Raw genomic sequence first — 288,358 nt, 5'->3', positions numbered from 1 at the left:
CCCCAAGATTTCTGCAGTTTCCCACGGATTTCAGTGCTCACCACCTCCTGAGCTCCTGCTTCCTTGACACATTTATGATGCTTACATTGACCTAGACTCAACATTAACGCCTCTTCACAGCACCCCAAAAATATCCACTCATGAAATGCCACAAATGCCTCCCCTGTGTCACCAGCTACCTCGGACTCCCTTTTTCCAGAGGACACCCAGCCCCATCCCTCCTTTCTCTTCTTCCTGTACCAAGGGACAGTATATTGTCCCATCCTAAAGCCGGAAAATGTATCAGCTTATCTTTATCAAAAAGAAAAAAGGGGAAGAAAAGGAATTTCACCCCAAAAGGAATTCTGATACCAGCTTTTACTTAAAAAAAATTTTTTTTAATTAGAAAATTAAAAGATAAAACACTCATTACACACGAAAATGCTGTTTTTCGAGTGTAAAAGGAATTCCAGTACTTAGGGACTGGAGTTTTTTTTTTTTTCTTTGTGGTTTTTTGTAGTTTCCCAATTTTCCATGTATTCCTTTGCAAATCAAAAACACAATGGAAATGGTGTTGGTGAGAGCCCTCCCTCGTGAGGCTGAAGGGCGGGCCGCCCACCACAGCCCGGCTCAGGTGGGGCCGGGAGTCTGTCCGGCGCGCCCTCTAGTGGCAAGGCCTGGTGAGTGCGCCTCCTGCTCCTATAAAGTGTGCAAAAGCTGCCCTTGGGAAGGTCACCTGCACCCCCATCCTGTAAAGCCAATGACCTTTTCTCTGGCCCATCATTCTCAGCTTGGCTCTGCTGACAGTAAACAGGGCAGAACCAGATGTCTCAGGCCTTGTCTTAGCGACCAGAAGGGTGCAGAGCCTTGAGCCGCCATGTGGAGCCGGGTCAGCTAGACTGGTTCTAAGTCCGTGAACTCTCTGTACCCTCCTTGGAAATCCGGGCAGCTACTGTGTACTGCTGCCCCTCCTCATCACAGCTGCTTAATTGTTTCAACAGAGCAGTTTGCCTCTTTGGGGCTACAAATTAAAAGGTCTTGTTTCAGTTTGTGTGTTTCTTAAATTTCAATTCAATTTGTGACAGTAATCCTTTTTAGGATTCCCTAGCTCAGACACTGGCTGTTTCCTAAAGTGAACAGCGCAGCCTCAAGCCTCCCTGCCATTCACTTAGCAGCCAAAGGGAGCCCCCAGTTACTGGGGATATCAGTTGCGTATACACTCACTCTAGCATTCGGGCTGGGAGAAATAGTGTTTTAGTCCGATGTCACACTGTTCTAAAGAACACCTGAGACTGGGTAATTTATAAAGAAAAAAGATTTAATTGACTCACAGTTCCACATGGCCGGGAAGACTCAGGACACTTACCATCATGGCAGAAGATGAAGGGAAAGTAGGCACCTTCCTCACAAGGCAGCAGGAGAGACAGCTCAAGGGAAACTGACTTTTTTAAACCATATCTTATAACTCCCTATCAGGAAGCATGGGGGAAACCACCCCCATGATCCAATCACCTCCCACCAGGCCCCTCCCTCTATACATGGGGATTACAATTCGAGATGAGATTTGGGTGGGAACACAGAGCCAAACCATATCAAATAGTTCGCCTGGTGAGTTATGCTTTGGGAAGACCCCTCTCCTCTCCCCACTGTCCAGGGGGCTTCCTTCCTGTGCTCACTGTTGGCCTCCAGGGAGTGCCCTTCTCTTCTCTTAACTTTCTTTTCCCTCACCAAAGTCTCCTAAGTCTGCTGTCTTCAGTTTCACAGTTCGCTTCAACCCTTCTGTCGCATTTGTCTCTCTGCTCCAACTTGGGACTGGAGGAAATTTATTTACCATTCCCCAAACACCCCCTGACTTTTCTGGGCTTTGACCTGGTTTTCCCCAGACTTCACCCTGTCCTTAAACCAGCACACTGAAAAAGCTTCCACTCTTGTCTGGCTGCAGGACTCAACCCATACTCCTTTAATGAAGGTTGCCTCCCGCAGTTCCAGGGCCAGTCACTTGGTGATATCCTGATGACATCTTCAAGGTCATCTCACAGCTCATCTGCCCAAAGGTACCCCCACTCCGGTAGTCTCTTGCTCCCCTAAATTTCCTGCTGCTAGTAAATCCCCACAGGAATTACTGTCCATCCTCAGGAGTTTGGGCCTTATTGCTCTTGGTAATAATAACAGCACCATTTCTGAGAGTTTTTTCTGTGCCAGCTGTGCTTATTGTCTGGATGCTTTTCATGACCTAGCTCTTTCATCTTCACATCAACCTAGGAGCAGACACAGGCAGGTGAAGGGCCAGGCCCCAGTGCCTCAGCACAGGGAACCTGTGCTTTTCTGAAGCACCTTCCTCAGACTTCATGAGGTCCCTACAAGTGCCTAGAACCTGCTGGGCTGGTAGTGCCTTTACATAAGCATGGGGTCAACCAGGTGCCATGACACCAGAGCTGCATTTCTTGTTCCAGGGCCATTGGCCAGGCTCTGCTTCATGAAGGGTGGCCTATTGAACAAATCCTTCCCACTGCCCAGAGCTATACTTCTTTTGCAGGATGTTGTAGGATTTGGTCCCCAGAATGGTGCTTGCATGCTCGCTTAGGGAGACTCATATTGTTTATATAGATGGGGGCCCACAGTAATAATATTTGCCTGGGGCCTGCACAGCCTCGGTCTGATCCTACCTCTCAGGCAAGTGTTGTCATGACTGCCATTTCATAGATAAGAAATTAGAGGCATAACGAAGTTAAGATACCTTTACCAAAGTTTCTTTGGGAACTAAGATTTGAATGTAATTTATTTGACTCTAGAGCCCAAGCTCTTAGCCATCACATGACACTGTCCTTCCTGGTTTTTTTTTTTCCCTTCTGTCCTTTTTGATTTCAGTGTAAGTTTTATCTTCCCAATACCCCTAAGGGTGTATGTGTTGGAGTCCTCAGTTCCTCTGCCTAGCACAGAGGAACTCAGTATCTGCAGGACTGGATTAAAAAGGCAGGATATTTCCTCACAATTAAAGGCCACCAGGAGAGAGTCCTTGATCTTCAGTATTCTCAGCTGCTCCAGGAAGTGAGCAGCTGTAGGATCAGTAGAGGCATGAGTGGAGATGTTGAAATGTCCCTAGATAATGGAAACCTCCTGACTAATAGAGCTGAGATGGGTGAGAGAGATCAAGAGTAAAGAAGAAGGCCGCAGAGACTCACATTTCCTGGAAGCTCTCTGGAGCACTACCTTGACTCAAAGAATTAGGAGGGAGGCTGAACTGAGTCTAGCTCTGGCCCAGCAGCATTACCCATCCTCATCACTGAGCTGCTCCAGGCAGCACGGGTGGGCGGGACCAAATCATCTTGTTGCTACAGATGCAGCTCTTGGCCATAAGACAGCAAGTTTATCATGGGAATAGAAGAAAGAAAATGATGCCCTTAATGGGATCTAACTCTGAATATTTATTTCATAATTCAAGTTTATTATTCACATCTATGTAAATTGTTTTTATTAATCAATTTCACTAAATCACAACAAGTCTCATAAGTTCTTTTCAGTGACTTACTGGCTTTTTAAAGTGAGCTTGTTGGTTTTTGATGGGTACCAGCAATGACAGGCTTTCAGTAAATGTGACAGGTTTTTTTTTTTTTTTTTTTTTTTGTACTTATACTTTAAGTTCTGGGATACATGTGCAGAACGTGCAGGTTTGTTACATAGTTATACACATGCTATGGTGGTTTGCTGCACCTATCAACCTGTCATCTACATTAGATATTTATCCTAATGCTATCCCTCCCTAAGCCCCACACCCCCCAACAGACCCTGGTATGTGATGTTCCCCTCCCTGATATGTGACCGGCTTCATAATCCTATGTAACCAGTGTTTCCCAGGTCTCTCCAGCTTAGATACAAAATCAAGCTCACCATAAGAGAAACAAAATCCTGATTCCCTGAATCTGCTTCCCACCCACAATAGCAGAATCTAGCTCTGCCCTGGCCCACCCTGCCTCCCAAATATTCCTGGGAGGCCCCTGGAATGCAGTAGAATTTCTCTTCCCTGCTCCACCTGCTTCTGTGGAGCAGGCTCCCACCCTGCTCCATGCTGTCTGCTGCTCTGGGCCTTGGCTATGCTGTTCTGCTCCCCAGAGATGTGGGCTTTGCATTGACCCTCTGAATGTAGCTGAGCTCCTACATATGGAAACTACAGTGACAAAAGAGCTTCAGCGTATTTTTCTTTCCATCTCCACTGCTCAAGATTCTGGCACAAGTTTCTAGAAACAGTAGGGAGGGAGTGCAAAAGCCACCCCTCCCGTTTCACCCTGAGCCATTTTCCTTGGACCAAATTTGTGCTCCCCCATTTTCTCCTTTCTTATCTTAAATTCCTTCCTAAGAGTCTTCCAGTCATTTCTATAAATGGTGCCCAGGAAGGCACCACTCCATGCAGCCGCACAACCCAGAAATATGCCCTCCATGGGAAGCCCTCCTTTCTTGAACTGCTGAATATCAAAGTCCCCTTTCTCCTGCCAGGAAGGGGAAATGATCTCAAGAAGGAGGGGTGAAATTCTCAGGAATGGAAGTGGAGTAACGCCCAGAGAAAGAAGGGGTCTCCCTCCCTCGTTTCAAAGAAAGTCAACCACCATCTGTGACCACTCACTACCACCCTGAGCAGAGACAAAGGCACAAAAGTTTGTGTCAAAAGGCTATCACTCCAAACACTATCCCTGTAAAGTCCAGGGACCCCGTGAAACACACTGGTTTCTTTAGTGTAGGTTAAACACTGCACATGTTCCCAGAAAACAGAAAAGTTTGTATGAATTCTCAACTAAATGTTTTTCTGGGAACAAGATTCACTCTTCTAACGTAAAAAATTCTGTAGGATTCACAAAATCAGATTAAATGCCAGATACCAACACAGCCCTTGAATACCCCCATAGCCTAGTGGAGTCAGAGACGGCTTAGCACAGCTTAGGTTCTTAAGCCACCACCACGCCTCTTTCTTAGACACACACACATACAGGTGTGCACACACACAGGTGCACACACATACACTCACTTTTCTCCTATATGAAATATTTCCACCTCCAACTCTTGACTTGACATCACATGGATCTCCCCTCAGGTTCCAGCTTCCTAAGCTGTCACAGTAGGAAGGAAACTAGTTTGTACAGCATCAAATCAGATAGAAATTGTCACTCCAATAAGACTGACTCATTGACACAACCCTCTGAATGCATTTTGGCACCTTTTACTCTACCATAAAAGTAGAAAAAAATGGGTAAGAAAGCTAGAAGAAATAGACAAATGAAGCTCAAAAGGATTCGGGCTGGACTCTGGATCAGTAGAAAACATGATGCTGCTGCTTCTGAATGTATGTTTGTCATGCAAACCATCCGATTGGCTGGGCACTGGCATTGTCTCTTCACTGCGTCTGACTGAGGAAAATATACTGCTTTCCTAATTATTACCACAAACATAGTAGAAATTTATTCTTTTCAAATTCTAGAGGCTGGACGTCCAAAATTAAAGTTGCATCAGGACTATTCTCCCTCCAGAGGTTCTAGGAAAGAGTTCTACCTTGCTTCTTCCAGCTTCTGGTGGTTCCTGGTGTTCCTTGGCTTGTGGTGGCACGACTCTACTTTCTGCCTCCACCTTCAGATGACCTCCTTCCCTAGGTCCCTCTGTCTTCTCCTTTTCTGTCATAATGACAATGTCATTGGATTTAGGGCTCACCCTAAATCCAGGATGATCTCATCTCAAGATCCTTACCTTAATTACATCTGCAAAGACTATTTCCAAATAAGGTCACATTCACAGGCATGTGGCATAGAGGTTATGACTGGAACATATCTTTCAGGACCTACACTCTACAGAATGTATTCTCACCTGACCAGACCCTCCACTTTCTCTCTGAGCCAACACAAGGAATATTATACCAAAGGCACTTAAATTCCCCAAAATAACCTGGGAGAGGGGATACCTCAGTCTGTTGAGAATGACCCTGTAGAAAGCACTCTGTATACAGTGCCTGTGCTGGGGTTTTTTGTTTGTTTGTTTGGTTTTGGTTTTTTGTTTTTGTTTTTTGGTTTATTTGTTGTTGTTTGGTTGGTTGGTTTTTTTTCTTTTTTTTTTTTTAGACAGAGTCTCACTCTGTCACCAGGCTAGAGGGCTGTGGCATGACCTCAGCTCACTGCAACCTCCGCCTCCGGTGTTCAAGTGATTCTCCTGCCTCAGCCTCCTGAGTAGCTGCTACTATAGGCATGCACCACCACACCCAGCTATTTTTTTTATCTTTTAGTAGAGATGGGGTTTCACCATGTTGGCCAGGATGGTCTCGATCCCCTGACCTCATGATCCACCTGCCTCAGCCTGCCAAAGTGATGCAATTACAGGCGTGAGCCACCATGCCTTGCCACCTGCCCTGTTTTTAAACTTCTCTAGCAGCCTGAGGCACAGAGCACGGTGCTAGAAACAGATGGTAGCATTTCTCTTAAATTTTCTGGAGTAAACAGAGAGGACTGGGAGAGAAGAAGGTTGAACAAACAGCTTATAAAGACTTCTTCCCATTTACTGGCCCCTGCACCTCCACTTAAACCCCGCATAAGTCACTTGAACAGATGGACCAAGGTAGAGTACCTAGCAGGTAAATATTTGACAAGTGAATGCATAAATTAATAGACAGATTAATGATTTTTATAAAGTCCTGAGATTTTCTTTTCTTTCTTTTTTCTTTTTTTTTAAGACAAGGCCACACTCTGTCCCCCAGGCTGGAATGCAGTGGCACGATCATGGTTTGCTGTACCCTTGGCTTTCCAGGCTCAAGCGATCCTCCCACCTCAACCTCCTGAGTAACTGGGACTACAGACGTGTGCCACCAAAGTGCTGGGATTAAAGGCATGAGCCGCCATGCCCAGCCCTGAAATTTTCTGATACCTAATAATACCCAAAAGAAGCGACAAGGAAGATAATTCTGTCTAGTTTCACTAGTATGTATTTTTAAAACATCTGCTTTGCTTCGTACCCTGATGTTGGGACTAAATTAAGACACACAACAAATATGAGAGATTCGTTCAATGATGATGGTAGTGATTAACTGATTAACAACATTAATTAATATTCATTAAGCCCTATCATGGGCCAAGTGCTGTGCTTAATGTGTGACCATCACCAAAAACATTTTGTTTGGCCAGGTACAGTGGCTTTTGCCTGTAATCTCAACTACTAAGGAGGCTAAGGCAGGAGAATTGCTTGAGACCAGGAGTTCAAGGCCAGCCTGGACAACATAGCAAGACCTCATGTCCACACACACACACACAAAATAAGAAAAGTAACAAGGCCTAGTGGTAGGCCTAACTATAATTTCAGAGTAACAAGACACATAAATATTTAGAGAAACTTGTAAGAACTGTGATGTAATGGGAATACATTTAAAATTTCTATTACTGACAAAGTAATGGGTGCTGCTCAAACTATGGGGTCTATTGCTACATTAATAACTAAAGGAAATGCTAAATTTCAGTCTGAAGTTAATGAAAATAAAGATGCAATTTTTATTCCCATTCAAGTTCACAGACTGCCTGAATTCTCCACGGATCTCTTGTCCATAGTCTCTTTGATCTGAATGCAAACTGAGCCAAGCTTCCCTTTTAGTGTTAGATGTTTTTTTAATAACCTGTTCTTTAGAAATGTCAAGAGTACTAGAGAATCACTGGCAGTCAGATCATTTTTTTGTCACCTTAAAATCAAGGTCAATGTGTAAGAGGCAGCTACTGGACAGGTTCTTCTCACTGTTGGTCCTGCACTCTGGAGTGGTGGTCGTCCACTCATATGTGCTCAGCTATCTATCTTATCCCCAGTGTGTCCTAGGAGACACTAGTTCAGTGACATACCCCGCTCTGTGGTCAAGTGAACTTAGGAAATGCTACATCAACTATTTGCCTCTTAGAAATTTACAATGCAAACTAACGTAGTAAAGGCTCTGAGAGGTACTACAAAGCAGTTAATCCAAACATTTGTTTGAGTAGTGTTAAAAGTACCACAAAACAACTCTCCAACCAACTGAAATAAACCAGCTCCAAATTAAACCCATAGACTATTCCTACAACAAATCCAGAACAAGCTCTAGATGGAAAAGGGAAACTATGCACCAGGGTAGTTAATGTTATGCTCAGCAATGCATGCACTTGGTTTAACAAAAGCCATGCTTCTTCTTATTTGCCATGAAGGAGTTATATGGCCAAGTTCTATCTACTGAGTAAACATCCTTCTCATAATCACCACCAAACCATAACTATCACAGTGAGTCAATATGACTTCAGTATATCTGATTTATTAATTAGTACTCTCGTTTTAAGTAACAGAACCCACTGTAGTGATCCTAAGCATAAAGGCAATTCATCAGAAGGTAAAAGGTCATCTCACAAACCCAGATAGAATGCAACCAAGTCACTTTAGGAGGGTAATGAACCCAGGGATTGCACAACTGGTAGGGCTTGGCTCTCAGCCTTTCTCCTTCCCTCTCCCTTCTCCTCTTCCCCTTCCTTCTCCCTCCTTCCCTCTGCCTCGTTTCCACCCCCTCTTTCTCTCCCCCTTCTTTGCTTGTCTTCATTTTTCATTCTGTAATTTTAGCATGCTTTTGCTCTAACACAAGTGCACATACTCTCCCCCACATTCACTGAATTGCTTTTTTGGTGAATTCCATAGTGTTGACTGGCTTTCTCTGATTTTGCATATGGCAAAAAAAAAAAAAAAAAAAAAAAAAAAAAAATGGCTACCACGAGCTCCTTGAGTTGTCAATAAAACCACAAATGAGATTCTGCCTAGTCCAGCTTGGGTCAGGTGGCTTCCCTGGCCTGCCAGGAGCCATGCCTATGATATAGTGAAGATCAGGTTCCACAAACAGGGAAGCGGGCATGAAATATAGACAACCTGCATTGATGACATCTGGAAAACTACTTAAACAGACCAAAGACTTGCTTAGTTGATCACACACATGTTATTAATTCCATTACTGTTAATAACTTAAATTCTTGCTTCAGGCTGGAATATAAGAAGAAGTATATGTGGCAAAATGTGCTCATTCTCCCTTCTCAACTAAACATCTGGACAAAGGCATCTTAGAAACAACTAAAATCAGCAGGATAAAAGAAAGAATTACTCAGATGCAATGGTTAATAATTAATGATCATTCCACCCACACACGAGGACTTCACCTTTATTGTTAATGAGCTAAGGACTCAAGGGTTACATATTTCTGTGTGTATTTTTTAAATTTCTTTTCAAGCATTCAATAATTATTCTCAAATTATCCTTCAATATGAGCAAGAGGCTACAGAAAAGATCGTTATTCTCTCATAAGCATTCACAACATGATCCCAATACACCCCAGACTCACCTCTGCCATTTTCTCACACCCACTGTGTTCCAGCCACACAGAATGTCTTGCCCTTCCCAAGCTATGGAATATTGTTTATCTGAAATTCAAATTGAACTGAGTGTTCTCTATTTTAATTTACTATAACTGGAAACCCTACCCAGATCACACTTTGCCCTCAAAGTTCCCTGAGCTTGTCACACTGCGTCTTTCACTTAGGATGCCGTCCACCAGTCCCCTCCCCCGGATAAATTCAGTCTCCAAAAAAGGGAAGCTCAGAGTTTAGTGGAATGAAATGGAAAATAGAGTATAGCACACATAGGTTAAGCCTTGTCTTGTCAAGCTTAAGTTTCTGTGTGTGTGTGTGTGCACGTGCTGATTCAGTGTAAAATATATTTCTTATTGTTAAGTTATGGTTAAAGTAGAATGAAAGCCACTGCCCTCTGAGCAACCTCAGGATCAGCTGTAATTCTCAGTTATTATTTCTTGTGATCTCCTGGTATTCCCTTCAAACACTTTCAATGGCTCCTCATTTCATACATAGGCCTTCCATAATCTGGCCCCGACCTCTTACCCATCTCATCTCACAGCTAACTCCATTACACAAACCATCCACCTCCGATAAAGGGCCTGCTTCCTTCCCTGAATGTATGACACATACTCTGTTTCACAAATTGAGTTTGCCTTCTCCCAGAGTCACCCCACCACCCCTGCCACTCCCGGCCTCTCTCCTCTCTCCTCTCCTAAGTCTCAAACTTACTTAAAACTCAAGTTATGTTTGTGCAACCTTAAGCAAGTCACTTCCCATCTGAGCACTGTGTCTTTGTTGACAGAATCAGAGAATTGGGGGAGAGATCTGGCAAGATGGCCAAATAGGAACAGCCCCAGTCTGCACCTCCCAGTGAGACCAATGCAGAAGGTGGGTGATTTCTGCATTCCCAACTGAGGTTCCCTGTTCATCTCATTACAGTGGGTGCAGCCCACAGAGGTCGAGCAGAAGCAGGGTGCGGTGTCACCGCACCTGGGAAGCACATAGGGTCGGAGACCTCCCTCCCCTAGCCAAGAGAAGCTACGAGAGACCGTGCCATAAGGGACTGTGCTATCCAGCCCAGATACTACACTTTGCCCATGGTTTTTGCAACCTACAAACAAGGAGATTCCCTGGTGTGCCTACATCAGCAGGGCCCTGGGATTCAAGCACAAAACTGAACAGCTGTTTGGACAGACACTGAGCTAGCTAGCTGCAGGAGTCTTGTTTTCGTTTTTGTTTTTGTTTTTGTATTTTCATACCCCAGTGGTGCCTGGAATGGAATGCCATTCACTCCCCTAGATAGGGGGCTGAAGCCAGGGAGTCAAGTGGTCTTGCTCAGTGGGTCCCACTCCCACAGAGCCCAGCAAGCTAAGATCCACAAGCTAAGATCCACTGGCTTGAAATTCCTCTCCCAGCACAGCAGTCTGAAGTTGACCTGGGATGCTTGAGCTTGGTTGGAAGAGGGGTGTCTGCCATTACTGAGGCTTGAGTAGGCTATTTCCCCCTCACAGTGTAAACAAAGCTGCCGAGAAGGTTGGACCGTGCAGAAACCACCACAGCGCAGCAAAGCCACAGTGGCCAGACTGCCTCTCTAGATTCCTCCTTACTGGGCAGGGCATCTCTGAAAGAAAGGCAACAGCCCCAGTCAGGGGCTTATAGGTCCCATCTCCCTGGGACAGAGCACCTGGGGGAAGGGGCACCTGTGGGTGCAGCTTCAAAAGACTTAAATGTTTCTGCCTGCCATCTTTGAAGAGAGCAGGAAATCTCCCAGCACAGCACTCGAGCTCTGCTGAGGACAGACTCCCATGCCTCCTGACTGGGGGACACTTCCCAGCAGGGGTTGACAGACACTTCATACAGGAGAGCACCAGCTGGCATCAGGTGTGTGCCCATCTGAGATGAAGTTTCCAGGGGAAAGAACAGTCAGCAATCTTTGCTGTTCTGCAGCCTCTGCTAGTGATACCCAGGCAAACAGGGTCTGGAGTGGATGTCCAGCAAACTCCTGCAGACCTGCAGAAGAGAGGCCTGACTGTTAGAGGGAAAACTAACAAACAGAAAGCAATAACACCAACATCAACAAAAAGGGATGCCCATGCAAAAACCCCATCCAAAGGTCATCAGCATCAATGATCAAAGGTAGATAAACCCAAGAAGATGAGAAAAAAAGAGCGCAAAAATGCTGAAAATTCCAAAAACCAGAATGCCTCCTCTCCTCCAAAAACATCAAAACTCCTCAGCAGCAAGGGAACAACACTGGATGGAGAATGAGTTTGACAAATTGACAGAAGTAGGCTTCAGGAGGTGGGTAACAACAAACTCCTCCAAGCTAAAGGAGCATGTTCTAACCCAATGCAAGAAAGCTAAAAACCTTGAAAAAAGGTTACAGAAAATGCTAATTGGAATAACCAGTTTAGAGAAGAACATAAATGACCTGATGGAGCTGAAAAGCACAGCACGAGAACTTTGTGAAGAAGACACAAGTATCAATAGCCGAATTGATCAACTGGAAGAAAGGATATCAGAGATTGAAAATCAACTTAATGAAACAAAGCATAAAGAAAAGATTAGAGAAGAAAGAATGAAAAGAAATGAACAAAGCTTCTGAGAAATATGGGACTACGTGGAAAAACCTAACCTATGTTTTATTGGTGTACCTGAAAGTGACAGGGAGAATAGAACCAAACTGGAAAACACACTTCAGGATATTATCCAGGAGAACTTCCTCAACCTAGCAAGACAGGCCAACATTCAAATTCAGGAAATACAGAGAACACCACAGAAATACTCCTCAAGAAGAGCAACCCCAAGACACATAATCGTCAGATTCACCAAGGTTGAAAGGAAGGAAAAAATGTTAAGGGCAGCCAGAGAGAAAGGTTGGGTTACCCACAAAGGGAAGCCCATCAGTCTAACACTGTATCTCTCTGCAGAAACCCTAAAAGCCAGAACAGAATGGGGGCCAATATTCAACTTCCTTTAAAAAAAGAATTTTCAACAGAGAATTTCATATCAAGCCAAACAAAGTTTCATAAGCAAAGGAGAAATAAAAACCTTTACAGGCCAGCAAGTACTGAGGGATTTTGTTACCACCATGCCTGCCTTACAGGAGCTCCTGAAGGAAGCACTAAATATGAAAGGAAAAACCAGTACCAGCCACTGAAAAAAACATACCAAAATATATAGACCAATGACACTATGAAGAAACTGCACCAACTAATGGGCAAAATAAACAGCTAGCATCATCAAGACAGGATCAAATTCACACATAACAATATTAACCTTAAATGTAAATGGACTAAATGCCCCAATTAAAAGAAACAGACTGGCGAATTGGATAAAGAGCCAAGACCCATCAGTGTGCTGTATTCAGGAGACCCATCTCATGTGCAGACACACACATAGGCTCAAAATAAAGGGATGGAGGAATATTTACCAAGCAAATAGAAAGCAAAAAAAAAGCAGGAGTTGCAACCCTAATCTCTGATAAAACAGACTTTAAACCAACAAAGTTCAAAAAAGACAAAGAAGGCCATTACATAATGGTAAAGGGATCAATGCAACAAGAAGAGCTAACTATTCTAAATATATATGCACTCAATACAGGAGCACCAATATTCATAAAGCAAGTTCTTAGAGACTTACAAATAGACTTAGACTCCCACACAATAATAGTGGGAGACTTTTACACCCAACTGTCAATATTAGCCAGATCTATGAGACAGAAAATTAGCAAGGATATTCAGGACTTGAAATCAGCTCTGGGCCAAGTGGACCTAACAGACATCTACAGAACTCTCCACCACAAATCAATAGATTATATATTCTTCTCAACACCACATCACACTTATTCTAAAATCGACCACATAATTGGAAGTAAAACACTCCTCAGCAAATGCAAAAGAATGGAAATCATAACAAACAGTCTCTCAGACCACAGTGCAATCAAACTAGAACTCAGGATTAAGAAATTCACTCAAAACCACACAACTACACGGAAACTGAACAACCTGCTCCTAAATTACTACTGGGTAAATAACAAAATGAAGGCAGAAATAAACATGTTCTTTAAAACCAATGAGAACAAAGACGCAATGAACCAGCCTCTTTGGGACAGAGCTAGCAGTGTGTAGAGGAAAATTTATGGCACTAAATGCCCACAAGAGAAAGCAGGGAATATATAAATTGACACTCTAACATCAAAATTAAAAGAACTAGAGAGGCAACAGCAAACAAATTCAAAATCTAGCAGAAGACAATAAATAACAAAGATCAGAGCAGAACTGAAGGAGATAGAGATGTGAAAAATACTTCAAAAAAATCAATGACTCCAGGAGCTGATTTTTGAAAGGGTTAACAAAATAGACCACTAGCCAGACTAATAAAGAAGAAAACATAGAAGAGTCAAGTAGACACAATAAAAAATGATAAAGGGGATATCACCACTGATCCCACAAAAATACAAACTACTATCAGAGAATACTATAAAACCTCTAAGCAAATAAACTAGAAAATCAAGAAGAAATGGATACATACATACACCCTCCTAAGTCTAAACCAGGAAGAAGTTGAATCCCTGAGTAAACCAATAACAAGTTCTGAAATTTAGGCAGTAATAAATAGCCTACCAATCAAAAAAAGTCCAGGACCAGACAGATGCACAGTCGAATTCCACCAGAGGTACAAAAAGGAGCTGGTACCATTCCCTCGTAAAATATTCGAAACAATAGAAAAAGAGGAACTCCTCCCTAACTCATTTTATGAGGCCAGCATCATTCTGATACCAAAACCTGGCAGAGACACAAAAAAAAAAAGAAAATTTCAGGCCAATATCCCTGCTGAACATCAATGGAAAAAATAAAATACTGGCAAACCAAATCCAGCAGCACATCAAAAAGCTTATCCAACACGATCAAGTCAGCTTCATTCCTGGGATGCAAGGCTGGTTCAATATATGCAAATCAATAAACTTAATCCATCACATAAACAGAACCAATCACAAAAACCACATGATTATCTCCATAGATGCAGAAACGGCCTTTGACAAAAATCAACACTCCTTCTTGCTGAAAACTCTCAATAAACTGGATATTGATGGAACCCATCTCAAAATAATAAGAGCTATTTATGACAAATCCACACTCAATATCATACTGAATGGGCAAAAACTGGAAGCATTCCCTTTGAAAACCAGCACAGGAAAAGGATGCCACCTCTCACCACTCCTATTCAACATAATATTGGAAGTTCTGCCCAGAGCAATCAAGCAAGAGAAAGAAATAAAGGGTATTCAAATAGGAAAAGAGGAAGTCAAATTGTCTCTGTTTGCAAATGACATGATTGTATATTTAGAAAACCCCATCTCTCAGTTCAGAAAGTCCTTAAGCTGATAAGCAAATTCAGGGAAGTCTCAGGATACAAAATCAATGTGCAAATATCACAAGCATTCCTATACATCAATAATAGACAAACAGAGAGCCATATCATGAGTGAACTCCCATTCACAATTGCCACAAAGAGAATAAAATACCTAGGAATACAACTTATAAGGGATGTGGAGGACCTCTTCAAGAAGAACTATAAACCACTGCTCAAGGAAATAATAGAGGACACGAACAAATGGAAAAACATTCCATGCTCATGGATAGGAAGAATCAATACTGTGAAAATGGCCATACTGCCCAAAGTAATTTATACATTCAATGCTATCCCCATCAAGCTACCACTGACTTTCTTCACAGAATTGGAAAAAACTACTTTAATCCTCATATGGAACCAAAAAAGAGCCCACATAGCCAAGAAAATCCTGGGCAAGAAGAACAAAGCTGGAGGTATCATGCTACCTGACTTTAACTATACTACACAGTATAGTTATATATAGTATAGTATATGCTACACGGTAACCAAAACAGCATGGTACTGGTATTAAAACAGATATAAAGCCCAATGGAACAGAACAGAGGCCTCAGAAATAACATGACACATCTACAACCATCTGGTCTTTGACAAACCTAAGAAAAACAAGCGACGGGGAAAAGAATCCGTACTTAATAAATGGTGTTGGGAAAGCTGGCTAGCTATATGCAGAAGAATGAAACTGGACCCCTTCCTTACACCTTATACAAAAATCAACTCAAGATAGATCAAAGATTTAAATGTTAGACCTATGACCATAAAATCCTAGAGGAAAACCTGGGCAATACCATTCAGGACATAGGCATGGGCAAAGACTTAGTGTCTAAAACACCAAAAGCAATGGCAACAAAACCCAAAATCGACAAATGGGATCTAATTAAACTAAAGAGCTTCTGCACAACAAAAGAAACTATCATCAGAGAGAACAGGCAACCTACAGAATGGGAGAAAAATTTTGCAATCTATCCATCTGACAAAGGGTTAATATCCAGAATCTACAAAGAACTTAAACAAGTTTACAAGAAAAAAGCAAACAACCCTATCAAAATGTGAGCAAAGGATATGAACAGACATTTCTCAAAAGAAGACATTCATGCAGCCAACAGACATATGAAAAAATGCTCATCATCACTGGTCATTAGAGAAATGCAAATCAAAACCACAATGAGATACCATCTCACGCCAGTTAGAATGGCAATCATTAAAAAGTCAAAAAACAACAGATGCTGGAGAGGATGTGGAGGAATAGGAACGCTTTTACACTGTTGATGGGAGTGTAAATTAGTCCATCCACTGTGGAAGACAGTCTGGCAATTTCTCAAGGATCTAAAAACAGAAATATCATTTGACCCAGCAGTCCCATTACTGAGTATATACCCAAAGGATTAGATTATAAATCATTCTACTATAAAGACAAATGCACACATATGTTTATTACAGTACTGTTCACAATAGCAAAGACTTGGAACCAACCCAAATGTCCATCAATGATAGACTGGATAAAGAAAATGTGGCACATATACACCACAGAATACTATGTAGCCATAGAAAAGGATGAGTTTATGTCCTTTGCAGGGACATGGATGAAACTGGAAACCATCATTCTCAGCAAACTAACACAAGAACAGAAAACCAAATACCACGTGTTCTCGCTCATAGTTGAGAGTTAAACAATGAGAACACATGGACACAGGGAAGGCTTGTCGGGTTTTGGGGGACCTGTCAGGCAGTGGGGGGCCAGGGGAGGCATAGCATTAGGAGAAATACCTAATGTAGAAGACGGGTTGATGAGTGCAGCAAACCACCATGGCACATGTATACCTATGTAACAAACCTGCACATTCTGCACATGTATCCCAGAACTTAAAAGTATAATAAAAAATTAATTAATTAAAAATAAAAATAAAAAACATGTTAACAAAAGGGCACAGTGCTAGGGTACAAGATAAGCTTCTGAGACTTCCACACTCAGACTCATAGGAGATAGGGAGTCAGTTCACATGGTCAATACATTGATACAACAAGCAGCATTTGAGAAAGCCACCACATAAAAGATATCTGTAACCAAGGAGCCTATACAGAGCTTTGGCTCCTTGAAATCATCCATAAATGAAGCCAAACTATCATACACAACATGCACTACAGTCACGTCCCCAAGGAAGAAAATAACAAAAAATTTAGAAGTCTTACTCAAATGATATCAAATTCAAAAAAAAATAAGTGACAGTTCCTTCAGTGGAGCACCAATCAATGCAAAGACTCTGGCTGTACAAAAAGAAAGAGTGTTTTGACCACCCCTAAAGGATCATACAAGCTCTCCAGCAATAGATCCTAACCAAAATGAAAATATGCAATGAAAGAAAAATAATTCAAAGTATGAATTATAAGGAAGCTCAAAGAAATCCATGAGAAATTTGAAAACCAACACAAGGAAACCAGAAAAACAATTCAGAATACGAATGTCAAGATGATATGTTTTTAAAAAGAAACAAAACTTCTGGAAATAAAAAATTTGCTGAAGGAATTTCAAAATAGAGATGAAAATTTTAACAATAGATGAGAACAAGCAGAAGAAAGAATTTCAGAACTTGAAGACTGGTCTTTCAAATTAACTCAGTAAGACAAAAATTTATTAAATATTAATGGACAAGACCTTTGAAAAATATGGGAATACATAAAGCAACCAAACCTATGACTTACAGGCATTCTGAAAAAGAAAGAGAAAAAGTAAGAAATTTGGAATATATATTTGAGAGAATAAACCAGGAAAATTTCCATCATCTTACTAGAGATGTAGACATTCAGATACAAGAAATTCAGAAAATACCTAGAAGATACTAAACAAGAAAAAAATCACCAAGGCATATAGTCATCAGACTATCCAAGGTAAAAGTGAAAGAAAAATCTTAAAGGCAGATAGAGAGAAACACCAAATCACCTATAAAGGAAATCCCATCAAACTCACAGGGAACTTCTCGGCAGAAACCTTACAAACCAGAAGAGATTGGGGGCCTTCTTATTGGCCTTCATAAAGAAAAAATATTTCCAGTCAAGAATTTTATATTCTGCCAAACTAAGCTTCATAAATGAAGGAGAAACAAAATCTTTTCCAGATAAGCAAACACCAAGGGAATTTGTCACCACTAGGCCAGTTCTACAAGAAATGCTCAAAGTTCTAAACATGGGAATGAAAGGACAATACTCACCATCATAAAAGCACATCTAAGTACAATGCTCATAGATCTTCAAAAGCAATTACATAAATGAGACTACAAAGCAGCTATAGCTAACAATACTATAACAGGAACAAAATCTTGCATGTCAACATTAACCTTGAATGTAAATGGCCTAAATGCTCCAGTTAAAAAATATGGGTAGGTTGAGCACGGTGGTTCATGCCTGTAATCAGCACTTTGGGAAGCTGAGGCGGGCAGATCACCTGAGGTCAATAGTTCGAGACCAGCTTGGCCAACATGGTGAAACCCCATCTCTACTAAAAATACAAAAATTAGCTGGACATGGTGTCATGTGCCTGTAATCCCAGCTACTCAGCAGGCTGAGGCAGGAGAATCACTTGAACCCGGGAGGCAGAGGATGCAGTGAGCCGAGATTGCACCACTGCACTCCAGCCTGGATGACAAGAGCAAAACTCTGTTTCAAAAAAAAAAGATATAGGCTGATAAATTGGATTTAAAAATAAGACAAAATATCTGCTGCCTAAAAAAGACCCACATAACTGGTAAAGACAACTACAGACCCAAAGTAAATCGGTGGAAAAATATGTCACATAAATGGAAAACAAAAATGAGCAGGTGTAGCTATTCTTATATCAAATGAAACAGACTTTAAACCAACGATAGTTAAAAGAGACAAAGGGCATTATATTTATAAAGGGTTTAATTCAACGAGAAGACTTAACTATCCCAAATGTATATGCACCCAGATTCATAAGACAAATACTATTAGACCTAAGAAAAGAGACTGATATCAGTACATTAATAGTGGGAGACTTCAACATCCTACTGACGGCACTAGACAGATCATCATAGCAGAAAATCAAAAAAGTAATTCTGGACTTAAATTGGACTCTAGACCAAATGGACATGATAAACATTGACAGAACGTTCTACTCAACAACTACAAAATATTCATTTTTCTCAACTGCATATGGAACATTCTCCAAAATTGACCATATGCTTGGCCATAAAGCAGGTCTCCATAAATTCAAATAAATTGCAATCACATCAAAATATATCAAGTATCTTCTCAGACCACAGCAGAATAAAATTAGAAATCAATACCAAGGGAATCTCTCAAAACACACCAAGTACATGGAAACTAAATAATTTGCTCCCAAATGACTTTTGGATAAAGAATGAAATTAAGACAAAAATCAAATAATTTTTGAAATGAGTGAAAATAGAGACACAATATAGCAAAACCTCTGGGGTACACCAGAAGCAGTACTAAAAGGAAAATTTATAGTGCTAAATGTCTGCATCAAAAGGATAGAAAGATCTCAAATGAACAACCTAACATTGCACTTTAAGGAACTAAAACAACAAGAACAAACCAAAACCCAAAGCTAACAGAAGAAAAGAAATAACAAAAGTTGGAGCTGAACTAAAAGAGATTGAGATCCCCCTGCCAAAAAAAATGATGCAAAGGATCAACACAACAAAAAGTTGGTTCTTTGAAAGGCTAAAAATACTGATAGACTGCTAGCTACATTTAACCAAGAAAAAAAGAGAAAAAAATCAAATAAGCACAATCAGAAATAATAAAGGTGGGATTACATCTAATACTACAGAAATACAAAAGATCATCAGAGACTACTATAAACATCTCTGCACACAAACTAGAAAACCTAGAGAAAATGGATAAATTCCTGGAAATATACAACCTCCCAGGATTGAACTGGGAAGAATGGAAATCCTGAACAGACCAATAGCAAGTAATAAAATTGGATCAGTAATTTAAAAAAAATAATCTTCCAACAAAAACAAAAAGCCCAGGACCAGATGGATTTGCAGTCAAATTCTGCAGACATGCGAAGAGCTGGTACCAATCTTACTGAAACTATTCCAAAAAAATCAAGGAAGAAAGAATCCTCCCTAACTCATTTTACAAAGCCAATATCACTCTGATACCAAAATTAGACAAGACTGCAACAAAAAAAGAAAACAATAGGTCAAGGACCCGATTAATATAAATACAAAAATCCTTAACAAAATACCAGCAAACTGAATCCAACAGCACATCAAAAAGATAATATGGCACGATCAGTGGGTTTTATTCCAGGAATACAAGGATGGTTCAACATATGTAAATCAGTAAATGTGATTCACCATGTAAAGAAAATTAAGAACAAAAAACATATATTGTCTCAATAAATGCAGAACAAGCATCTGATAAAAATCCAGCATCCCTTCATGTTATAACTAGACATTGAAGGAACATACCACCAAATAATGAAAGACACACATTACAAACCCATGGCCAACATCACACTGAAAGGAGAAAAGCCAAAAGCATTTCCCCTATGAACTGAAACTGAACAAGTTTGTCTACTCTCACCTCACCTTTTCAACATAGTACTGGAAGACCTAGCTAGAACAACCAGGCAAGAGAAAGAAATGAAAGACATCCAAACTGAAAAAAAAAAAAAAAGTCAGATTATCTCTTTTCACTGATGACATGATCCTATACCCAGAAAACCCTAAAGATTCCCTGAAAATACTCCCAGACATAATAAATGACTTCAGTAAAGTTCAATAAAGTTTCAGAATACAAAACCAATGTACAAAAATCAGTAGCATTTCTATACCCCGATAACACTCAAGCTGAAAACCAAATCAAGAACTCAATTCCATTTACAACAGCTACATATAATAAAATTAAAATTAAATACCTAGAAATATGTTTAACCAGAGAGGTTAAAGATCCCTACAAGGAGAAATACAAAACACCAATAAAAGAAATCATAGATGACACAAATAGAAAAACATCCCATCTGGGCACAGTGGCTCATGCCAGTAATCCCAACACCTTCGGAGGCCAAGACAGGAGGATCCATTGAGCCCAGGAAGTTGAGACCAGCCTGGGCAACATAGAGAGACCTTGTTTCTACAAAAAAAAAAAAAAAAAAAATTAAAAATTAGCCAGCCATCGTGGCTTACACTTGTAATCCCAGCTACCTAGGAGGCTGAGGCAAGAGGATTGCTTGAGTCTGGGAGGTTGAGGCTGCAGTGAGCTATGACTGCCACTGCACTCCAGCCTGGTTAACAAAGTGAGACCTGTTTCAAAAAAAAGAAAAAGTAAAGTAAAATATTCCACGCTCATGGATTGGGAAGAATCATTTTCATTAATATGGCAATAATTTATCGTGCAAAGCAACCTGTGGTTCAGTAGAGCTCCTATCAGATTACCAATGTCATTTTTCACAGAAAAAGAAAAACAATTCTAACACTCGTACAGAACCAGGAAAGAGCCAGATTAGCAAAACAATCCTAAGCAAAAGAAAAAAGCTGGAGGTATCACATTATCTGACTGAATCATACTACAAGGCTATAGTAACCAAAACAGCATGGTACTAGTATAAAAATAGGCACATAGATCAATGGAACAAAATAGAGAACCAGAAATAAAGCCATATACCCACAACCAACTGACCTTTGACAAAGTAAACAAAAATAAGCAATGGGAAAAGGACACCCTATTCGATAAATGGTGCTGGGAAAACTGGCTAGCCATATGCAAAAGAATGAAATTGGACTCCTGTCTCTCATTATGTACAAAAATTACTCAAAATGAACTAAAGACTTAAATGTAAGACTTGGAACTATAAAAATCCTAGAAAGCCTAGAAAATACTCTTCTAGACATTGGCCCAGGCAAAGAATGCATGACTAAGTCCTCAAAAGCAAATGCAACAAAAACAAAAACAGATAAATGGGGCTTAAACTAAAAAGCTTCTGCACAGAAAAAAAAAAAAAAAATTAAAGACGTCTTTGAGATAACCGTGAAATTTGAATATGGACTGGTCTTATATAGTACTATTGTTAGATTTGATGATGGCATGGTGTCTGTGTTTAAAAAATATATTTATCTATTAAAGATGAATACTGAAGTATTTATGGATGATTGCAAAATGTTGGTAATTATTGGTGTCAGACGATAGATACCCGAAGAAGGGCCTTTATACTAATATCCTATGTATTTATATTTCTAATTTTGTGTATGTGGACCACTGGAAAAGGACATTCCAGGCATAAGTTGGAGCTAGTGCAGAGCCCTGGAGTAGGAATATGGCTGGCATGTTCAAGGAATAAGACCTCTTGTGGCCAGAAAGGGATGATCCATGGGTAAAATAACAGGAAGTGACATCAGAGAGTTAACAGGGATGTGTGAGGAGAGAGGAAATACAGGGACATATCAAATAAAGAACACTTAAAATATTTAAAGAATATCCATAAACCAATAAGAAAAATACCAGCAACCCAACAGAAAAATGAGCAAAATACTGAACAGACACAACACAGAAAAAAAATATGTCCAATAAGCATATTAAAAGGTGCTTTATTTCATTAGGCACTGGAAAACGCAAATTAAAACCACAGTGCTATACCAGTACACACCTACAGACAGGCAGGCAATATTAGATATTCATATTGGTGGGTGGGTAAATTGGTACAAACTGCAATGTCTACTAAAACTAAAAATATGCATACCTTATAAGCCAGCAACTCTATTTCTAGGTATAAATAGCCAACAGAAAGCCAGATATATGCTTACCAAAAGACCTGAATAGGATGTTTACAGCAACACTCTTCTTAGCATCCTCACTGAGAACTACCCAAATGCCCAATAACAGTAAAATGGATAAACAAATTGTGTTACAGTCATACAATGGGCATTTAGAATAAACAATATAGAAAAATCTCAGGAAAATACTGAGTGAAAGAAGCAGACACAAAGGATTCAATACTGATTCCATTTATGTGAAGTTCAAAAACAAGTGAAACTATGCTGTCAGAATATAGAATAGTGGTTATCACTGCAGAGAAGGTGACTGAAAAGGGGATTGGGAGGCTTGTGGGGGTGTGTAAAGGCCTGTTTCTTATTCTGGAGGCTAGATTAGTTCAATTTGTGAACAGTCACCAAGCTGTAGGCTGACAATTTGTGCACTTTTGTGTATCTATACTTCAATAAAGCGTGTTTAAAATCATATAGGGGCATCTTGGTTTCCTCCCCTGAGGTGCCAGTGACACATCCAGTACCTCGAAGTCTCCATCCCGTGCTAAGTGAAACGTGCTTTCTCAACTCACAGCTGCAATCTCTACATTTAAAGATACCGAAACTGACATAGCGGGTTCTCTGGCTGGTGGAAAAGATAAGTCTACTACAAAGAAACTAGGCAAAACTTTAAATAATATGATAAAAGCGATCTTCCCCTCAATGCTATAGAGTTAATAATGTACCTTATTGTGACTTATACAATAGAACACATTTGTACAGTATTGTAATGCCAGTTAAGTTGTAGCATCATTATGAGACCAATCATTTACAATTTAAAGGAAAATAAAATATTTTAATTGAAGATATTATGGGCTCTTTAAAAGCCAAAAATTATTAAACCCTTCAAACTAGAAAAGGCCACTGAAACATCCTACAGGTTTTAATTTCTAATAAGGTAAATATTCATCATTATAACCCACATAAAAAGCTCTTTGGAGTCCTCAATAATTTTTTTAGAGTAAAAAGTTCTTGAGATCAAAATGTGAGAAAACCATGTGAATTAATCCCAGCCTTGCTATTAGATTTATTTCTTCCTATGACCTCATAAGGAACCATTGCTTTGGAATTCCAAGATGTATGTAAGTCCCTGGCTTGGCTGAGGTTGTCAGTCCTAGTTCTTTATTCTTTTTACTCAATTTTTCCTTTTCAGTTTGTTGCTTTTTCTTACTTTTTGTCCAGCATTGTGCTTTAATTCTATTATGGAGATCAGTTCTTCAGATGAACTATGCAAGTGATTTTTCTTCAAGTGATTTGAACCAAGCTTCTTACCAGCTTTTCCCAAAATTAAGCCGACCTGGGACACCTTGACTCCAAGCCCAGCAGTAAGTCCCACATGCCACAGGGCCTCTCACTCAACTCTGCTGAGAAGGGACCCTTACTGGCAGCTGGGATCCTTGAATCCATCCTCAAGGACAACCTGGCTAAGGTAAGGTTGGCCTGGGACCTCCTGACTGGGAAAGCAGTAGTTGTGAAATTCATTAATGAGACTCAAGCAGATCTCCTCCAGACACCATCCACAAAGTAGGAACCATGAAGGCTCGGATCACCCCAACATAGTGAAATATTTGCTGTGATCGATATTGAGGAATCTCTCTGCCTTGTCAGGAAGCACACTGGCCAGGAGGAGAAGTTTGTGAACACCTGCTCATGGCAGCAGGAAAGAAAAAAAGGAGTAAAGCAAATTCTACCAAAAGTGTCTGCTCTGCAAGCTGTCACCAGAAACGTATTGTCCACAGAGATTTAAAGGCAGAAAACACGCTCTTGGATATTAACACAAACATCAAGATTGCAAATTCTGGCTTCAGCAACAAATTCAGCTTTTACAAACTGGATATCTTCTGTGGCAGTCACCTCTGGTAGCAGATCCCTGCCTTTGATGGACAGAATTTCAAGGAGCTGCAGGAGGGGTACTGAGTAGAATACATTCCCTTCTACACGTCCATTGAGTATAAAAACCTGCTCAAAAAATGTATCCTTCTCAAACCCAGCAAGAGAGGCCCTTCAGAGCACATTGTGATGGATCCATTAAAACACCAGGAACTTAAGTCCCGGACCTCTGCCATACTGAATCATGGTGTCCATGGGTTACAGACAGGAAGAGCCAAGACTCCCTGCGAAGTATGATGAAGCAGCGATCCCCTACCTGCTCCTGGGTTCTAAGAGATTCGAACTGCAAGGTTACCCCAATCACCTGAAACCCGTACTGTCAGCTGATCTGACCCACAGTGGTGCACCTTCCCCATACCAGGAGGTACAGCTCAGGGTCTCTGCCGGCCCCAAGCAGCAGCGTTTCAACAACCTGCCTTTCCCATCTTTCACCGTCTCCCTAAGAAGACTCAGAGGAGCCACAAAGATTCTGAGCAGGATCAGGAGACAGAGCAGAAAGGCAGCACTGAGCCCGCTAGCCCCGTAGTCGCCTGGAGGGGCGAACCCCACCCACTCTGTGAACAGCGACCTCTCACCAACACCAAAAAAGAGCAGGAATTCCTCACTGGGGCAAAAGCCAGTTTGACCAGACCTCCACCCAGAAAGACAACAGCAGCCCCACAGCGCTGGGCCTGCGGCTTCCTGGGCTCTTGCCTCTCACCCCGGCCCTCCCCCACCCCCGCCTTCGCCTCCCGGGCCACCATCCCGGGAATCCCAGTCGGTCTCCTTGCAGCCCAACCAGGTCTCGGTGCCGCACCACACGGTGAGCAGCTGGGGGGTGCCCGCCCGGCACAGCTCCCCAGAGTGTCCCTGCTACCTTCCTTCCACCCGCGTCATCAGCGCAGGGGGCAGAGCAGAGTCCCCAATGGGACCAGGTACGCGCCGCCTGGCAGCTGGACCGGTGCCGGCCCCGGAAATGCGGCCCAACCGAGTGACCCCAGCTTCTCCCTCAGACAAAGGCCGCCGCCAGCAGGGGGCCGCCGGGAGCTTCTTCAGCAAGTTTAGGTTGAAGTTCACAGGCTGGACTCTTAGCTGCGGGTTTGCCCGAAGGAACCTGAAAGAACCTGAAAGCAAAGACCGGGGAGGACACTCCGACCTCACGTGGGGGCAGCAGAGGCAGTGATTTTAAAATGGCTTTCCAGAGACCCAGCTGCGCTCCCTGCCCTTGAGGCGGAGGCTGGATGGAGGTCGCGAGTCCGTGGAGCCCCGCTCGGTGCTGCGAGGACTGCAGTGGCGGCCGGGACCCTGAGCCGCGGGCGAGGCCGGCGCGAAGAACTAGGGGAGGACTCCAGCGACAACTCCAGCAGCCTCTCCACTTGGTCCCCGGAAGCACAGGTCCAGAAGCTCCTTGGTCTCCACGAGCGTCGTCACCCAGGTCACCACCGCCTGGGAACCGAGAGGGTCCGCCGCCCGCACCCGGGACCCGCATCCTGGCCCACGCGTCTTCCTGGGGCCTTCTCCCCTCGCTTGTGGGTCTCCGCCTTCGCTTCCGCCTTCCTGCGTTGCAAAATAAACAGACTAGTCTGAAGAGCAGGAACAGGCGTTCATAGCGCCCGCTCCCCACCACCCCTCCGTTTCTCTTCCCACTGCAGCCCCTTAGTTGCGTGCGTCTGGGCTCCAGTGAGTTCACAGCAGCGACTGCTCTCACTCCACCCCGCTGTCTCTTCCCTCTGTCCTGGCCTTCTCTTCCTGGCGGTGTCCTCCTCCATGGGCGGAGGAAAAGTAGAACAAAGTGGCGCCCGTCTGCTAACCCCACGCCGGCATGGGAGTGGATGGTTGTGGCCACTGGATGGTGGTAGCCCCTGCATCTCTCAATTTATTTCTCTATGGCTGTTCTTGAGAAACTGAGGTGCAGAACAAGGGATCCCCCTCCCCCGGCTCCTCCTGTCTTCAGCTCGGAGGGATCCAGGAGAAAATGGCTTGGCTCTTGAAGCGGTCAACGGCCCTTGCAAGTGGCCCCTCCCTGCCCAGCATCCCCTCTCGAACTTAGGTTCTCCGAGGGATTGAAGGCGTAATAAAGAGAATGGGTTTTTTTTTTTTGGAGGAAGCGGGTACCACGTATGGCCTTCAGGCTTCTATAAGGACTTTTACTCTGAGAGAATGAGGTTTTCACAGAGAATTGACATAATCTGATTATGTTTTAACAATATCCCTGTGTTTGATAAAGTATTTACAGGGACAAGGACAGGAGTAGGCAGACACTAGGAAATACAGCCATGGTCCAGGTGACATGATGGTGGCCTGGACCAGGCTTGAGAAAGCAAGTGTGGGCATAGGACCCTGTGGCTGGAGGCTGGTGCCTGCTGAATTCACTTTCTGAGGGCCCTCCAGTAGGACTCTCTCTGCCTCCCAGGCCAGTATGGCCTTGCTTCCTGTTCTCTGCCTCCCAGACCCCCTCTTCAGCTGATACCAGAAGATTTAGGTAGCAGAGGCCAAAGAGAGTAATATGAGATTTAAGTTAATACATAACTAAAGGAGAGATGACACAGTGGAAGAGAAGGCCAACCATTCATGGATCTCAGCTGCAAGCAACAGAAACCAGTTCAGGTTAATTTCAATGGAAAAGGAGTTTATGATAATGATATTGGGTGGATTACATGGCCAGCATGTATGAAGAGCCAGGTTCTATGAAACACAGACTCACCAAGACAAGACACAACTCACCTAACGTGGACATCCCTACCAACATTAACAAGCGAAAGACTCTATAGCCTGCACCACCAACCCCTCCACTACTGCACTCTGACACTGCCCCTAGCTCTGCTGCCACAGCTGCACTAGGAATTCAGTCTGAATGGAGGCTCCCAGTCCCTGCTTCTTTGACTCACTGGTTCCTGCTTCCATGGCTGAATCTGATTAGTGGAATGTACCTCACTTGGCCATGTCCTAGCTCCAAGGGAGTCTAACCAAGCAAGAGTTTGGCATTTTCATCTCCCATTGGGTGAGGCAGTCTCTCCTCCACACTATGGCTAATAACGTTGAAAAAGATTCCAAACATACACTGGATTTCAGATGCTAAGCAGACCTAAAAATTCACAAATATTCATAAGAAAATGTAAATCAGATTGGGACCAGTGAATGTCCTATAACATTATTAGACTGATCAAGACTTTCTAGGACTGTGATCCACAGTACCAGAAGGAAATTACAAAAATATAAAAATGTTCCATTTTGCTTGTGAGTGATTTAGCCTTCTGAAAAAATTTGATGATTAATATTTATTTGGGTAATTGTTTAATTATTATTGTCAACATGATAGCATTTTTTTAAACATGTGTGATATATGTATATATAGGTATAGATATGTATGGATAGATACATGACAGATAGATAAGACACTCAAACACTGACAATATCATTATATCATTTGACATTCATCTTGATCCAGCTATAACTAGAGCTAAAAAAAAAAAAAAAAAAAAAAAAAAAAAAAAAAAAAAAAAAAAAAAAAAAACTCTTGGAATTTCCAGGTATTGAGACAAACAAATTACCTTTTGTGCTTCAGCTAGTTTGAGATGACCTTCCGTGTCACTTGTACCCAACAGAGTCTGGAATAAAAATACATATATTTAAATATTATTGACACTTAACATTTGTTTATTCTATTTGGACTTATAAATGAACTTATATGAGAGGTTTTTAATTAGTATCAGAAGCAAATGAGTTAATAAAAACTGAAATGATTGTAGACTTATTTTTATAACTTTTATGTCTACAGCTATGATAAAGTTTTATATTGTAAATATTCTATATATACAGTTTCTGGGGGGTTTTTTGTTTTTTGTGTTTTGTTTTTTTGAGACACAGTCTTGCTCTATCACCCAGGCTAGAGTACAATGGCATGATCTTGACTCATTGCAACCTCCACCTCCCAGATTCAAGTGATTCTGATGCCTCAGCCTCCCAAGTAGCTAGGATTACAGGCATGTGCCACCATGTGCACCTAATTTTTGTATTTTTGGTAGAGACGGGGTTTCGTCATATTGGTCAGGTGGATCTTGAACTCCTGGCCTCAAGTGATCTGCCCGCCTAGGCCTCCCTAAGTGCTGGGATTACAGGCATGAATCGTCAGGCATGGTGGCTCATGCCTGTAATCCCAGCACTTTGGGAAGCCAAGGCATATGGATCACTTGAGGTCAGGAATTTGAGACCAGCCTGGCCCACATGGAGAAACACATCTCTACTAAAGATACAAAAGTTATCTGGGGGGGGCGGAGCAAGATGGCCGAATAGGAACAGCTCCAGTCTCCAACTCCCAGCGCGAGCGACACAGAAGACCGGTGATTTCTGCATTTTCAACTGAGGTACTGGGGTCATCTCACTAGGGAGTGCCGGACAATCGGTGCTGGTCAGCTGCTGCAGCCTGACCAGCGAGAGCTGAAGCAGGGCGAGGCATTGCCTCACCTGGAAGCCAAGGGGGAAGGGAATCCGTTTTCCTAGCCAGGGGAACTGAGACACACAACACCTGGAAAATCGGGTAACTCCCACCCCAATACTGCGCCTTAAGCAGACAGGCACACCAGGAGAATATATCCCACACCTGGCCGGGAGGGTCCCACGCCCACGGAGCCTCCCTCACTGCTAACACAGCAGTCTGCCGCGATCTGTCTGCAAGGCAGCAGCGAGGCTGGGGGAGGGGCGCCCGCCATTGCTGAGGCTTAAGTAGGTAAACAAAGCCGCTGGGAAGCCCGAACTGGGTGGAGCTCACAGCAGCTCAAGGAAGCCTGCCTGTCTCTGTAGTCTCCACCTCTGGGGACAGCGCACAGCTGAAGACCAACAGGGGAAGCAGCGGGGGCCGGTGCAGACGCGAACGACTCTGGCTGACAGCTTTGGGGAGAGCCGTGGATCTCCCAACGCGGAGGTTGAGATCTGAGAACGGACAGACTGCCTGCTCAGGTGGGTCCCTGACCCCTGAGTAGCCTAGCTGGGAGACATCCCCCACTAGGGGCAGTCTGACACCCCACACCTCACAGGGTGGAGTACACCCCTGAGAGGAAACTTCCAAAGGAAGAATCAGACAGGTACACTCGCTGTTCAGCAATATTCTATCTTCGGCAACCTCTGCTGCTGATACCCAGGCAAACAGGGTCTGAAGTGGACCTCAAGCAATCTCCAACAGACCAACAGACAGTCCTTCTGACAGTCAGAAGGAAAACTATCAAACAGGAAGGACACCTATACCAAAACCCCATCAGTACGTCACCATCATCAAAGACCAGAGACAGATAAAACCACAAAGATGGGGAAGAAGCAGGGCAGAAAAGCTGGAAATTCAAAAAATAAGAGCGCATCTCCCCCTGCAAAGGAGCGCAGCCCATCGCCAGCAATGGATCAAAGCTGGTCAGAGAATGACTTTGACAAGATGAGAGAAGAAGGCTTCAGTCCATCAAACTTCTCAGAGCTAAAGGAGGAATTACGTACCCAGCACAAAGAAACTAAAAATCTTGAGAAAAGAGTGGAAGAACTGACAGCTAGACTAATTAATGCAGAGAATATCATAAACGAAATGACAGAGATGAAAACCATGACACGAGAAATACGTGACAAATGCACAAGCTTCAGTAACTGACTCGATCAACTGGAAGAAAGAGTATCAGCGATTGAGGATCAAATGAATGAAATGAAGCGAGAAGAGAAACCAAAAGAAAAAAGAAGAAAAAGAAATGAACAAAGCCTGCAAGAAGTATGGGATTATGTAAAAAGACCAAATCTACGTCTGATTGGGGTGCCTGAAAGTGAGGGGGAAAATGGAACCAAGTTGGAAAACACTCTTCAGGATATCATCCAGGAGAACTTCCCTAACCTAGTAGGGCAGGCCAACATTCAAATTCAGGAAATACAGAGAACGCCACAAAGATACTCCTCCAGAAGAGCAACTCCAAGACACATAATTGCCAGATTCACCAAAGTTGAAATGAAGGAAAAAATCTTAAGGGCAGCCAAAGAGAAAGGTCGGGTTACCCACAAAGGGAAGCCCATCAGACTAACAGCAGATCTCTCGGCAGAAACTCTACAAGCCAGAAGAGAGTGGGGGCCAATATTCAACGTTCTTAAAGAAAAGAATTTTCAACCCAGAATTTCATATCCAGCCAAACTAAGTTTCATAAGTGAAGGAGAAATAAAATCCTTTACAGATAAGCAAATGCTTAGAGATTTTGTCACCACCAGGCCTGCCTTACAAGAGACCCTGAAGGAAGCCCTAAACATGGAAAGGAACAACCGGTACCAGCCATTGCAAAAACATGCCAAAATGTAAAGACCATCGAGGCTAGGAAGAAACTGCATCAACTAATGAGCAAAATAACCAGTTAATATCATAATGACAGGATCAAGTTCACACATAACAATATTAACCTTAAATGTAAATGGACTAAATGCTCCAATTAAAAGACACAGACTGGCAAACTGGATAAAGAGTCAAGACCCATCAGTCTGCTGTATTCAGGAGACCCATCTCACATGCAGAGACATACATAGGCTCAAAATAAAGGGATGGAGGAAGATCTACCAAGCAAATGGAGAACAAAAAAAAGCAGGGGTTGCAATCCTAGTCTCTGATAAAACAGACTTTAAACCATCAAAGATCAAAAGAGACAAAGAAGGCCATTACATAATGGTAAAGGGATCAATTCAACAGGAAGAGCTAACCCTCCTAAATATATATGCACCCAATACAAGAGCACCCAGATTCATAAAGCAAGTCCTTAGAGACTTACAAAGAGACTTAGACTCCCATACAATAATAATGGGAGACTTCAACACTTCACTGTCAACATTAGACAGATCAACGAGACAGAAAGTTAACAAGGATATCCAGGAATTGAACTCATCTCTGCACCAAGCGGACCTAATAGACATCTATAGAACTCTCCACCCCAAATCAAAAGAATATACATTCTTCTCAGCGCCACATCGCACTTATTCCAAAATTGACCACATAATTGGAAGTAAAGCACTCCTCAGCAAATGTACAAGAACAGAAATTATAACAAACTGTCTCTCAGACCACAGTGCAATCAAACTAGAACTCAGGACTAAGAAACTCAATCAAAACCGCTCAACTACATGGAAACTGAACAACCTGCTCCTGAATGACTACTGGGTACATAACGAAATGAAAGCAGAAATAAAGATGTTCTTTGAAACCAATGAGAACAAAGATACAACATACCAGAATCTCTGGGACACATTTAAAGCAGTGTGTAGAGGGAAATTTATAGCACTAAATGCCCACAAGAGAAAGCAGGAAAGATCTAAAATTGACACTCTAACATCACAATTAAAAGAACTAGAGAGGCAAGAGCAAACACATTCAAAAGCTAGCAGAAGGCAAGAAATAACTAAGATCAGAGCAGAACTGAAGGAGATAGAGACACAAAAAACCCTCCAAAAAATCAATGAATCCAGGAGTTGGTTTTTTGAAAAGATCAACAAAATTGACAGACCGCTAGCAAGACTAATAAAGAAGAAAAGAGAGAGGAATCAAATAGACGCAATAAAAAATGATAAAGGGGATATCACCACCGACCCCACAGAAATACAAACAACCATCAGAGAATACTATAAACGCCTTTACGCAAATCAACTAGAAAATCTAGAAGAAATGGATAATTTCCTGGACACTTACACTCTCCCAAGACTAAACCAGGAAGAAGTGGAATCCCTGAATAGACCAATAGCAGGATCTGAAATTGAGGCAACAATTAATAGCCTACCCACCAAAAAAAGTACAGGACCAGATGGATTCACAGCTGAATTCTACCAGAGGTACAAGGAGGAGATGGTACCATTCCTTCTGAAACTATTCCAATCAATAGAAAAAGAGGGAATCCTCCCTAACTCATTTTATGAGGCCAACATCATCCTGATACCAAAGCCTGGCAGAGACACAACAAAAAAAGAGAATTTTAGACCAATATCCCTGATGAACATCGATGCAAAAATTCTCAATAAAATACTGGCAAACCGGATTCAGCAGCACATCAAAAAGCTTATTCATCATGATCAAGTGGGCTTCATCCCTGGGATGCAAGGCTGGTTCAACATTCGCAAATCAATAAACGTAATCCAGCATATAAACAGAACCAAAGACAAGAACCACATGATTATCTCAATAGATGCAGAAAAGGCTTTTGACAAAATTCAACAGCCCTTCATGCTAAAAACGCTCAATAAATTTGGTATTGATGGAACGTACCTCAAAATAATAAGAGCTATTTATGACAAACCCACAGCTAATATCATTCTGAATGGGCAAAAACTGGAAAAATTCCCTTTGAAAACTGGCACAAGACAGGGATGCCCTCTCTCACCACTCCTATTCAACATAGTGTTGGAAGTTCTGGCTAGGGCAATCAGGCAAGAGAAAGAAATCAAGGGTATCCAGTTAGGAAAAGAAGAAGCCAAATTGTCCCTGTTTGCAGATGACATGATTGTATATTTAGAAAACCCCATCGTCTCAGCCCAAAATCTCCTTAAGCTGATAAGCAACTTCAGCAAAGTCTCAGGATACAAAATTAATGTGCAAAAATCACAAGCATTCTTATACACCAGTAACAGACAAGCAGAGAGCCAAATCAGGAATGAACTTCCATTCACAATTGCTTCAAAGAGAATAAAATACCTAGGAATCCAGCTTACAAGGGATGTAAAGGACCTCTTCAAGGAGAACTACAAACCACTGCTCAGTGAAATAAAAGAGGACACAAACAAATGGAAGAACATACCATGCTCATGGATAGGAAGAATCAATATCGTGAAAATGGCCATACTGCCCAAGGTTATTTATAGATTCAATGCCATCCCCATCAAGCTACCAATGAGTTTCGTCACAGAATTGGAAAAAACTGCTTTAAAGTTCATATGGAACCAAAAAAGAGCCCGCATTGCCAAGACAATCCTAGGTCAAAAGGACAAAGCTGGAGGTGTCACGCTACCTGACTTCAAACTATACTACAAGGCTACAGTAACCAAAACAGCATGGTACTGGTACCAAAACAGAGATATAGACCAATGGAACAGAACAGAGTCCTCAGAAATAATACCACACATCTACAACCATCTGATCTTTGACAAACCTGAGAGAAACAAGAAATGGGGAAAGGATTCCCTATTTAATAAATGGTGCTGGGAAAATTGGCTAGCCATAAGTAGAAAGCTGAAACTGGATCCTTTCCTTACCCTTTATACGAAGATTAATTCAAGATGGATTAGAGATTAAATGTTAGACCTAATACCATAAAAACCCTAGAAGAAAATCTAGGTAGTACCATTCAGGACATAGGCATGGGCAAGGACTTCATGTCTAAAACACCAAAAGCAACGGCAGCAAAAGCCAAAATTGACAAATGGGATCTAATTAAACTAAAGAGCTTTTGCACAGCAAAAGAAACTACCATCAGAGTGAACAGGCAACCTACAGAATGGGAGAAAATTTTTGCAATCTACTCATCTGACAAAGGGCTAATATCCAGAATCTACAAAGAACTCAAACAAATATACAAGAAAAAAACAAACAACCCCATCAAAAAGTGGGCAAAGGATATGAACAGACATTTCTCAAAAGAAGACATTCATACAGCCAACAGACACATGAAAAAATGCTCATCATCACTCACCATCAGAGAAATGCAAATCAAAACCACAATGAGATACCATCTCACACCAGTTAGAATGGCAATCATTAAGAAGTCAGGAAACAACAGTTGTTGGAGAGGATGTGGAGAAATAGGAACACTTTTACACTGTTGGTGGGATTGTAAACTAGTTCAACCATTATGGAAAACAGTATGGCAATTCCTCAAGGATCTAGAACTAGATGTACCATATGACCCAGCCATCCCACTACTGGGTATATACCCAAAGGATTATAAATTATTCTACTACAAAGACACATGCACACGTATGTTTATTGCGGCACTATTCACGATAGCAAAGACTTGGAATCAACCCAAATGTCCATCTGTGACAGACTGGATTAAGAAAATGTGGCACATATACACCATGGAATACTATGCAGCCATAAAAAAGGATGAGTTTGCGTCCTTTGTAGGGACATGGATGCAGCTGGAAACCATCATTCTTAGCAAACTATCACAAGAAGAGAAAACCAAACACCACATGTTCTCACTCATAGGTGGGAACTGAACAATGAGATCACTTGGACTCGGGAAAGGGAACATCACACACTGGGGACTATCATGGGGAGGGGGGAGGAGGGAGGGATTGCACTGGGGAGTTATACATGATATAAATGATGAATTGATGGGTGCTGACGAGTTGATGGGTGCAACACACCAACATGGCATAAGTATACATATGTAACAAACCTGCACGTTATGCACATGTACCCTAGAACTTAAAGTATAATAAAAAAAAAAAAAAGTTATCTGGGCAGGGTGGTGTCTATGTAATTCTAGCTACTCAGGACACTGAGGGATGAGAATTGCCTGCACCCGGGAGGCAGATGTTGCAGTGAGCAGAGATTCACTGTACTCCAGCCTGGGTGACAATCAGACTCCACCTCAAAAAAAAAAAAAAATGTTTACAGGAATATTAGGAGACACTTCCCACTAATCATCAAAAAATGACCATGGACATATACCTTTATTCCCTCCTATAGCTCACTATAAGGATCCTAAAGATATTCATTTAAAAGGTCAAACCACAGAATGAATAGAAGAGGCAAAGAGATAACAGCAATACAATTTTGGAAGCAACAATGCAGATGTTTTAGTAGTAGTTTTTAGCAAACATGAGAAAGCCAGAACCTAAGCCAACAGTGGCAGAAGTATAAACAGAGTAGTTTTTGCTGCAAATCCCTCAAAAGCCCTCAACTGGAGGTGGCATATGCCTGACGGTGGAGCAGGTAGGATGAAAAATAGGGGAACTAACTGGAAGTCTCAATACTTAGCAGTCCATATCCACTCCCCACTGGCAGTAAACTGGTTTGTTCTCCAGAGATGTCAATTCAGCAAAGTTCTGGACTTTAGGACCAGAGTCGCCCTAAAGGCAGTAAGACTGTTCTGAAAACCAGGGAACAAGTGACAGGGTACATTCCAAACAATGAGACTCTTTGGCCCCTTTATCGACTAGGATCCCAGAATATTGATGGTTAATTTAGGGTGCAGCATTCAGGCTTAGTTTACTTTCTTCTTTCTATATGTTTTTCATTCTTTACAATGGACATATATTAGGTACGCAATTAAAAAAAAAATCCAGGAGGTGAATAATTTTCAGTCCATAATTCTATATGCAGCCAAACTATCTGTTGTGCTACTCCAAAATATAAAGGATTATTGAGCTGCAGGTAATTAAGAAGAAGCAGATGCAGAGAAGCTCTCTGTCGTCCCTCTATTTGCCTAAAAGCAGGACATACAAAAACTAAAAGTATTCTGCCTCCCTTCTACCAGGAAGACCAAAAGGTAATCACAGAAGACAACTTTAAACCTTTATCATCTGGAGATGAATACCAGGAAAATCTCCATTAACAAACATTACTAGCTAGCCTTTATTTGCTATGCATTTGCCTTCCTACAAGATGCCACTCCTAAAGTTCTTTTCCTTTACCTCTCCAGAAATTTGCTTTCATTATTGAAGATGCTGTATCAGCCAGAATTCAAAGCCAATTCTGAGAACTACTCATTCCCTGGGTATCTCCCTTGTATGTATGAAACACACATGTTAATAAACTGTTTTTCTCTTGTTGATCTGTCTTGTATTACAGCAGTGCGTTTCAACTAAGAACTTACTGTTGAAGAAAACAATGATTACTCTTTCTCTATACAACAAATTATGAGAGTAGATTGAAACATTTATCTCACATGCAAGGCCTCATATTTACCTCCAGACACCCTATATCAGAGCCTTCTGAAAGATGCACTCTAGCAAAATGAAGGAATACAACCAGAAGACAACCAACCACATATTCACAGAAATAGGGGATCAAATATGTGAGAGAAAAAAATTGAATTGTCAAGATAACAGTAATAAAACATCTCAGGGCCTACAGAATAAGTAGTCCAGATTGGAACAAGAGAAAAGAGGGGTTCAGAAGCAAAGAATGCCTTCGGCAGGGCCGACTCATCCATTAGGCTGAGTAGGCACAGTGCTGAGGGCCCATGACACTCTTAGGAACTTACAAAAATGTTGTCATTTTAATTTCCTTTAAAATTAGGAGATAAAATTAATATAATAACAGTGACTACGTGATAATAAATCCACCCTGATTATATTAACCTTTATACCAATGCAGCTGTAAAATAATTTATATTTTTTATGGAGGAAGGAGCTCATGAAGGCAATGTACCTAGGACCATGGCCTCCAGGAAAAAAAGGAAAATAAGCTGGATAATTTCACTTGAATGTATCAAAAGGATGAATTGATAATTACTCAGAAAACTAAAGAAAAATCAAGGCAATGCATAGCCAAGGAAAAACAAAAGCAAAAGTCTACGAAAAAGAAGTAAACTTAATACACTACAAGTTCATCTGTTAATAATATTTACATTGTCAAAATAAACCCTAAATACTGATAAGGTTTTTAAAAATATGATATTGCAAGATTAAGAAAATAAAAAAAGCTACATGCCCAGTTGTAAGACAGCCAACTCCTCATCTTTTGTAGAAGAAAGGCAATAGATAAGAACCAAACTGAAAAATCAAGAACTAGTATGAGAGGTATATTATAGGTTTGTGAAGGTAAATAATAGAAAGGAAAACGGTTAAAAGAGATGTAAGTTGTTGCCTTTGGAGAGTGAGAATCAGGGATGGAGAAGAGTGGATAATGGTGTAATTTGCATTATGTGACATATAACTTTTTGACTTTATGAACAAGAACCTAAGTTACCTTAATGAAATTTACAGTTAAAGAACTTTAAGGATTGTTGAGAGTTAATATAATTAAATGAAGAATTTTCTACTTTTCTAAGTGTTCATGTATTAAATTTTTAACATTTAATAAGTGTGAAAAATGATTGACTTGCATGGTAGCCTACTTAGATACCATGAAAGATGTGCTCATGGGACATTAAAGAGATTGAGTAGACTGTGAAGCCAAAGTGAAACTCTAACCTGATGGAAGTGAACAGGGAATACTTCAAAAAGAGAAGCGCGGTGGCTCAAGCCTGTAATCCCCGCACTTTGGGAGGCCGAGACGGGCGGATCACGAGGTCAGGGGATCGAGAACATCCTGGCTAACACGGTGAAACCCCGTCTCTACTAAAAAATACAAAAAAACTAGCCGGGCGAGGTGGCGGGCGCCTGTAGTCCAAGCTACTCGGGAGGCTAAGGCAGGAGAATGGCGTGAACCTGGGGGCGTGGATCTTGCAGTGAGCTGAGATCCGGCCACTGCACTCCAGCCTGGGCGACAGAGCAAGACTCCGTCTCAAAAAAAAAAAAAAAAAAAAAAGAGAGAAGAATGACTGAAAATGAGGAAAGTGAAAGTTTAAAACTGGTTAAACAGAAGGGTCAGGAACAGTCAATATGTTATAGTCAGTATGGAAGAATATAATATACGTTATATATATGAGCTCTTCATGAGAAGACATGAGGGAAGAGTTAAACAATAGAATAAAAACCATAAAATTTTATTAATAACTATTATGAGCTGCTAAAATGGCACATATTTGGTAGGATATTAGTATATAAAAAAGCCTTGAGGTATTTAAAAATATGTTCCCAGAAAATTATCCCAAAAAGACAAAATGTATATTTCATAGTTCTTTTAAAACCCTAACGACTTTCCAGCCACATATTCATACCACAATGCTGTACACTAAGCTGTAGATAGTTGAGCGATATGGTTTTTGAAAAGAGAATAAACAAAAATGGAAAAGATACTCTTAGGTAAAACAAAAAGAAAGTATTTCTCTCAGACAATTTAAAACTTAGGTAGTATAAGATAATTAGGGTTTTTAAAGAAGTCACTTTACAGAAGAAAGGAAATAAAATTTTGCTGGCCATGGCATATTTAAGAAAAAAATCCAAGCAAAGCGGGGAAGAGTTATGATGAGCAGTGAGCAGTGAGGTATAAGCCCAACACTTTGCAGACCACTGAAGTGTCCCACCTACAGAACTCAAGGCAATTTCAGACTTCCTATGGATTGGCATAGGCTTGGGGGTGCAGGAAATGACTCAAATGCTGCCCAAAATATATTTTTAAGAACTTTTTCCCTGATAAGCTTTTTAAGCCGGATAATGAAACCAAGTTGTTCATGTGCCCTCTTTCTCAAACCACACCCTCATACTTGAGAATCTAAGTACTGGATAAATAGTAAGGGCTGTCAATTATTGGGGGCTTTAATAATTCTTCAAACATTTAATGAGTGTCTTCTGGGTGCCAGGCACTGAGACTATAGCAGTAAGCTAAACAGACAGCTACCTCCACAGAGTTTGTAGTCTAAGGATTAAAAAATTAGACCTTGCACAATAGCGGGAGGAGACAGGGAAGTAAGGCCCCGGTTGGAAGGTAGAGAATCAGAGGAAAGTCTCTACTCACCTCTCCTGAAGTAGTCAAGTGAAGGAAAGGTCACAGTTTACATATAGAGAACTGGGAACATCCAGTTGCAAGAGTGAGATCACAACAGGAGCTGGTGAAGAAGTGCATGGAAATCTGTTGCCTCTGCATTAACTGTGGGCTTGAGGCTGCTGTTGGTCCGCAGGGCAGGCAGAGAAGGACACCAGCTGGAGTCAAGATAGAGGCAGGCAAGGACAAGCTAGAGTCCACAATCAGTACATCTGCACTTCTCTCCTTTTGCACCAGCTACACAGAGTAAGGGTTACTCTTTCACTTCTGCTTGCCAAACCTGGCATAGATATATCTTTTGGCCAACTCTAATAAGGAGCCATAATGGAAATGAAGTTCTTTCTAGCTTAGGCCCGTTGACACAAAACCAGCACGGTCCATCCCTTGTCAAATTGGCAGCCGAGAGCACCCCTTTTAACCATATTTGATTTCCAGTAGCAAAATCTTGCTTCAACCTAAGGTGCAACTAACCCTGCTACAACTAGAAACACCCTAAACCTCTCTCCAGTGAGGATCTGAACTCCCATAGGACCTACCGCATAGGTCACTTTATCTTTGGGGAAACGTCATCCTTTTTCTAGCTGAGTCACACTGCCCTTTTAATATCCTGAGATACATGCTGAACTACAATACTATTGACACATTTTATATTCAATAGCAGCATGGATGGAGGAAGAGAAAGAAAATGAATCAGTATTATATTTGCAAGGCGGGTACCCAAAATAAAAATAAATCCTTCTGAAATACTTAAACGGGTTTCTGCCTGGGTAGGCGACCGTTTGGTAACGTATGGAAATCCCTAACTGCCGTGATTGGCGCGCAAGCGCGGAGCTGCCGAGGGGCCCGCTTTTCCTCTCGTCTCATGGGCCGGGAAGGTCCTTGTGACCCCTAGCTTCGACTCCAGCTCCTGGGCTCTGGGCCGCGGAGCTTGGTCCAGCTGCGGGAAGCATTGAAGCACAAGGAGAGACTTGTGAGCAATGACCTCCAAATTTTACTTTGAGGACTTTATCATAGTGAAATTACCATGGCTGTGTAGCTTATATCTTTTTTTGTTTTTTGTTTTAATGAAAATACCCTAATTATGCAACAGTGGGAGGGTTGGTTGAGTAAATTATTGTTAACTCCAAATGACAGAAAAATGCATGAAACCATTAAAAATAATTTGTTTAAACAATGAATGACTTAGAAAGATTTTTATTATTAAGTGGGAATAAAAGCAGAAACCTAAAAAATACGTTCAGTATGAGCTCATTTCTGTAAAATGATGAATTTTGCAGAGGAGAATAAAGTTTAAAGTATGTACACCAACATGGTAACTGTATTAAACCTACTTAATAAACAAGAAGCTATTAATAGTAAATAAGTTGAATTTATAGAAAGAAATTTACTATAAGGAAAAAACAAAAGGATAAACAGGAAAATATTTGCCAAACAGATAATCTAATGTATAACCAATTCCTTCAAATAAATAGGAACATAATTAAGAATCCAATAGCTAAAATGAGGACATGTTTGGAAAAAGAAAACATTTTAAACATGTGAAGTATTTTACTTCATTTATACTAAGAAAAAGCAAATTAAAACAAAAATCTAATATTATTTTAACCATCAGAAAGCTTGACACGTTGAATTGACAAGAGTGAAGGGAAACAGGCACCTGATATATTACCAGTGGGAGTATAAATTGCTGACACCTCTATGAAAAAAGTACACAAACCAAAACTTTTAATGATGTGCCCCTAAACCCAACAATTTTACTTAAAAGTGTAGACATTCATTGCAGCATTTTTTATAATCTGAAATGAAACAGAAACAAATGTACAGATGAGAGCTGGTTAAATAAATTATGGCAAGGCCATACAATGAAATATTCTGTGATGATTAAAAATAGTAAGGCACTTCTTCATGCAATCATATGGAAAGATCCCCAATATATAGTAAGTAAAGGATTTTAGGTATATTATAGTATAATTAAACCCTACCTTTTTTGTAAAAAATAAAATATGTGTGTATACACACATATCAGGTATGCACACCCACATTCCTATATGGGCATAGAACATCTCTGGAATGGTACAACAAAAAAAATTGATAAATTGCTTCCTCTATAATTTTGAGGAAGTTCCCAACAGCTAATTAATTTTTGTTCTTTGCCCTAAACCTGCCCCTTCTTTCATTTTTTTCATTTCCAAAAAGGTACTACCATTGATTGTCTCAGAAAAGTAGAAATGAGATTTGTTCCTTCTCTTGTCCTCACCCAATGTCCATTAAATCAATTATCAAATCCTGCTAACTTTATTTCCAAAACATGTCTCAAATTTGTCTACTTTTATTACAGATGTTGGCTATTTCTCAACGTTTTTTGTTCCTTTCCACCTTAGTTGTAGAATTCCTGATTTTCAACTAGACCTGTAGTAACCTAGAGTAACCATTTTATTGTCTATCTTCCCATTGCAATCGCACGGGGCCATGAGGCTGAATGCTTTCCAATGAGCTGTAACTGCAAGCGTCACGTATAATTTCTAGAAATTATCTTACAGGAAAGGGATGCATCTTTTTTCCTCCCTCATTCATGTTGTCTGAGATGAAAACAACACGACTGGAATTAAAACAGCAACGTTCAACGAGGAGGTGGAAGTCACGTGTTGACAAAATGGAAGGAATCTGGTCCCTAAGAATGGTGGAGCCACCAATCAAGTTCTAGGCTGACTATGTACAGATTTCAATTATGCGAGAGAGGAATAAATATCTGTCCAAGCCACTATAATTTGGAGTTTCAGTTACAGCTACTCCAAATCCCAAATGATAAAATGTCTTTGTATTTCAATGGCCAACCACCTGACCCAAGTCCACCCCATTTCACCTGCACTGCTGCAACAGCTTCCTAACTGTTCTCTCCATCTCCCACCTTTACCTCTCCCTCTATTGAATTCTCCACACCTCAATAAGAACATGCATATAATACATATAAGTATGTGTGTCATATATATATGATCAAATCTTTCCTTTTTTTTACAATCCTTTATGAAATTCCTGTTAGTTTTAGAGTAAGTTTAAATTCTCAACATAGCCTATTCAATTTTATATTGTCTGCCTCCTGAAACTTCAGCTCATCCCTTGCTACTTTCCCCCCTCACTCACTGGGCTCCAATCACATGGAAGGCACAGATATCCTGTGCCCTCTACTGTTAGATTCACCTTAAATCTTCTGTCCCCAGTCTCTACTGCCTAAGTCTACTAATCAAATCTTTCGAGTCTCTGGTAAAATCTAACTTCCTCATGAATTATAGTCAGGAACCATGACTATACTCTCTCATGACATCTTAGACTATGCCTTGTAGTCCTTATTTCCTGCATGGTTATTTGTGCAATTAGTCCTTTAATGTAGAGGTTTCAAATGGTATGTAGGACTAATCTGCTTACAGATACATTCCATGGTCCACACAGTATTTCTTTTGGAAAAACTTTAAACAGTGCATTCTCTTTTTGGTTTGTCACACTTCCCATCAATTCACACATTTCACAAATTTAGGTCCCTTTCCTGTCTCCTGCAGGCCTTTGCACCTTTGGCCTACCTCCCCTACTAAACTAGAGGCTCCATAAGGGTAAGGATGGTGCCTGTCTTCCTCATCACTCTATGCCCACTGTCTAACATCCTTAAGACCTATCAAGGTACTCTGGAAATCCTTGCCTAAGGAATAAAGCCAATGAATGAGCTACTTTCATTGCCATTATTAGCAGCCTTTTTCTTCCTTTGGTTTTATTTTTAATACCAGATACCATAAGCAGATGAGTGTGGGGGAAGTATCCATTTGGTAACTATTTCACATCAAATTTTGAACAAATTTAGCACAGAACTCTGAACCTTAAGGCAAACTTTCACTTTTTTTCTGCTGGACTAAATAGAAAGTAAATTCATATAGTTACACTTTTGAATTTTGAGAAGGTTACAAAAATATTTCATCCAGGCCATTCTATTTCTATTCCCTAGGCACCTCACTGACAGTGCCCCCAATTCTCCAAAGGCTTTTTAGCTCAAGGTTTAAAAAGTGAAATGTAACTTTTAAAAAGAGAATCTGTCCTCCCTGATGGCAACTCCAAAAAATAAACCCAGATCACACTGCTTAAAAGTTTTATGACAGCAAACATGTTGCTTAATACAAAACAGGAAATTTTAATTTATCAATAATAAAAAAAAAATGAAGATGCAAAACAAAATGTCTCTGTGTTTTCCAGATATTTTATTTTTATGTTTCACATTTTCTTATCCTTCAAAGTGACAGAAGTTCGAGGTTTTGTATTTATTTTCTAAAACTGTTGGCCTTCTATATTTTAACAGAAAGTATTAGGACTGAGTTACTTCTAAAAATTCCAGGTTCTCCACTCTTATACTCATAACACGTTTACATTGACTTGAAAATTTCTCATTGCACCTAAACACACATTTTTTGTAGGTTTTTCTCACTTGGTGAATATTGCAATATTGTAAATACCTCTGAAGCATTTTAGAGTTACCCGAACTCTAGATGAAAATTCTACAATCTTTTCTAAAATTTTCACCTCACCTGTACTGAGAGAGAGAGAGAGAGAGAGATCAGCTTAAATTTAAAATGGACCACACATAGGTTCTTTTTAAAAACACCTGGATGAAAAATGTTTCCTTAAGCAAAACAGTAAGAATTTTCATTTACTGACATTAAACCAGTAAACCTACTAATGTTGATTAAAGTTAATCATAAATTTGACAGAACTCATGTCAGGGTTGTTGTTGTTTTTCTACCAATATACTATTTACCAAGTATAAAACCAAAATGTCAGACCACTAGTTTTTTTCTGTTTGTTCAAATAACCAAATTGTTTGGTGCAACATTATATATTTTTCTTCCTCTCTTTTCTACTCATCATACTTTGTTGAATTGATTTGAAGAATGAAAGCAATCAACTTCTGTAACTTCAGCTCTCTCCTTTAAAATATCTCCACTGGCTTTTCCTTCAACTCATTGGAAAGATGAATCACATCATCTAAAAGTTATGAATTATGTGTGGTCATGGTTGTTTCTTTTTTGCTGAGAGTAATCTCTCTAACAACCCTGTGCCCTTCAAAACTGAATTTCCACAAACTCCAAGTTCTTTAAATTACTCTCACAATGGTTTTCAGATGATAAGATGTTCTGTGTTTCCATTAGATGTCTCAGAAAATCCAAAACCATTTGACTGTATCCTTGATGCAATCACTGATAATAATAACAATGGCTACTATTATTTATCGGGCACTTACTCTCCTCCAAGTGCTGTGTTAAGCATTTTATATATGTAATCTCATTTTATCTTCTCAATAACCCACCATTAGTCAAGAATTTTTGGTTTCAAGTGGGAAACATCCAGCTCAAAAATTGTATAATAGGCTTATGTGCCTGGAAGTCTTGGGGTACAGTTGACTAAAGACATGGCTGAATTCTCAGCTTTGACAGTGTCATTAAGACATTGCTTTTCTCTCAGATCTATGTCCTTCTAAGTTGCTTTATTCTTAGGCTATCCCTACGTTATTAAGAGATGAATGCTATTAGCTCCATACTTAAATTCTACATTCATTCTATCAACATAACAAGCTACTATGGGCTGAATTGTGTCCTCCAAAAATTCATACGTTAAATCCCTCACCCACAATATCACTATGTTTGGAGATGGGATAGTTATGAGGTGATTAAGGTTAAATGAGGTCACAAGAGTGGGGATAGCTTCTTTGTTTACCCAACTCTATAAAAGCCCAGAACATCTTCCCTTTCTTTCACAACATGAACGTTCTCCTCATTGCAACAGCCTAAATAAAATCATCTCCTTAATTGTCTGGTGAATTTTGTTTTTCACAATTTCAAGTAATCAATTATAATAGAATATTTACCTGATCACTTATGCTTTGTGCTTTTGCCATCAGGCACTGTGCTGGGCTGCAGATGTAAAGCACTGAGCAAGGTAGACCCTCTCCTGGCCCCGCAGCTCACAGGCTAGTACTAGCATCAGATTATCAAACAAGGAATTATGAGACAGTGGATTGAGTGTTGTGATAGGTATATAGGTGAAGTAAATGAATTACCGATTGTAAAACAAAAAAGAATTTAACCCAGTATTGAAAAATGCAGTGTTTGCATTGCCATTAAATGCTTCTTTGACTTACATCTTGAAATATAGAAATTGCTTTTATGGAGGAACAATAAGACTCATCATATAGGGCCTGACTCAGCTGTAGGGAGGCTGGGCCATGCTTCTGTTCTGGCTGCTCACAGGACTCCCAGAAGGGCTGGAAAATGGCCACATGGATTCCCTGGTTGAAGGTGGAAAGGGAAGAATATGACTGACACATAAACCTGAGTTTATATGAATTTTTGATGTTTGGCACAGGGCACTAAGAACTTGCTAATGGTCTATTGAGAAGATAAAATGGCAAGCCAAGGCCTTGGAACAAGAAAGCATTAGAAATATTTTCTTCGATCCTATTTTGTCTGGTGGATTACCATGGCAATGGGCTATTGGGAAGAGACAGTTAGTTCTACTAACACGTTATTTTGTATGTGAAAATTTTGCTCAGAATAGTATTTGGTCTAGAACTTTGCCTGACTTCCATAGTGTGGGGAACTCAGTGTTTCAATAACATTGCCTAAGATTCTGGTGTTCAAATGTTTTCTAAATTGTGAAAACTTACCTCAGGACCTTGAAATAGGCAATGATAAGTGGAGATACAGGTCCTGGCTGCTATGAGCATTTAAAAATAATAAATATATTTAAATAATAATGTTTTAAAATAACAAATATTGTTCATTAAGATGATGAATAAAAATGATTAATATAGAAGTGATCAATTGTAAAAATTCAGAGAAAATGAATAACAAGAATAAGATAGTATTAATTAATATCTCCTCCCTAACAAGGTCGTTATTATTTTACCCTCATTTTACACATGAATCAGCTAAGACTAAAGTTCACCACTCAGGTCCCTTTGACTGCAAAACTCACATTCTGCTATGCTGTTTCCAATTCTTGACTGTCATATGAATTCTGGTCATTACCTTGACATTGACTACTATAAAAGAGCAGTTGCCCCAAACCTGGTGTGGGAAGGAATCTTTTTACGTGATGTAATTTGCAACCTCATTCTGGGAAGAAATTAACATTCCTGACAAAATGCTTAAGTAACATTCCGGAAAACATTAATGGACCAAAGTCTTGTTCTAGGAAACCAGTCACCTATCCACCCCACTGATTGACATTCAACAATCTAGTGACTTTTAACAAACATTCTTTTCTTTTTGTATTTCGTATCAAATGTTCTTATGAAGAATGTTTTAATATTTCTGATTGACTTACTAGAGGCCTTTGCCCTTGAAGCGAGATTGTAACAAACTTTGACAACGCCCATAACTAAAATGTCTGAAGGGTTTTCGTGAACACTCTAGATTGGTGTCTTTGCTATGGAATCGAACTTTCTCATCAATCCAGTGGATGTGGATTCCCTCACCTGCCTACTGCTTACCAACCTTCTCCCTGCTTCTTCATCATTTCTTCCACCCCTCAGTATTTCTGTTCCCTGTTGATCTGGACCAGAGACATTAAGATGGCCTAGGCCCACCCAGTTGGAGCCCTGTTTTGGAGTATCTTTTTCCTTAGATGTTTGCGAGTCACTTCTCAAAGGCCAAGTGGAATTTTTCAGAAAAAATGACGTGGGAGGGATCCTGAAAAGAGGGAAGGATGCAATGGGAGATAAACACCTAGCTGTTCTAAAAGGTCATTCATTCATAGTCTGATCTGGCTATCAATACAGACTGTTTCACCGAATCCTGGAACACAAGAGAGAGCAGTTACCTTTGCAGCTTAAGGGATGGAGACAGTTCCTACCTTGGCAAGATGTAAGGACAAGGTGTTCTTCTGCAGTTAACCATTTCCCAGGATACAAAAGAATGGGCAAAATTCTCAACAGGTGCTGCTTTCCAGAAACACAAGGCTCAGATAAAGTTCAACATTATCCAAATGAAATATGCAAAGCATACAACACAGAGACTAAGAGCACACAATAACATGATAGGCACTTCTAACTGGCAAAAACGGTTTAGAATAAACAGAAAAGGCAACCTTTCCCTGGACACGACTAGAAGTTTCCTGGTAGCAGCTGCTCCCAGGAGTGTCTGAGATCCTTGCCTGCTTCTCACTCCAGGCTGACCGCTAGGTTCCCAAATGTCAAAGACCCTCACTTGCCTCCTCCCATCACTCTCACTGCCTACTTCTCAGGTCATGTCCCTCAGAGCCTTCTTCAGTATCTAGCACAGCGCCCAAGGTGTCCTGCACAGTGGGTGCTCTCCAAACATATAAATTATATGAATTTACTTATATTATATATTTATTTAGTCATATAAATTTTAATTACATGAGTTTAATTTAATAAACATATAAATTATATGAATTTAATTTAATTTAATTTATATGAATTTAATGAATGCATGGCCAAGAGCTGAAGTTTTGGAAAATCTAATGTCATACTGATTATCATGGTTTTCTATCTTCACAGAGAAAATAATTATATTTGTGGATCTCTATAACTGCAGATTTGCTCTGCCCTGGAGTCTTTTTCCTGTGTTATATTTTAGAATCATCCTTTTAAAATATTTTGAATTTTTCTGTTCTAAATGCATTACATTGCACATGTCCACACTTAAGAGGTCCATGTCGGCCAGGCACAGTGGCTCATGCCTTTAATTCCAGCACTTTGGGATGCCTAGGTGGCCGGATCACCTGAGGTCGGGAGTTTGAGACCAGCCTGGCCAACATGGTAAAACCCCGTCTCTACTAAAAATACAAAAATTAGCCAGGTGTGGTGGCATGCACCTGTATTTCCAGCTACTCATGAGGCTGAGGCAGGAGAATCACTCGAACCCGGGAAGTAGAGGTTGCAGTGAGTCAAGACTGTGCCATTGCACTCCAGCCTGGGCAACAAAGTGAAACTCCTCAAAAAAAAAAAAAAAAAAAAAAAAAAAAATAGGCTATGTCTACTGCTTTCCTATGTATTAGAACAACCTCCTAAATTTTCCCTGCATTGTTACTCATCCACTTAGCTTTTCTGTATCCAGAGTAGTTCAACATTAGCTGCAGACTTTGGAGATTTCACTGTGTGACCCCCTTCTCTGGATCATTTATAAATGTTTTAAGTAAGACCGAGCCAGACCAATCTCTGAGGAACCCCACTGTGTTTACCCTTTTCCTTCCAAACAAATGTGCATTTCTACTGATTCACTTTGTTTCCTGTCTCTACGCCAGTTCTAAATCTGTGACAAAATACCTTTGCCCACCCTATGGTGACAACAATTGTCATTAAGCAATACTTCAGAGGTCTCACAAAGAACAAAATGTCACTGGGGAGACAGTGGCACTTTGTAGTGTGCTGATGTGACACTACCCTCCTCACAGTGCCGTTTAAGAACCACTTAACACAAAGGTTAAATATTGTCCCCATAGAAATTCAGTCACAACAGATGATCAACAGATCTGGGATGCAACAGAATATTTCAAACCCAAGTTTCAACAAGAGTATTTATTTCAAATAATGTCAGCTTTTAGTTTAGTAGATGAGGTTTCAGAATTCTGAAGACTTCAGCATGAAGATATGTCCGTTTAAGAATGTTGCCTCTTTTGGAGTGAGGTTTCAAGCATTGTTTTATAGAAACTTTGGGGGGCTCTGCATGAACTTAAGACTTTTAATATACATGAATGGAAACAAACACTCTTTGGCTCAGTTTGTTCCTGTGCTAAGTTTGGCATTCGTTAATTCTTCAGTATTCACTAAGGAATACTCAAGAGCTACTCTTGTGCAGTGGCTTTTCTGCTGCCTCCACTACAATGGAAACTTTTCAGACTGTAATTACCTGTTCAGACATTTTTTTTTCTGAAACAAGGTCTCACTCTGTCGCCCAGGCTGATGTACAGTGATGTGATCTCAGCTCACTGTTACCTCTGCCTCCCAGGTTCAAGTGATTCTCCTGCCTCACCTTCCCAAGTAGCTAGGACTACAGGCATGCACCACCACACCCGGCTTAATTTTTTTGTTTTTACTAGAGATGAGGTTTTACCACATTGACCAGGCTGGTCTTGAACTCCTGGCCTCATGTCATCACCTGCCTCAGTCTCCCGAAGTGCTGGGATTACAGGCGTGAGCCACTGCACCCAGACCACGCAGTTTTCTTTTCCCTTTTCTTTCTTTCTTTCTTTCTTTTTTTTTTTTTTTTTTTTTTTTTTTAAGAGACAGGATCTGTCAACCTGGCTGCCAGGCTGGAGTACAGTGGTGTAATCATGGCTCATTGCAGCCTTGACCTCCTAGGCTCAAGTGATCCTTCCACCTCAGCCTACCAAGTAGCTGGATTATAGGCACAGGCCACCATGCCTGGCTGATTCTTTTATTAGTTTTTGTAGAGATGGAGTCTCACTATGTTGCCAAGGCTGATCTCGAACTCCTGGGCTCAAGTTATCCTCCTGCCTCAGCCTCCCAAAATGCTGGGACTACAGGAATGAGCCACTACCCATGACCTGTTTATATACTTCTTAACAACCAGAATATAACTTTTTTATGATAGGAATCACAATGTATTCATCTCTATATCACTAGAACCTGACTAGTAGGTACCTACCACATATTTGAAAAACATGGGAATGAATGAATGTATAAATGAATGAACATCCCCAGTAACCACCCTACTTGAAATAGGAGACATGAAATGACATATGTTAAAAAGATTTAAGTATTGTGGAAAAAAGAAAATACAAAAAGTAAGGGAGATAGAAGGTGGGGTGTTGATATGGCTTGACTGTGTCCCCACTCAAATCTTATCTTGAATTGTAGCTTCCATAATATCCACATGTTGTGGGAGGGACCCTGTAGGAGGTAACTGAATCATGGGGTCAGGTCTTTCCCTTGCTGTTCTCATGATAGTGAATAAGTCTCATGAAATCTGATAATTTCGTAAAGAGGAGTTGTCCTGCACATATTCTCTCTCTTCCCTGCCGCCATGTAAGATGTGTCTTTCACCTTCTGCCATGATTGTGAGGCCTCCCCAGGCACATGGAACTGTGAGCCATTTAAGCCTCTTCCCTTTATAAATTATCCAGCCTCTGGTATGTCTTTATTAGCAGCATGAGAACAAACTAATAGAGTAAATTGGTACCAGGTAGTGGGGTACTGCTGTAAAGACACCCCAAAATGTGGAAGTGACTTTGGAACTGGGTAACAGGCAGAGGTTGGAACAGTTTGGAGGGCTCAGAAGAAGACAGGAAAATGTGGGAAAGTTTGGAACTTCCTAGAGACTTATTGAATGGCTTTGACCAAAATGCTAATAATGATATAGACAATGAAATCCAGGTTGAGATGGTCTCAGATGGAGGTGAGGAACTTGTTGGGAACTGGAGTAAAGGTACTCTTGCTATGTTTTAGCAAAGAGACTGGTGGAAGTTTGCCCCTGCCCTAGAGATCTGTGAAACTTTGAACTTAAGAGAGATAATTTAGGGTATCTGGTGGAAGAAATTTCTAGGCAGCAAAGAATTCAAGAGGTGACTTGGGTGCTATTTAAAGCATTCAGTCTAAAAAGAAAAACAGAGCATAAAAGTTTGGAAAATTTGCAGCCTGATGATGTGATAGAAAAAAAAAAATTCTGAGGAGAAATTCAAGCTGGCTGCAGAAATTTGCATAAGTAACAAGGAGACAAAGGCAATGGGGAAAATGTCTCCACAGCATGTCAGACACCTTTGTGGCAGTCCCTCCCATCACAGGTCCAGAGGCCTAGGAGGAAAAAATGGTATCATGGGCCAGACCCAGGAATCCCCTGCTGTGTGCAGCCTAGGAACTTGGTGCCCTGCATCCAAGCTGCTCTTGCCATGGCCAAAAGGGGCCAAGATACAGCTTGGACCATGGCCTTCAGAGGTTGAACTCCCCAAGCCTTGGCATCTTCCATGTGGTGTTGAGCCTGTGGGAGCATGGAAGTCACGAACTGAGGTTTGGGAACCTCTGCCTAGATTTCAGAGGATGTATGGAAATTCCTGGATGCCCAGGCAGAAGTTTGCTGCAGGGTGGGGCCCTCACAGAGAACCTTTGCTAGGGCAGTACAGAAAGGAAATGTGGGGCTGGAGCCCCCACACAGAATCCCCAGTGGGGCACTGCCTAGTGGAGCTATGAGAAGAGGGCCATGGTCCTCCACACCCATAAATGGTAGATCCATCAGCAGCTTGTACCATGCCCCAGGAAAAGTTGCAGACATCACCAGCCCATGAAAGCAGCCAGGAGGGAGGCTATACCCTGCAAAGCCACAAGGGCAGAGCTGCCCAAAACTATGGGAGTCCACCCCTTGCATCAGCATGACCTGGATGTGAGACACGGAATAAAAGGAGATCATTTTGGAGCTTTAAGATTCGACTGCCCTGCTGGATTTCAGATGTGGCCAGTAGCCCCTTTGTTTTTGTCGGTTTCTCCCATTTGGAATAGCTATATTTACCCAATGCCTGTACCCCCTTGAATCTAGGAAGTAACTAACTTGCTGTTGATGCTACAGGCTCATAGGTGGAAGGGACTTGCCTTGTCTCAAATGAGACTTTGAACTTTGAACTTTTGAGTTAATGCTGAAATGTGTTAAGACTTTGGGGGACTGTTGGGAAGGCATAATTGGTTTTGAAATGTGAGGACATGAGATTTGGGAGGGGCCAGGGCAGAATGATATGGTTTGGCTGTGTCCCCATCTAAATCTCATCTTGAATTGTAGCTCTGATAATTCCCACATGTCATGTGAGGGACCCTATGGGAGGTAATTAAATCATAGGAGTGAGTCTTTCCCATGCTATTCTTGTGACAGTAAATAAGTCTTACAAGATCTGACGGTTTTATAAAGGGGAGTTCTCCTGCACATATTCTCTCTTTTCCCTGCCACTATGTAAGATGTGCCTTTCACCTTCTACCATGATTGTAAGGCCTCCCCAGCCACGTGAAACTGTGGGTCCATCAAACCTCTTTTTCTTTATATATTACCCAATCTCGAGTATGTCTTTATCAGCAGCATGAAAACGGGCTAATGCAGGTGTGAAGGTAGTTGGCAATATTAAGTGGGTGGTCCCGGTAAGCCTTATTGAGAAAGTAACATTCTAGAAAAGTTATAAAGAAGGTGGGAGATTGGGCCAAGTATATATGTTGGGTGTAAAGAAATGCAAAAGATATGGTGAGGGTAAAGACTCATGACCAGGGCACTACTGGCACTGGGGAAGAAGCAAGAGGCCAGTGTAGTTGGGAGAGAGATGGGGACACTAGAAGATGAGGTCAGGGAGGTAAGAACAATGAGGATGGGTGGCAGTGGGCCATTTTAAGACCTTTAGCTTTTACTTTTAGTGTAACTGGATTTTGAACAGAGAAACGACATGCTATGATTTATATTTTAAAAGATCACTTTTGCTACTGTGTTCAAGAAACGTTATGGAGTTTTGATTGGTGAGCTAAGGGGAGAACATTTAGAAAGCTATTGTCTCTAACCCACGTGAGAGATAATTGCAGCTTAGCAGTGGAAAAATGATGGGAAGTGATCAGATTCCTTAGCATTTCCTAGCGAATTAGATGAGAGGTGTGGAAGAAAGAGTAGAGTCGAGAAAGACTGCAGGAATTGGGGAGTCAGCAAAGGAGCAGCTTTTCTTTATCCAGGGCTAGGGACAGGGAGCAGGAGGTGGGATCAGAAATTCAGCTTTGAACATATTGTAACTGAGATGGTTATTAGACATCTGAGGGGAGATGTGTACCAAGCAGTTGATTATATGTATCATGATTCAGGAAAAGCATTTGGGCTGGAAATATAAATTCTATAGACAAATGGTTCGGTTTTTTGTTTTGTTTTGTTTTTGTTGTTTTTTTGTTTGTTAGTTTTTAACATGGAGTCTCCCTCTGTCACCCAGGCTGGAGTGCAGTGGCACAATCTCGTCTCACTGAAAGCTCCACCTCCTGGGTTCATGCCATTCTCCTGCCTCAGCCTCCTGAGTAGCTGGGACTACAGGCACCTGCCACCACACCCGGCTAATTTTTTGTATTTTTAGTAGAAATGGGGTTTCACCATGTTAGCCAGGATGGTCTCGATCTCCTGACCTCGTGATCCGCCTGCCTCGACCTCCCAAAGTGCTGGGATCACAGGCATGAGCCATCGCACCTGGCCAGATAAATGGTGTTTATTCAAGGCATAAGGTAAACTGAAATCCCCAAGTGAGTGAGCAAGCAAGGAGAGGACCAAGGACCAAGCTCAGGACCCTCCAGCAATAAGACAGGGAAGAAGATGGGACCAGCAAGTTGACAAAGAAGTGACAATGAAGGAGGCAAAAAAAGGCATGGATGCTTCAAGTAGAGAAAGTATTAAGAGGAGGGAACCATCAATGTTTCCAAATGCAAATGGGTCAAATAAGTTGAGATGAAGCATTGGCAGTTGGATTTAGCAACATGGAAGTCATCCCACACTCACTGAAGACTAACAGTCCCTCTCAGACTACATCCTTCCCTGGGTATTTGCTTAATGCAGTTGAATTCCTAATTAGTGACACTTTGGACATTTACTCAGTGTCTTCTGTGTGAGTCAAGCAGCAAGCTAAGTTCTGGAGATTCAAAGATAGTGAACATGGTTTCTCACCTCAGAGATCTGGTCTCGTGTTGACTGCAACTACTAGGTTACAATGTAGAGTGATGCAGAAACCACAGTGAGTCCATGCAGCACACAGAAAAAGACAAATCTGTGTCTTCTGGAGACAGATTAACCTGGGTTTGAATCCTAGATCTGCTGCTTACTGGCTGGGTAACCTCAGACAAACTGACCTTCCTGAGGCTGTGTCCTCACCCAAAAAATCACATCACCTCAGAGCATTCTGGAGTTGATGAAATGAGATTATGCATGTAAGCACCGGGAAGATGCCTGACACAGGATGTGACCAATAAGTGTGACTATTCCTACTGTAGAGAATGAGCAGTGCACTAAGGATGCCTGGAAAAAAAAAGACCGATCCTTGCCTTGTAACCCTGCCAATGGAAGTGGTAAAAGTGTCATGAGGAAGGTAACATCTGAGCTGGGTCATGAAGGATAAGTGGAAGTTTACTGGGTAGAGGAAAACATGATGCTCCAGAGAGGGTTTCCCTGAATAGAGCGTGTTGTTTCTTTGATTCTTGCCCAGTCTGGCCCCTCGAACAGCTTCTGATGATGTCCCTGGGATTCAGAAAGAACCCCCACTTCAGGGATCAAGAGAGCTAGGACAGGGCTGAGCACAGTGGCTCATGCCTATACTCCTAGACTTTTAGGAGGCCAAGGCAGGAGGATCACCTGAGGCCGGGAGTTTGAGACCAGCCTGGACAACATAGGGAGACCCCTTCTCTACAGAAAAATTTAAAAATTAGCCAGGCCTGGTGGTGCACTAGCTACTCCTGAGGCTGAGGTGGGAGGATCGCTTGAGTTCAAGGCTGCACAGTGAACTATGATTGCACCACTACCCTCCAGCCTGGGTGAGAAAAAAAAAATAGAGAGAGAGAGAGAGACAGCTATGACAGCACATGCCTCTCCACACACTCCTGACTATGCAGGAAACACACCCAGTGGCCAAAGAGGAGGGGAAAGTTCAAGCAGCCTTTGAAAGGAAAGAGAAGGGCGTCAACCTGGCCAGGAACAGCTCCTGGCCAGGAACAGCTCCCTCAGGTTGAGCAGCATAGCAGCCCTGCAGAGGTGTGCTCACTGCCTCCATACATCAGAAAACCTAAGGCATAGGCTCCTACCCAAGAAGTGCTGTGACCCAGACGCTGAATCTCCTGATCAGCAGATTCAAGGAGCTTGAGAATAGCTTTGGAGAAGCCACTGACTCTCCACCGCCAGGTACTGAGCATCATTCACGGGCCTATAGGCATACAGGTAAGTACAAGGGAGTTACTCCTAGGAGAGGAAAGTAGACTGGATACACCAGTGCGTGGGCAAAAATGGGATGTTTTAGATTTCTCTAGGTTGAAGCTAAATTTTCAGTAAGATAATACTGCAAAAATGTTTAAATACCATCATGTTACTCCCCTCAAACATTTCCCCTTCCACCTCCCTCGAGGTGACCACCTTTGTGGAGCTCTCTCCCCACTTTGCCTTGGTTTTATTCACTGATTTGTTTTTGAAGTGGACTGCACTTGATAAGAAAGCTATACCAGAAGAATGAGCTACCTTCAGTGGAACTTCAAGCATCCATGGCTCGTCCGTGGCTCGAAATTTTTGATAAGGGGGTTCTCCCAGTGTATCCCAGTGAAGGAAATCAGATTGTTTCACCTCAAAATATACTTCTTTGGCATATTTTTCGATAGCTAGTCAGAGAGGCTGCAGGCCACAGGAATAGCTTTGAATCGCTGTCCTGTTCAAAGGATCTGCAGAGAAAATCTACATTAGTGAAACAAACATCAGATGCAAACAGGCTTTCTCTTAGGCCCCTTTCATCTGCCTTATCTAGGTCTTGTGAAGATTAACTCAGAACGTCTGGCACTTTTAAAGGTCTGACAGAGAAACAGTGGCTCTGTCTATTCCATCTGAGGGCAGCTCCAAGATTAGGAGATCTTTATCTGCATAACAAGGCAGCTTTGGCTTGCTGTGCTCTCCTGCCTCACTCTCCCATAGCCTGGGATAAAGAACATCATGAAGGTTAGTGCAGGGGCCAAGAGAAAACTTCCCCTTTGCCCTATGAAGTTTCTCTGAAAATCACTGACAAATGGAGATTAATGGGAGAAAAGACACACTATTATTTGATTATAATTTTATGTGACACAATAGCCTTCAGAAAGAAGATCCAAAGATACAAAGTAACTTTCCATTTTTATGCTTAGGTTCGACAAAGTATAGACAGCATGTAGAAATTATGATTGAACAAAAAGAGTATAATCTAATGCTAGAAAACCGAGCGGGGAAACCCAGCAAGACCTGTCTGTTTAGATTCTTCGTGGCCTCTCTGTACAGCATTCCTTCCTTCTGGGTGTGGGGTAGGACCCTTTCCGGAATGGGGGTCTTATGACCCACAGGGAAACAAGATAGGTCAGGTGATTTCTCTTGCCAATTTTTACACAAAAAGACAGGGAGGAAGTTAGAGCAATATTTTTACGTTTTATGGCTGTCTTTGGGGGCAAAGGGTTCTGGTTTCTATTACCCACCTTAGGGAAGAGGTATTCTAGTTTCTATGGCTAGCCTCCAGGGAGAATGAGAGGCCAGAGACAGGTGGGCAGGAGGTCAGAGAGAGCTGTTTCTGAGGTTTTCATTTTGGGGTATCATTTTCTGAGACCCTACATCAGCAATGATTTTTCACTAGTGAAATCAATGGTCTTCAAGATGTGTGCATTGGCTAAAGGTATTTAAAGGCTCTTTCTGTTCTTTGCACAAGTAGGATAAAACCAAAAATCTAGCATGAGCACTAGTCTGTATCTTTTGGAATGTGCCCCACGCCTGACTGCAGACAGAACAGCTACTGATTCAGTGGATTCTTGCTGTCTCTATCCAACTATAAAGTTAGCTGAATCCACCCATTTACAGTCAATTTATTTTTGACAAAGGTGCCAAGAATACACAATGGGGAAAAGACCATCCCTTCAATAAATGATGTTGGGACAACTGGATATCCACATGCAGAAGAATAAAATTAGACCCTTATTTCATACCATATACAAAAATCGACCCAAAATGGATTGCAGACTGAAACATAAGACCTAAAATTGTAAAACTACTGGAAGAAAACGTAGGCACAAACCTCTAAGACACTGGTGTTGGCAGTGATTTTTTTGGATATGACCCCCAAAAAGCAGCCCACAAAAGTGAAAATGGACAAATGGAATTTCGTCAAAGTAAAATGCTTCTGCACAGCCAAGGAAACAATCAATAGCATGAAGAGACAACCTATGGAATGGGGGAAAAAATTGCAAACCATATATCTGATAAAGGGTTAATATCCAAAACATATCAGGAACTCAACTCAGTAGCAAGGAAACAAACTGGCTAAAAGTGGGTAAAGGAACTGAATAAACATTTCTTAAAGACATAGAAATGTCCAATGGCCAATGGTATATGAAAAGGTGCTCAACATCACTAATCGTCAGCAAAATGCAAGTTAAAATCCACAGTGAAACATGATCTCACACCTGTTAGAATGGCTAATACCAATAAGACAAAAGATAACAAGCGCTGGTGAGGATGTAGAGAAAAGGAAACCCTTTGTGCCATTGGTGGGAATGTAAATTGATACAGCAATTATGGAAACTAGTATGGAGGTTCCTCAAAAAATTAAAAGTCGTACTGCTAGGATGCTCAAGCAATCCCACTACTGGGTATATATCCGTGGAATATGAAATCAATATATCAGAGAGATAACTGTACTCCCATGTTCATTGCAGCACTATTCATAATAGCCAAGATATGGATTCAACCTAAATGCCCATTTAATGAATAAATGGATAAAGAACACGCGGTACATATACACAATGGAATACTATTCAGCCTTTAAAAAGAAAGAAATCTAGTCATTTGCAACAATATGGGTGAACCTGCAGACATTATGTTAAGTGAAATAAGCTAGGCATAGAGAGACGAATACATTATCTCACAAGTGTAATCTAAAAAAGAAGCAGAGAACAGAATGGTGGTTATTGAGGAAAGGGAGGGTTTGATTGGGGATATGTTGGTCAAAGGGTACAAAATTTCAGTTAGGAGGAATAAGTTGAAGAGATCTATTGTACACATAGTGACTATAGTTAATGTATTATATTGTTGAAAATTGCTAAGAGAGTAGATTTAAGTACTCTTACCATTAAAAAATAAGTCTGTGATGCAATGCATATGTTAATTAGTCTGATTTAGCTATTCCACAATATATACATGTTTCAAAACATCATATTACACATAATAAATATATACAATTTTTATTTTTCAAAAAATAACTGTGAGTTACAAATAAAAAACAAAATAATTTTAAAAATATATCATTAGCTACATATTGCCATATTTTCCTCTCATGAACCTTGCATACCAAATATAGTCAGAAAACCTAAAGATCAGATCTGATCATTTGGGAACCTGCTTGCTACTAAATGTCACTATGTATGGCAAAATTTGGCCTGAAACTTACTTCTATCATAATCTAGTAGAAAGTTGTGAGCAGAAGGCCCATAACCTTCATCAGCCTCTAATCCTTAGAGACGACAGACATTTCCCAAAAAGGACCTAATGGTTGTACATGAGCAAATTAGGTTGGTCATTTCACAACACCTGCCTCCATGATGCAGATTGGAGGTCACAATCTTGACGATCTCTTCAGCTACAACCTTCCACCGCTTTTCAGTTTACCTAAAATGTGTACTGCATCTATCTCTCATGCCTGGAAGCAGTTATATAACCATGAAACTGCTCCTAGTCTTACAATCTTCATTTTAATGTTGATCTTTTCCACCAACAGGAGATAAAGAAAGCTCCAGGGTTTTTCCAAAGCCAGCAATCCCTGTTTTCAAAGGTGCTATTAAGTAGTTACAGCATAATTGATGTTAGCAATCATTGGAACTCAACAATAAAGGCCCCAGGGAGCATGAAAATGGATTTGTTCTCTCCCTCCCTGTCCAAGGAGGCTTCCCCCAAGATCATGCCACCTGAGGAGAGGTATTGTTTGATGCATGAAGCTGCTCCACTCCTTTTCTCCTTGCTTGTCTAGATTGAAAGCCTCTTAGTGACAGCTCCCGCTGCTCTTTCAATGGAGGGTCCTTTCTCCTGCAGCAGAAGTTCTGGCACTGCAGGAGAAAACCAACTGGAGAGCAGGAAATGGGATTTTAAACTCTCTTTGGGTACCTGGCACTGACAGGTAGTGGTACCTGCATGAACTGCTTGTTCTGTTTCCATGGAAACATGAAACAGTTTGGACAAACAATGCCAGCAACTAACCAGGACAGCCCCAGACGACAAGCTATCTCTCTCATTTAAAGAGGAATCCTAAATTCAATCCAAACCAATATTTTATTGGGCCAAGCATTTTGCTGTTATCAATACAAGGGTAAATGAAACAGACAGAGTTCTTGCCCTCAGGAAACTCCAGTCTAGCAGATTGGAATGTATTCTGAAAAGAAAGATTCAAAGTATGATAAGATAAACCAAGCAGATTTTACCATGCCTAAAAGGTGTTAAATGAAAAACCTAAAGGATGAGCAAGAGTAATACAGATGGATAGATAGATAGATAGATAGATAGATAGATAGATAGATAGATAATAGATAATTAAGTACATATACATATGTTAAAGATTTTTTTAATTGTTTATTGCTAGGGCTGAATAATCAAAAGTGTTTGAGGATCACCATCCCAGAGCAAAAAATTTCACATTAGAGTCACCCAAGATGCTTTATAAAAGGACAGATTCCCAGTCCTCTCCTCTAGCAGTCATGTTTGGTAGATTGGGGTGAATTACAGAAAATTAATTAATAAACACTCCAGGTAATTTTGATGAGTACTGCTCTGCAGATCAGTTCCTTAGAGGTTAATTTATTTACTCTGCTACCAGTCCCAAGGGAGGTCTTTGATCCTAGTCCCCATTTAAACTTAGGATAAGGAGTGAATTTTGTTTGATTATGTGTTTTTGTGGCATTTGAATATTTTGCTTACTGGTTATTGAAAGTGGCCTAAGTAACCTCTCCATCTTCTGGATTTCTCCAATAATTGAAGATTTCTACTTTGTTTGTTTGTTTGTTTGTTTGAGACGGAGTCTTGCTCTGTTGCCCAGGCTGGAGTGCAGTGGTGCAATCGGCTCACTGCAAGCTCCACCTCCAGGTTCACGCCGTTCTCCTACCTCAGCCTCCCAAGCAGCTGGGACTACAGGCACCTGCCACCATGCCCAGCTAATTTTTTTGTATTTTTAGTAGAGACGGGGTTTCACCGTGTTAGCCAGGATGATCTCGATGTCCTGACCTCATGATCTGCCCACCTTGGCCTCCCAAAGTGCTGGGATTACAGGCATGAGCCACCATGCCCGGCGAAGATTTCTATGTTGTGACTCTAGGGATCCACTTCTGCTATCTAAACCATTACCTGGGTTTCCCTCAGACTTGTCCCTGGTTTGTAGCTCCAGAGTTCATCAAAGTTGTGTCTTCCTCTATAATTTGTCTTGGCCCTTTCCAGTAGGGCAGCCAACTATCCCAGTGGGTCTGAAACAGACATTTACTGCAACTTGGGACTTTCAATGCCAACTCCAGGAAAACTCCAGGTGGAACAGAATGAGCTTGTCATCCTAGCAAGAAGCGTGGCTTTCAATAAACAACTGTATATTTGAAGTGTTAGAATGGTGGATCAGGGCCAAAAATAAAAATTGTTAATCCTTCCTAAAGGTCTGGTTTCTTTTACCCAATCATTTCTAAGCCTTCTTTGTGTTCATCCAACCAACTTCTGCCCAGATCTATGGAAACAAGAACAGTAACAAGGCTATTAACTAGAATTTGAAACTCTCCTGTCAATCTAACTGACTGCCTGCAGAGACTTAGGAATGCTAAGATACACATGACCCTAATGCTGTTTGGAAGTAGAGGATAATTAATAAGCCAGTGTCCACATTCCTAAGTATTGTCCATCAACTCAATCAGATCTTTCTTTTTCTGGCTTTAGATAATTAAGAATAATGTGTCTTCAGTCCTGTGGCTTGAAAGGTTGTAGCTGATCCAAATGGTTGGGTCTCCTGCAGAGCACTGCTCTGTTCCTTGTAATCTGTGTTACAGCAAGTATTTTTTAAAAGGTTATGTGTGAAATCCCTTTCCCTCCAAGTTGAGTCCAATTCCACATTCTTGATGGTTGCCTAGTGAGAAAGTGTCACTTTCTGCTCAGGCAAGAAGAAATGAACCAATATTCATTGAGAACCATCTATGTATTGGGACCTGTCATAGCTATTTAAAAAACCCAATCTCCTGTCATCCCCCAAATCAAACCTAGAAAGAAGGAATGTACAATTCCTTTTACAAATGAGGAACTCAATGCACAGAGCATTCAAGGCTACACAGTTAGAAGATGTGGAGCAGAGTTCCAACCGCAGAAACAGTCTGCACTGTCTGAGCAACAGCTTCTCCTTCACTGGGCATGCTCTGACTCTCCCCACAGGGTTCTAGCACCTTGCTCATGTTCAGTTTAATTAACACGGAGCGGAAAAGGGGGTATATTTTTAAAATCCAATCTCAGTCAGGGGAACTCCCAGGATCTCTCACTTCCTCTGAGCAGCATCTGGATTCTTAGACAGCTGGACAGCATGCAGGCACTCTCTCCACTTTGTCTCCCAGAAGCAGCGCATTTATATCCTGCTGATTTCTGACTCTGGTAGGGATTCAATACTGCCTTTCTCATGGGTGATTTTCCTCTTGCCAATGCCAGGCTCCTCTCATCAGTTCCAGCTGCCCTCCTAGCTATTTCAGCTGCTGGGCATTTCCAGGGGGTTCTGAAATATTTCCTCTGCACCTGAGGTTATTTCCTTAAAGAGTCCCCCACCCATTATTCCCCTGCTTTTGATAAATCAGGCTTACGAAGAAAGTGTGCTTCTTTATAAACTGACTGATGTATGGAGAAGTAGGTTGGTCTGCCTGTGGTTCTCAAGCTATATATTGTTCACTGGGGTCCTAGAGCTTACCCAGGAATTAGCCTATACCGACCCACAAAACACCACATCCACAAGTTTTCCCTAGTTTTTTTGTAAGACAGGCTTTTGGTCCTCCAACTCGGAAACTTAGGGTTTACTCACATTGCCTCTAAGGAGCCCATTCTCCTCTAGCCAAACTCAAATACCGACTAGGAAACCTGGAAAAAGTCTCCATGTCCACTTGCGATGTTTTATATTCCTCTTCCCCATAGAACTGAGGTATAGTGCAAATGACCTTTCCAAGAGGAGCCCTGTGTACCCTCTTACTATCCCCAGTAAACATAAACCTTTTTTTGTTTTGTTTTGTTTTTTTTTTGAGAACGTGTCTCTCTGTCACCCAGGCTGGCATGCAGTGAGGTGATTCTGGCTCACTGCAGCTTTCACCTCAGGTTCAGGTGATACTCCCACCTCAGCCTCCTGAGTAGCTGGAACCACAGGCGCACACCACCAAGTCTGGCTAACTTTTAAAATGTTTGGTCAAGACAAGGTCTGACTATGTTGCCCAGGCTGGACTCAAACTCCTGGGCTCAAGTGATACACCCACCTTAACCTCCCAAAGTGCTGGGATTACAGGTACCAGACACTGCGCCTGACCAAAAAACCTAGATCTTAATTATAACCATAATTATAATAAAAATAAAATGTAAGAACAAGCTCTTTATTTCAACAGTCGCTTTTCAGTGCAGGCTAGGTCCTGTTCTCTATAATCTAATCTGATAGGGAGCAGAGATTCTCAGATTTTTATATTTTGAGAGCCATGGAGAAGAGAGGCAGAAAACATCTCCATTAGCAAAATAGAAGAAAAACAAGTAGTTTAGATCTCTTGGTTTTGGATAGCTTACTCTCTGTGATGACATATTGAGGTTGGAGGCTAGATGTCAAACCTAATCTAACTCTTGACTTAAACATTGTTCAAATTTCTAAAATACATTCCAGCCTCTCCTCCTCCCAAAATGAGGAAAATCCATGGCATCAAATTACATTTGCTGTAAATTATCTGCTGTTCTTTTTAACTTGGGAATATTTTACTCAAGCTGATTGCTTGTATGAGCAAAAGATGCCCCAAAGTATATTTGACCTGTAAGTTGCTTCCTGAGCTGCATCATCTGCTGTCTTTGACAGCAATGTCTTCTTTCAGATAGCATCCAATTAAGAGCCAAGCCCCACTTCCTTGAACCTGCCTCAAATCACTCAGAAGCCCAATACCTGTAAGTCCACTCTACAACATGTCTTTCCTCTGCCATGTTTCCCCATGGTGTTCATTCTCCCTCACTGTAAGTCAATAAACGCAATTCCATTTGGCTGCAGGTGTGTTCCTGGTGGCTGCCCGCTGAGGCCACTGATGGAGTGAATGAGTAAATAAGTTCCAGAAACAACTCTGCTGCTCAGTAACACTAAATCCTTGAATAAACCACCTTCTATAAAAGAAATCACTCTCCTTTTTTGGGCACCATTTATCATCCAAAAAATAGAATAGCAGATGTGACTTGGATAATCATAAATAGTCTATATGCAAGCATAACATTCACTTTATTTTTATAAATATTTTGATTTCTCTTTTACAAGTACTTATCCATTCTTAGCAATGACAAAACTAAATATAAGCGAATGTGGAAAACTGCCTAGCCTAGTAATTCTCCTAACATTTCAGGTTTAAATGTCATTTTCTTCAGCATTGTCATCCTTGTTATGAGTCACCATGCAGTCCTAAGTTTCCCACTTGACCCACCTGAGCCCTAATCATTTGTCTGTAAACTTTCAGGGAACCTTATACTTGACTGCAGTGCCACAAGTCTATAGTGTTGTGGAGAAAAATCCAAACATCTGGAGGCACGGAGGTGATAAAGCATTATTCATCCGATTCTTGTTTGTTCCTCTGCTAATTGTCTCTCACTCAACGAGCTGTCATAGATGACCTCCAGAGGCAGTCCTGTTTCCTCCCCTATCAAAGTCAAAGTAGCCCAGCTTGTCCCACGGACAGCACAGGCCTCTGGCAGTGGTAACGGGACAAGACAGTCCCCACTCTCCACTCACTTTACAGCTCCCTCAGGGACTGAGGCAAGCTCATGTGTCTCCACTACGGGCTGCAGTGAAGATGCAGTTGCTCCCTTTCTCCCTCTTGCATCTTCTCAGGTGCACCTCTCTGCAGTCCTCCACGCTCAGTACTCACGAGGTTCCAGATGCCAGGCAGAATCAACCCAAATCTCCAAATTCGTGCACAACCTCGTGGCAGATTCCCGTGGGCCGCCTCCCAGGTCCAGGTCCCCTGACCCCCTCAGAAAAGGGAAAAGGAGAGAGAGACTAGGGTCCTGTGGTCACCTCAGAAGGCCCCTCGCTTCCTCCTGGCACTCTTCATATCTACTTTTCCAGCCAGCAGAAAAGATAATCCAGTTCAGTTTCCCTCAGGCATCGTTGCCTGCTGCTCTCCACAAGGAATAACCCCTGAGATAATGAGGTAGAACCCTAGAGAGGTAGAGTCCATTTTGAAAATTCACAGTTTCTTCTTCCTCCGCTAAAGAATTCTTACATTATAACATAAAATGAGCCTTGAGACTTCCTGAAGTGACACTGCTCAGTGCATAGCTTTCTTCTCACAGCCAGAGATAGGAACTAGCCTCCTCATGGGGCTTGACATAGACTCAACTCCATGTGGGAGCATCACTGGCAACATGAAGCTGGGGTGTGAGTGGAGCTGAGGTGTGAGAGTGAGTGGGATTGAGGCTGTGTAAATAGTAACAATCATCACACAGACATTTTCTCAGTCTTTTCTCCTTCCTTTAATTCTCTATGTGACTCTGTGTGAGTCTCTGTAAGGTGTGTGGGTGTGTGTGTGGTTGTGTGGGTGGGTGTGTGGTTGTGTGGGGGTGTGTGTGGTTGTGTGGGGGTGTGTGTGGTTGTGTGGGGGTGTGTGGTTGTGTGGGTGTGTGTGTGGTTGTGTGGGTGTGTGTGGGGTTGTGTGAGTGTGTGGGGTTGTGTGGGTGTGTGTGTGGGTGTGTGGGTGTGTGTGGTTGTGTGGGTGTGTGTGTGGTTGTGTGGGTGTGTGTGTGGGTGTGGATGTGTGTGGTTGTGTGGGTGTGTGTGGTTGTGTGGGTGTTTGTGTGGGTGTGGGTGTGTGTGGTTGTGTGGGTGTGTGTGGGTGTGTGTGGTTTGTGTGTGTGTGGTTGTGTGGGTGTGTGTAGTTGTGTGGGGGTGTGTGTGGTTGTGTGGGTGTGTGGGTGTGTGTGGGTGTGTGTGGTTGTGTGGGGGTGTGTGTGGTTGTGTGGGTATGTGGGTGTGTGTGGGTGTGTGTGGTTGTGTGGGTGTGTTGTGTGTTGTGTGGGTGTGTGTGTATGGTTGTGTGGGTGTGTGGGTGTGTGGGTGTGTGTGGGTGTGTGGGTGTGTGTGGGTGTGTGGGTGTGTGTGTGGTTGTGTGGGTGTGTGTGTGGTTGTGTGGGTGTGTGTGGGTGTGTGTGTGGTTGTGTGGGTGTGTGTGGGTGTGTGTGTGTGTGTGGTTGTGTGGGTGTGTAATCAGTTACATAGTAATTGCAGAGGTTTCAACCTCCATGAAGTGCTGTGATGCTCAGGTTAGTTTCATCCTCCTATACTCTTATGAGAGAGACTGAAGTATCAGTAACATAGGAAAGAGAAAGGAATGAAGAGCTCTTCTTTCCTCTAACGTATAGAATTTTAAAAATGAGTCATATTCATCAAGTAAAATCTGCTGCACAGCTGTGGTTTAAAAGTGAGAAAAGCGGGACTGCCATGGAGATAAAGCAGGTCTTAGATGGTTAACAGGGAGAGAACAAGGAATTGATTAGTTTTAGCGTGAGAAACATTGAACAAAACACAGAGTAAAGCCTGGCCATAAAAGTGGGTTTATAAATAAATGTAAATATTTTCTCTATTAATTAATCTAAGGGGAATTAACTCAGTGCTTTATGTGTCTTAATCTGTGTCTCCAATGCTGTTCAATAGAGGGTTGTTTTAAATAGGGTAAACCTGGGAAACCTAGATGGCCAAAAACTGTGGCAGGGTAAATAAATTATAGTACATCTCTATGATGGAAGAGTACATAGTCATTAAAGACTATGTGGGAATACATGTAATAAAATGGAAAAATAGTCACTTTTTATTGTTAAATGAAAATACAAGCTGCAAATTGGTATGTAATTTCCTTCTATTGTTGTTGAAGAAAAAAATATATATTCAGATATAGGAAAACTTTTTTTTTTAATTTTTTTATTATACTTTAAGTTCTAGGGTACATGTGCATAACGTGCAGGTTTGTTACATATGTATACTTATGCCATGTTGGTGTGCTGCACCCATCAACTCGTCAGCACCCATCAATTCATCATTTATATCATGTATAACTCCCCAATGCAATTCCTCCCTCCTCCCCCCTCCCCATGATAGGCCCCAGTGTGTGATGTTCCCCTTCCCGAGTCCAAGTGATCTCATTGTTCAGTTCCCACCTATGAGTGAGAACATGCGGTGTTTGGTTTTCTGTTCTTGCGATAGTTTGCTAAGAATGATGGTTTCCAGCTGCATCCATGTCCCTACAAAGGACGCAAACTCATCCTTTTTTATGGCTGCATAGTATTCCATGGTGTATATGTGCCATATTTTCTTAATCCAGTCTGTCACAGATGGACATTTGGGTTGATTCCAAGTCTTTGCTATCGTGAATAGTGCCGCAATAAACATACGTGTGCATGTGTCTTTGTAGTAGAATAATTTATAATCCTTTGGGTATATACCCAGTAGTGGGATGGCTGGGTCATATGGTACATTTAGTTCTAGATCCTTGAGGAATTGCCATACTGTTTTCCATAATGGTTGAACTAGTTTACAATCCCACCAACAGTGTAAAAGTGTTCCTATTTCTCCACATCCTCTCCAACACCTGTTGTTTCCTGACTTCTTAATGACTGCCATTCTAACTGGTGTGAGATGGTATCTCATTGTGGTTTTGATTTGCATTTCTCTGATGGCGAGTGATGAGGAGCATTTTTTCATGTGTCTGTTGGCTGTGTGAATGTCTTCTTTTGAGAAATGTCTGTTCATATCCTTTGCCCACTTTTTGATGGGGTTGTTTGTTTTTTTCTTGTATATTTGTTTGAGTTCTTTGTAGATTCTGGATATAAGCCCTTTGTCAGATGAGTAGATTGCAAAAATTTTCTCCCATTCTGTAGGTTGCCTGTTCACTCTGATGGTAGTTTCTTTTGCTGTGCAAAAGCTCTTTAGTTTAATTAGATCCCATTTGTCAATTTTGGCTTTTGCTGCCGTTGCTTTTGGTGTTTTAGACATGAAGTCCTTGCCCATGCCTATGTCCTGAATGGTACTACCTAGGTTTTCTTCTAGGGTTTTTATGGTATTAGGTCTAACATTTAAGTCTCTAATCCATCTTGAATTAATCTTCGTATAGGGGGTAAGGAAAGGATCCAGTTTCAGCTTTCTACTTATGGCTAGCAGATATAGGAAAACTTTTAAGAGGATCTATCTTAAATGTTTTACTTCTCTTCTGCACCCCCGATGAGGTAGGATTACAGATTACTTTCTTTCACTTTTTAAAACATTGATATATATTTAAATTTCCATAATTAACATATTATATTAATACACGAAAAATAAAAAATTTTTCAATTTTTTCAGCTCTATTGAGGTATAATTGGAAAATAAAAATTGTACATGGTACATATTTAAGGTACGCAATATGATGTTTTGATACACATAAACATAGTGAAAAGTTTACTACAACCAAGCTAATTAACATATCCATCATCTCACATAGTTACCTTTCTCTTTTTTTTCTTTTTCTTTTTTTTTTTTTTTTTGAGGCAGAGTCTCGCTCTGTCGCCGGACTGGAGTGCAGTGGCCAGATCTCAGCTCACTGCAAGCTCCGCCTCCTGGGTTTATGCCATTCTCCTGCCTCAGCCTCCCGAGTAGCTGGGACTACAGGCGCCCGCCACCTCGCCCGGCTAGTTTTTGTATTTTTAGTAGAGATGGGGTTTCACCGTGTTAGCCAGGATGGTCTCGATCTCCTGACCTCGTGATCCACCCATCTCGGCCTCCCAAAGTGCTGGGATTACAGGCTTGAGCCACCGCGCCCGGCCTCTCCTTTTTTTCAAGTGAAAACAATTATCTACTCTCTTAGGAAATTTCAAGGACACAACACAATATTATTAACTATAGTCACCACACTGTATATAGATCTTTAGAATTTATTCATCCTGCATATCTGAAATTTTGTATCCTTTGACCAACATTTCCCCATTCCCCTCTGCCCCATCCCCTGCCCTTGTAACCCACCATTCTACTCCGTAACTGTGAGAGTTCAACTTTTTTATATTTCACTTATAAGTGAGATCATATGGTATTTGTCTTTTTGTGTCTGGCTTATTTCACTTAGTATAACGTCCTTCAAGTTCATCCATGTTATCACAAATGACAAGATTTCCTTATTAAGGTTGAATACATTCTTAATAAATAGTGTCTGTATGTGTGTGTATATATATACAGGTATATCTTGTTTTATTGTGCATTGCTTTATTGTGTTTCACAGATACTGCATTTTTTACAAATTGAAGATTTGTGGCAACCATGAGTTGAGGAAATTTATTGGCAACATTTTCCAAGCAGCGTATGCTCCACTTCATGTCTCTGTGTCATGTTTTGGCAATTCTAACGATATTTCAAACTTTTTCATTATTATTAGAATATCTGTTGTGGTAATCTATGATCAGTGATCTTTGATGTTACTGTTGCTTTTCTTTGGGGTGACACAAACCACATCCACATAAGACGGTGAAGTTAATCAATAAATGTTGCATGCGTTCTGACTGCTCCACCAACTGGCCATTACTCCATCTCTCTCCCTCTCCTCAAACCTCCCTATTCCCTGAGATACATCAATATTGAAATTAGTCCAATTAATAAAAATACAATGGCCTCTAAGTGTTCAAGTGAAAGGGAGAGACACACATCTCTCACTTTAAATCAAAAGGTAGAAATGATTAAGCTTACTGAGGAAGGCATGTCAAAAGCCCATATAGGCCAAAATATAGATCTCTTGGGCAACACAGTTAGCTAAGTTGTGAATGTAAAGGAAAAGTAGTTTAAAGAAATTAAAAGTGCTACTCTAGCGAACACACAAATGAGAAAGTGAAACAGCCTTATTGCATATATGAAAAAAGCTGTAGTGTTCTAGATAGAAAATCAAACCATCCACAACATTCCCTTAAACTAAACCCTAATCCAGAGCAAGGACTTAACTCTCTTCAATTCTGTGAAGGCCAAGAGAGGTAAGGATGCTTCAGAAGAAAAGTTTGAAGGTAGCTGAAGTTAGTTCATGAGGCTTAAAGAAAAAAGTTATCTCCCTAACGTAAAGATAAAAGGTGAAGCAGCAAGTCCTGACATGGGAGCTCAGCAGGTTATCCAGCAGATCTAGTTAAGATAATTGAAGATGGCTACACTAAACAACATATTATCAATGTAGATGAAACAGCCTTCTATTGGAAGAAGATGCCATCTAGGACTTTCACAGCTAGAGAGGGAAGTCAATGCCTGACTTCAAAGCTTCAAAGGAAAGGCTGACTCTCTTGTTAGAGGCTAATGCAGCTGGTGACTTTAAGTTGAATCCAGAGCTCATTTATCATTCTGAAAATCCTAGTGCCCTTAAACCTAAATTGTTGTAAACCTGCTCTGCCTCTATAGATGGGGTAACAAAGCCTGGATAATGGCTTACCTGTTGAATATTTTAAGCTAACCATTGAGACCTGCTTCTCAGAAAAAAGATTCATGTCAAAATATTACTGCTTATTGACAATGCACGTGGTCACCCAAGAGTTCTGACAGAGATGTACAAAAAGACTAATGTTGTTTTTGTGCCTGCTAGCAAAACATCCATTCTGCAGCCCATGGATCAAGGAATAACTTTGACTTTCAAGTCTTAATATTTAAGGAATACATTTAGTAAGACTGCAGCTGCCCCAAATAGTGATTCCTCTAAAGGGTCCGGGCAAAGTAAATTGAAAACATTCTAGAAAGGGTTCACCATTCTAAATGACATTAAGAACATTCACATCTGGGTGTAGTGGTTCACGCTTGCAATCCTAGCACTTTGGAAGGCCGAGGTGGTCAGATCACTTGCACCTAGGTGTTTGAGAGCAGCCTGGGCAACATGGTGAAACCCCTTCTCTACAAAAGATACAAAAATTAGCTGGGTGTGGTCGTGTGTGCTTGTAGTCACAGTTACTCAGGAGGCTGAGGTGGGAGGATCACCTGAGCCTGTGAGGTCAAGGTTGCAGTGAGCTGAAATCACGCCACTGCACTCCAGCACCAGCCACAGAGGGAGTCCTTGTCTCGAAATAATAATAATAATCATTTTCATGATTCATTGGAGGTCAAAATTCCAAAATAAATGAGTTTGAAAGAAGTGAATTCCCACCCTCATGAATCATCTTGACAGGTTCGAGACTTCAGTGGAGAAAGTAACTGCAGATGTGGCACAAATAGCAAGAGAACTAGAATTAAAAGTGGGTCCTGAAGATGTGACTGAATTGCTACAATCTCATGATAAAATTTAAACAGAAAAAGAGTTGCCTCTTATGAATAAGCAAAAAAAGTGGTTTATCAAGATAAAATCTACTCCTGGTAAAGATGCTGGGAACATTGTTAAAGTGACAGCACAGGATCTAGAATATTACATAAACTTAGTCAATAAAGCAAGCAGCTGGTTTGGAAAGGATTGACTCCAATTTGGGAAGCAGTTTTGTAGGTAAAATGCTATTAAACAGTATTGCATGCTACAGGGAAATCTTTCATGAAAGGAAGAGTCAATCGATGCAGTAGAATTCATCAATGTCTTATTTTAAGAAATTTTCAGTCACCACAACCTTCAGCAATCACCACCCTGATCTATCAGCAACCATCAAAATCCAGGCAAGACCCTCCACCAGCAAAGAAATGACAACTCATTGAAGGCTCAGATAATCATTAGCAATTTTTAGCAATAAATTATTTTTAATTAAAGTATACATATTTTTTGACATAATGCTGCTTTATATTTAACATACTACAGTATAGTGTAAACATAACTTTTATATGCACTGGGAAAATGAAAAATTTTTATAACTTTTTTTATTACACTATTCACTTCTTGTGATAGTTTGGAACCAAACCTGCAGTATCTCCAACGTATGCCTGTGTGTATGTGTATTTATTTATTTTTTTTTAGACAGAGTCTCGCTCTGTCACCCAGGCTGGAGTGCAGTGGCGCAAAATCGGCTCACTGTAAGCTCCGCCTCCCGGGTTCACGCCATTCTCCTGCCTCAACCTCCCAAGTAGCTGGGACTACAGGTGCCCGCCACCTCGCCCGGCTAATTTTTTGTTTTTTTAGTAGATACGGGGTTTCACCGTATTAGCCAGGATGGTCTCGATCTCCTGACCTCATGATCCGCCCGCCTTAGCCTCCCGAAGTGCTGGGATTACAGGTGTGAGCCACCATGCCCAGCCGTATGTGTGTATTTTTATATACATATGCATACACATATACACAATAAAATTCAGGATTTTCAGCCATTATTACTTTGGACAGGTTTTTTTTTTCCCCCCTTTCCCTCTTCACCTTCTAGGACTCCCTTAATATTCATATTGGTTCACCTGATGGTATCCCATAAGTCTCTTTGACTTTCTTCACTCTTTTTTTCTTTTTGCTCCTCTGACTGGGTAATTTCAAATGACCTGTCTTGCTCACTGGTTATTTCTTCTGCTTGATTAAGTCTGCTTTTGCACCTCACTAGTGAATTTTTAGTTCAGTCATTGTTTTCTTCAGCTGCAGAATTTCTGTTTGGTTCTTTGTATTGTTTCTATCTTTTCTGTTGAACTTCTTTTGTTCGTTACTTGTTTTCCTGATTTCATTTAGTAGTTTATCTGTGTTCTCTTGTAATTCACTGACCTTCTGTAAGATGAGTATTTTTGAATTATTTATCTTGTAATTCACAGATCTCCATTTCTTTTGGGTTGGTTACTAGAGATTCACTTTGTTCCTTTGATTGTGTCATATTTTCCTGATTCTTCACATTTCTTATATGTTTGCATTGTTGTCTAAATATTTGAAGAAGCAGATACTTCTCTCAGTCTTTATGGGCAAATTTTGACCAGGAGAGACCTTTACCAGTTCAGTGCTTAATTTGAAGCAACATAGTGACTGACAACTGAGGGAGTGCATTGCGAGACTAAAGCAAGGGTCTCTTTACTCCCTTCTCTCCCACTTAAAGGAAAAGCCTCGTTTATGGCTTTTCCCAATAAACAGAGTAGTTCTGGCTTTAAGGGATGCCAGCCCCTTTTCTTAGTTACTAATTGTCCCAGGAGGCTGAGATCTGTCAGATTCAGGGCTTGTTATGAGGTGAGATGGAAACCAACTCCACAGAGGGCACCCTGAGATGCCGCAGATAGACCCCCATCACTTCCTTCCCTCCTTTGTGGAAGAAAAATGTCAGTTCTGTGCCATTCCTAATCTTAAAGAGCAGTATCAGGTGTAAAGTGCTCACTCTCTCAGGGAACCAGGCTCCAGAGACCATCCAGTGCTTACTCTGATGCAAAATGAAAACTGGCCCTTCAAAGGGTGCTCTGAGAGGCCAGAAGGCCAAACAGCCAAGCTCACCCTCCAAACAAATCTCCTGCCCCCACAGGAGAAATCTTGGACCGAGGTATCTTCTCAGTGTTTAGCTAAGGCAGTTTGCAGAAGTAACTGATGTGGGTAAAGTGAAATTGCTCTTCTTACCCAGATAAATGTTACTGTTCTCTGTTTATGCTCCTGTCGAGTGCTTTTGCTTTTTAGTTGGGCTCTGAATTTCTCTTCAAGGTATTTTTGCATCAGCATCATTCTTTTATCAGTGTTTCTGTGGAGCAATGTGCAGCTCAGCTTCCTATGCCATCATCTGTCTGACATCTTCAGAAAAATGTTTTTTAAAAACCAAAAGAGAATGAAAAATAACTGATCTTTTAAAGCTGTGTCAAAATGTTGAGGTTTGTTCAAGCGTGCACCTCAGAATTGTCAGTGGCAGGAACACAAAGACAAAGCAGTGGGTTCAAACAGCTTTGCTGTGAGCCGAGGGGTTCCTAAAGAGAACTTATGCTGAGTCATGTAAAATATTAAAGGGAAGGATAAAAGAAAATAGCAATAAGGTAGGTGTGAAACAACCAGAACTTAGATGAGAAATTAGGCATGGCAGAAAAAGAAGAAAGGAGAAAATATGGGGATTCCTGCAGAGCAAGAAATGGCAGGCCTGGAAACAGCCTCAGCATGTGAATGGGTGAAAACAAGAGTGATGCTTAAAATTACCTCTTGGACTGCAGACCTGAGAACGCATCACACTGTTGGAGGAGATTGAGTCTCAGTAATGCATTTTTGAGAAAAACTTGTTATGACTTCATCACCCTAAAATTGAACAAAGACAGGACTTCTAATAAAGAGAAATGTCCTATATCACCAAGACAGATTCAGAGATAAAAATAAGAAGTAGAATAATTGTTTCCTTATAAGTTTTAGGAAAAAAATCTGAAAGGAAGTAAGGTTTCAATGAGAATAAATGCAAAGGAACAGGAACTGTGAGTGGGATCAATGTTCAGGCAAATATTTTATAAAGATGTAAGCAGTAAGGTACCGAGTACACAGTAAACCTCACAAAACAGCAGATACAATCACTTGTGCACAAATTTTAGCTCACTGACTAAATCAAGAGGTCATTCTAAAAATTTCTATTGGTATTTTCCCTTCAAAGTACATAGTGTATTACCGTGTCTTTAGACACTGCTCAACAAATGTGTGTTGAGGAATAAATGAAGATAGTTAATAAGTCCATGTTATCCTTCCTAAATGCCACTTTTATTGATAATACTTTTCTTTCCTTATCTTTCCAGCCTTTTCTACTATAAATAAGAAAGAACAGGCTATGACTAACTACAAACTAGATTATTTCTCCCTATGAAATGAGTGCATTTGGACTCACAGACTGTTGCAGGTAGAAGAAATTGTAGAAATCATCAAATCTAGGAGTTTTTAGGTTGTGCTCCATTATTCCACGTTGGGGTCGGGAAGGACCTATACTCAGCTTCAATAAGTAACTCAGTTCTTATCTATTTTATATATTGGTCTTTTTAGTAAAATTTTTTTGCTCAAAGCTTGTGAAGCTAAGCAAAATCTAAAAATGATTGAATCTGAAACTCTCACTTCATAAAACGATAGCTAAGAGATGCATTGCTGTAACTAAAAAAGTTTTTCTGTATAAAAAACAGTATTTATTCCTAGCACATCAAGCAGCCCCTAATTTGGGATATGTTTTCTCAAGTCAATTCTATGTAGAGTTGCCAGATAAAACACCAGATGTCCAATTAAATTTGAATTTCAGATAAACAACAAAAAATGTTTCATATAGGTATGTCTCAAATACAGCTGCACTTATCCCACTGTCCAAACACCTGGGTCCATAAACACTCCATCTTAGAAGTTATAGCATCTATGCTTTCAGTGTTTTGCTATCAAGAGACTATTTCTCAACTCTCAGTTTGAACTGCAAAAACTCAGCCCATAAATCATACTCTCGGGTGTGCTATCATGGACTGACTCAGGATCAAACAGCCATTACCACAATAATCCTGACCACATGTTAGGATAAAATGAGGGATTTCCTTTTCAAATTGGAAGGCATAACTGATCAGTGTTACCTTAAATACCATACTCTGCACATGTTCACAATTGAGTGGATCAGGTGGATGTGCCCTGTTGGGGCTGATGAGAATATGTGTCTGTTTAAGGAAGTTGTAACATTTGTGCTATTAACTTTTGGTGCCAACCGGACAATCAAACTTTAAATCATCTATTGCTTTCTTGTTGTAGGCATCAAACTAGTTTTCTTTCCAAGTACACTATCTCTTCACTTTCAATTCCATTCAGTAATAGGCTTCATTACAAATTCCATTTGCCAAGCATAGTGCTGGACATAAAGTAAGGTCTCCCTCCTTAATGTGCACACATTCAGAAAAGGAGTCAAATGTGAAATATACAAATATAGTGTAATGTGCTGTTCTGTGCGTGAGACGCATGAAAAGGGAAGAAAAGGCTCACACACAATACCTTTGAGGGCAAACAACCTTTATCCCACGTAAATGGCAATGCAGATATAATAAGCAAATTGATATAATAAGCAAATTGCAATGGGAAGGGAAGAAGGGAAAAGATATAGGTACACATTCACCAGACTATGGAGGAATCATCACCAGACTGGAAAGCAACAGCTTGAGCTCCAGAGTCAACCACTCATCCATGCACAGACAAGTAGAGGTCTCATGAAGCTCCAGCATGGTCTGGGACCCTAGCTCTTTTTGTAAAGAGTGGTTTGGCATGAGGCCCAGTCACGAGGGCCCTTCGCGACTTGGCTCAAGGGGCACAAAAAGGTCAGCTTGTTTTCGCGATTGTTTGTTGTTTTTCGATAACTAACATATAGGAATAGACTGAAATAGAGATTTCTCTGAAACAGTGCTGAATGAATGCCTCAAGGGGCTCACACAACCTGTTCCAGGACTTGGTGACCACTGAGTGTGTCCATGTTCAATTGAGTTCAAATTTAATATTTAACTTTTTCTCCACATGTGCTGAGTGCTATAATGGGGTAAATAAGAACCACCATGAGCACAGAAAAGGCATGTGAGACAGAAGTAAAGTGGGAGTTAAGCCAAAATGAAAGAAGAAAGTGGATCTACAGGGACAGTACAGAATGATCAAAGGCTCAGAATCATGAAATGCCATAGCATGTTCAAGAAACTGTGAATAGGTTGACGTTGCTCAAATGTAAAGTTCAAGAGGAAGAAAACAACAACTAAGTTAAAAATCTAGAGTAACTTTATAACATAAAACACTAAATCACTAGAAAAGCTTTAGCCAGGTAAGTGAGATGGTTCTTTTCCTTATAAATTACCCAGTCTCAGATATTCCCTTATAGCAATGCAAATGCAATAAGATAGTATGGATATAAAAATCTGAGACATGGCCAGGAGCGGTGGCTCCTCCTGGCATTTTGGGAGGCTGAGGCAGGTGGATCACTTGAGGTTAAGAGTTCAAGGCCAGCCTAGCCAACCGTGTCTCTACTAAGAATACAAAAATTAGCTGGGCATGGTGGCACACGCTGATAATCCCAGCTACTGGGGAGGCCGAGGTGGGAGGATCACTTGAACCCGGTAAGCAGAAGCCGCAGTGAGCCAAGATTGTACCTCTGCACTCCAGCCTAGGTGACAAAGAGTGATAGTCCGTCTCAAAAAAAAAAAAAAAAAAAAAAAAGTGAGACATGGGTTTTGGATAAAGCTACCTGGAAGCAGAATGGAAAAGGATGGAAGTTGGAGTGAAGGAAAGGGAGGAAAGTATACGAAGCTTGGCATCAAAGAGTAATGCATGGTCCATATAGAAGATGGTGACAGTCTCAACTAAGATAATGAGGAAAGGAAAGGGAAGATAGGTTTGAAAAATATTTAGGAGGTCAAATAGGCAAGATGTGGTGGTTGGTTTTATGTGACTGCTAAGAGAGACGGAAAGGAAAGGATGACACCTAGTTTTCTAATATGGGTGACTAGGTAGATAAAAATTCTGCCAAATTAAACCATGAGGTTTCCCTGTTGACTCTTAGCTCAAGTCTGTTCCTTCATTATCACAAATCAAAATATGTTAATATTTATGTGCTTACTTGTTTAGCAGCAGTCTACTACTCTACACCAAAAATATAGTGGGGTAGAAGTGTGTCTAGTCTTGCTCGCCCTTCTATCCCCAGCCCTAACACACTGAGTGGCACAGAGTAGGCACTCAATGAACAGTTGTCAAAAATACAGAATGAGAAACGTAATGTACAGGAAGAAAAAACACTTTAATGAGTTTATTTGTAGATATGGTGAATTAGAAGTAACTGCAAAAATCCAGGTGGAGATAACCAGGAGAAAGCTGGAAAATTTGGGAAGATTAGGTTTGTGCTATGGTTTGGATATTTGACTTCTCTAAAAGTCATATTGAAATTTGATCCCCAATGTTGGGGGAGAGGCCATGAATGGGAAGTGTTTGGGTCATGGGCAGATAGCTCATGAATGTCTTGCAGCCTGTCCTCACAGTAATGAGTGAGTTCTAGTGCTAGCTCTATTAGTTCCTGCCAGAGCTGGTTGTTAAAAAGAGGCTCTCTCTCTCTCTCTCTCTCTCTCTCTCTCTCTCTCTCTCTCTCTCTCTCTCTCTCTCTCTCCCCCTCCCTCCCTCCCTCCCTCCCTCCCTCTCTCTCTCTCTCTCTCTCCCTCCCTCCCTCCCTCTCTCTCTCCCCCTCTCTTTCTCTCTCGCTCTCTCTCTTGCTTCCTTTTTCACCATGTGATCTCTGCACACAGAAGCTCCCCTTCACCTTCTGCCTTGGTTGGAAGCAGCCTGAAGTCCTTACCAGAAGTAGATGCTGGTACTATGCTTCTTGTACAGCCTGCAGAACCATAAGTCAAATAAAGCTCTTTCCTTTATAAATGACCCAGTCTCAGATATTCCTCTACAGCAACACAAACAGACTAAGACAGTTTAGAAATAAAAATCTGAAAGTCATTCAGCACACAATTAAAGGCATAAAAGTAAGACGTGTGTCAGAAACAGACCCCAGTGAAATTCAACATTTAATGAGATTCACTTCCTTCTACTTCTCAGTCAATCACTTTTGCCTTATACAAGTAGACCATCACTGTCCCCTATGCTGCTCACAGGACTGGCATATGACATGGCCCCAGTGGACATATTTCTATGTTTTGTTTCAGGGAAGGCCAACCTTTGTCTTTATGACCTTCCAAGGAAGCATCCCGTGCCTATAATATATTGCAAGTAATGGCAAAAACTGCAATTACTTTTGCACCAACCTAGTATTTCCTCCCATTTGCCAATTCAGTTCTCTCCAGTTCTTTAAACAGCCTGTGAATTCATGGGAATCCTCTTCCATGAAATCGTTCTACTGTGAACCACAGAACAGCAACTATTCCTGAATATCCTCACCATCAAATAACAAATTACCAATCTGCTCTTCAAAATGTGGAACTCTTACCCTTTCTCAGTTCTTTTCCAATTAGATACCTTTGTTTGTTGTTTACCCTTAAGATCAAATTTGGCCTGTCATAATGCAAACACCTGGCTGTCTGTTGCTATTTCATGTATTGTTTCTAGTGATGTATTTGCTCTGACCTGGTGCCTACCCTGAAGAAATTACAGACTGTGTCAAGTAGAACAACAGACAGACTGGATTTTCTAGCACAGTTCTGCTGAAAATATTCACCCCATAATCAGGTGTTATGTCAAACTATGTCTTTGGCTCAGAAAATACTGTTAGGGCAGGAACACTTGGCAGATTGCCTGGTATTGACAATTAGGCACTTAATACATGCTTTTTAGAAATAACCACAAAGAAGCTTGAACTTGTAAAGTCTTAGCCTTGTCTAAAACCCACAGGGCTTCTTTAGAAAGGATGATGTCTAAAGTCAACACTATAAATATATTTATGGTCTATATGCCAATATAGTACCTTCTCAGTGATGGATCAGTTAGGAATAAAATTTATCTGAGACCAATAGGAAGCCTGATCAACAGTTGCTTTTCCCCTCATAGCAAGTGCAAACATAGGCAGTCCCCCACCAGTATAGTAGCTGCTCAGAGTCGCCATAAAAAAGAGACCCGGGCTGCTCTCACCTGTCCATTCTGCCCTTCTTAGTTACACTGGCTTTTGTCCTCAGACTTGTCATCTCATGGACAGTGGTGGCTGCTCCTCTTCTAAGTTTCATGACCCGGGAAGATGGTAGCAAGAGGTCGGGGGTGGAGGGACAAGGGAAAAAGACATTTCTTGTACTGAGGTATTGTCATTTTATTCAGGAAGGGAAGCCCTCCTTAGTGATTCCACTTACATCTCATTGACCATCTCTCCCTACAAGGGAACAGAGAGATGGAATTTGCAGCTTTTACAGCTTCTATGACAGAGCTAGACAAGTGAGATGGGAGAAATGAAAGTGGGAGTTGCCAATCAAGTACTTCAGACTTAAGAAAAAATCAAAACCATATTATCGCATGTGCGTATTTCCTAAAATCCTATAAGCAACACATCTTACGCTACTTCACTTGTGCTGATGTTGAGTTCCATTTGCATAATTCTTGAGTGATTTTATTTCAAAATTTTCCACGCTATAATATATGAAAAAAATTACACTTCTCATTTATATGGTCTATTTTATCAAAGTAAACTAGGAAAAGGTTTGAAAATATTTGTACATGCTAATTCAAGTAACTGAAGGAATGAAATGTATTTTTGGCCACTTGTTATTTTTTAATTAGTTCCTGGAATTTTCCCCAGTGGTGGTAAGAATTTATTTGGTTGGCAAGCAACAGTACCAAAGATAATTTTACCTATCTTTCCACATTGTTGCCCTGTTTAGTATATTACATAAATTGGAGTTACATACCTAAGGCCAGAGAGTGAGTTTTGGCCGGGGTCTTTTTCATTGAGAAGTGCTTTGTCTCCATCTGGTGGACAATGATAACTTTGCACTGCTAGAGGTTAGCAGACGCTCTGAAGCCTGGAGGTACATTAGGATCAGAGCGGTGCTTGCCAACAATCTAATACCTATCCCCTCCCCAGATCAATTCAGTCAGAGGGTGTAGGATAGAATCGGGGTTAGTATTTTTTTTAAGACTTGTGGGCAACTTTATTGAGTAAATAAGATTAAGAACCATTGAGTTAGGAAAAGTTCCAGATCAGTGATGAATGTTGGACAACGATTCCTGTATGAGACTGCTGTAAAGTAAAAAGAGCAATCTATATAAGTAAACTATATAATCTTCCAAAGGCCCTTTTACATCTTCCAGAGCAGAAATCACCAATGAGCAGCTAGCAATGTAAGAAATCTAAATCTAAATTCAAATTCCTTCTTGTGCAACTCTCCCTATAATGAGGCAGAAAGTGCTGTCAGAGACACACAAATACACAATCAGACTTGTCCCTGGGCCAAACTGTCAAGTACAGTCCGTCTTTCATGTCCTCGGGTTCCACATCCATACATCCAACCAACCACAGATCAAAAATATTTTTTAAACAAACAATGTAGATTTTAAAACAACACAGCATAACAATTACACATCGTATTTATATTGTATTTGGTATTGTAAATAATCTAGAGATGAATTAAAGTATATGAGGGGATGTGTGCAGGTTATGTCCAAATACTATACCCTTTTATATGAGACTTGAGCATCCACAGATTTTGTTATTTGCTGGAGTCCTGGAACCAATGCACCAAGGATACCAAGGGACAACTGCAGTTTCCATCTGATTTTGATATTTTACGTGTTAACAGGCAACTTTCTTACGTATATTCTCATTTAATCCTCCTTTCTTCCCGTGAATGCCAATACTTGTCAAAGAGCACAAGGCCCTCGAGTGCCTTGGGTGCCCGCTCAGGCCCTGCTTTTTCCTTCATCTTCTTTTCATTAAAACTGACTTTGCCAGGATCTGCTTCTTTCTGAGCTCAACTAAAAAAAAAATGGTCACAGATTTACTTAATATTCACTTGTCAAACACACAGTTGATAATCTTGAGAGAAAATACATCCAAGGCACATATATAACTATAGAAGTTATGCATGTAGTGCGGAAGGTCCATTTTATTATTTATTACATATTCTGGAAGACACACAGATAAATACATTGAAAAAGGTCGTTATCCTTTTTAAAAGGTTTCTCAAACCAATTTCGATGGATAATGGCTCAATCTTCATCAAGATATAGTAGTTCCTCTGCTTATCCATGATTCCACCTTCTGTAGGTTCAGTTACCTGTGGTAAACCATGGTTTAATACAATCTGAAAATATTACATAGAAAATTCTAGAAATAAAAAATTTATAAGTTTTAAGTTGTGCTCCATTTGAATAGCATGTTGAAATCCTGCGCCATCCAATCCAGGATATGAATCATTCATACTGTGAACACTTCCTGTTAGTTCCTTAGTAGCCCTCTGGATTATCAGATTGACCATCAGTTATCACATACTTACTTAATAAAGGCCCCAAAGTGCCATAGTAATGATGCTGGCATATTGTTATAATTGTTCTATTTTAGTATTATTGTTAATCTCTTACTGTGCCTAATTTATAAATTAAACTCTATCATTGGTATGTTTGTATAGGAAAAACATAATATACATAGGGTTCAGTATCTGCAATTTCAGGCATCCAGTAGAGGTCTTGGGATTTATCCCCCAAGGGTAAAAGGACTACTGAATAGCAGGAAAGCAACCATAGGTAATATGTACGTGGATGGACATGGCTGTGGCCTAATAAACAGACCCCTAGTTTACTGGATCATCAGTCATAGATATGTACCTTGTCTTAAAATTTCCACAAAACACTTGAGAAACACTTGAGATTTAAAATCTACTTTTCTTCTTTCCATTAAACATTTCAAAAATGAGCTTTAACTTTAGCTGACTAATAACCGATATACATGTTATATCTCAAGTATGACTTTTTGGTGTTATGATACTCATAGTTAATTTTTTATGAACATTTTAATAGCATATTGAAAAAAGTCTTCTAAAGTAATGGTAAGAATTTATATTTTTCATGAAGAATCAATATGTCTGTCAAGACTAAGAGTAATATAATTACTTGATTTAGGACTGAAACACCTGTTTTATTTTCCCAATCTAAACAAAATTTCCTTGACGTTAGAGTTGTCACTAGCAACAATTCTTTTTTAATTGTTTTTGTTATTTATAACATGTAGCTAAAAGTATTCATAGATACACAGTTTAAAAAACAAAAAAAAATGCTCAGAAGATCTCTACTTTTAGAAAATGAAAAACATCGGGCACATTTGGAGGATCAGGTATTATCGTTATAAGTGAAGCAATGTAGGAAATAAAAACACTTTTGTTTATAGCAGCACGATTCACAATTGCACAATTCACAATTAGCCTTCTGCTAAGAGAAGACTAACTGATGGAAGGGAGTCAGGGATAGGATTTAGAATAAATGCTTGTTGAAGCTCTCATGTGTTGGAGGATAAGGGAGGATAAGAGGAACCATGCTATAGCTAAGATAAAGATAATCTCTCCAATGCGGTTGTACAGAACTGCTTGGAGGGCTGCTGTATTAGCATCTGCTTGGCCGTACCATCAGCTAATTAGTAAAAAAGACATGATTCCTATACCCCCTCACCCGATAAAGACTTGAAAGAGGTTGTTGGAGGTAACCAGAATTAATATTGTGATGAGGAAAATAAGTAAATATTTGAAAAATTGATTAATGTCATAGTCTGAGTTTATCATATTGATAATTCCACAATACGTTAGGTGACAAATATTGTGGATAAGTAGTCTAGTTTGAAGCCTAGTGAGAGTTAAATATTGGGATAAATATTGCGGAGAAGTAGCCTAGTTTGAAGCCTAGTGAGAGTTTAAGAGTTTGGATCATCATTCAATGTCAGTTTGAATTAATGGCTTCTTGATCTGTACATATAAACAATATTTTAGTGAATTCAATATCTGGGGAGACCAGGAACTTTAATGTGTATGCAAAACTCTGAAAGAGGGCAAATATTTTTTCAAAGGTGTTAGTCACCTATAATAAATGAACGACTTTGAGGAATCAAATCAGCAAGTAAGAAAAATTCCCATGGAATGTCCCATCTGGTCACACTTTGGAATTTGGCCAAAGCAACCTATATGCTCCTGCATAAGCATATTGCAGCCTATCTACTTTACAAAATGTATGGAGAGGAAAGAAAAATGGCGATTTTGATTAAACTGCAATCGCTGCAGTTACAGCTGTAGTGATGGCTGGAAGCAGAGGTGAAGTAATATCTAAAGCACTTCTATCTTGATCCAGCGTAGTGAAGGGAAGATCAAGATTAGGAAGGCCAGGCAGTCAGGAGGTGAAGTGCAATTTCATATAATAGATTAGGGTAACAGAGACATCTCATTTATTGTTCCTCCTCCGGGCTGTGATAATAGGAGACTCAGGTCAGTGAGAATATTCAGTATATTGGACTGTGACTTTACAAAAACCAAGTGGACCAAGTGATGAACAAACTTTCTGAAAAGCCATTGGGATAAAACATAATTTAACATGTCCACCAATAAATCATATTTTCCTAAATTTCTTTGAAGTTATTCCCTTGACACTTTAATATTCTTAATCTCTCTTGAATGTTACTGAAGACTAAAAAATCATAATGAAAGAAGAATGAAGTAGCACATATCCTATTTCCATTTTTAGATATAAAATAAACGGCTCTCTTGTGCTTTTAGATAGCGTTTATCATCAATTTTTGGTAAACACTTGCTAAATGACTTGTAATCATATACAGTTGTAACCTTCTGTAAGAAAAAAATAAAATTTTAAACTTGTAAAACAGATTAGAAAGTGATTCTACTAATAATTAAAATTTATTTCCTTTACAAAAGGCTTCACACCAGGATTCTTCTAATGATCTTCCTCACGGCGTTTATAATTAATTCAACTTATACACCATTTCCAGTATCATCCATTGAGGTAGAATAGGGTCTGGCGGCAGGGAATTTAAGGTCGATTCATACAGACTTCCTAGAACTAAATCAAAAGTAAAACTCCAACTTTCCACACCCAAGTAACAAAAGAACCAGAGGCTACTCCTTTTGCAACCTCTGCCACTTTTTCTGTGTGGCAGATGAAAAATTGAAAGTATTTCTGATTGGCCCTCTTCTGCAACCAATCAGGCTTGTGGCAGGCCAAGTCTTCATTTACATAGAGTATAACTTTGTAACTTCACTTCAGCCTCTGATTGGTCATTCTCCACAACCAATCAGACATTTGCATATGGTATAACTTTGTCACTTCACTTCAGCCTCTGATTGGTCCCCTCCCTCAACCAATCAGACTGATTGTGGGCCACTACTTCATTTACATAGGGTGTACATCAAGTAATCAATGGGAAACCTCTAGAGAGTATTTGAACTCCAGAAAATTCTGTAACTGGGCTCTTGGGCCACTTGCTTGGGCCTGCTCACATCCTATGAGATGTACTTTCATTTTCAATAAATCTCTCCTTTTGTTGCTTCATTCTTTCCTCACTTTGTTTTTGTGTTTTCTCCAGTTCTTTGGTTGATATGCCAGGAACCTGGACACCCTCCACCCATAACACTATGGAATTTCAAATTGCCCCATAATCTGCTTCTCATCAAGTGGAATTATTAAAACTTGTATTCTAAAGTGAACTTTAATAAAATGCTTCAATTATAAATTGTATTTCTAACTCACTACATCTTATAATTCTTTGTCAAAAGATGTGTCTAAAAAAGCTTATCCACAATATGATTTCTTTTTATAATAAACAACTCTATAGCAAGGAGGAAAAAATATGTGCTACAAGCCAGAAAGTTTTACTTGGTAATGCCAGTTTTCTAATTTTACCTTCTAATCTCCAAGGAATAGTATCATGAGAGTGTGTGTGTGAGAGAAAGGAAAAAAGTATTACCTTTTCCAGCTTTCTATTGCGGTAAAATGTCATACAATAAAATTCACTCAATTTTAAAGGACAGCTTAATTTTTAATAATTGTATACACAACAATCAAAGTATAGGATAGCTCCATTTCCCTAACGGTTCTCATGTCCTTTGATCCCACATCCTGACCCCAGCCTCCAGGAAATTCCTAATCTTCCTTTTCTTCCTATAGATTTGCCTCTCCTTCTGGCTTCAGTTTGCATTTCCCTGATAACCAATGACTTCCAGTATCTTTTCATATGCATTCTGACCATTGCCTGTATCTTCTTTAGTGAAGCACCTATTCAAGTCTTTTACGAGATTTTCTTTGAATTGTGTTCTCATTACAATTTTAGGAGTTCCTTATATATTCCTACACATAAATCCTTTGATTAATGTATTGCAAAAAGTATTTCCTTCCAGACAGCAGCTTGTATGCAATGTTTTTTTTGTTGTTGTTGTTGTTGTTTTTTTCAGGTTGCTTTTGCTTTCAAGAGACTATCTTTATGGGGTTTTTAGCAGTTTGACAATGATCTTCCTAAGTGCAGTTTTATTTGGATTTATCCTAGTTGGGATTTGCAGGGCTTCTAAGTCAATACATCCTCATAGAAGCTGGAAAAATTGTGGGCCATTATTTCTTCAAATAGTTTATTCTGCCTTATTTTCATTATTTTATCCTTCTGAATCTCCAACTATATGTGTTGTTAGCTCTTTTGATATTGTTCCACAGGACCCCGAGGCTCTGTTTTTCCCTTCAATCTCCTTTATTCAGATTGTATAATTTAAATTGATCTGCCTTCAAGTTCACTGACACTTTCTTCTGACACCTCCAATGTGTGGTTAATTTTATCTAGTGGATTTTCCATTTCATTATTTTACCATTCTGTTGTACAATTCCATTTGCTTTTATCTTTGTACTTTCCATTTCTCTTCCCTTATCTCTTTACTCATTAAGATGGCATTTCGTTTATATCCTTGAACATGTGCATAATAATAGCTCCTTTAAAGATTTCCCGAAATTCAACATTTAAGCAATGTCAAGGTTTTTTCTTGACTGCCTTCTGTCTTTACTATGGGATTTTCCTGTTTCTTTCTATACCTAGTAATTTTTGACATATATCATACATTTTAAAAGATAATGTCGGCCGAGCGCTGTGGCTCACGTCTATAATCTCAGTACTTTGGGAGGTCGCGGCAGGCGGATCACCTGAGGTCAAGGGTTTGAGATCAGCCTGGCCAACATGGTAAAACTCCATCTCGACTAAAAATACAAAAATTAGTGGGGCATGATGGTGCACATCTGTAATTCCAGCTACTTGGGAGGCTGGGGCAGGAGAATCATTTGAACTCAGGAGGTGGACGTTGCAGTGAGTCAAGATCACGTGCCACTGCACACCAGCCTGGGTGACAAGAGCGAAACTCCGTCTCAAAAAAAAAAAAAAAGATATGTTGTTGAAAATCTGCATTGTATCTTCCTCTAAAATGCTGATTTTTGTTCCAGCAGGCATTTTGATTACTAGCTGGTTGCTTTCAACTTAAGTAGGCTTAGTTTTATGCTTTGTTAGTATAGATCTGTGAAAAGCCAAGGTGTTTCACAAGTCCTTTTAATTTGGCAGGACTCACTCTGTAAATTCTGACTCCCTTGTGGATCAAGGCTTGATTTCAATCCATATTCTAGAAAGGGACACTTATTTACAGTATAATAGCTGAAACAAGAAGGTAGAGTGTTTATCTTATTCAACCTCAGCTGGGAATGTGCATGTTGGGAAACTCAAATTTTTGCCACTGTGCTCATACCCACGACTGCAAAAGCACTGCATTGATTTAGGGGTTACAAATAGATTTTAGCTGGTCAGCAAATTTACAAATATAGAATCCATGAATAATGATGACCAACTACTTTTTTTCTAGATAGCATAATGAAAACATTTTAACGCTTTAAAAAGGCTGTGTGTATAATGACTTTAATGGAAAATTTCCCTAAATATAATGTGTAGAGCTCCTAAACAAGAATCAAAGATAACTTGCCTTATTGACTCAGGGTCATCTTTTTAATAATCAAGTCAACAATGCTAAAATTCAATAAAACCTTTGTTTTAGATGTATAAATGTATGTTCTTAACTTTAAAAGCCCCAGTTGGCAACAATTCTTAAGGTTTCTGCTTTATTTACCTTGTGTTTTTTGGTCTCTTATTGGTGTTTTTTTAAACCAATAGCTCAGTACATCTTATTTGTATGACCTTGCAGAATTAAGTAAAGTTTATGGCTCTGGGTTTTCTCATCTGTAAAATGAGGAAAATGTATTTCTAATGTCCCCCTAGGTCTAAATTCTATTTCTTTTCTAACGTGTCACTGTTTTGGCTTCCAGATGCTTTCTCTTCTTCCTTTCTAATTTTCTAAGTCTAATCTTCTGTGTCCTGAAAAAAAATCAGAAAGCCAACTGTATTATTAAAAAATAAAAGACAAGAGGGGGTGGAGCAAGATGGCGGAAGAGAAAGCCCCACCAATCGACCCCAACAAGGATACCAAGTTAACAATTATCGACTATCTACACAGAAAAAACATCTTCATTAGAACCAAAAATCAGGTGAGAACTCATAATAACTGGTTTTAACTTCATACAGCTGAAAGAGGCAGTGAAGAGACAAAAAAAAAAAGTATCCCTGAATCACCTATGCCACCCTTCCCCCACCCCCAGCAGCAGCATGGTGTTGAGAGCTTCTCTGGGCACTGAGGAAGAGAGAACACAGAAAATTATGAGGCAATGAACTCAGTGCTGTCCTGTTAGAGCAGAAAGGAAAGCTGAGCCAAACTCAACTGACACCCACCCATGGAGAAAGCAATGAAACCAGCCGTAGCCAGAGGAGAATCACCAAAATCAGCAGTCAGAACTTGAGTTCCTGCAAACCTCATCAACGCCAGCTACAGGACTCTGTGTCTCCAAGTAAACTTGAAAGGCAGTCTAGGCCGTAAGGACAGCAACTCCTGGGAGAGTCTTAGTGCCAAATTAGGCCCAGAGACAGTGGACAGGAGGGGCATGTGACATCTGGGCAGCCAAGGGGATGCTAGCATAACCCCTCCCCACTAACACCACACTACACAGCGCATGGCTCCAAAACAGACCCCTTTCTGCCACTTGAGCAGAAGTGAGAAAAGAGTGAGGAGCACTTTGTCTTGAATCTTGGATACCAGCTCAGCCACAGCAGGGAAGGGCCCTAGTCAGAGTCGTGAGGCACCCATTCCAGGCCCTAGCTCCCAGAAGTTATTTCTAGACACACCCCGGGACAGAAGAGAACCCAATGCCTTCAAGGAAAGGACCTATCCCAGCCAGCATTCATCACCTGCTAACTGAAGAGCCCTTGGGCCCTTAATAACCAGTGCAATACCCAGATACCACAAGGCTGCCCTAGGTGAATCTCTGAGGCTTGCTGGCTTCAGTTGAGACTCAGCACATAACCAGCTTTGGTGGCTATGGGGTAAAACTTCTGCTTGAGAAAGCACAGGCAAAAGTGAAGGTGACTTTGTCCTGCACCTTAGGTACCAGCACGGCCACAATGGGGTAGAGCATCAAGTGGACCTTTGGGGTCCCCAATTCCAGGATTTGACTCTTAGATGGGAATTTCTGGAACTGCCCTGGGCCAGAGGGGAGCCCACTGCTTTCAAGGATGGGTCCCAGGCCAGGCAGCATTCAAGACAAGCTGACTTAAGTGACCCTAAGCCTTAAGGGAACATCTGCGATACTCTGGCAGTACTCCTTGTGGCAAGGGATGGTGGCGGCTACAGGGTGAGGCTCCACTCCCTTTGGAAAGGGGCCAAAGGGGTTAGAAAGACTGCATCATGTAGTTTGAATGCTGGCTCAGCCACAACACAACAGAACGCCAAGTAAATTTCTAAGGTTTTTGACTCTAGTCCCTGACTCCCAAACAATACTTCTAGGCCCATCCAGGGTTTAGGGGCACTCACTGCCTTCATGGGAAGGATGCAGGCCTGGCTGGCTTTGCCACTTGATGATTGTAGAGCCCTGGGGTCTTAAGCCAACATAGGCAGCAGCCAGGGAAAGGTTACAGCAGGCCTTGGGCAAGACCCAGTGCTGTGCTGGCTTCAAGTATGACCCAGTACTATCACAGTGGTCGTGGCCACAGGGGTTCTTGAGTCACTCCACTCCCAGCTCTAAGTGGTTCAGAATAGAGAGGACTCTGTATGTTTGGGAGAAAATAAGAAAAGGGAACAAGAATCTCTGCCTAGTAATCCAAAGAATCCTCCCAGGGCTTGTCCAAGACCAGCAAGGCTATACTCCCGCAAGCCTGGAAGAACCACAGTGTTAGTGGGCTTCAGGTGCCCCCTAAAGTAGATACAGCTTAGATCACAACACCCAAGTCCTTTCAAATATCTGAAAAGCATTACCAAAGGACAGCTACAAATGAGCCCAGACAGTGAAGACTACAATAAATACCTAACTCTTCATGGCTCAAAGAACATCTACTAGCATCAACACCATCCAGGAAAGCATGACGTCACCAAATGAACTAAATAAGTAAGGCACCTGGGACCAATCCTGGAGAAACAGAGATATGTGACCTTTCAGACAGAGAATTCAGAATAACTATGTCGAGGAAACTCAAAGAAATTCCAGATAACACAGAGAAGGAATTCAGATAAATTCTGTAAGATAAATTTAACAAAGGGATTAAAATAATTTTTTAAAAATCAAGCAGACGTTCTGAAGCTGAAAAATGTAATTGGCATAGTGAACAATGCATCCAAGTCCTTTAATAGCAGAACTGATCAAGGAGAAGAATTAGTGAGCTTGAGGACAAACATTCAAAATACAGTCAGAGGAGACAAAAAAGAATAAAAAACAATGAAGCATGGCAACAGGATATATATAGAAGACAGCCTCAAAAGACAAATCTAAGAGTTATTGGCCTTAAAGAAGAGGCAGAGGGATAGAAATTCAAAGGGATAGTAACAGAGAACTTCCTAAACCTAGAGAAAGATATCAATATCCAAGTACAAGAAGGTTATGGAACATCAAGCAGATTTAACTCAAAGAAGACTACCTCAAGGCATTTAATAATTAAATTCCCAAAGGTGAAGGAAAAAGAAAGGATTCTAAAAGCAGCAAGAAAAAAGAAACAAATAACATACAATGGAGCTCCAATATACCTGGCAGTAGACTTTTCAGTGGAAATCACACAAGCCAGGAGAGAGTGGCAAGACATACTTATAGTGTTGAAGGGAAAAAACTTTTATCCTAGGATAGTATATCCAGCGAAAATATCCTTCACACATGAAGAAGAAATAAAGACTTTCCCAGACAAACAAGAGCTGAGGGATTTCATCAATACCAGACCTGTCCAACAAGAAATGCTAAAGGGAGTACTTCAATCAGAAAGAAAAGGGGATTAATGAGTAATAAACAATCCCCTGAAAAAACAAATCTCACTGGTAACAGTAAGTACACAGAAAAACATAGAACATTATAACTCTGTACCTATGGTGTGTAAACTACTCTCATCCTAAGTAGAAAGAGTAAATGACAAACCAATCAAAAATAACTACAACAACTCAAGACATAGTCAATACAATAAGATATGAATAGAAACAAAAAGTTAATAAGCAGGTGTATGAAGTTAAAAAGTAGTTTTTATTAGTTTTATTTTTGCTTGTTTATGTAAATAAATAATGCTGTTATCAGTTCAAAATAATGGGTTATAAGATAGTATTTGCAAGCTTCATGGTAACCTCAAACCAAAAATAATAATAATAATAATAATACAATGAATACACAAAAAATAAAAATCAAGAAATTAAATATTATCACCAGAGAAAAATCACCTTCACTAGAGGAAGTCAGAAAGAAAGTAGACCAGAAAACAAACAACAAAATGACAGTAGTGAGCCCTTACTTATCAATAACAACATAAAATGTAAATGAACTAAACTCTCCAATCTAAAGATACTGAACTGACTGAATGGATGATAAAACAAGACCCATTGATATGTTACCTACAAGAAACACACTTTGCCTATAAAGACACAGACTGAAATAAAGAGAGGGAAAAATATATTCCATGCCAATGGAAACCAAAAGAACAGGAGTCACTACAGTTATCAGACTAAATCAATTTCAACAAAATAACTATAAAAAGGGACAAAGAAAGTCCTTACATAATGAAAAAGGTATCAACTAAGCAAGAGGATATAACAATGGTAAATATAAATGAATCCAAACTGGCACATCAGATACATAAAGCAAATATCATTAAAAGTAAAGAGCAAGATAGGCCCCAATACAATAATAGCTGGAGACTTTATCCCACTTGCAGCATTGGACAGATCTTCACAGAAAATCAAAAAGAAACATCAGACTTAATCTGTACTACAGACCACAAGGATCTAATATTAAACAGATATTTATATAACATTTCATCCAAGAGGTGCAGAATACATACTTTTTTCCTCAGCACATGAAGCATTCTCAAAGACCACATTTTAGCTCACAAAATAAGCCTTAACGCATTCAAAAAAATTGAAACATCATCAAGCATCCTCTCTGACTACAATGGAATAAAACTAGAAATTAATAACAAGAGAAATTTTGGAAACTATAAAAATACATGTAAATTAATATGCTCCTGAATGACCAATGGGTCAATAAAGAAACTATGAAACTGAACAATTTCTTGAAACAAATTATAACAGAAACACAACATACCAAAACCTAGGAGATACAGAAAAAGTAGTACTCATAGGGAATTTATAGCTCTAAGTGCCTACATCAAAATAAGAGGAAAAACTTCAAATAAACAACTTAACAATGCACCCTAAAGAACTAGAAAAGCGAGAGCAAACCATACCCAAAATTAGTAGAAAAGAAATAATAAAGATCAGAGCAGAAATAAACAAAATTGAAATTACAAATACAAAAGATCAATGAAACAAAAAGTTGGCTTTTGAAAAGTTAAACGAAATTGACAAACCTTTAGCCAGACTAAGAAAAAAAGAGAGAAGATTCAAATAAAATCAGAAATGAAAAAGGAGATACTACAACTGATACCACAGAAATTAGAGGCTACTATGAGCAACTACATGTCAACAAATCGGAAAATCTAGAAGAAATGGACAAAATTCTTAGATACACAAAATCTACCAAGATTGAATCAGGAGGAAATCCATAATCTGAACAGGCCAGTAAGTAACGAGATCAAAGTCATAATAAAAAGCCTCCCAGTAAAGAAAACCCCGGGATCCAATGATTCACAGCTGAATTCTACCAAACATTTAAAGAACTAATACAAATCCTACTCAAACTATTCCAAAATACAGAGGAGGGAATACTTCCAAATGCGTTCTACAAGGCCAGTATTACCCTGATACCAAGAACACACAAAGACACACCAAAAAGAAAACTGCAGGCCAATGTCTCTGATGAATACTGATGCAAAAATCCTCAACAAAGTACTAGCAAATTGAATTCAGCAATACATTAGAAAGCTCATTCATCATGACCAAGTGGGATTCATCGCTCGGATGCAAGGATGGTTCAACATACACAAATCAATGAATGTGCTATATCACATCAACAGAATGAGGAATAAAATAAAATAACCATATGATTATTTCAATTCATGTTGAAAGGGCATGTGATAAAATTCAACATCCCTTCATGATAAAAGCCCTCAAAAAGCTGGATATAGATGGAACATACTTCAACATAATAAAAGCCATATATGACAGACCCACAGCTAGTATCATGCTGAATGGGGAAAAACTGAAAGCGTTTCCTCTAAGATTTGGAACACAAGGATGCCCACTTTCACCACTGCTATTCAACATAGTACTGGAAGTCCTAGCTAGAACAATCCGAGAAGAAAAAGATACAAAGGGCATTCTTGAAAAGGAAGAAGTCAAATTATTCTTGTTCACTGATGATATAATCTTATATCTGGAAAAACCAAGAGACCACAAAAAAATTATTAGAACTGATAAATTTAGTCAAGTTGCAGGATACAAAATCAATATACAAAAATCAGTAGCATTTCTATATGCCAACAGCAAACAATTTGAAAAAGAAATTTAAAAAATAATCTCATTTACAATAGCCACACATAAAATTAAATACCTAGAAATTAACCAAAGAAGTGAAAGATATCTATAAAGAAAACTATAAAACACTAATGAAGAAAATTGAAGAGGACCCCAAAACATGAACAAATATTCCATGTTCATGGATTGGACAAATCAATATTGTTAAAATGTCCACACTACCCAAAGCATTCTACAGTTACAATGCAATCCCTATCAAAATGCCAATTACATTCTTCACAGAAATAGAAATAACAATCCTACAACCTATATGGACCCACTAAAGACCCAGAACAGCCAAAACTATCCTAAGCTAAAAGGACAAAACTGGAGGAATCACGTTACCTGACTTCAAATTATACCACAGACCTACAGTAACCAAAACAGCCTGGTACTGACATAAAAGCAGACACATACACCAATGGGACAGAATAAATAACCCAGAAACAAATCCACACAACTACAGTGAACTCATTTTTGACAAAGGTGCCAAAAACTTACAATGGGGAAAAGACAGTCTCTTTAATAAATGGTGCTGAGAAAATTGGATATCCCCACATAAAAGAATGAAACTAGACCCCTATCTCTTCACTTATACAAAAAACAAATCAAAATGGATTAAAGAGGTAGATCTAAGACCTCAAGCTATGAAACTACTATAAGAAATCATTGAGGAAAATCTCCAGAACATTGGCCTAGGCAAAGATTTCTACTAGAGCAATACCCCACAAGCATAGGCAACCAAAGCAAAAATGGACAAATGGGATCCCCTCAAGTTTAAAGCTTCTGCACAGCAAAGAACACAAACAACAAAGTGAAGAAACAACTCACAAAATGAGAGAAAACATTTGCAAACTATCCCTCTAACGAGGGATTAATAACCAGAATATGTAAGGCGTTCAAACAACTCTATAGGAAAACATCTAATAAACTGACCAAAAAAAAAAAAAAGGCAAAAGATTTAAATACACATTTCTCAAAAGAAGACATAAAAATGGCAAATAGGCATATGAAAAGGTGATCAACATTACAGATCATCAGAGGAATGCAAATCAAAACTACAATGAGATATCATCTCACCCCAGTTAAAATGACTTATATCCAAAAGATAGGCAATAACAAATGCTGATGAGGATATAGAGAAAAGGGAAAACTTGTATACTGTTGGTAGGAATGTAAATTAGTAAAACCACTATGAAAAACAGTTTGGAGCTTCCTCAAAAAACTAAAAATTGAGCTACCATATGGTCCAGCAATCCCACTGCTGGGTATGTACCCAAAAGAAAGGAAACAGAAGAGATATCTGCACTCCTATGTTTGTTACAGCACTGTTTACCATAGCTAAGACTTGGAAGCAACCTAAGTGTCTATCAACAGATGACTGGATAAAAAAATGTGGGACACAAACATTCAGCCATAAAAAAAGAATGAAATCCTGTCATTTGCAATAACATGGATGGAACTGGAGCTTATTATGTTAATAAGCCAGGCACAGAAAGACAAAGACTGCATGTTCTCATTTATTTATGGGATCTAAAAATAAAATCAATTGACCTTATGGACATACAGAGTAGAAGAATGGTTACCAGTGTCTGGTAAGGGTACTGAGGGTTGCAGGGGAAGGTGGGGATGGTTAATGTGTACAAAAACAAATGAAATAAAAAGAATGAGTATGATCTCCTATTTGACAGCACAATAGGGTGACTATAATCAATAATAACTTACTTGTATATTTTTAAATGATTTAAAGAATGTAATTAGATTATTTGTAATTTGAAGGAAAAATGCTTGAGGGGATGGATACCTCATTCTCCATGATGTATGTATGTCACATTCCATGCCTGTGTCAAAGCATCTCATGAACCCCGTAAATATATACATGTACTATGTACCCACAAAATTTTTACAAAAGAAGTGAGACATTCTAATTAAAGACTTGAGATCTTTTCTAAGTAATGTATATACGTGTTTTGTGATTTGTACACACTTACTCTCCAAATCCTAGCTATAATCTAAACAGGTATGTAAAACCAGTTGTATAACAGATAAAGTAAAAAACAATTCATAAGACATTGTTAAATATAAGTAAACCAAATATCTGACCTATTACATCCTGTATAGCAAAATACAGGAGACTAACAGCCTCTTTCCTAGGCTCTTCACTGATACAATGCCTGAGATAACAGGGAAATACAGTTTGAAAGAAGCTATTACAAAAAAGTCTTATAAAAATACACAAATTTTGACTTATTTATTGAATTAAAATTATACTATGTATAAAACAGCAAATCTATATGCAGAGTGATTTAATGCATAATATATACAATTATCTTTACAAAGTCAGGATGCAAGTTCCAATGATTATGACTATAAAATTCATATTAAACATTTCCATAAGTGATTTATTTGGCTGTTTTTGTTCGCAGTCGTCGTTTGATAATCTGGTGATCACTCTCCTTCATTTTCTGGTCCATTAAAATCTGAAATTAAAAATTCCATAGTTTTTCAAAGCTTGTAAGTGAAAATAAAAATCAAAGCTCATTTATAATGAATAAGACATGTTCATGTGCTTAATAACAGAAACGAATGATACATTGAAGAACTTTTTTACTTAGACTACAGATATACCATCTTCTATAAAAATTTCTTTAAAAAATAGACTTTGTAAAAGATTCAACACTATCAAATTCTAGAAGTAAAATAACCTAGACTCTATTGAATTCAAGGCAGATATAGCTTAAAATAATTACTAAAATATTTGGAGACAAGTGCCTCAAATAGTTTTTAAGAAATCATCTTTCATGGCAACAAATGTATAACTTAGAAAGTAGAAAGCACATTACATAGTAACTAAGAAAACAATTTTCAGCCAAGGGAAGAAATTATGTACTAATCAAACAGAAGCTCAAAAATGACTGACAGAATGATACTTACAACACCATGCCCTACTTTACCCTAACTCTTTACATCTTGCATTCAAACAATCTCATATCTGAAAGCTGTTGTTGCAAAAAAGGTTTCTCCTGATTTTTCTTGGCCACTTCCTTTTAATTTTTTTTTATTTCTTTTAATTGCTTTTTTACCTTCACTTGCATCCACTAAGCAAATGCAAGCATGACAGAAAATTTGAGCTTTCCCTGTGGCAGGACATACTGTTCTGAATCAGAAGAATGAGTCATACAGTCAGGATGATAGCTACAGTCTCTTCCTAATAGATCCTCAAAGGCTTAGGGGAAAGGTGGGAGGAAATGGCTGAATGTCAATTTTATATTTTTACCAGGAACACTTGGACCCAGATTTGCACAACTCTTGTGATTTAAAAAAGAAAAAGAAAAAGAAAAAAAGATTTTGGAGGCAAATAAGTTAAATGATGACAATTCTATTATTGGAAATAAATTCCTCTGATGCATTTTCAAATGCAAATACATGACACTTGTATACATTAACACAGTATTTATATTTAATTAGTATAAACTTAACACATGTGAGACTAAAAGCATGACCTTTAAAGCATGTGTTTTCAGAAATCTAAAGAACTGAAATTCAAACCACTATAAAAAATTAAAAAGAACATGAACAGTTTTACATTTATGAAAACGAAAATGCTAGCTTACCACTTGGCCTGATATATCAATAGGAGATGAAATTTCAGTTGTGTATAATTTCCGTTTGACTCGTTTTGGTTGAGACACATTTTCTTTACTTGCTTCTACATTTGAGAGCTTTGAAGAGCTCATTGTTTCAATTATCTTCTTTGCTATAAAATAAAAATGTCAATTAGTTCCTGAAATAATTTTCTAACTGCAAAGGTGGTTTGAAATCCTTAATAAAGATGGTTTGAAATCCTTAACAAAGAATGAACATACACAAACTAAAAACACTGCAATACATATATGGTGAAAGGGCATGAATAGACAAATCACAAAGAAAAAAAGTAAATGTCAAAAAAACATGAAATAATGATCAACAGCAAAAAAGAAAGCAAATAAAGTATCATTTGATTAATGTTCGATGTAGTAAAAAATCTCAGGCATCTTTAATGACTTGGAAAATGTTTATGCTATGTTAAGCAAAAAAGCAGGATATACACATACTGGATCATGCAGTATTAAAAATAAGGTGGCAGATGATCTACTTCAATGCTCATGCATAAAGTTATGCACAATGAGTACTGCGTGAAAAGACTTCGTAAACCCTTTACTTGGAGTCCACATGCAAGCGGACAGAAACCAAAGTGTTAACAGCTGATTGCTTTTAGGAAGTAGAATAGGAATTTAAAAATTCCTTAATATGTATGTACATTGCTTTTTATTATTTTAATAGAAAATATATTTCCATCTGGGAAAATTCCTGGATAGAAATTCACACACATGTGGTATCAAATATATATTTTTTTAAATAGAAAAAACATTTAAGGAAATAGACTAAACTGAGAGATTACTTGTTATTGGGCTTGAGAGAGCTGAGTCCAGGGATCAGAGGAACCAATTAAGACAACAAACCAAAATGAAATTAACAACCCAGCTTTTTAACCACTTATTTCAACAGTATATGCAAGAGGCTAAACCTGAGAAAGCACCAGCTCCTACCCACCCTCTTCTATAGTCCCCCACAGAATAATACAGATCAGCATAGAAGTGGTGATCATTTTACCACCCAGGCAGCCCCAAACAAAAGGCTCCTGCAGTTTTATAGACTTCAGGGCTGGAGGTTGGAGGGAGCTATACGTGAAAAAGTACCGAGTTACAGTAGAGAAAAGTGTCTTCAAGGTTCCCCCTCCCATTCCCCTCCACAAGAAGGCCTCTACCAAAGGCCTCAATAAAGAGGCTCTGCATGGAGGCACTCAGGCTAAATATGCAAATATGAGTAAGAGCATGACTAGCTTCGGGGCGGGGGCTGGATCCTTGACTATAACTCCCTTAAGAGATTATAATGCACTGTCTGTGCATCAAGTCTGGTGTGGAAAGGGAGGCTTGTCAGGTAAGTCTTTGTAATTGCCTATGGTACAGCCTAAAAAAAACCAGAAATGTTTAAAACTCATATATATGTTGGCCTAGAGCCAAACTCATCACTACTATGTGCTAGCCACTGTACTAAGAGCTGACAGTATGAACTAGACATTTTGTCCTTGTGCAGATTATATTCTAGTGTAAAAGATATGAAAGCAAAGAATTATAGTTTAAAAAGTGCTAAGACAAAAAATAGGAATGAACAATAAAGATTAAGTGATGCTGGGGATGAGGTGTAGTGAAAGGCTGATGAAGGAAGGTGTCTCCCTAATAAAGTTGCATCAGCTAAGAGGGCTCAAGTGTAAGAGGGCAGCTATGAGAAAAGCCAGAGTGTGTTCCAGATAAAAGAAAGCACTGGAAAAAGAGAAAGAAATCAATGATATGAAGGTAAGAAAGAAGCTGGCAAATTATAGGAACTGTCAGAAGCTAGCAGGATTGAACCTGGCTAGTTATCAAACCGTAGAATAAGAGATAGACTGGAGAGAGTCAGAAATCGGGTCATTCAGAAGAATGAGAAATCATTGAAGGATCAGAGGAGTAACATAATTCAATCTGCACTTTGAAGAGAACATTCTGTCATGTATGAATGGATGGGAGATGACAAGAGGGGCAAGCTGGGAGACCAGTGATACTAAGTGATGGATTAACAGTGGTTACAAGGAGCAGCAGAATTTTAAGAACTAATCTCCATTTTTTCTTTTCTCCCTATATTTCCAAGTGACCCCAAACAACAAATATGTATTACAGTTACAGTCCAAAATATGGATATCTTATATTTCTAGAAATAAGTAAAAACAAAAAGAAAAACGGGGAAAAAAAAAAGTATGTCAAGTGCATTGGTAGGGAAGCTGTTAAGGAACCAAGTCAATGAAGTAAGAGAATTGTTACCCTTACCTGATTATGTACTTATTATAGCTACCTGCCTCTCCTTGAAAATACATTGCTTTTTAATATAAAAGTAGTAATCAATAAGCCTAAAGGACTCTAAAGAAAAGACGTCCCTCCTCTCCAAATTTAGACATTTAACAGTTTGTTGTTTGTCCCTCCAGATATTTTATCTGTTTATACAAACACATTTTTTAAATGTATGTATTTTTTAAATGTATGTAAATATACAAATGGGTCTGAAAGGTCAGAAGTTCCCAAACTGTGTACTAAGGCATGCTGCAGCAAACCTATAGAAGCACCTCAGGATATTTTCAATCTTCAGGGAAAACAATGATGCTCAATAGCCCAAGGTAGTTCAGTTTCAAAATGATACTGAATTACATTTCTTTTGATTATGACATTATCTTTGCAATCTGAATTTTCAGAAGCTGAATTTTCAGTGGTTGTTTGGTCTTAAGTTCTAATGCATGAGACTGCTAGTGGTTCTTTGGGTGCAGAGGCAAAATGGAAATTAATTACTGAGACATTAAGGGCACTGTGAACCAACAAAGTTTGGAAACGTCTGTGGTAAGTTTTCACAAAAAGTATTCTCACACAACCTATTTGGTTCAATTTAACTGCCCCCTGCTTCTAGTTCCTTTACCTCCCTATACTCCTCACTCTGGTCTCTAATTCATCCTATTGCTGTCACTCAGGTAACCTCACAAAAACCCACTCCTCCATCTCACCCCTAAGATAGTCCTTCCACATTCTACATGCCAGATGCATACTGCTGCCTATAATTGCATTAACATTTCCTACATTTTTCTGATACTCCACCTGTGTTAAAACTATTCCTTCTGCATATGTGCACACACACACGTGTATGTATCTTTATACACAGGTATCAATATGTCCACATTATATTATCAAGAAAAAAAGCACTAAGCGTACTGTTTTGCAGCTAAACTCAATAGGTATTTATGAAAATATGTGTTTTTGACATATTATACATAAATAGTGTTTACATATGCATAGAAAAAAACACTAGAAGGATATATACCATAATACTAATACTGGCAAACTTGTCCAACCCACCATATTTTGTTGTTTTTGTTCTATTTTGTTTTGTTTTAGGCTTTTAGCAGCCTGAAGCCATGGTTTTTAGTTTCTGCCTCTAGTGATAAGCAGAAAACAGGGATGAGGAAGGGGATTTCCTGGCCCAATCAAAAACAGAAACTAAGAACCCATGACTGTATTCTCACCTTTGGACACCCTAGAGAGTGTAATCCTGCCCACATTTCAATACACAGGGTAAATCCCATCTCTCCCATAAAAATCTTCCCAAAGCCCCCCAGTCAGAGTAGCTCTTTTCCCTCCAATACTATCATACCTTTGTTTGTACCCCTATTACTATATTAAGTAGCATGCTCTGGATCAGTTACTTAAATATTGCCTTTCTCCTCTACTACATAGTGAACACCTAGATCTATCATCCTTTTACATGTTTCTTCCCACACTACCTAGTACAGGACAATGCCTATTTGAAGTATAATATTCACTGAACAGTTGTTGAGTTTATATATCAATTAGGTATTAAAATGTACCCTACATCTAACAAAAAAAAGGTCATTACATTAATTTTCTGCAAACCTTTTGACTGAAGAATTGAGGGAGAATGTTGTAAGAAGTCTCCAAACTTCTGTAGTGTTCCTTCTTTTTTCTTAGTGGCCAGGTTTACACCAATTATGGATGCCTGACTCCGTAAAGAATATGTTTTCTTAGATGATGGATGTGTGGGAACCTAATAAACAAACATTTTTTGTTATTGTTGATGAGAAGTGTTAGAAGGAAATAGTTATAGCCATAGCTGAACTAAAGAGGCCAGAGACAGGTTATGAATTCTCAGGTAGGAAACTTGAGATTTAGTATATAAGGATAGGGATAAAAGGGTCAGACAACGGCAAAAAGAGTTTTTCAGGCAGACTGTTAAAGTCAGAAGTAAACACATAAAGTAGCTGCTACTGGCCAAATGCTAAAGGTTATATCTCAACTGAATTAGACGTATAGGAAAGAGAAGATAAATGAGTTATAATGGAACACAATTGGATTTCTGGATAATTGCTATAATTTTGGACAAATTAAAAGACACACCTTTTGTTCCTTTTTGACAGAAGAATTTCTATCATCTGAAACAGGAAATTTCAAATTAGTTCTGGGTGTAGCATTCTTCTTATTTTCACATTTCACCAAGTCCTAAAAATAATGAATTTTAGCACCGGTTAATTTCTTGATAATATTTTCTTTCTTTAGATTCAAAAAAGAAAATATGTAAAAAGCTATATTATCACTTAAAACAGTGACTCTTAACCGAGGGCAATTTTGAATTCAGAGGACAATGGCAATGTCTGAAGTTATTTTTGGTTGTCTTTGCCAGGCAGAAGGGGACATTATTGGCCACGAGTGGGCAGAAGCCAGGAATGCTGTTAAATATCCCTATAATGCATGGGATAGCCCTTAAAACAAAGAGGTATACAGCCCAAAATGTCAACTGTGCTGGAGTTGAGAAACCCTGATTGAAGGTGTGAATTTTTCACATATATCACAAGTAATGAAATTACATAAGCTAAATGAAAAACATGAAAGGAATAATATCTTTTATTTGAAATTGAGGTTTAAAATACAGCATAGCAATATACCTACCTATTGCCTAACTCCCAAATAATATAAGCATCTATGTCTAAGTTCTCTCATTGACATCTGACAATATCAAAAATAAAATAAAAACAAAACTTCATATAACCACACGTAAAATGTGAAAACTTTTAAAATATTATCTTTCTTCTCTACAACATGGGTATAGCATCTTACTCTTCTTTTCCCCAAATAACCTCACATAGGACAAAGCCTTTACAGATATACTCACTGACTTGAACTGCTGCAAATTCTAGTTGAACCAATGAACTGCTGCAAATTCTAGTTGAACCAAAGACAAAAGGGGATAAAGGGGGCAAGAAGAGAAGCAGAGAAAAGATCATGACTGAACCTCAGAATTCGAGTTACAAAGCAGAAGTTACAAGGGTCATAAGAAGCAGATGCCACGACAGGGAAAAGACAGATGGTAATCACGGGATGCAAGTGAAAAGAGGCCATGAGGCTACCTCCACACATAGAGGTCAGTAAGGAGCTCTTTGGAGTCTTCACTGGATTAGAATATAGCCTGTCCAGGGGCGGGGGGCTAGGAGAGGGATAGCATTAGGAGAAACACCTAGTGTAGGTGACAGGTTGATGGGTGCAGCAAACCACCATAGCATGTGTATACCTATGTAACAAAACTTTTCATTCTGCACACATACCACAGAACTTAATAATAATAATAATAATAATAGTATGTGGAAGAAAAAAAGAAAATAGCATTGCATAAATGATTTTCATGGGGGCCCATATACTTAGTTTATTACAGCAGTGAGGATGTAGCAAAATCAATTAAAAAATTTAAAGTTTCTACATGATGTATTTACAACAATCTGTAAATCTTTTCTGAAACAGACATGAAGGATATATGCCAATAGTAAAATTAATAAAATATTTATATTTTAACATTCTTGAGAACTACACTCGGTGTTTCCTTCTTCGTTGAAAAAAAATGGATCAAGAAAAAGCCAACTAGATGATGAAACTCAGTGTTTTAATGGTATTTTTAAAAATTAAATATATGAAACAAAAGTTAACTAGTAAGACTCCACAAAACAATCTCTCAAGGTGTTACATGTGTAGCAGAAAAACTGTGCTAAACAATATTCACTCAGCAAAAATATTACCAGCCAGCCAGCCTCAGGAGTACGGTTAATACTATTTCTGCTCTTCCACCAGCTTGAAAATATACTCTTTAAAGAAGTAAAAGAAAGTTGAAGAAAAAATATTTTGCTAGAGAGTTTGCAATTAGTTTTAAGCTTAAAACAAGTTACTTTAAAAATAAATATTACTATTTATTATGTATCTGCCACTTGCAGAGCAAAAGCTAATAAGCATTTTAAACACATTAATCCAGTGTTTCGAAAAGGAGAAAACAGGATCAGAAACCTTATCTGACTTGCCAAATCTCCACAACTAGGACACGGTAAGTTTGGCAACCCTTCAACCAAGAAACTGCAGCTTAAGAGGTTAATAGCTTTTAGCCTACCACTACATAGAGGCCCAAATTTTAACATTGGCTGATGAAAAAAGGATTTCTCTTTTAAAACTTGCTATGACCATAGAGACTAAAGATTTTAGTTAAATGACAAAGATTATACTCAAGCAAGTTAGCCATTTCAGTTTCTCTGATTTCTAAATAACCCCCTTTTCTTTTCCATTACAGGGAAAGTGACTAAGTATGAACAGGACTGGTATACTGAAATGGCTCTCCAGTAAAATCTACCATCATTTGATGTATTATAGTTCAACTGAAGCAAGGGATAAGCTATATCTTTTAATATACATAGCTTTTTATCTGAAGACCATTAAACCACAGTAATATTCTTTATTTTTCTGAGACAGAGTCTTGCTCTGTCACCCAGGCTGGAGTGCAGTGGTGCCATCTCACCTCATTGCAACCTCCACTTCCTGGGTTCAAGTTGTTCTCCTGCCTCAGCCTCCTGAGTAGCTGAGATTACAGGTGTGTACCACCACTCCTGCCTAATTTTTGTATTTTTAGTAGAGATGGGGTTTCACCATGTTGATCAGGCTGGTCTTGAATTCGTGACCTCAAGTGATCCGCCAGCCCCAGCCTCCCAAAGTGCTGGGATTACAGGCATGAGTCACCATGCCTGGCTCATAGTGATACCCTTAAAGGGTATAAAATATAGCATAAATTGTGATTTTGGTCTCTAACAGCAGTGCCTATGAACAGGAGGGCAATATAGCAGAGTTTAACTCTATACTGTAACAGCTTTATAATAAGATTTGTTTGTTAAATATACTCATCAGTTAAGTATTTACCTCCTCCATTTCATTACTCTTCCTCTTCCGAGCCTTGGGAATCTTAACTGTCACTGGTGTGGTACAACCAGGGTGTTTCACTGCCATTTTGTTTGGCTGTAAAGGTGTAAACTGAATCTCTAATTCAGGTTTTGGAAATCGAGTGCTTTGATCATTTTCTGTTGACACTTCACAAGAGTCAAGGACTACAGATCCATCCTACAACAGGATTTAAAAGGAAAAATTTTATTTGTAGAGTATACATTTATAAACCACAAAGAATTAGTTCTCTCAAATGCCTATTCAAGACAATGCATCAAGAAAGACAAAAAGTGTGCTAGGTCACAGCAAGACAGAAAGATTGAGTAATCATCTACCTTCTTCAGGCTCACACATGGTATGTTAAAATTAGGGGCAACTTAAGAGATCGGTATTTCCCAAACTTGTATGATCATAAGAATTACTTACAGAATTCGTTTATAAGACTCCTGGACCCTACCACAAACCCAGTAAATCAGAAATAGCCAAGGGAGGAGGCTGGGATTTTTGACAAACAGCCTGGTTATATTAAAGTAGGCTGCAAATACTTTGCTACTCTTCCCATTGAGAGACGGAGTCTCTCATTCCCCTCTATTTGAATTTGGGCCTTATAGCCAATAGGATGTGGTAGAAATAACATTATGGTCATCTAAGGCTCAAACATAAGAAGCATTACAACTTCTGTCCTGTCCTCTTAGAACACTTTCAGGACACTCTCCCTCAAAATGCCCCATCTGAGACCAGTTGCCATGCCATGAGAAGTCCAATCCACAGGGAGAGGCCACAAATTAAGTCCAGGGGAAGTCCCAGAATCAACTACCAGTTAAGTGAATTAATCATTTTGGACTTTCAGCCTGGTTAAGCATATCGATTACATGAAGGCAAGAACAATACAAAATAGCCTAACAATATGATTCCCCAAACTGTGGAATATACAATAACTGCTGGAATTAGAAAATTGGAACCAGGAAATTAGGACAACATACATACATTTATGGAGAAAGAAATGTTCCTTTATATGTGTTTGTACATGTAATCAAGAATTAAGCCTTGTTTATGGATCAATTTCAAACTTTTCTCTGAAATTTATGATTTGTATTAGTCCCCAAGGTCAGTGCTAATTATTTGAAACTACTAATAACTGTCGAGGAAAAACCAAGACAAAATGAATGGCTCATGTTATTTTCCCAGATTAAAATGTCCTTCTTAGTTGGCCATGGTGGCACATGCCTGTAGTCCCAGCTACTCAGGAGGCTGAGGCAGGAGGACTGTTTAAGCCCGGGAGTTCAAGTCCAGCTGCCAGAGAAACACAGTGAAACCCCATTTCTTTTCTTTTTTTTTTTTTTAAGACTTTTTCTTCCCATTGTCTGCTTAATAAGCTTCTATTCATAAGATACAATATGGCATCACCTTCTTTAATCCACTTCCACAACCACTCAGGCAAAATTCATTTCATCTTCCTCAGTGTTACTTATAGTACTCATTTTATATTCTACTATAACACTTTGCCCATAAGTAAAATCAAACAAGTCAGTCACTTATGTATCTACCTTACACTCCTTGAGGATGACAATCATGTCTTATTGATGTTTGTATCCTCAGTGCTTAAAAAGGTTCCCAACTCTGAATGCTCCCAATAAATGTGTTTTAAAAAGAAATTTAAAAAGTAATTTTATCTTCAAAAATTTTAAAGTAACATAGAATTTTTATCTATTTCATATCCAACCTCAGAATCTCTATATTATCCAAAGTTATTCACAGAACCCTAAGCCCAAAACAATTAAGGAAACTCATGAGTTGTTACTGAAGACTGGTGACAAAGCTATTAAACGGATACAATTCCAAAAAATACTATTTAACACAATGCTTATTAAAGCAACCTTTTATGACAGCAAATTATCCCTATTTTCTCTTTCGTAGGATTTCCTATTTCCAACCATCAAGTTTGTTTATATTAACAGATCTACTGCTTTTAAGATGAGATTAACATCATTTGGGGTTATGATCTCCCAAAAGAATTTCACCTCTCCTCAAAAGCCTCTAGTTTCTTTCACACAACCCAGAGCGCATAAAGCTAATTGTGCAGTAAAGTATCTTCAGCAACTGATTATATTACACTTGCAAGTGCTATTTAGTAATAGTGGATAAAGAGAATCAATAAGTGGACTGTGTTGCCAAATACCCACCTCTACTTTATTTCTGGAAATTTCAGAACTTGTCGATTGAGGTTCAGTTTGAAGTTTGTCAGGATCTGCTGAACTAATACGTCTGGGCTTGATATCCATGATTTGTGTTTCCTAAAGTAAGGCAATATTAAAGCAACAGGGCAATGTAACCTGAAAATATACTGAAAACACTTCACATAAAGAATATAAAATCAAGATTTGTGTGAAACTAAACAGTGGAAATAAGTAAAGACATCTTTAATGACCATCTAGCCTTCCTACTTCTCTTTCATCCTCAGAGACTCAGGAAAGGCTGGGTCACTTTCCAGTTTATTGACTCTGATCTAAGGAGAAATCTGAAAGACTGCTTGCAACTTCCAAGTGTTCTGCACACATTCTCTTGCTTTACTTTCATTGTAACTCTGCAGGTAGGTCTGGCAAGAATCATTATTGCTACTTTCCAGATGAGGAAATAGAGAACCACACACGTTAAATGGCATGGTCAAGGTGTGTACTGAGTAAGAATTGCTCAGTATCCCAACAGTTGCTTTTGATAACACAATTTTGAAAAACTAGAGGCTTCCCAGGAATGCAACTATAGCATTAGAGTATAAAAGACCATAAGGAAAGCTAAACCTTTTCTTGCAGCACATTCTTCATCCCATTTTCTCAGTCATAAAGTTCTATTTCTAAACTCTACTTAGGTAATTTATAAAGAAATATCAGATTACATTTTAAAATTTAATAAACTGTACACAGACCTCCTTATCACAGCCATCAAAATCAAGTCAAGTAAACCTCTTATGTCACCTCCCCATTACTGCCAAATAAGAAAGACTCTACTGAATTCATAAAAGGGAAAGTAGCATGTATTGATTTCTACTGGAGTAAGAACTGTGCTACTTGTTTTACAATCTTCATTAATTTCACAACTCTGTTAGGAAAACACTATTATCTGTTTTAGATAAAGATCAGAAATTATAAGTAATTTTTCTCAAACGTCCCAAAACCACAGCGACAGGAGTTGATACCTAGTTTTTCTGAATTTCTAGTCTATATTATTAAACAACACAATACTACCTCTTTTTAAAGCAAGTAATCTCTCTTACATAGTCTTTTGATGTGACACACACATACATATTTTTCCTATTGTCTGAAGGCTTTAGAGCAGCATATTTTTAAGTACAGATTATTTACTCCAGAAAGACTAGCTTCAGATATACCCAGATTCTATTTACTATTTACTATCTCTAAAAGGCAATTCTCTCCTCTTTCAGGATTTCCAGTTCCAAGGTAATATAAAAGTAACAGCTGAATGACTCATGTCTCTCTACCCTTAGGCTTACTTTCAAAATAATTTGTACTTTTATAAAATAAAGTTAAGGATGGGTCCAAGTATTCAAATCACCAAGAGTTCATGTTGAATCACATATCCATATTTTAAAGGTAGATTAGGGACTAAACCCATAAATTGTTCATTTTCTAATTACTCTACCTGAGAGATATAACCAAAATATTGGAGAAAATGCTACATCTCAGTCATTGACTGACAAATCAATCTCAATGATAAATTTCAAAACTCACAATCATGAAAAATCTCCACATTTTAAATACTCTGATTCCTTTTTGGTCTATTAAGACTTACACTTTTTTATCCTTTAAGAGTTAGTCAATTAAGTAATTACTATGTTCAATTAAAAAGGCATAGCAAAAAAGACTACTGACTATTTTAGAAGTCTCTGATATCATCCTTTTTAGTTGTTCAATTTCATTATCTTTCTGTACATTACTGGATATCAGGGCTTTTAGCTGTATTTCTAAAGCTGCAACCAGTTGATCTCGTTCTTCTCGCCACTTTTGAAGGTCACTATCTTTCTCTGTCAGCTGGGCTGTCAGTATTTCCTAATCAAGAAATAAAGAAAATATTAAAATCAACCTTGATATATTATGAATCTAAGAATGTTTAGAAATTATTACATGTAACACCATAAATATAGCTGCAAACAAGATTACATAACAAATTAGTCTAGATAAAATATTTAATTATAAAACAAAATACATATCATTTTATAAATGTCCATGTTATTTTTATCCATATTCCATCTCATTCCAAAAATCAGTTTACTGGTAACTTCTTTCAATACAATTATAGGTATAGCTTTCAAACTAGTATCAACATTTCTGCCAATATTTGGAAAATTAGTGGGTAAAATTACAGTAATAGCAACAAACAATAGAAAAATGAAAATAGAAAACAAGACCATTTACAATTGGTTCAAAAATCATGAAATACCGATAAAGAAAATGTGTAAAACCTAAATATGAAAAACCATAAAATATTGCTGAAAGAGATTAAAGAACACCTAAATAAATGGAGAGATTGGTCTGTGTTCAAGGATCAAAATACTCAATATTGCTAAGATGTCTCCTCCAAATAGATCTATAGAGTTAATGCACTTTTAATCAAAATTCTGGTATGTGTGAATGTGTGTGGAAATGGAAAAGGTGACTCTTAAAAATTATATGGAAATGCAAATCATCTAGAATACTCAAAATTATTTTGAAAATGAAGAACAAAACGAGAGCAATTATCTATAATTTCAAGTTGGCACATTAATCAAGTCAGTGTGTAAAGACAGATAGAGAAATCAATGGGACAGAAGAGACAATCTACAAATGTACGGTCAACTGACCTAAAAAAGTGGCAAAAACTTCAATGAAAGGAAGGACAATCTTCCCAATAAACGGTGCTGGAACAACTGAATAGCCAAATGAAAAAAAAAAAAAAAAAAAAACCCAACCCTAATCTTACATTACATACAAAATTAACCCGTGGGCAATTGATTTATGACAAAAGTGGCAGAACAGTGAGAAAGAAACAGTCTTTTCAATAAATATTTCCACATCAATTGGTGGTAATTCACATTAAAACAAACATCAAGAGCTTTGACCACTATCTCACACCAGCATAAAAATCAATTCTAATATCTAAATATGAAAGATAAAACTTCAAAGCTTTCAGGAAATAATATAACACACCATCTTCAAGTCCTTGGGCTTCATAAAGAAAAATGTTAGGACAATTACCTACAGTACTATAAAATTATCTACAATAATTGTAATATCTACAATATCTACAATAATAATTTATGAGAACTCCTACTCACAAAAAGGCAGTAAGAAAGAAAAAGCAAACTAGAGATAGAAAGAAGGTACTTGCAATACATTACAAAAAGGGCTTCTATCCTGAAAACTATAAAGAATTCCTACAAATAAGAAGAAGCTAGACAATCCAACAGAGAAACAGGTAAGGGAACTTGTATAAACACAGCCAATAAACAAATGAAACAATCTTCAACTTCATTGGTAATTAGGGAAAAGCAAATTAAAACCATTTTAAAAACTGACAATATACCTTGCTGGGACTATATAGCTACTGCAACAGTAGTTGAGGTATAAATGGGTACAACTGCTTTGAAAATCAGTGCAGCATTCTACTAGAATTTCACATACATATACCCCATCATCTAGCAATTGTCTTGTATATATATATACAACAGAGATACATGTAAATATGCACCAAAATAAATGTATAAAAATGTTTATAGGAAAATTTACTCATAACAGCCAAAACCAGAAAACAATCCAAATATCTTCAACATTAAAATGAATTAGCAGTGGTTTATTCATACACTTAAATATTCTGCAATGAAAGTGGACTAACTCCAGATACATGCATGGAATCATGGATGGATGATTCTCACAAACATAAAATAGTGAATGAAAAGAAGTCAGGCACAATCAAATGTATTCATATATTTCAATTTACATAAAACCCAAAAACAGACAAAACTGAAGTGTAACACTGAAGAACAGATTAGTTATTACCACTGGAAAAGAGGCAGATGAAGGAGCTTCTGGGGTGGAGCAGTGTTCTACTTCTTGAAATAGGTATTAGTTAAGTGGGTACTGGCTTTACAATAACTCATTGAACTATGTTCTATTTGCTTTCCATGTTACTTTTACATCAAAAATTAACATTACATCAAAAACGTGTTTCCTAAATATGGCAGACACATAAACAACCTAAGTATGATTATAAAGAAACATATGAAAGAAAAGAGTAAACTAGTTTTCCCTAGCCTTAAAAATTCAAAGTGAGATTATTTGCTGGCATTGCTACCAGAGAAACCACTGGTTTGGAACTGGAACAACTATGACAGCCTTCTGTTTTGATTTTACTTATTGCCTCTTACTACTGGGTCAGGAAGGTTCGGTGATAGGTATACAGGAATTCTATGTGCTACTTCTGTAATTTTTCTGTAAAGAAAATGATTTCAAAATAAAAAAGTAAACTTTTTTATGGGAGCAAATTTATGAGGACAGAGCATTCAATGGTAGACTCTCTAGCTTCAGAAAGGACACATACTTCAACCAAGGGCTTGATTTCTGGAGTACAATACATGTATGGTCTGGAGTTTAGCAAGTGTGCTGGAAAGTTTAGCTCACAACCATCTCATTTTAATAAAAACTGGCCAACTCTGTTCAATATTCAATGTTAAAAGCAGCTTTAAAGCTAGGGAGGAAAAAAAGTGGAAAAACCGTCCTTACCTTATTGAAAACTAACATTCCAGGCCAGGTATGATGCATAGTGGCTCACACCCATAATCCCAATACTTTGGGAAGGTGAGGCAGGAGGACTGCTTGAGACCAGGAGTTTGAGACCAGCCTGGGCAACACAGCAAGTCTCTGTCCCTACAAAAAATAAAAAATGTACCTAGGTGTGGTGGCATGTGCCTGTAGTCCCAGTTACTAGTCCCAGTTACTTGGGAGGCTAAGGTAGAAGATTGCTTTTGCCCTGAAGTTTGAGGCAGCAGTGAGCCATGACTGCACCACTGCATTCCAGCCTGGGTGATGAGCAAGACCTTGTCTCTTTAAAAGAAGAAAGAAAAGGGAAAGGGAAAGGGAAATGGGAAAGGGAAAGGGAAGGGGATGGGGATGGGGAAGGGAAAGGAGAAAGCAAGGGAAGGGAGAAGGAAAGGGAGAGGAAAAGGGAGAAGGAAAAAGAGAAGGATGAGGAGAAGGAAAGGATGAAGAAAAGGAAGAAGGAAAGGAAGAAGGAAAGAAAAAAGGAAAGGGGAGGGAGGGGAGAGGAAGGAAAGGAAGGAAGGGAAGGAGGGAGGAAGGGAGGGAGGGAGGGAGGGAGGGAGGAAGGAAGGAAGGAAGGAAGGAAGGAAGGAAGGAAGGAAGGAAGGAAGGAAGGAAGGAAGGAAGGAAGGAAGGAAGGAAGGAAGGAAAATCTTCCAGTTTTTATAGGAAAGTTTAACTGTCTTTAGTCAAATGCAGTCACAAAAAAAGGAAATGCCAACAGATGACAATATGATACTGCCAAGTTACTATTTTTACAGACACTAGTTTTTCATTTTAAAATATTTGTTGCTCAATAGCTTTCCTCGGATTAACAATAACGTTTAGCTTCTTTTTTCTGATTGCCAACATTGCATGTCAAACAGACTAAGTGCCAATTAGAAAAAAAGAACAGGCTAAGACAGAATCATTACAAGAGCTACAGCTGGTAAACTATAGGTTATTTTACAACTGAAGGTCATTTCTACTATATATACAGTCTTTTAGAAACTATTTAGGTGACTTTATGTGATAAAATGTACACAATATTACAATCTACAGTTCAAAATGCAAAAAGTTTTAAAATAGGGACTACTCCATAACGGTCAAAAGGAAGAGATTTTTAACTTCAGTATCTAGACAGTAAGAAGCAATAAGGTATTCTCTCAACATGCTAAATCAACTGAAACAAGTTAAAACAAGAACATTAGTGAATGTCAAGATAAACTGGAACAGAAAAGTTATCTTATAAATATGATAACCTGCCTTTAAAAAACCAAAAACAGAAAACCATGTAGAAACTGGTAATTCCAGAAATACATTTAACACACCAAGGAAAGCAAGTGAAATACATCAAAGATACAATTGTTACTAACCACTTCATTCTGTTGCTTTAAAAAACGCTCCCTGTCTTCAGCATATTTTTTCATCTCTTTATTCCGTATATTCTCTGCTTCTTTCGCTTGAGTGATAAGCATCATTTTTTCTTCTAACCATTTCTTTCTATCAGCATTATATTTCTGTTCAGACTCCTATATATATAAATGGTATAAGTTATTATCATATGCCTACAAAGTAGTCAATACATGCTTCTATGACATTTTCATACAATCCATTACTTTTCACCTCTATAAAAACTTTAAATGTTTTACTTTAAATAATGACAAGATCAAAGTTTCAGATTATTTAAAAATAATAATAGTAACTGGTTTGCTTTCCTAAACACATTTCCTTTACAAGTTTATTTTGGTATGAAGTCCATTTAAATACTTTTATCAGTGACCTTAAGAAAAAATAAACAATTCAAATTTCTGAAACAGTTAAACTGACTCAAATCTTCCTAAATGCCAAAGCAATAAAAAAGGCTTTGTTTATGGTGGTCATTTCTAACTGGATGGTTTTAAAAATAAAATATTCCTGGGCCTACGAGATGCCAAATAAAAAATAACTTGTGCAACAAGGTATTTATTAAAAGAACATCCAGAAGAGCTGGACAGAGAATACTGCTGATCAGTAATTTTCAAACTGGTACCACAGATTCTTTGGGTTCAGAGGCATTTAATATTATATATAAAAAACCCAAGTAGAACTTAATTTGAAATAAAAACAGTAATACCACTTAAAAAACTTCTAGGCTGGGTGCGGTGACTCATGCCCGTAATCCCAGCAGTTTGGGAGGTGGAGGTGGGCGGATCACGAGGTCAGGAGATCAAGACCATCACGGCCAACATGGTGAAACACCGTCTCTACTAAAATACAAAATAATTAGCCGGGCATGGTGGCAGGCGCCTGTAGTCCCAGCAACTCAGGAGGCTGAGGCAGGAGAATCGTTGGAACCCAGGAGGCAGAGGCTGCAGTGAGCCGAGATCGCCCACTGCACTCCAGCCTGGCGACAGAGCAAGATTCCATCTCAAAAAAAAAAAAAAAAAAGAGAAAGAAAATTTCTAAAATCACTGTATTACAAAGTATGGCAGTCCATTCCAGGATTACAAAGTTTATAATCTACACTAATGTGATTATATCATCTTAGAACAATGCAAAATACACAAATACTTTTGAATGCAAACATTCCCAATATGGTTGATACACTTTTTTCATAATATTTATTTTGTTCTAACTGCTTTTGGAATTTCACAACGAAAAGGGTAAATTTTAGAATATATAATATGTAACAAAAAAGTAGTTTTTTGTATTTGTTTTCAGCATATGATTAATGTACAGCCAGAATTTAAAAAAAAATTAGATGCAGCCAATCTCCCAAAACCATTATTAATGTTTCCTTCAATCCCACAGCTTCTGTTATGAATGCCACTTCTCATAAAATGTACAAAATACAACAGTATTTGGTACATCCTATGAAAAAAAGTTTCCCCCATATGTTGTATGTTAAAGCTGAACAAGAAAAAAAAAACACACACAATAGAATATCTTCTATATAGTATAGTTTATATGTATGTCAGTGTTCAGATATACAGTTCTATTCCAATTTAATAATTAAACTTTGAAGAGATTTACAGTAATCAAAATAATTCTCCTGATGGTCATTTTCTCCACAGCAGTATTTGATGAGTAAGAAGTTTAAGGAGTAGAAAAATGGGCACAAGGACATTGGAAGCAGTGGTCTGAGAATTATACATGTAAAATATAAAACTGAGGACCCAATCACTATATTTCACTGGCACTTAATAGGTTGTATCTTGGAATTTCTTCCTCATATCATTTCAATGTGCCCTGAAAAGTTATATTTACATATTAACATTTGCCAGGTATTATTTCACCCATATCTAAGTTAATTACAAAATATAAAATACTGAATTCTCCTCTTATTAGAAATATAATAAAGACAGATACATACAAACATAAAAACATATATAAAGTCATACCTGTAACTCATCTTGAAGATTACTGAGCTTTCCAAGCACATCTGTGTTGTCCTCATGTTCTTTATTTGACCTTTGACTGTTTTTGGTTTCCAAATCATTGCACTTTTCCTTCCATTTTTCCAATTCTGATTTGAAGACATAAAATTATGTTTTAAAGCATATGCAAAAGTTATACCATGTAGAGATACACTTGACATGGGCTGCAGACACAAATCAGTAGAGCCCAGATAAAGAACACAGACCAAGATGGAACTGAGGCTATCCTACAGTTTAACTTTTAGGAGTTCTTACTAAATTCTTAGTGAAGAGGAACTACAGGGACTTCTCAGGAATCCAATGAATAGTATTCACAGTATAGTATAATAAATTCATTGTCAACCTTATTATATAGAAAACTTCATGCAGTTCTCAAGAAAAAAGTTTCCCATGTCCATGAAAGTGGCTAGAAAAGTATGAAGTCACATAGACTCACTGTCCTCATCTTCATCACAATTTCATTCACCAAAATACAGTTATAAAAGAGTTTTAGGGTTTACAAAGTACTATTACATTTTTTCATCTCATCTGATCTTGACAAGAATAATGTACAATATGAATCTTCAAGTCAGATGATTTTATGTGCAACAGTATATATGGCATTATCATCATCAACCACATTTTACAGATGAGGAAAATTAGGCTGAGTATGCACAAGTACCCTGTCAAGGTTATATATAAAATGGCATAGACAATTTCTTAATTCTAAATTTCTTGCCCTTTCTACAAAAATCACACATAACTTTTTTATTTGTAAATGTTCTATTTTTCCATATACTCTAGAAAAACTCTGATGGTATTCTGAAAGCAATGAAATCAAAGTATTTATTGAGATCAACATACAAGATAATGCTAAAAGCCCGACAAAGGCGAAACTCAGTTCAAAGCGTACTCTCAACATCTAGGGAACATTGCAAGTTATCATCCATAACTTGCAATTTATAATTCGTAAGTTATCATAGGACTGTCCTTACTCCTTCTTTACTGCATATAATTTTACTGAAACAATTTTCATCACAGTGGAAAATGACAAGTAATAGGACATTCAAAAAACACCAAATACTTTTCCATTATGAATCGCTGTAAATACATACTACTTTAACAAGGGAAGCAATCTAGGAAAATTTTTTTTTAATGAAAAAGTGTATTTAGAGAAATGTATGCAATCTTGTTTTACCTGTGGCCAGCCTTTCAACTTCCTCTAATTTAGCCTCAAGCACTTGATCTTGTTCTACCTGAGTTTGTTCCTGTTCTTCTAGTGTCATTCGCATGTCTTCAATTATTTTCTCTTTAATATTTAGATCTAAAAATTGGGGGAGAACACTTTTAGAAATTAATAGCCTCTAAATATCCAATTTTTCTTAAGTTCTTCTAAAATTAAAATACATTTTTATTAACTGTAATAGAATATTAGTTCCATATAGGCAGAAACTTTGTCTTATTCATTGCTATATCCTCAATGTCTCAACAGTACTGTTATATATGACATACTAAATATATATTTGGTGTAAAAATGGATGCTTGGATGACTGCAAGAGTGGATGAATGGAAAAAAGTTTTTTCAGGTAAACTTAACAATTTCTAATACAATTAAACTATTCCAATATAACTATTACTATAAACATAAATCTTAGGATTTAGGGGGAAAAAACATTATTTGGCAAAATATTTATTTTCAGTGTTAATATTCTCCAACCAAACTAAAACCTTTACCTGCTAAAACTAAAAAAGCTCAATCCCAATTTGAACTATTTTTTTAATCTCAAGTAGTTACTTTTTCTAGAAAAATATTCAAACATTTATTTCTATCTTAAATTTTTATTTAAAACCAGCTCCTCAGAAATAGCTTTTGAAAAGCTAGTATTAACAGCCTTCCTAAAAGTGTTTCTGGCCCTTGAAGAATGACTACAGCAATTACTTGTAAGTAACTCTATATTAACCCTGTCTGAGGAAACAGATAAAGAGGGAAGATCAGTTTGTCGCCTCTGGTGATGGCACACAGTAGCAGGGCTCATTTCAGAGAACTCTTAGCAACTATTACTGATGTCAGAGGTGATAAAAGTTATAAATGCATAGCTCACTCTCAGGCTGCTTTTAGTAACACAAATACCCAAAGATGGCTCCCTCAAAGTGCACATAAAGCAAAGGTAAAACAAACTAAACAGTAAGAGAAAACTGTATGAGCAGTTTTTAGTATTTTTCCATTGATGCAGGCTTTCAGGTATGCTAGTAAAACTGAATTCCTAGTATTAAAGTCACCTTCATATTATCATATAAATCTTTTTTTCAAAAAGCATGATTTTCAAATATATTCATATTACACAATTAATTATAATTTTATTCAAATAATCCCCTCCCTCTTACACTTTGCATTTTTGACTCTAAACAGAGGACTAGAAAAATAATTTACAAATCTAGTTATCAATTAAAAAATTTCCAGAACACCAATGATAACCTCACTAATGGCTAGTCAACTATTATTTGAAAGCTAGCAAACTACAGCAGTAAAGGCAAAAAGATAATTATTTAATCAGCCATTGACTCCAGTAATTTACATTTTATTTCAGGAAAGAACCCCAAAATAAACAACTGATAAAATGGAAAATAAAGCAAAGTAAAGAAGTCTGAGATAGATATCTCATCATAGCTATCTAAAGATATTATCTAAGGAAAGCTATGAGCAATCATAGTGAAATAAATGACTACTAAATGAACAAGCAATCAAGTGCTGCACATTCAGCACTTGCTTACCATCCCCAAGAAAATTAAAAATATGTTTACCCAAAAACTTGCATATAAATGTTCATAAAAGCCAAAAGTGGAAACAACCCAAATGTCTATCAACTGATACATAAAATGTGGAATATTATTCAGCCATAGCAAGGAATAAAGTACTGATACATACACAATATGGATGAAACTTGGAAACATTATTCTAAGTAAAAGAGTCAAACACAAAAGGCCATATATTGTATGAACTGACTTAACATGAAATGTCCATAATAGGCAAATTCATACAGACAGAAAGTAGATTCGAGGCTGATAGGAGCTGGAGGGAAGAGGTAAATGGGGTATGATGGCTGATAGGTACAGGGTTTCTTTTTGAAGTGACAAAAAAAGTCACTTTTGTTCACAAAAAAAGTGAACATTTTTGTCACTTTATGTTACTATAAACATACAGTAATTAGATAGTGGTGATGGTTGTACAATTTTGTGAATAGAAAGTACTAAAGCCCACTACACTGTATACCTTTAAAAGGTAAATTTTATGTTATATGTATTAGATCTCCATTGTTTAATAATTCAATATTAAAGACAGGTAAGTGAAAGGCACTCCGTAAATAAATAGAAATCTAGAAGGCAGGGAAAGCCTTAAAAGTTAAAGACATAGTTTTGTTTGTTGTCTGTTTGTAGAGAAATGTCTCATACGCAACTAAAATCATAGGAGCATTTTCTCTCTAACGGAGAAAATAAATAAAAAAAAGATGATGACATCTTAATCAGGAAAGCTGCCAGAGTAGCTGAGACTCACTCTGAGAGAAAGGTGGTAAGTAGTACATAATAGATCATAAAAGCTGAGACAAGAGAATTTCAAAAGGTGGGAGGAGCTACAGATTACCTTGATATTTAGAAAAAATACACATACAATAAATACTACTTTATAAACATAAATGAGGAAAAGAAGAGTGTACAATAACATCCAAACAATAAAAATAAAAAGGAGGGATTGCAAAATGCTGACAGATTTTAACATATGTAGGTTACAAGTGACTTAGAAGCATAGAAAAGGTGGAAGTTGGCCGGGCGCGGTGGCTCAAGCCTGTAATCCCAGCACTTTGGGAGGCCGAGACGGGCGGATCACGAGGTCAGGAGATCGAGACCATCCTGGCTAACACGGTGAAACCCCGTCTCTACTAAAAAATACAAAAAACTAGCCGGGCGAGGTGGCCGAGGTGGCGGCGCCTGTAGTCCCAGCTACCCGGGAGGCTGAGACAGGAGAATGGCGTGAACCCGGGAGGCGGAGCTTGCAGTGAGCTGAGATCCGGCCACAGCACTCCAGCCTGGGTGACAGAGCGAGACTCCGTCTCAAAAAAAAAAAAAAAAAAAAAAAAAAAAAAAAAAAGAAAAGGTGGAAGTCAGATTAAAATAGTCACAGTAGGCCTATGCCATACTTCTTCGTATTTGGCAAAGAAAACAAAAGTTAAAATATGATAAAAACTGTAGGGCAACCTAGTCCAAGGGTAGACTTTTCCAGAATATCTAAGATGTGTCCACATTCGCCAACAGGGACAAGGAGCCAGAGTAAAGGGGAATCCTAAAAGAGAGCTATGAACTATTTCCTATGAAATAGGAGATGTTTAGGGTGACAAGGCCTAAGAAAGGCAGAAAACAGTACTGTGTGCAGAGATATATTTTCACATCCAAGTTATCCATCCAAGTTAACCCCACCAATGTACAAGTCAGCTAAATAAGTAATAACCTGGTTGTCTTACCCTTTCTTTTGTTGCCCAAGTACAAATAACATGGATTAGTAAAGAGAGTCTGAGACTTAAGAGTGAAGCACACCTGGGTTCAAATCCTAGTTCTCTCACTCACAGAACAAAGAAGTTAAGGGGTAATGAGGAGGAAAGGAGTCTGTATCATTTTAATAACAGAAATATGTATCATCTATAAAAGAAAGTCTGTGGCCGGGCGCGGTGGCTCACGCCTGTAATCGCAGCACTTTGGGAGGCCGAGGTGGGTGGATCACCTGAGGTCAAGAGTTCAAGACTAGCCTGGCCAACATGGCAAAACCCCATCTCTACTAAAAATACAAAAATTAGCCAGGCATGGTGGCCGGTGCTTGTAATCCCAGCGACTCGGGAGGCTGAGGCAAGAGAATCACCTGAACCAGGAAGGCGGAGTTTGCAGTGAGCTGAGATTGTGCCACTGCATCCAGCCTGGACGATAAGAGTGAATCTCCATCTCAAAAAAAAAAAAAAAAAGTAATTTTGCAATATTTCAAGCAACAAATCAATACAATCTGAGTAAGAAAAGCGTAACTCATAATTCGGCACCTAGGATTTGAATATAAATTACTAAGCAGCTTTTTAAAACTTCTTTAAATACACATTTTCATTTTAAAGATACTTTATTTGAAGTTTATTCTTTACACAATTTTGTCCAGAAATCTACACCATTCATTGTGACCTATATAAAACTTTGGCTTTATTTTTCACAAAATACTGGCCATTACAAGAAATCAACGTTGCTTTGACTATTTATTTTAATTTTCTAAGAATAAGCTTTAAGTTAATAAATTATTCATTAGTATCACTACTTTTCTCCTTTAATAAAGCTGCATCTTACGTTGCCCTCACTTCACTTCAGAATTTTCAAAGGAAATGTTAATCAATTGTCATTGCAACTACCTATTTTGTAATCATTTTAGTACTGGAAGTGATACGGGAGGCAGGCAGGGAAGTGCTGGGTACAGAAAGGCAGGGTCCCTGGCGAGGGCTCCACCTTCAGGCCTGTGCCCACAGACCTAAGTGAGGATAGGCACTCCTGTTTTCACACCCAAGTGTTGCATTTTCCAAGACCACCCTGGCACATACACAAGCAGCTGAACTTCTAGAGGAACACACTGGCAGAAGAACACACCAGCAGATACCAGCAGATGCTGGCAGGCCATCTACTGTGAGACGACACGGAATTCAGTTAGGGACAGTCAGAGGAGAGTCCGGCCGCCCAAGGGAAGACCACCTTCCCGCTCCATCCCCTTCTGGCTCCCCATACATCCGCAGAGAGCTACCTCCACTCAATAAAACCTTGCACTCATTCTCCACACCCACATGTGATCCGATTTTTCCAGTACACTAGAGCAAGAATCCCGGGATACAGAAAGCCCTCTGTCCTTGAGATAAGGCAGAGGGTCTAACTGAGCTGATTAACACAAGCCACCTGTGGATGGCTAGGCTGAAAAAACACCCTGTAACACACACCCACTGGGGCTTCAGGAGCTGTAAACACTCAACCCTAGATGCTGCCATGGGGTCGGAGCCCACACTCAAGACCTGCCCGTCTGCATGCTCCCCCGCTAGGGGTTTGAGCTGCAGGGCACCAATGAAGCAAGCCATAACCCCATCGCATGCCCTGCAAGGGGAATAAGGGAAATTTTCCCGTTCCAGAAGTACAAACTTGTTCCTGACCTTTGCATGCTCTCTCATACTGTTGTATAGCTTCTTCGACTTTCTGATTATTTAACTGCTCCTACAAATTGAGAGAATATGAATTAAATGCAAATTAACTTAAGAACACAATATTTAACAGTGGATCTTGAAAACAGGGTCCAATATTAAGTTTGAAATCAGTCTCCTATATAGCTGGTATACCAGCTGGTACCAGTCTTCCAACTTTCTTTCATCTTGGAGAAAAGGGTAGGGTGAGTAGCAAGGGAAAGAAGAAGTAGAGATTGCAGTGAGCTGAGATTGCAGTGAGCCAAGATCACGTCACTGCACTCCAGCCTGGTGACAGAGCGAGACTCGGTCTCAAAAAATAAAAATAAAAATAAATTTAAAACCACTTTATACTTATTATTATATATTTTTTTGAGATGGAGTCTCCCTCTGTCGCCCAGGATGGAGCGCAGTGGCACAATCTCAGTTCACTGCAACCTTCACCTCCCGGGTTCAAGCGATTCTCCTGCCTCAGCCTCCTGAGTAGCTGGGATTACAGGGACGTGCTGCCATGCCCAGCTCATTTTTGTATTTCTAGTAGAGATGGGGTTTCACCATTTTGGTCACGCTGGTCTCGATCTCCTGACCTTGTGATCCATCTGCCTTGGCTTCACAAAGTGCTGGGATTACAGGCGTGAGCCACTGCACCCGGCCTATACTTTTAATCTAAGTTATGACCCAGTTATTTTACTTACTCAACATTTTAGGTAAATATTTTCTTACAAACCACAAAAATCTGAAACAAGGGAAAATGAAGTTCTACTGTGTATTTAACATAGAAGGAACAAGAAAAACCATTAAAAGATTCCTCATTGGTAAACTTAAACTCAAAATGAAGGAAAAAAAGAGCTCTCCACCCCTTTTACCTAGAAAGTATCTGCAGGATTGGAAAAAAATAAGCTTTAAGAGGCAAGATTAAATTATGGGGACCAGATATCCTACACTTCTAGTTTTAACTTACCATGTAACTCAAACTTCACCCCCAATCTTATCTAATGTCACCACTATCTCCTCACTTTGTAAGTCTTAAGAGTGAATCATTACAGAACATGGAATTCTAGGATCCTATTGTTATAGAATGCTTTATTACGATTATATTCAGTTAAGAATTAAAATCATGTATTTATACCTGAATATCCATTAGTTTGCTTCATTTAAAAGCAAACATGAAAATAATATAACAAATTATATTTTTTATTGTTGCCTCATCCATTTGGTTGATAACAAGCAAAAAATAACCATATACAATAAAGGGATTTTGCCTTTTAAGTATCATTTTTAAAAGGAATTTGCTGTAAGACCTGGACTACTTCTGGTTTTTTGCATTTTATTTCAAAACAATTTTAGCTTTGCAAGAGTTCCAAAGAACTTAGCTTCCCCTAATGTTATCATATTACACTACCATGGTACATTTGTCAAAAATCAAGAAATTAACATTGGTATACTACTATTAATTACACTCCAGACTTCACCATCGTTCCCCAGTCTTTACTTGTCTTTAATGACTCTGACACTTTATACTTCATACTGGTCAAGCAGTAGAACATCCTCAATTTGGGTTTGTCTGATGTTTTCTCATGAAGAGATTAAGGTTATAAATTTAGGGAAAGAATACTAAAGAGGGGATGTGTCCTTCTGGTCACATCAAACTAGGAAGCACATAGCATCAATATGACTAATGGTAAAGTTATTCTTAAACACTTGGTTAAAGTGGTATTTGCTAGGTTTCTTCACTATGAAGTTATTACTTTTTCTTTTCCATACTCTATTTGCTAGAAGAGAGTCACTACTGACCTACTTAATTTTATCTTTTTTTTTTTCTTTTTTGCCTATTTAATTTTAAATAATTTATTTCTAGATTCTAGAAAAAGTCAAAACAGGATGTTATTAAAAACAAACTTGTACATTTTTGAACACTAAAATATACCAAGAGAATGCATTTAACCCATCTTTAAAAACAAAACTGTTTACCTTGAGTTGCTGAATGGTTCGCTGTTTCATATCTAGTTCCTGAGAACACTGGTTTTTCTTTTTCTCCAGTTCATTAATTTTAATCCTCAGTAATTTCTCCTCGTCACGCATTACAGATACCTACAAAATAATGTTTATAAAACAAATGGAATATTTTGAAAATACCAATTGCTTTTTGTTATTTAAAATTCACGGCAACTATGTTCAAAGTTCACATCCTTTAAAGCCTAAAAGAAAAATGACAGATTCTAATATACTACAAATCAAACACACTATAGCTTTAAATTATTAGAAAATGTTTTAATACTCTAATGAAGAATGCATATGAAAAACTCAATTTCTCGTTCCATTATTTTAAGAATCTCAAACTTTGTAAGTTCTCTCAAAAAAGAATCATAACATCTGTACATAATATGAAAATAATTACCAAGGAAAAATCAATAAAGATATTCTGAGGGAAAAATATTGATTCAAATTTCCACAGTTTACTGAGTAATATAATCCAGGAATACAAGAAATACTTTAAAAGCTAATAAGGACACGCAGAGAAGAAAACAAAACAATCACAAAATCAAAAGGTACCCACGCAAGTGAAGGTCAATTGATTTCTGCTGTTGCCAGTAATCTAATTCCATAAACATAGGGAAATCGAGGTACTATGGACTAATAAATAATTCCTCACCCAAAAAAGCTAATATAGGTACATCCTTATACCAGTTTCCATCATACCAACCCTCTCTAAAACTTTTCAGTACATCTTGCCAGGATTTCCGGAGGGAAGTTATCTAACTGGGAGCAGAGCCTTCTCTTCTATTCCTTTGTGGAGCTTTACTGCCAAAACTCCATTTTCACACCCACTAAAGAGCTCAAAAATGGAAGGAAATTAAATGAAAAGATGCCCCATAAAAAGCATGGAGAAGGCCAGGTGCGGTGGCTCACGCCTGTAATCCCAGCACTCTGGGAGGCGGAGGCGAGTGATCACGTGGTCAGGAGATCGAGACCATCCTAGGCTAACACAGTGAAATTCAGTCTCTACTAAAAATACAAAAAACATCAGCTGGGCATGGTGGCATGTGCCTTTAGTCCCAGCCACTGAGGAGACTGAGGCAGGAGAATCGCTTGAACCCGGGAGGCCAAGGTTGCAGTGAGCTGAGATCATGCCACTGCACTCCAGCCTGGGCGACAGAGTGAGACTCTGCCCCCCCACCCCCCAAAAAAGGCATGAAGATGCCCTTATTATAGTCAGAGTGGTATGGTTTCAGGGTATTCTTACATTAAGCTTTATGTTCCAATAATACATACATGATAATCACATATTCACAATATTTGCTTTTTTGTTTAAAAATATGAGGCTTCAAGTAATAAACACCATCTTCATCAACTATATAACTAATAATAATAGAGGCTATGTGCTGCACAAAGATGCATGTAAGGACTGCCTCAGTTTCCATTCTGGCTCTAGCACTTATTACTGAGTGAACTCAGACAAGTCATATTAAGACTAAGACAAGTGAACTTAGACAAGGACAAGTTCCCCCTTATCCACAGGGGATATGTTTCAAGATCTCCAGTGGATACCTGGAACATTGGATAGTATTTCAAGATCCCCAATGGACAGTATTGAACCCAGATGCCATCAATCGAAACACATTTCTGTTTGCATCCTCCACCCACAAATTTAATGCCTTTTCCATCTTAGTTAAGAAATTATCATGAATTGTGGCCATAACTTTTGCAGTGAAGTACACCAGCAAAACATAAATTTCTTTTTCCTTCTTTGCAATTTCACAGATGGAAGATTTGTTCTTACCATAGATCTTAGCAATCACAGATTACAATTTTTTTTTCTTTATTTATTAAGTTAAGAACTTTTACCTTTTCATTTAAAGGAAGCCCTTTACAACAACGTTTTGGCTTATCTGAATTGCCAGCATCACTACTTTTGCATGTTGGGACCATTATTTTTTTTTTTTTTTTTTTTGAGACGGAGTCTCGCTCTGTCGCCCAGGCTGGAGTGCAGTGGCCGGATCTCAGCTCACTGCAAGCTCCGCCTCCCGGGTTCACGCCATTCTCCTGCCTCAGCCTCCCGAGTAGCTGGGACTACAGGCGCCCGCCAGGTCGCCCGGCTAGTTTTTTGTATTTTTAGTAGAGACGGGGTTTCACCATGTTAGCCAGGATGGTCTCGATCTCCTGACCTCGTGATCCGCCCGTCTCGGCCTCCCAAAGTGCTGGGATTACAGGCTTGAGCCACCGCGCCCGGCCAAGGGACCATTATTAAGTAAAATAAAAGTTACTTGAGCACAAATACTGTCCCTGATACCATGACAGGTGATCTGATAATTGAGATGACTAAGTGATTAACAGGTAGCACAAACAATGTGGATATGCTAGGCAAAGGGATAATTCCAACTCCAGGCAGGACAGGATAGCACAAGCTTTTGACCCACTACTCAGAATGACCTGGAATTGAACTGTTTATTACTGGAATTTCTATTTAGTATTTTCAGCCCATGGTTGGCCACAGGTAACTGAAACCACAGAAAGCAAAACTGCCAGTAAAGGGAGACTACCGTATCTCTCAATGTCTGTTTTCTTATCAACAAAACGGAAGTTAAAAACAGTGTCTATACCCCAAATTGTGTGAGGATTAAGATAATTTGTCAACTCAGCATAGTAGCTGGCCTAGACTAAATTGCTACAATTATTATCATTGGCTTTAAAACTACACATTTGAGAAATAGAAAATACTCTTAATACCTATTACTAGAGTAATGTTAAATAGTCACCTATACGAGGGGGGATCCCCAACCTCCTGGTCACAGACAAGTACTTATCCATAGTTTGTTAGGAACTGGGTCACACAGCAGGAGGTGAGCGGCAGGCAAGGGAGTGAAGCTTCATCTGTACTTACAGCCACTCCCCATCGCTCACATTACTGCCTGAGCTCTGCCTCCTATCAGATCAACAGAGGCAACAGATTCTCATAGGAGCGCAAACCCTATTGTGAACTCTGCATGCGATGAACCTAGGTTGCGCACACCTTTTGAGAATCTAATGCCTGCTGATCTGCCACTGTCTCCCATCACCCCCAGATGGGACCGTCTATTTGCAGGAAAACAAGCTCAGGACTCCCACTGATTCTACATTATGGTGAATTGTATAATTGTCTCATTATATATTACAACGTAATAATAATATAAAGTGTGCAATAACTGTAATGTGTTTGAATCATCCTTAAAGTAACCCCCACCCCGGTCCATGGAAAAACTGTCTTCCACAAAACCGATCGTTGGTACTGAAAAGGCTGGGGACCACTATCTATACAATAAAACATTACTTGAAAACAGATACCTCTATAAGTAGCAATGCAAAAAGACTTTAATAATACAATAAACTTAAAAGTAGCTAGGGCATGGTGGCACACCCGTAGTCCCAGCTACTAGGGAGGCGGAGATGGGAGGATCACTTGAGCCCAGGAGTTCAAAGTTACAGTGAGCTATTATCACGCCACTGCACTCCAGATTGGGTGACAGAGTAAGATCTCGTCTCAAAACAAAATAAATAAACTTAGAAAAAAGAGCCCCCTTTTTATCACACCTGAATTTATGCTAATGAATAGCTTAAGGGTAGGGCTACTCACCAAAAGACCAAAAATGATAAGAGAGTTGGAAATTTCAGTCCCACCCACCAACCCCTGTGGAAGAGAGCAGGATTGGAGATTGAGTCATGAAAACTATTGTACAGTGAGGTTCAGAGAGCACCCCACGTGGTGAGCACATTGACATCTTGGGAGGGTGGTACAGCCAGAGAAGGCACAGAAGCTCTGCACCACCCTCCATCCCCCTTAATTTGTCCTGTGCATCCCTTCTATTTGTCTGTTCTTGAGTTATATTCTTTATAATAAACCAGTAAATTTTTTAAAAAATAAATACAAAATAAAAACTATATACTCTTTAAAAAAAAAAAGGACAGCACAATTAAAATGAACAAATGACTTCACAGAGGAGAAACTGGGATAGACAAATAGCAAACAGAAATATGAATAGAAGCTGTACTTCATTAGCAATCAAAAAAATACAAATTAAAACTACCATGAGATAACCTTTCATATCCTCTGACCCAGTAATTCCCCACTTAGTATATAAACTTTTGCATATGTGTACCAAGAGCATATAGAAGATATTCGCACTATTGCTATGGGCAAAAAAATAATAAACCATCTAAATGGTCATCAGCAAAAGACGAAATAAATTACGGTAAGTTACACAACAGAATACTATGCAGAGGTGAAAATGATTAATTATGACTACAAAATAAATCAGTCTCAGAAATATGTGAAAAATAAAAGTCTGAGAAGAAAACACTGTTTAGAGATTAAAAACCAATATGGTGAAATTATATTTTTTAAAGTTTAGATAAACACAACATTCAGTAGTCACTTTTATAGTGGCAGAAACAGCATTTGTTGTATTAATATTTGTCAGATCATACACATTTAAGTATTCTTTAGTAACTACCTCAAAGTAAAAAAAAAAAAAAAAGTGTTCCAATCTTTAGAGAAGGTCTAAGTACAACAGAAAATGAAGTGGTCATAAAAGAAAAAGGGAAAGAGGGAGAAGTGCAGAAAAAGAAACTGGTAACATTTGATGCCATGAAGGTAAACTTGACAGCTCGAAGGAGTGGGAAGTATTTCTTTCTCATTGTATACATCTTATTATATTTCAAATTTGGAATAATGTGATTGCATTCCCTATTTAAAAATTAAATTATAATAAAAACTAAAAATACATACTGCACATTCTCCTAAGTACTATCTGTAAACAAAAGTTGCTTTCCACTTTTTTGTAAGGACTTACATTTAGCAATTCTTTTTTTTTTTTTTTTTTTTTTTTTTGAGACGGAGTCTCGCTCTGTCGCCCAGGCTGGAGTGCAGTGGCCGGATCTCAGCTCACTGCAAGCTCCGCCTCCCAGGTTTACGCCATTCTCCTGCCTCAGCCTCCGCCTCCCAGGTTTACGCCATTCTCCTGCCTCAGCCTCCGGAGTAGCTGGGACTACAGGCGTCCGCCACCTCGCCCGGCTAGTTTTTTGTATTTTTTAGTAGAGACGGGGTTTCACCATTGTTAGCCAGGATGGTCTCGATCTCCTGACCTCGTGATCCGCCCATCTCGGCCTCTCAAAGTGCTGGGATTACAGGCTTGAGCCACCGCGCCCGACCACATTTAGCAATTCTTAAAGAAGAAAAAGACTCATCTTTCATAAGGCACGTATTTCTCTTAATGTTGGACATTCTTCAGCTTGTTTAAATCAGCTAAATTTTCTCTTGTGAAGTAACTGTTCTCGTAATTTTAAGAAAAATTATGAAGTGGATAAATGTTCTATTCAATCCTAAGATTAATGTCTAAGTTTGATATATAAGGAAAACAATCTTTATCATAAACTGGCCACATAACTTTTCAAATAATCTACCTCTTTTTGTACTTGGTCAATCTGCTTTTTGGCATCAGTCAGTTTCTCTTTCAGCTCAGCATAATCTTCTTCCTTCCTCTGAAGATCTGCTTTCAGATGCTGGGTACAAGCAGAGCTTGCAGAGAGTTCCTCTTTCAATCTAAAAAATACAAATCACTTTTCTATGGTAACATTATTAACTACTTAGGACCACACATGTGAAATGGTAACAATCTTTACATAATTACATCCTTTCACAAATTTGGAATATCCAAACTATGAATGAGTTCTTCAGAAAAGATTTCATATGATTTTTATAAGCTGATCTTTTCATATAACCTATGGTCCAAAGGTTTATATGGACAAAGTTCAAGTTCTTCACTCATCAAACATAATACACTTTACCAGATTAAGTATGACCATCTAATTTTTTTAAAGATGCATAGCAAAATAAATGCTTTGTGTATTATAAAATATTTTGAATAACATTTAGCTTACTTTTCTGTTTCTTGCCTGTTGGTTTCTTTTTCTTCTTCTTTTAATTGAAGTAAATTCTTCATATCTTGCAAATTATTTGTTAATTGTGTGATTTCTTCATTCAGTTTGACTTCCTTTACACTTAAATCTTTTGTGTTTTTGACAGAATCCTGAAGATGTGCTTGCAATTCCTTCAGATTTCTTTCTAGCTTTAAGATGAAGGATTCCTTTTCCAAAATGTCCTGTTCTAATTTGGCTGAATGACTACGTTCAACTTTCTGAGTCTCTAAAATTCTTTCAAGTTCCTTTATTTTTGCCTTATAGCAAGTAACACCTTGTGTGAGTTCTGAAAGTGCTCTCTTTCCTTCAACTCCATGCTGTATTTGAATGTCAAGACTAGCATTTTTTTCTTGCAATTCTTCTTTCAGCTGCTGTATAAGAGTTTCTTTTTCTTTTAGTAGGTCATCTTGGTTTTTATGCTCATTCTCCTCTACTTTTAGTCTATTGCTTTCATCCTTATAGCCTTTTACTTCTGCCTGCAATTTTTCAATTTGTTGTTCCAATTTCTGAATCTGATGACTTTTTTTGGAGGAGGCCTTCACAATCTCCTTACATTCTTCCCAAATAGCTTCAATACTAGAGTGGAAAGAACTTTCCCTATTGGGTTCTTGAATTCGATATTCTTTAACTTGCTTACTTACCAAGTAATCATTACCTAAAAGGTGTAATTGTGTATTTGGCAAATTATCCTCCTCAGAACCATTTGACAGATCCCTGAGATTGAGCAAATCTATGTTTGAGATCTGAGAAACTGAATCAAAAGTACGTAGTTCGTCTATTTTTGTGTGCATTAATTTTATTTGTGAAACATTATTTGTAATGCTTCTTGTAGCAGTTTCTATCTCATGTGACAATTTCACGATCTTTTCCTCCTGTTCTTGATTTTTACTTTTTTGCACATGTAATTCAGCAATTGTAATGTCATAATTTGACTGAATTTGTTGGACCTCTTTACTTAAAGTTAAATTCTTTTTTTCAGAAAGAGAAAGTTCCTGCTGAAAACGAACAATCTGTTTATTTAATTCTGCTTTTTCTTCCTTTTCATTTTTAAGTTCATTTTCAATAGTGAGTAAAAGTGCTTTCATTCCTTCGTTATTTTTTTGTAAATCTCTAATGTCTTCATTTTCTGCAATGTTCGGTTGCACTTCTTCACTTTTCTTTTGGTCTTCAGTGATAGCTGAACTAACATGGATAGATCCTTTAAAAATAAAAAAATTGTTATTAATCTGGCAAACCTTAATAAAACCAAAAAGTCACCATATAAGCCAATATTCAAACATACAAAACATGTAAAAGTAAACTTCTAATAAAAAAAAATGAAATAAGCTGTTGAGAAAAAAAGAAAAACCAGGTTACAAAACATATGGTATGAGCCCATTTATGTAAAAAATTATTATTTCACAAGGTAATACAAAATTAGCAAAGGAAGTACACCAAAATGATCGTAGCTACCTACCTCTGAGTAGCATTACCAGCTATTTCTAACTTTCAGTATTATTTAAATTTTGTACCACAAATCTTTATTATCATTTTAATATGGGACAGAGAGGAGGAGACGACGAGAAACGGTAGGCAGACATTCCATATCCTAAAGAACAGTTTTAAACTACAATTATATTGCAGCTTTTATTATATTAGTGACAGGCAAATGGAATATCTTAAATTTTCATAGCTAAAATTGGAAGGGAAATGTTAAAATTTTGGGAATTCATATAATATAGCCTTACTAGCTATAACCATCAATAAACTGCTTCATACTACAACTGTTTCCTCAAATGTGATATAGGAATAATACCACCTAGCTCAAAGTTGTGAAGATCAAGAAGACAAATGAGTTTACAACACTGTGCGTTGGATAGATTTAACTATTAATAGAACCTGAAAATCTGTACATGAGGGTTCAACTAATTGAAAATGCATAAAAGTCTGCCTTTTTCAGGCTTAGTATCCATATTTCTAGAATAAGGATATCCCTACCTGCTCAACTTACTCTACAGAATAATGCGAAGAGACTAAAATGAGTTAATATATAAGTTAAATGACTTTGTAAATGTTATACACATGTAAGAACTTTAACCATTATAATCAGTACAAATTAAATTATACCCAGAACAGATACACTATTAGCTACAATTTAATTCGTAAGTTCACTCTGACAAATAAACTCACCCCATGTAAGTGCCCAGTATAAAGTACGTAATTTTAAACTTTCCTCATAGATTCTATGATTACATCTTGAAATATAATTAACAAGCTTCTAGATATATAAATTTATATCTACATATCTTTTTATATTTCATACAATTTCCATTAAGAGTCAGATGAGTGTCTCAGATCCTTGAAACTTTACTTCAAAACAGGCCAGAATCTGACTCTTCATTTTTAGAAATTTTTTCCTGTTTTGGTATACTTCACGGTTTGATGTCTATATGATGTTTATAAGTGGACTTTACAACATTGTTCTGGTATAATTTGTATGTGAATTTTCTGCACGACATTGCTCTAATACAATCAATTCCATATGTTCTTCTGACCCCCATTCACTCCCTCATTGACCATTTTTGTTTAATTAACCTGTATTTTTATGTGGTATCCTCACTAAGTATGTAAGAATCAACTTCTCCATGTTTAATGATCCCAGATATAATATGAAGTACAAGGGTTACTAATCTATAAGAGCACAAGACAATTATAAGGTAGGTTTGGCTTGAAATCCTTCTAGTTAAGAAACCTACTACTTTCCATTGATATCTAATTGACTCTAAAAAGTATATTGTACAGTTTTCTTTTTAATGAGTCCCGAATATTATCCTACGCAACTCAGCTCTTTATATTTTATTGAAATATGTTTGTCTCTCTCATCTACTAGATTTTAAACTCCCTGATGGCAGACTCCCTATATCTCACTCATCACAAACAATAAACCTAAATAAAATAATAATCCTAAATGTAATATTTTTGAAACTTAACTATACCACATATGTTCTTCTTTTCTATCTCTAAGACATATCATGGTACAGAAAACAATCTTTATAAATATGATTTTTGCAATAGTAATTTATTCTGCTTCTAGATGTATGTAAGTTCATGAATCTGACATATTCCAGTTATATGTTACTTTATGGTAACTTTATGTTTAAAATTTTAATGTTCTCTCTTTAAACACTAATTTACACAAGAGTGATTTTCTAGTTTTTTTGGGAGGAATTATCCAGGGAGATTATTAAAATGCAGATTCCTGGCACCAAACACCAAATATACTGATATGGTAATTCTGGGATGTATTTTACATGCAACATTTTGAGAATCAATGTTCTGGGGTACTATTTTTGAAAATTTCGAGAAGTTGACAGGGACCTCTGTAATACCTTTGGGATCTTAATATATCAGTTTGTTACATTACAAAGTCCTTAATTGACAGCACTGCTGCATGTAATTGTTCCTTAAGAGCCAAACGTCAAACCTCTTGTAGTTATGAGATTCAAACTCCTAAGTTTTACCCTGCCTCTCACAGGCTCTTGTGCATCCTAGTTGTGAGATGATAGTAGCCCATGGGATGTACATGTAATGAATCTGTTTGATGAAGAAGGTAGCACTTTTGAGATCATTAAAAAGCTCATTAAATTGAAATCTGCCATGCCATATACAAATGAGTTTCTATTTCCCTATATACTAATCACAGTTGAAGCTATGAGCAAAATAAAGGAAAAGTCAAAGCATTTATGAAAGGTCCCTCAGGTACTACTACAATGTAGAGAATAAAAAACTTACATGATTGTTTGTTCTCAAGGTTTTTTAATACTACGACCACTCCTCCACCACTTTTTTTTTTTAAGACAGAGTTTCAATCTTGTTGCCCCGGCTGGAGTGCAATGACGTAATCTCGGCTCACAGCACTCTTCGCCTCCCAGATTCAAATAATTCTCCTGCCTCAGCTTCCCAAGCAGCTGGGATTACAGGCATGAGCCACCATACCAGGCTCATTTTTTGTATTTTTAGTAGAGATGGGGTTTCACCACGTTGGTCAGGCTGGTCTCGAACTCCTGACCTCAGGTGATCCACCCACCTCGGCCTCCCAAAGTGCTAGGACTGCAGGCATGAGCCACCACGCCCGGCCTATGACCCCTTTTGATAAATTAAAATCCCCTAGCTCTCTCAAGATACTGATTTCCCCCCAGTGAGAATATGCCCCCACCAAATAATCAAACTTAGGAGTTTGAATCTCATAGCTACAAGAGGTTTGACGTTTGGCTCTTAAGGAACAATTACATGCAGCAGTGCTGTCAATTAATCACTATATAATATGGGAATCTTACCTCCCTGTCCCATCTAGAATTTATCTAGTTTTACCTTCGATGCTGTATACGAAAAACAACCTTTATTTGTAAGTCTTTATTTTTCAAATGCAATCCATGTTTTTTTGTTTCACTCAATTGTCTAAATGTTCTTGGGAAGCTGTAATTGAGAAATCTCATTATAGGATTCCAAGGTCTCTTTTCTTTTAAACAGATTAATTTTAAAAGCTCACTGGACAAGGTTTTATTATCTATAATTTACACTGTCTCTCCAGTCTCAAAGAGGAAGGGGTAAAATATGGCATTATCCCTGCTGTAGTTTCTTAAAAGCTGCTAAGTTTATTTTTGAAGCTTTTAAGTTTGCAGTTTACATTTTCCTATTTATTTCCTCAAGATTTTCAGTTTATTTTAAAGAGCCTACCTCCTCTGAAATTCAAAGGTTTGCCCTTCTTTATATTTAAAACAAACTTGCCCACTTACTCTTAAAGATTTTTTTAAAAATAATCTTCAACATGTATTATCTTTCATCAGACTGTGTCCTGGCATCACAAATACAGCTTGAACACATTTATTATTAGTAATATTTAGCTCAAAGTCTTACTGTAAAATATCCTTTTCTCCACATGAATAAAGAATGCAAACTAAGAAAACAAAATAATGTGCTGGAATTTAGGCAGAAAATGCTGTATTTATAAAAATCAAAGTAATGAGTTTTACCTCTTATAAGCACAGAAATTATTACAGACATGTGAAAGAAATAATAAAAGCACAATTTCTAAAAGCATATTTATTAAGATAAAAGCTTTAACTATGCCCATCCCTAGACAGTTTATAACTTTCCAGAATAAAAATTCACGACATTTAGATTTTCTCAAGATTTTTCCTTAGACAAGTGAATGTCCCTCTGTTTGCCTTGTTCTATTTACTGGTTTAGAAATTAGCTTTCTTAAACTGCCTGCTGCTGGCAGCTGAAGTAGTACCTTTCTTTGCTGGTGGTTCATCTTGTTGAAGTTCATTTTCATTTACTCTTTTTCTTTCTGAACAGATTTTAGTTTTGCTGTCCTGAGGCACTTCAACTGTTTCATTACAAATCAATTTATTGTTTATTATTAAAGAAGATGTATCAGCCTTGTCCTAAAGCAAAATAAATTAAAAATAATTCACATAGCGAAAGCTACAAAAAATGTACAAACCACATAAATTACTTTCAATAGTGTACCATAAAAATTTTATTTTCAAATTTGTTGAGATATTTTCTAAGTTACTTCTTAAGTTTCGTCCTAAAATAACTGATGGCTCTAGCAAATAAGTAACATTTGGGGATAACTGGAGAATCTTAAGAAGATAAATCTCTGAAGTCACATCAGAAATGTACTTTGAAAAGAGAAATATGAGACTCAACTATCTATTTTGTTTTGTAGCCAAAGCCTCTTAAAAATTAGCATTGTCTTAAACATTAACAACTCCCAGAAAAATAGTTTTGACCTTAGCTTTAAGTCGACATATATTCAAAGACATACAGTCTACAGACAGCTTTGAAACTGAGCTTCTAGATATATCACTTAGACTTTTTTTTAAGGCAGACTGCCTCCCTTAAAAAGGCTAGCAGCAACCAAGCACAGGGGCTCATGCCTGTAATCCCAGCACTATGGGAGGCTGAGGCCAGAGGATTACTTGAGCCCAGGAGTTTGAAACCAGCCTGGGCAACACAGTGAGATCCCATCTCTACAAAAAATTAAAATTCCAGGTGTTGTGGCCCAGGCCTGCAGCCCCAGCTATTCAGAAGGCTAAGGCAACGGAATCTCTTGAGCCCAGGAGTTCAAGGCTGCAGTGAGCCATGGTCACGTCACTGCACTTCAGCCTGGGCAACAGAGTGATGAGACCCTGCCTCTAAGAAAGAAAGAAACGGGGGGAACTGGGGGCTGGGGGGAGGGGGAACTTCCCAAAAAAAGGGTATAATATGAACTTACAAGAAGGGTAAAACTCAGCATTTAAGTGCAAGTCTATCGAGTAATCAAATGTATGGTAAAGGCAGAAACTTGCAGCAATCCATTTGAAAAAACAAAGTGTATGATAAACAGTGCCACTTAATCAGCAAACATTTTATTAGCAGGAGATACAGATAAAAATAACTTTTTAAAGTCATAAAGTAATGGGTTAAGAAAAAAGGCAAAGTTTTTCTAGCTATCCCTAAACAAAGGATGTCATAAAGAAGAATCTCCATGCCTTCTCACAATTAGTCCCTTAGTGTCACTGATAAATGACAAAATCACGGGACAGGCAGATCACACCTCTGACACAGCTCCATAACAAGTCCAAGTTGTTCCTTCCCCGATCCTTAGTACCTATCAGAATGATCCCATCATTTTCCCCCGCTTCAAAATATACAATCCTCACCAAAAATCTATCCTTCAGAAGTCATAGTTATTGAAAGGAGGGTTTTCTGCTCCCAGGGTATGCTTGGGTAGATAAAACAAAGAATTCAAACTAAATTTTTTCATTATTGGAAAGAGTTTGCTCTCAAGACAAGATGTGGAACAGTGACCCTACATCAACTGTTAAACAATTAGGTAAGTTTCAAACTACGTTGCATATTTTTATGTATTTAAGTGAACAATTTAAATTTAGCAAACTGTTATTAAGTTAGTTGATAAAACAAGGTCTAGAATCTATAAAGTTTATTTACAAGCAAGGACTAATTTACAAATATTGATTTTTTTTTACTATCACTTCCTTAAATATCTCTAATATATTATGGTATGCAAACATACTACAGAAATAAATATAATCCCACGTGAAATTTCCAAATATTTTCTTTGAAGCTGTAGTCGCCAGAAATGATCCGTCTCTGGCTTTCCTTTTTGTTTTTATTTACCAAATCAAAGAACAGACTTAAAATCCAGATCAAGAGATAAGAGCAAAAAGCATGTGATGACTAACCAAATAAAATTTCCGAGAGCCAGGAGGCCCAGCAATTAATTTACTGCCCCAAGTCTCAAAAGTTTTACATCCCCTTACTTCACAAATCAATTTCCTCTTCCTTAATCTCTACCACTACTACCCTAAATCGGAGTCCTCATCAACTATTAGCTGAACTCTACCAAGAGGTAGCTACTTCGTCTCTTTGCCTGTAGTCTAATTCCATCTCAATCCTATCTTCCAAGTTTCCAAAAATATCTACTCAAATGAAAAACTCCTCTTTGCTATTCCTCTGGTGAAAATGACTCCCCACTGACTCCCCGAACTCTTTAATACAGTATTCAAGGTCTTTCATCTTATCCTATTTTACTACTCCTAGCCTCATTTCTCACCTCTCCTTGCTTCAAACTTTCTTCCTAAACAACAAATTGTTCGTATTTTCCTGCACTCACTGAAAGATTTCTCATTTCCATGACTTTGTGCACTCCGATTCTGGTACACGGAAGGCCAGTGTACCTTCTTGTCTCTCATGACTACCATTGTCCCCTTCCTCTACTTTCAAAAGGCTAACTTTTACTCACCCTATAAGGCTCAACTTAATCATTTTCATCTCCACAAAGTATTCCTAACTCCCCATCCACTCTCAGCTTCACACATTGACTACAACTGCACACTGTATTATAACTATATTTACGCTGTTGTTTTCTTATTGGGGGATTGTTAGGGGAGTAGATTTTATTAATCTGTATAATTCCAATAATCTAGCATAGTACCTGGCACACATTGGACACTCCATAAGTGTTTCTTGCTCCTCCAGCTTATTAAATACTAATTATTTACTAAATAGTTAATTACTAACATATTAAATATTAGGATATTTCTCCCAGTTCAGGTACAGAAAAGCCAGAGATTGAACAACGTATCTAACAAATACCAAAAGAAAGGCCTGCTACAGGAGATTATATACAGTGCTCTTCTAGAATGCTCCTCATTTATCTCTGTGGTTTCAAAAGCCCATCTAAAGTTCAGATGATTCAGGGAATTTTGGTGGGTATTAGAGTTTGACTATCAAGATACAAAGGAAACTCAACAGTCACTTTTTGTAAGATACCACGCCTGCTTCTTTTGGTCATAGAAAAGACAGAAAAAAACACCTTTCAACAAAGCAAAATGTTTGGCTCTACGTTTACTCAGTTGACTACGTCATTACCATATATTTTACCATTTCTATATAAAAAAAAAATTTGAAGGAGCTTACCCCCAAAAAAGAAAACCAAAGCCATTTTTTAAAAAAAGGATTAAAAGGCAAGCTGATCATTCTAAGCTGAACTAAATATGAAATGATCTAAATTTGTATGAAAGACAAAGAACCCTTTAAGTCTCTACATGTCACAGTGTATAACTTTTTAGAAAAAAATCCTTGTTATTAAGCATATAAACAATAGCAACAAGACATATAACAAAAGCAAGCTTCTAAGGAAAAAACCTAATTTTACTGAATTTCATGTTATAGTTCCCTGAAACATTATAATCTGGTTTTCTAAGTATGTCTAAATTCCTTTCTCCTCAAAGCTCCCCTTCCAACTAGCTGAGGCTTAAACGTCCAAAGGCTACATATTCTTCTCCCTTTTACGTGCAAAGCACTGCCAGCATATTTTGTGGAAAAGTATGTTCAAAGGAGTCAAACATCCTCGTTTAAGTTCTCAAAAATTCAGATTTGGAGAACAGTAAATTGAGTTCAATGTTGCATACGCAATTCAACATTCTCGGTAAATTAGTCTTGGTTGCATAAGCTATTTTAAATTATTTCCTTTCAATCAAAACATACGCTTGTTTATCAAATTTATTAATATAACACAAAGTTAAATTCTTACATTGCATTTAAATGTGTTTTCCATATAAGACTTCAGGTTCTGAAATTCATTGATAATATCTTCTTTTTGACCAATTATATTTATCAATTCTTGAATTCTTTGATTCTGTGTAATTATTTTCTTTGGAAAGAAGAAAAAGCAATGTTTCGTGAATATACTTTGGGATAACTAGAAAGCAAACATGATTAATAATGCAGTGTCATAATTCCTTCAGATTTTAAAGTTAAATAAAGATAATCAGTGGCAACACACTATGCACAACATCGTATTTTTGCCTTTAAAAAAATTACATACACACACACACACACACACACACACACACACACACAGAAAGAAAATAGAAGCTATATAGCATGTAAGAGGAATCTGGAGCAAGGCTGCCTGGGTTCAAATCCTAGCTGCTATACCTTTTAATATGTCACCCTGGGCCGGGCACAGTGGCTCATGCCTGTAATCCCAGCACTTTGGGAGGCCAAGGTGGGCAGATTACCTGAGGTCAGGAGTTTGAGACCAGCCTAGCCAACATGGTGAAATCCCGTCTCTACTAAAAAATACAAAAATTAGCCTGGGGTGGTTAAGCCCAGCTACTCGGAATGCTGTAGCAGGAGAATCACTTGAACCCGGGAAGTGTAGGCTGCAGTAAGCCATGCCACTGCACTCCAGCCTGGGCAACAGAGCGAGACTCTGTCTCAAAAGAAATAAATAAATAAAAATAAAAAAACCATGTCAGCCGGGGCAAGTTACGTCATAAAGTTGCTCTAACATTTAAATGAGTTAATAAAAAGCACTTAAAAGAGCATCTGGTAAATGGTAAGTGTTCTACAAATACATATATAAAGTAACAGTCTAAAGAGCTTCCAAACAAGTTGGTTTGGTTTTGTTTTAAATTTAGGAAGAAGATTATGGGAAATTTTTTATTTTTTATTTTATATAGCTTAATATAATTGGTACAACTAGTGGCTACTATTTTCTTAAGCAGAAAAAATACTAGATAGGAATTGTATAAACAGTAGGTGTAATGTCTTCTAAGTACATTTTAGTTCTTTAAATACTGGATATTAGGCACCAAGATCTTGAATTTTTATATCTTACCATATTTTAAAATATTCAGCTTTTTGAAAGGATAAATGTAAGTTGAAATAAGAAGACTCAAGCCAGAAAACAGAAAAAATAACAGAAGAAAACTATTCCCCATGTATACCAAGAGACTATATTACTGTTTATTTTTTAAAATAAACACATCTAGTCATCATTCATACTCCTTTGTTAATTAAATACCTTATCAAGACAAAATAAAACTTAAAGCATTACCTTATTAGATGTTTCAAGCTCTTGAATCAATGAATCTGTTTCTGAAAAAGTAAAGAATTTTGAAAATAAATATCTAAGCATCTGAAAATATGTATCACTGAATAACTATGAAACATATGCTGCTGTAGTGACACTTTACTGTCACATTCAATAAAAAGGATTTTGATAGCACTAAATGCACACCCTACTCATTAAAAAAAAATCTGCTAATTCAACCACAACAGGGTAATGTTTCAGAAAAAGCCACTTCTAAAACTCAGGATAAAAATAGGTGGCATATGCTAAATAGTAAAGAACTGGCATAACATCAGAGAAGAAAAGGAGCTAGTGCCTTCTTAGTACATTTCATATGATGCAAAGGCACCACTTACATGTTATTTTCTACCCATCTTGTTTCACACAAAAAAGAACAGAGCAGTTATTGCAACTAATTCTTAAAATGCAGATATTACAAACAATTGTATTTACGTATATAAAATGCCCTCAGCGTGGTGGCACATGTCTGTAATCCAAGCTACTCAGGAGACTGAGGTGGAAGGATCACTTGAGCCCAGGAGGTGGAAACTGAAGTGAGCCATGATCATGATCATGCCTCTCCACTCCAGCCTGGGTGACAGAGTGAGACCCTGTCAAAAAAAAAAAAAAAAAAAAAAAGGTGGAAAGAAACAGAAAATGCCCTCCTAGTTAGAATGAAGTATCAAACTAACAATCTACTTTAAACCACTCCACAGTAGTTCCTCTCTCCCAAGAGTGAATCTTCTATACTGCAAAACTTCATAAAGAATATAGAACAATGCCAAGCACAGTATGGCTCATGCCTGTAATCCCAGCACTTTGGGAGGCTGAGGCAGGGAGGACTGCTTGAGCCTAGGAGTTCAAGACCAACCTGGGCCACATAGCAAGACCCCATCTCTACAAAAAAGAAAAAAAAAAATGCAGCCACTGTGGTGGTACACACTCGTGGTCCCAAGTATTCAGGAAGCTGAGGCAGGAGGAGGGATTGAGCCCAGGAGTAGAAGGCTGCAGTGAGCTGTGATGCCACTACTGCACTCCAGCCTTGGTGACAGAGTGAGATGCTGTCATTTAAAAAAAAAAAAAAGAATATGTAACAAAATTTACAGCTTTACTCATAAAGTTAACACTTTTTTGATTTTTTTTGTTGTTGAGAAGCTCATTTTCTAATAATATTGGTCTAACACAAATGAAGGTCAAAAAATATTTTTAGTAGTAAATTACTACAAAGTCATACAAATGGTAAAATATTAAAATACGTTAACTAGATGAAAGAATTTTCTGTTCACTATGGTAAACGAGCTACATAAATCTCTTATACTTACCAAGAGTACTTTTTACGTGTTTGCAATATCTATATAGAGGTAAAATCTATCCACTTACCATTTTCTCTCTTTTTTAACTCTTCTTTCGTTTTGATTAATTCTTCTTTGGTTTTAGTTAATTCAGCTTTAATTTGATTAAACTTTAGTTCTAAACAAGCAATAGCTTCCTGGGGGTCAGGAAGAGATGCAATATATAAGTGAGCAATTTCAGCTTGTTTCTTAATATCAGCGACATTATCTTGAAGAGAATCAATAATATCTTCAAATCCTACATAATTATGTGTTTCCTAAAAATAGCAAAAACCACATGCCTAATATTAACAGTAGGGTTCACCGTTTACATGTGGCACCATCTAATTTAGACAGTTTTTTAAAGAAGCAAAAAATTCACCAACAGAAATTCTTTAAAATAAATTATATAGAAGCATTTCCAATTATGAAGAACCTGTGTTCCATTATTTATTTTCTGTTGTATAGATCATGAGGCATATTTTCTCATAAAAACAATGTTATAAACTGTGACAAGTCATTATAAAACAATTATGATTACCTAGTTCAGGTATAGTTTCAATTATATAATGAGACTTAAAAGGTTTTGTTGGGATGGTACACGAAACAAACCTCCATTTTCACAACTCAGTCAATCTCAAACCATGTCAAGGATACATAAGGTTTGCTTGACAGCAGACGTCTGCACATCACTGTCACAAGCCCCTGAACTGAGTGATTAAAAAACAAAACAAAAAAAACAACTCCTCCAAAAAACTGATCAATTTCAGTGTAAGTAGCAGAAAAGGATAATTTTTCTTATATTACAAGCAGAGAATAAGCTGAGCACAGCAGCATGCACCTGTAATCTCAGCCACTTGGGAGGCTGGACAGGAGGACCGCTTGAAGCCAGGAATTCAAGATCAGCCTGGGCAACACAGCAAGACCCTATCTCTAAAACTATAATAAATAAATAAACAAATAAAATTTTAAAAGAGTAGGAAATGGTAGTTGCCCGGCAAGGGCAACCCTTTTTATATATAAACATTTTTGTTTTAAACAGAACAGCAAGGAAATCACGTCTTAGGTCTCTTATACCTTTAAAATATTTTTAATTTAAAAGTGAGACAAATCTGAGTGGGTTATTCTGTAATCAGGCAACAAAGAATCTATCTGCCTACAATACAATGATTCAAGCAATACCAAAATAAGATATAAATATAACAGAGGTACAAATTTTTCAAAGACCAATCACTATATTTAAATTCTTGGTGCCTTATACTCCTAACACCACGCCTAATTATAATAAAGCTACACACTAAGCATTGTTTTAATTCTAAACTATCTTGATGTTTCTCATCATTGATGTGGTACACTAAACCCTGGTACTAAAACCTCATTAGATATTTTTAAATACTTCAATTAACGTACTTCAGTTTCAACTTTTGTGGCACAAACGTCTTTTGCTGTTTCTTCTCGAGTGTCACATTTACCAACCAAATCCTTGAAGATAGCCAAACGACGTTCAGCATTTTCTTCTAATATCTCTCGTTCTTGAAGCAGAGTTTCCCTTCAGAATACAAATTAATCTCATTAAGAAACAGAAAAGGAACTACTTTGTGTTTTTGTTTTAAACATCTAAGATTAAGTATATTCTGGATTAAAAGAAAATTTAGGCCAGGTACAGTGGTTCACGTCTGTAATCCCAGTAATTTGGGAGGTGGAGGTGGTTGGATCACTTCAGGCCAGGAGTTTGAAACCAGCCTGGCCAACATGGCGAAACCCTGTCTCTACTAAAAACACAAAAATTAGCCGGGCGTGGTGGTATGCACCTGTAATCCCAGCTACTCGGGAGGCTAAGGCAGGAGAGGCTAAGGCAGAAGAATTGCTTGAATCCGGGAGGTGCAGGTTGCAGTGAGTCAAGATCGCACCACTGAATTCCAGCCTGGGTGACAGAGCAAGACTCCGTCTCAAAAAATAAAAATTAAAATTAAAAAAAAAAAGAGAGAAGATTTAAATAGCCATGCATGGGATTAGTAACAGCCATATTCTTTTTTTTCTTTTTTTTTTTTTTCCTCTGAGACAGAGTTTTGCTCTGTCGCCCAGGCTGGAGTGCAGTGACACAGTCTCAGCTCACCGTAACCTGCACCTCCCAGGTTTAAGAGATTCCCGTGCCTCAGTCTCCCAAGCAGCTGGGACTTCAGGCACACACCAATATGCCCAGCTAATTTTCCTATTTTTAGTAGAGACGAGGTTTCACCATGTTGGTCAGGCTAGTCTTGACCTCCTGACCTTAAGTGATCTGCCCGCCTAGGCCTCCCAAAATGTGGGGATTACAGGCATGAGCCACCACACCAGACCAGTAACAGCTGTTTTCTAGCTTGTATAAAGAGATCAGAATTCAGAAACCATCTAATATAAAAACAAGTAAATTAAGTAGGAAAAAAAAATCTAAAAAAGTAAATAAAATTCTCAATTTTTAACTGGACATGAAAGAAATAACTTACTTAAAGTCAGCTTCCCGTTGAGCCCAATATTGAGTAAACTCCTGTGTAACTTCTTCTCGAATTTTAAATTCCAAGGTTAACTTTTCCTTTTTTTCATTTATCAGTTTTTTTTTCAAGTCTTCTATTAAGTCCAACAGTTTCTATAACATGTAAATGATAAAATTCTTATAAGAATAAATATATCCCAAGAGAAATACCATCCAACTGTCCAAAAAATAAAACTTTTCATTTAGTCAATTATAATTATGTGTCCTTTTTAATAGTGATAATGTTCTCACTGAAAATTATATGCTTGCAGAAATCCGTTAATCTGAAAAATCAGGTTGGCCTCTCCATATTTAAGAAATAGACCTTTGGTAACTCAAATGTCTCACTGTCTACCTATACTAAGAAAATAACTAAAGTTAATTTGAGCATTTATTATCTATCAAGAACTACTCTGGCGAGTTCCATATTTGCTTCATTTAATCCACACAACTTTCTGTGAGCTTGGTATCATCCATATTTCGTAGGTGGGAAGCCTAACCATCAGATATCTGGTGAGTGCTAAAGGTTGAGTTTAAAAGTGGCCTGTAAAAGTCTAAAGCCCAAGGATTGTACACAGCAGAGAAGTTGCTTACTGCTGTGTGGTAGTAAGTGGCTTACACCCACTTACTAATCTGTCAAAGAAAGATGTTACATAAACTTATCTTATTAGGCTTTATAACTATCCAGATGTCAACAGCAATTCTATAGCCTTTGAAACACATACATAATCATGAGAAATGTACAATATGTAAATAAAGCAATAAATAAAACACTTAACATGACCATTATTCAACATAAATTGTAGCATTAACAGCTACATATTCTTTTTAATGCTTCTAATTTAAGTTACTCAACAACAAATTAAACAATAAACTCTAAGCTACAGATCTTCCAACGTCTCAACTTCATATTTGAAAATAGTTCTATAGATAACCTAACTTCGAAACTCTGCCTCCAAGAATTTATACTGAAGAAATAATTATAATATAACCCTATGTTCTGGCTGTATGAATGCTGATCAGTGTTGTTGTTTTGTGGTAGTAGTTGTGTTTAAATAAAGAAAAAGTGAACCTAACTCAACCAACCTTAAGGGATTGGTTTAATTACAGTACTATCATACAGCAAACTACTATAATCAATAATGATAACCTACATTAATAATTCATGGGCCGGGCGCGGTGGCTCACGCCTGTAATCCCAGCACTTTGGGAGGCCGAGGCGGGAGGATCACGAGGACAGGAGATCGAAATCATCCTGTCTAACATGGTGAAACCCCACCTCTACTAAAAAATACAAAAAATTAGCCGGGCAACGTGGCGGGCACCTGCAGTACCAGCTACTTGGGAGGCTGAGGCAGGAGAATGGCGTGAACCTGGGAGGTGGAGCTTGCAGTGAGCCGAGATCGCGCCAGTGCACTCCAGCCTGGGCGACAGAGTGAGACTTGTCTCAAAAAAATAAAAATTAAATTAAAAAATTCATACTTTTCACAATTTATTTTTATATAAAGAATACCAGGTTACAAAACAGTAACATATAATAAAAATCCATTAACGTGAGTGGTAGATTTTAAAGATATTTATATTTAAATTTTCTTTTTCACTCTACTATAAATATATAATACTGTTTTAATAATTTTAAACTACACACTTTGTATAAAAAAATAAATAATAACTATTGAAGGAGAAATCAAAATGCACGTGGAAAAACCTTCAGAAGTTTATTTTTTTTGAGACGAAGTCTCTCTCTGTCGCCCAGGCTGAAGTGCAGTGGTGCAATCTCGGCTCACTGCAAGCTCCGCCTCCCGGGCTCACGCCATTCTTCTGCCTCAGTCTCCCTAGTAGCTGGGACCACAGGCGCCTGCCACCATTCCTGGCTAATTTTTTGTATTTTTAGTAGAGACGGGGTTTCACCGTGTTAGCCAGGATGGTCTCAATCTCCTGACCTCATGATCCGCCCGCCTCGTTCTCCCAAAGTGCTGGGATTACAGGCATGAGCTGTGAGCCACCGCACTCAGCCGGAAGTTTAATAGTTTTCAATAATTAGATTTTATCATTGTTAGCATCTGATAAAGTTTTTGCTGAAAAAATTCAGGTTGGCTATTATAGCTAAATGAATTTAAGTATATGTATGCTAATATCAAGGTATTTTATAATGGTTTTTAGAAGTCCCAATCCTTTGATTAAAATGTGAATAAAGGGCTGGGCACATTGACTCACATCTGTAATCCCAGCACTTTGCAAGGCAGGAGGATTGCCTGAGCTCAAAAGTTCAAGATCAGCCTGGACAACAGAGCAAGGCCTCGTGTCTATAAAAAATTTTTAAAAATTAGTTAGGGGTGGTGGCATGCGTCTGCAGTCCCAGTTACTCAGGAGGCTGAGGCAAGAGGATCACTTGAGCCCAGGATTTCCAAGCAGCAGTGAGCCATAACTATACTATCACACTCCAGCCTGGGGAACAGAGCAAGACTTTGTCTCTAGAAGAAAACAAATAAAGCATGCCAACACCTAATCATGTTGATTTTTAAATGTCAAATATTAAACAACATTTTGATGAATTTCCTTAAAATATCTAGCCAATAAGATAAGCATTCACACTATATAATCCATCATAAACTATAGCATTAAATATTTTTCTCTAGTAGTTTCAGAAATTTTACTAACCAACATTATAAAAACAATTCAACTTTGAGATGAAAAAAAAATAAAACTGGGTTTTTTGGTTTGTTTAAGACAAGGCCTCACTCTGTCACCCAGGCCAGAGTGCAGTGGTGCAGTGATAGCTCACTGCTGCCTAGAAATCCTGGGCTCAAGCAATCTTCCCACTGCAGCCTCCCAAGTAGCTGGGACTACACGTGTGCGTCATCATGCCTGGCTAATTTTTTTTATTTTTTTGTAGAGACGGGGTCTCACTATGTTGCCCAGGCTGGTTTTGAACTCTTGAGCTCAAGCAATCCTCCTACCTCAGCTTCCCAAAGTGCTGGAATTACAGGTGTGAGCCACTATACCAGCCAAACTAGACTATTAATGGCTCCTTTCGTCCCTGAGGAGGTACTATTCAATACATTACAAAAGCCGAAGTAACAAGGTCTAATCACATCGTGACCAGATAAAGTGGGACTTGTACTACATCTGAAGCTATCATTCTTGTTTCCAAACATATGTTCAATAATCGCTTTCAGGGACATGAAGGTAAATTATTAAAATGAGAGTATTTAGCCCAATACATCATCAATCTACTTACACTTCTGCAATCCAAAAGAGTACTGATTCGTGATATGTCAACAACATTAAAGCACACCCATGAACACAGGTCTACTAGTGTTTCTAGGACACTGGTAAGAGGACTCCATGTATACTCATGGAGTTATGGCCAATTAAAGAGGGGATTAGGTGGCCAGGTAAGGTGGCTCACACCTGTAATCCTAGCACTTTGGGAGGCCGAGGCAGGCAATCACAAGGTCAGGAGTTCGAGACCAGCCTGGCCCACATGGTGAAACCCCGTCTCTACTAAAGATACAAAAAAACTTTACTGGGTATGGCTGCACATGCCTATCATCAGAGCTACTCGGGAGGCTAAGGGAGGAGAATCACTTGAACCCAGGAGGCAGAGGTTGCAGTGAGCCAAGATTGTGTCATTGTACTCTAGCCTGGGCAACTGGGCAAGACGCTCTCTCAAAAATAAATAAATAAATAAATACACACACACACACACACACACACACACACACACACACACACACACACACTATTATTAGACAGAAGCTGAAAAAACAACTGTTATATCTTATTTATAATAATAAGATGACAAACAATTACTGTTTTAGAAGATATGGGATCATAGGTACTTGGTAGGTACTTTTAGCACTTGTACTTGAGACTGCAAAATAAAAGTCTGATGGAATACATAAAATCACTTAGTGAAAGGATACTCACATGGTCTATAAGTATCACCCCATAGATAATATGCTTTTGCAATAAAGATCTGAAATACTGTATCTTAACCAAGTGAGCAAAACTTAGCATCTCTAAGAATGGAAAAATCAGACATTATGTGGCTCTTAGTGTGATGCAACGGAAAATTTACAACTTAACCTACATAAAAAACTTCCCTAATGTATTAAACCTAAATCATGAAGAAATAATCAAACAAATCTAGATTGCAGGTATTCTATGAGAAAACTAGGACCCACTTTTCAAAAATGTCAGTGCTAGATTAGAAATAACTAAAGAAACACAATAATCAAAAGCAATTTGTTAACTCTGGCTGTTGACAAAAACAAAGGGGCAATAAAGAACGTATCAGGAACACTGGAGAAATCTCAATACAAACAGTATACGAGGTTATATTAGTGTATCAGTGTTGAATTTCTTGGGTATGAAAATTTCATGGTCTTGTGATCATGACAAAAATGCCCATGTTCTTAGAAAAATATGTTCAAATATTTAGATGTAAGGTGTCATTATGTCTGGATCTTATTTTCAAATTCTACAGACCAAAAGATATGTATTTGCATACTCATAAAATGGTAACTGGAGAATCCAGGGGAAGGATAAATGAGTATTCATTGTGCTAGTCTTTCTATACGTTTGAAATTTTTCAAAATATAAAGTTGAACACAAAAACTTCAGTGTATTGTTGAAAAAAACTGAAGAGAGAGCCTTAAGATTTAACCTTAACTTCAGAATAAGAAGACAAGCATAGAAGTATGAGTTCTTAATACATACTCTTTTCTCCTCGTGGCTAATGAAAGCCTTATTTTCCTCTAATGTTTTATCTAGATCTTCATCAATAAGTTTAGTTTCCACATTTTGAGTTTCTTCAGAGTTTTCTAGCTCCTCAACTAAATCCTCGTCTTCCATCAAATCTTCCAGACTATTTTCCCATGAAATGGTGGCTCTTTTTACATTTAATATTTTATTATTTGAATTATTGTCTAGTGATACATCTTGAGAAGATCTGACAGGTCCAAATAATTTCTCTTGAGAGGAATTTAAAGTGTCTGGGACACAAACCTGTTAAAATATTCAATGTGACTTTTAAAACAGAAAAGACAAGAACTGTCCACTAGAAAATGATTATTTTATAAATTTAAGTCAATTGAAAACTCAAGTGCTAAAGGAAAAACTATTCAAACAAACATACAAACAGGAATCACCATCCCTAAATGAACATTCTGATAGGAAAAAAGCTACTTACACATGCAAACTACAGGAAAAAAATCTATCTTCCTGGGCTAAGTTATCAGTATTAATCTTAGCAGAGGGTTTTCCAATTACCCAGAAGCACCAAATGAATAAGATGAATGGCAGAGCAGACAATTCATTCCAAAAATACTCATTAATTTGTAATTGATGTTTATTATTAACTCTTATTACTAAAGGTCATTTTAATCCTAGCATGGGCAACTTTCAATCCCTTCTCATGTCTTCCTACTTGGTCAAATATTTACCTTTTTAATTTTCAATTATTTCCTAGGCTTACAGTATTAAGTACAAAATATTTATTTCAAGAAAAAGTATTAATATTCTAAGAAGAAGCTTAATAAAATAAATATTTACTTTTTGTGCAATGGCTGAGAACTTCAATACATTGAGTGTTTCATCATAGGCTACATAACATTGGCTGATGTTGACAATCATACATATTTTCCCTTTACCATTAAAAAAACTTTGAAAATAGTGAGTCAGTTTACTTTCCCGGAAAGGCACATGCTGTTGAAACCTATGGAAAAAATTTTCAGAAAACACTGTAAGTTAAAACACATCTCATGAAGTCGGGGTGCTGACAAATTTTACAAAGAAATAATTAAGCCATCTATCATGAAATTAAACTTTAGGGTAGCGATTATTTCCAGATGTAATATTCCTTCTCAGTTTTCATTTTATCTTTTCTTGTTTGTTTTTGTTTTGAGACAGGGTCCAGCTCGGTTGCCCAGACTGGAGTACAGTGGCACTCACAACTTACTGCAGCTTCAATCTGGTAGGCTCAAGAGATCCTCTCGCCTCTGCCTCCAGGTTAGCAGGAATTATGGGCGCCTGCTGCCACATCTGGTTAATTTTTTTATTTTTATTTTTAGTAGAGATGAGGCTGGTCTTGAACTGCTGGGCTCAAGCAATCCTCCTGCCTTGGCCTCCAAAAGTGCCGGGATTACAGGCATAAGCCACCATGCCTGGCTGTTTGTTTCAACTGCTGCTACTTACTAACAATAACTCACTATGTAAAATATAAAGAAAACCACATTCAACTGGGTTATGTTCTCTAGTATAGAGCAAGTATATAAGAGATGTCATGAAACACCCTAAGTAGAAATGGTGAAGGCTGATTTATATTTACTCAGCCTAAAATGCTAATTAATACAAAAATCTATTGCATCTAGAACCACACACAATGCATTAATAAGAAAAAGGTAGTTTTAGATCCTAAACCAGCATTAGAAGCTTCTCATTTACAGTGTCTATTGGTACAGATTTGCCATAGAAAATACTGCCTTTACTTGATGAGTTACTGGCATCAACTGACACTTCTATGATTGTCTTTAATCCAAGATCTCTTAAGCACTTGAATCACAATCTATACACAGTCATTACATAAGAAGCAGGTTAGAAATCAAAAAAGAACTTTCTAAAAACAAAAAAGTTGAAAGTTTAAATACTATAATATTTAATAAGCTAATAAGCTAACAACACTTTCAGAAACACTTACTTTGACTTTTCACTATTCTTCAAGACGTTAATACACTTTCCCAGAGTCAATAAAGAAGTGTTGATATTCCCAGTCTCTCTTAACCTTTCACCTTCATTCTGTGTCTTCATAGTTCGTTCTGAACCAGCAAGATCACATAAAGATAATCTGAATTAAGAAAAGAAAAATTACTTTAAAAGTTCTTCAAAACAATTACACATAATTACAATTTAAAGAATATTCAACTTACTCACTGACTCGAATTACACGAGACATTTCAGAATCTTCAATCTGTAATATTTTAATAGTGAATATGCTGTGACTGAAATACAAAGATCAAATGTTATCATTTTAATTTCTGCATTCTAAATAGGAGAGACAAGTATTCAAACCAACCTTATTTATACCCTAATATTAACTACAGTCCACCATTGCATTTTCCAATTAGCTGTTAGATATTTCAACCCAGTGTTCTACTGTCACTTACATACCCAAATGCCTAAAATCACCTTTTGCCTAGCTCTAAATCCCTCAAATTACCTCCTGACAGTTCAACTTCTATTAACAGTATCATTTATAATAAAGTCACAATTTATTTGAAAAGATAGTATTAGTTAACATGGTATTATATACAGCTAGCTAATACTCTGAATACACACGAAAGCAAAGCATACATTTGACCTATAGATCCAGATCTTGTATTGTCCCATGCCCAACTGACTATGGGAACAGGGCTCCTTCCCTCTTAAGAAAAAGGCTGCTTTAATTATCTCACTGCTTAAACTTATTTCCTTTGCCTCTCATCCCCCAAACCCATCAAAACGTATTTCCTTAACCCCTTGAGATTACACCCTCACTGAGTATGTTTATATAGTATCCAGGGGACAAGTGAGAAAGACCCAGAGAAAAGGCCACCATTATTACTAACTCCAAAAATACTGAGCTTAGATACTGACGTAAAAAAAAAGTAACAATATCTCAGAGACTTCCTATAAATTAATAAACCTGTCAGGACAGGAAACAGTATTGATAAATGTGTTTAGTGTTATTCTGTTTACCAAATGTTTTTTATGCCTTATAAATTTATTTAACAGAAGAGAACCTACTGCCCACTTTAATGTAAAATTAGCTGTGTTTAAATTAGCATAGAATACCATACCATCGGTGATTCGAGTTTACTCTTACAGAGTTTATTCTTTACCTCCTACTGGAAGCATTATTCAATTTTGTGAAGGCAACACTCTGGTGCTTTATTCCTAGTTTTAAAAGTCTATAGGCTTCTTTGGAATCAGATACTTGAATCCATTGTAGATCTTTAAAAAATAAAGAAGATATATATTAATTAATTGAGACAAAGAATGTGCTCTACAATGCAATCTCTTTGGAAGTCTTTTCCTAGTGACATATAATGAAATCTTCCTTCTGACAACACATCCTAGCTGGAGTCAACTCAGTTATTTCAGGTTACACCAGAGGGGAAAATTATAACAATGTTCAATGTAATTTAAATTACACAAACACACAAAGTAAATGTTTGTCAACAGAGTCTGCCAAATGGAAAATTAAATACAGTAACAATTCCTTAGAATTAGACACTCAGGGACAAAGAGAGGCAAAATACAGTACAGACTAAACCTGTAAAATTACCTAGTTATTAAACACTGAAGATTGTAATTTATTACTGAATGATAAAATCAGATTTATTGAATGACCAGTATTTTAATTGTTTTTTATTTTTATTTTTTATTTTTGGAGACAGGGTCTTACTCTGTTGCCCAGCCTGGAGTGCAAAAGTGTGACCATGGCTCTCTACAGCTTTGACCTCCTAGGCTCAAGTGATCCTCCTGCCTCAGCCTCCTGAGTAGATGGGACTAAAGATGCATACCACCATGCCAGGCTAATTTTTGTATTTTTTGTAGAGATGGCATTTTGCCATGTTGCCCAAGCTGGTCTCGAATTCCTGAGCTCAAGTGATCCACCCGCCTCAGCCTCCCAAAGTGCTAGGATCACAAGTGTGAGCCACTGCATCTGGCCAGCATTTTATAGAAATGACAAAGAATATAGAAAATATCACAGTGCATTCCTTATAGTAGAAGTATAATTAATGAAATTTTTCAGTTGTAAATATTACACATGTATATATATACATGCATGTAGGTACTGAGTCATGATGTTATTAATATGTATTTCCTACCGTGAATTGTTTTTAAAGGTTAGAAAAAACACTCTGGAAGGACAGTAACATTTCATAGCTGCAAAATTTGGACACTGTTACAAAGTAGGAGAATAATGTGAATATAACCATACACAGCTTTTCCCATCACCACAAATCCAATTAATGATACTCAAGCAAATACAATACCAAAATAGACCCCTTTATATTCAAGTTTAATAAATATACCAAAACATACTTCCAAAACACAAAATGATCTTCTTCTCTTAATGTTAATAATTAGCATTACAATTTTCAATTTTCTATTTGCTTTAGTCTTAACAGCTAGCACAAAGCCCAAGGAGAGAACTTCGGAACAATAAAATAAAAATATTCATTAGTATACCTTTTATAAAAGAATAGCCCTTTACATCTTGGGAAAGGCGCAGCATCTTTCTCTTTTGGAATTTAGATGATACAGGAACAAACAAGTCATAAATATATTCATTGTAAATTTCAAAGAAAGAAACCCACACAGAAAATTTTATATTATTAGCCATATTCAAGCTGGCTTGTTCACAATCTTTCATGGATTCTTCAAACTCTGAGATATTCAAAGAGTTAGTTAAACTTCCTACAAAAAAAAAAGAAAAAGAAAAAACAATAATCACAAAAGTAAGCAACTGACTAAAAATGTGACAAAAGTACAGATCGATTCCCAGACTTGAAAAACCAAGTATGCTTAATCTTTTGACCGTCTATGTTAAACACTTTTCGGAACAAAGGAAGATGTAAATAATAGCTGGTTTAACCAAAGTTAGACTACTTCCTATCATTCCTTTCTTTTTCAAAATATGTTAATGAACCAACAGAAATTAAATGTAAAGGACAAAGAAAAACAAAAGTGTCTTTCCAATTCAATATCAAAATTGTAACCAGTAAAAGGGGTATCTGTAACATTTAATACAAACAAAACATTACAATGACTGACATTTCATATAAATACGTATCATTTTCCAGGTATTACCGACTATGTCATTACAGAAATTAAATCCTTAGTAACCAAAGAAGAGGTCTATAGAAAAAAAATAAACACAATGTATAAAAAAAAATTTTTTTTTTTTTTTGAGACGGAGTCTCACTCTGTCCTCAGGTTGGAGTGCAGTGGTGCAATCTCAGCTCACTGCAACCTCCACTTTCTGAGTTCAAGTATTCTCCTGCTTCAGCCTCCCGGGTAGCTAGGACTACAGGCCCACGCCACCACACCCAGCCAATTTTTTAATTTTTACTAGAGACGGGGTTTCACCATGTTGGCCAGGATGGTCTCAATCTCCTGACCTCATGATCCACCCGCCTCTGCCTCTCAAAGTGCTGGGATTACAGGCGTGAGCCACCATGCCTGGCCTAAAAACTTTTTACTAATAAAAATAAAACATTAGAAGTGATTTAAAAATTAAAAGCTTTTCAAATGTACTTCATATAATCAACATATCAAAGATAGGTGAGCAATGAAACCTTACCATAAAGAGTATCATCACTGTCATTATGCATAGTAACCTAAAAAAGAAAGATTGTTTTAAAATTTTTTTTTTAAATTTTCATTAAGGTTAAATAATCAAGATATTAATTACCTATCCAAATAAGTCACTACCAAATCACAACCTTTCATCCACCCAATTCAATGAATTCTTTAATTTTTCCCAGTTAAATAATATAGTTTCATGGGAAAATACAGAGAACTATGAAAAATATTATCATGCATAATCCCTGCCACTCTGGTTGGTTACTACTAATATTTTAATATATTCCCCTTCTATTGTTTTCCCCACACTTATGTTGCAAGCTTTTTCTCCCTATAATTAAAAATTGTTTACAACAGTTGATGGCTATATAACACATGTGAAATGACTTAATTATTCCCTTATTATTAGACATTTAAATTATTCACCAAGTTTTGCCAAATATCTTTCTGTATTTTCTTCTGCATTCTAATTATTTCCTTAGAAATAGAAATAAACCCGTTTCCTTGGAGTATACACCTAAAACTGAATTGGTGGATGAAAAGATATAAAATATTTTAATGTTCTCACTCTTAACATTGTATTGTCAATTTGCTTTCTAGAACCATTTACAATGTATGAAAGTACATGATCTCATTTTTTTTAACGTTTTAATCATTTCATAGGCAAAATAGTATCAAGTTTTAACTGAATAACTTGTTAGAATTTTTTCTTTTTTTCTTTTTTTGAGACAGAGTCTTGCTCTGTCACCCAGGCTGGAATGTAGTGGCACAATCTCGGCTCATTGCAACCTCCACCTCTGGGGTTCAAGAGATTCTTGTGCCTCAGCCTCCCAAGCAGCTGAGGCTACAGGTGTGAGTCACCACGCCCAGCTCATGTTTTGTATTTTTAATAGAGACAGGGTTTCACCATGTTGGCCAGGCTGGTCTCGAACTCTTGGTCTCAACTGATCTGCCCGCCTCAGCCTCCCAAAGTTCTCAGATTACAGGCGTAAGCCACCATGCTCAGCGAAAAAATTTTTTTCATTATTAATGATTTTAATTTCCTCTATGAATTGGCTATGGAGTTATCCACCAATCTCCATAAATTTTGTTAAAATACAATTTTACTTTCAGAGACCATAGGCATAGACTCAACTTTGAACTCTACTGGTAACACACTTTTTACTGCCTTAAAACCCTGGTTTCTAAATGTTTTAAAAAAGAAAAATTCGCATTAATAGGTTAAAAATATTTACAAAAACAATTAGTAGTTTTTAACAGCCTTGAATAGAATAATGTCTGAAAATATACTACAAAATCCAGAAGGCACAAGAGGAATAAACAGACAAGTATAACTTCATTTTTTAAAGTTGATATGGTACCACCTTCTATAAAATAATACCTCCTCACAGTATTTTACATATTTATTTATTGTCAGTCTCCATGAGGGCAGTACCATTTGTCCTCAAAACTGAAAATACTGCCTGGAAAAAAAACAGGTGACTGAATAAAATTTGCTGAGTAGATGAATACTGAAAAACACAATGGGCCAGGCTTGGTAGCTCAAACATGTAATCTCAACACTTTGGAAGGCCAAGGGAGGAGGATCTCCTGAGGCCAAGAGTTCAAGTCCAGCCTAGGCGACATACCAAGACCCCATTTCTACAAAAAAATCAAAACAGCCAGGAGTGGTGGCATGCCCCTGTAGTTCCAGCTACTCAGAGGAGGTTGAGGCAGGAGAACCACTTGTGCCCAGGAGTTCAAGACAGCAGTGAGCTATGATCATATACCACTATACTCCAGCCTGGAGGACAAAGCAAGATCCTGTCTCTAAAAACTAAAAAAAGGAAGAAAAAAAAGAAAAACACAATGGGGGCAGGGGAGAAACAAGCAATAAGCCAGAAAATTTGCAACCCATACAGTAATACATTAATAATGTATTCATTTTTTAAATACATTTTAATAAATCAGTAAACAAGAAAAGTCATACAATACTAGAGAAATGGACAAAGAACGTATGTGACAAATCACAGGAAAAAATTCTAAGATGTACTAATCACCTAATTTACAATTAAAGAAATAAAAAGTAAGCTGAAGTGAGCCATTTTTTACCTATCAAACCAGACATTATTAAATATCCAATCTTGGCCTGAGTTTGGGAAAATTAGCACCAAATATATTTGCAATGGAATGTTTCTTCACTGAAACACTGTTCAAAATAGTAAAACATAGAAACAATACAAATGGCCATCAATGGAGACTTGGTTTTAAAGGTTGATTTAAAATTTAAAAAAAGAAGTTAAAGACTTAACAGATAAAAGGCACATGATTTAAGGTTGGAAGAGTTTTAAGATATGCTAAATGAAATACCAAGTCACAGAATGGTAAGCATAGTAAGATCTCTTTTTTGTTTAAAAAAAAAAAAAAAAACTATATCATACATATAAAGACAAAGGTATGAAGATATATACATCATATATATGTTTGTGTATATACAGATAGAAAGCTCTGCATATGGATTTTATACAGAGAGAGAAAAGGCCCAAAAAAGGTGCTTTCCAATCTATTAATAATTTTTTCTTTAGGAATGAAATTAAAGGAAACTTTTACTTTTTACTTCTCACATTCCCTATTTTAAATTTTGGGTGCATATTATTTTCACAATTAAAAAACAGAATTTTAAAAAATCATTACATAAAAAGCACAATGCTGGCTCTACAACAATCAAAAAAGATTTCAGACCATTTACATTTGTATTGTTGAAACATTCTTGCTGTTGGTACAAACAGAAAAGATGTCTTCAAACTTTAAGCTTTATTTTTCTCGAAAAAATAAATAATAAAAAACACTAACACCACAAAACAGATTCCAATATATGGTGAAACAATCTAAAGGGTTTATAAGAAGTCAGGAATTATACATATTTTACATACTAAAATATTTTCATACCTCTTTAATTTGCCGAAGCAATACACTTTTGCCAGCAATTTCTTCTTTCTCTTGTTCTGATGATAACCGTAAGTATTCTCTAGATCTATGTGGTTTAAGGTTCATCTTTGTATACAGTCTTTCTTGAAGACTATCAAATAATACATTCAAAGTTCGAGGCAGAATGCCCATATTTTCTTCTGTGCCTGCAAAAGGAATTTTTGTGTTACACTTTCTCAGTCTACTAGGAAAGAGGAAACTTTCCTTGTTTATTAAAGCTCCTTTTATAATACCAATAGGCAAGAGTCAACAATTAAAATGAAAATGATAGAAGGTGAGGATTACTCAGTTTTCCATCACTTTGTTATTCACTGTAGGTAATTACCAACATTTTATTGACTATTATTCTGATGTAAACCTGAAATTTTACATTCAGATAATGCAACCATATTAAGATTTGTAATCACCCACAACCACAAACTATAAAAGTAAAATGAAATATAAAATTTCTTCCTGGTCATTTATGCTTAATTCTCTGTATCACATCAATACTTTTTATGGATTTTAATCATCATCTAAATCTCTATCAATGGGTATTTTCACAAATGAATTAAATAAATTTGAATTAAAAGCCAATAGCAAGGCCAGGCGTGGTGGCTCTTGCCTGCAATCCAAGCACCTTGGGAGACCAAGGTGGGCAGATCACCTGAGGTCAGGAGTTCGAGACTAGCCTGCCCAAAATGGTGAACCCCCATTTCTACAAAAATATAAAAATTAGCTTGGCAAAATATAAAAAACTGGTGGCACATGCCTGTAGTCCCAGCCACTCGGGAAGCTCAGTAGCTGAGGCAGGAGAGTCGTTTGAACCCAGGAATCAGAGGTTGCAGTGAGCCGAGATCACACCACTGCACGCCAGCCTGGTGGGCAACATAGTGAGACTGTCTCCAGAAAAAAAACCAACAGCAATACATAATCAATATGCTAGTACTATTAAAAATAGAGCAAACACATACTAGGTAATAGCGACATAACTACATGTATATATTATAAAAATACTGAGTGATTATTATTGCTTCCTTATCCTTTCCAACCAAAATAAAACAATATTTACCTTGAAATGTATATGTTTTTCCTGAATTGGTTAGCCCGTAAGTAAAAATCAGACGACTTTGTCCTTTCAAGAGGTCTTTTACTGGTTGCATAATGCAACCCTGAAAGAATTCCTTCTGTGTAGTTGCTGGGCCAAAAACCTAAGCAAGCATTTTTAAAAAACTCTTTTTAGAAAATTCAAGTTAATATTAATAGTGTGTTCCATCCCAACACACTGTTTAAAAATTTTAAAGATTCATTCTTAAAACAGGTGCCATATCCCCACTCCCACAAATACACTTGATAGTTTTACCACCAGAAAGTTTTCAAGATAGAAATCTGTACCAAGGAATTAAGAATTCACCTAAGTTTTGAAAAGAGTATTTCTTAAAAATATATTAATAATAATTTTAACACTACAGTGATCTCTCTACATCCAATTATATATTTCCAGACCTGAGATTTGAGTCTTATTCTTAAGGAAAAAATACTAGAACCTAAAATCTAAGTTGCATAAGCACAAAATGTATAGTTCACTATATATAATTATATAGCAATTTAGCCTAAGCCAAGTCTCTTTATCTTTAAAACAAAAAACAAAAACACTTCAGTTTTACCTTGGAAAAACTGAATTTCTGGGCCATCTGCCCCGAGCTTTTCTCACTTAACCGACCAAGGATGCATTGAGGCTCTTTCAGCACAACAGTCTGTGAATCCAGAATATGCACACAGCCCTAGAATACATACCCCCAATAAATAAAAACTAGTATTTTGCCAATTTAAAAGAAAATAAAATATTAAAATTCTATTAAATTCAACACAAACCTCAGACTCATGTTCTTTTTCTGACTGTGTAAATGGTCTTATTCGAAGACAAACCTGGAGATAATCTTTGGATTCGAAACTGTTTGCCTTAAGAAATAAAGGAGAACAATATTGTGTTTTTGAAAGATACGGCTTTTCAGAGACCATCTTTCCTTAACATAGCTAATTTTTACATAATAATCTCAGATCATAAAGAATTTCTAAACAGTCACTATCTGGCTTTTAATCATGTTAGAAAAACTCAACAAATCTATTTAAATAAAAACAAAATACACCAAAAAAAATCCAACTTCCTCCATCTCCTGTATTTATACATGAAGTTTACAAAAAGCCTTTATTCCACAAAAGCCTAATATAATTAATGAGGCCCTAAGTCATTGGAAAATATAACTCTAGAATAAATCAAAAGTAACTAGAATATTCTATTATTCAAATGCTCAATTCCACGAGGCATTCAGAATTTTTTTACTATGTACCATTCTCCTTGTTACTTTTTCTGAGCAAGAAACGTGCATAGAAAATATAATTTTAAAGAAATGTTTTAACTTTAAAAAAATAAAATAAAAAGGAAACAACTACTTGACAAATGCAACTTAACCAAAACAGACATAAGTAGAAAATCTGAATAACCCAATTTCTATTAAGCAAACTGAATCCATTTTCAAACTAAATAATGACACACAAAAAAATCCAGGACCTAGTATTTTAACGGTAAATTCTATCAAACATTTAAGAAAATAATCAGCACAGGAGTAGTGACTCACGCCTGTAATCCCAACGCTTTGGTAGGCCGAGGCAGGTGGATCACCTGAGGTCGGGAGTTCAAGACCAACCTGACCAACATAGAGAAACCCCATTTCAACTAAAAATACAAAATTAGCCAGGCATGGATTAGCCAGGCATGGTGGCGCATGCCAGTAATCCCAGCTGCTCAGGAGGCTGAGGCAGGAGAATCGCTTGAACCCGGGAGGCCAAGATTGCGGTGAGCCGAGATGGCTCCACTGCACTCCAGCCTGGGCAACAAGAGCAAATCTCCGACTCAAAAAAAAAACCACACAAATTGTACATAAACTCTTTAAGAAAATACAGGAAGAGAAAATACCTTAACTCATTTTGAGTTTGGCATAACCTGAATGACACAACTGACAAAGATAGCCTCAGAAAAAAATTAGAAAACAAAATAGCATATTAAGATATATGCAAAAGTTCCCACGCAAAATACTAGCCAATATATAAAACAGGATAATAATATCTAACCAAGAATGGTTTATCCTAGGAATATAAAGTCAGTTTAACATTCAAAAATCAATCCAGGCAATTAACCATATTAAAAGAATAAATGAAGAGAAACTTTTATCTCTACAGATGGAAAAAAAGCATTTGACAAAATCCAACGTCCATTTGTAATAAAAAATCTCAGCAGAGTGTAATGAATGCAAACTCTCTCATCCTGATAAAGGGCACTTACAAAAAATCTATAGCTAACAACACACTTAACAGGAAAGACTCAATCTAAGATGAGTAGCAGAATGAGTAATAAGAAGAGGATTTCTGCTTCCCCACTTCCAGTAACACTGTATTAAAGGTTCTAGCTGGTGTAATTGGGTGTGAGGGGGGAAAGGAAATGGGGGAAAGGAAATGGGGGAAGAAAAAAGGAGGGGTAAAGGAAAGAAAAAGAAAGGGAAGAGAAAAGGAAAGGAAAAAGGTAAAAGGGAAGGGAAGAAGAGAAAGAAAGAAGGGGAGGGGAAAGAAGGGGAAAGAAAAGGAAAAGAAAAATGGAAGGAAAAAAAAGGAAATGAAAAGACAAAAATCCAAATTGGAAAGGAAGAAATAAAATTTTCTTTATTTAGAAACAACATGAACATATGCATACAAAATCCAACAAGTCTACAAAAAATTAACTTATACTAACAGAATGCTAATCAGAGGTTACTTGGAGGTGTGATGGGAGGGAGGACTTACAGGGAGCCTCAAGGAAACTTTTGAGGGTAATGGATATACTCATTAGCTTGACTTTGGTGACAGTTACACAAGTGTATGCATATGTCAAAACTTATCAAACTGCATATTTGAAATATATGCAGTTTTTCATTATGCCTAAAGCAACTAAAAATATTATTTACAATAGCATCAAATAACATAAAATGTTTATAAATATATTTGACAAAAGACACGAAACGCCTCTACACTGACAAGTAAAAAATACCACTGAGGCATTAAAGACCTAAATAAAATGAAGAATACCATGTTCATGGATTAAAACTCAATATTGTCAAGATGTTAATTCTCTCCAAATTGATTCACAGATTTAATGCAATCTCAGTCAAAAATCTCAAGATGCTGTCTTGTAGAAACTGGTAAGCTGATTCTAAAATTTATGAATATGCAAAGGACCTAGAAAAGCCAAAATTTTCCTAGAAAAGCAAAATTGGAGAATTCACATTACCTAATTTCAAGAATCATTATAAACCTACAGAAACAGATGGTGTTGTGTTGGAATAAGGACAAATAGGTCAAAGGAAGAGAATAAAATCCAGAAATAGATACACATATACAGTCATTTGTAAAGGCACCAAAACAATGGGGAAAGGAAAGTCTTTTCAACAGATAATGCTGAAATAACTATTTATGTAGTTAAAAAAATGTATGGAAGCTAAAAAGAAAAAGAAAAAAGTTAACCTAGGTCCCTGTATCAACTGCACACAAAAACGGTTCAAAATGGACCATAGATATAACTACTCAAATGAAAGCCATAAAATTTCTAGAAAAAGTAAGACAAAAACTTTAGGGAAGGCAAAAGTTTCTTAAAGAGAACACACACACACACACATACACACACACACACACACACAAATTCACCAAAAAAGAAAAATAAATGTTAAACTGAATGTCTTTAAATTTTAAAACATCGGATCAAGACACTATTACCCTGACAAAGGATTTGTATACACAAAGATTTCTCACACAACACTAATGAAACAACCTAATTTAAATGGGAAAAAGACCTGAAGAGACACTTTACAAAGAAAGTAGAAAAATGGCCAAGAATACTTGAAAGAGTGCTCATCAGAGCAAACTAAAACCAAAACAGGATACCATTACACATCCACTAGAAATAAAGATTTACATTATCAAGTGTTGGCAAAGAGGTAGAAGCACTGGAACCTACACACATTGCTGGTGCTGGAACAGCTACTTTGAAAAACAGTTTTGTAGTTACTTATAAAGTTAAACTTACACAGTTTGTATTCCTAGGTATTTACCAAAGAAAAATGAAAACACAAATCCACAAAAAGGCTTGCACAAGAATGTTCAGAGCGGCATTACTTATAATGGCCTCAAACTGTAAACTACCTAACCGTCCATCAAATGATAAATGGAAATGTGGCATATCTGAACAACAGACAACTACTTAGCAATAAAAAGGAAAAAACTACTGATAGATGATGCATGACAAATCTCAAAAACGTCATGCCAATCCAGGAGTCAATAAATTTTCTCTGTAAAAAGCTAGCTAGTTAATATTTTAGGTTCTAGAGACCCTATAGTCTCTGTCACAACTACTCAACTCTGCCATGTTAGTGTCACAACAAATGTAGTAAATAAACCAAAAAGTACAATTGTGATGCAATAAAAATTTATTTATGGACAGTGAGATGTTTGAAATTCATATAATTTGTTATGTGACATTATTCCTATTTTGATTTTTCTTCCACTATTTAAAAATATAAAAACCATTCTTAGCTTGTATCTAAGTACAAAAACAGGTAATACAAAAATAGGCCGTTGTTTGCCAACCTTTGTATTAGAAGGAGGCATAATAATCAACACAATGTTTTTCTTGTACTTACCTCAGTGTTTGGAGCAACTAAGGAAAATTCATGAGACAGATCAAGCTTAATGCCATCAAAATTTATTTCTGAAGGCCTTGCAATTGGGTCAGCACTAAAAACATAAGATGGTCGAGGTACTCCCTCTTGATTAAAATTAGATTCCATTCTGCAAGAATAACAGTAACATTTTTAACAACATTAATAAGTCAGCATATAAACCACCCACACTTTCAAAAGTCTAGCCCACTACTTCCCTCCAAATAACTAGATTTTAGAAAAGAAAAGCATTACATTTCTTCATTTATAACACAATAGCCTACAGGAAAGATAAAAGATCAAATTTACAGACTCTGAATCTAATAATACTGAACACAGCCTACTATTTTCATATAATATCCATTCAAAGATGTTTCATGAGTACAGGTAATCTGTAAAGATGGTATAAAACATTTACTCTCTCCCTGAAATCCTTTCAAAACTCAAATAGTAAGGAGATTGCACAGAGTAAATTATAACCTTGTGTTATCTACTTAGTGACTCCTGTAGAATGTTACTTAACAGACTTTATTTTAGCATTTAGAAGTTAAAACTCAGTTATCTGGGCTTGGCGTGGTGGCTCACACCTGTAATCCCAGCACTTTGGGAGGCCAAGGGGGGTGGGGGTGGATCACGAGGCCAGGAGTTCAAGACCAGCCTAGCCAAGACGGTGAAATCCCACCTCTACTAAAAATACAAAATAATTAGCCGGCCGTGGTGCCAGGTGCCTGTAACCCCAGCTACTCGAGAGGCTGAGGCAGAGAACTGCTTGAACCCCGGACGTGGAGGTTGCAGTGAGTTGAGATCGCGCCACTGCACTCAAGCCTGGGCGACAGAGAGAGACTCCGTCAAGGGGAGGAAAAAAAAAAAAAACCTCAGCTATCTGAAAAATTACTTTCAATTTCAAATTCAAGTAAAAAGTAAAATAATATATGTAAACACATTCAAAACAGTACCTGACACATCACAGGTTTTAAGTTAAATAGGAATAATGCATCAGTAAACTATCACAATTGAATTAAACATAAAATCACTAAACTAAAAGGTAAACTTAAGGATAATCTTAACTAAAAAATACTAACATTCTAATATTTACTGAGAATCTACTAGATGTACAATACCAGAGAGAGGGGGAGGACTCTGAGCTGTTTTTTGACAAGATTATAAAATATCCAGATCAGTGACTCCCAAACTAAGGTCCCTAGCTCAAGAAAGTAGTAACGAGCAAAACCCACAGGTATTATATAAAATGAACCAAACATGGCCCTTGCATGATGGCCCTAAATTATATACTTCTTCACAGCTGGTAGGGATCTTAGCTCAAACGCCCACTGGATCAAAGACCATAAATGTTTAAAATAAAAATTAAAAAGCCTATGGCCAGGAGCAGAGGCTCATGCCTATAATCCCACCACTTTGGGAGGCCAAGGCGGGTGGATCACAAGGTCAGGAGATCGAGACCATCCTGGCCAACATGGTGAAATCCCATCTCTACTAAAAATACAAAAACATTAGCCGGGTGTGGTGGCGTGCGCCTGAAGTCCCAGCTACTAAGGAGGGTGAGGCAGGAGAATCACTTGAACCCAGGAGGTAGAGGTTGCAGTGAGCCGAGATCGTGCCACTGCACTCCAGCCTGACAACAGAGCAAGACTCTGTCTCAAAAAAAAAAAAAAAAAAAAAAAAAAAAAAAAAAAAGCCTGCTGGGGTGCCAAACTCAAATTCTGAAGCATCCATTTACTTTCAATATGGCCCAAAATAAGCATATTTTTAGCCATTTAGAGCCTGCCAAGTTTGAACGCCCCATGAAACTGCACCCAACATTTGCCAGACACATAAAACCTGGGATTATCAAGACCCCCAAGCGGCTGCTGCCCTTGAGAGTTCTATGATCCAGAGACTCCCCACTGTGCAACATCACTTAAACATGTAAGCCCCTCTATGATTCTTTCCTCCCCACTCCCCATCCCCCTTGCCCTCTTTGCCCTCTGGATGGTGGTCCCTCACCCTGGTCTAGAAAACGTCCCATACTGAGAGGGATTTCCTTTGCCTACAATTCTGTCAAAGTCCTTGTTTATTCCTGTCACCTTGTTGACAATCTTTTTCCTTGATCAGGCTGAAATTCCTAAACTTATCACAAGAAGATGGCTGGATTTTTTCCCCCTAAATTACAAAAGGACTAAGGAAAGCACCGATCTAGATCATGGGGAAGGGGGTGCAGAGCGGGGAGCATTTGCAAAATGTTAAAGTACCGGCTTGACATTTCAAAACACAGAGCTCATGGAAATGCCCAGAAAACTAAAAAACATCTGTGGCTTCAAATAATAACTTTTGGTTTAAAGAAAAGTGTTGATAAATCTTTTAAACTGCTGAATTAAAAAAGAATATTCCTGTGTACGAAAAGCAGTTATAATAAAGTATTTGTTCATATGCTCATTTTTCAATGAACAAACTACTTCCTAGCATTTCTAAAAGTGTTGAGATGTAACTTCTTGCAATTTTATATGACTACTACTTATATATGGCCTACCCTACTAAACTGGAAACTTCTTGATGGCAAGAACCTTATCTTATACCACTCTGTAGCCCCTATAACAAATTCAGTGACTTATGTAGGGATGAAGACTCTCTAATGACTTAAAATAATGGTTATAAAGAAAAAACTCTTCCCCCCTTACCCCCCTTCAAAAATCGGTCCTAATCTGTAATACTATATTTCATGAGGCTTCAAGACCTCATTTTTCATTTCAAAAGGCTGCTCTGACTGGAAAACTGCATCTTTATCGTCTCTCCAATAAGAATCCGCAATTGGAGACTTTAGTGAAAAATAGTAGAATCTGTTACTGAATGAGGTTTCTGAATGTGGTCTACAACACACAGCCTCAAAAAAAAGTCTTCACAACTAACTGATGAGTATTTTACGTTATTTTACAATTTAAAATCTGGAGTCTTGGACATGTAATAAAACACATACACTGTTACACTACCTAACCCATAAGGCATGAACTTGTGTAAACTAGTACTTTAGCAAAAAATATTAGAGAATTGTGCCAGACAGGCATCACTGAACCAGGGAGCGAATCGAGATGGAGAAAGCCTTCTGAACCGGTGAATAACAGCAGTCACTGTGCCACGAACTCTTCAGCCTAGCACTGCAAAACCCTAGAAGGGCAAGCCCCAAGCACCAGTAGGAGTAGTCTGGAAATAAGTGCACAGAGGCCACCACAGGGCTCCCCCCCGCAAAAAGGCCGTGTTACCTACCTGCCGAGCAAACTGCTCACCTCAGAGCTTCAGAAAACTAGCTGTGGCAAAAGAGGCCTGTTTCTCAACAACAGAAGCAACAACAATAATAATATTAATGACTGCAAACATTTAGTAACTACTGTGTGCCAGCACTAACAACTTTACACATTACCATTTAATCTTCACAAAAGCCGAAAGATATTGATACTTTATTGCCGCCCTTTAACCGATAAGAAAACTAAGATACAGAGAGATTAAATGAATTGTCTTGCGTCACTCAACTAATAAGCAGTGGCGGCGAGATTTAAACTCTAACCGAAATAGTATGACTCAATGCTCGCTGCGTACCCGGTGTTCCCATCGCTCCGCAACCCAGTTCCTGACAGTAATCTCCACGGGGGTACGAGCACTGTCGGAACATGTCCACATTGCCAAAGCCGTTTCCCCACCTTAGGCCCCATATATATGCAATCACCCACCTCCTTCCCTACACTTTCCCCTGGGCCACCTCCTCACCTGCAAACGTCGCTAGTTAGCCGGACCCGCGAGAAGCACTGCGAGGTTAGGGTTTTCAAATTCAAACAATGGCGGCCAGGGCACCGCACTGAACGCTGGGAGTGGGTGGGGCGTCCGGACCTCCGCCAGGGAGCGCTGCCGGCTCGCGCTGCGGACTTTCTAGTGGCTCCCGGAAGAAGCTCTCCAATGTGAGGGCGGGTCTTGAAACGCGGGCAGCCAATGAGCGGAAGCAGGCGTGGACAGCCCGGGTGCCGACGGTCTCGTTTGCCTACCAGCCCGGCTAGTCGGGTACTAATAGTGCGCTTCCTTACGGCTGTTGTGAGTCCCACGCTGTTGACTGTGACACCGATCTCCGATTCTGTCCTCGAGGCAATAAAGATGTGGCGAAGGCCCGACGTGAGGCCGCTGCCACTGCACTTAGTCCTGCGACTCCCCAAGGACTGGCCGAGGAATGGCGGGCCAGCCACTTCCCAGTACTGTCCCTACGGGGTTTGAAAAGACTCGGCATCCCGGGATCCGGAGGGTCACTTCCCTCGCTGCATCCCCATTGTGCAACTGCCAGTCTCAAAATTGATGTAGGTAAGCTTATGAATGTTAAAACTAATGAATGCAAGATGCTAAAACAAAGCATTAACGGAAAGGTTGTCGGGGAAGAGGATGTTAGTATCTCAAAGAATTACCCTACAGATCATTTATTATAAAGGGAAAGTAGAATTTTACGCTGAAGAGATTAGACATACCTTAACTAAGTGAAGATACTTAGCATCGCTAATAGCACCTGATACTGTTTGTATTGTACTAGAAATGTTTGACATGAATCTAATCATGAGGAAACAATCAGAAAAAAAACAATGTAGAACATTCTACAAGACAACAGGCCTAGGCTCTTCTTCAGAAGTGTCAGTGTCGGCCGGGCGCGGTGGCTCAAGCCTGTAATCCCAGCACTTTGGGAGGCCGAGACGGGCGGATCACGAGGTCAGGAGATCGAGACCATCCTGGCTAACACTGTGAAACCCCGTCTCTACTAAAAAATACAAAAAACTAGCCGGGCGAGGTGGCGGGCGCCTGTAGTCCCAGCTACTCGGGAGGCTGAGGCAGGAGAATGGCGTAAACCCGGGAGGCGGAGCTTGCAGTGAGCTGAGATCCCGCCACTGCACTCCAGCCCGGGCGACAGAGCAAGACTCCGTCTCAAAAAAAAAAAAAAAAAAAAAAGAAGTGTCAGTGTCGTGACAGAAAAAAGAAAAAAACGAAGTGGACCGTTGCTTTAGTCGAGAGTCAAAAGAAACCAAATGAAATCTGTGAATCTTGGCTGGTTCATAGATTAAAAAAAACAACAAAACTGCGAAATATATTTGTGGACAATTGGTGAAATTTAAATATGACCTACATATTAGATGAATCAGTTTTAAATTGGTTACATGTGAGAATGAATTTGTGGTTAAGTGGAAGAATGCCTTTGTTTTTGGAAGGCGCTGGCGCTTGCTAAAGTAATTAGCAAAGTGTCACAGGTTTGCAGCTTACCTTCAAAAGATATGGCAAAAAAATAAAATAGAGAAAGCAAATGTGGCAAAATATTAGTAATTGGTGAATCTAGGTGAAGGGTATAATGGTGTACATCGTACTAGTCTTGCAACTTTGTAAAATAACTGAGATTTTCTAAAATAAAAAGAGGAGAGGGAAAAAGGAATAAAATTCTGATCTTTACCCCGGCCTCCCAGGTCCTGCACAATCAGGTGTCGGCCAACCTCACTGCCCACTAACTGTACAGTAAGTTGATCTGCTCTGGATACCTCAAACACAACTTCTTTCCAGCATGTATGAACCTTTGCATGGGTTATTCCCTCTACCTGAATTCTCTCTTCCGCATTCAACACATGGCACTTCCCTTTATCCTTTAGATTACATCTAAAATAGTACCTCCTTAAAGAAGACTTTGCTGACTACTGTATCTCAAGTGAGCACTGTTTTTTTATTTGCAGGTTCAATTTCATTTTTATACTTTTTACAACTAGCAATTGTTGTTTTTCCCCTGCCCCATAAAATGTAAGTTCTGTGAGTAGAAGAACTGTGTTTTGTTTGGTCACTAATGTATCCTCAATGACTGTAACACAAGACAAGCAAATCAATATTTGTTGAACAATGAATGAAGGCTTATGTGGCTGGGTAGAGACCATGGGGAGGAGTCAGGGGAGTGAATCTGGAGGCATGGGCCGAGGCCAGACCCTGTAAGTCTTAGCCAAGTTACTGACTTGAGTATTATGAAATGCTCACTGGATAACCGGTTTTAAGCATGGGCATGGTACAATCCAATGTGCGTCTATCTTTTGAAAAGGTTAATCTCCTGGAGAAACTAGAGGCAGCCAAGGAGGATGCTGTTGCAAGAGATTCCAGGAAAAGATAATGATAATGTGGACTTGGAAGATGGCAGAGGAGTTGCAGAAAAGTGACCAGATTTTAGAGGTATTTTTTCCTACGTTTTTCATTTCGGCACCAGCTGCTGGGTTTTTCCCTTAGGGAGATGCAGAGCCAGCTTGATTGGGAAGTGCTTGAGATTTAGTACCCTTTCCAAAGAATTCCATCTGTGCCCTTGAAATGAACATTAACCTAAAATGAAAAATTTGGTAAGTTAAGTTGCATCAAAGTGATTTTCTGCCCTGGCCACAGTCTCTACTGTTAGTAATAGCTAACTTCCTTTATGCCTGGTAGTATTCTTAGCACTTTATACCCATTTAATCCTAAGAGTAACTCTGTGAGGCAATTTGTTGTTAACTCCTATTAATAGAAGAGGAAACTGAGGCGTGGAGCTAGTAAGGAAAGAGTAAAGCTATCTACTAAATAGAAGTGTTGAAGATTAAATCAGGTAATAGTGTAGAGTATTTATAAAAGTATCTGGCACATGTTAAATAATAACTTGTTTCAATTTATATAACAAACAGTGAGACTGGAATTTGAATCTGGGTGATCTGGCTTTAGAGTCCATGCATTCTTTCTCCTCCCAAAGTTTGGATCCAGCACCCCTGGAATTCTCTTAAGAAAATACTAAGTGCTTAACTCCTACTGCAAAGCCATTTCTAGAAGCAAGACTGAAGCAACTCACTTTTCAATCCCAAAATAATACTTTTGAGGGTGTATTAATTACAAAGGTTTAAATAACAAGTTCAACAAAAATTTATCAGTCACCCACTAAGTGGCAGATTTCTCTACCAGGCCTTCTTCTAAAGCAGCCCTTCTCAACCTGGGATTTCAAGAGACAATCCCTAAGCCTTTAGGCACCCATTATATATAATGTATTAACTTCTTTCGTATACATCTAGAATGGCACTGGTTCTACACCATCCTGAAAATAATTTTTTTATCTCCTATTTTTCATATGGGGAAATCCATATGCAAAGTATTTCAAAACATGACAAATGCTGTAATAGAAATGAACAAGGAGTAATGGGAGCAGAGTGAGCATAGCTTAAAAGTAATGCTGTGAAGTCAGACTTGAGATTGAGTACAAGCCCAACCACTTATAGGGCTCATAAAATTGTTGTGAGGATTAAAATAGCATATGTAAGTTATTTAATATAATCCTGGCACATAGTAGGTTTCATAATGGTAGTAATATTTATTAAATCTGTTTATTAAGTCATTAGAATGCAAACTCATTACTATCTTGGTCCTCTATAGCCCCAACATCTAAAACCGTACCTTGCACAAAACAAGTACTCAATAAATACTTTTTGATGTAATAAGGGACATCTACTAGGGAAGATTTCTTAATGTAGCATGTAGGCTGAAGAAAGTGATTGGGATTTGCCAGTGAATTGTAGGAGGAGACCATTCCAGGCCATGGAAAGCTATGAGACAATGATAAAAAGAACAAGAGTTCACAAAGGATTCCAAAAACTAAATACCTACTTCAGCATGACTGTGAACATTAGCTGAAGTGGGTAATGGCAGGAGATAAGAAAAGTGGGCAGAGGCTAGATCATAAAGGGCCCTGTATGACATGCTAAAGAAGAGCTAGAATTATATTCTCTAAGGCCTAGGTTTTGCTCAGCAGAGGTATGGAAGGAAAAGTGTAGGAAGAGAAGAAACAAGAAGGATTGAGTCTTAGTCTATAATACCAGAATCTTAAAAAGTGCAAATCAAGAAATGAGACAACAGGATGTAGAAGTTTAAGCATATCATTTCAGTGTGCAAAGGTAACTGGTACAGGAAAAAATATATGTAACTATCTAGAGCTAAGTGCTTGTCTGTAGGAAGTACACAGGTATCTATAATTGATACATGAAGAAATAACATTAGGAGGAGCGTATCATTTAAAGATATAGTATTTGGTATAGTAATTGCCAGAAATACTAAAAACAAATTATAAGAATAGTTACCCCTGGAAAGCAGGCCTGGAGATGTGAAAGGGTGAGATTTTTTTATTATAAGATCTTTTTGAATTTGTAATAAACGTTTTTTAAAATTTAATGTGTCCTAGCTGGACTTGGTGGCTCATGCCTGTAATCCCAATGTTTTGGGAGGCTGAGGTAGTAAGATTGCTTGAGCCCAGGAGTTCAAGACCAGCCTGGAAAACATGGCGAAGCCGTGTCTCTACCAAAAGTACAAAAATTAGCCAGGTGTAGTGGTGTCCTCCTGTAGTCCCAGCTACTTGGGAAGCGGAGGTGGGAGGATGGTTTGAGCCTGGGAGGCAAAGGTTGCAGTGAGCCAAGATCATGCCATTGCACTCCACCCTGAGCAACATAGCCAGAGCCTGTCCCCCCCCCCCAAAAAAAAAACAAGAAAATTTAATGTGTGAGGAAAAAAAGAAGCATTTCTTTGTTAATCATTTACTATGTGTTAGGCTATGAGATCCCATTACCTCCTTAGTGAAGGAATCTGTAAGCTGTGGTGGTGATTTTTCTTCAGAGTCAACTTGACTAGCTTTAGTCTCAGGAAAAACGCAGTTAAAAAGAAAAAAGGTTAACTGTAAAACAGCCTCAAACAGGTCCTGTAGGAGTTATTCTAGAAGAAGGCATTGTTATAGAAGATAGTTTGAAGTGTGTTATTGCCCCTGAAAACCTTCCAGTAGAACAAAATGTGAATATGGAAGACAGTGATATTGATGATCCTAACCCTCTGTAGGGATAGGCCAATGTATGTACATCTTAGTTTTTAACAAAAAAGTTTTAAAAGTAAAAAAATTTAAAAAATTTAAAATTAAAAAAAGTTGATAAAATAAGAATATAAGGGAAGAAAATATTTTATCCAGCCGTACAGTGTGTTTGTGTTTTAAACTAAGTGTGATTACAGAGTCAGAAAGCTTAAAAGAAATGTAAACATTTATAGGAGTAAAATTACATATTATATATAACATTATATATTATATCTAACATATATGTTGTATGTTATATGTTATGTATAATTATATTATGTAATATAAATTATATAATACATAATGTGTATTATATAAAATGTTTATATGTTATATATTATATATTCGTATATTATATATAATCTATAATAAAATATATATTATATAAATAATATGTAATATATAATATAAACAATATATAAAATTATATAATATATATTACATGTGATGATATATTTTTATATAACATAGTCTTAATATTATATATTATATATATATTATATATATTAAATATAATTTAATATTATACATTTCTCATATTTACTAGAATTTTTTCTAGTAAAACTAGAGTAATAGTTTTACTATTACTATTACTAAAACTTGTGTTGTAGGTTCAAGGGGTACATGTGCAGGTTTCTTACATGAGTAAATTGCATGTCACAGGTATTGTACAGATAATTTTTGTCACCCAGGTATTCCACGTAATACCCAATTATTTACTAGAATTGAAACATTTCTGAATTATACTAGCTGTTAATGAAAAAGAGTCAAATTCTGGAGAATATTTGAGGAGATTTATTATGAGCTAAATATGAGTGACCAAAGCCTGGGGCACAGTCTCAGGAGGTCCTGAGAACATGTGCCCAAGGTGGTTGGGTTACAACTTGATTTTATACATTTTAGAGGGGCAGAAGTTAACAGGCAGACTATCAATACATGTAAGGTGTCCATTGGTTCAGTCTGAAAAGGCAGAACAACTTGAATTGGCAGTGGGCGGTGCAGGGAGACTTCCAGGTCATAGGTGCATTCAAATAGTTTCTAATTGGCAGTAGGCTGAAAGAGTTAAGTTATTATCTAAAGACCTGGAATCAGTGGAAAGGAATGTCTGTGTTAAAATAAGGGGTTGTGGAGACCAAGGTTCTTGTTATGCAGATGAAGCCTCCAAGTAGCAGGCTTCAGAGAGAGTAGATGGCAAATATCTCTTATCAGACCTGAAAAGGTATTACGTGAGACCTTTAGTTAGTCTCTCCTGGATCAGGAAAAGATCTAGAAAAGAAAAAGGGTTATCTGTAGAATCCTTATCCCCACAAGAGACAGCTTTGCAGAGCCATTTGAAAATATGTTAAAGAAATATATTTTGGGGTAAAATACTTCATTTTCTTTCAGAGCCTGCTGTCATGTGATGCTATACTGGAGTCAGGTTAGAATTTGGTATCTTACTGCTACAAAGAGTCTGTTTTGCCAGTGTTAAGATCTCTGTTTTATTGTTAACGCTGATCACTTGTGCCTGAATTCCAAAGGGAGGACAGTACAATGAGGTATGCCCAACTACCACCCTTCCCATCAAGGCCTGAGCTAGTTTTTCAGGTTTAATTTGGAATGCCTTTGGCCAACAGAGGTGTCCATTCAGTCAGTTGGGGGGTTTAGAATTTTGTCTTACAGAACTGTGCTTTTACTCATTTTTATAACAGTCCGGCCAAAAGGACTGCTGTTACACCCAGTAGAAAAAGAAAGACTTAGGAGTGAATCAGTAAACTTCAGGCATTTGTAACAGTTCATATTAGACATATGAGGAAGATCTAAATAAATATGGGGAAGATGAGAATGAGGAAGAAAAGCTGGCCTTCCAATAGGAACTTATAAAAGAGTCCATGAAATAAGGCTCAAACCACAGAAGCTTAAAAGTCATTAAAAATGCTAATGAATTCTTTCTGAATTCTAAATTAAAAGAAACATTTTATTAGAATGTATAAAATGTGTTTTAATTCTGAACTTGATTAACAATTCTGAGTCACAGTTGGGATGTACAATTTTCAGAACAGTTTAGAAACAAGCAAACAAAAAAGCCTTTTAAATGAGTGGATATTTAGGGAATACTTGTGGGAGTGTTTGGGACATTTGCAATGAGCTCTTTCATTTTTCCTGATTGCTCATTGTGAAGCAGTAAGTAACAGGCAGTAAGTACCAAACAGATCATTTGGTACAAAAAGAAAAATCTATATTCAATAACTATAAATTTAGGAACTCTAACCTCTTGCCACAGCATCTCCATGTTATTCAGCATTGGGGCTCAACTACTGACTGTGTCAATCAAATAACAGTATCAGGTTCCTGTGCTAAAACTATTCTAGCTCAAATCATCTTGGCAGACAATACCAGAAAAAGAAACATTTTTCTGTCTGTTAAAGTGACCAAATATTAGGAGACTAAATATAAGCAGAAAAGACAAGTAATAGCTGCATAACCTTGAGCAAGATACTGAGCCTCAGTCTTTTCATCATTAAAATGATATTTTTAATGCAGGTCTACAGTCTCTACTCTGCAATTCCAAAACAGGACAAAAAACAAAATCACTGTGAAACCCAAAAGTGTTTTTGTAAGTTTGGCACCAGGATTATATGCCCAAAAAAAACCTACTGTGAACAAATATGAAGCCTCTGTTGTCTCAGCACTTGTATCCATAAGTCACACATGCCTCTATTTCCTGACATTTTCTGACTTGGGGATTAATTCCATGGAAAATGTCGAAAAGAGCTAAAGTTATACCTACAGGTAACAGTGAGAAGAAGAAAAGGAAGCATCTGTCTTTATCAGTATCTCAGAAAGTGGAGTTATTGCAGAAACTTGACGTTAGTATGTTTGTGAGGTGTCTTACTGAAGAATATGGTATGGGAACCACCACGATATACGACTGAAAGAAACAGACAAGTTGTTGAAATTTTATAGTGACAGCGATAACCGGGAACTAATGAAAATTAGAAAAATATTGCATAGAGCCAAAAATGAAGATCTTGACCCTGTGTTGAGTGAATGAATTTGACAACAAAGAAGTAAAGATATACCACTGACTGGTTTGTTGGTCATGAAACAAGCTAGAATATACCATGAAGAACTGAACATTGAAGGAGAATGTGAATATTCAGAAGGCTGGCTGCAGAAATTTAAAAAGTGTCATGGAATCAAGTATCTTAAAATCTGTGGTGAAAAAGCTTCTCCTGATGATGAAGCTACTGAAAATTACATTGATGAATTTGCTAAGATAATATCTGATGAAAATCTTAGCCCTGAACAAATTTACAATGCTGATGAAACAGCTCTGTACTGGTGCCATGTTCCTAGAAAAACCTCAACAATGGCTAACAAAAGAGCAGCAACAGATGTCAAAGATAACAAGCAAAAGTTAACTGTTCTTGGGTGTGCTAATACTACAGGCACACACAAAATAAAATTGGCAGTGATCGGAAATAGCCTATATCCAAGGTGTTTAAAAGGTGTGCATAATTTACCTGTACATTATTATGCACACAAGAAAGCATCAGTAATGGAAAATCTTTTCCAACTGGTTTGATAGGCACTTTGTGCCAACAGCATGAACTCGTTGCAAGCTGGACCGGAAGACAATTGCAAAATTTTATTGTTTCTAGATAATGGTTCTGCATATCCCCCTCCTGCACATCTTGTGAAGAGCAATGCTTTTGGCATTGACTTTCCCCCCAGTGTGACGTCTGTAATACAGCCTTGTGACCAAGGAATTCTACACTCCGTGAAGAGCAAGTATAAACACTTTTTTTTTGAAAAGTATGCTTGCTTCAGTTAACAGAGGCCTGAAAATCCAGGATTTCCTTAAAGAATTTAGTCTTAAGGGTGCCATCTACACAGTTGCTAATGCTTGGAACGATGTTGATAAGTCAACATTAACAAATGGTTGGCACAGACTTTGGGCTACAATGATGTTTGCAAATGACCTAGCTGATGAAGATTTTTAAGGATTTCATGACTCTAATGAGAAAACAATGGTAGGATAACTCATTACCTATGCCAAAAGTTTATCAGCCAAAAGTGTAAATAAGTTAGAAGAAGCTGACATTGAAGAAATGGTTAACATTGATAATGATGAACCCATAGTGCACCCTAAGAGTGATGGGGAAATTGCTGAGATGGTGTTAAATGCAGATCAATATGAAGTTGGTAGGTAGTCATGATGATGACATTATGAATTTGGGTGAAAAAAATCTCCATAGATCATATGGCGAAAATGTGTTACTGATTAATTGCTGGCCTTGAACGATGTACATTTATCAGTGAGCAAGAGCTGATGACAATTTAGTCAATTAAAGAGAAACTGCTTAGACAGAAACCAGTGTTAAGGAGGCAGGTGAAACTGGGAAACGTATTTAATAAAGCTCTCTGTGGTAATACCGCTTCATCTCTTGACAGTCCTGTTTCTGGCTCATCAGATGTCCAGCTCCAACCTGGTTTCATAGACATGGTAATACTGGAACAACCTCTTCTCCAAGATTCTCAGGCAGTCAGAGGTAATGAACATTCATTGCATGTATATGTGATATGGGTTAGTTTTCATCAGTATAAGTTTTAAATTTTACTTAAAATTTCTTTAGAAATAAGAAGCTTTTTCACAAGTGACAAAACACATTAAAAGCTTGTGGTATGTGTGGTCTATATTTATCTTCCTATTTCATATACCAATAAACTTATTTATGTAAAAATTTTATTTACCAATAAATTTACTAATATATTTTTGTAAATAAATTGTAATATTATTTATGGTTTTGTTTCACTTAGTGTGAATTTTCATACATTTATTTGCAGAAATAGTAAGATTAATGTGTTTCATTACATATTACTATCCTGTACCCATTTGGAATGTTACAAAATATGCAATTTATGTACTGTATTCCAAAGGATTGCAATTTCTTCCTGAATTCCAAAAACCTCTCATTTCCAAAACACATCCAGTCCCCAGAGTTTTAGATAAGAGATTATGGATCTGTGATTCTTTTTTGTTGTGAATGATCTAGTGAAATGATCAATGTAAAATGTCTGGCACAAAGTAAATACTCATTAAGTGTAGTTGCTATTGTTAATATTCCATTACTGTACTTTTAAAATGTAAGACAAGCTTTTTCTGGCATTGAAGTTAGCAAGTTGACATAGCATAGGTAATGATAAACATTCTTCAAGTTTTATTACTCTAAGAGATGCTTTGGCAGTGTGATGCTGATCAAGTGTATTAGAGTATCTTCTATATCTTCATCCAAGAATGGAAACATTTTGCAAGTCAGAGGATAGAGAATGTTACACTACATCAAATTAAATTGCATGTTGATAAAATATAAACACATCTAGTTAGCCCTTATTAATCAAAGAAATGTAATATTTTTATCTGATGCTAACTATCCTCTCATCTCCCTGTGCCACAAACACCACACAAACAATAATTTAATCTCCCTTGTGAGCAAAGATTGATTTTTTAACCCTGTTTGTATAATTTCAGCTACTATTGTAAGACCTTGCCATAGCTGAATACATAAAATTGGTGTTCTGTTTTGTAAAGAAAGCTGTTACTATAAGCCTGATGAATGTGAATTGATTCCTGTAGCCTGGTCTTCTTTGTTTTGTTTCATTTTTTGTAATGTTTGTTCATTTAAAATATAAGATGTGTTGCTTTTCTCTCACTATAAAAGGCATACATCATTCTTGTAGAAAACATGGAAAATACAATTTATAAAGAAGAAAATAAGGCCGGGCGCGGTGGCTCAAGCCTGTAATCCCAGCACTTTGGGAGGCCGAGACGGGCGGATCACGAGGTCAGGAGATCGAGACCATCCTGGCTAACACAGTGAAACCCCGTCTCTACTAAAAAATACAAAAAACTAGCCGGGCGAGGTCACGGGCGCCTGTAGTCCCAGCTACTCAGGAGGCTGAGGCAGGAGAATGGCGTAAACCCGGGAGGCGGAGCTTGCAGTGAGCTGAGATCCGACCACTGCACTCCAGCCTGGGCAACAGAGCGAGACTCTGTCTCAGAAAAAAAAAAAAAAGAAGAAAATAAACTCATCCCTAATGTGGTAGCCAATGATATAATCATTCTTAACATTTGTTTACTTTCAAAGCTATCTGTTGTATTAAACTGTAAGCCTTATGGGGACAGAAACCCTGTCCATTCATTCCTGTTCTCCACCCTGTCCTTGCCGTCTTACTGTAGTAGGCATGTAACACATTTAAAGAAAACACACACTCATACACTTAGGGACCAAACTATATTCACAGGGTTTTTTGGCCACATTACTTTTAGTGAACACTGTATTGTGAGCATTTTTCCGTGTGAATTCTATTTGATTTGACAAAGCCAGATTTTCTACACTGCATTCAACTTACCCTCTTTTCTTCTGGGACTTTCTACTCACAGGCCCAAGGGTAAGCATTATTCTGCAGTCCCTCTGCCAGAGTACCTACCTTCTCTATTGTCCTCACCATTTTTCCATCATAGTTGTCCCTCTTATTTCCCATTAGCTCATGCCACAGCTTTCTGCTAGCTACTCTTACCAGGTATAAGAAACCGTCACCATCATGTAAACTCATATACAACCTGACTGGCGATTGGCTCCCATTCTCTACTCAACATATTTCTTCAATTGGGGTGAGCTAAATTTGCACAGGAGAGGCTTGACATGGAAGGTAGAGAGAATCCCAGAGGGGAGAGAAACAGCAGCAGCTCCATCTTAGTAAGTAGGAATATGGAGGGTGGGTCCTGTGTCCACAATGTTATCCATTCCATTCTCTTAGGATCGGTCATAGAAACATTCAATTGGAAGATGCCTGGAGTCACTATGCTCACCTGGAAATCTCAGCTACGCACATGGTTAACAGTCTGTCCCACTGATATCTAAACTAAAATGAAGAACCGGCCACCAGGTGATATGAAACCTTGTATCATGAGCCAAACCCTAAGAACTGGCCTCATGTCATTGAATTTTTGAACATCATTGACCACGTTGTGTCAGGCTTTTTCTGTAATTTGTGCAAAAATCTAATGACGGATAATGTTCTCCCTCCTCTCCCAGCTAATATGGTTTACATGAGCTGTTCATTTGTTTAACCTAGGGATAGGAGTCATCTACAGTGTGAATTCCAGTTGCTTAGTGGTGGCTGCCTGAAATGCATGTCTGAAAATTTGGAGCCATGTTTTTGCCTAGTCAGTCGGTGTGTGGTGGTCATTTGTTGATATCTGCCATTGGTACAGAAAGTAGAAATGGCAGAACATATGCTGTCTGTCCCTTATTGGGGCCTTACGTTTTCCTATTTACCTTTGGTTCAGACCTTTTGCTTTGCTCAGCTAGTGTAATTTATAAGTCATCTCACAATCTCATGTTCTTATTCTGCATTATATTGCTCTAGCCATGGACAGGGACCCCTTTTCCTTGACATACACACAAGCCATTTGTGTGTATATTGGTCACAAAAGGCTGTAGTGATGGAAAGGGTATTTTCACATAAACCAGACATTTAACTTTGGACACACCTGTCTTTAAAAGTCGTTCAAATGAAATGAACACTCTGATACTGAATTGGAATCTAATGTATTACTATGAAATCATAATTTTTATTATTTTAGAGAAAGAGTCTCACTCTGTCACCCAGGCTGGAGTGCAGTGGCATGATGATAGCTCACTGCAGTCTCAAATTACTGGGCCCAAGCGAGCCTCCCACCTCAGCCTCCCAAGTAGCTGGGACTACAGGTGCATGCCACCATGCCAGGTGAATTTTTTGTATTTTTTTGTAGAGACAGGGCCTTGCTATGTACCCACGCTGTTCTCAAACTCTTGGCCTTGAGAGATCCTCCCACTTCAGCCTCCCAAAATTCTGGGATTATAGGCATGAGCTACTGTACCTGTCAACTCATCATTTTTAGTACTTATACAGAAATATAGAAGTGTATACACACAGGGGTATGTACACAGGTCAGTGTATACTAACGGGTTAGTATACATGCAGATATGCCCAGTCATAGGGGCTAAAAGCAATGATACTCCAGTAATAGTGAGCATGCCTAGTACCCAGATTTGATTTTTAAATACCATTCTTAAATAAAAGGAACCAGGGTTCCTTCAAGAAGTTGTTGGTCCCAGGCAGGTCAGGGAAATTACAGAATGAGCCTGTAATATCTCATGGTGCCAGAAAGTAAGGAAATGCTTTAAAATAAAGTAAGATTTGTCAAAGGTACATAGGCATCAACCTAAAGAATCTCCAAAAGACCAAAGCTGGAACAATTTGAACAACAAGCTAAATAATAACCATATTGACCATAGTGGACTATAACCCACATGGTAAAATAAATATTCCTGTGACCATATATTGAAGTAATTGATTAAATAAAGAAGTGGGGGAGAAGGGACAGCTTTTCCTTTGAGTAGAATTCTGTGGTGGCTAAAGCAACTCCATCTTGGATGATGCTCTGCCACGTTGGCTTCTGATCAACCCCTGTTCTGGGAAAGCCTCTAAGATTTCTAGTTTATCTGTTGTTTTTTCTGCAACAGCAGGCACTTACCTTAAATCCTGACCTTAGGCTAAACAACCTTGATGTTATCATACTTCAATTATCCTACACATCCTTTCTGAACTACCCCTCCTTTATGGTATATAAGACCTGGGTCTTGGGGATAATGGCATGGGGACCCACCATCTCATCTTGTGCCCATCTGAGACACAGACATGGCTTCTGTTCATTTAACTGTTTCTAAGAAACTGGATGTTTTATTAAATGTTTCTAAGAAGAAACTGGATTTGTCAGCATCTTTCTTTGGCCTCTCAGCTTCCTCAGACTTGGGGGCAGGTTTGCCCAGACCTGGCCACCACAGAAAAAAATCCAACTAATAATGGTAGAAGAATAGAGAGAAATAGAAAATGACCACTAGGCAGACATCACAATGATAATTGTAGCAGAAAGGATATATAGATGGATGCTAAAATCTGTGAGTGAAAGTTTGACTTGAAACAGACTGCATAGTCTCAAAGCATTTTCTCCAGACATTTATTAACTATCCAGAGAAAAATAATAACATTACGGTGGAGAAACTCAGTGAAAACCCCCTTAATCAAGCGATAGGTCAACATCACTAGTAGCACAACAATCATGAACCGCATTATGTGATACACACATCCTATTACGTGAGGGCGCAGTATCATTTCTGTGGCGTTCTTGTAAAAAGTGCATCACCTCAGTCCACTCAGAAGGAAACTTGTCGGGCACGGTTGTGCGTACCTGTAATCCCAGTACTTTGGGAGGCTGAGGCAGGAGGATTGCTTGAGGTTGGGAATTTGAGACCAACCTGGGTAATATGGCAAGACCTCATCTGTACTAAAAATAAAAATAATTAGCAGGGCGTGATGATGCATTCCTGTAGTCCTAGCTACTCAGGAGGCTGAAGTGGGAGGATCACTTGAACCCAGCAGTTTGAGATTACAATGAGCTATAAGCACACCACTGCACCCATCCTGGGTGACAGAGGAAGACCCTGTCTCTATAAAATAAAGAAAAGAAAAGAAAATACAAATTGAGGGACATTCAACAAAATAATTGATCAGTACTCTTCAGAAGTATCAAGGTCATGAAAGAGCAGGAAAGACTAAGAAACTTACAGTCTACAGGAGACTGAGAAGAAATAACAACTAAATGCAACGTGGGATTCTGTGCAGGATTCTGGAACAGAAAAAGGACACTGAAGGAAAAACTGACAAAATTCAAATAAGGGCTTACAGTATAATAAGTAATATACCAATGTGGATTTCCTGGTTCTAATAATAGTACTATGATTATGTAACATGTTAAACATTTAAGGAAGCTATGTGCAGGGTGTATGGAAACCCACTATACTATTTTTGCATCTTCTTCGTGAACTAAAGTTTATTCACAGTAAAAAGTTAAATGATTTTTTGAAAATAAAGAGCCTGTCGGCCACCCCAGCTGAAGGGAAAGCCTCCTTCCAAGCCACTGTTTTCTACAGGTTCAGGCTCCAGCCGTGATATGCAAGCCCATCTCACTCCACACCTCTCATCCTCCAGCCTTCCCTAAGGTCATCCTTCTCAGTTTATTACGCAGAATGACTTATCTCTCCACTACTAACTGAAGGCTAACCTTCAAAAACTCATTAATATGTTTGAAACACGGGGTAATGTAGTCCAGGTCTTTCCTTCAGCAGCCCAGGGGAACCAGCAGAGGCTTCATAATTTTAGACTTTCCTTTCTCCATTTCCCAGGCCCTGAGAAGAGAACATCAGAATAAAGATTGATTTCCTCATTGATGTGAATTTTGTCACAACCACTATCTTTGGAATTCAGGTGTTACTATGGTCAGTTTGGGTTTAAATAACACTTCTGTTTTCTCTATCTTACACTCCTAAGGTTGTTAGGATCCTATGAGCCTATTTAGTTGTTTTCTTTAAATGATGGCATATCTAAAAATTGTCTCATTTTATACTTGGAGAATATTGTTAGATTATCTTAAAAGCCTCCATTCCTTTGTTAAGTAATCCATTTTTGTTTTGCTTTGTTTTCTTTTCAGAAGTATTAAGACCTTCCTCTTTAGTTTTCTGAAACTTTACCATGAACTGTCAAGGTATGAACTGGAGTCTTTCAGTTTGTGTTTGTATTTATTTTAAATAGCTCGTGGGCCCTTTCACTGGCAGTTTTATTTCTTCAATTGATAATAAGATATTTTAAGGCCGGGTGTGGTGGCTCCCGCCTGTAATCCCAGCACTTTGGGAGGCCGAGGAGGGCGGATCATGAGGTCAGGAGCTTGAGACCAGCCTGGCCAACATGGTGAAACCCCGTCTCTACTAACAATACAAAAGTTAGCTGGGCATTGTGGTGCGCGCCTGTAATCCCAGCTACTGGGGAGCGGGGCAGGAGAATGGCTTGAACCCAAAAGGCGGAGGTTGCAGTGAGCCGAGATCGTGCCACTGCACTCCAGCCTGGGTGACAAGTAAGACTGCGTCTCAAAAAAAATGAAAAAAAGAGCTTTTATTCTGTTATTCTTTGTATATTCCCTCTCTTATCCATTCCCACCATTCTCTCCTTCTGGAATGCCTCTGCAGTTTTCCTCAAATGTGTGGTGATTCTTGGTTGTGTCCTTAGGTTTACATTTTTAGTTACCTGCTAATCTGCCTGTCTGTCTGTCTGTGAGTGCTAATCTGTGTATTGTGTTCTGCTTCCTGTGGTTACAGAGGAGAGGTAGGACATACCACCAAGCTAAGGGGGTCATCAGCTCATCTGGGCATGGGAACCCCCACTTTCTTTTGGTGGTATATATGCCAGCTGAATACTCCCGGCTTGCAATACCCAAATGTTCTCATTCACCGGATATTGCTTTTGCTGCTTGCTGCATAGCACAAGTGGAAGAACTGCCTAATTGTTCCTACTATTGTAACATTACAAAAATCACACTGAATATTGATTCGGGACTGCCTCTTGTTCCCGATATCTGCTTTTCCTAAGCTTGGAAAGGAAGAAACCTGGACAAACATGTATTTGTTTATATTATCAATTTGATCCAATACTTCTGTAGACGTGTTCAAACATTTTTAACAGATATACTACTTTTCAAACAAAATGTTATGTAGAGGATCAATATATTAGGTAAAAGCAAAACTGATCTGTTTGAAGCAGAGGAGGCAGCCCTGAACGTGAACTGCTGGTCTCCCCTCTGTTCACTGCAGCTCCTGAGACCCTCCATGGAATCCTAGAACTCTGCAGGGCAGTTTAAAAACCACTGATAGGTTCTTAAGAAGTGGTAGCTATCATTATTATTACTATGAAAATGCTGCCCCTCATCCTTCCCTAGCCCAAGGCCAGCTATAAGCCCTGATACCAGCTTTTGCTGTTTGTCCTCCCAGTCCCATCTTGCAGAGAGAATGATAGAAAAGGCTGGGCACAGTGGCTCACGCCTGTAATCCCAACACTTTGGGAGGCCGAGGTGAGCAGATCACTTGAGGTCGGGAGTTCAAGACCAACCTAGCCAACATAGTGAGACCCCCCGTCTCTACTAAAAATTGTCCGGGCGAGGTGGCGGGCACCTGTACTCCCAGCTACTCTGGAGGCTGGGGCACCAGAAACGCTTAAACCCAGGAGGCAGAGGTTGCAATGAGCCGAGATCATGCCACTGCACTATAGCCTGGCCGCCGGAGTGAGACTCTGTCTCTCAAAAAAAAAAAAAAAAAAAAAAAAAAAAAAAGGAATAAACAGCTGAGCTTCTACTAAATATGCCTAAGCACCATCCCAGGAACTTACATGCTACCTCACTTAATCCTCAAAATGAGGCAAGTGTTTTGATCTACAGGATAAGATGAAAAAACAGAGGCTCAAACAAGCATAGCAGGAATGTGTACAAATTCAAATGTGTAAGAAATGTACAGATATTTTCTTAAGTTTTAATTAAAATCAACTACTAGCATGATTACATTGGAATGGCAGGAAATGACATCTCAGTCATTTGAGGGCTTCCCTCACAAGACATGACTCAGGATTCTAGGATCTTGCCCAACATGCCAAAGCATGGAGAGTGCCTGTCCTGTTATCCGTCTTCTGTCTGCATGAGTATCTGCGGGGTACCCAGAAAAGCTTACTCTAGACTGGGCTGCTCCATGGCTTCTGTGTGATCTATAATGCCAAAAATATTTGAGAGGTTAGGGTCCCAGTCTTTAGAACACAGTATCTCAAGCTGTACCTCAACACATAGCTCTCCTGTCTGAGCTTTCTCCTCTGGACACTATACCAAGGGTATTCAAGATCGCAGGAATCCTCTCATCCTCACAAACCCCGTTTTTAGTGATAGGGAGTATTTGTCTCATCCTTCTTGTTGCTCTCAACGTGTCTGTTTCTTCTTTTCTGGAAACACGTAGCAGAATCTAGAAGAGTTTGAACCATTACATAATAAAAGCTGCTCCATGATAACTTCTGCTTTCTTTGTGCAAAAAACCTTGGGGAAAGAAAATGCCAAGGGTCTTCTGCTTAGAAAGAAGATAGAGAATATAGGATATGGAGAATATGAAGATTTAATTATCTCAATACACTTTCCTGCCACAAAAATTAATCCAATGCCCCCACAGTACTAAGAGGCAGAACTAAAATTCAAAATCACTCTTTCAGTTATGCATACCACCTACATAGAAAACTCATGTGAAGGTTAAGCTCCAGTTGTTGCTGGGCAGGTACTCCTAGACAGGGAAAAGCAGCAGCTGCAGATTGTAGCTGAGAGCTGCCCTGTGACCACTCTGATTGAGACCACAGTTGGGCAAAATACACACACTTGAGTCTTAAGGTTTGCAATTCAAACCCAGAGCTGTCTCATCTACAGCAGGACATCTATCTTACACTAGATAAATGCAGTGTTTCCCAAGGACAGAATCTAAATTATTCTGATCTTGGAATTTCCACATAGTTTATGGTTATGTAAAGATGTGCTTGCCAGAAACAGAATGACAGCACTATTAAAGACTATTTAAATGGAAGAAGTTTAGGCACCTTCTCAAACTGTAATATTAATACTTGCACAGAGGTTAGGGGCGCCAACCCCCTGCACAGTCGAAAATCCACACATAACTTTTGACTCCTCCAAAATTTACTAATAGCCTGCTGTTGACTGCCTTACTGATAACATAAACAGTCGATTAACACATAGTTTGTAAGGTTGTATATATACAAATGTACAAAATATATACTGTATTCTTACAATAAAGTAAGCTAGAGAAAATAAAATGTTAAGAAAATCACAAGGAAGAGAAAATATATTTACTGTTTATTAAGTGGAACTGGATCATAAAGGTCTTCATCATCTTTACATTAAATAGGCTGAAGAGGAAGAAGACGAGGAGGAGGAGAGGTTGGTCTTGCTGTCTCAGGAGCAGCAGAGATGGAATAAAATCCACGTATAAGTGGACCCAAACAATTCAAACTCATGTTGTTTAAGTGTCTACTGTATATCCCTTTGAACAATAATTTTCATATTTTCAGGTAGAAGACTATTTTAATACTGTTTCAAACAACCAAGAAGCTCATTTTGTTCTAAATTAACTTTTGCGGTGTAATATGGATTTGTTATACTCCGAAACAAAATTTTAAATAGCAAAAGGCTCTGAGAAAACAGAGCCACTTAATTTTAAATCTGTCTTTATTTTTGTTTACAGTAGTATTTTTATATTGACCTCAACTAATAAAAACACGTTAAAAATAAAAAATGCAGAATGAAAGAGGTGGCGTGGATCCTCTGAACAGCCAAAAGAGAAGTAATAAAGTTGAGGTTTTCGTAAGTGAGACCCTTGGACCAACAGTATTTTGTTGACCCTAGTCCATTTTTTTCTCTCAGTAAACCTTTTGGATGTGTTATGGGGTTTAACAAAAGCAAAAGCAAAGGTAGAAAGAATAACTCTCCAAAGATACACCACCCAAAGACTACCACTGTTAATATTTTGATCTATTAAATCTATTTCTTTCGGAGTCTTTTCCTATATATTTTTTCTTTTTTTTTTTTTTTGAGACGGAGTCTCACTCTGTCGCCCAGGCTAGAGTGCAGTGGTGCACTCTCAGCTCACTGCAACCTCCATCTCCTGGGTTCAAGCGATTCTCCTGCCTCAGCCTCCCAAGTAGTTAGTATTACTAATTTTTTATATTTTTAGTAGAGACGGAATTTCACCGTGTTAGCCAGGATGGTCTCAATCTCCTGACCTCATGATCTACCCGCCTCAGCCTCCCAAAGTGCTGGGATTACAGGTGTCAGCCACCACGGTGGCCCTTCTTATATATATTTTCAAATATTGACTATTGTTAATATTGTCTGTTTCCTTTTTTTCTTTTTCTTTTTTTTTTTTTTTTTTTTTTCTTTTTTAAGATGGAATCTCCCTCTGTTGCCCTGGCTGGAGTGCAGTGGCAAGATCTTGGCTCACTGCAACCTCTGCCTCCCAGGTTCAAGTGATTCTCATGCCTCAACCTCCCCAGTAGCTGAGATTACAGGCGCGCACCACCATGCCTGGCTAATTTTTGTATTTTCAGTAGAGACAGGGTTTCACCATGTTGGTCAGGCTGGTCTGGAACTCCTGACCTTAGGTGATCCACCCACCTTTCCTTCCCAAAGTACGGGATTACAGGCATGAGCCATGGCACCTGGCCTGTTTCTTTTATAATCATGTTCAAACAGTATTTATGTAGTATTCTGTTTCTTCCTTTATTACTTATTATTATAAGTATTTCCCCCATTTAATAAACAGACTCTTCATAATCCTTTTTAATGGCTAATCGTTCATGTGGCATTATTTACTTAACTAATTCCCTATTATTGTACACAGAAAGAATTGTCTTCCAGAAAATTCATTCCTGTGCTTTGCCTCTCAAATTAGCCTTGGTGTATGTGGCTAAGTCTTAGGAGTTTCTGGATACCAAAGGATAAGTATCTTCTTAGACTCAAAAATTGTTCACAAAATTGGAAGCAGAGATTCATCTAAAATAGACCCAATTCTGATGTATTATGAAATACAATTAGAAATGTGTATGAATTTGTATGATAAACCAGGAAAATAATTTTAAAAATTAAATGTGGTTGAAAACTATTTTGTGTATATATTTGTGAATTATAGATGCAACCTGTATTGAATAGAACTGTGTAGGGTCTTTTGTGATACTTAATTTTACATCTTTTGTAGGTGTACAAAAGAAAGCAGTGACTGTATGATTACATAAGGAAACAAACAAAACCTTGCCTTGCTTTCACTGAAGGATTTCTAGAACTGTGTATCTGTACTCCTGCTCTATTTTAAGTATGTCTATCCTTCGATTGTATTTTAGATAATAAAACAAGAAACTCTTTCTTGTTCAGTACTTTGGCGTTGTTTTCCTTACTTTTTCTCTTTTTGCATTATTTGAAATGAGTTTTATTCCTTTTCTGTATCATTTTCTTTTTTATTGGAAACATGTTTTATGTTTAAGAATTGATTTATAAAGGGGCTTTTATAACTTCTTTTTCCATATTAAAAAATTTGATTCTGATTAAGAAGACACAACATAAAATTTACCACGTTAACCATTTTTAAGTGTACAGTTCAGTAGTGTTAAGCATATACACATCGTTGTAGAACAGATCTCCAGAACTTTTTCATCTTGCAAACTGAACCATACCCATGAAACAATAACTCTCCACTTCCACTTCTCCACCTATCAGCCACTTTCCTGGCTGGCCTCCAGTAATAACCATTCTGCTTTCTGTTTCTATGAGTGTACTTCATATAAATGGACTCACAATGTTTGTCTTCTTAATTCACTTAGCTTAATTCTGGCTTAATTCACTTAGCTTATTGTCCTCATCCATGTTGTAGCACATGACAAGATTTCCTTCCATTTTATAATATTCTATTGTGAGTGTCTTCCACATTTTGCTATCTATTCACCTGTTGATGTAGAGTTGGGCTGCTTTCACCTCTTCACTGTCATGAATAATGCTGTTATGAACATGAGTGTAGAAATTGAAATTCTGCTTTTAATTCTTTTGGATGTATATTCAGAGATGGAATTATTCAATCATATGGTGGTTCTATTTTTAATTTTTTGAGGAACTGACATACTGTTTTCCACAGTGGTATAACCCCTTTTTTAAAAAGAGAAAGATCACAGAAATATTCTGCTGGTAGAAGGTTCTGTTGGACCAACACTCTAGATTGACAAGGGCGGGAATTCACTTCCTCAGCTTCCATTGCTCCCATTCCTTCCCCTGACAAAGCCCTGGTTTTCTTTAGTTGTCCATTTTTCCTTCACAAGGCCCATGACTCAAAGGAATTTAACCTCATCGCCAGCTTTAGCAATGTATCTTGCTTACTCTTAACCACTCATGGTAATCCCACCACCTTACCAGTGAATGGTTTTGAAACTCAGACTTCATTTATTTCATACATGACTTTCCCCTGGGGAGTGTTATTGGTAGAGGAGTGGGCATGTGACTTAAGTTGGCCCAGTCAGACTGAAGGGAAAGGTTTCTGTAGTATGGTTGGGTAAAAGGTTTTGTTTTTTTTCTGTAGTATATGAACAAAGAAACATGTGTACCTATTTGCTGCTGAAAGCCCTTGCTTAACAGTTAGGGCCTTAATCTGGAGACAAAACTGATACACCCAAGAGAATATCAAAGAAATGGAATGGAGCCCTTATAGCATTGGGCCTGGAACCCTTCTGAGCTCGGGATGGTCTGTTAGTAAACTTCATTGTTTAAGCTAGTTTGAGCTGAGTTTTCTGTTACTTGCAGCCAAAAGCATCCTACCTGATACAGTTCTCCCCTGCTGTTCAGGACACTTGGGGGAAAGTTTTAGAATCATCTATATTACACCTCTGAGGTCTAACAATAGCTCCTGCTACATTTCCTCTTTACATATTGGCTGGTCAATGTTGTCTTTCAACAACCAACCTGGGGATGTCACTCCTCAGGTATTTTAAAATCCTGAGAAAAGGTTTCCATTCCGTTGCTGAAGGAGGGATAAGGAAATGGATTATCTCTTCTTGCCAGGAGATAGTATGTGACTAGAGCTAATCTAGAAGAGTAGAGGTTGTACCTTGGTGGTAGCTTTGGAAGGGATAGAATGCAGGGCCACTGCTAGCCCATACAGTTCTTTTATGTAGATTTTTTTAAAGCTTCTTCCCAAGACACTACTTTCACATGATGGCAAACTGTCATAATATATTAATTTTGTTAGAACAAAACATTTTTCTTTCATTTGCCAGAAAATTTTCATAATGAACATACAAAAGCTATCTAGGGTATAAATAGCTCTCTCTCAGATCTGCCACCACTGAACATGGCACCCTATTAGAGAGAGACAGAACACAAAATACAGAGCAGATGAGAAAGCTGCTGGAGATATACTTAGAGTCCATATACTTTTAGTTCAGACATAATTTTAATAAGTAAACAAGTCAACTAGGAGGTAAGTTTTTTTAACTTTTTATTTTGAAATAACTTCAGACTTACAAAAAAGATGCAAAAAAACCCATCAGCAAAGAAAGCATAAAACAGTTCTCATATATTTTTCACCCTACATAATAATAGTACAATTATAAAAACCAGGAAATTAACTTTGATATCATACTATTAACTAATATACAGGCCTTACTCAAATTTTACTAATTGTCACACTAGTGTTCTTTTTATGGTCCTAGATACAATCCAGGATTATATATTGCACTTAGCAGTCACATTTTCTTAGTCTCTTTCAATCTAAGACATTCCCTCATTTTTTCTTTGCCTTTCATGACACTGACCCTTGAAGAGAGAACTAACTAGTTGTTTTGTAGAATGCCGCTTAAGGTGGGTGTGTGGTGTCCTCAAGATTAAATTCAAGTTACACATTTTCAATAAGGATACCACGTTAAGTGATGCCGTGCTCTTCTCAGCGCATCACTTCCAGAATCACATGATGTTAGTATGTCTCATTACTAGTGATGTTAAGTTTGATTACTTGGTTATGGTGATGTGTGCCTGACTTCTCCACTATAAAGTTACTCTTATTCTCTTTGTAGTATCTCTAGTATCATGTGTGGAAATACTTTGAAAATATGCATATATTCTGTTTCTCATCATAATTCCCCACTAGTTTTAGAAATGATTGATGATTCTTATCTACAACAATTATTATTGTGGTATTGGTCAAATGGTGAGACCAAGATTTGAAATTTAGAATAAGGTGTGGAAAGAGTCCTCAGAAGTAGGCGTTAGACATCTTGCAAGCTGATGGTATAATATGGTGACCAGGAGCAGGAGTTTTGCTATCAGACAGATCCAAATTCAAATATTGGCTCCACTGTACAGTTGCTATGTAATCTTAAGTACATTATCTTCTCTGAGCATCAGTTCCCTATTAGTAGGGTAGGGATTATGAGTCTACATTATGGAGTTTTCATGATGAACATAGTGAATATAAAATATTTTGTACAATGTCTGGCAAATAGTAAATTATTAGTAAATATTAGTTCTTATGACATGAAAATGATTGTTGTTGTAGCAATCTTCAGCATAAAGAAAACCCAAAGTTACTTTCTTGGCATACTTACATAAAAAATACCCTTTCTCTTTTTTTTTAAATTTTTAACTTTTTATGAAGATTACCTAGGAAGAATATACTTCTGATGTACCAGCTAAATGGGCAAGAAACCAGATTGAATGTACATGCATGTGCACACGTGCACGCGCGCACACACACACACGCACACACACATTATATGCCCAGCATTTTGAATATTATGACAAGGGAGAGAGACTAGCTGAGATGAAAGTCACCATATAAATAATATGTTGGATTATTGAGCCCTGTGACAGATACTGCTGGTTGTTTTTCTTTGTTTTGTTTTCTACCCAGTAGCCAAACTCATTGATGGTATTAAAACTCTGCCATCCAGGTGAATGGAAATGTACCCAGCTAAAAAAAAAAAAATCCTAATTTCCCAAGTTCCCTTGCAACCAATGATGGCTAGTATGGCTGATAAGCAGAAGTCTACTAGTTGTGACTTTAAGAAAGCTACTGAATTTTGATAAGGAAAGCATGCTCACCTGACCTATGTCATTTAACCTTCACTCTTCTCCCTTCTTCCTGCCTAGAACTCAGAAGCAATGCTTATAGATGCAACAGTAACCTTCTTATCAAAGAGTTGAAAGTTCCACATTGAAGACAGCAGAGCAGGAAGATAAAAGCAGGCTGATTCCTTGAGCAGCTGTTAATTCTCTTTTTATAAGTGAGGAAACTGAGGATCAGGGACATTGATTATCCCTGGTCAGTTACTGCTTAAACCGCAGAGCTGGGGTTCAAATCCATGTTTATATTACTTCAAAGTTATTTATTTTTTTACTATATTTCAAAGTTTCCTAAAAGGATGAACATATTTAGAACCCTTTCTCCCCACATCTACAGATTGTGATGGCAAAGCAACCTGTGATGGACAAAACAAAGTATCCAATGTCTTTGACTCGGAACTACAAATATTTCTTACATGTTCTCTTTATTAAATACTAACAACTCCAGCCTGATTAACAAAATGACTACGCAGTTCTCTGGCATTCATCTTCTATTCATGCCAGTAAAAAAAGGCTTCAGTGATAAGCAACTCGTGATGAGTGTCAGCAACAAGTAGTTGCCACCCAAAGAACACACACAAGAAAATGGCCTAACAGAGAGGTCACAAACAAAGGGATGATAAATGTGGATTGGTTACCATGTATGTTTACTAACTTGCTTGAGCTCATATAAATATCATAATAATTAAGGTTTCTTGCTGCTCTTTTAAAATTCTGGAGCTGAATTCTTAGGTGGCAACAATTAACCAGAGCTGCTCCCTCCCAGTACACCATCCCATTCTACGCTCCTCTGACTCTAAGCTAGAATATTTGTTTCCATCTATCATCATGTTTGTTCTATTGTTTTTCTTGTAATAGAAAAATATTGTATCTCTATCAAGTATTTGATGTTTACCTAAAATAAAAATAGATGGCTAGAGCTGCCTGTTTCTAATACCTGGCCCACTAAGGCATTTTAGCTACCTGCCAGAAGGCATAGAATTTGAACAGACACTCAGATGTTTGCTTCCTAAATCTGTTTCCAGCTCATTCGCAGACTCCCATTTCACATACCTGACTTCAGCAAGCCTCCACAGCAACTACTGAAGTGAACATTATTATTCTCATTGGGATCCAAGAGGTTAGCTGATTTTTCTGAGATCTTGTTCTTGTGTAATAGCTGTGTTGTTAGAATTGTGATTGCTGTTTTGTTGATTTACAAAACTGTTATCTCTGAATATCTGTTTCGGGAAAACAGAAATGAGTAGGATAGGTAGACTAATGGACCTTTGTCTTACCTAACTTGGGACCTAACATCACTTCTTCATTACCTTCTTCCTTTCTTAAAAGTTAGCTAACATTATTGAACACTATGTACCAGGCACTGTATTAATTGCTTTACATGCATTGATTAATTTAATCATAATAACACTCTGAAATATGTTGAAGGATAAGTTTTATAAGAGGAATCATGATTCACACACAAATATAAAATAAGCATGTGTCTATGATTTTATGTCAATGACTAAATCAGTAAGATATTAAAATGAGGATCCAAAGAGCAGACAAATAAAGCAACCCATCAGGAATGCTGAAATGAATTTACTTTATAGGTACAAAACTGATAGACAGCTGCAGGACAATCATCAATGGCATACCACTAGTTCTTTGTGGGTTTTTAAATTTTGTTTTGTTTTAGAGATAAGGTCTCTCACCCTGTTGCCCAGGCTGGTCTCTAACACCTGGATTTAAGGAATCCACCCACTTAAGCCTCCTGAGTGGCTGGGATTACAGGGTCAGGCCCCCACAATTTGCATTCCTTTGAATAAGAATTATTTGTATTACTCTGTTTTTTTGCAATTTATAGAGTCATAAAGTACCTCAAAGACAATGAAATGCAGAGAAAATCCAGAAGTATAAGCTAGATAGAACATCCAGTAATCTTTTTTTGTTCTCTTTTCAAAGTATCTCACAAATTTTCCTGAGTACTTTTATTGTTATTCCCCTTTTACAAGTGAGGAAATTACTAAGTAAATTTTCCAAGGTCCCATAACCAGTAAGTGGTAGAAACATATGTGAACACAAGTCTAACTGAATCTGGAAAAATAATTCAGTTTATTGAATCAGTTTTCCTCTTGGAGGCGGAGCTTGCAGTGAGCCGAGATTGTGCCACTGCACTCCAGCCTGGGTGACAGAGCAAGACTCCGTCTCAAAAAAAAAAAAAAATCAACTCAAAGCAAGTTTAGGTAAGAAAAAAAACCTTTTTTTCCCTCTACAATTTTAGGTTCATTGGCTGAAGCCCTGCAAATTAGACTGACAAAAGACATATTAACAAGAGAAAAACAGAAATTTATTTACACATTTATTTATTAACACTCATCAGTGATGAGTAACTCAAAGGGGTGGTTAGAACTTGGTGCTTATCTAGCATCTTCACAGAAGAACAATAAACCTATAGAGAAGTGACAAGACAAAGGAAAGGGGCTTGCAATTCCTAGGGGAACAAATTGTACGAAGGTGAATATATGGAAAAACTAATGGAAAATAAATGTTGTTGTAGCAAGGTTTGTAATATAGATTTCTCTGGTGCCATTCTGGGCTGGTAAGACTCTAGAGTTTGGTGATTAAGTATATCCTGCCCTATTTGGTAGAGAAGGTGAGGGCAGAGAGTTTTCCTTGTCTGCTTTTTCTCAACTGCCTGCAGCTCAGAATGAATCCCTATACCACAGTGGTGTATTTTGGGTGGCATTCTCTCTATAGATACTATAAATTGGCAACCTGAATTCAGGCCAAGGAAATTTTTTTTTACCAGCACAATGTTTAAGTGGTATAAATTACTTATGCACTTTATTAATACCTATTGCTGTGCAACAAATTACCTAGAAACTTAGTGGTTTCACCAGCCTGGCAACATAGCAAGACCCTGTCTCTACAAAAAAATAAAATATTAGCCAGGTGTGGTGGGACACACTTGTGGTCCCAGGTACTTGTGGGACTGGCGGGGAGGATCACTTGAGCCCAGGAGATAGGGGGCTGCAATGAGCTATGAACACACCACTGCATTCCGGCCTGGGTGAGAGAGTGAGACCCTGTCTCTAAAAAAATAATAATTTATAAATAAATAAAAATAAAAAACTTAGTGGTTTAAAATGACAATAAAAATAGATTTTCTCAGCCTGGGCGACAGAGCAAGACTCTGTCTCAAAAAAAAAAAAAAAAAATAGATTTTCTCACAGTGTTGTAACTGGGTGGTGCTGGCTCAGGGTGTCCCATGAGGTTACAGATGTGAAATTGGCTGGGAACTGAATAATACAGCAAATCCGTGCATGAGACTGCCTTGAGTTTCAGTTTTGGCTCTGCCACTTACTAGCCACGTGAACTTATACAAGTACCTTAACCATTTTAAGCTCTTAATTTTCTCATTTGTAAAATGAGGATAACAGTAGAACTTACCTCGTAAGACTATTGTGAGCATTAAATGAAATAACATCATTAAATACTTAATATGGTGTGTTGTAGACAGAAGGCACGCAGTATATATTTTCATTGTTCACAGAGATTCTATCCTGTACAATGATTTGTTTATTTCCATATACACCTCACAGGAAGGGAGGGTACTTGTGTTTTTCTTCAACTTACAAATCAGGAAACTGGCTGGGTGCAATGCCTCATGCCTGTAGTCCCAGCACTTTGGGAGGCCGAGGTGGGTGGATCACTTGAGGCCAGGAGTTCCATACCAGCCTGACCAACATGGCGAAACCCCTTCTCTACTAAAAATACAAAAATCAGTTGGGTGTGGTGGCGCATGCCTGTAATCCCAGCACTTTGGGAGGCCGAGGTGGGTGGATTACTTGAGGCCAGGAGTTCCAGACCAGCCTGACCAACATGGCGAAACCCCTTTTCCACTAAAAGTACAAAAATTAGCCAGGTGTGGTGGTGCATGCCTGTAATCCCAGCTACTTGGGAGGCTGAGGCAGGAGAATCTCTTGAACCTGGGAGGTGGAGGTTGCAGTAAGCGGAGATCACACCACTGCACTTTAGCCTGGTGACAGAGTGAGACTCTGTCTCAAAAAAAAAAAAAAAAAGAACTCAGGAAACTGAGACTCAGGGCAGTTAAGGTACTTGCCCAAAGCAGCCACTTTTTAAGTGACTAAGGTAAGGCATGTCACCTGCACCAAGCTTAGAGTTCTTGCCATTTGTGTCAGTCAGGGATCAGGAAGTAGAGACCACTGCAGATATTAATACATTGAATTATTACGTTGACTTAATACATTGAATTATTTGCATACAATTTCACTTATTAAGGTTGGGGGAGTTCTGCTTTCGATATTTTGAGTAACTAGGAGCACTGTGTGGGCACTGCCACTCCACAACAACTGGATTCCAGATACAACACACTGTGTGAAGAATTTCTTATCTCAAGAAAGGTTGGAAAGGTCTCTAGCAATGCTTCCAAGTTAGCAAATGAAAGCTGACCCCAGAGCAGGTAGGGGACAGCAACTGAGATACCTAGCATTGGAGTTTTCGCAGAGTGAGATTGTAAAATTCATTTTAGAAAATTAGAAATCATTTCACATGATCTTTTTTATTTATTTATTTATTTTATTTTTTTTTTTTTGGAGGCAGAGTCTCACTCTGTCTCCCAGGCTGGAGTGCAGTGGCGCAATCTCGGCTCACTGCAAACCTGTGCCCCCTGGGTTCAAGAGATTCTCGGCCGGGCGCAGTGGCTCAAGCCTGTAATCCCAGCACTTTGGGAGGCCGAGACGGGCAGATCACGAGGTCAGGAGATCGAGACCATCCTGGCTAACACGGTGAAACCCCGTCTCTACTAAAAAATACAAAAAACTAGCCGGGCGAGGTGGCGGGCGCCTGTAGTCCCAGCTACTCGGGAGGCTGAGGCAGGAGAATGGCGTGAACCCGGGAGGCGGAGCTTGCAGTGAGCTGAGATCCGGCCACTGCACTCCAGCCTGGGCAACAGAGCGAGACTCCGTCTCAAAAAGAGATTCTCCTGCCTCAGCCTCCTGAGTAGCTGGGATTACAGGCGTGCACCACCATGCCCAGCTAATTTTTGTATTTTTAGTAGAGACGGGGTTTCACCACGTTAGTCAGGCTGGTCTTGAACTCCTGACCTCTTGATCTACCCACCTTGGCCTCCCAAAGTGCTGGGATTACAGGCGTGAGCCACCGCACCTGATGACACGAGCTTATAATATTGAACTTGCACATATCTTGGGATACTGTAGCTGCACTGCACTCCTGTATTCAGAAAGTCACTTTTACACATACATTGTAGAACCTGTTTCCAATAATGTTCACAAAAGCATTGTTGATAACAACACTCAGATAAATGCTGATTAACTGTATATTGGGGTAAGAACTGTGGTTTGTGTAATGGAATATTATACTGTAGTGAAAATGAATGAATTTCAGCTATATGCAACACCATGGACACAAGAATGGATCTGAATAATAGTGAATGAAAAAGACAAGTCCCAGAAGATGGCATAGTATGATACCATCTTTGTAAAGTACGGAAACAAAATTTAAACAATATTTTGTTTAGGATTACATACTTACGAGATAAAACTGTAGAATAAAAGGAAGGGAACTCAGTATAGTGCTTATCTTTGAGGTGGGGTAGGAAGATGGGCTGAAGGACAGGACATATAAGTTATTGGCCATGTTTTGGTTATTGAGTTCAAGGTGGGTGCATGGATGTTAATTATGGATGTTAATTGCATCATTATAAACACAGAAATAAAAATAAATAAATAGAAGTAGGAAATAAAAAATATATATTTTATTAGAAGGACTGAAAGACGAGGCTCTCAGTGGAGCTTCCAGAAGCCCTTACCTAATTGACCACATGGGGAATCCCTACATGGGAGGCCAAGACAACTGAATTCAAGAACACTCCATTGTATCTGTGAGCTAAATATTGGAAATCACAAAGCCACTGCAATTGTCACTAAATCTTGATACCCAGAAAGCTGAAAAATTGACACTGGGGGTTGTGCTGCAGAAAAAAATTTCTGCTTTTTATAATGCATTTACCAGTAGAAAGCAGCCAGAGGGTAAGATGGCCTTTGCCTCATTTCCTCCCTCCAGATTTCATTTGGGTAACTGGCAGAACCAAATTAGCAGACCCAACTTAGCCCCCAGAACTCTAGCAGCAAGGAGCCTAAGAAATAATAAGTTTTAGTTTCCCAGCCTTGGAAGTATAGAAATGAATACTAGAAAGGTGAAATGGAAATTGAGCAAGCCAATTAATAGTATCTGTGGCAGAGAAAATGCTATGTTTTCATCAAACCTATTTCATTTTCTTCTTGGACATACAATTAAATTTCCCATTCTCCCATGATGTTAGTAGTGCCATGTGATAGACTCCAGCAAGTATACAGAAGTGATATGCTACTCACCGGCCTGGCTCCTGAAACATGCCATGTGATCATGTTCTCTGTCCTCTCCCAGCTGCTGGCTGCATGTTGGTGAACCTTGGGAGTCATACACTAAAGATGGTGGGGCCTCTGTTAGCTGAGGCTCTGCTTGACTGAAGGGAGCAGAGTTCCCTCTCCACCCCACCCTCCTACATTGGACAGTAGAGTGGGAACTGAACTTTATGTGTGTATTGTGTTAAGCCACTGAGATCTGGAGATTGTTTTTATATAACTAGCACTACTATTGTGACTAAAACCACAAATGGGACCTTGAAGTAGGTTGCGCCTAAAACAAAAACCTAAAATAGATGCCACTGGCTTAGCATACCAATTGTGGGAAGAAAGGAAACTAATGCCAGAGGCAGAAAAGGCGGCAATCCATGCTAGGCAGCAGTAAAACATTTGGCAAAAATTCTCGCGTATAGTAACTTAATAGAAAGGCCATATGTTTACTAATCTGTCAGCTCCAAGAGAAGCAGTTGGAAAGAACCAAACTGTTAGTGTGTATTGGCTACTACTGGCTGGTGAGTATAGGCAGTGTACAAAGAGAAATGAAAGAAAATAAGAAAGTTACATAAATTTGGAGTCTTAAAGTAGATTACTACTTCTAGATCCCAAATAGAAGGAAATGAGATTGGGCAAACTCTGAGAAACCAAGGCCTGCTAGGTCACTGCCTATGGCAAAGATCACATTAAAGTTGTGGCCTTCCCACTCGGTCCTAACAGAATCAAGGTGGTTACCAATAGGTAGGCTGTCTCTTGGGAGAGGCATGGGAAAAAAGACATAAAGAAGATGAAGAGCTATGTCAGGAAAGTATTTGGGATGTTGTTTGTGGCACAGGATCTGTCTAGAAAGAAGTCAATGAGAAGCCTGTTAAGTTTCTGAGGAAATTTTATTTCCAAAGAAAACGTAAGTCTGGGACAAAGAATAGTCAAGGCATAAAACAACAACCACCCTTGGGCTCTCAGCTTTCCATGAGAAGGAAGCTGACTCCAAAATCTAAGCTATCCAGAGATAGCTTACTCCCCATCACCCACTTCAGATATCGCCACAGAGGATAATGGCAATGAAGAGAATTCCCAAAGAGTGGAGCCAGGGATCACAGAAAAAAATGGGCAAAATAATTTCTGCCATAGAACAGAAACAGTCCAAGTAAATTTCCTAATGCTTCTTGGTTGGTGAAACTTCACAGTGCCTACCAGCCTGCTCTAGACAAGTGACGGCTTTGTGTCTTTTATCTTTCCCCTTTCCAAATGAGACTCTGCAGTTCTTTTGTCTCTGCTTACTATTGTATATTTGGCGATGGGAAAGGAGCAGGAGATAGAAAGCTCTTCTTTTTAGTTTATAAATTGTTCAACCAGAAAGAACCACATCTATACCAGATGGACATGAGTCCCAGGGCTTTTAGCTGAACACAATGACTGGGAATAATCTCCAGGGAAGTTTGGTGGGGGAGTGTACTCTGTTTATGAGACGAAGAATAAAATAAAAATTTATTGACCAAAAGGGCAAGCTGTGGTAGAGACTGGTCATATGTTCTCCAAAATCATTTCCTCCTAGGCACGAGAACTACATTTCTCAGTCTCTCCTACAATTAGGGACCATGTGATTGAGTTCTGGCCAATTAGATGTGGGAAAGGTTGATGTATGATACTTTCAGACCTGCTCCCAAAAACATCCCACACAATCATCTATGCTCTCTTTTGCTCCTCATCTGCTAGCTAGATGTCAACACATAAGGTCCCCAAATAACTGCATGGTGCAGAAACCCTCAGCTGACCACACTGAACAGTTTGTGAGCAACTAATAAATCTCTTACTGTACTAATTTAATATGAAAAATTATACAAGAGAAAATGGCCAGCTAAATACTTATTTAAGATTCCAGACCTACAAATGTCTTATTTCAGCTATTAGATGATTGCAGGTCAGCCTATTTGAAAAATACATTTTCATTTTCTAACAGTTGCATTTCTGACACAAATATACCCACTCATATTAGAATAATGGATGTCATATCTAAATGTGCCTAAGGGTTAGACCAGAAAGGGATGCCAAGTGAAGTGGTTAAAGCCTTAAAACTATTTTCAGGTATGGTCCTAGGTTTAATCCTGATATTTGGATCTGTGGCTCCACCCAAATCTCATACCCAGTGTTGGAGGTGGGGGCCTGGTGGGAGGTGATTGGATCATGGAGGTGGATCTGTCGTGAATGGTTTAGCACTATCACCTTGGTGTTGCTGTTGTGATAGTGAGTTCTCACGATATCTGGTTGTTTGAAAGTGTGTAGTACCTTCCCCTTCTCTCTCTCTTCCTCCTTTTCTGGCCATGTGAAGTGCTGCCTCTCCCTTCACCTTCCGCCATGACTAAGTTCCCTGAGGCTTCCCCAGAAGCTGATGCCACTGTGCTTCCTGTACAGCCTGTGAAACCATGAATCAGTTAAACCTCTTTTCTTTATAAATTACCCAGTCTCAGGTATTTCTTTATAGTAGTGTTAGAACAGACTAATAAACATCCTGAGTCAACATTATAAATGGTCTATCATTCAAGGTTCAGCCAGGAGAACAGAAACCACCCTGGGTATTCAGGGGACAGGAAATGTGATGTAGGAAGAAGCAGATCAAGCTAATTAGATGACAGCAACTCAGACATTAGCAACAGCAGGAAGCTGTTGGTCTGGCAAGGCAAGGGGTAAAGGTGGTATAATCAGAGCCCAGGAGTTAGGAAGGCAGAGTCAGAGCAGACATGTCCTGTAGGTGCTAGAGACTCCAGAAGAAGGGCAGCAGCTGTTGGTGATGCTGCCTAAAGCAGTGAGGGAAGGAGAGAAAAACTTCGCTATTCTCTCACCAATGACTCTCACTGGCTAACGCCAACTGGAAGACAGCTGGCACTGGACCCTGAGAAACACAGCCTGCTGGAGTCAGCTCTCCTTCCTTACAGAGCAGGGTACACTGAGGACAGGCAAAGGGTCTGAGCACACATTCAGCTTAAGACCAGCAGAAACTGGTGAAGACAGTAAGACATTCTATTAAGTAATATCAAAGCTCAAGTATTAGAGCAACTTAAAAGAGCATTACAATCAAAAGTGGGGTATTTTACATTTTTCTTGCATTTTAGAGGTCCTGTTCTAGTTTGGAGATTTAAGTTACCACTGTTTTTTCATTTTTATTCTAGGTCATGGAAGACCCAGCATGTGGGGGAAACTTCTTTATTCTGCTATCCAAATATAAAATCTATACAGAAGTAGCTCCTTTGTCCCTTAACCTTAGTAAGCAAATTTGATTAAGCATTTGAAAGCTATAGAGGTGCAAGGTGGGAGAAATTCTGCCTCTGCTACTTGGCAGCTCTATGATATTGGGCAAACCACTCATACCACATTTATTTTCCTTATATCCAAAATGGACATAATAATACCTTCTTACTTATCTCACTGGGTTATTGGAATGATCCTAGTGTTTGGGTGGTTGGTTGTTTCTAGGAGGTAATAATGTATGTGAAAATAATTGGTATATGGAAAAGGATTAAATACTAGTGCTGAAACATTATACATATTAACATGCCTTCAAATCTGTCTCCCTACCATTCCATCATTTATTTTCGGGGTCAGTTTTACTGAGATACAATTAATGTATTAATGTAAGTGTACAGCTCAATGAGTTTTGACAAATGTATACAGATATATAACTACTACCACAATCATAATATAGAATATACCAATGGCCCCCCAAATTTCCTCATGCCCCTTTGCATTTTTATACTTTAAAAGCCAGTATATATACCCAAGAGTGATTAAAACATACCTTCCCAAAAACTTGTGCGTACATATTCTTAGTAGCATTATGTATGATAGCCCCCAAGTGGAAACAACCCAAATAGCCATCAACTGATAAATGGATAAATAAAATGTATATCCATGCAGTGGAATATAATTCGGCCATGAAAGCAATGAAGTACCAATGTCTGTTACAACATGGATGAACCTTGAAAACATTATGTTAAGTAAAAGAAGCCAGTCACGAAAGACCACATATTGTATGACTCCATTTTTATGAAAGGTCTAGAAGAGGCAAATCTATAGAGTACAGAAAGTAGTGTTTGCCTCATATTGGGGGCTAGGGAATAATGATGAATGACTGCTAATGGATGTGGAATTTCTTTTGGGGGTAATGAAAATGTTCTAAAATTGATTGTGGTGATGGTTGCAAAACTCTGAATATAATAAAACCATTGAATTAATGCCATTTAAATGTGTGAACTGTATGTTACATGTGTTACGTCTCCATTAAGGTGTTAATTTAAAAAGTTAAAGAATTAAAGAAAATCTAAAACAAAGGCAAAATTTCAAACACAATATTTCATTATAATTTTGCTATACTCGTTTTCTCTTCAAAGTTATAAGAGATAGTCATGAAGATTTTTATCTACAATCAATATCCTAAGAATCAAACTATTTTGATTATTTTTTGTCCCCTCCTCACCTCATTTTTGAATATATTTGCTTGGTTTGTAGTCATAATGGTATAGACATGATTAGGGTGCTTTCGTCAGTTAACATTAGATCATGAACATTTTCCCATAGTGTTATGAAGCCTTTTTAATAATCATTTTAGAGATCATATGACATTCCCTCTAACTTACCACTTTCCTCCATCTGCTCAGGCACCCAAGCCAGAAACCTGAGTTATGCCTAAGTTTCTCCTGCCACTGATTTAGTTCAGAGCATACTCTCACCTAGATCACTGCAAATGTTTCTTTACTGGTGCCCTTGCTTTTTGGTGGGCTTCTATCAATCTGTCAAACAGCATGCAGCAGCTACACATCATGTAGCAGCCAGGCCTAAAACATGTTTCTTCAATGACTCCCAACCAACTACCCATTAGAGGCCAAACCGCTTCTAATAGTTCACACAGCCCTTGGGATATGGACTCTTGCCTACACTTTCAGCCTCATCACTGTCCTCCCCATTCCCTCTCCAGTACATATTTCCTGTGTTCCCTGAAAAGCACACAGTGTAGTGTATTCTCTGCCCAGAATAACTCTCCCACTCCTCCTTCTGCTATTTACTTGGCAAGCTCCTACTCACCCTTTAACATTCGGTGTAAACATCACCTCCTATGGGAAGCATCTCCTCTCCTCCACAGAAAAAGGGAGGTGCTCCCACATCCATACTCCTAGATATCTTTGTACATGTCTCCATTTTGTTCTGTACTTCCCATGCATGCTCCATGCTTATCTTTCTCACCAGAGTAGAAATTATGGTCTATTCAACTTGGTATTTCCAGCACTTCAGCATCTGGCACATAGTAGGTTCCAGTAAATGTTATTTCAATAATTTAATAACTACTAATAATTCAGCACTGTTTTCCAGCCACTGTTCACTTGCTTTTCACATATTATCTCACTTAGTCTTCTAAACAATCCCATAATGTAAATACTATTATCATCACTATTTTAAAGATGAGAAAACAGGCACAGCTTAGGTAACTTGCCCCAAATCGTCGCACAGCTAGGAAGTGAGTGGCACCACCAGCATGTGAACTCATGTAGTGTGATTCTAACTCTGGAGTTCATGTTCATAGTAACTACACTACATAAAAAAACTTGAACGTATAATCCATTATCTTATTGCCTAATACATAAGCTACTTGTACTATGTCTCTCTCCTCCCAATCACCGCACCTTTCTTCTTTTGAATTTTTTGAATTTGACTTAAGATAAATTCCCAGGAGTAGAGCTTAAAGATAGTATTTACAAGATGAGGACGTTTTTCTGGATCTTCATATGTCCAATGAGAACTTTACTTAACAAAATGTAGTGCATGCCAAAGAAGTGAAAGTTTCAAGGCCATCACCCATCCCAGGCTGACATGGTATGATCGGGCAAGTTGGATCAAGAACTCTGAAGACAGCTGCAGAACTAGTGCAGGAAGGTGCAGACTGCTGTGAACTAGCCTTGGCCAGCAGTTGGCTTAGCTTCACAATACAGCTTTTAATCTAATTTTAGGATGAAAGAATGGAAAGCCCTTCTATGTTGCTGCTGCTTCCAAATGTTCAAATATTGATTTAGTGGTTAAACTGCAGCACCAGTTTTCACAATAACATTTTTTATGCCATAAAATAGATTAATCTATGCAGTATGACTGTACATTTTTGAAGCTGGCCACCATTTAAGTCTGGCTATCCTGAAATTGCTATGCTACGAGGAAGCTCAAGCTACCTGAGCAGAGATACCATGTGGAGAGAATGATGACCAGCTAGCCTAAGCTGCCCGGCCATTTCAACCTAGATGCCAGGCATGGAAATGATGAAGCCACCTTGTACATTTCAGCTTCAGTAGCTATGATGTGGAGAAAACCGTGAAACCCAACTGATAGCCAGAATTAAGGCCTCAGTATTTGCCTTAGTTCATTCAGAGTGCTATAACAAAATACCATAGACTGGGTGGCTTACAAACTCAGTCCTGGAGGCTGAAAGTCGAAGATCAGGTTGCCAGCATAATCGGGTTTTGATGGGAGCCCTCTTCTTTCTAAGCTGCAGGTTGGTGACTTCTCCCTGTGTCCTCACATGGTGGAAGGAAGAGGATCTCTCTGGGGTTTCTTTTATAAGGACACTAATCCCATTCACAAGGGCTCCACCCTTACGACCTAATCACCTCCCAAATGCTCCATATCCTCATACCATTATGTTGGGGGTTAGGATTCTAACATGTGAATTTTGGGGGGCACAATCAAACCATAGCAGATACGTGGTCCCAGTTAAACGATTCCAACCATTTATATCCTTTTGAGCCATCTCAGTCATCCCAGTCATCATGGAACAAACATAAGCTATTCCTTCTGAGCCCTGTTTGAATTCCAGACCCATAAAGTAGGGAGTATAATAAATGTTGTATAATGCCACTAAAAAATAAAATAAGTCCTACTCCTATCCTAGCTACAGAATTTGTTACTATGTTACAAAGCAGTTGTTCACCAGTGGCACTGACTTTGATCCAGTCATGTGTATGACCTCTCCAGAGCTGCAAGGATGGCAGCTGAAGGCTTATCCTGGCAGAGTTTTCCTCAGCTGCTTCAACCCAAAGGACCACAAGTGATCTATGAAAACTGGTGTTTCTCCAACTGCCAGAGGGTGCTCTAGCCATTCAGGATGTTTGCCTAATTCCCCAAACTACCAGCTTGTCTGGGATGTGATGAGAGCTCTGGCTCTAATAGTAGCTTAATTTGGGTTCAAATCCCAGCTCTACCACCTAAATTAGTTGCATGATTCCAGGCAGCTTAGTGAACTTGGGGTACCTGAATTTCCTCATCTTTAAAATGAGGATAACAACATCTAACATTGTAAGTTTGTAATTAGGGTTAAATGAGCCTTACTTACTTAGCATTTTAAAATAATGAGAGTGCCTGTAGTCCCAGCTACTTGACATGCTGAGGCAGGAGGATCACTTGGGCCCAGGAGTTCGAGGCTACAATGGCACCACTGCACCCCAGTGTGAGCAACAGAGTGAGATCCTGTCTCTATAAAAAAATAATAATAATAATGATAGCTAATGTTTACTGAGTATCTCACAAATGACTTTATATTCCTTATCACTATCCTCAATACAATATTATGCTGATGGCTTCCAAATGTATACTGATTGTTCAGGCCTCTCATTATCTCCAGTTTCACATAATTAATTATCTAATTGACCTAGTCACTGGGATATCCAATTGACACTTGATGGTTACCTTTTCTATTTTGCTGCTAAAACCTGAAAACAATGAATCATCCTTGACTTTTCCGTTTTCTTAATTTTCCACATTCATTTAATAATTTGTTAATTTTACTTCCAAAATAGATTTCAAAACTGTTCACTTCTGTCCATCTCCCATCATTTCTCCTCTGAATAGCTGCCTCCTCTCTGGTCTCTCTATGCTTTCCCTTTAGCCCCTGCCCCAGTCCATTCTCTATGGAGCAGCCTGAGTTATTTTTCTAAACATAAATCAATTTCTGTCATCTGTCTGCTTTCATAACTGTCAGCAGTTTCTTGTAATGCTTTGGATGAAATCCAGACTGCCTACCATGAACCACAATGTCCCAAGCCTTCAAGCCTCTGCCTACCCTTAACCTGATCTCACCCCACTCATCTTCCTCATGATGCTCCAGTCACATGGGCCTTCTGCACATTTCCAGTTCCTTCCTATCCCTTTTGACTGTGGTGTCATCTAGCTTGCTCTTCACCTTGATAGCTCCTTTTCATATTTTGTATTTTAGCTGTGTCAGTTATGAACAGCCTTGCCTGCAAATAAAATAAATCCCATCTAAGAGTGGTTTAAACACAGGAAAGTTTGTCTGTGTCTTATAAAATTTCCAGAAGTAAGCATCCTAGGGCTGGCACAGCAGTTCCATGAGACCATAGGGACTTAGTTTCTTCCTACCTTTCAGTTTTATCATCCTTCATGTATTGACCTCATGTTGTAGTCTGTTTTCTGCTGGTATAACAGACTACCACAGACTGGGTAATTTATAAAGTAAAGAAATTTATTTCTCACAGTTCCGGAGGCTGGGAAGTCCAAGAGTATACACCAGCATCTGGTGAGGGCCTTTGTGCTGTGTCATAACATGGCGGAAGGGCAAATGAGCACATGAGACAGAGAAAGCACGAGGGGTAGACTCCGTTTTATGACAACCCCTCTCTCATAACTAAGCTAATCCTATGATAATATTAATCCATCCGTGAGAACAATAGGCCCCATCCCCCAACACTGTTGCATTGGGGATTAAGCTTTCAACACATAAACTTGTAGGGGATACAGTCAAATCATATAGCCTCATAGGTCTGACTTCATACTTGCTGCCTTATGATCACAAGACAGCTGCTGCACTGTTAAAGCAGAAGGGGGAAAGCAAAGGGGTAAAACCCACTTTTGATTTCACTTTGTATTATGCAGGATTGCAAATATAAAAAACATAGAATAATATAGAAAGCCCCCCATGGATATACCACACAACTACAATAATTATCAACTTGTGGCCAATCTTGCTTTATCTATTATCCACCCCCACTTGACTCTCCCTCTCTCCTCATTATTATGAAGGAAAATCTAGACATTCTATCATTGTTTTCCAAAGCATTTCACTATGTATTCTAAAAGATAAAGCTTTCCCTTTTTCAGCATACTATTGTCACACAAAAAATAGCAATTCCTGGCCAGGCGCAGTGGCTCACACCTGTAATCCCAGGTGGGAGGCCAAGGTGGGTGGATCACCTGAGGTCAGGAGTTCGAGACCAGCCTGGCCAACATGGTGAAACCCCGTCTTTACTAAAAATACAAAAATTACCCGGACATGATGGTACACACCCGTAGTCCCAGCTACTCGGGAGGCTGAAGCAGGAGAATCGCTTCAACCCAGGAGGTGGAGGTTGCAGTGAGCCGACATAAGTGCGACTGCACTCCAGCCTAGGTTGACAGAGCGAGACTCTGTCAAAAAAAAAAAAAAAAGAAAGAAAGAAAGAAAGAAGCAATTCCTTAATACCATCAACTTTCCAATTATTCCACAATAATTCAAATTTTTAATTATTCAATAAAAGCAACATTTTTTTTTACAGTTTAAAGTATCCAAATACTTGCAAATAAGTATTTGGACTTATTTGCAGTCCATGCAATGGACATGTCCTTGAAGTCCCTTTTAATCCGTAGGATCCCCCTTCATCTCTTGTCTTTTCCTCTTATTTTTTGAAGAAACTAGGTCATTTGTCCTATAGAGTTTCCCACAATCCGGATTTTTCTGATTGCATCCCTATGGTGTCCTCTGTATGTGTTGCAAGTTAATAGTTGGATATACATGTTTGATTAGATTCCGATGTTTTATTGTTCCTTTTTCTTCTTGGCAAGACTACTTCGTAGGAGGTATTATGTTCTGCTATCCAGAGGTGCCTAATGAGTGGTTGTCTCTCTTTTTGTGACATTAACAGCTTTTGATGATTAATGTCTAAATCCATTAATTCCTTATGTTATAAAATGATGTTTTAAGTCTATTATTCCTTCTTCATTTGTTAGCTGGAATACTTTTATAAAGAGAAACTTTCCCATTCTATTTTTAAGTTACCCAATAGGTACAAACAATAAAGGAACGATTAATGCTTGATACTTTCCCTTAGTTTACCAGTTTTCTTTGAGACAGAGTTTCACTCTTGTTGCCCAGGATAGAGTGCAATGGCATGATCTCGGCTCACTGCAACCTCCGCCTCCTGGGTTCAAGCAATTCTCCTGCCTCGGCCTCTCGAGTAGCAGGGATTACAGGCATGTATCATCATGCCCGGCTAATTTTGTATTTTTAGTAGAGACAGTGTTTCTCCATGTTAGTCAGGCTGGTCTCGAACTCCCCACCTCAGGTGATCCACCCGACTCAGCCTCTCAAAGTGCTGGGATTACAGCCATGAGCCACGGTGCCCAGTCACCAGTTTTCAAAATAGTGAATTGATTCACTAGCATCCTCCAATGGTAAGCAATCAGACTTTTAAAAAATTATCTTAGTGAACTCATTGATTTAAACATATTGGATGTGTTTTAATGCATTGCAGTTATTAGCCTTATTGATATTCAGATAGTCCAATTTTGGCCATTGGGAGTGTCCTCAAGTTGATTTATGAGTTCCTTTTTCATGAGAAAACCCAAAACTTTCCAGAAACATCACTTGGACAGTTTCTTCTCTTATCTCACTGGTCTGAGTTGTGTCAAATGGCCACCCTGAGCTGGAAGATGGCAGTGGATGGAGTTTGGATCATTCATAATCTCCTCAAAGAGGTTTCCCCTGATGCCCCACCTAAAGAATGCACCCCCTATTATTCTGCAGAATGCTATCCTGTTTATTTCCTTTATACTACTAATCATAAACTGTAGTTACTGTATTTGTTCATTTGTTAAGGGTCTGACTCCCTCACTGGGTTGTAAGCTTCACGATGTTTTCCCTAGCACAACATTTGCAGGTGCTCATAAAATTTACTTAATAAATATATGTCGAATTAATAAAACAAATGAGGTAGAGACCATTTTATTCCTATTGTATCCACTATCCAATACAGTATCCATTATTTACATTTAAATTTAATGTAAATTAATTAAAATAGAAAATTAAAAATCCATTTCATTAATCTCATTAGTTATATTTCAAGTACTTGAAAGCTATGTGTGGCTAGTGACTATCACATTGCACAGTGTAGATACAATGCATTTCCCCCATCACTGAATACTATTGGATAATGCTGGAGAGAAAAGAAACTGGCTATTAGATAAAACAACTTAATCAAGGTCATAGTTACTAAGATTACACAGCTACTAAGAGAAGGAGCTGGATTCAAACCTATGTCTGAGTGACTTCAGAAATAGAACTCACAACACCATAACATAGTCATCACTGTTGTTATTACTTGATTAGTCCTGCTTTCAATTTCAGACTCTCTAGGGGATTTAGGGGGATTCAAGCCTCACTGCCGCATAGGTTAACTGACTATCTCAGTTTGCCCAGGCTGAAGAAGTTTCCAGGATGCAGAAAAGTCTCAGCAAACCATGCTACCTAATTATCAAAATCTTTATCAAGGCTTGTGGCAGGTAAATAGATGGGTTCACTCAACTCCATTTCAACCACTTTCAATATGCCCTATTGCATGCTAGAAATGAGAAAGTTGAAGTCTTTTCCCAGATTTCCTTACAGCTTTGGTCCTGTACATGGGCTAGCTCTGCCAAGCAGATGCACTTGGGCAACATCTGGAAGGCCTGATTGAGGAGGAGGCTGCACTTCTGCTGCTTTGTCTGGAAGGCAGTGCAGTAGCAGCAGAGGTCTCAGTGTCCTGTCGTTAATATCATGGACTTGGAGAGGCAGAATATGGGGCATGTGTTTTGCGTGTATAGATTCGACCTGAGATGGTCAGTCCTGAAGCCAGCAACAGGAGCAGTGACTCCCTGATTTATTGTTTTATGATTGTAACAGAAGTAGCTACTCCCTTAGTAAAATGATTCTGTCATGGAAAGAACACCACCTAAGAGAGTCATTACTGGGAGCCAAGCCAGTAATGGCTGTACCTTTAGCTTTTCCAGTGATTTTTCCTCACCCAATTTCCCATATTAATTCATTGTATGCTAAAACGAGTTAAAGTGGTGAGATATAGTGATATAATAAGAAATGTGTATTTGGTTTCTTCTCCCAGTTCCTGACACAGAGCTCCTAATCCTTTGGAATTTCCCAGGTGATAGGAGTGTCTTTTGTTCTAATGGAGCGAGTCTTGGTGGACTCCTGGATGGAGACTGGTCACCAGAAAGACTAAGTCATAATTAGAAGCTTTGAACTTTCCAACTCACCCCCCATCCTTTGGGGAAAGATGGAGATTGGGTTAATTGATCATGTCTATGTGATGAAGCCTCCATACAAATCCCTGAACTAGGGGATTTGGTGAGCTTCCAGGCTGCTGAATATGTGGAGATGTCTAGACGGTAGTAAACCTGAAGAGATCATGGGATCTTTGCTTTCCTTCCCACATACTTTGCCCAATGTATCTCTTCATCTGGCTGTTCATCTGTATTCTTTATAATACTCTGTAAAATGACTGGTAAGTATAAATAAAGTGCTTTCCTGAGTTCTGAAAGCCATCCTAGCAATCAGACCTGCGGAATTCATAGCTGGTTGGCCAGAAGTACAAGTCACAACCTGGGACTTGTGATTGGCATTTGAAGTGGGGTGCAATCTTGTGGGCCTTAGCCCCTAACCTGTTGGATCTGATGTTATCTCCAGGTAGCCGATGTAAGAACTGAATTGTACAAGACCCAGCTGTGTCCACTGGAGAACTGCTTAGTGTGTGGGGAAAACTCTCCACATATATTAGCCACAGGGTTGTTCTATGTTGTGTTGTGTATGAGAGGAGAAGGAGGAAGTTTGTTTTTTCCCTTACAAGTGGATTTTTATTATTATATGCAGCTGATGACCCCTTACTATTCAAAGGGGATTTCATCTGGGAAGCAAGACAGCTATAAGAAATCTGAATAAAATCTGAATGTCTAGCATGCTAGGACCCTAATATAAGGTTCTCCTTATCACTGCTGTCATTCTTTAAGAACTGTGCATACATCCTATTCACCAGAATCCTGAAAATACTTGAAATTTGATTTCAGAAACATGACTATAAGCGTATACACACACAAACACACACAAATATTCCTCGACTTGCAGTGAGTGGGGTTATACCCCAACAAACCCATCATAAGTTGAAAATATCATAAATGAAAAAGGCATTTGCCACCTAACCTACTGAACATCATAGCTTAGCCTAGTCTACATTACATGTGCTCAAAACACTTACGTGAGCCTATAGTTGGGCAAAATCATCTAACACAAAGCCTATTTTGTACTAAAGTGTTGAATATGCCATGTAATTTATAGAACATTGTACTAAAAGTAAAAAGCAGTGATTGAATGAGTACTTGAAATATGGTTTCTACTGAATGCCTACCACTTTTTCAGCATTGTAAAGTTGAAAATTGTAAGTTGAATTATTGGAAGTTGGGAACTATCTATACAAATAGAAATCATTATATTAATAGTTAGAAAAAATTTTAAGGGCAAAAAGACTCTTTCAGAAACAAAAATAATAGCTTGAAGAATATCAATGAGAAATAAAGAAACCCAGTAATTTTTATGAAAGGTAATGCTATGTAGGCAGTGAAATATTATACCAGGCATTTGCAACCATGATGTAAAGTCTGCAGGTAAAGGGAGATACACTGCCTTTTGGGAGGCACTACAGCTGAGTTATGGAATGTATAGGTGTAAACAGGAAAAAAACCCTGATTTTCTCTCTACTCTCATACTCACCACACAGAACACTTTTGTGACCAGATGTGTGGGAGTTTTCCCCACATACCAAGCAATTCTCCAGTAGATACCAACTGAGTGTCCTACGTTTCTACATGGAGATAATGCCAGATTCCAAAGATTGAAGACTCAGTCCCACAGGACTGCTGCCACTTCAGATAGCCATTGCAAGTCAAGTCCTAAGTTGTGACTTGTGCTCCTGAATAAGCAGCTGTATTAGTCTGTTCTTACATTGCTATAAAGACATACTGAGACTGGGTAATTTATAAAGAAAAGAGGTTTAGTTGGCTTACAGTTCTGTGGGCTGTATAAGCTTTCTGGGAAAGCTTCAGGAAACTTACAATCAGGCAGAGGGTGAAGGGGAACCAGGTACATCTTTACGTGGCTGGAAAAAGGGGGAGTGCTACTTATTTTTAAGCAAGCAGCACCACGGGGATGGTGCTAAACCCATAGATCCAATCACCTCCCACCAAGTCTCTCCTCTAACACTGAGTGTTACAATTCAACATGAGATTTGGGTGGGGACACAAAGCCAAACCATATCATTCCACCCCTGCCGCTCCCAAATCTCATGTCCTTCTCACATTTCAAAACACAATTATGCCTTCCCAATAGACCCTCGAAATTTTAACTCACTGCAGCATTATCTCAAAAGTCCAAGTCCAAAGTCTCATCTGAGATAAGACAAGTCCCTTCTGCCTATGAGCCTGTAAAATCAAAAACAAGTTAGTTACTTCCAAGATACAATGGCAGTACAGGCATTGGGTAAATGCTCCCACTCCAAAAGGGAGAAATTGGCCAAAACAAGGGGACTACAGGCTCCATGCAAGTCCAGAATCCTCCAGGGTAGTCATTAAATCTCAAAGCTCCAAAATAATCTCCTTTGACTCCATATCTCACATCCAGGACACACTGATGCATGGGATGGGCTCCCAAGGCCTTAGGCAGCTCTATCCCTTTGGCTTTGCAGGGTACAGCCCTTGTGGCTGCTTTCACGGATTGGCAATGAGTGCCTGTGCATGGTGCAAGCTGTTGGTGGATCTACCATTCTGGGGTCTGGAGGATGGTGGCCCTCTTCTCACAGCTCCACTAGGCAGTGCCCCAGTGGGCACTCTATATGGGGACTCCAACCCCACATCTCCCCTCTGCAGTGCCCTAGTAGAGGTTCTCCATGAGGACTCCACCTCTGTACCAGACTTCTTCTGCTTGGACATCCAGCTATTTCCATACATCCTCTGAAATCTAGGCAGAGGTTTCCAGGCATCAATTCTTGCCTCTGTGCACCTGCAGGCTTAATAACACATAGAAGACACCAAGACTTGCAGCTTGCACCCTTTGGAGCAGCGGCCTGAGCTGTGCCTTGGCCTCTTTTAGCCATGGCTGGAGCTGGAGGAGCTGTGATGGAGGACACCATGTACTGAGGCTGCATAGAGCATTGGGACCCTGGGCCTGGCCCATGAAACCACTCTTCCCTACTAGGCCTCCAGGCCTGTGATGGAAGGGGCTGCCTTGAAGGTCTCTGAAATGCCATGGAGGCATTATCCCCTTTATCTTGGCTATTAACATTCAGCTCCTCTTTACTTATGCAAATTTCTGCAGCTGGCTTGAATTCCTCCCCAGAAAATGGGTTTTTTTTTCTACCACATCATGAGGCTGCAAATTTTCAAAAATTTGCATGAATATAAGCATATGCTGTTAGAAGCAGCCAGGCCACATGTTAAACACATTGCTGCTTAGAAATTTCTTCCACCAGATAACCTAAATCATCTCTCTCAAGTTCAAAGTTCCACAGATCTCTAGGGCAGGGCATGATGCCTCCAACCTCTTTGTTAATGTATAACAAAATGACCTTTACTCCAAATAAGTTTCCAATAAATTCCTCATCTCCATCTGAGACCATCTCAGCCTGGACTTCACTGTCCATATCACTATCAACATTTTGGTCATAACAAGTCTCTAGGAAGTTCCAAATCTTCCCTCATCTTCCTATCTTCTGAGCACTCCAAACTGTTCCAACCTCTGCCCACTACCCAGTTCCAAAGATGCTTCCACATTTTCAGGTATTTTTATACCAATTCCCCTCTTTGGTACCAATTTTCTGTATTAGTTCATTCTCACATTGCTATAAAGAAATACCTGAGACTGAGTAATTTATTTTAAAAAGAGGCTTAATCAGCTCATGGTTCTGAGGCTTCTGCTTCTAGGGAGGCCTCAGGAAATTTACAACCATGGCAAAAGGTGAAGGGGAGGCAGGCATATCTTCAGATGGCTGGCAGGTGGCAGGAGAGGTGCTACACACTTTTAAACAAGCAGCACTAGGGGGATGATCCTAAACCATTAGAAACTGACCCCATGATCCAACCACCTCTCACCAGGCCCCTCCACTAACACTGGGGATTACAATTTGACATGAGATTTGGGTGAGGACACAAAGCCAAACCATATCACCAGCTATATATTAAGGTTCCCATGACTCCTCACCTCGGGTTCAACAATTTGCTAGGAGAGCTCACAGAACTTAGAGAAACACTTTACTTACATTTACCAGTTGATTACAAAGGATATTATAAAGGATACAGATGAACGACCTGATGAAGAGATACCTTGATACAGTCAGGATATTTGTCCCTGCCCAAATCTCATCTTGAATTGTAATCCCCAGTGCTGGAGATGGGGCCTGATGGGAGGTGTTTGTATCCTGGAGGCAGATCCCTCATGGTTTGGTGCTGTCTTCATGACAGTGAGTTCTCGTGAGATCTGGTCATTTAAAAGTTTGTAGCACCTCCCTCCAACTCACTCTTTCCTGCTTGCTCCTGCTGCTGCCATATGATGTGCCTGTGCCCCCTTCACCTTCTGCCATGATTGAAAGCTTCCTCAGGCCTCACCAGACACCGAGCAGATGCCAGCACCATGCTTCCTGTAAAGCCTGCAGAACCATGAACCAATTAAAACTCTTTTCTTTATAAATTACCCAGTCTCAAGTGTTTCCTTATAGCAATGCAAGAATGAACTAATACATACATAGAGCAAGGCATGGATGGGCGACTACCCTCCCAGCACCTTTATGTGTTCAGCAACCTGGGAGTTCATCAAATTGCATTATTCAATAGCTTTAGAGAGCTTCATCTCTAGCCTCCACCCCTTTCCTAGAGGTTGGTGGGTGAGGTTGAAATTTCCAACCCTCTAATTATCTAATCACTTGATTTTTCTGATGTCTGGCCCTATCCTGAGTCTATCACGGGGGCCCACCACAAGTCAACTTATTAGCATAAAGTCAGGTATGATAAAAAGAGACCATTATGAATAACAAAACACTCCTTTTTTTCCCCCACACTCCAGGAAATTTTGAGTGTTTTAGGATCTCTGACAGGAATTGGGACAAAGACCAAAATATTTTGTTTTATACCACAGTACGTTCTGGAGCCATCCAGACCTGTGTTCAAATGTCAGTGACACTGTTATCCACTATGTGAACTTGGATAAACTAATGAGCCTCTATAAGCTCCAGTTCCCTAATCTGGAATATGAGGATAATAATAGTATCCAATTCACATGGCTATTGTGATATTTATAGTGTGCTGAGTATACTATATGGCACATGAGGACTTAATACATGTTAGATAATATGACTATTATAATTTTGCTAAACTCAGCTCCATTCTTGAAATTATGTCCAATACTTGGGGTCATTCTGATTACAGCCTATCAAATTTCTAGGCAGCCATGCACTATCCCCCTCCATATCATAATTAGTAGGTGCTCAAAAAATATTAGTGCCTTAGTTCATCCTGGGTCAATATTATTCTAGTAGTCAACATTCTAATAATTCTTTTAAAACTGTGTCTTGACATGTGTCCTTTTTCCATTAGAGGTTTATTCATGTGGGGTGCGTTTCACTCCTGCACCCACAGTTATTACTGGTAGTGGCAGCTGCTGATGCTATATTTTCCCCTTTGTTGACCAAAATAAAACGAAAAATAAAAAAACGGACAACAAGAGTATCTTGGGTATGTGTTTGAAGAAAGTACTCCATTATGAAGAGAGAAAGAATAGTAAAGAGAAAGAGATTACTCTCATGGGGTCAATTTGAGAAAGCATAAGACCTGGGCTTGGTGTCAGCTTGCCCCAGTAGAGCATTCTTTCATATGTTCCCGCTGACCACAAAACCCACACCACTACCTCGCTGATGTTATACCTGCTAACTCCAAGGCTTTAGTCACACAAAGAATATAGCCATTCTTCTTTGCTCTCATAATGTTTAACCATGTCTTTTACCTACAGAATTTCAGAAACTGGCTTTAGGGGATCCAAAATCAAACCAAGGTTGCAGAATGTCCTACCTTGGAAGGAATGCTGAAAAATTGATTTAAACCCTTTTTGCTGCTGCCAGATAACCAGTTGGCCCATTACTCAATAAAACCATGGCAACCAGCTATGCTACATACCCTACCCCTCACATGCTTTGTTCAGCCAAGCCTGCATATCTTACCCCTATTGTCAATTCCAGCACTTTGTCTCATAAAAAATCCCTACCAGCTCTTTTTCAGAGAGTCACCAGAGGGTCCTTGTGCCTCTGCTGTCTCCCTTGCACTCAAGCACAAACCCCCAGATAAAAGCTTTGTCTGAGAAATCCGCATGGCCCCATGTTAATTTTCACCACACAGGGAGCCTCTGGTCTATAACAAATTATTGGAAGATTAGACAAACTGGCCTAAACCTTCTCCAGTGGTTTGTTCCAGTAAATAATTTTCCTTACATTTGATTTGCCGTATTGGGGGAGACAGGTTCAATTCATTCTTTCAATCAACAAGTTTTTATGAATTACCTACCATATTTATGATATGAGATACACTGTGAATACCTCTTCTACATCTACTCCAACCTTAGTTAACTTCTATTCAATATTCAGAACTCAGTTTAAATACCACTTCTCTGATGAAGCTTGTATCTAGGCCAGGTCAGCCTGGCATGTACTCTCATGGCACTAGGGCATCTTATATTTTATGCATTTTGAAGTATGCACTAATATCTTTGCTTTTTTGGTGAGTGTGTGCTTAAGGCCTGTCTTTTCTGTAATGCAGATGAGGGCAGGGACTTTGCTTTTGCTCAGGATTGTAACTCTGGTACTTATCTTGGTACCTAAGCGAGAGGCTCTGATGAATGAGTTACCAGAATCTCACTATAACACCACTCACCAAAGTATTTTTGTTTCTGGTAACCTCTGACTGCCTGGGGCATCTACAGAAAGTACGGTGATGAAAATCCGTACCTGAAGGTAGTCTCTTGTATGAGGAAACCCCATGGTGAATCTCTGAGGAAGTTATAAACACCAATAACAAAAAAGCAAAAATGAAAAAAGGAGTTCATCCTGGGTCAATATTATTCTGGTAGTCAACATTCTAATAATTATTTTAAAACTATGTCTTGACATGTGCCCTTTTTCCATACTCACACCATAGCTATGTGGTTAAGTGGATAAAGACTTGGGCATGTTTGACTTTATTTTCACTTTAGCAAATAATTAGAATTTCTATAGTGAAAACATGCAATGACATCGTGGTACAGAGGTTTTATCAGTGTGTCTTCAGAAAGTAACAATAAATTACAAGTCTGATGTAAAGTTATTAAAAACTAGGTTACAAACCCACACTGTAGACTTCCTTCTTTAATCAAGAGGAAACTATAAACCAAAAATAAAATTCTAAGCCCCTCAGCTGACTGAACGGACCCCCCTTGGCCAAGGGGATTCAAAAAAACACCTGAAAAACTAGTTCAGGTCATGATGGGAAAGAGGGGGTGAAACATGCCTCATTATACCCTCCTTCCTTTTGAGTTTAGACACAACTGACCAGCCCTGACATTAAAACAGGATCTTAAGACTGACAAGACAGAATCTTTGTAGCAATAAAATAATAGATTCCAATCTGACTCTGGTGTAACATCACATGACAGCCAGTGGGCCCTGAAGGAAATCAAGTCATTTTACCTCAAATTATATTTCTTTACATATTTTGAAATGGCCCTGCCAAGCTGTCACTTGTGGGGGAAAAATTTATGTTCTGTAAAGATTCCCTTATTAGGTCTTTTCCAGAAAGTCTGACAATTTTTAAGGTTCAGTAGGAGACATTCACATCTATTCTCTCTGAAGCCTGGAGGCTTCATGTACATGATAAGACCCTTGGCTTCCACAAAGCACCCCCTTACCTTAACTTAAGTTGACATCAACTCTTGAGGCAGAGCTTAACTCTGTCAACAAACTGCCCATCAGGAAATCTTTGAATCCACTTATGACCTGGAAGCTCCTGCTTCTAGATGTTCCACTTCTCTGGGCTAAACCCATGTATACCTTGCATGTATTGATTTATGTTTTTGCCTGTAACTTCTGAATCCCTAAAATGTATAAAATGAAGCTGTACCTCAACCACCTTGGGTATATGTTCTCAGGACCTCCTGAGGCTGTGTCATGGGCAATGGTCCTTAACCTTGGCAAAATAATGCTCTAAAATTGATTGAGACTTGTCTCAAATACTTTTTGGTTTACAAAACCTTTCCCAGAATCCCCCAGGCTTTCCCTCATATTTCATTGGCCAGACAGCTCCAAAGTCAATCACAAACTTAGACCAATCAAAACTGCTATCCTGAGTCTGGGCCCACTTCCCCAGGGAGTTTTACTGTCCATGGTCAACAAAAACTGGGACCTCTGAGCCAGAAACTAGGAACCTACTTTGAAGACAATCCCCACTGCCTGTTCCTCTTCTACTCTACAGCCTCACCTTCTTCACCTCTACAACGGGGGCGGGGGGGTGGGGGGATTGAATCCTTCATTGATTCCACACACACTTTCAGCTCCCATTTTGTGTCCAGTACTGTGTTGAGTCCTGGGGATTCAAAGATTCCCTTCTTCTTGTTTGGGTGGCTGAGACCTATCAGAAGTGTTTCGGAGGCCAGGTATTTAAATTTATACATATAAGTGTATAAATTTATCCTACTTGCTTTCTAATTCAAACTTTTAATTTAAAACACACACACAGCTGGTCAAAATGAACACATTTTGTTTGGGGATTTTGAGTGGGGGGATTTGATTTCTTGTTTGCAGGTCCTTGAGGATCCCCCCGCCAAAAAAATTGCAACGAAACGTTTTAAGTGTAGCATTAGACTGAGATAGGCAGAGTGATATGGCTTACACCAGAGAGGCACCCAACCCAGCCTGGGAGTGATGCAGCTCAGGATGGAATGGGGATCTGCTTGGATTTGAATGTTGAAACCACATCCCCAGCTGCACAACCTGGAAACATAAAAATCAGCCAGCCACACCTCTCCCTCACCCTCCCATTGATCAAGTCCTATAGATTCTATCCTTAAATAATGCTTGAATCCACCCAGTGCTCTTATTCCAACTGCTGTGTCCTTTATTCAGTCCTTTATCACTTCTTACCTGTTTTTTTCCAGTAGTCTACTTGGTCTCCCTGACTAGGGATCTCCTTCCCCAATCTCCTTTCTAGGCTTTTGCTGAGGATCCTCCCACAATGCAAATCTGGTAGTTTTTATACTGCCTAAAACTCTTCAATAGTTTCCCACAGCCCTCAGTTAAAAGTCCAAACTCTTTCCTATGGGTTAGAAAGCCATTTGAGATTGGGGTCCCATTCAATTGAAACTACCTTTGCAAGAATTATAACAGTGAGAAAATTATGACAGTGAAAGAGATCTGATCTAACCAACCACCATCTTGCCTTTACCCTCCAAACTGCCTTTAATCATTCCTGGGCTTGGGCCAAGCTAACTTTAGGAGACATTTAGTTTATAGTTTAAATGATAGTAGCCCTTCTCCAAAACTAAACCGTCTTTATAGGTTAGGCAGATAAGAGGAGCCTGAATTCTGCTAAAGTGTAGACATAAATGTTTACCAGTCATTATTCCAGACATCACAAGATTTACAACTTTCACAAATACTCCTGCAGATAACATCACTATTGTAAAACCTAAGATTGGCCTTTTGAGATGTCTTTTCAGGGTTTTGCATTTTTGACAAACAGTCACTCCATCTGGACCTGCCAACCTGTCCTCTGGCCCCTCCCAGAGGCAGACTCAGCACACATGCAGCAGGACCATTTTCCACACTCCTATGATTGCATCCCCAGCCAATCAGCAGCACTCCATTCCCTGGTCTGCCAAACTAGCCTTGAAAAACCACAGCCTCTGAATTTTCAGGGAGACTGATTTGAGTAATAAAACCCCAGTCTCCTGTTCAGCTGGCTCTGTGTGAATTAACTCTTTCTCTTGTAATTCCCCTGTCTTGATAAATAGGCTGTATCTGGGCAGCAGATAAAATGAGCTTGTTGGTTGGTTACATAAACTTTTCAGCTGTTACTACTCACCTTCTCCCTTCTCAAGCTGCTCTTCAGCCTTGTGGAACTCCTGGCAGTTTCCCAAAAATGCCAGGTTGTTTCAAATGCACCCAGAGTCTTGGCTCCTTCAGTTCTGAGTGAATTCTTTTAAACCTTCTCTCCCTATTCACCTGAACAGAGGCCAATATTATTCAAAATTCAGTTTAAGGGTCATTTCCTCCCTGAACCCTGTTTTAGCTTCCATCTCAGCACCACTCCCCCACAATTCCCCACCCCGACTCTGTCATTGCTCACTCTCTGGGGTCTTCTGGAGTTACCTCCCACAGCATAGACGGCATACTTTGCTCCCAACCGTGATGATCATCTGCCTCGAATCCCCTGGTTTTGAAAAAGTTATTTTTTAATCTAAAAAATATTTATTATCATCGTCATTATCATCGTCATCACCTATTGATGAATCAATCTATGGAACTGGACCCAGAATCTGTGCTTACAAAATATCCTGGGTTGCAAGTTACACTGCACGTTCATTTTTTGCAAAATACCTTGAGCTTTATAAGATATGCATACTTTTCTGTATGTATGTCAGTTTTAATACAAAGTTAAAAAGGAAAAATTCCCTAGGTTATTCTTACATAACACTGATGCTGGAGAATCACTGACTTTTCTCTCTCTACTGAATTGTAAGCCCTTTGAGGGCAGTGAAGCCATCTATCTTGTCTTTGTATTCCCAGCATGTTTCAGTGCCTACAACATAGTACACACAATAAATGATTAATAAATAAATAAGACCCAAGGGAGTGCACTGGTTTGTGGGTTCCCTTCTCCCTCACTCTCTTCCAAACATTTGTTGCATGCCCCTCTTGGAGCACATGACAGCTCACGCCTCAAAGTTACACCTCCTACACACACCCCTGAATAAACCTGTGAGATGCCACCTGGCTTCTTCCCTACCATACGCTGGGTGTAACTGATCCAAGCACCCAGCCTGACAAGGGTAGGAGAAAGGAAGCAGGTGGAGGACGTTCTGTCCCAGTACCAGTACTTTTGCCCTGCCTGGGTCTGAGCCACCTGGCTCAGGCCTTCCTCAGCAGGCCTGGGAATCAAGCTGGAAAAAATATGTCCTTGGAGATACTGCAATGCTAAAGCTTCTATTTGCATCTCTGATGTAAGTTGCTTCCTAAGCCACTCAGTTCAATTATGTGGGAATTTGAAAATGATATATTTGAATATTTAGGAGTGGCTGGTGATTTTTAGCAAATTTACAGTAGAAAATGAGGGGGACTCTGTGTGAAATATCATCTAAGTCAGGGTTGTCCAATCTTTTGGCTTCCATTGGCCACATTGGAAGAGGAAGAATTGTCTTGGGCCACACATAAAATACACTAACACTAATGATAGCTAATGAGCTAAAAAAAAAAAAAAAAAGTTGCAAAAATAAATGTCATGTTTATGAATTTGTGTTGGGCCGTATTCAAAGCCGTCCTGAGCCGCATGCAGCCTGTGGGCCACGGGCTAGACAAGCTTGATATAAGTCATTTATCCAGTCACAAATTATTACCAAGTGCCTTCTAGGGACAGAGTGATGAACAAGTCATCTGCCTTAAAGATGCTAACAGTGAAGTGGGGTGAGATAGGCAATCAAATAATAATGTCTAACTTTTTCTAGCACTTACAATGTGCTGGACACTTTACATATGTTAACCTTAAATAATGAGATTTAGAGAATATGATTAACTATGAAGTTTCAGTGCAAAGCTTGAGGATAGCCACCTGGAAACACTAACTCCAAATGAGTGGGATCAGTGCTCCAAAGTGGAGAAGTTAAGATTTCACTTATACCGGCAGAGATGGAGAAGTTCCAGCAGAATTACATTTAACATACAAAACCAGTGCATATGCCACAGCAATTTGATTGGTTACAGACTGCTGCATTCCAAGGAAGATTATTACTCTGTGAGGAGAGGCAATGATCCAAGGGGTTCGTATCTCTGGTCGTGCTTGGTCTTCCTAATTATTTACAAGGAAAAAAGGCAAGGCCAGGCATGGTGGCTCATTCCTATAATTCCAATACTTTGGGAGGCCAAGGTGGGAGGATAACTTGAGCCCAGGAGTTGGAGGTTACAGTAAGCTATGACTGTGCCACTGTGCTCCAGTCTGGGTGAAGGAGTGAGACCTTGTCTCAAAAAAAAAAAAAAAAAAGCAGAAGTTGTAGCTGTATAGCCACATTTCTCTCAAGTCTCACAATAAAGTTCCAACAGCTTGAAGTTTGATTTAATTTTACGCATGTGTTATGCATTTCATCAGTCTAACAACTCAGTGGTGTCCTATTACTCTCAAGTTACAAATGAGGGAACAGATGCATTGTATAGTTACAAACTGATAAGGAGTCATAAAGGCAGTACAAAGAGTAGGAAGAGGATATGGCAGGGAGACCTAATGTAGCCCTAAGGTCAGGGAAACATTCTCTAAATATGAGAAGTTAAACAGGAGATCTAAAGTTGGAGTCTAGTAGACAAAAGAGGTCTTAGAGAAGAGACGTGCAGGCAATGGAAACAGTAGAATGTTGTTTAAGGAATTGAAGGCAGCACAGGGAGCCCCTGATGAGACAGGAGAGGCAGGGAGGGGCCAGATCACCTGGGTTTTTTTTGTGTTGTCTTTAAATAGCATAAGGTTAGGGAAGCCAAGAGAGTTGAGATTTAGGATTTAGTTCCACCTTTGCTCTTAATCTCAGCCATCTGTCTGCAGCTCAGTTTCCTGATGTGAAAAAAGTGTGCAAGAGTGGATGGACCAGAGTGCTCCAGTGGCCCCCATGGTTCTGAAACTCTGATTCTAGGTAAGGCTCTGCTGGAAGGAATTGCCAGATGCAAGCCCTAGATGCTGCTGAATGCACTGAAACCCAGGGGCCCTGCAACCCAGTAGCCAGCCAGCCCTTGCCAGACTCTGACTCCTCTGTAGATTAATTGCAAATCATGGAGAATATCACAAAATAAATCACACAATAAATACGGCTGTAAGCATGGTTTGTTCCCCTCTGTCGAAACAAAGGGTGAACTGCTTAATCATAACAGCATAATAAGGAAAACTAGCTTTCTGAGCATTTACTATGTGCCAGGATTGTACCAGGTACTTTTAGTAGATTTTCTCACAACAGCCCCCTGTTATAGATAGGAAAGTGAGGCCTCAAGAGATTGCATAACTTAGGGAAGGTACTCACCACTCAAATTAGTCCTGCATACTGAGCATGGACAGTCCCGTTTCCTATTGCCAGAAGTGTTACCTTGAGCAATAACGTTATCTGGGTTTGCTCAGTGGCTGAGTTGTAATTTGAACCCACTGCTAACTCCAAAGCTCATGGTGTTGGTCACCACGTGATGCTGCCTTCCCTTCTTAGAAGAGGCAACTCCTTACTCTATAAATAACATGACATTGTCTTTTGAAGTCCTTTCTGGGTGAGGAAAGTGCTTTTTATAGCATGGAATTGCTCCTTTTTATTTGGTCTCTTTCAGCACCGATTAATCCTGCCTACAGTTTTGTCCTTCACTGTCCTTACACTGTATTCCTAGGTTTCCTCCCTGCAAAAGACAACTCCATGAGACCACATGGTGTTTGTGTGTGTGTGTGTGTGTGTGCCAGCAAAGAAATTTCACTCCCCTCCCTCCCCAAGTCTGCCTACTTTTCTATAAATAATTGTTCTCCTCCCGCCCCTCAGGCCTCTAAGTAGTTTGGTCACTTAACCAAACGCACAGGCACACACGCGCGCGCGCGTAAGCACACACTCACAAAGCGGGGAGGGTAACGTGAATGACCTTGCAAAGGTATCTTGCCCACTGGGGACAGGATTAGCAAACCTGAAACCTCTGCAAATATTTATCTTCCTCCCGTATTCCTCCTGAAGCGGTTCGCTCCTCTCGCTGTCTCTCCCAGACCCCTCTCGTTTTCACTCCGCCATACAAAGCCCAACCCGCCCATCTCCTCGCTGCAAGCCCAGAGAACTTGATTCCCCATGTTGAAACTCGTCGGTGGCGGTGGCGGGCAGGACTGGGCATGCTCAGTGGCGGGGACCAGTCTGGGAGGCGAGGAAGCCGCGTTTGAAGTCGCGCGGCCCGGGGCTCGGGGGAAGGCGGGCGACGGGAGCCCCGGCTGGGGGTGCGCGGGGATCCCCGATTCCGAGCCCGGGGCTGGCGTGCTCCAGGCCGGCGCCGTGGGGCCGGCGCGCTGGGGGCAGGGCGCGGAGGAGGTGGGGGAGTCGGCAGGAGGAGGGGAGGAGCGCCGGGTTCGCCATCCCCAGGCGCCGGCTCTGCGGCTGCTGAATCGGAAGCTGCAGGGAGGATCCGGGGAAATAAAGACGCCCGAGAATGACCTCCAGCGAGGCCGCCTGAGCCGGGGCCCGCGCGCAGCCCCGCCAGCACCCGGCATGGGCGACCGCGGCGGGCAGCCGGAGCGCTCGGCCCCGCACTCCCCTGGGGCCCCCGTGGGCACCAGCGCCGCCGCTGTGAACGGGTTGCTGCACAACGGCTTCCACCCGCCGCCAGTCCAGCCGCCGCTCGTCTGCAGCCGGGGTCCCGTGGGCGGCAACGACGCAGTGCCCCAGCGCCTCCCGCTCCTACCGGAGCTCCAGCCGCAGCCACTGCTCCCTCAGCATGATTCCCCGGCCAAGAAATGCCGGCTGCGGAGGAGGATGGACTCGGGGAGAAAGAACAGGCCGCGTAAGTCCCGCTGGGAGGGGAGCGCGGGCGCAAGGCAGACGCAGCGTGCGGGGCCCGGGACTGGGAGCGGCTGGGGCAGACGCCGCAGCACGTCCCGTGCGCCCCCGCGTCTGCGGTCGAGGGACTGCACGGAGTGGGTTCCTGGGACTGATTCTTTTCCCAGGAGGCATTAAGCACTACAGGTCGTTGCCTGAGCCTGCCTTTTGCTCGCTTCTATCCGTAGAATGGGGTGATTGGACACGGAGCTTGAGCGGGTCCCTAGGTCAAGGATCTATAATAGGCGAACGCTCTGTCCGCCCTTCTAACTGGTGGCTGAGAAAAGCATGTGTGTGAACATTTGCTGGGGTCCAGGAGTGAGGATAAAGTGGGCGGCACACCGAGGGTGCCCTCTCCTTTCTCACCCCTCTCGCTTCTCTGAGCGCGTCCTGCTGGGGTTGGCTGCCCTTTGAATCACAGAGTAGCCGGCAGCGTCTCGGGTCTATTGGAAAGCGCAAGTCTGGAGGCGTGGAGTTTAACAACCCCCAAAATCACAGCCTATTAGACGCTGTTTCTTCACAGCCAATGAGAGGGTTTTTTGGGAGGGACACACCCACTGATACCATGTGGGCTGGAACTATGTGGACCAATGAAAATTGGAGGTGGATTTTTTTTTCAAAGGGGGGGGTTGAGTTGAGGGTTTGTAATTGTAATGTACACTGCAGAAAGCCGAAGTGCATTATTTCACAATCTAAAGCTTGTATATATAATGGTAGTTTGTAAAGTGTACCTTCCCCACAGGACGTTGTGGGATGTAAATTTGTAGGTCGAGTTTACAGCTGGTTTTTCTTAGCTGAACCTCATTCAACTGGTTACTTCTTTGTGGGTGTCTTTAATGAAGCTTATAAATGGCAAAAATCAAAGTAAGTACAGTAAATGCTAATAAATGACTGCATTTGAGCACACACCTTTTGCATAGAGGTTATGCTGTTCGATATAGGGAAAATGTTAAGTAGGTTTTGGATTTCTGTAAAAGTTTAATGTTTGGCAAATAACAACTTCACTTTTCCCTGTTTCTATGTTTTTTTGACTCTTAACTTTTCTGCATTGGATTAAGGTTTCTAAGACCTTGGAAAGGACTTTGACATGATTGTGGGTGACTGGTACTTGTATCTTGTGGGTTTGAAATGTTAAGTTTGTAGGTTAAGATTTTGTGTGGAACTTTGAAGCCAAACAGCAGATTTGGCTAAGGTTGTAAGGTGTAAGGTTGTAATCTAGCACATGAATTTTAATTTGCTTTTGTTTTTGATACTTGTTAGAAAATGACTTTAATTCGTATTAATATTTTAAAAGTCAGGACTTAATATTGATTACCTGTGGTTTATAAACCTGTTTTACTTATTTTGAAGCTACATTTCAGTTATTTCTCTGATCTACATTGACAGATTGTACTAGAGTTTGCAATGAAAATAGCTAAAACATAATGAAAGGGAGCTTCTAACTTAATCATCTATGTTTAATTGAGGATATAACAACTCTTGAAATACTTCTGAGGAATTGAAAACACACCTTCTAAGAATACCTTGAAGACAGAGAAAAACTAACCTGAGCCTTAACTTGTGCTTGCAAACCCACAGAAATTATTTTAAAATACAAAAAAGTGTAACTATCTGCCTGCGTGCTTTGTGTCAGAAATTAAAGTGGTTTATATTTCTTACAAAATAAAAATCCTAGTTGTTTTACGTTTCATGAACACAATTGTTACTTATGATTTTTTTAAAAAATGGTTTGTCAAAATTGGATTTACATTATTTACCATGTTTTCTTCTCTCAGATTTGAACAACCATTTCTAAAATAAATTTTACATGTTCCGAGGAGTCAAATCTGGCCTTTTCACTACCAAAATATCTTAGTTAAAAATGGCTTAACTTAATATCTTTGTGCCTTGCCTATTGACATTCACATATCTTTATAAAAAGAATATTGTCCAATCAGTTGATATTTAGTTACTCTAAGAGGAAGTAGGTACTCTAAGAGGAACATTTACACACTCTGTGAGTATTTACATACTCTAAGCTTATTCCTGTTTGCTGATGACTGACAGATTTTACAGGAACAATTTTTGCAAAGAGTAGTTGGGTGCTTTAAATGCAAACTTTAGTGTGTGCCAGTGGCGAAGCATCAACTAGACAAATAATTATTTCCTCCTGGTCAGTTACAACAATTTGGCCTCTGTCCAAACAAGATGTGTGTTAAGACAGCCAGTGTTAACACTTGTAAAGGCATCTGGAATGCATATGTGGATAGGTGTGTTTCTATTTTGTAATATTCTGGCAAAGGACAATACACATTAAAATACTTGATGTTTGAAAATGATGGATGGAATAAAACAGATCAGTATTTTTAGATTATTTAACAAATTTTAATCTGACCTCTCAGTGCCGAGACTATTCACCATCCTGCAATCTAAAAATCAGACCAGTGGCAGGTTAATTTTGCTAAACCAGGAAAGGAGAATGTTGTCCACTCTTTTCATCTAAAGTGCCATCACCTCACTCTACTTGTCCTTAAAAGGCTTTTCTTAGACTACTTAGTATCAGGCTTCCTTAGGTACTTTACCCATCTCTGCTACTTAGCAGCAGTGTGATCTTAACCAAGTTACTAGGTCAAATCTTGAACTGCTGGAGCTAGGCTAGGTGATCTCCAAGTGCTGTTTCCTGTACCTTCAGAATTCTATGACACTTCGGAGCTGACAGTTCTTCCTACTAGATGACACTAGTTATCTGCTCTGCCATTGACTTAACATTTAATTATGAATGGATTTTTTTGCCTTGTGCTGATTTTTTTGTTTGTTTGTTTTTTTGTTTTGTTTTGTTTTTGAGACGGAGTCTCGCTCCATCGCCTAGGCTGGAATGCAGTGGCACGATCTTGGCTCACTGCAAGCTCCGCCTCCCGGCTTCACGCCATTCTCCTGCCTCAGCCTCCAGAGGAGCTGAGACTACAGGCGCCCAGCTAATATTTTGTATTTTTAGTAGAGACGGGATTTCACCGTGTTAGCCAAGATGGTCTCATCTCCTGACCTTGTGATCCGCCCACCTTGGCCTCCCAAAGTGCTAGGATTACAGGGGTGAGCCACCGCACCCAGCCACCTTGTGCTGATTTTATCATGTGTGTTCTATGTGTTACTTGTCTCCCCAATTAAATTGAATGTCTGATTATAGACGATACATTTTTTCTCATATGCCTTGCACCTTGGGTACAAGAGTATATGACTGATGTCACAGAAAAAAAGGTACAAGTAACCCTATCACTACCTCACTGAGGAAGCCATCTCCACCTCCACAACAGACTTTGATAAAAGTCCTTCAGTGGAGTTTCTTTGAGGTATCAGTAGGGAGATTCCTTTGATCTGCTCCTTGGTGCGCTGATTCTCTGAAGCACAATTAAGTAGCACCTCATAGGGTCACCTCATTTAACAAATATTTTGAAACTAATGCTGAGGTGCTGTGAATGCTAATGTGTTGTAAATGGTATGCTCATTCAAGGGCTTGAATCCCAGCTGGATGATCTTAGCTGGTTATTTTACCTGTATGTTTCAGTTTCATATCAATAAAATGGAGATAATCTTACTACCTTGTGTGGCTGCTATGAGGATTAAATGAGATAATATATATAAAGAATCCTGTTTGGCACGTAGAACTTATTGATGAATGGCAGCTCTCATCATCACTGTCACACTACACATTGTCCACCATTAATCCATAGGACAAGGCATTTGAGCTGGCACATACAACCTCAGGCTGACTTTCTTCATTTTAGAAAACTACAGGCCAGGTTCAATGGCTCATGCCTATAATCCCAGTACTTTGGGAGGCCAAGGGAGGAGGATCTCTTGAGCCCAGAGGTTCAAGACCAGACTGGACAACACAGGGAGACCCCATCTCTACAAAAACTAAAAGTAAAAAAGTTTAGCCAAGCATGATGACATGTGCCTGTGGTACCAGCCACTCAGGAGGCTGGGGCAGGAGGATTGCTTGAGTTTCCAAGGTCAAGGCTGCAGTGAGCCATGATTGTGCCACTGCACTCCAGCCTAGGACACAAAGCAAGACCCTGTCTCTAAATAAACAAACAAACAAATACAGGCTTAGAATAAGAAAGATCAAAGAGTTGTATTTGATCAGCTATAATACTGTTCCTATCCCACAATTCTTTTTTTCTTTTCCTTTTTTTCCTTCCTTTCTCTCTTTTTTTTTTTTTTTTTTTTTTTTTGGCCTTTTTTCCCTCTCAAGATAGCTAAAAATATTGGATAGCACAAAAAATGTAGGAAAAAAGCAGGAAAAAGTACTTGTGATCCCACCACTTAGAGAAAGCAACTGTTTAAAATGTACCATATTTTAATGATAATTTTGGATCATACTAAGATAACTTTTTTATTAAAAATTTTAGTATAAGCATTTTCTTATGGCATCTAAACATCATCCTTAATGGTTGTATTATATTTCTGATATTCCATTATATAGATATTCCAAAATGTATTTAACCTATCTCTTGCAGCTTTAGGCCTATCTCTTGCAGCTTTATATCACAAAGCACACACACACAAACACAAACTTTGAATCACTAATTCAAACATTGTAGTCTTGATTAGAACTTGGAGTATTTTGCTGTATTAGAAAGCAGAAGTATGGCAGCAACAACTTTTTACATAACTCTTTTTCCCTAAAGTTATTTTCAATAATATTGGTGAATATATACTTTTTAAAGGAGGAACAGAAATGACACAAAGTGGTATATAGATGTTGTCTTGAAAACCTGGATATTTTAGACACCAAGGACACTGTTTTAGAAAAGCCATAACACTAGCGGAGAGAGGAGAAGAATGCAAAGGAAATAATTGAGTCACTGACCACTACACTGCAGAAAGGCAAACATGTGAGTATCATCTGAAGGGCTCAAGAACATGTGCTACCTTATTCCATCTCATCCCAGTGTGTGGCAACAGGCAGGAATAATGAGTAGATGCATGCAGTCAGCCTTCTGGTCGGAGGTTCTGACTTCTCAAATCATCCAGATAGCAGAAAATGAGAGTTAATTATGCACATAGCATACTGGTGGGTACAGACTGAAAAACCCGAAATCTGTTACCAGTTTTAGCCATCATTGTGAAAGTATAAGGCTTTAATTTCCTGAATATTGGGATGTTTAGCTTTGGCACTTGGACTTTCCATTACCCTTGAATCAGGCTAATTAGAAAAACCAGTATAAAAAAGATAAATAAGGAAAATTGGTTGTATCTGCATAGAGTATGGATGCATACAGTATTTTTAACAATTAATTTTAACATAATCAGTACCTCTAGATGAATGAGAGACATTGCAACTTAAAACACAAAAGACTAAAATGGAAAGCAGGAGCACACTCTAGTATTGCTACCTTCTAGGGCGTGGTCAAATTCCCAAGTTTGTCAATTAAGCTGTGAATTGTACAATACAATAATTGTAGAATAATTTACAAAATTATTATTCATTTGAATTGATGAATAATAATTTAAGGCCCAAGTGTCCAGTGTCCAACTGGTTAAGGATCAGGATTCTATTAAACATACGAACACTGCTTTTCCTCCAAAAGACCAGTAAGTGAATTTCAACATTAATATAATACAAAGCATATTTTATTTGGCATGGTGACCAAAGACACAAACGGTGTTGTTGCTTCTTGACATGTCAGACATTTAACAAGTGACTAAAACAAAACCCATCACGGTTTTGGAGACAGAATAAGTAGGGGAAACAAAGGAGTATTGGTTTTAACTGACAGGCTGTTTTGTGTGTGTGTGATAGCCTGCGTTTTAATATTTTGTGTGTGTGTATGTTAAGTATGAACCAATTATCATGAAAATTAATCAGGGTTTGACTTCTAATATATTTAATTATATATTCTTTAGGTTTAATAGGTAAGCCAGTATTCATCTTGGGACCTTGGGATGACAAGTATTTAGTGTACCCACTGTGGCGTACAGAATTTCTAAGTAGACCTTTTCTCTAGATAGTACAGCTGTCAAGCTTGGTACCTCATTACTTAATTTATGACACCTTTTAAATGCCTGGAGTTGTTGGGTAATTGTGTGTTTGTGTGTGTGTGTGTGTGTGTGTGTGTGTGTGTGTGTGTGTATTCTCTCCTTGAGAGTATATTTGAGAGTAACGGATGATTCAAAGGGGCAAAGAAATATTATTTTTAAAGAGAATTACATCAGAATAATGACTTCGACCTCTAACAGATTTCTCTATTGTTAGGAAAGAAAGTGGAAAAAGTCATGACAGTAGCTTCGATTTACACAGTAATGAGAGTAGCTATTATTGAGTGACATCTCTGTGTCCGTTCTGTATGTGCTTTTACAAAAGCATGCAATTCCCACTCCTGCTCTCTATTTTAAAGATGGGCAAAGAGAGGCTCAAAAGAGCAAAGCAACCTGTCCAAAGACCTGTAATCAGTGAATGACAGGGCCAAAACTGTAACCCAAGTCTATCTTCCTTGCCAACTGGCTTTGTTTTCTACCACAATAAGCCTATTATTTATGTTGGGGAAAGGATATGTGTTCTATCAAACTTTCGGAAAAGATAGGTGCATGTAATCTGTACACCTCTGGCAAAAAGCTCATCCATGTGTCTGTGGAAGTAACAGTAGCCAACATTGAGGAGCACTTACTATGTGCTAGGCATTAAGTTAGACATATAGATTCTCTCATCAAATTCTTCCAGCAGCCTGTGAGATAGATACTGTCATTATCTTCCTTCTACAAATGAGGAAACTGAGGGCTCAGGACTCAGGGTAAATCTATTTGAGTTAAGATTTTGACTGTCCTGGGCAGGGCCCTAGTGGGTTCCATGAAGCAAGTGTGGGTTGGCTTCTGTGGTGTAAAGAGCTTTGTTGCCACCAGACCTGGATTCAGATCCTCATTCCCTGCTTACTAGCAATGAAGCCTTAGGTGAGATTCTTAACTTCATCAAGGCTCACTGTTGAATAGAGATAATGGTGGCCATCTTATCAGTTGTAGTAATAACCAAATGTGCAAAATGTATATCAAGTGTAGTACCATGCCTGGACCCTAGTACATGCGTAGTAAAAGATATCTTACTATTTATCATGGTTTGAATGTGTCCCCTAGAACCCATATGTTGGAAATGTAATCTCCAGTGCAACAGTGTTAGAAGGTGGGGCGTAATGGGGAATGTTTAGGTCATGAGGGCTCCATCCTCATGTATGGGTTAATGCCAATTGTAAAAGGACTTGAGGCTGCAAGTTCAATCTCTTGCTCTTTCTCAAGCATGCTCTTTTGCCTTTCTGCCATGGGATGATGCAGCAAGAAGGCCCTCACCAGATGCAGTCCCTCGATCTTGGACTGCTCAGCCTCCAGAACTGTAAGCCAAATACATTTCTGTTCATTATTAATTACCCAGTCACAGGTATTCTGTTATAGCAGCACAAACTGGACTAAGACAGAAAACTGGTACTGAGAATTGGGGCTGTTGCTATAACAAATACCTGAAAATGTGAAAGCGGTTTTGGAACTGGGTAACAGGTAGAGGCTGGAAGAATGTGGGGAAGCAGGCTATGAAAAGCCTGTGTTGCTATGAACAGAGCATTAAATGTGGTTCTGGTGAAGGCTGCGAAGAGGAGGAGAGCTGTAGTAGAAGTCTAAATCTGCTTAGAGATTAATTATGTGATAGTGATGAGAATGTTGGTAGAAATAAGAACAAAAAAGGCAATTCTGATGAGATCTCAGATGGAGAAGAGGAATAAGGTATTGGAAACTGGAGTAAAAACCAGCCTTGTTATGAAGTGGCAAAGAATTTGACTGAATTGTGTCTGTACCCTAGGGCTTTATGGAAGGCAGAATGTAAGAGCAATAAACTACAATATTTGATGGAAGAAATTTCTAAGCAAAATATTAACTGCATACAGGAAAAGAGAAGAGAGAAATGATTTAAAGATAAAATTTATAATTAAAAAGGAAACAGAATTTAGGGATTTGAAGGATTCTCATCCTGGCCACGTGGTAGAGAATGAAAGAACATTTTCGGGAAAAGAAGACCAAGGGTGTGGGCAAGCAACCAATTGATAAGGACATCGGTAGGGATAGAAGGAAACCAGAGGCTGTGCATTAGTACAATGGAAGAATGACTCTGAAGGCATTTTGGAAATGACTGATGCTGTTCCTCCCATCACAGGCACACGGTGCCATGACCTCGAAGAAGGAAGTACAGTTATGCCCCACATATAGACCTTTTCACCAAGGAAGGAGCACATATACAAAGGTAGTCCTATAAGATTATAACCGAGCTGAAAAATTCTTATTGCCCATTGGTATCATAACCATTGTAACATCATAACTCCATGTGTTGCTCATCTGTTTTTGGTGATAATGGTATAAACCTACTGGCTGCCAGTCATATAAAAATATAGCACCTTCAATTATGTATAATACATAATACCTTCCAGTGAGACAAGATGTGGAGGTGGAAGACAGTGAAATTGATGACCCTGACTCTGTGTAGACCTAGGTTGATGTGTGTGTTTGTGTCTTTGTTTTTAACAAATAAGTTTAAACAGTAAAAAATAAAAAATAAAAAATTTTAAAAGTAGAAAAAAGCTTATAGAATGAGAATATAAACAAAATATTTTGTATGCCTATGCAATGTGTTTGTGTTTTAAGCCAAGTGTTATTACAAAAGAGTCAAAAAATTTTAGAAATTAGAAAGTTTATAAAGTAAAAATGTTATAGTAAGCCAAGTATAATTGATTACTGAAGAAATACATTTCTTTTTATAAATTTAGTGTAGCCTAAGTGAACAGTGTTTGTAAAGTCTACAGTGTGTACAGTGATGTCCTAGGCCTTCACATTTACTCACCACTCACTCACCCAGAGCAACTTTCAGTCCTGGAAGTTCCTGTATGTGCCCTATACAGGTACACCACTTTTTGTCTTTTATACTGTATTTTTACTGTACCTTTTCTATGTTTAGATCTGTTTAGATACCCAAATACTAACCATTGTTACAATTGCCTACAATACTCAGCACAGTAACGTTCTGTACAGGTTTACAGCTTGGGAGCAATAGGGTTTACCATATAGCCTAGGTCTGTAAGAGGCTATACCATCTAGGGTTGTATAAGTACACTCTATGCTGTTTGCACAATGACAAAATTGCCTAATGACACTTCTTTTCTCTGAAAATATCCCTGTCATTAAGTGACATATGACTGCATAACAAAAGAGAGACCTAGTGTGCCCTCTGGATCTGGGAGTTCACTGCTCAGGGCTGCCTGAAGTCTCTGCTCTCCACATTTCAGTACAGTGCTTCTTGCTCACCCCACCCATGGCTCAAGGGTGCTCTGGTGTGGCTCAGGCCACAGCTTTGGAATGTGCAAGCAGCAAATCTTGGTGGCATCCATGTGGTGTTAAGTCTACAAACATGTGGAGTACAAGAATTGTGGAGGCAGGCCGAGTGCGGTGGTTCATGCCTATAATCCCACCACTTTGGGAGGTCAAGGCAGGCGGATCATAAGTTCGGGAGATGGAGACCATCCTGGCTAACACGGTGAAACCCCATCTCTACTAAAAATACAAAAAAAAAATAGCGGGGTGTGGTGGCATGCACTTCTAGTCCCAGCTACTCAGGAGGCTGAGGCACAAGAATCGCTTGAACCCGGGAGGTGGAGGTTGCAGTCAGCCGAGATTGCGCCACTGCACTCCAGCCTGGGCGACAGAGCAACACTCCATCTCAGAAAAAAAAAAAAGAATTGTGGAGACATGGCTTTCTCCAGCTAGATTTCAAAGGATATCAAAGAGAGCCTCATGGCCCAGGCAGACACGTGTTGCAGGGGTGGAGCCACCCAGAGAGCCCCTACTAGGGCAATGTGCAGCATAACTTTGGGGTCAGAGCTACCGCAGAGAGTCTCCTAGAGCAATGCCTAGTAAAGCCTAAGGAGTGGGCTCACACCAACACTCCAGAACTCCAGAACTACCAGCATGAAACACCAGCCAGGAGAGCCACAGGCACCTGACACCAGCCTGTGAGAGTCGCTGCATGGGTAGTACCAAGCAAAGCTATAAGGGTAGGCCTGCCTACCTGAGGCCTTGGGATCCCAATTGCCACTCCAGTGTTCCCAGATGGTAGGATGTGGAGTCAAGGAAGATTATTCTGGAGCCTTAAGATTTAGTGTTGTTTGCCCTGTTAGGTTTTGGATTGACTTAAGACTATCCCTTTCTTCTTGCCTATTTGTCTCTTTTGGAATGGGAATGTCTATCCTGTGCCTATTTCACCATTGTATTTTGGAAGTAAGTAACTTGTTTGATTTCATAGGCTTACAGCTAGAGGGAAATGTGCCTCAAGATGAATCCTGCCTTGAATCTCATCCATATCTGATTCAGATGAGACTCTGTACATTGAACTTCTGGGCTGATGCTGGAAAGTTATGACTTTTGGGGCTATTGCATGAAATGAATGTATCTTCTATGTGAGAAGAACATGAATTTGGGGAGCCAGGGTGGAAATATTGTGGTTTAAATGTGTCCCCTAGAAAGCATGTGTTGAAAATCCCCAGTGTAACAGTGTTGGGAGATGGAGCTTAATGGGAGACATTTAGGTCATGAGGGCTCCATCCTCGTGAATAATTAGTGCCATTATAAAAGGGTTTGAGGCTGTGAATTCACTCTCTTGCTCTCTTGTGCATGCATGCTCTTTTGCCCTTTCACGCTTCCATCATGGGATGACGCAGCAAGAAGGTCCTTGCCATATGCAGCCCCCTAGTCTTGGCCTTACTAGCCTCTAGAATTGTGAGCCAGATAAATTTCTGTGTCATTACAAATCACCCAGTCTCAAGTGTTCTGTTATAACAGCACAAAATGGACTATGACACTATTAATACTAGTTTTATTTATATTAATAGAGGATATTTTATCTCTCTCTCTATATATATATATATCTATATATATATATATAGATATATATTTGCTAAATGATCAACTGTGTAGACATTTAATATTAATGTCATTGCTGTTATTTAATTACAGAGGCTTCCAAGACTCTGAAATACCAGGATTTCCACAAACTCATCTTGCCCTGACTGGGAATCTTTTGGGGACTGGATTTCAGAGGATTCCCCAATCTGATCCGATATCATCTCTTCAATGGAAGCTTCCCAATACCCTCTCATGTTTCTAGAAGCAGGACACATGACCTATGTCACAAGTCTTGACCTGATTGTCATAGATTGCCTCACCAAGTATAGCATACCCTCTCTGAGAGTGATGCTGGCAAATTAGTGACTAAGAGGACTATGGAATTTATTTGATTGCTAATCTTGTGTCAGGACATGGTTATTTTTGAAAAAAGGAAGTATCCTCTTTTGATCTTAACTGTTTGATATCTCAGCCCTTGAGTGAGGTAGTTATATGCAAAGAAGATGAGAAAGATGAGAAAAGTGAGTATTTTTCCTTTATAAAAGCCACATGATTGAACAAGACTTCAGAATTCAGAACAGCTACATCCAGTTCTTGGGTCATTTTTTTAACCCATTCTCCAATAATTGAAAAAATGTCCTTGCAAATATGTGCAAGACTCTGGAATCTTCCTCTGGCAGATGATGAATGAGATGACTGTTTCCAGGTGCTTGCTTCAACACCAGCACCTGCACCTTCTAGTACTCTTGGCCTTGATCCTACATTGAATCTGAGGCTGCAAGGACTTTAGATGGAGGCTCAGGACAGACTGGACCTGTATGAACCTCTGTGAGTTGTAGTTAGCCTGGGCAACCAGTTACTTGGATCCTTCCGGGGCTTCTGGAGAAACAACTCTTTTATAGCCCAAGGTAGATCATCAGGGGTGACCAGAGATAGGAATAGATTCGTTGACTTCAAGATTGACATGAGTTAGCAGTATGGTGAGGCTTCCAGCAAAATGGAAGCACTCAATAAATGTTAGCTATTATTATTGTGGTGGTGTTAGATGTTCTTCCTTATACTAACTCAAAATCTGTCTCCCTATAACTTCTACCCCATGGACAATTCAATATATCCAATTCGTCTTCTACATAACAGCTCATGAGATATTTAAAGATAGCTATGTTATCTTGACTCTTTTTTGGGTTCTCCTCTTTGAAGAACCAAGACCAATACTCTTGCCTGCCAGATTCTACCTATGTGACTCAGTGCAGGTTATACTGGGTTGCTGACAAGTATTTAAGCAAGTTTGGAGGATGACTTCTTGGGGCAGTCATAAAGGAGATCAAGTAAGTATTGACCTGGGTGGCCTTGAACTCTGAGATTTAATGATTTCCATTAAACCTACAGGGACTAACCAGTTTTTAATTTCTTTGGGCTAGGCACTGTGCTAGACTCTGCATGTGTTATTTGGTTTCATGTGACTCTAAGCTAGAGTGTAACCTGAAGCCAACTATATGGCTTGATTTATTCACTCAGATGCTGTAATAGCTCCAGAAATCCCTAAACCCTGTGCGTGAGTCAGGACCTGAACATTAGTGGAACCTGTTTACTATTCATACTCCCCCAACTACCTATGTTTGATTTAAAAAAAAAAAGTTAAAGGGATGTTGTGTTTTTAGGATGTTCCATACTAGGAAGTTAGTATACATTTGACTAAGGAGATAATCACATCTTCTTACCTTTTATGGAAGGTCTTATCCTTTTTTGTGGAAGGTTTTTACTTTGAGAAAGGGTCCAAAAGTGATCTATTCTTTGGGGTTACCACATAATATTTCATTAACACTTTTGAAGAGTGGTAGGAGTACCATTAATTATGCCGGTACTACAGATATAAACTGGGACTATCCTAGGCAAACCAGGAGTCTCAGCGTTGTGCTAAAGCCAACTTATACAGGCTATGGGTGTGTATATGCATGACTTCCCAACTCTGCATTTCAATATTCTTATGCTGATAGCTTGAAATTGGCCATGATGGATATATATATACACCATGGAAATTGGTAAACACTGAAAATCAGGGCTTTATTTTCAGAGAACCAGTTGTTAAACATTTACCAGTACACAATGACTGGGACAGAGTTCACAGAAGAACCTCATAGAAAAGTCCCAGCGGGCATCAGTGATACCAATTGAATTATTGAAGCATTTGACATAGAGAAGGGGAGTAAAGGTCAGCATGTCCTTTGCTAAGTAGGACAATCTCTGAAGATGAGAAGTTTGATGAGTTTATTCTCAGGAAAGAAAGTATTCTACAAATACTTCAGGGCTCACTATGGTTGGTATGAGGGTAGAATTTCTTTAGAATCACATCGTTATTTTCCTCCCTTCCTCCCTCCTAAATTCCTACTGTAAATGTAGGTGGGCTTAGTGCTGGATTACCCAGCAGGTAGACCAAGCAGGTGTTAACTGTTCTATCAATGCTAGCAGAAGAAAATAATACATGTGCTTTTATGTGTATGGATATGTAGACATGCATGCACTTAAGTATTAATCATGGAAAATTATAAATTTGGATTTATATACTTATTTCATAATTCACTATTGTTTTTGTTTTTTAATAACTTCAATTATTTTGAGTTATTTGTTCATCGTGGATTGGGGAACACCAAATTTTTTTTTTCTTAAATAGATATAAACCTGGCCCCAGTTGAGGCTTGTACCTTTCTAGGGTGATTTATAATTTTTATCGCTGCTGAAATGTCGGGGTGGAATTGCCAGAATATTTTCATTGTATGTTTCTGGTTAGGATAAGTGGATTGAAGTTTGTCCCAGCTAAAGGGAAACCTGTTTGATATATTTGGTTCCATAAGCAGGATCTGTGTGGCAAAAGAGGGACTTCCCCAATTCAGACTCATGGTTTTAATTCCAAAGGTGACTGTGCTCCACTTGTCATCTTATTGTCCTGAGTGAGCATTCTGGAAAGTGTTCGGATTTTAACAACTATTTCTGCATTTTAAACATTATACAAAACTAGACAATATAGCATAATGAACTGCCAAGTACTTACCACTCAGCTTCTATAATTACCAAATCATGTCCAATTTTATAATATTGAAGCGGACCTCAGAAATCATATGTTCAATATTAAATATTTTGTCTTTATTTCCAAAAGAAAAGAACTCTTTTTTTGAAAAAAAAAAAAAAAAAACCCAATCTGTTATTTGCTGTAAAAGTTAGTAGTGTATTATATCCAGTTGAGACTATAGTGTTTTATGATGCACAATTAGATAAATTCAGTTATCTAACCACAATTAAAATTGTTACATCTCGCCGGGCGCGGTGGCTCAAGCCTGTAATCCCAGCACTTTGGGAGGCCGAGATGGGCGGATCACGAGGTCAGGAGATCGAGACCATCCTGGCTAACACGGTGAAACCCCGTCTCTACTAAAAAAAAAAAAAATACAAAAAACTAGCTGGGCGAGGTGGCAGGTGCCTGTAGTCCCAGCTACTAGGGAGGCTGAGGCAGGGGAATGGCGTGAACCCGGGAGGCGGAGCTTGCAGTGAGCTGAGATCTGGCCACTGCACTCCAGCCCGTGCGACAGAGCAAGACTCCGTCTCAAAAAAAAAAAAAAAAATTGTTACATCTCATTCATAGGTGGATAAATGAAAACCTGATTTGTGTTGCCCTGGAGAATCCTCTCATTTGCCCATACCTGTTGTTGTTTGTTTATGATCAGTTTTTTTTTTTTTTTTTTTTACCATTTCTTCGTGGTCTGAGATTCAAAACCTCTTTCTTGGAATGAAATAGTCCTGTGCCAAAAACCTTTTTTGGAATCACCCAATTATCACTGGACTAAGAGTGATTGGTATCTCCTACATAATTTTTGTCTCGAAATATAGGTTAAGAACTAAAGAACAGTATTAAAAGAATTCCACCCTTCTCCTTTGCTCTGAAGCCATTTGGATGGGGCCAGTGGGAGCAGGCAAGCTAGCTCTCTGAAGACAATTAGGATGTAGGACTGGCCTCAGTCCTAGGAATCTGGAGTTGCTGGATTCAGGATTGAACCAAGGGTTTACAGAAGGGGTATTGCTAAAATTTGCAATTTCAGGCAATCTTTAGACCTACGACTCTGTATTTTAATTTAGCCACAAGAGGAAAGAAAAAGATCCTGAATCAGATCACTAAAGTTATTGAACATTCCTGGGATCAAGCTAGTTAAATATCAGTGAATTCCTGTCTGTGTAAACTGCCAGAACTGGTTTACTCTTGTCAGTTTTATGAAAATGTGCTTCAGATGCATTTTATACATCGCTGCCTTCTTTGACAAGGTAGTATCATTTAACATATTCTAATAATTTAGGGACATCATTAGTATCAAGTTTTATACTAGGTTGTAATACAGGAAAGTCTTAGGTAATGGTGTATAAGCATTTGGGTTTGTTCATTCATGGATATTTGTTGTGCAACAGTTATATACAGCATGTGAAAAAAAAATTTTTGTTTAGAAATGTGGTTTTGCTGTGTTGCCCAGAATAATCTCCAACTCTTGGGCTCAAGCAAACCTCCTGCCTCAGCCTCCTGAGTAGCTGAGACTATAGGCATGCGCCAGCCTACCCAGCTTGGTTGCAACTTTTAGAGGGTCCAAATGTTTAATACAAAAACCTTAAAAAATTTTTTTTACCTATTTAAAAGCTATAATTTAAAAAGCACATTAGAGGCCAGGCGCAGTGGCTTATGCTTGTAATCCCAGCACTTTGGGAGGCCGAGGTGGGCGGATCACGAGGTCAGGAGATCGAGACCATCCTAGCTGACACGGTGAAACCCCGTCTCTACTAAAAATACAAAGAATTAGCTGGGCGAGGTGGCGGGCGCCTGTAGTCCCAGCTACTAGGGAGGCTGAGGCAGAAGAATGGCGTAAACCCGGGAGGCGGAGCTTGCAGTGAGCCGAGATTGCACCACTGTACTCCAGCCTGGGCGACAGGGCGAGACAACGTCTCAAAAAAAAAAAAAAAAAGAGGCCGGGCGCGGTGGCTCACGGCTATAATCCCAGCACTTTGGGAGGCCGAGACGGGCGTATCATGAGGTCAGGAGATCGAGACCATCCTGGCTAACACGGTGAAACCCCGTCTCTACTAAAAAATACAAAAAAACTAGCCGGGCGAGGTGGCGGGCGCCTGTAGTCCCAGCTACTCGGGAGGCTGAGGCAGGAGAATGGCGTGAACCCGGGAGGCGGAGCTTGCAGTGAGCTGAGATCCGGCCACCGCACTCCAGCCTGGGCAACAGAGCGAGACTCCGTCTCAAAAAAAAAAAAAAAAAAAAAAAAAGCACATTAGAGATCACCTAATGTTTGGGGGAGTTCTCTGAGCCTCAATTATGTAATCTGTAAAATGGGAACAATAATAGTGTCAACTTCACTGGGTTTTGAGAACTGAATTAAATAATGCATGGAACACTGCTAGCACATGGCACATAGTGTGCCCTAAATGTTAATTGATATACTGTTGCTGCTGCTGCTGGGTTAACTCATTTTTCACAGTCATTGGAATAAAATTCTTCTGAATTCCTATAAATTATTTATTGGCAAGTTTGTAGCTCTAAAGTCTTAAAGTTTGGCCTGTATATATCTGTCCACTTAAGATTGCATAAGCTAATATACTACTTCAGCACATGTGTACCAGAATCAATTAAATTTTAGTCAAGGCTTAGACATATTTTCTTGGCAAACCCTCTCACCCTGGCTTAGGTCAGTTACATAACAAGTAAATGGGTAACCTGTCAAGTCCTGGTAATGCTGTCTTAGAGTTTTAGCACTAATTAAAAGGTTTGGATGTTTTTTGTTTGATTTTTATATGTGTTGCAAGCAAAGTGAGGAGTTGTTAGATATTTTTAGTATTCAGCAAGAAGCTGAAACATTTTCAGTAAATCTTTTCAAGCTGCTGAATCAGTTTTGATTCAAGAAATCCCTGAGATTGCAAAGGAAGCTGTTCAAAAGAACAGTTATGATTCGCAGCTGCTCTCTGTGATTCAAACTTTCTTCAAAATTGTGTGATCCAAATAAAGTACAGAAATAAATGGGTGAAGTTCATGAAACTGCAGCTATCATCCATAAGTGACAGTATCCAGCCTTTATGTTGAACAAGCATCATTGTTCTCATTAATTAACTTTACATTAGATGTGACGTGATTTGTAAAATGAGACAATGCAAATAAGATGTCGCTTTTATCTCTTTCATGTCTGGGAATAGAATTAAGATGGAACTTTTAAAAGTTCCAATGCTAAAGAATTTGAAAAAATCTCACTCTTAATGGTATGGAAGAACACTATGCCCCCAAACTAAATGGTCCCAGGCAAATAAAATATTTTGAATGTTCATATTTATATTTTATGAAGTTTGAATCCCTTTTCTTAGTCAGATATTACATCTAGCTGTGCCTTTGATAAAAATTATTATGGTAAAAAAAATTCACTTGTAACTACAATGCCTGTCACTTCTTTTTTTTTTTTTTTTTTTTTTTTGAGACGGAGTCTGGCTCTGCCGCCCAGGCTGGAGTGCAGTGGCCCGGTCTCAGCTCACTGCAAGCTCCGCCTCCCAGGTTCACGCCATTCTTCTGCCTCAGCCTCCTGAGTAGCTGGGACTACAGGCGCCCACCACCTCGCCCGGCTAGTTTTTTGTATTTTTTTAGTAGAGACGGGGTTTCACCGTGTTAGCCAGGATGGTTTTGATCTCCTGACCTCGTGATCCGCCCGTCTCGGCCTCCCAAAGTGCTGGGATTACAGGCTTGAGCCACCGCGCCTGGCCAATGCCTGTCACTTCTAACTACAATGCCTATAACCCCAGGAGATGCCAGTGATAACCCTGAAGACAGCTGAGCACTGGACGGAAGCAAACACTTCTGAGTGATCAAAATCAGTGTTGGGGGCGCGGTAGCTCACGCCTGTAATCCCAGCACTTTGGGAGGCCGAGGTGGGTGGATCACAAGGTCAGGAGATTGAGACCATCCTGGCTAACACAGTGAAACCCCGTCTCTACTAAAAATACAAAAAAAAAAAAAAAAAAATATTAACCGGGCGTGGTGGTGGGCACCTGTAGTCCCAGCTACTCAGGAGGCTGAGTCAGGAGAATGGCATGAACCCGAGAGGCAGAACTTGCAGTGAGCCAAGATTGCAGCACTGCCCTACAGCCTGGGCCACAGAGCGAGACTCCGTCTCAAAAAAAAAAAAAAAAAAAAAAATTTAAAAACCAAAAATCAGTGTTGGGAAGTAGATAAAGTCAGAGATGCTCATGCATCTTACACTTGAGAGTGGTTCCTGTGCTCTCCCTCAGAATCTATCTACTCTTCTCTTTTAATTTTAATTTTTACATTGACAAATAATAACTGTACATGCAGTTTCAACAGATTTGCTTTCCTGGTTTCTCTGCATTCAGACACAGCAGGTTCTGGATAGATATATTATAGTAACACTGACAGCTGTGAGAAATTAACAGCTTTAGCCCAAAAACAAGACATAGAAAACTATAATAGAGACAAAAGATTCAAACCATAGCACTCAAGGAAGCACAAGTTTACATGATTCCTGAGGACGTCAGTGTACAGTGAGCACAATAATTGATTCTCGTTTGACCGTGAATCATCAAGAAGACCTCAAATGTCATTCAGTCTGTTTTGTTTAAAAATATGGGGAAGTGGGTTGTGCATTTTAGAAAGATTATCTTCAGGAACTAATATAATTGGCATTTATATTTTAAAAATGTATCTTGAAATGAGAAAATTAAGATATAATTCACATACACCATACAATTCATCCATTTAGAGGATGCAATTCTATGGTTTTTAGTGTATTCATAGAGTTGTACAACTATCACAATTAACTTTAGAATATTTTATCCCCTCCCAGAAAATTATTAGCAGTCACTCCTCTGTTTCCCTCACAATCCCTAACCCTAGGCAACTAATCTATTTTCTGTCGCTAGAGTTTTGCTTATTCTGGACATTTCAAATGAGTAAAGTCGTATCATACATGATTTTTTCTGATTGACAGCTTTCACTTAGCGTAGTGTTTTCAGGATTCATCCGTGTTGTAGTATGTATCAGTATTTTGTCCCTTTTTGTTGCCAGATAATATTTTATGGGGTGGATTTATCACATTATTTATCCATGTTCATCCCTTGATGAACATTTGGGTTGTTTCTACCTTTTGGCTATTGTGAATAATGCACCTATAAACATTCATGTAAGGTTTTTGTGTGGACATGAGTTTTCATTTCTCTTGGGTATATATACCTAGTACTAGAATTGCTAGATCATATAGTAATCTTTGTTAAACCTCTTGCAGAACTGCCAGTTTTCTGAAGTGACTGTACTATTTAGCATTTCCACTAGTGGTGTGTGAGGAGTCCCGTTTCTCCACATCTTCATAATACTTGTTGTTTTCAATTTTTCAAAACTTATAATCTTAGTGGGTTTTAAGTCGTATCTCATTGTGGTTTTGATGTGCTTTTCCCTAATAGCCAGTGATGTTGAGCATCTTTTCATTTGCCTGCTGTGGGCCAGAGCTCTTATATCCTCCAACACTTATATCTTATTATTTTAAACCTTGTATAAGTTTTAGTCTCATATCTAGTGAAATTACAAGTTTCTTTGATGGCCAGGGAATGTCAGACTTGACTTTGTGATAGTTACTATGCTTAGGAGGGTGCCATACATAGAGCTACCATTAGTGAATATTAAAGGATTGTTTTAATTAAGTCATGTCTGATTTTAGGACAATGTGGATTTCACTCACAGCAGAGTTTTCACTCCTTCCCAGACTGTTCTCAATTAATGACCAGTTTTTGTGGACTAGAATGTAACTGCCAAGGGGGCTGGCTCATTGCTGCATCCTGACTCTGTTTAGCAGAGTGCCTCACACTGTCTAGGAACAAAATAAATATCTGTTCAATCGATGAATGAATAAGCCCAAACGATTTTCCCTCAGTATCCATTGTGTTGGTTCCAGGACCCCCATGGGTATCAAAATCCTTAGATGCCCAATTCCCTTGTATAAAATGGCGTAGTATTTGCATGTAATCTATGCATATCATCCCATATACTTTAAATCATCTCTAGATGATTTAATACCTACTACAATGCCTACATGTCACTTTATTCACATGGATTCTTTATAGCACCAGCACGTGGCAAATTTAAGTTTTGCTTTTTGGAACTTCGTGGAATTTTTTTTCAAATATTTTCAGTCTGCAGTTGATTGAATCCGTGATTGGAGCCATAGATATGAAGGAGTGACTGTAGTTGGTCTCAGATTATTTAAAGTAGGTGTTTTTGTCAGCTTGCGTTGCCATGTGAGCAGCTGGCATACCTTTCCTCAGTCCTCTGCCCCCCAGCTCAACTTCAAAGATTTGCCAGACTTTCACAGTTAAGAAATAAATTGAACAATGCCCATTTCTGGTAGACCTGTTGTTCCACCTGGTTGTGCCACCCAGCAATGCTGTTCTCCCTGAAGCCTCTTTAATTAACCACACTCTGGTATTAAATTGTCAGTAGTATCCCTAGAGTATGCAATCACGCTCTGGTGGCTTGTCAAGACAGAAAGCTAAACCTCTTGGTGGTTTAAATGGGGATTTGTTTAAGCAGGTAATGAGATTACCATCTTGAGCCTTAGTGCTGGGCATTAGGAGGTTGAAGGAGCCATTCCTGGGTGGATGCTGTGCTCAGCTCTGGTTGCTGAAATGATCACATTGGAGACAGCCACACAGACGCATGGTGGTCATGTCCCTTCGCACACCTGCATGGTCAAAACCATGGAGTCTTCTTTTTTGTCCAGGGACTACTTCTGATGAAGAAAGTGGCATAATTAAAGCTGAGGACCACACAGAAAGTTGATACTTATCTTCTGTTGCCTCTAGATTGGGCAGAACTGGCAGCTTCTTGGTGAGAAATAGGGGTGATGACTGTAGCTGTCTGTAAGTGTATTTTCCTCCCACTTCCTCTGGACAGCATGAGAATGTAACTTTGGAATGGGAAACAAATTTCATCTGCCTGCCATTTCCTCTCCTTAACACCTGAAGCAGAAATACACAGCTTGACTGTAGGCATGAAGGGGAAAAGATGAGCTCACTGGTCCCTAGAGTGACACTCATCTTTCTCTCTGATTTTCCTGTGAGGATGGCATGGAGAGTTTTCAGGACCTTGGGAAAGAAACCACTCTCACTGAGCTACTCAGGGACTTAAGGAAGAGACTGAAGGAAAACAAATTTTTATTAACCTCATGGACTTGACATTTTTTGGGTCTCCTTATCTCTAGCTTCATCTTATTCTTGCTTCCTCCTGGCCCAGATCCAAGCTAAGAATACACTTCATGGTGCTATCAGAATGACATGGCTTCCTTTGCCCCTGCAAGAGTTTTTTTTTTCTTCTCAACCTAAAAAATAAAATAAAAGCAACATAGCTTTCATGTTGGTGTTTCTATTTGTTGTTCTAATTTCACATGGTTGTCTGTGTCAAGGTCAGCCACGTGGGTTGCAAATCAAAGAATGTCTGTCTGCGTGACCTAAATATGTGAGTACTGTTGCCAGAGCTAACCTCTTGATGGAGGAGTGCATGCTTACTTTTAAGATGGCAGTCGGGGGGAGAGAGGAGCCCATCTAGGGAATTTAATTATATGTGGAATGTTTCTAAACCACAGCCATGGGGTTTAGTCATGGCTGGATAATACCTAGTACTTCAAAAACTGTATTTAAAATTTGAAAATCACCTATGGCACTCATGCTATAAATTGCCAATAAGTAATTCCATTAACAAGCAATTAGATGTGTCTGGGAATGGGAACACCTGCCAGTTGGTGGCTGTGCATTGCCCTCAGCTGTCTGCCTCAGAGTTCTGCCCTCAGTTTCAAGCAAGAGCTACTCCTTCAAACTACAGTTTCTCACTTTTTAAACGTAGTCCAAGCTGGGCATGGTGGCTCACGCCTGTAATTCCAGCACTTTGGGAGGCTGAGGAGGAGAAGCACTTGAGCCCAGGAGTTCAAGGCCTGCCTGGGCAACATGGCTAACCCCTGTCTCTACCAAAAAAATGTAAAAATTAGCTGGAAGTGGTAGTGCACACCTATAGTCCTAGCTACTCAGGACACTGAGGTGGGAGGAACAGTTGAGCCTGGGAAGTAGAGGCTGCAGTGAGCTGTGATAACACCACTACACTGCAGCCTGGGCAACAGAGTGAGGCCCCATCCCAAAAAAACAAAGAAATGTAGTCCAGCTACTTACAGTATTCATTTTGATTCAACTGGAATAGTAGTTCTGAACTTGACGAGTGAGAATTACAGGGACCCCTTGTTGAAAGCATTTTGTGGGACGTGACTCCTATCCCACTGAATCAGAATCTCTAGGTGATGTCCTGGGAGTCTGTATTTTTAACAAGTGCCTTAGGTGATTTTTTATGATTAGGCAAATTTGAGAAACCATGTGGTTAAATGTGGCCAGTCATTTAAAAAAATAAATATAACTAAAACTTTGACTTTATAATTTAGTTGCACTAAATAGTAAAATTAAAGTTGCTTTATGGAAATGTGATTGTAAACAAGTCACAGAGACCAGGTTCAAACTGCAAGTGCAAAATGGATGGTGGTATGGTATCATGCCAGTTTTAACCTGAAGATGGGTGTGGAGCAAAATGTAGAGGATGCCTTTTATGGGCCTAGGTACTTTTGCCTTCATGGGTCCCCTTCCTCCATAAATAATAAATAAAAATTATATCTTATTATTGTTGGCATAAAGATGAATGTATTAATATTATATAGTAAATTATATTTTCCTTACCCTAAAAGTTCATATATTTTCTTCTGATTTTAAAATAAATTAAACTATTTCATGGGTGCCTAAAAGTATGGCAGGTCCTAGCCACTATGCCTCTTGAGCCTAATAGATGAGTTAACCCTGAGCAGCAGCGGTGATGAAATTCAGACCTAAGTCTCTGTGTGACTCCAACAATAATACTTCTACATGCCTCGGAAGTTCTGGAAGGAATTCTTGCTGTTCTCCTTTTCCCTCTCAAATACTAGAATATGATGAGCCCATGTCTGGGTGAGAGGAGAAAGCTGATAGGAATCTGGGGCTGTGCCAGTTGAATAAAGATGATTGTCACACGAGGTTGTGACTGTACACTTTCCCACAGCGATTCCATCCCACAAACATATGTGTGTCCTCTTCAGTGTAAGTTTAACATACAATTTTTGCTGAGTTTAACATGCAGTGGGTGAATCAGCCTCTTCCCACCCTGAGGGAACCCTCATGGTATTGAGCGTCTAACAGGCTGAACAACTTTGCTCTTGGGAGTTGGGCTTACCCCTGCCACTCTTGATGACTTGTGTTCAGTGGATTTTGATAATTGGTTTGATATGGGCAGGCTGTTGCATGAGAAGAGAAGGAACTATTGTTGAGTTAGGGAATGAAGGCATACTATTTTCTATGGGCAGGACCACAGATCTGCTATCTGTTCACTGAAGCAAAGTTAAAACAATTTCGTTTTCTTTTGCATCATTACAGAGAAGTTTTTAAGAATTTAAAAATAGCTCTGATTATGAAGTTCAAGTGTGTTGATTATTATTAAAAAAAATAAAAAAATAAAAAAGGCCCAGCACAGTGGCTCACACCTGTAATCCCAGCACTTTGGGAGGCCAAGGCGGGAGAATCACGAGGTCAGGAGATCGAGACCATCTTGGTTAACACAGTGAAACCTCGTCTCTACTAAAAAAAAAAAAAAAAAAAAAAAAATTAGCCAGGCATGGTGGCGGGCACCTGTAGTCCCAGCTACTCAGGAGGCTGAGGCAGGAGAGTGGTGTGAACCCAGGAGGCGGAGCTTGCAGTGAGCCGAGATCGCACCACTGCACTCCAGCCTAGGCGACAGAGCAAGACTCCGTCTCAAAAAAAAAAAAAAAAAAAAAGGTGGCAGAAGAGCCAGAGGAAGAAAAAAAATCACTCCAATCCATGATCCAGCTATTAATATTTTGGTCTAAAGTTTCTAGTCTTTTTGTGTGTGTGTGTCCAAATCGCCATTTAATTTTTAAACAAAATTATAACCACATGAAATGTACCATTTAATCCCGGCCCTTTTCACCTAATGATAGATAATGAACATTTGTCTCACATCATTAAATGATGTCCTACAAAGTGATTTTAATGGTGGTGTGCTATCCTTTGTGTTAATGAATAATTATTTGTTTAATCAGCCCTCTGTTTTTGGACAATAAATTAGTTTTCTTATTATAAACACAACTTCAATATTTTCAGTATTTTTTAAAGCTAAATTTTTGGATGCACACGTAATTTCTTTTAGGGTAAAATAGAACCAACATACAAAAGGGTATAGGAATCTGGAGCTTTTTAATATATATTTCCAAATAAACCCATAGAAAGATTATACCAGTTTATATTCCCAGTGGTAGTATATGAGCTTGTACTCTTGCCAACACTGGGTAATTACCTTATAACTAAAATTCAAACTAAGGAAATCTGGTACGCATTAATTTGAAAGAACCCATGACTCAAATTTCTTTTCATAGAGTATTTAATGTTCAACAGATTGCTCTGTGTGCGATAATTATGGGTTTCTTTACAGTATTAGGGAAACACTTTTATTAAATTTTATATTCACTAGTTTCTTCAAGGTCCTTAAATAGTTATTAGGTTTTCAACTGTGTTTCATGCTATTAAAAGTATGGTTTTGGAGGTCTTTGCATATGTATATTTAGGATGAAAGAATGTGAGAACTAGACAGGACTTTAGTGGTAGGTTAATCGACCTCCATTTAAAGACTAGTAAATGGGCCAGATGGAGTGGCTCATGCCTGTAATCCCAGCACTTTGGGAGGCCAAGGCAAGTGGATCACTTGAGGTCAGGAGTTCAAGACCAGTCTGGCCAACATAGCAAAATCCCATCTCTCCTAAAACTACAAAAATTAGCAAGGTGTGGTGACACACCCCTCTAATCCCAGCTACTCAGGAGGCTGAGACAGGAGAATTGCTTGAACACAGGAGGTTGAGGTTGCAGTGAGCCAAGATCTTGCCATTGCATTCCAGCCTGGGCAGCAGAGTGAGACTCTATCCCCCCAAAAGTAAAAATAAAGACTAGTAAATGGCTCAAGTAAGAAACTTGCCCACACAAATTCTGACTCTTGGAATATTCTTGGTTGTAAGCAACAGACACCTCACCTCAGACCAACCTACCAAAATGGGGATTTATGGGTTCATGAAACTGAAAATGGGCTTAGATACCTATTGTGACTAACCTTGGACAATTCCTTGATCTTTCTAAGTCTCAGTTTTCTTATTTGTAAACAGGATGTTGGACCCAACCTAAGGTTCCTTCCACCTCTTAACATTAAATGTTTCTGTGAATATATTATCAAATAATTTTGTTATACTGTCAACCAAATTTGTACGTAGTGAAAGGAAGGTTAGTCCTCAGAGATAGGAAATTTTTAAAGACATAATTTATTACACAATTAGATTTAACAAGGATTTTTATTTATTTATTTATTTATTTTTTGAGACAGAGTTTGTACTCTTATTGCCCAGGCTGGAGTGCAGTAGCATCATCTCGGCTCACTGCAGCCTCTGCCTCCTGGGTTCAAGCAATTCTTCTGCCTCAGCCTCCTGAGTAGCTAGGATTACAGGCATGTGCCACCACACCAGGCTAATTTTGTATTTTTAGTAGAGACAGGGTTTCTCAACGTTGGTCAGGTTGGTCTCAAACTCCCAACCTCAGACGATCTGCCCATCTCGGCCTCCCAAAGTGCTGGGATTACAGGCGTGAGCCTCTGCACCCGGCCTTAAGGAATTTTTTTAAACTTGTGGACATCCTTAGGCAACTTGAACATAATTAATATTCATTTGGTGTAAAATATCTTTGGAGTGTATTGGGGGAACCAGACCCAATATTTCAACATAGGTTCTTTTCTATTTTCCCTAAGTGTTGGCTGGTCTGAGAAATAAAGAGTACAAAGAAAGAAATTTTACAGCTGGGCCTCCGGCAGTGACATCACGTATTGGCAGGTTTTGTGATGCCCCCTGAGCAGCAAAACCAGCAAGTTTTTATTAGGGATTTCAGAAAGGGAGGGGGTACAAACAGGGAGCAAGTCACAAAGATCACATGCTTGAAAGGGCAATAAAAGATCAAAAGGGCAGAGAGGCAGAGCAAGATCACAGGGCCAGGGTGAAATTAGAATTACTGATGAGGTTCCATGTCCTGCTGGGCACGCATTGTCATTGATAAATATCTTAACAGGAAACAGGGTTCGAGAGCAGATAACCGGTCTGACTAGAATTCACCAGGCTGGAATTTCCTAATCTTGCTGCAGGAGACCAGGGCATATTTCATCTCTTATCTTCAACCACATAAGGCAGACACTCCCAGAGTGGCCATTTTAGAGACCACCCCCTGGGAATGCATTCCTTTCCCAGGGTTATTCCTTGCTGGGAAAAGAATTCAGCAGTATTTCTCCTATTCGCTTTCTGCGGGAAGAGAAATATGACTCTGTTCTGCCCAGCCCCTCAGGCAGTCACACCTTATGGTTATTTCCCTTGTTCCCTGAAAATCGCTGTTATCCTGTTCCTTTTTAGGATGCCTAGATTTCATATTGTTCAAACACACATGTTTTACAAACAATTTGTGCAGTTAATGCCATCATCACAGGGTCCTGAGGCGACATACATCCTCAGCTTACAAAGATGACAGGATTAAGAGATTAAAGTAAAGACACATAGGAAATTATAAGAGTATTGATTGGGGAAGTGATAAATGTCCATGAAATCTTCACAGTTTATATTCAGAGATTGCAGTAAAGACAGGCATAAGAAATTATAAAAGTATTAATTTGGGGAACTAATAAATGTCCACGAAATCTTTACAATTTATGTTCTTCTGCCACGGCTTCAGCCGGTATCTCCATTTGGGGTCCCTGACTTCCCGCAACAGAAGTGCTTTAAAGCTTTTTTTCTGTTGATCACATGATCCTTAAACATCTTTCCCCCCTGTTGGTTTGCTTAACAAATCTTTACAAATATAGGAAAAAGAAATTTCAGTCCTGCTGCCCCCTATTCACAGTAATCACACATAACTCCAACTTGGTAGAACCTTGAGAGAATTGTTACTCTCCATGGCAACAACTGACTGCTGAGTCAAATCCATGCCCACAGAAGCTCATCTTGAGCGCTTGGGTGCCTGATTTACATTCAGGAAGACATTGGCATTAGGGAATATCACGAGGAACACTTGTCCCTCACCAGGAACACTTCTTAAAGCTCTGCAGCTGGTTTTAGAGAGACTGAGATTTTACATTTAGTTTATACTGTGAAACCAAGAGGAGGTTGATTTTCTCATGCCACGCTCCCTTAGCTTTTTAAAATTTTTTTCTCGATTGATAGGAAATCTTTTTGGGGTTTTTTTCACCTCATGGCTTTGCTCATTTAGGCTATTTGGAGTTTACTGTACCCTTGATAGCTACTGCAGGAAGCATAAATGACCCCCAGAGACTATTCTAGAATTCTGAAAAAGTCTTCAAGAAATAGGCATTGTTTAAAACATCAACTACCAATAAAGTTTTAAAATGTTTTTGCCACAATATTTGAAATGCAGATTTATTTCAGTTTTAACTGCTACCAGATTGACAATCTTGGTTTGTATTTTAAGAAATTTTTAGACAGAAATAAATATAGCAGGACCTATATACCTTTCTATCACTCAGCTACCACATGTTTGTCTGTGATCGTGACAGTTCCTATATCTAGTTCTGCCAGAGAGGAAATTTTTCCAGCTTTAAAAACAGCAAAAGATTTTGATTTAGGGGTATATTAGTCAGTATAGGCAAGATTATTCTGCAGTAACAAATAACCTTCAAATCTCTGTGGCTTAAAACAACAAAAGTTTATTTCTTACAGCACAAGTTCATTGAGAGGTGGCTGACTCATCTTTGTTTTGAGACCCAGATAATAGAATCATTGTCTTAAATTTTGCTGGTTATGGTAACAGAAAGAATCTGGAAGGGTCTCACACTACCCAGAAGTATTCTTGCCTGAAAGTGATGTACACCATTTCCATTCACAACTTACCAGCTAGGTTAGGAACATTGCCCAGCTCAAGTATAAAATGGCCAAGAGTTGCATTCTGACCCCATGGACCTGGAAGGAAGAGACCAGAAATATTTGGCCAGCTGTACTAGTGATACAGGTTGCTCTTCTGGTTACCAGATATTTGTCTCACTCGCCCTCTTACAGGCAAAATACATTCATTCATTCCCCAAAAGAGACTGACCCAAAGTCTCACCCAGCACAGTATCTGGATGATGCCTAATTTAGGCTCTTACTCAGGGGATGATATAAAGTCATTTCTACATCAACTCTGGATGTGGTTCCTCTTGATCTAGAGACTTCTGAATTAAAAGTGGCAAGTTATCTGCTCTTCACCACCCCCCCCCCCACATTGTATATTAGTATATAATGGTAAAACAAAGATTGGAAAATTAATCTATACTCCCATTCAGAAAGGGGGTGAATGGGAGATACCCAGCAGTCACTGGCGCTCAGTCATTCTAAAATGCTGAAGCAATTCTGAAATCCCTCTGGGCCCCCTGCCTTGTAGGTGAAGGGTCCTTTAGGGTCCTGATTCTTCTCCCTGGAAGAGCCTTCCCAGTCCATTGTTGTCTTCAGCCCTTGGCTCCACCCCTTGAGAGGTATCTTTTATTTCCCAGTAGACTCTTCGATTGCATCTAAAGTGAACACTGAAGAATATGCCTGTGTTAGAGACTGAGCAGCCTTCTCGACTGCTTCCTGGCTTTAGAGAGTTGAGGGCTCCAGAGGTTTTTTAGGTCTTGAACAGTTTTCCCAGCTGTTTTAGGTGTGAGATTGCAGTTTCTTTGGCAGTACAATTATTTTTCAAAAGAAAATTGGTTTCTCATCTATTTTATTCCAATTTGTTTCCATATGCCAAGAGTTAAGCCCTCAATTCCTTCTAAGCATACTTGTATTTGCTTATTCCTTTGTGTTTTTGCTTCCATGCCTTTATTTGTTGATAGTGGCTTTGTTGAGAGAGCTACAAGTTTAGCATGTTTTCCCTTAAGCTATTCTAATTGAAAGAATTAACCAGGAAGCCACAATGTCAACTATATCTTTATTGGAGACATCTTAACCCTTTCAGAGTGTTAACAGTGGGGGTGGTAGCCATTCTATCTGTTGGGAGAGAGAAACGGCTGCTTTTTCCAGCCATACAAGTGCAACTTAATGGACTCTATTCCCTTTTCTTTCATCTATAAACCAGTCAATTACATGCTCATCTCTCTCTTTTTTCATTATACCTTTTAAAATGCAGTCAATAGTAATCAATACACGCTACTAACATTAGACTTTCAACGTCTTTCACTAGATCTGCTCATTCTTTAGGTCTATTATCTGCCTTCCAAGTTATCATACATGATCGTTTTACCAAATGCTGTGCCAGTCTCCAGAATCAATTTCTTCACTCCCTGCTGCTAAGCCACTACCACATTTTGTTGTAGTGGTTAAAGCAGCACTTAACTTTATCAGTTGGAACAGGCCAGGTTCTTTTGCAGTAACAAACATCTTTTGCAGTAACAAACAACATCCAAATCTCAATGGTTTAAAAGAACAAAGGTTCCTTTTGTGCTTATGCTCTATATTCATTGTAGATTAGCTGTGGCCTCACTTCAGGACCTAGGCTTACAGATCAGCCACTACCCGAAATGCTTCCCACCACCATAGCAGAGGGAAAGCTCTGGAAGGTCTCATGCCTATAATTAAATGCTCTGGCCTGGAAGTAACAATGTGTCTATCACCTTTGTCCACCACTAAAGTTTTCCTTCAACGTTGTTTTTGAGTTCCTTTCCAGTAAGATACTTTTTTTTTTTTGAGATGGAGTCTCGCTGTGTCGCCCAGGTTGGAGTGCAGTAGAGTGATCTCGGCTCACTGCAACCTCCGACTCCTGGATTCAAGCAATTCTCCTGCCTCAGTCTCCCAAGTAGCTGAAACTGCAGGCACCCACCAGCCTGCCCGGCCAATTTTTGTAGAGATAGGGTTTCACTATGTTTAGTAGAGATAGCGTTTCACTATGTTCGCAGGCTGGTCTCAAACTCCTGACTTCAAGATCCGCCTGCCTCAGCCTCCCAAAGTGCTGGGATTACAGGTGTGAACCACTGCGCCTGTCTTTTTTTATTTTTAGAGATGGGTTTTCGCTATGCTGCCCAGGCCAGAGTGCAGCGACTATTCCCAGGTATAGTCGTAGTACACTACAACCTTGAACTCGTGGGTTCAAGAGATTCTCCTGCCTCAGCTGCTTGAGAAGCTGGGACTACAGGCAAACAGCTCTAAAATGCCTTTTGAGGTGTATAAATATAATTGATTCTCATAACTATGTAGTATTCCATCATATAAATATGTCATTTTATTTACATATTGATGAACTTCTAGATTGTTACCATTTTTTATTATTACAAATCGCTGCAGTGAACATTTTGTGTGTGTCTCCTCATGCGCATGTACAGAATTTTCTCTAGGAATTAGTTCCTTTTATTTAAAATATGTTGATCAAAGATGGATGTACAGCCGTTTTTATCTGTAGCACTTGGTTTTGTGAACATCAGTTTCTGGCTTATACACACCTCACCACAGTGAAAACCATTTTGAATGAGTGGGTCAGTTTATTTGTTTGCAAAAGTCTTCCTGTGAAGTTTGAGCCTGGCTTCCTGCTGTACATTGTTGATGAATACTCTGGAAATATTTTAAAATGACATCTGGTTTAAGGAGCAATAAGGGGTGAATACAAACTTCCTGTATCTAAAAGCAACATCACTCCTCTTGGCAAACACAGAATAAGCTGTTATTAGTTGTTCATCTGAATTGATCAAAGCATCTGGGTATCCTAGATTAAAGAAAACGTGAGTCATGGATCATAGCTGCACTAAGATGTTCTTCCTTTCCCTTCTTTTCTGTCTCCATCCACAGCTTGTGCATGGGAAGCTTAGGTTTAGCAGATCTTGATATCAGGAAGATGAATAAAATTTTACATTTAATATAAGACAGTGTCCTGAAAAAGCAATAAATGTCACTAGAAGAGCATTAGATTTTTCATGAAGGTAAGAAATAAACAAAGGTAAAGAAAAGCCAATTTCTTTTGCCACTTAAACTAATACTGTAGTTCCTTTAAGAAGCTGAGGTGGGCAGATCACTTGAGTCCAGGAGTTCAAGACCAGCTTAGGCAACATGGTGAAACCCCGGAGATAAGATAATTCTTATCTCTCTTACCTTAATCCAAACTAATGATATAACATTTAGCTGAAATTTCAAAACTCTATACTTTTTCCAATTGTTTTGTTGAGTTGCTAAGAAAAACTTTGAAATGGCTTCAAAATGAGCAGGAGATGAAGCAGGAAGAAGGAACCAGGGTTCTGAATAACATAAAATGTTCAGGTGTCACCTACAGTGTTTTAAAAGTGAGACCTCTTTTCAGTTACCTGTATTTACCAACATCCAACCACATAAAAGGTTATGTGCGGGCTCTTCCTTCCAGAAGTCTGACAGCAGCTGAACCTGAGCCAATTCTGCATTTCTGGTACAGAACTAGTTTGTTTTCTGGGGTTTACACAGCTTGTTTGGTTCTTGTTATGCCGAAGTATCTCCTATTTTTCATTACTGCGTAATTCTTTCTTTTTTTTTCTTATCTGCATGTACTGAAAGCTCTAAGTATAGAATCCCTTTTCCTGGATCTCTAGCCACCACCTATACAACCTACTCATTCTGCCACTCCTATACATATTAACAACTGGGGGCCTTCTGTGCTTTTCTGCAGGCTCATATAATCATGAACATATTAGAGATTATGCTTCCTACCTTTCTTCTCTTCTCCCTTCCTTCCTTCTTCCTTCCTTCCTCCCTTCCTCTCCCTAAACCAAATAGACTTAAAAAGTTATTTACACTTGTAGGCATCTCTTGCTTTTCTTATTAACAGAAGATTGGGGAAATATTTCTAGCCTACTGGAATAGATTTCATTCTTTTTTTGAGGACTGGGGGAGGTCTCACTCTGTCACCCAGGCTGGAGTGCAGTGGTGCAATCTCGGCTCGCTGCAACCTCTGCCTCCCTGGATCATGTTATCTTCCCACCTCAGCCTCCCAAGTAGCCGGGACTACAGACGTGCACCACCACACCTGGCTGATTTTTGTATTTTGGTAGAGATGGGGTTTCGTCATGTTGCCCAGGCTGGTCTCAAACTCCTGAACTCAAGCAATCTGCCTGTCTCAGCCTCCCAAAGTGCTAGGATTACAGGTGTGAGCCAGTGCACTTGGCCTCACTCTCTTTTTAATAGCTGCCTAATATTCTACAGTTTGGAAGTCATACATTTTATTGAACAGTTTCCCTGTTAAAGGACACTCATCTTGTTTCCAATTTGCCTTGGTTTTGTTTTTGTTTTTTGATTTGAGCATGATAAAAGATGCTGCAGTGAACATTCTTATGCCTACCCTGGAATTCTTGTGTTTTTTTTATGGCCCAGGAAAGGGTTTTGCTGAGTTAAAAATGCATGTGTACTTTCAATTGTAATAGATGTTGTCAAAATATTTCCAAAATATTTCCCAGCAATGTTCCAAAATACCCTTCCCCCATCCTATCCATAGTAGGCATCTTCCCCACTCTGATGAGAATGGATTGCAACTGCAGCACTGGTAGCATAGCCCAGGCATTTGTTAACATGCCATAGTATATTTCCGGGGAGTTTAAAACTCCACCCAAAAAAACTGTGGTCAGACTCTATGATTTGGGTTACTTGCAATTTTTCTTTTGTATTTCTTAAGGAATTCATGGAAAGTTGACAGCAGGGAAGAAATTTGAGATCATTTTAATGCAACCCATTCCTTTTACAGATAAGGAAATTAAAATCCAAAGAGGTGGAAGGAGTTACAGTGAGCTACTTACTGTCTGCTGCTTCAGGGAAGCAGATGTTCGGAATCCCAATCTGGGGCTTTAACTGTTATAGCATGCTGCTCCTACACTGTGACCCATGCTGGCAGTGAGTTTTAGCGAATAAACCAACAGACTTCATCTGTGAGCTGAATCAACAAATGGGGATGACCAGTTTCCAGTTTTTTCATCTCCTGCTAGGACAAGCGAGTTTCCCAGCCTACACTGGTTGTGGAATTTGCTTTGTAAACGTCTGCAAAGAAAACGAGACATTTGTTAACTTGGTCTTGTCAGTGAAATTTGTTGCTCTTAATCTTTTGAGGGCCTGGAATTTTATTTTTCTATAATGCTAGAGTTCCTGCTCAACAGGTGAGAAGCAGCTATCTTGGATCATAACCGAAATAACAATAGTGAGACAGAAGAAAGAAGATTTTGTTTCCAGAAATGGTTTCCTGCTAGGCAGTCCTCCCTCAGCCCTCCTGAATTGAAAACTAAGTATTAGTAGGGGTGCCTAGAAAAAAGACCTTCTGTAGGGCCCACTGATGTTTCTGGCAGTGTAGAGAATTTGACAAGGGTTTATATGGATGTTCTCTAGGGCTGAAATAAAAGAAACTGGGAAGAAAGCCATTTTTGCACCCTGAGTCTTTAAACTCAGTTTTAATATTAGTTTCAGATTTTGCCAATGGATTCTGTGAGGGAAATAAAAAGGAAGACGCCAACCTTTGGGTTCCCATTTGGGTTTGCTCTGTGTTCATTGCAGAGCATTTGACAGCATGGCATTAACTTTCCAGGCTGTCTCTAAATAAAGTCAGACTGTTTAGGTAGCTCACCTCTGCTCATGTCAGCTCTTAACAATAAAGAGCTTTTATAACAATAAAAATCATCATGATGGAGATTCATATTATCATAGATAAGCATCACAAGCATATTAAGTAGACTTTCACCTGGAGGCATGCCTTTGTATCTCAGACCTGGCCATGGTTCCTCTGGTTTACTAGTTTCCAAGTCTGCAGATTGGAACCACTGGGGAACTTTTAAAAGATGTCTGGATACCATGCCTGAGTTAAACAGAATATGTGCGAGAGGAGGCCAGAAATTGAATATTAAAAGCTTCGCAGCTGATTCTAAAAGGCAGCCAGGTTGAGAACTTCTGAGCAGGCTATTTGGAATAGACAGTATGTCTCTGTTTAATGCAGAAAGAAATCAGATATAATGCGAGTTGTTCTTTTTAGAATTTCGTGTCTGCGCATCATCTCTCATAGTCTACTTCCTCTCTCTTTCCCCATTCTATATATTGTATAGATTAAAACAGTGGAATCACATCTTCTAAAGTCAGTTCATAAAGCAAAAAAATGGAATCATTGAAATGCGCCCTAGGTTAGAGACTAATGTACCATCTCTTGCCACACCCAGCATGGTCAGTTTTTCCTCTAGGACTGAAGCAGATCAATTTTTTTGGTGAAGATTCTGACAAAAATAGTTAGCAATTGGGATCCAGGATGTATGCAAAATATATATATATCTACATTTAAATATTAGAATAACACTCAGCTTGGTGAGATACTTGAGCCCTAGGAAGCACACAGGAATTGAGACTGCCTTAGGGAACTGCAGAATCCTATTTCTCATCTCACTCAATTCTGAGTGGAGTGCAGTGGCGTGTGAGCAGAGCCATGGGCACTCTTTCAATTGTAAAATTTTCTCTATCTGTGACTCCTTCTAGGCACATGTAGTTGAATTTAAATAAATTGAATGTTAAATGCACATGTAGATATGACACCACTGCATTTGCTTATTTAATATTGAAAAACTGAGCACTTCTTTGCACGCATAGCTTTCATCAGCGCTCTTTCTTTCTGTCCTTTAGCATTCCCATGGTTTGGCATGGACATCGGTGGAACGCTGGTTAAATTGGTCTACTTCGAACCGAAGGATATTACAGCTGAAGAGGAGCAAGAGGAAGTAGAGAACCTGAAGAGCATCCGGAAGTATTTGACTTCTAATACTGCTTATGGGAAAACTGGGATCCGAGACGTCCACCTGGAACTGAAAAACCTGACCATGTGTGGACGCAAAGGGAACCTGCACTTCATCCGCTTTCCCAGCTGTGCTATGCACAGGTTCATTCAGATGGGCAGTGAGAAAAACTTCTCTAGCCTTCACACCACCCTGTGTGCCACGGGAGGCGGAGCTTTCAAGTTCGAAGAGGACTTCAGAATGGTAGGTGGGGTTTGTCTTTGTTAAAACAGCAAAACCTTTCACATGTCCATAATCATGGCCACTCATGCCTAAGAACCAGACTACTAGCCTTGGGACTCTGGACAAGCTTATGTCACCTCTCTGTGCCTCAGTTTTCTCACCTATACAAGAATAAAAACAACTCCTACCTCACAGGGTTCTTACATGTAGGATTAAATGGGGTAATATGTACCTGGCACTTAGTAAGTGCTCAATATAGTTATCATCATCATCATTTCTATTACAATTATTGCTGGGTAATATGCTAAAGACAAGATGCTAAAATCCCTTCTGAAGTATTTCAGTTAGAATTATCCACAGACTTTTACTATATAATCATGATGCCAATTTTATGCATATATAAACAGAGACCCACGGGAAGGCTTCTATGACTCCTATCAAAAATGATTACTTCTAGCTACGCATTTGCTCTCAAGTGCCTTTTTTCAGCATATGAATGCCATTCAGAAGTTTTGCTCACAAACAGAAGTGAAATCTGTAATATTATTTATCAGTGAATCCCTTCATTAATGAATACCATTTAGGGAGTATAATTTTATACAGTAAGGATAAGATAATGCTGTATCCTGACTGGTAGTACATACCAACTGTACGTTGCTTATTTAGATTTAACAAATGAAGCTAAATAGAAGATGTGGATAGATAACATGCAGTCCAATGTTTCTCTTTTTTTTAGCATTCCTTTAACATCTGCACATTCCAATGTCTTCATTTTCTACCGTCAATATAATAATCTCCATGCTGTGTAGTCTTTATTTTATAAAGTGAGAATAAAGTGAAACAGTAGATGTAGATATATCTTGGAAAGGAAGAGAAGAAAGCTAGATAAACAAAAGTGATTGAATATAGAAGAAGGAAGGGTTGGGAGATTTTAGGATTAGTGTTACTACAAAGTCGAACATATAGTGAGGTAAGTCATAAAACACATATTCTCAAAGCCTGTAGTACAAATTACTGCCATTTTGTGCCCAACTAATGTAATCCAGTCTTGCTATAAAGTCTGTCATTAATGAATCAGTGCACATTCATGATATTTAATAAAGCTGTAAATGCAAATTTTACTTACAAAAGTAACCCCATTTACCTCATTGATTATAGTAAGTTTCTGTAAGAGCAGACAACAGAGTCCTAGAATAGTATCCTAAGTAAGACGAATTATCTTCAGGTTTTGTTTTTTTCTTCTATGTCCCCTCCTATTACCCATCAGTAGAGTTTGACTTGCCACTTACTTAAATGACCCATCCGTTTCTCACCAAAGAGGCTCATGATCAAAGAGTTTTAAAACTGAGACATTTGAGATCCATGGGCTTGAGAACTAAGTTTCAGTCCATAATGGAACCTGAATTCCAGTCCTGTTTCTACATTTCATCAGCTAGGTGACTGGGCAAGACCTGTCCCTCCTCTGGGCCTCATTTTGTCATCTGCAAAGAGGTGGGAGTAAGACTTCAGAACTGAAGGTGACCTCTGGAGGTGAGAAAGAAAGTATAGCATTCTTGTGCTACATAGATAAGAAACTAAAGCTGCCAGAGAGATCAAAAGCTTCTAGCAATGCCACTTAGGTAAGAGCTGGAACTTGGACTCAATTCTGGTTCATAAGGAAATGCTGATCCACTCTCATTGCTCTGAGCTCCTTAGGTCCCTCAAAGACACCCTATCTGTCCATTTGCACTGGAGAGCCTGAAGTGAACCAGAGTGACCCAGAGGATTTATGCAACCTCTGTCAATGCCTCCATCTCTCCCCTGGGGTAATGTATACCCTGGGAGAAAGTTACTCAATATGTGTTGGCCACGAGCAGGTGTATTTCTCAAGGTTCTAAGCTGAGAAAAGTCACATCTCATTACGACCAAGATAAAGAAGCCTCTCCTCCTTTGGACAGGCTTTTGAAGCCGAATGAGGAGACCGGAGTAGGGAGCAAGTATGTAGCATTTGTTAAATAGCCTGGCCAGGTTGGGCATCCATCTGTGAAAGAAGAGTCTATGAACTGCCTTCTGTATCCAGGCTGAGTCTCAGCCAAAGTGAAGAAAGAATTGAAATAGATAGATCTTTTCCTATAGCTCGTTTGATATTATGTTAGTGATGTGCCTGAGTCTTTCCAAATTTTATGAGGATGAATAGGTGCTATCCTCCTTCCTGAGCATTCATTCACTCACTCAACAAATACTTTATCATGCACTTTCAATGCACCAAGTACTGTTATGAACAAAATAAAGCCCCTGCTCGCCATGATCTTGTATTCTAGTGGAGGAAGACAGTCAATAATCAAATTAAAAAGAGAATATAGAGCCGGGTCACGCCTGTAATCCCAGCACTTTGGAAGGTTGAGGCAGTTGGATTGAAACCAGCCTGGCCAACATGGCGTAACCCTGTCTCTACTAAAAATACAAAAATAAGCCAGGCGAGTTGGCACACGCCTGTAATCCCAGCTCCTCAGGAGGCTGAGGCACGAGAATGTCTTTAACCTGGGAGGCCAAGGTTGCAGTGAGCTGAGATCGCACTGTTGGACTCCAGCCTGGGCAACAGAGTAAGACTCTGTCTCAAGAAACAAAGTGAATATAGAATATATCAAATGGTGATAATTACTATGAATGGAGGGGAAAAACAAGGGCAAAGAAGATAGGGAGTGCTGGCAGGGTCTTTGTGTGACTAGGTTATGTTGGAGCAGAGACCTGAAGAAGTAAGACAGCAAATCATGCAAAGAAAGAGTGTGTTAAGCAGATGGAGCAGTGAGTGCTAAGGCCCTTAGTGTCCTAATAATCCAAGCTCTCCTCATTTCTAGAATAGAAAATCAAAGATGCTAACTTAATTGTAAAGGATCAATATGTACTACTGTACATATTCAAACAATTTGACAAATCATACAGAAGTGCATCTACATACCTATAAAGTCCTGTTCTTGTTATTGCATAAAATCACTGTTTTTGGTATAACACAACTTTGCAGATAGGAGTTTGAAAAATCCATCTGTGTGATTTATTTGAGTGATTAGGGCTAGGTAAAAGATGTTCAACAGACAATATTATTCAATTGTTATATTTGAATAGTATTTTTAAAAAAATATATAGTCTATGTACTTGAATCCTTAGATAATGTAACTGTTCTTCATTCCATGTAAAATATACAAGAAAGAACTATAAACCATGACACAATCATTAAATTAGACCTGTGTAGAATACTCTCAGTTGAACAGATCTGCACTTTGTTCCTCCTTTTTCTTTCCTTCTTTTTTTTCTTCCCACCATCCCTCCCCTCCTTTCCTTTCTTGTTTTCTTTTTTAACATTTTAGGATCATTGTCACAACCAAATTTTTGACTGGCAAAAATTAGCCTTCAAAATTAATGATTTATCACAATGGAACACAGAAGAAAAACTTAGCCTAACTTCAAATAAGCTAAGATGTTGATAAGCCAATGAGGAATTCCCACCATTTAAAAAGTGGCTTTCAAGATGGAGAACTCTGCACAACTGTGCACCAAGGCTCTGTAGGTTTCAGTGAATTTTGTGTTTATTCCCATTGTCTATATTCTGTGGGTTTTGTTTTAAATAACCTAGCAGAATATTTTATGTACAGATTCTAGTATTTTTATTCACAACCACACTTCTAACTTCAACAACTGTATTCTCAAGAATGCAAGGTATTTTTAACATCAGAAAATTTATTTTTCAAAAGTCATTAGTTCTGCCCATGTAGCTTTTCATTACAATACAGGCATACCTTGTTGTATTGCCTTTTGCTTTATTATGCTTCATTTTTTGTGCTTCACAGATATTGCATTTTTTACAAATTGAAGGTTTGTGGCAACCCTGCATTGAGCAAGTCTATTGGCACTATTTTTCCAATGGCTTGTACTCACATTTGTCTATGTCACATGTAGGTAATTCTTGCTGTATTTCAAACTTTTTAATTATTATTGTATCTGTTATGGTGATCTGTGATCAGTGATCAGTGATGTCACTGTTGTAATTGTTTTGGGGCACCACATCATGCCCATGTAAGATGGCAAACTTAATTGATAAATGTTGTATGTTCTGACTGCTCCACTGATAGGCTGTCCCCCCATCTCTCTCCCTACCTCAGGCCTCCCTATTTCCTGAGACACAGCAATATTGAAATTAGGCCAGTTAATAGTCTTACTGTTGGCCTATTGGCTTCTACATATTCAAGTGAAAGGAAGAGTCACATGTCCCACACTTTAAATCAAAAGCTAGAAATCATTACGCTTAGTGAGAAAGTCATGCTGAAAACCAAGATAGACCAAAGCCTAGGCCTCTTGTGCCATATGGTTAGCCAGGTTGTGAATGCAAAGGAAAATTAAAAGTGCTACTCCAGTGAATACACAAATAATAAGAAAGAAAAACAGATTTATGGCTGATACAGACTTTTAGTTGTCTGGATTAAAGATCAAACCACCCACAACATTCCCTTAAGCCAAAGTCTAATCCAGAGCAAGGCCCTAACTCTTCAATTCTCTAGAATCTGAGAGAGGTGAGGAAGCTGCCAAAGAAAAGTTGAAAGGTAGGCAGGGTCCTGTGGCTCATGCCTGTAATCCCATTACTTTGGGAGGGTAAGGTGGGCGGATCGCTTGAACCCAGTAGTTCAAGACCAGCCTGGGCAACATAGTGAAACCCTGTCTCTATACAAAATACAAAAATTAGCCAGATGGGGTGGTGCACCCCTGTAGTCCCAGCAACTCAGGAGGCTGAGATAGGAGGATCACTTGAGCCCAGGAGACAGAGGTTGCAGTAAGCTATGATTGTGCCACTGCACTCCAGCCTGGGTGACAGAGTGATACCCTGTCTCAAAAAAAACATGAAAAGTGGAAAGGTAGCAGAGGTTGTTGGTTTGTGAGGTTTAAGGAAAGAAGCCATGTCCATAACATTAAAGTGCAAGATAAAGTCCCAAGTGCAATGTAGAAGCTGCAGCAAGCTAATCAGGAAATAGAGTTAAAGTCACTAATGAAGGTGATGCATTCAACAACAGATTTCCAGTGTAGATGACATGACTTTATATTGTTTTGGAAGAAGAGACCACCTAAAACTTTCATAGTAGAGAAGAGAAGTCAATGCCTGGCTTCAAAGCTTCAAGAGACAGGGTAACTCTCTTGTTAAGGGCTAATGCAGCTAGTAACTTGAAGTTGAAACCAATGCTCATTGACCATTCTGAAAATCATGTGGCCCTTAAGAATTATGCTAAATCCACTCTCCCTGTGCTTTATGAATGTAACAATAAGGCATGGATGATAGTACATCTGTTTATAGCATGGTTTACTAAATATTTAAGCCCACTATTTAGACCTACTGCTCAGAAAAAAAAAATCTTTTCAAAGTTTTACTGCTCATTGACAATGCAACTAGTCACCCAGCAATTCTAACAGAGATGTAAAAGGAGATTAATGTTTTCATGCCTATTAATACAACATCCATTCTGCAGCCCATAAATCAAGGAATAATTACAAGGTTCAAGTTTTATTGTTTAAGAAATACTTTTTTTTTTAAAGAAATACTTTTCATAGGCTATAGCTGCCATAGGTTACAGTTCCTTTGATAGATCTGGGTAAAATCAATTAGAAACCTCCGGAAAAGATTCACTATTCTAGATGTCATTAAGAACATTTGAGATTCAAATGGGGGGAGTAAAATATAATTAGAAGGAGTTTGGAAGAAGTGAATTTCAGCCTCATAGACAGAGTTCAAGATGTCAGTGAAGAAAGTAACCACAGATATGGTAGAACTAGCCAGAGAACTAGAATCAGAAGTGAATCCTGAAGATATGACTGAATTGCTACAATCTCATGATAAAACTTGAATCAATGAGGCGTTGCCTCTTATGGATGAGCAAAGAAAATGGTTTCTTGAGATGGAATCTCCTTCTGGTGAAAATGCTGTGAACGTGGTTGAAATGACAACAGAGGATTTAGAGTATTATATAAACTTAGTTGATAAAGCAGTGGCAGGGTTTGAGAGGATGGACTCCAATTTTGAAAGAAGTTCTATGGTGGGTAAAATACTATCAAACAACATTCCATGCTGTGGAGAAATCTTTTGTGAAAAGAAGAGTCAACCAATGCAGCAAACTTCATTTTTGTCTTATTTTTAGAACTTTCCACAGCCACCCCAACCCTCAGCGAACCCTACTTTGATTAGTCAGCAGCTCTTAACATTGAGGCAAGACTCCACCAGCAAAAATATTACTAAATGATTAGCATTTTTTAGCGATAAAATATTTTAAAATTCAGGTATGTACTTTTTTTTTTTTTTTTTTTAGACATAATGCTAGACCAAGCACGGTGGCTTACGCCTGTAATCCCAGCGCTTTGGGAGGCCAAGGCGGGTGGATCACGACGTCAGGAAATCGAGACCATCCTGGCTAACGCGATGAAACCCCATCTCTACTAAAAATACAAAGAAATTAACCAGACGTGGTGGCAGGCACTTATAGTCCCAGCTACTCGGGAGGCTGAGGCAGGAGAATGGCATGAACCCGGGAGGCAGAGCTTGCAGTGAGCCCAGATTGTGCCACTGCACTCCAGCCTGGGCAACAGAGTGAGAATCCATCTCAAAAAAAAAAGACATAATGCTATTGCACACTCAATGTACTACAGTATAGTGTAAGCAACTTTTTTATTTTATTTTATTTGAGACGAAGTTTTGCTTTGTGCCCAGGCTGGAGTGCAGTGGCGTGATCTTGGCTCACTGCAACACTTGCCTCCTGGGTTCAGGCGATTCTCCTACCCCAGCCTCCCAAGTAGCTGGAATTACAGATACATCATGACCAGGCCTGGCTGATTTTTGTATTTTTAGTAGAAACAGAGGTCTCACCATGTTGGCCAGGCTGGTCTCAAACTCCTGACCTCAAGTGATCTGCCCGCCTAGGCCTCCCAAAGTGCTGGGATTACAGGCATGAGCCATCACCCCTGGCAGTGTAAACAACTTTTATATGCACTAAGAAACCAAAAAACTCACGTAACTTGCTTTATTGCAGTATTCACTTTACTGAGATGGTCCGGAACTCAACCTGCAACATCGTGGAAGTATACATGTAGATGCTTGTGAGTTTTGTCCAGTCCAAACCTAACATTGACTAGAAGTCAGAAATAACTCTTTTAGTTACTTTAAATGTAAAAAAATTACCTACCCTTAGAACAAGTAGGATATAACAATAGTCATATTCGGTTGACATGAAACTTAGGGCAGCAGAAAGGGTTTTCTGATTACTTTCATCACTTTTTTTCCAGTGTGTGAGGACTTAAGAATTGGCTTTTTCTTACGCCAGAAATCTCCAAGGGACCAGTCTTAAAAAGTGTATAATTGTGGAAAAGTCATCATGAGCGGGTAGGACACCTATGGATCTGTGGAATGTCTAAACCTAAGAGCATCATTTATAAACACTTGTTACGTGGGTCCCTATTATTAATCTGAGGACTGATTTGTGATATTGCAGGAGCATAAGATTTGGTAGACACTATCATTCTCAATTTCATTCTGGCTTGAGACTTGACCACTCATAGATGGCCCCCGTCATCATTTGATAGAGGGAGGAAAAAGCTATCCTTGAGGTTTTTGTTATATTTCTCAGTCACTGAGCATGTTTGAAATTCACCTCTCTCAGGTATCTGTAGGTCTCCTTTGTGAAAAGAAAAGAACCCTGAGAGTAATTTGTAATTCAGAATCAACCATTTTATATGCAAATTGTTATTGGTTTAGTAAGACAACCTTTTCTGTCACTTCCAATTTGGTTTATGGAGCCAGTGTCAGCAAAAGTACCTTGGAAGTGTAAAATATCATACAGATATGTATCTTACTTATTTCCAAATACAATTTGGTGACTCATTTCTCAACTGTAGGTGAGTGATGTAACTGATCCTGGGTAGATCCATAGAATGCTCCCAGGGAGTAGATATGGAACCTCTTGGGATAGTTTTTTACCAAATTTCTTTAGTTAGCTATTGAGTTAGTTATTTTTGACAGACTGAGCTACAGCTCATAGGAGGCCCTCTTAATTGTATCCTTAGCATGCCTGTGTTTAAGATCCATCTCCTTCTTTTCTCTTTTCTTTCTTTCCTTTTCTTTGGACAGGGTCTTGCTCTGTCACCCAGGCTGGAGACAGAGGTGCGATCATGGCTCACTGCAGCCTTGACTTCTGGGCTCAAGAGATCCTCCCACCTCAGCCCCCTGAGTAGCTGGGACCACAGGCGTGTGTCATGATGCCTGGATAATTTAAAAAAATGTTTTTTGTCGAGACAGCGTCTCATCATGTTGCCCAAGCTGGCATTGAACACCTGGGCTCAAGCATTCCTCCTGCCTTGACCTCCCAAAGTGCTGGGATTACAGGCATGAGCCACCACACCCATCCTATATTTTTTCCAGTGTTAGCATATAGGGGATTACTGAATGCCCTCTAAAAATTACAGTCTTCACTTTGGAAATGATGCTTCCAAGTACATTTGGACTTTAGATAAGAAGACCTGGATTATTTTATTTCTCATGGGTATAGTAATTATAACTTGTGTGTATAGTACTTTAAAGTTTCCAAACATTTTTACACAACCATCTCTTTTGATTCTTGAAAACAGCCCTGTGAGTTAGCTAGGGCAGTCGCTACAGGGAGAATATGTGACTTTATTGACATCTGTACTAGGCTGTGGTAATGGACTCATTCACTGTGCTTCTTCTTCTATAGCAGTGGTTTCTCAAAGTGTGGTCCCAGGACCAGCAGCATCAGCATCACCTGGGATTTTGCTAGAAATGCAATGAGAAATTCTGTGGTTGGGGCCCATCAACCTGCATTTTAACAAACGCTCCGGGTGATTCTGATGCACTTGAAGTTTGAGAACCCCACTGTACCCTTGCTTGCTTGAGTAACTTTGGTACTAGAAATAACATTGCTAGTTTTTCAGAATTGTAGTTTGAAAATTTTCTCTACTTTACTTCTTCCTCTACTTGTTAGTCTTGGGAACACGAGTAGGTAACTCAACCCACTGACCCACAATGATGTATTTTATCAGCAAAATAGGTAATAGTAATAGCTTCCTTGCTTAAAGTCCCACAAGCGGGGTCTATACAGTCTTTTGATTAGCTTCCATTATTTACACAGAGTTTGAGTCTTATGGCAAGCTTTGTTTTGTTGTTTTTAAGTTTGAGGAGTGGCTTAAATTTAACCTAATAATTTAGAAATTGGCAGAACTCATAGTGTCTCCAAAAGTGCTAAGGAGAGTTACAAGCAGAGGGATGCTAGAGCTGGCACCTACTGGGTTAAAAGAGTCCATGTGAGCATCTCTTCCCAATTCTGTGTTTATCGACATCACATTGGTAGCTTGAAATTGGTCATGGTCAGGGGTGATTATAACATGGAAATTAGTAAATGCTATAAACTAGGGCTTTTAGTTTCAGAGAGCTGGTTGTTAAACATTTACCAGCATATCTTAGTTACAAAGTATGCTCAGATGACCTGAAGCTTCATATGCATGTTTGCTGGATCTAATAGTTCAGATTTGTCATCATTTAAGGCCCATGATAGGATTGCATTAGGATATATAGATAGATAAAATTGGTAGTATGGGAGTCAGATTCAGCCCACAGACATGTTTTGTTGGTCTGCAATATACTTTTTTAATGTTAAACTAGCTGTCAGCACTTAAAAATTGGAAGATTTAACATAAAACTGTGGATTTCTGGCTCTTAAAATATAGGGTCATCTGGTAACACTGGGCCCCTAACATCGCATGGCAACAGTGGGCGGCAGGTGAATTTTAAATAGGTGCAGGTTGACTTGTTTGCTACAGTCCTTATTCTGTGACTCTACATCTAGTCAAGGCCTTTGCTCCTTTGTTTTCTTACAGTCTCCTTTAGGCATTTGAGTCTGTGGCCCTTGATGTAAAGAAAACTAAGCCCCGAAAGAGAGTGTTTCTCACTAGCTGCAATCTCAACATGCTGTTTTAAGCTTTGCACAAAGTTAATTCAGTTGTACGAATGGACTGCAAAGTCTGATAATTAATTCCCAACTCGTCCTGAATTTCAGATGGCCTCTATGAAAATCCAAGTAGCAGTATGACTCACTGCCTGCACTTGGGACCCTGTCATTTTTCCCAGATGGTGAAGGTTTTTGAGGGAGCTCTCTGCAGGGTTCAGTGAAAGTGACATATATCTGTTTCCCTGTCTGAGGATGCAAGACCTCAAGCTTGAGATATCCACCCCTCAGTGAAATGTGTAGAGGAGATGTTTGTTTGCTGCTAGTACTTTGTTAGAAAATGATTTTTAGGGAAAAGGTGAAATAATGATGTTTCTTTTCAGGTCAAACTAGTACATGCGTAGATTATTTGCCTTGGCAGGTTTTTCTTTTTTCCTAGTATGGTTTCAGGAGGTCCAGCAGGACAGACTTTGTGTTTGTGTTTGTTATGTTGGCTGTGGAATTGGCTGTCAATATTGTTGATGAACCTCTGATTAATTTTTAAGCAGTTAAACTATACTTCCAAGACTGGCTGATGAAATTGCTACTTTTCAGTTTGGGGTGATCCAAGAGATAATAACTCCCTGTTCCACATAATAAATGTTTATTAAGCAATTATTATGTGCAGGCCTTTGAGCATAGTGCCAAGGGGCAGCCAGAGACCTAGAAACCAAGCCAGAGTGTGACCTGTGCTGTAAGTGCAATGGAAGGCTGTGGAATCAGGGAGAACAGAGGAAATAGTGTTTACACTGCTATGCCCTGCTATAGTCTTTCAGGTCTCCAGATAGGTTTATACCTGTAATTTTGCTTCTTCAAACATATATAATTATATATATCTCATCCAGGAGTTTCACTTGGTAAAAAAAGAAATGTTTAGAACCATTTATGAGGTAGATTTACTTAGCACCATGGGTCATTTAGAATGTTTATTTCAAGAATACATCCACTATCTGGTTGGTAACCTATTCTAACTAATTCTGTTCTGCAGGTATATAATCAGAGGATTTTGTTAAATAGGAAATTCATATGAGTAACAGGAAATCAAAAATGTTGTTTTAGCTCTTTTTTTTTTTGCTTGTTTAGACAGAATCTCAATCTGTTGTCCAGGCTGGAGTGCAGTGACATGATCATGGCTCCCTGCAGCCTTGACCTCCCAAGACTGGGTGATCCTCCCACCTCAGCCTCCCAAGCAGCTAGGACCAGCAGCACGTACCCCACATCAGGCAAATTTTTTTTTTTTTTTTTTTAAGAGATGGGGTCTCCCTATATTGCCCGGGTTGGTCTCAAAATCTGTGACTCAAGTGATCCTGTCACCTCGGCAGCCCAAAATGCTGGAATTACAGGTGTGAACTACCGCACCCCAGCCCGTTTTAGCTCTTAACTTTTACAATGAAGATAATATCTTTTTGACAAAATATCTAAGTCTAGTACTTGTGTAGGCTGTTTCCAGACTCCAGAAGCAGTACCCGTTATGACAATGAAGACATGAGAAGTACACAGCAAGTCACTGGGAGATATTTGCTAGTTGTGCCACCTAGGAAAGTTATTTAAGTTCTGTGAATCTTAACTATAGAATAAGGTTGATAGTACCTACTTTTAGGGTTTTAGGGAGAATTAAATATTCTGGTACAAGGGCTTGGCATGTAGTAAACAGTAAATACTTGCTATTATATTTTAAAAGAGTTTTTTTTTTTAATTATATTGGGTCTTTTAAATTATCTTCATTTGTTCAGTTTCATGTTTGTGATTGTTAGATTTTTTTCTTTCTTTGATCCATGGAAAATGATCATGAATCCAGATCTCTGGGCCAGTAGTAATACATTTGAGGATCATAAATTAAACTTTTGAGAATGCAAAATGGCTACCAGACCCTAAGCCTAGCCCTCAGCCAGGTCATTCCCCTTTACCTTTTTGCCCCTGTCCATTTTTGTCTCACAGGAACATAATAGGATACTCGGAGACCACCCCAGACATTAATAAAAGAGCCAACTTTTTTTTTAACCCTTTGTATTTGCCAAGGCCTATGTAAGCACTTTACCTATATTTTTAGGTAATCTTCACAGCAGCACTCTGCAATGAGTGTTATTATTATCTTCCCCATTTTACTCATGAGGGCACTGAGGTTTGAGTAATCTTTCAGTTAAGCAAATTTTAAAGCTAGATTTCAAAGCCAGATCTAACTCCAAAGCCGAAGCCTGGAAAAAGAGGAGTTGGGCTTTGTGGGCTCAAAGGTGATTCACCCCAGTTCCCAGTCCCTCGGGACTTCATGCTCTACCAAGGAAGTATAGCGTTTTTGTTGCTTTCTGAGTATTCTCAGTCTGCTCACCCTGTGCAAGCACCTCTTTCTTGGAGGCATCCCCTATTAGATTCCTGTGGCTGCTGTAACAAATAAACTTAATGGTTCAAACAACAGAAATTTATTTGCTCACAGTTCTTAATGCCAGAAGTTCAAATTCAAAGCACTGGCAGGACCGTACTTCCTTCAGTGGCTCTTGGAGATGCCATTTTTTGCCTCTTCCAGCTTCTGGTGACTGTCAGCATTCCTTGGCCTGCTGAGCAGCACTCCAGTCTCTGCCTTTGTCTTCATATGGCCTTCTCCTCTGCATCCTTTAAATCTCTCCTGTGTGTCTGTATGCTTGCCATTGGACTCAGGGCCTACCCCAATAATCCAGGATAGTTACTTCTTCTCAAGATACTCAATTAGATCTGCAAAGACCCTTTTTCCAAATAAAGTCACATTCACAGATGCTGAGAATTAGGACATAGTGCCATCTTTCAGGGACCACCATTCAACCCATGACACATGCTGATGGGTGCATTTCAAGCAACTAGGCAAGCTCTTGTCCTTTAGCATGCACTGTGGGCAGGTATGACGTCTAGCCAAGGCTACTTTTCCAGTGCAGTGGCTGATTATCTGCAAGATTTTACAACTTGTTTTAAGGGTGCCTCCAAGCTTTTAATGTGAATGACCCCAACTTAACTAGAACTAGAACCTCTGGGGTTTCCCCTTAGGTGGTCGCCTATCTCAAAAGGTTTTATTTTGTTGTTTGTTTTGTTTTAGATTGCTGACCTGCAGCTGCATAAACTGGATGAACTGGACTGTCTGATTCAGGGCCTGCTTTATGTCGACTCTGTTGGCTTCAACGGCAAGCCAGAATGTTACTATTTTGAAAATCCCACAAATCCTGAATTGTGTCAAAAAAAGCCGTACTGCCTTGATAACCCATACCCTATGTTGCTGGTTAACATGGGCTCAGGTGTCAGCATTCTAGCTGTGTACTCCAAGGACAACTATAAAAGAGTTACAGGGACCAGGTAAACATGTTTCCGCTTGTACTTGAACCCAGACCTCTTTCTTGATGATCAGTTTATATTAAAACGTTATGTATATTGAATACATCTTTAAAAGAAATATCTTGGCCTCCTTGGCCAACCAAAAAGAATTTCTCGAATGGTGTGTTAAAGTGGTATATGGGTGATTTATATAAATGTTAATAAAACACAGTCCTTGCCTTGATAGAAACTTTGGTCAGATTGAGGGAAGAAGGATTGCACACACCAGAAATTTGCCAACAAGGGGGTATACATTAAGTGTCAGATGATTGGCAGGGTCAGTAGAATTCAGATGGAAGGATACTTGGGATGGTCAGAGATGACTTCAGAAGAAACCTTCTTTTGGACCCTCATGGATGCCTAGCTCGGAATGACTTGCTTGAAATAATATACCATTCCAAACAGCAAACCAAATTAGGTCTACAAAGAATGTCTTTTTACCCTCAGCCAAATGCTCCACCTGAAAACGAGAATAGTCAGCACACCTCCTAGGGAATTTGGGAGTGGAGTACACAGGGAAACAGCCCCGTGGCCACAGTGGGGCAGAGGGACTTGTTTTTTAGTGCACACACCCCAAGACCCATGGAAGAGCCAAGGGGCTCAGCTTCCTGTTAATGGGGATTCAACATGGGAAAAACATCTGGGGTCAGATCTCTCTAAAACATCACAGTGTAAACAAAACTAAATAGGTTTTCCTTAATTCTAGGAGGAGGATTTGGTATGAAGCATTTTTCCAGCATGTGGAACCATAGAACCCATTTTTAGAGGAGCACCTTAGGAGATTAGTGCCATGCAGAATGTGCTTTGGGATTTGGTGTTGAAACCAGGGTTTTTGATAGCTGCAGATATGTCATTTCTCAGGGTCTCAGTGTCGTCATTTCTGCCATGAAGGGGGTTGTTTCTTGGATTACTTCTACAGACTTCTCCAGTACTGAAATTCTGCAGGACTACTCACCCATTAGGAGGAGAACATTGCTTTTGCAGTACATTTCCATGACTTGTGATAGATGAATGGCTCCCCACTGAAGGGGGGAAGATTTAACAGTGCCCCCAGGATATGTTTGACGTTTTTTTTCTTTGGTTGTTACAACTGGCATCTACTGGATAGAGGTCAGGGGTGCTGCTAAAATCCTGTAGTACATAAGGCAACAAAAAATTATCGAGCCCCAGATATCTGTAATGCTGCTGTTGAGAAACCCTGGCATGCATGTACACACACCACACACACACACACACACACACACACACATTCTAACTGAAGCCTGCCTGTGTCCAGCAGTTGTAGTTAATTGCTACCAAGTATACATTTTCTTATTGAGAATATAGAAGCTTGCTTGCTCACACAAGAAACCAAACTGACTCCGTAACCTCATGAGGACTGTCAGGAGTATCAGAGACATGAATATTTCAGCTGAGCTGGTTTTACGTTAGAGAGTGATTTGATAAACATATAATTTTTAAGAAACTACAGACCTCCTCCCAGAAGGAGTAATTGAATTGGTAAAGCTAGTCCCAAGGTAAGAGCAAGCTATGCGTTGTTCACAGTTAGAGATATTTACAGTTTTATCAACACTTAAGAATTTAATGAATTACATCACAGGGACACTTTCTTAAACTTGAAGGCTCCACAGATCTGGGTCATCTTGAATAGCTGCAAAGAAGCAAACTGTGGTGTTTGGCTTCTGTTATATGTGTAATAATGTCTATAAATATTGGTAAATGCCCTTTAATGTCCAGTATTCTCCAGTCATCAACAAATTCTGTCTGGATGTTCAAGCTTCCCTATAAACTCTCTCTTCAATCAGTAGCTTTGGAAAGGTGCTGCCGAAGCCTGCAGGTTAATAGAGAACCCTTTCGGGGCTACCACAAGAGGGGAGGGGAATGAAACATCAAGTCTGTGGGGCTGTGATCCTGATCCACAGTTGTTTTGCCAAAGGTTTCTTTTAATTCAAGTTAGGAAACCTCTGACATAAACAATTACAGTTAGCAGTGAAGTTAGTATCTACGGTTAGTGTGAGTGTGTAAAACACATTTTAGGAACCACTGTTTTAGCAAGTGGCTTAGCTTTAAGTTTTGCTACTCCTATTGTGAACCGATAGCTGTCACTCCAGGTTTTTTCTTACTGTATTATACCTGATTTTCCCAGTTAAACATTAAAGTTGTTTATTTTCAAGAAGCTACACAGGATGTCAGTTTCCTTTTAAACATGATTTCAAATGGCTTATTTCAGTGTTACATATAATTTTGTTGCATCCCAGATTGGGTAGCAACATTTTTTTCCTAGTGAAACAACTCTAATTATAGAAGTCAATGGAAAAAATAGTACTTTATAGCTGACATTAGAATGTGTAGTTTGTTAAAAGAGGAATGCAGATGATTTTGAAACTTTGGTGAAAGTAGCAGTACATCTCATCTCATTATTTTAGAATCTGTTTTAAGGGCATGAGCACTTAATTGAAGGTTTCTTCTGCTGTTTCCTAAAATCCCCCACTGTGATGTTGTTTGTTTTGTTTTATTTTTGAATGATGATAATATTCTACAGCTTTTTCTTGCATTGTTTTTGTCTCTTGTACACTGAGGGTTTTTACTGTATGCCTACTGAAACTAACAGATGTATCTGACTGTGAGCAGGGAAATCACTTGATTAAATAATGGTTAGCAGGTTGAGGATATTAATAAAGTGCTGGGAGACATTTGGCTCTTCTGCAGCTGTGCATTCTTTCCTCCTATCTGCAGTACACTCGCTGTCAAATGCATGCTCGCTTTACCTCATTTGTTCCAATTCTTTATGTGGAGTCGTCTGTCATCTTCCAGTCATACAAGGCACTTGCCCTTTTTCATTTATACCAACACATCAGCCAATGAGTTACCTTCTTTCTAAGTCAGCCAGTGTCTTCAGTTGCCTACCTTTGAGTGGGTTGTTGAATGCCTCGATTAATACAAATCCTTAATGTCCAAAGAAAGGTTATTTGTGGGGGTGAAAGATATTTAGAAGCTAGAAATGGGAGCAAAGACATCTTTCTAAAAATACACAGGGAGAAAGCAAACCAAATCCAAATGGCACACAAACCAGAACATGTTCCCACACTAGCTTTGTAGGTAGGCTGAAACCAGCAATGTAGAATGACATACTACATTAAATGTAAATAAAGATAAACTTTCTTAGAGGAAATGCAAAGTTTCTACTGTTACTAAGTTGTGAAGGTAATAATGTACATGGACCTCTTCTTTTACTCATGGAACTGCATCTACAGTTTGGCTGGCTGCTACTGGTGGCGCCTAGCTACATAATTTTCCATGAAAACCCATAATTTCAATCATATATGTATGTGTATGTGTGTGTATATATATATGAGTAAATTAAGTTAGAAAAATGCATATGTATATATATATATATTTTTTTTTTTTTTTTTCTTTAGACGAAGTCCGGCTCTGTTACCCAGGCTGGAGTGCAGTGGCGCAATCTCAGCTCACTACAATCTCCACCAGGGTACAAGTAATCCCCCCACCTCAGCCTCCTGAGTAGCTGGGATTACAGGTGCATGCCACCACGCCTGGCTAATTTTTGTATTTTTATATTTTTAGTAGAGACAGGGTTTCACCATGTTGGCCAGGCTAATCTCAAACTCCTGACCTCAGGTGATTCACCCGCCTTGGCCTCCAAAAGTGCTGGGATTACAGGCATGAGCCTCCACGCCTGGCCTCAATCAAGTATATTTTTATACAAATGACAATTTAAGAATATTACACATAGTTTCGCTATTTTATTTTATTTTATTATTTTTTGAGATGGAGTCTCGCTCTGTCTGTCGCCCAGGCTGGAGTGCAATGGCGCAATCCCGGCTCACTGCAACCTCCACCTCCTGGGTTCAAGCAATTCTCCTTCCTCAGTTTCCCAAGTGGCTTGGATTACAGGTATGAACCACCACACCTGGCTAATGTTTGCATTTTTCATAGAAACGGAGTTTCACCGTGTTGGCCAGGCTGGTCTCAAACTCCTGACCTCAAGTAATCCACCTGTCTCAGCCTCCCAAAGTGCTGGGATTACAGGCATAAGCCACCACAGCCAGTCAGTTTCGTTTTAGATGCATCTTCAAGAACTATGTACCTATCTACAGTTTTGTACCTTCTTGTTAAAGAGTTATTGACATTAAACATAACCTTAATCCCAAATTGATTTTATTCTTAGAAGTAAAAGCCAGTGCTCAAACACAAATTGAATTTCCAAAGCTAGTAGCTCCTTGGGGCTTCAGAACAGATGGATGTGAGCAGCTCTTCTTCATTTACTCTTCTATATGGTAAAGAAATAGAAAAACCTATGTCCATTAGCTTTAGGAATCAATGCTTCTTTTCCTGCTGGGAGTTCACTGGCAATACTTTACTCTGAATCTGCTTTTCTTTCCATTAGGTAACTTTGATATTAATACACAGTTGAGTTCATTCTTGGCTACTGTCATTACTTTCTAATTTTGTCTAGGCTATTTTAGAGGAAATTTCCCCCTAAACAAGTCAAAGGTTTTTAAATGTAGTTCAACCATTGGAACCACTTTATGACCTTTGTTACTGTTTTTTACTATTGAGTGGTAAGTAATATATTAAAAAACCTTCTGGAGAGTCTACTAGAAAAAAATTCAGTATCAGATCACTGGTTCCCTTCTAGAAATATTCAAGGAAGCTAAATGAGATTATCTCTGCTAGAGAAGCAAGGTCAGGTCAAAGACAGCTTTTAAAACTGGCCACGCCTGGCACAATCCTGGGTCAGTTTTGTCATCAGAGGGTTTGGCTTCATAGCTGTGAACTATGCTTTATGTACACACAAATTCTTTTTCTAGGTATTTGTATTCAGCTGCATATGGGTTTTTAATAGGAGTTATTTCTTGGTTGTTTGCTGCTTTCAGACCACCCAAATAGAAGAGATCATGATTTGGCCCCATTTCGTAGGTGGGAAGGCTGAACAAAGCACTCAGGTTAGTGGTTAGGTGAAGGTCTCACAACAGAAATCAGTGAGAGTCTTTCTTTGCTTTTGTTCTCAAATTTAGGGGCAAATTTTCCTTGATGTTTATTTTTAGTCTCTGCCCTCTTTTCATATCCAGTCTACCCTAAAGCTCTGTTGCACCCTAGCACTTTAATTCAAGTGCCCCTTTGTTCCTCTGCTTTTATTCACCCATATTAATAGTCTTGGCGTAGTTGGGGACCTGGATGGGCATATCTTAAAGTAAAATTTAAAAATAAACCTTATTGTTCCTTCAGTCTTGGAGGTGGAACATTCCTAGGCCTATGTTGCTTGCTGACTGGTTGTGAGACCTTTGAAGAAGCTCTGGAAATGGCAGCTAAAGGCGACAGCACCAATGTTGATAAGCTGGTGAAGGACATTTACGGAGGAGACTATGAACGATTTGGCCTTCAAGGATCTGCTGTAGCATCAAGGTAGAGATTAAGTAGCTAGGAGCAGTAGTGATTACACACAAGGCAGCCTCTCCACCCTGGCCATTCACTAAGTTATGTTTTAAAATGTCAATCCACCAGCCTGGTGCAGATACCTGTTGTATCAGAGCTCAGACTTGATCTCCTGCCCCTGATGAAGCACTGAGATATTTAGCTCTTGATACTTGTTCTTAAAATAAGGCAACTTTGAAAGAAGGTTCTAGAAAACTGCAATAGTTTCACCTGTTTCATTCTTGTCCAGATATCTAGAGGCATTAAATTTTTTTCCCCCATCAATGGACATGCTACTTTGTCCCTATTAAGAAAAGGGCAGTCAGCCATGCATACTATAATCTTGTCTGCTTATAAACCATAGTAGCAAAATTGGGTCACTTGAGTTTGAACAGTTACTCATAGAGCCTTCCACAGTACTTTGGTGGAAGGATGGGCCCTGCCTGAGGACGATTTTGAACACTCTCGCTAATATTTCCAACATAGCTTTGGCAACATGATGAGTAAAGAAAAGCGAGATTCCATCAGCAAGGAAGACCTCGCCCGGGCCACATTGGTCACCATCACCAACAACATTGGCTCCATTGCTCGGATGTGTGCTTTGAATGAGGTAAGGCCTTACTCAACCTGGCAAAAGCTGTGTGTCATTCATACACATCATCTTGGCAGTGCAGCACCTGCTGACTCTTACACAGCTGCATATCCTTAGGAAAGCTTCCCTTTACTATAGTCACACTTTACAGAACAAGAGGGGTGTGTGTTGGGGGAGGGGGAAGAATATATGCTTTATTTTTAAGAAGGCATCGGATGATAATGAATGATAAACCATTCAACTGTGGAAACATGATACAATTACAACCCATGTCATAGTTTCTGTAACCGTCATTATTGCCATGTGTCCACTGGAATGTGAGGAAAAGGTCTGAGCATCCTTGCACATAACTGCAGGTAAAATGCTTGACTTGCAATATTCGATATTCTCTCTGCTTTCAGCTTCTTTACAGTGTTGCCTTGTGGCATGGAGTTCAAGCAGCATTGTACAGGGCTATCAAAGCACAGAGAGCTTACTACAGCCAAGGCCAGCCAGAGCCCCAGGCACAAAAAGGGGTGGAGCTGGTGACAGACAAAGTTTTATTAACATGTTTTGAAGCACTGCAAGGTTTGTTTGGAAAAAATTGAACCTTTTCTGAAATACAAGGTGTGTAAAGTAGAACTCTTCAAACTGAGGTGTATTAGAAAGACAAGAAAGAAGACTTGGGGCATGGAACAGGTCATAGGAGAGTATTAAAGAACCATAGTAGCTCTGTAATGGAGTTTTTATAAATATAGCTTTTAATAGAGAGGTGATATACATACAGAAGAAGGCTCAAATTATAAGCTTACAGTTGAATTTACACCACACAACACCCCTGTATAGCCATCACTCAGATCAAGAAATAGAACATTATAGGTACTCAGAAAGCCCCTTTAGCCCCCTCCCAGTTGAATAGTTGAATGTTAGTGTATGAGGCAGTCTTTATGATACATGGGTGTTAGCCCTGCATTTGAGTTCTGGGTTGACAAAAGACACACTCTCCTTGCATAACACTGAACACAGTATGTTACTGGCCTGCAGATCAGGGACATACCTTTTTGGAAGCCCTCAGTTCAGATGGAATTTAAATGGGAGGCTGAATACTCAGAGAAAAGAGCATTCCAGAGATGTTTTTTCAAAGTCCACTTGAGTCTTGGGACTCAATGTAACAGAGTTTATTTCTTGACATTAACCTTTAAAGGGAATTTTTCCAAGTAACGAAACAAGCCCCAAAACCAGTATGTGTGTAGCTGGCTGTACTCATGGGCTCTCAAAGGTCAGCTGGTAACACTTCTTGCCCCACAGAGCAATAGATGCCCTTTCCCCTACTTTCCGCAGAGCCAGCTTCTTGTGCTTTTGGCTGCAGTGAGCCGGCAGGTCAGCAGGTCTTTTCACAGGTATCAGAATCCCTTTGGGAGAGAGCAACTGACTTTACTATTCACTTTTGATTTCAATTTCAATATTATCGATTGGTGGAGTATAGCAAGAGTGCCAATTTGAAAATGTAGCCATGTTATACACTGGTTTGAGCAACTATTTTATATGTTTCTGTGGGGCTGAATAAGTGAAGGGAATCACCAGTTGCCTTGGGGCCAAGGCTCCCCCAGAGGGTGTCCAGTCAGTGCAGACTCCCAGTGGCCGTGCCAGTGACTGGCATTGTTGCATTTCCCCATGAGAGCAGCTACCAAGTCCCTCAGTCCTTGCTTTGCTCTCTGGAGTCACTGATTTGAGACCCTTTGATTTCAGCCATTTCATTGAGGGACACCACATTTACCAAATCTAAAACATTTTTGCCGTGATTCTTGAGATGCTGTGAAATGCTTCCCCATCAATTTTAAATTTTCTGATTCAAAGTTTTGAATAGATAATACAAACACATAATACAGACTACTAAGACATTAGAAGGATACACAAGGAAGTGAGTCACCATTTCCACTTCTGTCTGTCAGTGTTAACCTCAGTAGAGGCTGCCATTGTTTTTAGGGTTTTTTTGTTTGTTTTTATTGTATGTATTACAATATATCTTTTGTTTATATTGTATGTAATGTAGGATACATTTATCTTTCTAAAGGTAACAAACTCTGTAACATTCTTTTTACAAAATAATAGTTTCATTGAAATATAATTATATGCTATACAATTCACCCTCCATATACTATTCTACATCTTGCTTTATCAGCTTTTTATTAAGAAGATGCATAAACATATGTAAAGGAGAGAGAACAGTATAAAGAACCTCCATATATCCATCCATGCAGATTCTGCAATCATTAAGGCTTCACAACACATGCTTTCTCTCTCTCTATTTTCGTCTTCCTCCTCCCTCCGGTCCTCTCTCCTCCTCCTTCCCTCTTTTTTGCTAAAATACTAGAAAACAAATCCAAGATATTATGTCAATCTACCCTATATGTTTTAATAAGCACCTCTAAAAATACTGCCTGTTGCTTTTTGACGTAGTAATGCGTCTTGAAATTGATCATATCAGTATATTTTAAATTGCTTCCTTTTTAACGGCCCTATGGCATTTTAACATATAGATATGCTGTTATTGATTTGTTCAATTTCCTAATGATATTTAGGTTTTTCTAGTCTCCTACTATTATTTAAATATTCACGGTGTATTTAAATAATAGTAATACATACACATATATGTATACACACATATCATTTTGCCTATATACGAGTATATAAATAGGATAAATTCCTAGAAGGGAACTTGCTGAGTCATAGGATATGTTGATTGTAATATTAACAGATATAAAGTTCCCTCCATAAAGGTAGTTCTAATTTATATTCCCACCAAGCAGGGTTATAAGGGTACAAGTTTCTCCACAGAGAGTTATCAAACTTTTTTATTTTTTTCAATGTAATAGGTTAAAAATTATACCTTATTTTGGGATTAACTATTAATATTATTTACTCATTACTCTATTGGGTTGTTGGCCTTTTTTTCTTATTGACTTATGGAACTCTTAAGTAACAAATCCATTTGATGTGAAATGTATGATAATATTTTCCATTTATTGCTTCCCACTTGGATTTGTTTGTGGTGATGTTTTTCCCCAAGTAAATTTAACTTTTTAAAGTAAATATAGCAATTATTTTGAAATGATTTCCTTTATTATGCATTTTCTACTTCAACATTTTTTTCCAATTCTTCCATATTTTTCCCTAATCTCTTTTTCTTTTCTTTCTTTCTTTTTTTCTTTCGTTTTTTTTTGTTGTTGTTGTTTTGTTTTTTTTCTTTTTTAACATCTTTGACCCACCTGGAATTTATCTGAAACATGGAATGCTCTTCCAGTTTTAATGCCACTTCTACTCCTTCTGACTTTCTATTAGGGTAATGCAGGAATGAGCTTTCAGCAAATCCTCTCTTGGACTCCCTTGTTTGGGGAGAAAGGGCAAAACTCCTCAATTTAATTAAATTTCTTTTCAGCCTGAGTTTCTTAGAGTGTTCCTTGTCACCTCTTAGTTTGGGTGATTTGTGGTTAGTTTTTTTTTTTTCTTAATGAAAATTTATTAAAACTACCTCCACTCCTCCACCCACAGAAAATTTTCAGTGGCTAATAGGTTCATGAACATTCATTGTTAAAATTTGAGGCAGTTAAAAGGTAATGTTCCCAGACCGTGATTACTCTCAATAGACTAAGCAGAAAATAATACCAGCTTCAAAGACTCTCTTGCCTTTGATATAAGTGAGTGACCATAGCAACTGGCTCTGAGTGAGTGAGTGAGTGGTGAGCAGCCTCTGCATGGTAGACAGGCTGAGCTCTGGTTTGAGCTTAAGAAATATCTGGGGGAGTGGGAAGTATAACGAGTGCACTGGAGCTGGAAGCTTATGGGATTTGAAGAATGTCTGCATGAACAGGATAGGAGAGGAATGTTCATAAGTGTATGTTCAGAATGCAGAGCCACATCCATGATGACAAAAATAGAGTATTTTTTGCGATCATATTTTAACTCATCTGTTGACCAAACAGGATATTCCACCATATATCCTGAGGGCAGAGACTGAGTAGTCTTTCTTCTTTGTATTTCCAGTGTCCAGCAGAGAGCAAATTGAGCATTATTCATTACACGAATAAACCATACCATAGCCATTTTATCTGTGAGTTGGTTATAAGAGTATTTTATACCTACAAGTTGGGGGATTGAGGTATTACACATGAAAATTTAGCTGAACTTGAACTCCAGTTAAAATTGTATATATGGGTGTGTTTTGGGAGCTTAATTTCATGTCAGACCTAAGGCAGTCTGACATAACACCTGCAGATAAGTCCAATATCAGTTTCTGCCTTGCCCAACAAAAATCTCAGCCTCTTGTTCTTGTGGAATGTACTATACGGTTGGTTTAACTTCATTTTGGCAATGTAGAAATAATTCCACCAAAAAAACAAGGAAAATGTACTCTTCAAGGTTCTGTACAGAGACATATGTAACACTGGGTCTTTGCCAAATCCTATTTTTATGCCATGATTCAATTGTTTTCTTTAACATTTTTTCCAGAATATAGACAGAGTTGTGTTTGTTGGAAATTTTCTCAGAATCAATATGGTCTCCATGAAGCTGCTAGCATATGCCATGGATTTTTGGTCCAAAGGACAACTAAAAGCTCTGTTTTTGGAACATGAGGTAGGTTGAGCTTGCATAGACTTACTGTCATATGTGGAGTATATTTTGGTTTGGCTAACCTATCAGCGGGTCTCTTAGTTTTTTAAATTGGTCAAGTAGAAAAGTTGCCATTTACACTTTGCATTTACACAAAGGATAATAAAAAAGTATATATTAAATGGAAGCGTTCTTATCCAACAACCAGGACTGGTAGTTGGTTAATTTAATTTTTTTAAAAAGTTACTGGAAATGTAAACTAGGACAGTCATTATAGAAAACTGCATGGAAGTTTCAAAAAAACTAAAAATAAAATTACCATATGATCGAGCAGTTCTACCTCTGAGTATTTACCCAAAAGATTTAAAATCAGTATGTCGAAGAGATGTCTGCACTCCCATGTTTATTGCAGCACTACTCACAGTAACCAGGTTACGGAATTATCCTAAGTGTCTATCAGCAGATGAATGGATTTTTTTAATGTGGTACATATACACAATGGAATACTATTCAGCACTTAAAAAGAAATTATGTAGTTTGCAACAACATGGATGGAATTGGAAAACATAATGCTAAGTGAAATAAGCCAGACACAGGAAGACATACTGCATGTTCTCACTTATTTGTGGAATCTAAAACAATCAAACTCATAGAAGCGGAGAGTAGAATGGTGGTTACAGAGGCTGGAGGGTAGGAGAAATGGGAACATACATTTCAAACTTGTAAATTTCAAATGTTCTCACCAAAAAAATCTTAAGTATTTGAAGTTATATGCATGTTAATTAGCTTGCTTTAGTTATTTCACATTATATTCATAAATCATAAGCCTCACTTTGTACCCCATAAATATATGATTATAAGTTGTCAATTTATACTAACATTTTAAAAAAGTTTTAAAGTCAGATAAAATGAGTAATCATTCAAAAAATCTTTCTTCAAACATTTTATTATACCTTAAAATGTGTAAATGTGCACTCACCAATCTTTTGATGTGAGACCAACACCTATTTTTGAGCATGGTTTCTGCCGATTGGAGTCCTGTGGTTATCTTTCTTTCATAATCTACAATATTATGCACCTCCTTTGATTTCCAGTTTGTTTCCTTAAAGTGGATTAAGAAGTTAAAGATACTTATGAAGCAAGTTCATTGCAGAATTCTTATAGATTTTTTTCTCTATCTTTCACATTGTGGCATCCACCTAAGTAGACAGCAGTTATTTCTGACTATCTTTTCCAGTATTTCTCAAGAAGTTAACTGGATTTTCATAGAATTGACCATCAATTTGTGCTCTTTTTATTGATTAGGTGGTATATAGTTAAACTAGATTATTACATTACAATCAACCTGTCATAAACAAATTTAAGAATAAACACAGCTCCTGGCTAACCCGGTGAAACCCCGTCTCTACAAAAAATACAAAAAACTAGCCGGGCGAGGTGGCGGGCGCCTGTAGTCCCAGCTACTCAGGAGGCTGAGGGAGGAGAATGGCGTAAACCCGGGAGGCGGAGCTTGCAGTGAGCTGAGATCCGGCCACTGCGCTCCAGTCTGGGCGACAGAGCGAGACTCCGTCTCAAAAAAAAATAAAATAAAATAAAAAAGAATAAACACAACTGACTCTTGGCAAGTAAGCAACTCAGCTGGTAAGAACAGAAGTGCCTGGGCGACTAAGAGTAGCCTGTTGGCCTTAAGAGGTCAGTGTACGTGACCATTAGTGAACCTGTTTACAAAGGAAATGGAGAGTGTCAGTAAATTCAGAGTCCCTTACTTGGAATTTCTTTTTTTTTTTGAGACAGAGTCTCCCTCTGTCACCCAGGCTGGAGTGCAGTGGCGTAGTCTCAGCTCACTGCTACCTCCGCCTCCCAAGTTCAAGCAATTCTCGTGCCTCAGCCTCCCAAGTAGCCGGGATTACAGACGTGCGCCACCACGCCAGACTAATTTTCATATTTTTAGTAGAGGGTTTCACCATATTGGCCAGGATGGTCGCGAACTCCCGACCTCAGGTAATCCGCCCGCCTCGGCCTCCCACAGTGCTAGGATTACGGTTGTGAGCCATCCCGGCCCCCTTACTTGGAGTTTCTACCATAATATAAACAACAACAACAAAAGCCGTTCTCTCTTCCACCTCCTCTGTCACCTTTAAAATCAGTGCTGCAGTGCAGTAATGAGCTGTCACTGGAGGTATCTAATCTCTTGTGTATACTGCAGCAGAAAAACATTGAGAGAGCTAGTATTGTGGGTTTCAATTGTAATGAATAACTACTGTGCCATTTTGTTCTCATCTTCAGATTGAGCTATTTATGTAAGAAGTTACCAATGCACTTACAGTTATTTTGAACTCTCTGTGCCTGTATTTTGTTTTATTAAAGACTGGAAACTGTCAGGGATAAAAAGTCTTCTATAACATCACGTGGGAAGTTAGGTAAGATAGGAAGTAAAATCCAACCTTTTGGGGAAAGCCACTTCTATAGGTAAAAATGTAGTCACCTATATCACCCTGTACAATCCTAAGCCTCTGTGGACTCTGGCTTTGGTTTGTTACCCTATATCATAACTCAGTCTCTATGGCCAGTGAAAATGGAATATTCTTGTAACCCTCATAATGTGGTCCTCAGAAAATTCTCTACATTCTTAAATTCACTGTAGCTTACGCTCGCCTTACCAGAGAATACTATGGAGACACAACTTTTGAGAAGCACTGGTATGGTGGCTTTCTGGTCACCTGCCCTGGCCTTAGGAGTCCTCACTTAATTTCTTATTCATTCAACTAATGTTACAGAACATCTCTTAAGAGATGTCATCTAGCCAGATATTTAAGAACACTGCCTTTTACTGATTTTGAGATCTTAGACAATGACTCCATCTGTCCATTTCTGTTTTAGCATTTTTAAAAAGGGGCAATTATCATATTTTTCTCATAGAGTTATTGTGATAGGTAAATGAGTAAATCCATGTAAAGTGCTTAGAACCACTTCTAGCATTAGTGGGGCCTCAATAAATGTGAGCTGACAGCAGCAGCAGCAAAGATCCGTCCACGTCCTGCCACACTCACACCTACTGCTGCAGTTATAACTTGAGTTCAGCAAGTGCCAGAAGAATGGAGCCTCCTGCCTTTTGGAAACAGATTGTTGTGGACTGATTATTTGTGCCCCGACCAACTTCAAATGTGTATGTTGAAATCCTAATCTACAAGGTGATGGTATTGGGAGATGGCCTTCGGGAGGTGATTAGGTCATGAGGGCTGAGCCTTCATGAATGGAATTAGCATCCTTATAAAAAAGGTCTAAGAGAGCTCCCTTGCCCCTTCCACCACATAATCCAGCCATGTGAGATTATAATGTGAAGACAGCTATCTATGAGGAATGGGTCCTCACTAGACACCTTGATTTTAGACTTCCTGGCCTCTAGAACTGTGAGAAACAAATTTCTATTGTTTATAAGCCACCCAGTCTAGGGTACTTTGTTATATATAGCAGCCTGAACAAACTAACACATAGTTCTCTACAAATCTATCTTTTTTAGTTCCTTTCATTTTCATAGACATATGGTCTTTTATTTTACAGATGGGCAAAGTGAGGCTTGGACTAATTTAAGTGCCTATGCAAGAGCTACTGAGGGAAGTTTAGGGTTTTCTCCCATGAAATATAACTTTGAAGTCAGACAGATTTGGTGTTGAGCCCTGGTACAAGACCTGTGACCCTGCAAGGGTAATTTAATTTATTACCTTCCATTTCTCATATGTGAAATAATAATCAGAGTTTTGCCATGATGAAGATAAAGATGAAATAGTTATAATACTAACAACCCCCAGCACACACTTAGCACACATGTGCCAGACATAGTTCTAAGCACTTACATATGTGAATTTATTTAATATATATAAGTAGGTGTCCAATAAATTATAGTTGTTATTATTCTGCCATGTTTTGTGACGCACAATTTAGGTTTTAAATTTCTCTTTTATCTACATTAATGGCATTCCTAGAATTATTAAAAACAATAGGTATTTGGCTAAAGTTCAGAGATCATCGTTTTGTATTGTTTTCATAGGGTTATTTTGGAGCTGTTGGGGCCCTGTTGGAACTGTTCAAAATGACCGATGACAAGTAGAGATGAGCAGTGGAGGGAACAGCCTCCCCAAAGGACAGAGAACTAAAAAATTGCTGCTGGAGAAGGTGAAGGTCGCTTTGGGACGGAAACCAAGCCATTATGGCAGATGAACCTGCTGGATTTGTAAATAATTTAAAATCCTTCCAGATGATCTTTTACTCTTAGGTTTTGAGCTAATGATTCAAAACGGGGGAATATAAAAGGTTTTTTTTCTGTATACTGTATTTTTTTAAAAAAATGGTGCAGCGTGGCCAAACCTACCAATGGTATGCATTAACTTTGAAAAGTTGTTTGATGTTTAAGAAGGACCTGATATGTAAGCGCTGTTCATTTTTCTTCTGGGGTTTACTGATCAGTGTGGTGATTTTAACTTCATTTAGTAATTACTCTAGGAGATTTTACCTTGACTCATATTTTTCATGACGTTTCATGATTTGCTGTTGGTTTCAAATGAAACTACAAATCTGGCATGTTTTACTGTGAACACTTTTGTTATTTGTTTGTTTACCCTTTTTGGTCTTGTTTTTCTGTTTTAGTTGTCTTATGAAAAAAGAGAGTCCTTCCCTCTGTTTCTGTCCTCAGATGATCTCCCTCCCCTACCTGTAAACTTTCTTTGACATAATTGTTCATATCAATGAAGGTGCTGACCAGCTCAATACAAAGTTAAGCACAAGATCTAAAGCTCTTGAAAATGCCCGTGAAGAGAAGACTGAATGTGTTAATGAATTTAATGAGTCTGGCAAGTTTGTCTTATCCCTTATAAATATAGTGTTTCATTGGATTTATTTTATGCTAGGTGATATTAAGTTGAAATAGTCTATGATGAAATGTCCTCATCCATGCACAGAATATGAATGGCAGCAAACCTTTGTGCAAGAAGTTTGGAACTTACTGGGAAAAGCCTCCCAGTAGATTAATTGTTCATATCAGGAGATTTAGGGTAAGTCATGGGTTGAGGTGTCAGATAGTAATATCTGTTTGTTTTGTACATGTATATATCTAGGAAATTTGTAACAATACATCTTTAATAATGTTAAAGTTTTTTTCATTTTTAATATTTTAAACTAAAAACTGTACTTCAATCTCAGTTTCTAAAATTAAAAATAATTTATACTGATCTATATATTTTTTCTTTTTGAAAGATTTCATTAAGACTGATGGGTAACTTTCAAATGAGGGTCACGTACAAATGTCGGAATGCGTGAGATCCCATGATCTTGTGTATTGAGCTTATTGTTGAAAGGGATTCTTGAAGGACAGAACAATTACTCCAGGATGAATCTTCCTTTCTCTGCCTTCTGAGCACCGTCTTTAATTTCCGTATCTTCAAGTCTTGAAGAAGTTGATGTTAATTGAAGAACTCATTTGTCTGGTTGAAATAAAGCCTGTTTCTGTTGTGATGTTTTTAGTGTATATGTTATTTTCATTTCTTAATTCTCATGTTTATAGTATCGGCTTTGTACCATGAAATGACTGTGTGTTGTGTTTTTTGCTACTCTACATTTCAAAATCGGAGGCTTTCCCATGAGTGTGGTATGGTCCAAAACACTGTGTCTTCAGGTGAAGCTGTAGCCCTATGCATAGATTTTTAAAATATAGCTTTATTGTTTCTGTACAAGTGACTCCTTAATGCCAACTCTCACTGCTATATTTGTTAATTTCAAAGGAGTTTCAAAATTTGGTCATCACAAATATATTTTATTAAGTTCTGTCTGGCTTTTAAAAAATTCAGGCAGCCAAAGTGTTCTTGAAAAGGGTAAGTTAAAAATCTACATATTATTTATAACTAGTGCCTTTTGATGGCCTCTTCTACCATTCCTATTCTCATCTATCAGGTAATAGCAGTCCTTGGTTCTGCAGATCATGGTTCTACAAAGGAAATCAGGGCAAGTTAGTGTGACTGTATATTTTTTTAATTATCTGAAATCACTTGATCTCTGATTACAAACATTTAAAACATTAATGTAGCTGAGAAAATATATTATTCCATTGTACAAATATCAGTTAAATGTTGACTACATATAGCCAGCCTGTTTTTTACAAAAGAGAACTTGTAGCCTGAGGATTTTCACATTCACTTGAATTACAGAAACTTTTCTTAGACCCAACATCACAAAGAAACTGGAAAGACTAAAGAATTTTGACCTTGTACAATATGAAGTAAGAGCATGGCTTTTTATCGTGAGGCAGCTTCAGTCTGGGTCCAGCTTAGTCAGTTACCAGTGCAAAGATATGCTAAGCCTCTTTCTAAACCATAGTTTCCTCCCCTGTAAAATGGGACACATAATAGTTTTACATACTTATTTAAAGAGCTCAGCACAGGGGTTGACATAAAGTAAATGCTTCATTAATGTTAGCTACAATGAAAAAATAAATTATTTAAACTAATGTATTCAATCAGTAATTCTTAACCTTCTGGATTGTGGGAAACCCATGTTAGTATGGAGATGTTTCACCAGTCTCCATATGCTAATACACATCCACAGCTCCTTGTCCACACTTCCAAAATCCCATACTTAGGAAATCTATCTTGACAACTC

General features: G+C 38.9%; 2 protein-coding genes across 7 annotated transcripts; one reads left to right on the top strand and one right to left on the bottom strand.

Annotated features, from left to right (window-relative positions):
- Positions 1-93,813: 93,813 nt before the first annotated feature.
- On the bottom strand, positions 93,814-164,796 carry KIF20B (kinesin family member 20B). 4 transcript variants are annotated; one of them, XM_010380452.2, is made up of 33 exons: positions 164,630-164,796; positions 160,856-161,003; positions 157,005-157,091; positions 156,797-156,913; positions 156,202-156,340; positions 155,112-155,296; positions 152,182-152,218; positions 151,068-151,295; positions 149,711-149,822; positions 148,760-148,831; positions 148,531-148,677; positions 147,387-147,549; positions 146,553-146,840; positions 141,802-141,941; positions 140,726-140,864; positions 139,365-139,593; positions 137,970-138,010; positions 136,659-136,778; positions 132,846-132,999; positions 127,532-128,768; positions 127,055-127,193; positions 121,589-121,708; positions 119,591-119,651; positions 114,577-114,702; positions 113,364-113,488; positions 111,357-111,512; positions 107,080-107,256; positions 105,376-105,486; positions 103,172-103,369; positions 100,346-100,447; positions 99,845-99,995; positions 95,930-96,072; positions 93,814-94,795 (listed from the first exon to the last, which is right to left on the bottom strand). In XM_010380452.2, exons 2-33 carry the CDS (start codon positions 161,000-161,002, stop codon positions 94,718-94,720), a joined length of 5,469 nt encoding a protein of 1,822 aa, XP_010378754.2. In that variant the 5' UTR covers position 161,003; positions 164,630-164,796; the 3' UTR covers positions 93,814-94,717. The 4 variants fall into 4 exon arrangements, with proteins under 4 accessions (XP_010378754.2, XP_030797207.1, XP_030797206.1 ...); XM_030941347.1 differs by having other exon boundaries at positions 93,829-94,795; positions 139,365-139,473; XM_030941346.1 differs by lacking the exon at positions 164,630-164,796 and adding an exon at positions 164,132-164,195 and having other exon boundaries at positions 93,829-94,795.
- A 91-nt stretch (positions 164,797-164,887) lies between these two features.
- On the top strand, positions 164,888-287,218 carry PANK1 (pantothenate kinase 1). Of its 3 annotated transcripts, none has more exons than XM_030941113.1 (9): positions 164,888-165,204; positions 166,962-167,089; positions 174,195-174,292; positions 257,424-257,776; positions 270,821-271,074; positions 276,343-276,519; positions 277,015-277,138; positions 281,609-281,734; positions 285,759-287,218. In XM_030941113.1, exons 3-9 carry the CDS (start codon positions 174,244-174,246, stop codon positions 285,816-285,818), a joined length of 1,143 nt encoding a protein of 380 aa, XP_030796973.1. In that variant the 5' UTR covers positions 164,888-165,204; positions 166,962-167,089; positions 174,195-174,243; the 3' UTR covers positions 285,819-287,218. The 3 variants fall into 3 exon arrangements, with proteins under 3 accessions (XP_030796973.1, XP_030796972.1, XP_010378753.2); XM_030941112.1 differs by having other exon boundaries at positions 164,888-165,208; XM_010380451.2 differs by lacking the exons at positions 164,888-165,204; positions 166,962-167,089; positions 174,195-174,292 and adding an exon at positions 221,707-222,679.
- Positions 287,219-288,358: the final 1,140 nt, after the last annotated feature.

This window comes from Rhinopithecus roxellana, chromosome 11 (assembly GCF_007565055.1).
Source record: "Rhinopithecus roxellana isolate Shanxi Qingling chromosome 11, ASM756505v1, whole genome shotgun sequence".
Lineage (NCBI taxonomy): Eukaryota > Metazoa > Chordata > Mammalia > Primates > Cercopithecidae > Rhinopithecus > Rhinopithecus roxellana.
The sequence above is the reverse complement of the archived record's forward strand: the minus strand, read 5'-3'. Positions and strand labels throughout refer to the sequence as shown.

Excerpts from the sequence above, each read along its gene's own strand:
- KIF20B (XM_010380452.2), bottom strand. The coding sequence starts at position 161,002 with ATGGAATCTAATTTTAATCAAGAGGGAGTACCTCGACCATCTTATGTT. Across the intron at positions 147,550-148,530 it reads AAGAATAGTGAAAAGTCAAA|GTTTCAACAGCATGTGCCTT; the intron begins GTAAGTGTTTCT and ends TTTTTTCCATAG. Across the intron at positions 107,257-111,356 it reads TAAAGCAACAGAATGAAGTG|GAAATACTGACAGCCCAGCT; the intron begins GTTAGTAACAAT and ends TTTCTTGATTAG.
- PANK1 (XM_010380451.2), top strand. The coding sequence starts at position 221,977 with ATGTTGAAACTCGTCGGTGGCGGTGGCGGGCAGGACTGGGCATGCTCA. Across the intron at positions 222,680-257,423 it reads GGGGAGAAAGAACAGGCCGC|CATTCCCATGGTTTGGCATG; the intron begins GTAAGTCCCGCT and ends TCTGTCCTTTAG. Across the intron at positions 257,777-270,820 it reads TCGAAGAGGACTTCAGAATG|ATTGCTGACCTGCAGCTGCA; the intron begins GTAGGTGGGGTT and ends GTTTTGTTTTAG.